Genomic DNA, 288,358 nt, shown 5'->3' on the forward strand with positions numbered 1-288,358 from the left:
TATTGTGACACAAGTGCAGGTTTTTACTTCCCCCCCCACTTGTCCTGCAGATCACTGATGCCAGGGCTGTCTTGCACACACACACACCATATTTAAGATCTACCCACAGACTGTCAGTGATGTTTGTGTCAAGGGACCGCTGTGGCCAGACCAAAAGCTTCGGCTTGCTGCTTCCTGAAGTGGTTCATAGTGGAGTTTATTTTATTTAAGGCCTGATTTGGATCCTCTTTTCACCATCAGGTTCTCAATAGACTGAACTTAAATGACTTTGCAGATATGTAGTGGAATCCATCCTTTTGGTGCCATTGGCTGCCACACAACCAAAAGTGCATGTCACAGTTTCCGATGCATTGAAATTAGAAGAATATTTTTAATGCATGTTTGCTGCAGGGGTCATATGAACTTATTTCCACTTAAAAAAAACAAATTAACATGTGAGTCACTTGCACCAGTGCATGTTTGGTGTTTAAAATCCCCTTGGACGAGGCATACAACTACAAATTGGACCTTGCAGAATAATTCCCCCTGGGCACTGGACTCTGGTCGATAGCAGAGGTTTGGTACAGAATAAATAAAATCACGTGCTCTACTAAAAGGCCATCATGGACTCTCAGAATCACGCAGTTTGGCAGATAAACGCAACAACAACACACACAAAAACACACGCGGGGATTTGTCGCCATCAAGCGGCAGAAGAGGCAAAGTGCAGCTACGCGTCTACGTCAATAAGCACGCACGACGTCGTGACGCGCACAGTCCGACGTATTCTGAATTTGCGCGGGGTTCAGTGTTGCTATGGTCGTGTGTCCGGAAATCATCGATAAAAGGTAAATAAAGAAATTATTCTTATACATTTTAATCCAGTTATGATCTTGAGACACAAAATGGCTGCTAACCTTCACTAGTAACACTTTAAACTCCGCGGCTGCCACGTTTGTTTTGGTCCGTTGAAGTCACTTGACAGTTGTTTTAAAAGTTAACGAGACTTTTGTTTCTCTCCGTCGCAGATTCTCTGGAAAGCTTCACCTCGGGAACTGGAATCATGTCCAAGAGAGACGCGTTTCTAGAGGCTGCGCGTGAGGAGAGCGTGGAGCGGTTCCTTCAGTTCATCCAGTTACACGTGAGTACGTTTGTATAAAGTGAGTTTAACACACGAAGAAAGGTCCTGAAGCAGCTCAGGGAGGTGAGAAGATGGGGAGTAGATGTGTTCATGTGATACTACTCACAGCTGTAGGTCCTGGATGATGCAGTTTCACTTAAAAGCAGGTTTAATATATAACTTCACTGATGGAAACTGGCTTGTTAGAGCAGCAGGTATCAGAGACATGAGATTATAGATCACAAGTAAGAAATCAAATGAAAACAATGTGTACATGATGATATACGCCTCTCACTATTTGTCTAGTTTTGTTAGTATAGAAATGTAGGTACAGGATGAGTGTACATTTAGTAGAAGTATTTATGTATACGTATTTCTTCACAATCTGCCTTTTCCTCTCGAGCAGCACATACTGTACCTGCAACACTGAACCCATGGAATTAGGGAACATCACAACTTTCAACTCATTTTTCCACTTCTGTAAAACAATATTTACTGAATACTCAAATATGTCATCATCTGAAATTGTCTTGTTATTGTTAATCGTATTCCCTTCTCTGTCTCCGGTTAATTGTCTAAATTTAAAAAATGTTTTGCCTGGAACTGCAGATGAAAATTATATATATACATATATTTGTAAATAGGGTTAGTTAATGTAATGAATATATAATGATAATACAAATGTTTTTGCCCTCCTCCTGTCTGTGTCGTTGAGCAGAAGGACAAAGCGGAGCCCTTCGATGTGGAGGAGGTGGTGCAGGAGATGTCCAGGGACCAGAGGGAGGCTCTGTGGGGAAGACTGGATTCGCTCCTTCAACGCTTCCTGCAGGAGTTACCTCCCGAGCGCTGGGAGGAGGGCAGGGAGGAGGGTGGAGGAGAAGTGGAGTCAGCCGTAGACCCTGTGAGTTCACCAGTTAGATTATAATCAGTTGTAGAACAAGCTTTACCATCTTATCTCTTCGGTTTCTTTTGTTGCCATATTTATTTTTGTCATATATATATAGAGCAGGACTGTGCAAAGAACCATTGATTTTAGATTTCTTTGTGAATTTTAAGCCATGGGATTTGGCGTGTACGAACATGTTGCTCCCACCAGTTGCACAGTATTGTTTGCATATGAAATCTACTGAACATCTCTCTGTTTTCTCTTCCTTCAGAAACACGTCATGGCTGTTGTGGATGGCGTCGCTCTGGTGGCTTCAGCTTCTCTAAAGGTTTTACAAGACGGTGACACCTACCGGGCCCTTCTGAAAGTGGCTCACAAACTTCACAGTGGGTGTTTTTGCCAATTTTCACTCCCGCTGCTCTTCATTTCAAAACAACAGCTATTTTCTGTTTCTGATCTCTCTCTGTGTCCCCCCCCCCAGCTGTTCTGGCATCCCTGCCCATCTCCGAGGCTCCTTTGCAGCTCCATATCCACACCTTTTGCGAGGCTTGGTGGAAGAAGGGGCTGAAAAAGAGAGAACAGTTTGGCCGCACCGCTTTTCTCATCTCTCTGCAGAAAAGTTTCATTTTGAAGAAACCGGTCAGTGTGTGACTTTTCATCTTTATGCTCTGTTTTCTGATCGAGCAATATGGCCTCACCATCCTGCCACAAGCATCTGTTCAGCACTAAAAGCACTTTAGTTCGATTTTGGGCCTGACATCCTTCTCGTATAACACTTTCCCATCTTGCATCTGTTGTCAGGTCATTGAGATCCAAAGACTCTGGAGTCTCCACGATGTGCTTCTGAGTCTGGACTACACATCAGAAGACAACAAGCAAATCGTTGACTTGTTGCTTCAGTGCTTTCACCGTCCTATTTACATGAGAAATGACGACGTGAGTAGAGCGAAATTTAGCCATCGTGTGTGTGTTTGTGTGACTCGTTTTGTTTTCCTTCTTATTGTTGGAGGTTTTTCTATGAGCTGTCAACCTGATGATGTGTATGTTGTCACAGGGGAAGCGGTTCCTGGTGTTTCTTTTCAGCTGGAACATCAACTTCATCTGGGTTATTCATGGCACCATCAAAAACCAGCTGGAGTTTTATAACAAGTAAGAAGCCGACTTAACTCCGCTTGACAGACGCTAATTTTCCCTTCATCTCACTCGACCATTAACTTGTTTTGTTCAGAACCGTAACGACTCACATCACGGAGATCTACTTCAGAGCATGGAAGAAGGCTAGTGGCGACTTCTTGGAGCAGATTGAGATCTTGTGCATTCAGGATTTCATGCAGTGTGCCATCCTCCTGCACAGAGCCTCTCCTGTCCATGGCAAAGTCCGACAGGTACATTTGTCTCCCAGCTGTATTATTTTTCTGGTGTTGCCATGATGTGCACCGTCTAATCTCTGCTCTCCCTGCTCTTGTTTGCAGATTGTGAGCTATTTCCACACAAGGAAAGGCTGCAACAAAGTGGACGTAATGCTCCATAATCTCTACAAGCCTATTCTCTGGAAAGCTTTAAATGTACGCACGCAGACTTTCAAATGCATTTGTGCCATTTATTTTATTCCCGTCTAACATGTTTCTGTTTCATTTGTTCAGGCTCCGAACTTTGAGGTACGTGCAAATGCCACCTTGCTTTTCACTGAGGCCTTCCCAGTGCACAACCCCGATCGGACCCATGAGCATATAGATGACACCATTCAAAGGCAGCTGGACACAATAATGGTGAGAACTATTTTCACAATTTTACAATTTTTTGTCATGATGTGGAGAAAATAAAACCTCCAGCTGCTGTCAATCGTCCTCAGGCCCTCCTCGAAGACCCTCACCCCGCCGTGCGCTCAAATGCCACCCTGGGAGTCTGTAAGATCCTGGCTAAGTGCTGGGAGGTTCTCCCTCCCACGATTATCACAGACTTCCTAAAGAAGCTGGTGAACGAGATGTCAGCTGACGCCAGTTCCCCCGATGTCCGTTGTTCAGTCTTCAAGGTAGGAATTACAGTATTTATGGGAAAATTAAGTCACATGTTCTCCTCAAGTTAACTGTGACGATGAAATCCTATCCAAGATCTAAGATGAGGACATTTTTAACCAACTAACTGTTCTTGTCCAAATGTTTTCTGAGGCCAAATTAAAAGAGATTATTGTTTTTGATTTGTTATTGCACGGCTGGTGTTATTGGCAGTAAACTGGATATTGAATTGCTTGTGGTTTGTGCGATGCTTCCCCAAGTGTCTCACCATCGTCCTGGACAACGGTCTCAGCCATCCACTGCTGGAAAAACTCCTGCCCACTCTCAAGTACAGCCTTCACGACAGCTCGGAGAAAGTCCGCACCGCTTTCCTTGACATGCTGCTCAAGGTCAAGGCAGTACGAGCGGCCAAGGTACGGCATGTGTTGGGTTTGTTTTTGCTTAATGGAGGAAGCCACTATTGTTCTTTCACTGTGAAATGAAACCTGCATTTCTGTTCTTTTCTGCTCATAACGCTCATAAGCTGTTTGTCTCTCACTCTCCAGTTCTGGGACGTGAGCAACATGGACCACCTGCTGGCCCGTCTGGCCATCGATTCTCAGTCGGTCTCCAAGCGTATCGTCGATCTGCTCTTTAAGTCCTTCTTCCCCGTCAACGAGACGGAGAGGGAGTGGTGCTGTCGGTGCGTCACCCTCATCCAGATGAACCCCATGGCTGCCAGGAGGTTCTACCAGCACGCTTACAGACACACTGCCCCAACTAACATAAGTAAGTGCTGTGTGTAGGTCAATGAGATACAGATTTTATTTTGCACATACAGAATACAGTTTTTTCCAATGTGATTTCTAGCCCTCGTCTATAATTTAAACACCTTTGCTCTTCTTCTTCTCCAGTCAAGATGATGTTGGCCATTCGCCGTGTGCTGAACAGCTGTATCCAGTCTGACTTTGACATGACTGAGATTGACGACAGTATCAAGGAGAACAGCGCAGTAAGAGAAGCTGATTGTAACAGAGAAAAAAAGAAATGACTTCAGCCCCACAAACTAAACTTGGTGTTTAGAGCAGTTGTGTAGTTTTACTGTAGTTTCATGTAGGGATTCAACTAACAATTTTAACAGGTCATTAATTTGCACATTATTTTCTCAGTCAATCCTCAAATTAGTTTTATTTAATCCACCCAACACGCCAAGACCCAAATATGTCCAATTAACACTTGTATCAAAAAGAGAACATCCTCACATTTGAGGAGTTTAGTCCTGCAAATGTCAGTTTTTTTTTTATTTGATAAATAATGCAAAAGAAATTGATAGTTGTTAGTCTCTAATCCTTAATGACTTAGTATGTGAAAGCAAACTGAGTGTATACTTTGAGATCATGGAGATCAAGTCTAGATTTTGATCCCAGGAGGCTGCACCTGTAGTGTTGGGGAAGGACATGGCTGTTGTGTCGGGTCTGCTGGAGGTCGTGGTCATCCTGTGGAGAAGTGTCGAGAAGGCCCTGAAACTAAACAAAGAGGCCCAGAAGTACACGTTTGCCAAGTTTGGAAATGTCATGTCCAAATATTTCCAGACCTTTGAGGTACAATCGGCTGTAGAGTTTGTATCATTCACATTTTCCTACCAGATAAGAATAAGTATGAGAGTGAGACTTTATTTTTCTTTCTCAGGATGAGCGTTGCACCGTTCCTCTCGTACAACTGGCCTCGTTTATGCCCCCAGCTGCAGTTCCAACATTCAGGTGAGCAGTAAAACACTTTTATGTCTCATTTTACACTTTATGTGACGTTTAAAACCCATTTTACTTTTTTATTTTACTGACTAACCTGTCGCCCTCACTTTGCATTGTCCCTCCCAGCTGTAGCGTTTTGTCCAGGCTGAAGAGGTTGGAACCAGGAGCTGTGCCAGCACAGTACAGCCAGCTGTTAGACTGCATGTGCAGCTGGGGTCAGACCGCTGACATCCTCGAGCTCGTCACTGAATGGCTCACTGAAGCTCTGCCCAAGCAAAGGGTAAGTAAGCACAACATGTAAAAGAGCTGGAAACAGACAAGAAGGGCAAAATATGTGTTATATGCTCAATATGTTTTTTTTAGCTCAGATTTGAATGAAAAGAGGTTTGACAGTTATATTCCTATCACCTTCAGGAAAAAGCTAACGCCAGTCGAAAGGTGCGTATCCAGGAGACGGTGGAGGCCAAACCCGACCTGGCCCTGGTTTACCTGGAGTACCTGTTCAGCCACACCTCCACGCGACAGGAAGTCATGAGGCTGGGTCAGAAACCACTGAATCAGCTCCTCACAGTTCTGGGTAACTGGAAGGTATGTTGGATATCATTCACTATTATTAAATCTGACCAGAACTGAAACAGTTACCTTTTTAGTCCATATAATCCTGCAATAGTAACATCCATCCACCCATGCTGTTGTATGAAGTGTTTCCTCAGATATATGATTCAGTGTTGTTCTCCACAGTCGGTGCTGCACACTCACCTCAGCTCCACTGCAGACGATCAACCAAAGCCCAGTTTGGAGACTGCACTGAAAGCCTTCCTGCTCCAAGGCCGCCTCGGTGCACATCTGCAACATGATGTGAGCGTTTTAATTAACATACATTATGTTTTACCCTCATTGCACTTTTTAGTTTATATACCAGGTGCAGGTCCAGTGGAAAAACTGAACTTTTCTTTCCTGGATGATTCAAGTTTTTGAGGTAGTTTCCCTTTGGGATGTTTTGAGCTGTTGATTCAGGTTCTCAGTGCTAGTCCATGGCCTTATGTTACTTTAATAAAAATGAGTTGCATGGTATATGGGTTTTACATTTATGAATAAGAGATACTTGTTATTCCACTGGTAATGGCAGATACCCTGAACTGAGTTGCTGAAATCAGTATAGAAAATGTTGGATTCCTGTCTTGATTTTATAAAAGGAAGTTAAAGAAAAAAGAGAATTGAACCGTTGCTTCTTCTTTAGGCCTCGAAGGGTCGTGACTACCTGCTCTCCCTGCAGCACACGGCAGCTTGGGTTGCAGAAAGGGTGTTACCCTTCCTCGCTAACAGTACCAACAATGACGAGGAGGATTCAGAGAAGTCGCAGCCGCTCGCCGCACAGATAACTGAGGTGAGCTACTGTGACTCTTTTGAACACGAAGCTTTGAAAAGCCAAACTTACATACTCACGTCCTCAATACTCAGCAACTTGATGATTGTATGTCTTTCACTACGCGATCAGACCTTTCTGCATCAGATGTTTTTGAATCTTTCTGGTGCCTGTTGATACTAAAACACGATACTGATACTTCCTGAATTATTTCTGCAGTAAGATCATCTATTCACATCTTAAAATCAATCAGCAAAAATCCTTTCTGTGCGGACAAATCCAGGCTTGAAATTAAATTAAATCACATCTCCTTATTCATGGGTTGTTAGTTTCTATATTTGTTTTATCCCTTTACTGCCTGATTCTCAGCCCGTGCTGATGCTATAGAGGAAGAGTCGTCGTTATCCAGAACATTAAACCTTCTACTCCCAGGACTTTCAGTTCTGCTCGGTAAAATTCAGGGCTGCTCGTAGATTGTTCTGCTCCAGTCCACACACACACTGCACTGTACAAATCTCCTGCTCATACTGCCATAGTGGAAATGTGTGTATTTCCTTATTTGTGCCATTATTCTCAGCCTGTCACTAAAGGCTGCAGCAATCAGATATTGAAACTCACCCTGTGAATGTGGTTTTCAGTGTCATTTATATTCATTTAGTGTTTGGGAAACGTTGGAAGCTTCTTCAGGCCACCAGTTTCTGAAATGTTCCTCTTATACTCTGTGTCGTCCCTTTTTCGAGTGTGAAACGTTTTTCTTCATCATGATGCTGATGTGTTTTTCCAGAGCTTCCTGACAGTGTGCCGAGATGTTTTGCTTGTGGGTTTGGGCGACGAAGAGTTCAAGGGTCAAATCCTCCACCTCTGCTCGCTCGTCCTTGTCTCAGGTGAGTGTTTCAAAATATCTGAAGTGATGAACAAAGCAAGAGGTTCTGTGAGCTGCATTTTATAGAAAACAGTTGTAGGTTAGGGGGCAAAAGATCTGGATTCTGACATATTTTCATGTTTCTTAACCTGAATAATCATCTGTGTTTTCCTTTGTGTTTTCAGAGGCCGGATTCCTCTGTATTCCTGCTGTGTTGCCAATTTTGAAGGAGGTGGCAGCCAGTTATGTGCCTGACGACAACAAACAGGATCAGGAAAACCAGGAGGATCCAACCACTGTCATTCTGGGTGTGGTGGCCAACATCTTCCAGAAGGTCATAGAGCTCTTAGCTCGCCGACTGAGGAAGGAACCGGAAGAGGGGAAACAGGTACCCTGATTTTTCCATTTTTGTATTTATCTGGTGTACTTTATATTTACATAAACATGGCTTATTTCTTACCTAATCACTTGCTGTTTTCATAGCAGTTGAAAATACAACAGGAACATTTGGTTTGTTTAAAGTACATCTGCCGTCGCTGTGAAAATGGCTCTTGATTACTGAGCGTCAGTCTTTGCAGGAGGTTAATTCTGTTGAGCTCTGTATCCGAGTGATTAAGTGGTTTTCATGTCGAGAAAAAACTAAGTCTGTCAATGTGTTGACTGCGAAGTCCCTCTCACTGAACACAGCTGAACGGTGGATATTACCCATGATCCCCGGCTTCCTGAGCTGCTGCTGTAACAAATCCACCAAACTCTGTTTAGAATTCTTCATATTTTAAAACTTTCTTGGCTGAATATTGGAGATAAACGCTGGTTTGAAATGACGTCTAAGTCTTTTTAACTGGTCTACAGTTCAGCGTTTCTATTTAACTGGACCCGATTCTGACAATTCATGTGCTTCCCTGTGTCTCTCTGTCCTGTCTGTAGCTGTGTCAGTCAGCTGTCCCTGGTCTGACAGATTTCCTCCAGGTGGCTCAGACCTGGGACACAGCTCCTCTCAGCGGGGTCTTTTCTACGGTGTTTGCTGTCATCATTGTGGAGATGAGACATTTGATCCAGAAGGTATGAGCTGGCACGGCAATGAATCAACGCTGTTGCTTGTACCAACATCTCACTGAAAAGGGTTGAACTCTCTGTGTGTATTCCATAGCAGTTTAAATAAGGGAATGATTTGAGCGGACTGAAATATTTAGTGTGTGTTGTCAGCTGCTGTGCTCGTATGTTTTGAAGATCACACATCCTGAAGAGGTGATCACCCCAGAGTCAGTGGAGGACATGCCTCCTCTGTCCAGCATCTTGCTGTCTGTCATCCTCAAGTCGTCGCCTGTTAGCAGGTAAACATCCTCAGCCCCTTTTCTCTAACACGGACAGAAAACCTAACGCACCCGAGGGCACGTAACCTCATCTTGTCTGATCTTTTCGACAGTTTAACCTTATTCTTCTGTTTAACACATCCACTGTTGCTCTCAAGCATTATTTCTTGATGTGGGCTTGTTTCAGGGTGTTTTTGACGGAGGTCAGCTCATCTCTGGAGTCTGAGGCCATCAGTAATTTGTATGAACTGGCTGCCGTCCTGCACGTCTTGTCCGTCATCAAACACAGTGAGTATTCACCATGAGAGGGTGAAGTCTTTATTATTTATGACGTGTTATCAAGTGTTCTTCTCTCTGCTCTTAAAGATGAATACAGTGTGTGAGCCTTTTTTTTGTTCTGCAGCGGGACAGAGTAAAGCGGGCCTGAAGAGCGCAGCCACATCTGTCCAGCAGCAGCTTCACAAACACGCAGTCACATCTTCAGACAGCGAAGACATCCAGAGGTGAGTGGAGGGACATCATCATGTTCTCTTTACATAAGATGTTGGTAAACTGTTCATTATCTTTTCTTTGTTTGAGCTGTAATAACCAACTGAACTTTCTATATTTTTCCCCAACAGGATTATTTTTGAATCTTCTGTGAAGACCCTAAATGAAATTCTCGATTTATAAGTCCCCTCATTAAACAAAGGTCCTATTTTGTATATGATACACTTGTATTTTATCAAGCAGAGGAGGGAAGTATAACACCTGCTTTTCTATTAGCATAACGGACTTATTGTTGCTGACAGACTAAAATCACACGAAGCACAATTTCAAATTCACTGACCTGGATTTTATGAAAATATGGAGTAGATTGAAATCTAAATCCTGAGGAAAAAATGCAGGTCTGTCGCCGTATTTGTCCACAGCTCCGTGTTTATTTATTTCCCGATACACACATCACTGAAATCTCAAAGCTCCAAACCACAAACTTAGGTTTATTGAGAGGTATTCTCTTTTACAGTGTTCCCTCTGCACCGCTCTGTGCTCCACTTACATTTTTTAAACAAAATTTCATATGAAATACATATATATTTTGCATGCATCTGTATCTGTGTGTGTATATAAATGTATGTGTGTTGGTCTGTTTGCGTCGTAGGCTGTAGTGTGTTTTCAGAATAAAGCCGACTGTATCAATCCACACAGACCTGATGTGTATTTGTTTCTCAGATGTTCTTCTTGCCTGTTCTGCACTTTGCAAAGTAATAATAACCCAGAACAAACGAGCTATAAATCACCCCCTCACGTCTCTGCACTGTTAAAGGGCAATGACGCCATTTCACAAATCCACATGCTTTTACTCTTCATCTGTGAAAAGATATTAAAAAAGATATTTTAGTGCTGCTGTAAATGTATTTAGTTACTTCCTATCTCTGTGTATCAATGTGTTTTCTCCTTCAGTTTTCATGTTGATTTTCCAGCTTTGCAGCCCTTTGTGTTTTTATTATCAGTGTATGCTGTGGTTATTTGTGTCACAGCATAACATTACATGATAGGGATATTACAGTGAGTGGAAGGGGGTGAAAAGCAAAAACTAATCTTTACCTTTACCCTCAAATTCGGCCTGTATCGTTTATTACACTTGATGATGCTAAGGTGCACAACTGAGGTTATGTCCCATCATCTACTGTTAGCTGATAACTTAAATGTGCAGAAGACCTTCAAACATACAAGGGACATTCACCATCTTGTCCTATATTCAAAAGAAATACCAGTATGATTTTCATGTAGATATTTCCAGGACTTGCTTCTTACAATATCTATTATAATAAGATTTTGCAATTATAATAAAATCTGTGGTGGATTTTATTTTTCTATAGCTTTCCAGTAATGTTGTGTCGTGTCGTCATAAATCTAAATCTGGAGCAGCACATTTATTCCTCCAGTCAAGTTAATAAGATGAATCAATCATCAACTTCCTCTTATTTATTTATTTATATTTCCTCTCGGTTTCTTCATGTGTTGCCTCGCATGGCTTCCGGGCTGTAATCATTCAGCACTCCTGTCTCATCTTTCTCCTTCTCCTCATCCCTCCCTCCCTCCCTCTTCCATCCATCCCTCCATCCATCCATCCATCCATCCGTGCGTCCGCGCGCGCATCCTCCCTCCTCACCATGCGTGTTTGACGTCAGACACTTAGGAGGGGCTCCTCCGTGGAGCTGCTTTCTGTTTGTGGTGCTGAACCAACGCCTGTGTTGTGTTACCACTGAGCGACTCTCCATCCTCCGGCTTCCTCTTCCTCTTCCTCCTCCTCCTCCTCCTCGATCATGCCGCTTTGAGATCCTGTTTCCCCCGCCAGCAGCCAGCAGCTCGCACCCGGGTCGGCGGTCAGAAACATGTCGCTGTAGCGGAGGTGTGCGATGGATGAGTAGTGTTTGTATTTGCAGGAGCAGTATGGAGTCGCTGCGCTGTCCCGTCCTCATCGCCGCGTTGGCCGTCATCCTGTGCTCCTCACCTGCCCTCGGGGACAGGAAATTTGGTGAGAATCTGTCCACTTCCTTTCTTTATATATTCTAAGTGTTTCACCCCTTTTGTGCCGATTGTCCACCGGGCGCAGTTCACCTGCACGTCTCTGGGGGTCGAACTCTCTTTGCTTATAAGTTCAGAAAATGTCCCCAATTTTACGCATCACCTTCGATTTGCATTCGGTAAAAAAACAACAACTTGTATTTCCGCTGCGATCCAACAGGAAAAGTTACATAATGTGTGAGGGCCCCGGTGCACAACGTGCTTCCTGAGACGTTTCACCTGGATCGTGACCATCGTCCTTTAAGCTCGGCTGCTTGTTGTTGGTTCAAGGTTTGATTCCCTGACGCAAACCTGCCCGAGCCACGCCCACCCTTCCTGACACTTTACCAGTGTCAATCAAAACAAACACACATCTATACATCACACATGTACAAGCTCCAAATGCTGCATCCAATGATGACTCTTGCTGCTATAATAATGCATTTAATTTCACATCACTTAAGTGGGTTTCACATAGAATGCCTCCTCACTTACCTTAAGGAGCTTTGCAATTTTTAAATCCACTTAAATATTTAATACCATCCTTGGCCTCCTTTTGGAAAAAAGGGCATCTTTCACTCGGCCCTGATTCATTCTCAGACTTGGCCCCGGCTTGTATTTTCATTACCCTTCATTTGTTCTTCCAGCTCCTGCCTCAGACACTACACTGTTATTTGAAGGGGGCGGGGGAGAAACAGAAAAGTATGGCACATGTCCAAACCATGACATCCTCGAGCAGCCATCGAGATAATTGTGTCTGTTTGTTATCCAACACATCGAGTTTAAAGGAAATCCTGAATCTCTCCACTTAGCGTCTCCAATTTGCACTTCTTATCACACTCACTGATCCCTGATCAGCAGTCAGAACACATGACGGTAGAAACTTTATATTGAGCGACTGGCGGATATGGGTCCCAGGCTGGCACTCCAGCTCTGTGGTGATTCACACAGGCGCCGAGCTGCATCATAATCTTTATATTTAGAACAAGAGGGTGGCCGTCCTCTTTTTGCATCACACGTAATACACACACACACACACACACACTCACACACGTATACGCCATCCAGCCCAGAATTCCTTATTTTATCATATTCTCAGATCTGTTTTCACCGCAGACACAAATTGTGTTAACGACGGCTGCGTTTCCATCAAATTCTCCCAGCGAGGAACGACAGTGAGTCTGCGTACACAACACACCAAGACCCTGAAACTAGATCACCCAGCCGTCATGTTTAATGTAGTTCTCTTGTGCTTTTTCCTGCTGTAACAAGTTAAAATGTCGGCTGTGAAAAACGTCTATAAATACAATCTTTGCCCCCAGTGCACTGTTGGGTTGGAAACATATGATTATTAAACCCAGAAGCTGTCGTATTCTTCACGGGGAGTTTTTTTTTCTCCCTGCAAGTTTTTCAAATCTATGTTCAAATACTTGTGAATGAGGCAGTGCTTATTCCCCAAGTGCATGTTTTTCCCATTGAATTCTCAGTATGTTTCTCTCTGTGTGTGGAGGAGGTCTCCATTGTCAGAGTGGGGCTGCGAGTTAGAGATGATGATTGTTTTTAATGAGTCCCACTGCGGATTACGCTGTGTCACTGGGAAGCTTTGGATCAAGGTGGGCTGCAGGAGCGATGCAGTTCTGCACATATATGTATGCATATATTATATATGTGCGTGAGAGAGAGTATAAATACTACATGTGTGTATCTGTTTGTTATATTTGTGTGTGTATGTAATTGTATGAATGTATAAATGTGTATTTCTTTCTATGTACATGTATACAGATGTATTTGTAGGAGTTTATTAGAAATAAACATACGTATACACACACACATGTATACAATATGTGTGTATGTACTTACGTGTATATCATATAAATATACATTCACATTTGATATTTCTCTTGGACAAGAAAGGTGAAAGAACACGTTGGTGTTTCCCTTTGGTCCAAAGTCAGAGTTTATCACCTTGAACAGACGTAAAATGAAGGAATTACAAGTCTCTACGTTCTGTTTCACATTCAGTCGCCAGCCTTAAAAATTTAAAACCATTTTGTCTCAGTTTCACTCCTGTACTCTGTGTAGAGCTGTATCGTATAGGTCCCATCTGCCTCACATCATTTACACGGGGACATAAACAGCAGTAAAACACTGAGACATGCTGCGTGGTCACCTTGATCCTGTCATGACGTCTGTGCAGCCTCTGAGAGAGAGAGAGAGAGAGAGAGAGAGAGAGAGAGAGAGAGAGAGAGAGAGAGAGAGAGAGATCTGGTCTTTCAAAGAACAGGACGGGGCCACGGACGGGTTAATGTACTTTTCCTGTGTTCCTGACTCACTAACCTGCAGCCCCGAGTCCAGTACCTTCAAACGAGGCATAATTCAGAGGCCTGCTCCAGAATTGGCCAAAGGGTGGTGGCGCTGCTACCAGTCACATGTTGTGTACATCATGGAGTAAATCCTGGAGGACTGGACAGTGTTTCTTGGCTTAGAAATGAGAAAGAAATATGTCATTAAATTAATGATCGGTGTCTTATTCTCTAAATGAAATGCAGCAATCATAGATGAGCTTTAGTGTGTAGATTAGGAACAGTATAATTCTTTAGTTATACTATAATAATACCAATCTTTATTTACACAGCACTTAAAGCAGTTAAAAGCAGTTAACAGACAATAGTTATAAAAGGGAAAAAAAGACAGTTTTAAGAAAACCAAGAATAAAAAGAGACTCAGATAAACGTAGGTCTTTAAATCTCGGTAATGGAAAATCTTGAGAAATGTGTCTTGCACATTAACACCAGCACTTTGCCATCAGCCGTGATGTTAAAATTCAGTTCAGCGTCTCTGTTCTGTTTGCAGAGGTTCGGTTGTGTCCTGAATCCCAATAACAGCCGCTGAAAATACCAAAGTCTGGGAACTAGACTGGCAGCTATTTGCAATATACGTGTACATTTGCAAGCGTTTTAAACAGACACTGGGACGACTATAGAATAGGAAATAAGAGAAATATCAATTTAATCAAACATAAGGTATGAAAAGCTGTTAGCATTTGATGAAAGAACATATATCAGCTTTCACAAATCCAGCAGGAACCTTGAGATCAGACTGAGCTCAGAGTTCCTAACGTTCCTCAAATGTGACTGAATGGAAATGAAAATAAAATAACTCAGCAAAGCCCTTCTATGGACGGACTTTGGAAATGAGAAGGTGCTAGTGATGCTTTGCTTTGGATTCACCGACTCTACAGAAACGTTTTTTTATGCTCAGATTAATGAGCGTTACAGTGTGAAGTGATGGATTGAACTCTGTGACAGGTCGGCGTATTATCTTCCATCCGTCCATGTAGACGTTTGTCCTCTCAGGCTGAGTCTTTTCATTACAGCTGGCTATCGGCAGCCATCGCCTAATACACCCAGACAAGTTGTGTTTGATTCATGGACTGCTGAGCTCTATCTATTTTGCCTCTGTCACGCCATAGATATCAGGACTGAGTGGTGATATCAAACATCTCACAGTGGCCATAAATCACCAGGGAGGATTGAAACGTGTGCGGCCGTATTTTACAACAGAGCGGATGACGAGTTTGGTTTATGGCCAGGTGAAAATAGACATGTGGCCCTGGAGGGGGGTTCGTTTTCATCATGTGTGTTGTGAGGTTTGTTCGTCATCCTCCAACGTTCTGGTCTTCCTTTTGCGTCACCAGCTTCTGCCGCCGTTACAGCCGTCGCCTAGCAACAAAGCTGATGACGAAAACGTTGTTCGGTTCATTCCAAATCTTGAAAACATGTTATTTTTAGCACGTGTAGCGTTAGCTGTTTGTTTGAGTCCTTACATTTAAAAATATATTCTCCTGACGTTTTTTCACCTCACTTTACCTCTTTGAAAAACAGCTAGTCACTGAGGCCCAATGAATCATGGGATATGTTGGGCTGGGAAGGATCCACCCGGTGGAGCCTCCGTTGCTCGGGGGTGGAAGGTCACATCTGTGTCGGTCGCATTCGGAGGAGCCTTCGGATCGGGGCGGTCTAGTTCGGATATTTCTCAGATGGTTTTCTGACATTTTAGGAAGTTCTTATCTAATGTTTGTTCAAGTCAAGTGTTCATGTTTCTGATGAAGTTTGGTCTTAATTAGATACTTGTTGCTATAAAATGGATTTAAACTTCCTGACTGACAGTTGAAACCGACTCATGATTGGTTGAGTGTGTGTGTGTGTGATCACTTCTGAACTTCTGGTTATTTTAGCTTAATTTCTGTACAACTGTAGGAAGTGGAGACGCTCGGTCCATCTTTAGAGGCTGTCTATAAAGATGTTATACACATAATAGGACCATTCAGACACCTCGTCAATATAATTAAATTCAAAGGCAAGTTAGAATTCCTCCTGTTATAGAAGCAGGATGATTTTGAATGATTAAAAACTTCATTTCTGAATCCTCCTCTAAAGCCAAAGCAAGTTTATTTAAATATCACATTGCATCATGACAGGCATCATGACGTATTGCACAAGCAACATAAGGGAACACAACAAAAAAAAAGCATTTAGAAAGAAAGTTAAATAAAGAATGAAATAAAAGAAATATCAGTAAAATAAAAAAAGTAACAGTGCAGTGTACAAACTATCAGGACTGCCAAAACTAATAGAACCCTGCTATGACATCCCACGGCCTCAATAAAGGTCGCAGTGTGTTCTTCTCTCTCAGGACGTCTGACTCATCTGGACAGAACCGGTAACGGGTCAGTCTGAAGGCCGCTTGCATCAGCGCCCGGCTCCGACTTAATTGACACTTTGGACGTGAAGTCTTTTCTGGAATCCACTGAAGGGTTTGACTCCAGTGAGATGCTGAAGAATTGATTGGATGATATTTTTTATCGTGCAGCACCCCCCCACCACCCACCCACCCACCTCTCCGCGCACGGTGGCTAAATGAGCATTTGGTGCGTTATTTGCAAAGCCTGTTTAATAATCTCAGCAGCTGCAGCATTCGGTACGAGCGTAATTGATCTAACATTATCGTCTGTTACTGAGTGTGCTGTATGCCCACTGAGTCTCTCTCTAGCAAACAGTGTAGGGTTGGTACTGCCTTGTTTCTTAGGGGCTCGGTTCCACATGAATCTTCTAGTTTTCAAGTGTTGCTGTTTTAGTATTGCTTGAGGCAGGGGGGGGGGGGAACTGGATTTCGGAGTTTTGGGTTCATTTCAAAGTTGCAGCCTGCAAAAGTGTATAAGCTCAGTTTGTTCAGGGAACACGGCACAAAGCAAGCAGCCTGTGTGTTCCCGGCTCGGGAGGCTGCCACTGCTAACAGACAGAGTGCGACGTTTCTTTGTGACTCGACAGATGCTCGGAGGAGTGTGTTGGCTTCGAGTGGTTGTTGAGACGAGGGAGTGGGAGCAAAGAGGCCGGCTGCGCGGCTGCTGCGTCTTTACCCCGACAAATGTCAGCGGCTCGTGAGCGGGAGGAAGTCAGAATTGTGGGTTTCAAGGTGGAACCCGGAAGATGCTCGGGGTCAAGGAGGAAGCAGGGGAGGTTACGTCACATTTTTCCCGAGGAGCACCGCTCTTCTTTGACACTCTCGAAGTAGAATTAAATTACATTTCAACTGGATTTCTTTTTACTCCTCGGGGACTAGTCAAGTGTGAGAATATGGTGCATTAACCCCCCCCCGCTCCATGTACTTTCTCACCTCCTCATATACCTGAGCCTCACGCCCCTGAGACAGTGTGTGAAAACATCCTCTGGTAGTAAAAGGAGCAGTGAAAGGTTCAGTTGTGACTTTTCACAACTGTTTTCCTTTGGCCCAGATGAAACAGTGTTGGTAAAGGGATCAGTCACGGGGTCACCTCCGTGTTGTCGAGGCAGGATTTAATATAATGAGGACAATAAGGCCGTGATGAGGATTGTGAAGGCTGCGAGTTCAGCACCAGGAATTAATCTCTACCACCTCAGCTGTGATTAAAGCAGTAATGCGTCGGCTCCGTGGTCGGATGACGCTGATTAAGGCTCCGCACCGTTTTCTCAGTGCAACAGGAAAACAAGATGCACGGCAGAGGAGAGACACTGAATCCTATTTCTTGTAACTAAGTGGAATGACTGCTGTCATCTGTTAAGTGTATTTGGTTTGCAGCAGTGCACACGGAGCTCTAATGAAACAGGGAGTTTGCAGCATCATTCCAAAGCTACTTGTTTGATTTGGTGGTAAAGAGGATGCACCCTGCCCCACCCCCCTTTATTTGATTATGCTGTTGTATCATGACTTTGGGAGACAGCTCACAATGGCCTCGTGTTCCAATCATTATTTTGAAATGAACAATGGGTCAAATTAAACCCGACCGATTCTGATGCTTCTGAAAGTGGCCAAAAAGTTCAAAAGGGAAAATTTCAAACATCAGGCACTGTAACCAGGAGCGTTTCAAGGGACTTCTGGGGCCCCGGGCAAAAGGGACCTGTGGAACCCTTCATCTAATCAACCCGCCCCACCCCCAAAAAACACAAGATTGCAAACCGCATAATTTGAATCTCTAAACATTTCTTTTAGTATTGGAATCACAGACAAGTTGCATACTGTGCATACAAAAAAAAAATAGTAACATTATTGCAGTGTCCTGTGCACAGTGGAACATAGAATTTAAGTGGGTGGTTCTTAGTAAAGTAATCAGCTGTTATTAGGGGGCCCCTCTCAGCTTAGTGCCCCAGGCATGGCCCAGTTTCCCTATCTTAGAGCAAAGCCCCTGTGTGTGACTACTGCTAATACTTCGAATATCAAATGAAGAATTATAATCGTCCTACCACTGGGCTCATATCATACTGGTGAATTGTTGCATGTAGAATAGGAATAAGCAGGGATGATTAGGATTGAAATGGTGCAAGTTAGTGTTTGAATCGAGATGTTTTCAGCTGAAGGGAAGATTTTCCCTCTGGATCAAGTTATTGGTAAGACTCAACTATGATTCTCATCCAGAACAGACTCAGTCACTTGAAAAACATACACTCATATGTGTGTTATGGAAAGATTTGTAGATTTATCCTCAAGCTACATAAATATTATTTCTCATCAGCAATACCGAGTTGTCTGAGCAGGTGAACATGTGGATACAGTCTCATGGACCTTTTATCTGCATTAACACAACCTAGAAGGTGCTCCGATCTGCAGGTGTCGCAAAAATGACATCAAGAATGTTATTCCGCCTGCATTTGCCTGCTGGCTTCGCGTCTGCAGGAAAGTAGAGCCCAAACCCTGCAGTGCTGCGATAACCTGCACTTTAAATGAGGTTCAAATGACTCATAAGAGTTCAAGCTCCTACTTCATCTGGAGGACTGGAGGTGTCCCTCGGGCGCCGGGCTGTGTTGGTGCACTCGGAGCTCCACGGCACGTTGGAAAGAGGAAGCTTAGCTGTTTGACTCGCTCTGGTTCTGCACTTCAACAGCCAATAACACCTCAGAAGAGGGGAGAAAATCAAACGTCTGAATCATTCAGCGCGGGTCAGTGAAAAGGTCAAGCTGGCCTATTTCTGGGTCCTCTGTTGCCACAGTGACGCTGCCATCTTTAATTCATGGCCGTTGTCTGGGCCGTCGCCTGCGGCTGGCAGCTGAGTGACTGAGAGTGACCTGCCTGCCCAGGAATTCTCTGGAAAGTCGGTTAAAAAATGTTTTTTGTCACACTCCTCTGGGTGTCAGGTGGTTTCACGTCAGGTCCCCTCTTCAATCACAGTGACCTCAAGGCCCCCTCACGTCCTGCTTCGAGCTCCGGCTAATTATTCACCCAGTTGTTAAGTGACTTCAGACTAATTCTCTGATGAATTACTTTTGCCTCAAAGGAAAGGTTTAGCATTTTAGCAGCTACAGAAATTGGATTTAGATACGATATGATTATATAATAGCACAGTGTCCTATTGGGTAATCTGATGAGCTGCCATTTTATCTTGTGGGTTGTGTTTTTCTTTTGTTTGTTTCCATCTGTTTTGCCCCATTTCCCATCTTGACGTTCAGATGAATTAAGCTTAAGAAAATCAGCTGCTGACCATATATCTTCATATTTATAAGACAAATATGAACCTGGTTATCAATCGTTCCATCTCTTGGAAAGAAAGAGAATATGTGTATTACCCCAAATGACAAAAAGCCACAAAATTGAAATTTTTCTGAAAATAATGATAAAAAAGAAGCCTCAACAGTAATGTAGAGAAAATGAATCATTCCCCACATGAATTATCCCAGGAAAAAAAAAAGGTCTCCTCGTGAAACATAAGTGCCACAGTCTTATTCAAACATCTGTTGTAACAGCTTCCTGTCATGTTCAGATGAAAAGTGCGTGGGGGGGGCGAACGTATGAGAAATATTTGAGGCTAATGATAAAGCAGCCGCCGCCGAGTCGCTGACATGTGACATGCAGCGTCTGACAACAACAGACCTTCTGGAGCAGAGAAGAGCTCGGAGCCATGTTTAATTTTAGCAGGAGCGCGCCTTAATGACACAAGCTGTTTGGATCTGCGGACACGGTGTCAGGCCGATGCTGATTTGCTTGCAGGTGATGTTCCTCTCTGCTGTCCCTGCTCCGGCCGCGCTCTCTTTTTCAATTCACTTTTACTGCAGCTGCACTGTTCAAAAATGGCTCTTTTTTGGCTCACAGGTGTGTATGTGTGTGTGTGTGAGAGTGAGAAATGATTCAGGTGTCCTTGGTCGCAGCTAATAATTATAATAAAAGACACGTTGGTGGCCGCAGAGAGTGAATGAAATATGTCCTAAACTGCAGCACGCTCGGGGAGTGGCCGTCCTCGCTGCCAGCCTCCCAGCGTCCTCCTTGGCCCCTCAGACATCGCAGATGGTATCCCGGCGCTGGCCAACCACCTGCGAGGGAAAGCCAACCATCAAGTCTCTGACTACATGTTCAGCCTTGGGTTCTGCCTCATCAGGACATATTTAATGTTGCAAGCAAGGTCAGCCAATCACGGGCCGAGTGTCTGATACGGTCTCGGTCAGTTCCTCCGGACCCGGTTCTGCTCTCAGTTGTGTGATAAACGGCCTGATAATGTCCAGGCGGAGATTAGCTGAGATTAACAAGGTTATATTATTTTCTAATGAGAAACTCCAGTCGTGTTTTATGTGATTGCTTTTCTCAAAATGACCTTAAATGAGCATTTCCCTTCAAAAACACCCCCCCTCTCTTATTTCACGCCCGGAGAGGAGGCAGCCGTGCTGTTATGTGACGTGCTGCAGAGCTGAGACTGTAGCTGAAGGTGAATTGTGTGTGTGTGTGTGTCTATGTGTGTGCGGGTCCCTGCTTACTTATACAGTGGGTGCACTTGCTGCCCTCAATAGCAGTTAGTTGTAATAGGGCGCGCGGGGGGGCACCATGGGAAAGTGCCTCTCTGCTGCAGGGCTGTGGATCGGGGCCTCTGAGAGGTTTAGGTCACAGGTAATTGAACCAGGTTCATTCTTCTGCATGCTAACATTAGCATCTGGAGGAATCGTTATGCAAAACCCTGCACAGTGCACTGCATATATTTAGCAGAGACACACTAATGAGACTGGATTCTCTTAAGATCTGTGGAGCCGTGTTATTGCTGTTGCTCGGTCTCCTGAGAGTATACAGCCTCTAACTAACTATCATTATATCAAGATAAAAAACTGTGAACTCACCCACTGCTTTCATTGACCCTCTGGATTCTCCCCTGCAAACTCTTTTTGTAAATTAGGTCTCATGCTGCCTATTTTTGGGAGGAAAACTACTGCACCTGTAGTCAGCTCACAGCTATAGTGCCTCTGCTAACTATTATTTACACTATTGAATAATCTGAAACTTTTTATTTTATGACAATCGCAATTACTGACAGCCCAGTGTGACATTTACTCTGCATAAATGTGTCAATTATCAATTCATCCATTGATAGAAAATGAATTTGCTGCCATTCAGAGGTGATTTGATCAGATTTCAGTCATTTGAATCAAAATCAAATGACAATAGTTGCTGATATTTTGTCTTCTATGATTGCACAGTGAAAACAACGTCACCAACATGACATCACCATGGGCTCTGGGAATTATGAGAAAATGAATGCTAGATTAATGAATGATGAAATTGATCATGCATTACAGAATTAGTTTGATTAATCAGCTTGTTTATAATAAAGCTGCATCACGACCCATTTGTGCACAAAGCAGAAATGTAAAGCTCGAATGAAACAGTCCGAGGTCTGAGTGCGATGATAATAAAACACTGGAAAATCAAACGCCGCTCCTCGGAGACGAGACGAACTAAGAAGCAGACTCGCATCGTGTCTGTTGATCCTCCACAGCACATCCCACTGAGACTGTACTCAGCTTGACTATCAGCCTGTTTCCCATTGAAGAGCTGCTGCCATTGATCCGCGGTGAGGTTGACATGGTAACGGAGCATCATCACTCAATAGCGAGTGCGGCCCTTCTTTTTTTTTTGCGAAGTTCATTTTGTTTGTGGAATTATCTCGTACGCCGAGAATCACAAGAGACAATGTGCCTGTTCTTTGTCAGGGCGCTTCATTAAGATATAGCCTGGACACTTTTTCCCCCCCATCAGCTTTCTTCCTCCGTCACGACGGCATCTTTTTTTATTTTATTCGCCTGAGGTTATCAGTAGCATCCACTGTGATTGCATTTTAATTAAAAGGCGCCATTTTAATCATCTGTGGCGTGATGTCGGAGAAAAGGGGATGTGGCGTTATCAATCCTATGTCCCTGCCTATCACACACTTGCACGTGCATGCTGTCACACGCGCACAAACCATGTCTGACTTACCACGGTTGGCTGGATGCTTCATTAAATGGAAGGTTGTAATTAATATTGAGAGCTGACAAGGCCTCCCGGAGAACTCAATGATTTAAGCAGGGAAGTGATGAAGAGGTGAAGTTGAATGGATTGACACTAATTGCAGCGTGATGAGATGCATGGTCAAGAGGGAGCGTGCGGCTCCTCCAACTTCTAAACACGACTCCAGAGGAGTTTGTTTCTCTAAATGAGAATGGATTCGTGGAAAAAGAATTAATGGTTCTGATTGATGAGTCAAAAAGGGTCATTCTAAGTATCTACCAATGACGGGTCCTTCTTTATTTCTTATTTTGTCCTATAACCCAGATGCCTAGACCACTGCATATCGACACTAAGCCTCCATTTAACTTGTCTTCATTTTTATCTGGCTACAAGGAGGCTGCACAAATAGTGTTAAAGCAAAACTGACACATGTGCCAAATGCGTTGGCTACAACTTTCACACATTCAGCACAGACATGGAGCAGCATTAGCACTCATTTGCAACTGTGTTTGTGTCCAGCTGATACATGTCCAATATTATTTCCAATATGAGTCCAATATTCTCTCTCTGTTTTGAGGGAGATATGATAATAATGATAATCATAATTATTATTATTATATTAATAAACTCTATGTATATATCACTTTAAACACACAACAAAACACAAATACTGCAATTAAACATTTAAAAACACAAGACGATGGTAAAAACATTTAATTTAAAGCCATTTAAGAAAATGCCTTCTCACTGAGGCAGTCTTCTCTTTTAAGATTCTTTCTTTTCTTATTTAACGAAAGAAGGTTTCCCAAACAGTGAAAGCCGTGTATCACCGGCCGACTCAAGTCTTGCCGTGGGTACAGAGACTAAAAGTTGTTAAAGAGGTCGAAGTGTATATGAGCAGGGCTATAGGGGGGGTCTGCTACTGTCTCTTTAGCTGATAAATGCCCCATTATGTTCACTATCTTGTTGCTTGTTGCTCTGTCTGACTGTCGTTTGGTGCTAAGTTGGCAGTGTCCAGTTTGTTCATCACACTTTCTCCATTGAAAACAACAATTTTTGCACTGATGAGAATAGTGAGAGTTCCAGGCTGTTAAACCAAACCTGAGCTGAAGGGATAATTCTCTCTGGGTTTGCCTCCCTGAATGACCCATGTTATCTTATAAGTATGTACGGTTTCCTATAGAGTGTCCTCTGATATCTTTACAGAGGCGTTTCAGAGTTATAGTGGTCGGTTGGAGGTAGAAAGTCTTTTACTCCATAATCCGTCCATTAAAATGAGAGATGAATGAACATTGTGTTTTTGAGAAAATCCATTTGCGGTCTTGCCTTTGCAGCAGCGAGTTGTTGCAGTTCAGCTCAGGACATCATGCCATTAAGTTTTGTTCCAGAGAGCTGAGTGACCTTCCAGCTCTGTGATGGCTGAGCCCCCCCCCCCCCTACATCATTGCATAGCCATTCTGCTGACATATGGAAGTCATTACCTCTAAAAGGTGCAATTTCCCTGAAATGTGTCCTCCGCTCCGTGACAAAAAAAGTCTGCATAGTGTCCCCATGTAATGAAGATGCAACGCGGGTTAACCTTTAATAATTGCAGCGGAATAAAGATGCGAATGTCCAACTTGAAAAGAGGAAACGTGAGGAAATGTCGGAGCGAGCGACGCCCGAGAAGCCTCCTGATTATCTGTCCTGTGTCAATTGATTAACAGACCTCTCCACCTGTCCCTCCTCATTATTAAAGCAGTCTGACGGAGGCATCTCCTCCTACTCAGCCTGTTCTTCATTCACGGTCGCGAGCGGCTCGTTGACGTCCGTCGAGGCCGCGGGGGGGCCAAGAGGGTGCGTCCAATCCCGTCGCTCCTTCTTGATGACCGGAGGGAGAGAGAGAGAACAAAGATAAAAGAGGTGGAGAAGGAGCGGGGCTGTTTACGCATTTTCTCTGCAAGCGCCTCTACTCTCTCATATTAAACTGTCAGGAGCTTACTGAACAAACACAAATGCAATGTTCTAAGTGGCTCATTTCATGGCTGAAGCTCTGTGTTATTGTGTGGGCCTGGTTTGACCCTGGATGTGTCATTACAGTCAGCCAACAAGACAAGAGGAGTTTTTTTACCCTGCAGACTTTTTTCCCGTCTTTTCCTGGAAAAACGTGTAAATGCGGAGGATCACCTGCACAGATCGGCGAGCAGAACAATCAGTCCTCGACTCCCCGCAACTCCCACGTGTGAAATATGAACACAGGGAACAGGCTACCCATAATGCTCCTGCCATCTGTTCATTTATTAGTCTGGAACACCCAGCCCTGGTCCAAGCGTTAAAGTTCATTAATATTCATACAACATTCATTTATGGAAACGTTGCCCATGGAGTTGGGCTATTAGTGTCAGAGACAGGATAGGAGAAGTCACACTAATTGATGATTGATGCCTCTGCCATTAGCAGCGAGGCCCACAGCCAAAGTTAATGCAGTACTAAGCTGCACTTTCATAGAGCGGTGACATATTTAGAAATTGCGACACCGAGCTAATTTTGTTCTGCAGTTTAGTACATTGTCTGTACCTTCAGTCATTAATGCTTACGGCCTCAATTTATATTCAATAATTTGCTGTGCTTTGTTTACCGCCTGTGTTTGAGGTGTAACTGCTGCACAGTTAAGTTTCCTTCTTCTCCAAACTTATCTGGATTCATGTGATTAGTGTGAGGCCGCATGCAGCTAATTTTCCATCATCGATTTAAAGAGTAGTTTAATATTTTGGGAAATATCCTCATTTGTTTTCTTGCCAAGAGTTTGATAAGAGAATCAATGCCACTCTCTTGACTGTCCGCTGATAACGAAGCTGCAGCCAGTTGCCTTATAGATTAGTGAGCAGCTCGTCTGGTTCTGACTGAGAGAAACAAAACCACAACTTGTCAATTTTATACTTTTTACAGGTTGTTTCTGTGGATAAAACAAACACCTTATAAGAGCTGGAGACTTGGATGTTACCTTCAGGCAGAGTCTGAGTTATTAAAGCTTCAGTGTGTACGATTTGGGTGAAAGGGATTAAATATAAAATAATCCTAGTGATGTTTTCACTAGTGTGTTTCATCCAAATTGTACGAATTGTTGTTTTCTTTACCCTAGAATGGGCCCTTTATATTTATATACCTTATATCTACATTTTACAGTGGCCCAGACTGGACAAACTTAACACCTTTTGAGTTTGTATGGCAACTGAAGGCTGCCACAGGTTCTCTTTCATGTTTGGAAGGGGAGGGTGAGGTGAGGGGTATGCAGCTGCAACATGCAACTTCACCACTAGATGTCACTAAATTCTACACACTGAACCTTTAAAGGAGACGTATTATGCACATATTTGGGTTATTACGTGAAAAGGTTTACATTCTCTAATGTTTAGAAAACACATGACTTTTCTTGCACTGTCCATTGCTGCAGCTCCTCTTTTCAGCCTCTGGGTTTTAGTACCTGTCTCTTTAAGCCCCCCCCGATTGGCCAGGTGTCCCACTCTTGTGTTTGGTCAACTGCTTCCAGTCTGTGTAGGAAATGTCGGCCTTTACGTTTCAGAGAATCTCAGTTTTGAGACTTCTCCATTCAATCTGAGTGTGTTGTTTCTCCAGACCACAGTGATGCTACTCTGTGAGGAGCCGTTAACTTATTTATATCTCCTATTTCAGGTTGCCTGTTTGAAGACGAGCTGTGTGCACCGTACGAGTTCTGCGTCAATGGTAAGTCAGACTCACAGGGTCGTGCTCGCCCACCACACCTCATTATATAGCACATCATCTCCGTGCTATCAGCCAACGCAGCTCTAAAGCCGTCCTGGCTATCATTCAGGTATTTATAGCTGGATGGTGACTGGAGAGCTTGTTGGGAGTCGGGCTGCAGCAGCACAGTATAAACTCACAATAGTTGTCTCTTTTTATTCCTCCGACAGACATCCAGGCTCTTTGATCAATACGAAGAGGATGTTTTCCCTTTATACACCCAAACCGCGAATGGTCATGACCTAATCATAAAAAACCATCTTGTCACGGACGACGGATGTGTCTGTGTTAGTGGTTGCCATGACGACACATCATCCGATGAATGAAGGGAAAGCGTCCGGGCTCTTCACATCGTGGCATTCAGCCGAATCTCACAGAGGGCTTTGATTTTGAACGGGACTGATAGCATGTCGATATTCAGGATCATCCTCACGACAGAGCCGCCGTCGAAAGGTTAATGTATTCTCCCATAGAGAAGGGGGTTCATACAGTATTGTTGTTACAGGTGTACAGGGGATCTACATCCATACAGCGCACGTGTGTCCTTGTCCTCGGAGGGATGGTGATTAAATGCTCACGCTTTAGTGGTTGTGGGTTGTTTTTGTTCATCTTAAAATCAATTTCCCAAACAAGATGAATCAAACAAAGGGAGCGCTCGCTCACTGACATGATATCAACGCAAAACATGATGTGACCTATATGAAAGAGCAGAGACTAACACACAGGTGCCACGATGAATATTAACTTAAAGGAGGAGAGTGACCTTAGGTAACAGCTTTTCTGTCTGTCGCCTATAGTCCCTTGTTTTGTGGATGATAAAAAAATATATATTTGTCTCCAATGTTGATCGATTTATTCTTAAATTCCTGTTTTGTTATGTTTTGTTTGGGTTAGTCAAATCCTCACGACTGCAACTAATGATTATTTTCATTACAGATTTTTTTTTTCCTCAAGCTTTAGGTGATGTCAACTTGTTCAACCACCCACGCAACATAGTTATTGACAGAACATTGCCGCTCAATAAAAAAAATAAAGTACTAGGGGACAGATTTTGTTGCCTTTGGATAGAGTCACTGCTTCCCCCTTAAAAAAAAGCTTTTTTATGTTTTTATATTTTAGCAACAGACACAAGAGTGCTATCAGTTTTCTCATCTTCGCACAAAAGCAATCAAAGATTATTTCCCAAAACGTCAAACTATTGCTTTGAGATGTGTTTTTTTTACATGGGGGTCTAATAATGAGGGGTAGTCTGTAGTTTTAAGATTTGCATGTTCAAATTTAGCTATCTCCACCCTTTCACTATAACCCAATTTTGCAGAAAACAGGGAAGGAAAATGCGGCACGGAAGATAAATATATTAAAAAATAAAAACTGACTTTAATTACACAGACTGCCTCAGTACAGAGGGGAGCCGTGCGTAGCCTAATAGAAAGCAAGTGCTGACAGCTCCACAGAAAAATACCCGCAGGCAGAAAGGAGGGTTGTGGCTGAGGGTTTGTATTATGTTTCATTATGAAGCTATTGTGCGGGGATGTGATGTGATGTGAATGGTCACTTATTTTGACATTTGACTTCAATTCTCCTAAGTCTTTTTTATTGTAGCTTTCATTTCTTACTACCGGCGAAAGAAAAACACCCATATTATCCCTCTTAAAATGTAATTACAGACAATCTTGCTCACTGGAGGCAAATATTTATATATAGAGGCCGTAATGTTGTACCTAATATGCAAATAATTCAAAGTCTATACTCAATCTCCGGGCTGTCACTCTGCGTCGGACTCCTGCAGCAGCAGCCGCCACACAGGGGATGAGTGGGAATAACTAGGTCTGCCACTTCAACTCTTCCCACGGTCCCTGAAGGTGTAACCTGGTTTATTCTGGGCTGGGCCAACCGGGCTCTTCTTCACCCGCTCTGTTGCCATGCAAAGTGGCTGAGGGGGGAAGGAAAGGGGGCTTGTGTGAAGGAGCCGCTCTCTGCGTGCTGTACTAACCCCCCCCCCCTGGCTTTAATGTCAAAATGAAAGCAGATATCTCTATATATAAAGTCATCTAAATCAATTCCAGATGTATAATTTGCACCTAATAATCATTGCTGCTGCATCCCATTCACTTTCAGCCTCTCCCGCTGTGCAGGACACAATTTCACCAAATTCTAAATGACCCTTTTGATGCTTTTAAAACAAAAACACAAAAAAGTCTCGAGCTGCATGTTGAAAATCCCTCCAGCTAATGATGCAGCTACAGCAGACAGGGGAATAAAGAGCAGTGTTGGCAGTGTAGCAGTAAAGTACAATTAACAGAATGTAGGTTAAATATGAATATTCATTGTAGCATAATGCTCATGTGGCTTTGATGCTGTGGAAACACATACATGCACTCAGACAAGCAACACAATGAAGATATCTAAACGCTCTCGGTTTTGTATTTTCAACAACAATGCTTCACTTCTACGGGGGAAAAAAGGGTCGTCCAGAGACCTGTGGTGACTCCGAGAGCTACAAGCTGAGAGTGGAGCCACGGCAGCCAACTCTGACTCAGTGCGAGACAATAAAAAAGTAAAAGGATCCGAGGGGATAAAAACTTTTTACAGGGCAAAAAGCCGCAGCTGATCCGAGTCTATTTCAGGAAAGCGCTCCTCCAGTATGTTGTGCTTTAACTCTAGATGTCATTGTGTCATTGATTAAATAGGTCAATTACCGTCCTCCATATATCATTTGATCCTCTGCTGTCATAGCTCATTTTGGAACCGACCTCTTCAAATCTGTATTCCCATCTTCAGGGGAATACTCCTCCCTATCCTCTGAAAGGATACGTATTTGATTAACCTGGGACTGGAAAATGCATTTTAATTTGATGCAACTCTCCAGAGTCTGTGGCGTCCTGGTACGACGGTGCTGCGCCAAAGTACAGCAGATAAGTGCGACATGTTTCCCCCGAGGGCACCGGTTGGCTCCTATTAAACACTTAACCAGTGGTGTTTTATCGACCAGTGGTTATCTCGCCTCCACTTGAGCCAATAGCGCCTGAATCGTCCGCACTGTATTTTAGATTTAAATGGTTCGGGCGACGCTTCTATTGATCCCGGCTCACAATAAGTGCAACTGCAGCACTCCAAGTAGCCACTGTAAAATCTATAATGCTAAACATTTTGCGTGGGGAGAGCACAGAGGCTGTTGGTGCAACATTCAATTTGAAGTCAGGGCCGATGCTGTGCATCTGGGGCCCCAAGCAGGATAAGTTTGCAGTGAATAGTTAGTTTAAAGATTTGTCTTAATCATTATTATAAATCATACATGAGATCAGTTTTAATCAATGTTCATTTTCAAGCCTTGTTGTTGCAACAAGGATTACGTTAAATTCTCCTCTACTTTTTAAAAGGGCCTTATCTATAGATATTTTGTCACTAGGCGTTCTTCATCTGTATAAATTAACATCATTAGTTTCACTTCTTAAATCAAAAAACAAAAATTGATCATCTTCGCTTGTGACCCGGTCACATAAGACTGTAGCAAGCGTGACATTAGCAACTCTACGATGTTTGAGTTTGGGAGCCCCCTGGTGGCTGTAGGGGCCCTAAGCAGCTGCTTATTAGGTTCATAGGAAGGGCCGTCCCTGTATGTAGTCCTGAGAAACATTTAAGTATTAAGGATAAACTCAAGGTTTAACAACAGGTATAAGCTCTTTAGAGGCAAATATGTAAATATAATGGGAGACGCAAACAGATTTGTTCATAAAAATAAAAATCAACAGACTGTGTCTTTGCTAAAGCTCTGAGAGTCTGGTTTATCTTTATTAATTTCTGTATTTACATGTAGATTACAGTGCATCCAGGAATGTAATTATCATTTCAGAGCAGAGATTGTCAGAAACTCCCCCCAAAAAAACCAGCCCTGAATAATTGGTAAACACTTCATTAAACACATCCTGATCAATTTGGTTTGTGTTATTGCTCCTTTCTTTATTAGCAGACTACATCTGGCCGGTCTCGCTGCACTGATTTGGGCCGATTCATTTTCGGGGATTGAGTCGCGCGGCTATTACACCTGTTCCAATACGTCTTAATTTGCCTCCGGGGTCCGTTCTCCTCTCCTCTCCTCTCCTGACGTACAGTCTTTTTTAGAGACGCCTTCCAGACTGTCAGCTTTTAGTGTTTGCTCCTGTTATCCGACAGCATTAGCTTTCACAGTTTAAACAGCTTTAGTGGCTGCCGGGTGTCGCCCTGTCTGTCACAGCAGGAGAGGAGACGCCGTCTGGGTTTTTAGAGCTCTTTCTTTTTTGGGGGGCTGACAATCTTCTTTATTTCTGTCAACATGCTTCTTATCCAGGCGTAGCTGCTCTTCAGAGAGAATGCCACTGATTTGAGGGGTTTTAATAATCGACTGAGGGTTTCTGTGGCCTTTTTTTTTTGTGCCTCATGGATTATATTGATCGAGGGTTCATTTGTATTGCAGTCGCCTTTTGTTCGGCACAGTGACAACGTCAGTCTTGTCGAGCGCGACCGGATCTACTGTCAGTCAGCGTAATATTTCCTTAAACCCGCCGCTCGGCTCCATTTGCCTCCTTCTCAAACAGCCTCGAGGTGCCAGACGTCGTCCTCTTCAACCCAGTCTCATCAGAAAACGTACACCACCACGTTGGTCCACTTGGAAAACGTAGTATTTCACAATTTGGCCTCTCAATTGTGAGATACCTACGTTTTTGTCTGCCCATTGTTTTGCATTGGCCTGTGCCCACGTCACGTGACTCTCAAGATCCCGTCGGAAAACGAAAACATGGCGGACATTCCTTGTATTTTCAGATAAAAATGTCATTTTATAATATAGTTTGGGCATTAAAATACATTCTGACACCATTTCTAGCAGAAATATGCTCTTTGCTTCCACAATCTTCAGCCAGTTCATGCTTACGATCTATATTTTATTAGTTATCACGAATATTTTTCAGATCTCGCCAGAAAATCGTAGTAATGTCACGTTTTATCGTTGCTTGGTGGTTGCTGTGAACGCTGCCACGTAAACCACGTCGTAGCGTGCTGTTTGAATCATCGTCCGCGTTGCGTCGTTCAGTGAGCGAACGTTATTCACGTTATTTGATATTAATATTTGATGATAGATTACACTCTAATTCGAAGGATCTAAGCAACTACATTCATACCGAGGCCGAGTGCGCATGCGTGAGCGGACCCGTCATCTTGGACGGCTTAGTATAGCGAGTGCACATTTTTACAGTATATATGCCTATTGTGTATTTGATAAATTTGATATGGACTGATGATGAACATTAAGATTATTTTTCGTATATCATTAATACATTTTTATCTTTACTTTTTCTTATAACTTTGTATTTGTATTTTGCTATGTAAAGAGTTGTTTGTACATACTGTTAATCTTCATGTGATCTGTAATAGCGATGAATAATAACAAATCTGCTGTCTACTTGAATTTTAATTTTTTATTTTGTATTACTGTATAGAGATGATAGACATACTGTATAAGGCAATATATCAATTATATAATTTATATATAAAATTCAGCAAACAATTCCAGCAGCAAATGGTTTTAGCAGTTCACACAAGGCGTTGGTTTGGGGTTTTAATGTACCATACATACAAAACAAATTTGACAACATTCCTAAAATATAAATTAACAGTAAGCTAAAGAAACAGCAAGATAGTCTTTCAATTAAACAAATACAAATAATAGTAATATTACATTATTAATATATACTGTATATACAGTATATATTGTATATACAGTATATATACTGTATATATATTGACATGCTCTGTTGTAATACATCTATATATCTATCTATATATGTGTATATATATATATACATATATATACATAGATATATATATATATATATGTGTATATATATATATATATATATATATAAGTAATATTAACAAAAACTTTGAAAAATAAACAAAATAAACAAAATAAACATTGAACCTTTTATGTCACATTTGTGTGTGTGTATGTTTGTGTATATTCATGTTGTGTGTATGTATGTCAACTCCTGTTCTCCTTTGGCACACACTGCAAGCGCACGTCTTCCCACTGTAATTAACCAAGAATTTTTGACATTAGCATTGAATGGAATTCAAAACTTGACAAGGAAGAAGGGCAACGACACAGCGAGCTATAAATGCCATATGCATTTAACATGCACACAGTAAGCTGATTAGTGTAAATGACCTGATTATTGTAAGAGTCAATTGTCAAGACAATAGTTTATACTTGTCTTTTTAAAATATTTTTCAAATAAATAAATAGCACCACATTAGCAGCAACAATTTACATAAAAGTAAAGAAATGCATAATGTTATATAAGAAAACTAACGATATATAATACTAATTTCTTAATTGTAATATTGCAGTAAACATTAAGTAATTTTAGGGACAATCAAATCCAATTAAGAGACATTGTACATACCACATGGAACAGGGCTCCCGCTCCACCAGTTCCATTACGTCCCTGAAACACATTAAAACATGTTTACCATTAAAAGCAAACCTATGGTCAGATGACTTTACAGTTTGAAGTTGTGGTGATTGTAAATCCAGTTAGTATCTCTGTAGTACAACATTTTTGTATATTACAACTACATTTTTGACCTCAAATTACAACAAATAAAACCTTCAACCTTTGCTTTTCAGTACCTTCTTCACCGGGTAATACTTCTCTCCTCCAGTGATTGAATGGTTGCTTCTGAAAGAGCAAAACAAGAGTACACTTACTCAATCTGACCTCATATATTTTAATATTAGCATTGTTGCACAATTTGATAATCAATTGTCAGTGAACATCCTAATACTCCTACCAGAGCTATGCATTTAGCACATGCATCATGGAGATCATGGGAACCTACTGGAAATGCTAAAAACTGGGTGTGTCAATCTAGGGCTGCAACAACTAATCGATTAACAGTCGACTTCCACTCCAACAAAAACAATAGTGTTTGGGGTTCCACAGGGTTCCTTCCTGCACTTTTAACTGACATGATTCCCTTTTTATCATCAGCAAAATAACATGATTACGTTGACCAGCAACATTTCATCTCATTATCCGCTGATGACTTCAAACCCATTAACTATTCAGCTGGTTGGAAAGAAATAACCACTAGATGGCAGCAAACCTTATTTGGCTTTAGAACAGGGAAAAAACAGATCATGCTTATGGGTTTTAAATCATAGACACTAGGGCTGTACAAGATATCTAAAAATTACGGTCATCGCAATATCAACATGGGCGATGTACATATCAAAAAGACTGCTTGGACTGCGATAAATGGTGTTCAATGTGCCATGTATTCACGCTCTGCATGTCAATATATTTGGCCAATTAGATGGAGCCCGCTGCCCTAGATAATAAATTAAAGATATTCAGTTCATTGTCGCCGGCTCTGTCAAATTTCGTACTGCCTCCTTAAAAATTGTTAGTAATCACGCTTGTCCTGGCCAAATTGATGTCTATAAATGGATGATTATATAAAGAATTGCACAGCTTCTTTAATATAGTCCCAGAATCTGAGGGAAAGGTAACGCGACAAACACAGACTCCTACTTTTCTCACTTTAGTCGCCTCACATATGTTTGTGAGTCCAAACCACTAAAATATGTGAAAAGATAAAAATCTAAAGAGTAAACATGAATGATGAGCTCAGTTTTAGGATCATATCCATTCACACACTCAGATATATATATATATGAATATAATACTCCAATGTATTACCACAATATCACAACTCTAGCAAAACAAAACAAATTTCCATTTACATAATGTAGTGTCATGACAATTGTAGAAACAAAGTTCACAAACATCAGTCATCTTTAGGAAGATTTCAAAGGTTAGTTACTCTGACCTACATGTGTGTATTATTTACTTGTGTAACACCTTAGTAAAAATACGTTATTGTGTTCGTTTTCTAAAAATGTCACCACAACATACCCTGATTCAACATGGCACTGGGAGGCTGCATGGCAGGACTGGTGGAGGTTGTTTGAGAGGACAAGCGCCAGTTGGCTGATGGGTGGCTGGTTGGCAGGGATGATGGAGGGTTGGTGAGTGGAGGGATGCTGGTTACCCAACCTCAATGGAACAAAAACACATTAATATCAGAGTAATGTTTTGTGGTGCATACTAGCATATTCATTATTTTCAATACATATAAATAAAATACATCCATACAACTTAATTTGATCTATGCTTTAAATGTGGTGTTTATGACTTTGCAGTAGACTGAGCTATATGTTGAGATTTCACATTCAAGTTAGTATACACACACACTACACTATACTATACATTCCTAGCATTTCACACCAAACTGAAACGTTAGGAACCAATATAAACTCTGCTCCATGGTAATTATTAACAAATGCCTAATACTTTTCAATACTGAAATATTAAAATTCATAATTGCTCGTCCCATACCTGTCAGGAGCATCAGCTGTTGTGGAGCGAGGATTCCCGCGATGATGACAATGCCCGCCCCTACTCTGGTTCTGATTGGCTAACCCTGACCCTAACTCTGACGGTCCTCATTCCTAAACACCAATACATAGCTCTGGCGCCAATCAGGATTACTAGCCAATCAGAGGGAGAGTAGGGCGGGTGATGACTCTGTCATCCCACAGGCCCCCCACCACCACCATCCTAACTTGCAGCCACCCTCCCACACACACTGTGTACATACTCTCTGGACTACTTATGTATTCTCTCACAACAATATTTATACTTGTGTCCATATATTATGTCCATATACTTACACCAATACTCTTCTGCATGATATATTTTGAATACTTCTGAACATTTTTATGTGTTCATACTGTATGTATCTTAGTGTATTCATTTTCTACTTTCACTACCAATGACATTGACTCTGTATAAATCTATGGTATCCATCTGACTTGATACATATATCTGCATTCAATTTGGGCAAGTGTAGACCTAATTTTCTTGTGAAACACTTTTCATATCACAGTCTTCCCTTTGATTTTTAACATTGCTACTCCCTTCCCTAGACCCCAATGCAGCATGGTCCCTGGTTTTCAGGATTACAGTATAGAGTACCTAGTGGGTGCATGTTTTAAGAGGACCCAAATATGAACTACTAAGACGTCACATTGTTTCTCTTGAGCTCATGGAAATGACCTTCACCTTCCACCTACTGTCACCTGAACCATACCGTACTGGGTGTGATTTGAGGTTTTGACTGTTCATACCTGACTATATCTTCACCCAAGTGGTGGACAGCCTCACACTTGGATGTAAACCAATTTTAGAACATATTTGCTTATACTGGAGATCTTTAAAGTAATGTCCCAGAAATGATTTCTGATAGAAACCCTGCCTCATTACCGCTTACCAGCTACTGATTGAAGTGAAACATCTATTGCTGTACTGCTGTGTTCATTTCTTTGATGTTAAGAATGTTTCTCATATGACCTTATCAGATTGCATTGTGAAACATCTGGGTCACCTAATTTTAGTGTAAACAAGAGGTGGACTCTGACTTATGACTGGATGTATTTAGCACTGATACACAAGCTTGATGTTACACATCTTAAACAATATGATATGGGCGCCACTTAGACAACCAGACCTGTGTGCTTTGCTGTGACTATAAATGACTGAAACCTCAGATAAAGAAAGTAATTTTCTGACTTCAGTAGCTGAGGTACTTCACAGAATGTAATGTGCCCATTCTACTTCAAATCCATTTGATCCTTTTGTGTTTATTTTGCTTAAAGCAGAGCATTCACTGCTTTAACTCAATCAGCATCTTATCTGCCAATAACATGGTGTAGAAGTGCAAGGAAATCCCAATATGTTATGATCAATGTCATTTATTATGCACAGAAATTACATTAAGGCAGTTGCTGGAAATGATATGATCAACAATTCTCATGCAAAAATACAAAAATAGTGTTTGGGAGAGGGGTTTCAGAGGAGGGGCAGCTATGGAGAAGGTTCTGCTCCAGGTTTGCTGCTTGGGTGATGGAGACAGGAGGTTAGCATCAGGAGCGGAGGCTGCAGGAGGGAGTGTGGAGCTGGAGCACAGTGGTACAGCTTCACTTGAGAAGAACTGAAGGACACAAACAAACCATAGTGTTAAATTCTGAAGATGGTTCCTCTGATGATTGCTATGCTAAAGCTAACAGCTACCCAACACAAAGCTAAGGCCTTCCTAAGGCTGCCAGGAGTAGCAACAGTAGCAGTGCAGCAACAGAGTTATCACACATTTACCTAATCACAGCACTCGCAGTTCTTGAGCAGCGAAGAAGTAACTCTCCATGTTTTCCTCTTCAGAGGAGGAGTCATCCAAAGACATTGTTGCCGTCCAGAATATGTCGGACCCACTGCAGCCTGCTGAGCTTGAACTTTGTGCAATCTTCTCTTGAGCACGCAGAGTAACCCTCATGTCCCGTCTCCGTAAATGCCTCAGTACTGCCTGAGAATATATGATAAAAAACAAAACGTTTTAATAGTCGTTTGTGTGTATGTATATATACACACATACAAGGCTTTCTTTTCTACAGAAATCTTTTCCTGAGTTGATGTCTCTGCTTATTGCCATCTAGAATGTGAAACCAAACACTAACATTTTAATGCCTCTGCAATAGCCAGTTGCCGGAGGCATAACTGTATGTTTCTGGTTGTCCATCTGACTATTTGCCTTAAAGTCAAAGTCAAGGCCACAATGACCTCATCTTACGGTTTCAGTTGTCGAGGTTACAGTGACATTTATATGAGAAAAAGTATGTAGAGATATGTACACAGAAACTGCACTGGTTAGGGAATACAACCGCAGTGGGGTAATTCTAGTTTTGTTTTTATAAATGGGTTAGCTATTTTTACAATCTACAAATAGTAATCAATACATTTTGTCACAGTATGTTACACAAAGAAATTGGCATTAAAGTTGGCATCTTGTTGTCTCACCAGCCTGACGATACAGCTGAAATATTTGCTGCTTAATGCTCAAATAGAGTCCTCAATGGCGTTCTGCAAGTCATTTTGATTGGTTGGTCCTGTGAAGAGGAGAATAAAATGAATTAGTGCCAATATCAGTTTACAATCAAACCTTTTTGTGTAGACCTTGTGTAAACAGAGTCAAAGGACATTGTGCAACAATGACATACATTTTTTCCACAGTACCTGTCGTCCACTGCTGAACATCTGACACCCATTACTGGACTGTGTCTTCCTGTAGAGTGGTGATGTTCTCAAGGTCCTTTGCACAGTCTGTCAAAACAAAATCAGAGTTACAAAATGTTAATGCTGCACAACCCTTTGCAGATACGGCTAGTATTTGCACACCACATCGAGCAAAACAAAACTGCAGTCTGTGAAGCAAGCAGTTTTTGTAGATATAAGGGAAGTGCAAATATTTCTGCACGGAACATATTCAGTCCCTTAAGCAAAAACAATGGCCGACAGCAACCTCAACGCCTTCGTCTACTTACAGACTAGTGAGTCTCGTGTTGCTGCCCACTGACCGATACAACATCGCTCTTTTCTAAAACTAATGAAGGCAAATTCACACATGTAGACAGAAATAAACAGTATAAATTAAAAAGGTGTAAATATTGCTAACATGATGTTTGATGGGGTCATCATTATACATAACAGAGGAAATCTTTGCACATCTATTTCGTGAGACAGGCGAGAGAGAAGGATAAATTCAGAAGGTGGTGGGTTTTTGTTTTCTACTTTCCAAACATCATTATTCATAAATAAAATTGGTAGGGTACAAGAAAACTTTGCGTCGTAAAATAAGGGACAATGTAATATAACTACGTGTTTTGTCGTCTCATGGATGTAGTCAACCAAGGAAGACACCTCAGAATCCTTGGCCAGAACAACAAAAATCAATCAAGTCTCAAACATATAAAAATATATACATATTTACAAATGTACTGTTTATGGCACTCTAAATTTTACCCTGGTTGGCTCTAAAGCCGTATAGTTTACGGATCCCATCCACTGCAAAAGCCAACATGGAGGGTGTGCACGCAGGGCACTGAATGCTGCACCTGAGACAGCCTCTCAACTTCAAATTTGGCATAGGTCTATTCCAGTAATGCATTCTGCATGGTATCCCCACATATCTTAATCTGCTAGAAAAAGACAAAATCCAACACTATATTATAGTAAATATATGGAAACATATTGCAAGCAGTCGGTAATTAGTTCCATTTTATACTAACCACCTAAGACTTTGTGCGATGTTCAGGCATGCAACAAAAGCTTGCCGTGACATTCCCAGAGCCGCAATCTTGAGATCCTCATATTTAGTGAACCAATCCACTGCATACAAGGTTTTAAAATTGACTGTTGCTGGCCAGTACCCACTTTCAACTAGATCAGCAATGTCCACTGAAAAAGTCTTTGAGTGTATCGCCTGAAATTCAAAGACAAAAAGCAATTATTTCAATGCACAAGCAATCTTAAATGACATTACTGCATACATTTTTTTCCCCAAAACATTTAGATTCCTTCCATCAAATTTACTTGCCTTCCTGTGGAAAAGTTGTTTCCCAGTTGAACAATCACAGCAGGAAGCATGCTTGGTCAAAATCAACCATTCTAGGAAGCAAGGAAAATAATTTGATGTACTAAATTCCAGTAACATCAACGTTAGTCAGCGGAGAGGTATTCTTTCAGTGTGATATTAACTTATATTTCACCCAGCGTACTTTGGGGATTTAATAAAAAATTATATTTAGTATATTATATAAAATGGTGTTTGTGGTATGTAACTTAAAAGTACCTCTTTAATGGTAGGAGAATTTCTCTCCCTCATCTTCCTCGATGTATGTGGATGGTGGCAGTGGCTTAAACCGGCTTCTGTTTCTCTCCAGGTCTCCTTCTCTTTGGGAGAGGCTGCCCTTCCTGTTCCTCCTCAAGCCAAACAAACTGTTCGGTCCCAGTTTTTGACGTTGCTGAAACTCCTGTAGCTTCACTTGGATCCTCCTTGATTAAAAAACAGAACATACCAATTGTTACTTAAAATGTATCGCAACGCCTAACATCTTGTTTTGAAAACATTATTGTCATATTGCATACTATAAATTAAACCAAATTGATCTGATATTGTGGAGTAATGGTAGACAAATACATCCCTTGTTAATCTAAAGCATTCATAAATCAAAGTTCAAATCATAAACCACCCTTAATTTGAAAGACGAAATCAAACTATCACACTCCAAAAATAGGAAGCTCTCAAAACTTAGAATGACTGTATAGTGAAGGCCCCACAATGGGCCTTTCACCCTGCACCCTACACTGTATCATGAGAACTATTTTATGGGCTGATTCGTGGTTTCTGTTAGTTTCCTTATACCATTACATTATCTGTTTATGTTTATATTTATATTGTAGCGTCCTCAATGATGAGCTAAGCGTCTGGAACTGGTCTCACCAACCATGTATTCACATCCCAGGTAACACAGGCTACAATGGGCCGTAGCCTGAGTACAAACAATAGAATATTAGCAAATGAATAGCATCCATTGTCTGTATCGACAGACTCCACATTCGCTGTGTCAGCACTCGGACTGTAAACCCAGATCGTTACAATATTTAAAAACAAAACAAAATAAACTACTTACCTGACAGAAGGATTATAACATCGTCGTCTTCCAAGCGCTCCATGTTTATGACGTAGCTTGTGTTAAATGGACCGGAAAGTTAAAAAACTTTATTTACGACAGTCACACGACAGGTCCGCTCACGCATGCGCACTCGGGCCCGCCTCGGTATGAATGTAGTTGGGGACTTCTTAGATCCTTCGAATTAGAGGTGTAATCTATCATCAAATATTAATATCAAATAACGTGAATAACGTTCACGCTCACTGAACGACGCAACGCACGGACGATGATTCAAACAGCACGCTACGACGTGGTTTACGGCATGGCAGCGTTCACAGCAACCACCATAGCAACGATAAAAACGTGACATTACATTTTTCTGGCGAGATCTGAAAAATATTCGTGATAACTAATAAAATATAGATCGTAAGCATGAACTGGCTGAAGATTGTGGAAGCAAAGAGCATATTTCTGCTAGAAATGGTGTCAGAATGTATTTTAATGCCCAAACTATATTATAAAATGACATTTTATCTGAAAATACAAGGAATGTCCGCCATGTTTTCGTTTTCGCAGAGGGATCTTGAGAGTCACGTGACGTGGGCACAGGCCAATGCAAAACAATGGGCAGAAAAAACGTAGGTATCTCCAATCTGAGAGGCCAAATTGTGAGAATACTACGTTTTTCCAAGTGGACCAACGTAGGTGGTGTACGTTTTCTGATGAGACGGTTGTCCTCTTGCACTCATGCTGACTCTCAGATATTTGATTGCACTTCATTTCTGCTATTTCAGATTTTGGACAGCCCTCCACTCACCCGACGCACATGCTGCGCTCGTCCAAGCCTGAAATTAAAATGTTGTTTTCACCCGTCATAAGTAGAGTTTCATGCAAACTGTCACCTACAATGAAGCATTACGGCTCGTTTTTTATAATCTCAGTATTGTAAAAAAAACGCTATAAATCGACAGAACAGTGGTTTGTGACTCATGATTCAAGTGACTCTGAACGGTTCAGTGGCACATTGATGAATCCATCTTCTGTTTCTCTGTTTTGAAATACCTCGGATTTCTATTTTTAAACCCATCAAATCCCTGCGTGTCTGTGCGTCTGGTTGCTATCGGGAATGTCCCTGACGACGGAGAAGGAAGTAACGTGTTTAATGGCGGGGAATTGCCATGGAAACCAATGAGGGATGCAGCCCATCAGACATTTAACGGTTCCCCTCATCTCGTTATGTCACCAGCCTCCGTTTTGTTTTCTTACATAATGAGTGTAAGCGTCTCGCTGGGAAAAAAATAAATGATCGCAGATGTCCTTCTAGAAAATTTCCCCTTATTTTGTCATCGCATTAAACCAAGTCACCTGTTCCGATGCATCGTTAGAAACAGACGAGACAGTTGACGTCTTGTGATTCAGACGCGTGGGTCTGTGGGTGTGAAGGTTTTTCTCTGCGCTGCTTGAGATCTCAAAATAACTCCACAGTGTTGTACTGTGTTGTCTATGCTAATCCGCTGCCTCCCATGGGCTCTCTTCCTGTACAGAGCTGTCATTTAACAGGTCGCAGGCGAGGGGGGGGGGGGAGAGCCAGGAAAACACCCGCTTCTCATTTAGAATCATTGTAATTATCAGTGGCTGAGTTTTACACCCAACATGGCACTGTAATTATATTCGTTTCTTTTTTTTCTTTTTTTTACTTGAAGATGAAAAATGATTCTCAGTGATGTTTAAATAGATGAAATTTAAAAAAAGGGAGTAATTCTCTTTTCAACCTTTTATAGAAAGTTGAATCCTGACATGCTCGTCTCTGTCAAAACGCATTCATGCACTTGTTCACTCACTATTCTTATGTTCCAGGTGTGGAAAAATGTCACTGGAGTAGAAAACTGAAAATTGCCATTTATGTCAGTGTTTGTCTTCCCTGCGTTGTCCGACGTGTCGCCGGGCATCAATCGTACCAGTGACGTCTGCCGTCATTGTCCGACATCTTGGGGCTAATTAATGTGATAGTGTGGTGCATGACAAAGTGTTGATTCACATCATTAGATCCCATGTAAACACTGTGGAGTTCTCACACATACTCTCATACAGTGATATGAAAGACACACTCATACACAAGAATATCCTCTGATCAAATCTGCAAGCCTCATCCCTAGAGGTCATCTCTGTGGGGGGTTTTCATGTTTTACGTTTAGCCAATCAGATGCTTGGATTTCTCTCTCCAGCTGAGAGGAGGTGACGACGCAGGTCATTTATATTCCAGCCATTACATCCACACACTTCTCTCTGACCCCCTGAGCCTCGCCATCCCTCAGAGGTCTAGACCAGCCATTGAATTATGGGGCTGATAGGGACTATGTGGCGTTGGTTGCCTAGCAACCTGCACTGAGTGAGGCGGGAGGCCCGCTGATAGGGAGATTACCAGGGTCCCTGATAAAGTCCTTCCTGTCATAAATGGCTGCTTATCGTGGCGCTGTCGGAGGAAAAATGTCAGCTAGTAGCTCCTCCAAAACAGGAAGTGAGAGGAACACAGACACTGACGGTGCCACACGCAATTACTACGTCTGATCAGGGCAGGTGCATCTCATTTTTAATCACCACAACCACAAGAATGGGCCGGATGTTGAGTTTGGTGTGTCTGACTATGAGTCCCTGGTGAGTGTGTTTTCACCACTCTCCTCTTTTCTCCTCCTGCAGACGGGGTGTTTGGACGGTGCCAGGAGTTGGCCGGTGCTCACCTGTACACGTACGATATTTCTCCCTCTGCTCTGCAGCGCCTCAGGATCCTCCTGCAGAAACTGGCTCACAGAGGTACACGCCGCCTCTTCGCCTGTCTGTCTCTGTCCGTCTCTGTCTCAGTGTCTTTCTTTTCCTCCTCGACAGCTTTTATCAGTCGCTTGCAGGGCTCCTACAGCAAACGCTTGTCAATTGCTATTGTGTGAAGCAAGCCAAATAAGCCAAGCTGTCCCTTTGGCGAGCGTGGCCGCACACCACCACTGAGCGCGAACAGGAATCATATCAGGCCATTGTTTTGCCATCATCGCCTAACTCCACCAGCCAATCTAATTGGCCTGTTTGCTGTTCGGAGATTTAGAGCTAATTTTGTGCATGAGTAACTGTGAGGTGTGTAATCACATGAGCCAGTCTCTCCTCCTCAATCTATGGCAGCAGCTAATGTGCTTGTTATGATGGGTTACACCTTTAGGGAGATACCGCATCTAAAAAAAAAAAAAAACCTATTTACATCAGATGTAACAGTAAAAGTCATTAGGAATGAAAGTTGCAGCAGGAATTTAAGAATTTGTGGTTCTAGTTTCACAACCCGGAGCCTTGTTGAGTTTCCGTTCTGCCAACACAGACTGTAAGAGTCTCATCTCATTGATTACGTCACGGCTGGTTACTGGCTGTGGTGGAACAGAGCCTCCTCGTGCTGGTGGAGCCTCCAGGCAGTCTGCTGGACGGACTCATTTGCTGCTAACCAAATGGCTCTGGCACTTTTAGTAACAGTATCCTCTGCCCATGAACAAACAGAACAGTAAATATAACGTATGACCCGAATGATACCCTTGAATTTTTTTTATTCTCTTTTTATTGCAAATTTTTTATTACAATTACAAATATGTCTCTCATTTTGTCTTCCCTTTTCCTTTCCCCCCTTTTTCTACTTGAACAATACACAAGATAAAGTAAACTATAAGTTAAAAAACATACAAACCAATGCACTATTTAAGGGGACCACAACTTCTTGATGATTTATTGGATGTTTTCTGTGGAGAAATATAGAGTTTTGTATCAATGCAGTGGAATAATACAAATACAGGGTTCAGATTTATGATTAAATAATTTCTAGTGTAACCTAGAAACCATATGCACATAAGAACAGCTGAAAATGCAGACAGTGGATATTTACTTAGGATTAAATCTTCTCTCGAGGGAAAATCCACTCAGTCAACAATGTCTCGTAAACTCTAAATGAATTCGTTGACAAAAGAGAAGTCTATGTTTTTCTTTGTAATTAGCACCAGTTACAGTTTCAGGAATTGTCAGTAAAAAAAATGGTTTTACAAAGCAAATAATTTTTCTCCACATATTCAGCAGCGTGTAACTGCAATCCCGAGCCACCAGGGGGCAGTAGACACCTGCAACTCAGACCGTGACCACAAACATCAGCCCTCCAAACATAATTGGCTTTGCAGGCCACTCTGAGCTTAATATCTTTTAACAGGCGTGAACCAGTGTTGAAAATCATTAAGAGTACGCAGTCGGCCAGAGGAAATCATACCCCAAAAAAAAAGGAAAAAAGAAGTGGGAGGAAAACACTGTGCAGTGATGAATATGAAGCCGGGCGAGACCACACATTCATTCTAATTACTGGAAATAAACAAATGAGAGGCAGCGGGATGAGAAGAGATCCAGTGTGTAATTCTGTTCCCGCTCCGTTTGAAGAGGTGTTAAATCCTTTTAGATGCTTCTCGTCCTCTGACCTTGTGTGTCTCCCCCCCCCCCACCACCACCACCAACCGTTTACAGACGCCGCAGACATGACATCATCACTTTGAATCATTTTCTGTCTCTGTACAATCACATCCACAGACACGAGCATTATCTTCCGGACGGTTCCACAATGCACCGTTAATGCTCGCCGGGCACGTTGTTCTTATCGGCTCGGCAGCTATTGAGGTGTCATTTTTTGAAACGTGGGTGGGGGGGGGCAGACGGGGTTGTCGAGACCATTGTACTGGAGCCTAAATTGAAGATATGAAGGGGAAGGGGATGGGGGGAAATTGGGGGGATGAACATCAATGGGATTGATTTACAATCCTCTTTATCTTGCATCGGAGACGCAGGTAGAAATCACACAATCTCCGCTCACTGCTCAACACCAATGTCATTCAGATCAATAGACATTGACCCCGGTACAAAAGGGCTGCGTCTCCATCGGCAGAGCACATTGTCTTGGTATGACATTTTCACCACAAGGACTTGTCTGAATGCAAGGGACTGTCATCCGGCTGCAGATGACTTTAACATCGCACAGCAACCCAAACCAGTCCTCCCTCTGTGTGCAGCCGTCGTGTCGTCCACTCGGTTCGTAGCCATGCAGGTTGCTGTCATGTTGCGTTGGAGTCATTACGGCTCTGCTAAATATGTGTTGATGCACACAGGAGCTAACTGCGTCCGAATTATTCAACGTACAATATATTCAAAAGATGGAGCATTTAATTGGCCGCGCCGCCCCCCCCTTTAAACCCCTCCTCCGAACGGCGACTGTCCAATCATAGCCTAGCAACTGTAACTAGGCGCATCGACTCTGTCAATCTTTGGATTCTCTGCATGTTTGAGCACCGTACACGGGGCTGAAATGAAAATGAAAGCAATACTCTCTACTGCGTTTCAAGAGTCTGGAGGGTGGTGTGTGTGTTTTTTAGATAAAAACGAGAACACATCTGTAAAACTGTGAAGGAGGAGCTTAACTGTCTCTATCTGCTCTAATGTAAACTGCAAACATTAGCATTCCTGACTATCTCTCTTCCTTTGGAAATAGCTTTATTATCTTTATTATTATTATATTAAGCCAAGGTGCATGTTAATAAATTAGCTAATTAATAAGGAAATTAACCCTGTGGGAATCCAGATGCTACAATATCAAGTAACAAGTGGTTCTTGTCCAGCTCTTCAAGTTTACACTCTGGCAGCCTCACACAGTCTTTTTCTACTGTAAAAGGGAAACTACTTTGTTATTTGTATTATTTCTGAAGTGCTTAAGATCGCATAAAAGAGTAAAACTACAAAGGAGCTGTGCTACACTGGCAAGTCAAGGTCCGATGGGCCTTAATATCCACCATTGTCCACTGGGTTCAGAGGAATCTGTATGATCTCTCACCAGAGTATTTTTAGAGAAAGGAATCATCACCTTAACCATTCTGGTTGTGTAGGAACAGAGGGAAATTACACAAATATTACAAAAACAAAAAAAATCTACACAGTAAGCAAACCATGAAGATGTCAATAACATTGTAGTTACTTTTCTAATTATAATACAGTGCTCAAGTCAGTGTTGCCAGGTTGACCTCCTCTCCTCCAGCTCTTTTGATTGACACTGAGACAACACTCAGTCCAGGAGCCTCAGCTCAACAAACAACAACTTCAAAACCAAATGTATTTTCACTTCATTAAAACTACAGTGACATGACGTATTGCATTATATGTTTTTTGTCATCATCACTCTAAACCAGGTGGTGGGTTTGCTCCCTCAGTCACAGTAAGCGTGTTCCGTGTTAACACAGGGTTTGACAGGTGTAGCAAGAGACAAGAACTGAGGGGTTTTTTTCCCCAAGAAAAACTGCTTCATGTCATATTTACGCTGTCGAGCTCATGAGATCAGAAAGAATCATGTCAAACTGCAACAGTAGCGCTGCCGATCCACCGCGTTAAACTACAGTAACCTGCAGTCCATCGACCCCCTGACCTTGTGCGGAGCTGCAGAGGCTCTCGTAGAACAGACAAGTCAAGTACGATGATGCATCGTGACATTTGCATTAGCTCCATTGACATGAATTGTCAGTCAGGGAGGAGAGTCAGTGACCATAAACTAACACTGTGTCACTCCGGTGCTACTGAAACCACGTTACTCACGGTCGGGTTTCGCTTTCCTGCACAAACTGACTTTCTTTGACAGACAAGCAACACAAACTAATGTTGTTCCTCCTCATACTCTGCTCTGTCGTTCCTTGACAACCTTGCCAGATGGTTCTGAGAGAACAGATACTCTGACTCTCTTCACACGCAGAGTGAAGTTATAAGGAAAAGAAAAGTTATAAGGAAAAGAAGAGAGCTTTCGTTAAATCATTCTCTGTGAGTTCAGATCTGTGAAGAAGGCAGTTCTTTTGAATCCTTGTAGAGGTTCATCAATTGGTTTGCAGTCGTGTCAGACACTGACGGGTTATTGCAGGTCCTTGGAGGACCTTCACCGCACTCAACAAAGAATATAATGACATCCTTTTATACCTCACTGACACGCTGGGTGGGGTCGGGCCATTACAAACTCACACTGTGCAGCCGCACTCTTCTTCAAACCCACATAACTTTATTTGAGCTTAAAGCAGAACTCCAAAAATGCTAAGTATGTTGCAGGTGTAGAGAACAAGGAGTTTTTTGGGGTTTAAATCATCAACTGTTTATAAAGATGGATCCCACTGACCAGAAATGAAGCCAAAACATCCCAGATAGAAACGCTGCCATCTTGCAACAAGGACGTGATTTGGAACCAGACTAGTAGTAGCGAGCCGCGGTGGCGAGATCCTGTAAACACACGCTCGGCCAATTGTGTGTCAGTCTCAGCTGTCAATCATGATGTTCCCCTCGTTTTTTAAAGCATAAAATAACCTTATTAAAACCAAACTTTAAAGCTTTCAAGCTTTAAACGTGAGAATGTGAGAAACCACTTTTGACTTTTCATGTGGTCCATGTCCCAACAGCTAACATGGAGGAGGCAGGGTAAAGTAAAGCAGAATTTGAATTTGCATTTCCTTTTGCTCATATGATTTACCCCAAACTGCTTCCAGAATATGAAATGACATTTAAAAAAAATTTACTCTTTTCGGGGGGGGTGCCACACCATTGCACTTTCGATTTTAATTCATATCTCATATTTGGATTGACACGTTTAATTTTGACTAATTAGGCAGAACTCGCTGCTAAATTATTCACACCCTCTTCCACTAATGCCTTTAAAATGAGTCGGTGGACAGAAGTAAAGGAAAAAGGGGAAAATCTGCATTTCAAAAAAACGCCAGATGAAACAACAAGACGTGTAGACAGGATCTCATCTAATAGGCTCGGAATATTGAGGAGGGCCCTTCTCTCTCTCTCGCTCTGGAACTCGTAAAAACAGACGCGAGGCCAACAGAAATATCTTGCTTGTGTGAAAGCTGTTGCGTTAATGGCGAGGCGTTAATTAACCGAGCCATGTGCCACAGACGGCACGCCATCCTTAACAAGCAGAAACCGGCACTTAGCGATGGAACCTGCTCTTTCTCCGGACCTGCCGATGAATTTGCATGACATCTAGCTCCTCGGTGCCAGGATAATCAGCCGAGGGGTGGATTGAGAGGAATCCAACCGTAAAGGCCCCGAACCACTTCTCCTCCTGACTTTTGCTTTCACAAAACGCCTCATTTTGATTCTGTAATTTGCGCCTCCTTCCCCTCAAGTGAGCCCATCGCAGGCTCTCAAAACATGGTATGTATGGAAATGAGCGCATTCCCCAGGAGACAACCGGGGATAGAGGTGTCACACTCAATGAAGCTGTTGTGGCGCCAATCGCATGTTGACTCTGAACCCGTTTAACCGGCTGCAGTTAAACACAGGTAACATATGGATCCTTCAGGGCCGTGGCCAGATCCTCCTTACCCCATCACGGCTCATGACGGCGTAAATGATCATCAACGCGTTAATATATAGCAAATATAGAGCACATCGGGTAAGCCACGGGTAGTTAACTGTCATTGTTGTACGGATGGATGGCCAAGCTGCGTTCCAGAACACTGACAACATACGCTGCTTTGTGCTCCATTCAGCGCTGCCAAGAATGACTGGAGGCATCTGTAGCTGCTCTGCATTGCTCAGATCCTCATCTGGTGCTTATGAATATCTGTGAGACTACCCGGTGTCTATGGGTGACAAACCAGGCTAATGAAGACATTCTGCCGTGGTGGTGCTCCCATTCTTTCATGTATTCCTACTCAGGCTAGTAGTTTATTGCATTTTAAATATGTCCACATCATTAAGAGCAGCATTGTTTCGAGATGAGTTTGGCTAAAGGTGAGGAATGTGGCAACTCCGAGTCAGAGCCCGCGCCGCAGCATAATTACTTTCATTCTGCTGAACCGCTGAAAAAATGCCTCTGCGGAATGGAAGTGTCATCAGTGAACATCTTGGCTCCTTTAAAAAAAAAAAGTATAATATCTGTGGTATTTCTCTGCTCTTTGCCGGTGGAATGCTGTGCCTCTTGGCTCACTGGGAACGGGGCCATGTTTTGGGTATTTTTTTTTTTTCTTCCTTTGCTTGGGTAGCTCCATCTGGTCCTGGCACCGCCGCGCTTTGCCCCTGCCCAGGAGTTCTGCATCCCAACTATGTGTTGGCAATTAGCAGAGATGTTGGCAAGGCGTCCGGCTGCAGTCTGACATTCTCCCCGGCGTGTTGACTGGATGTGCCGTGTGTGTGTCTTTGTATACATGTGTCCATACATGTGTGCACAAGGAGTCATGGCTTCCCGGTTTGTGGGCTGCAATCGAAGCCTTCCTACTCTACCATTACAATCCATTCTAGCTGATTTGGTTTGTACTGTTCGTTCAACCCATAATGCAACAGTAAAAACAATGATCCGAAAGTTACCTAAAAAGTTTCAACCCCTTCCCCTGATATTTTCAATCTAGAAGATGGGAAACTGTTTATTGTTTCCCGTCTTCATTTTAAATGATATTTTGGAGTAATATCCATTTGTTGACATGGACGACCCAACAGCCGAGCAGGAGCAGGATCTTTCAGAGATATGTGTTTTCATTTTATGGTCAGATATCAACTGTATTGTACTTTCCCTCCAGAATGTTCTATGTCGATATCATAGCTTCAAGTAAAAGTCAATTCATCCTCCTCCGTTTCTATGAGTGATGTGTTCTAATCAATCAAACAGTGAAATAATCATCACGTATGATAAATCAATTGATATGTGTAAGAAAAACATTCTCCGGCTGAAGCTTTATATCTCTGGACGTTGGATATATGAAAACATTCAACTCGGAGCAATCAAGCTCTTCTCCATATATTCCCTTTTGCAATCTCTTTTCCAAAATGAGGAAAAAAATAATGGACAAGTCCAGAAAATGAAGAAAATAAAAAAGGTCAGACATTTTTAACCTCACTGCCTTCAGCAGAAGTCCTTTATATAAATTTAAATTTTAGAGTCAAAAAATATTGTATTATTATTTTCCAGGACCTTCAGCTGGTATTCATATTCTAGTCTTTCTCATATATTATTCAAATGATCCTCACTTATCTTCAGGCTCTGTCTCCTCTGTTTCATGTCTTCATTGAAGTAGTTTCTGATCTGGACCTAGCTAAAAAATATATATATATATATATATATATTTTCTCAAGCTGATTTCGAGTTTCAATGGGACCTCGTTTTTTCTCCCAGGTCTGACATGGCAGGACGACATCACTCAGCAGGTTATCTCCAGAGAGCTCTCCAAGCTGAGGAATGTCCCCCTCCGCCATCAGGCCACGCCTCTGAGCCCCTCCGACCGCCCGAGTGCCTACAGCAGCTCCAGAGACAGAAAACTGAGGCCTGCGCAGGTGGAGCTGAGCAAAAACCTTCATCAGTACCTGACGGGTCTGGGCTTCCTGCCTCAGGCCGAGGTGGACGCACAACGAGAGGGAGCCAGAGTTCAGGTAAGACGCCTCCTCGCTGTAGACTTGTAGCAGTTGCTGACATTTGAGGGGCGCACACTACGATTTTTTATATTAAGTTCAGTTTGCTCTTCTCAGTCTGTGAAAACAGTTGTATAACATCGTCTGCGGCCCTGGTTGATGTTCCCTGTTGATATTGTTAGGGTGAACTTAACTTGGGCCCCAGGCTTTTTAAAATGCAGCCTCTTACAAACTGGGAGTGTAATCGAGCAGGAGCACTTTTAAAATCTATCTTCGACATTTCAAGTTGTTGGAATAGCGTCTAAAGAAACTTGCTTTATTTAAATGTCACAGTCTAACTGCTTGGTTAGAGATATACAGTAGAATTTATGACCAAGGTCAAAGCTATAAATATTGCTCTACACTACATAAGTAAACATAACAATAAAAAAAACACATTTCCTCGGCTACATTATAGACGGGCCTCTTCCCATTCAAGTTTAAAAAGAGTCAGTATCCGTCTTTTCCCGGGGTCGCCCTCTAGTCCCTGCTTTGCTTTTGTTTCCCGCTTTCTGTCTCCCACATCTCCCGCTGAGCAGGGACCCTTTTACACAAAGATCTTCCATCACCTCTTTACATTATTCAGTCCTCATATTTAGGTTGGAGCCCCGGCTTTGTGTGAAATGTGCTCGGCATCCTTCATAGGCGAGCCGCGTCCTGCTGCTGTGTCAGTGCCGCCATAATGCAAAGTTGAAGAGTTCAGGACCTTCCTTATTGATGAGTTGAGGCCCCTTTGTTGTGTAGTGTGATGGAAAAAGGCAAAGATGGTTTGCATGAATGGCGGTGCCCCCCCCCGTCTCGCTGTGCTAATGCCATTATGGCCTCACAGTATGCCGGGCTCGGAGAGACTGACATTTTCTCTGTATACATTTGAAGGACAGAAAATGGCACCAAGGGAGATAGCTAGTATTAGTGCTGCAGCAACATGGATAATAACGCTGCTCAGCGGATCGGATATATATATATATATATATATATAGTATTATCAATTGAAGCGTGGGCCCTTATAATTCAGACAAGAAGATTCCTCTCCCTCACAGAGCAGAAGGGACGACTGCAGTGCCCCGACACATACCTGTGCCCCGGTTCATCGTGTCGTAATACGCCGTCACTTAGAAACTCATATGGCCAACTTTGAAATCAGATGACTCATATATATATTTCTTTGCTTCTCAGATAAGGGATTGCTGCTACTTTTGGTGGATATGCATTTAAAGTTTGTTGTGTGTTGCGGAAATGCATGAAATTACACTTTGAGTGACACTATCTCATCTACGATTTCCATAATGCAATTTCCAAGGGCAGTTGTCTTTGATCTAGAATCCCTATTCATATCCTGTCCTGTCTAGTCGAGCCCAGGTTGCTTCTCCTTTTTATACCAAAGCCTGTCACAACAATGCTGACCCAGTACAACCCGTTTAATGTTCTCATAGGAAGAGAAAGAAAAAAAACTAAAGGTTGAATATTTATCATATGAATTTTGTCACTTCAGTTTTGCAGAAATGAGCGAAATAAGACAAAGACTCCACAGCTACATACTAGATGCTTTGAACTAAATGCTGATGTCAGTGAGCCAACAGGTTAAGTGTAAGATGATGTAATTTAATCATGTTCAACCTTCCAAAATCCCAAATATGTTCATATTGACATCTCATGAGACAAAGTGATGCTACGAATCCTCACAAACGAGAACACGTTGGCATTTTCATTTGAATAATCGACTATAAAACAGTTATTTTTGTTATTGAATAATCAACCAGTCACTGCCGCTGTACGTGGCACCATGATACTGGTTAGTCTCACTAAAATGAGAGTTAGAAAGATTTGGACCTTTTAAATTGATGTTCACAAATAAATTCAAACGGGTTTAATTATATTTAACGATGACGTAAAAAATTTAAGCAGTTCATTTCAGCCTTTAATGTGCTGTGTATATATGCAAACACATCCCAATACGAGCCCACACCATCATCAATCTTTAAAATCTACTTCAACTTTCAGGACCTGTGATGGAGATGAAGGTCACAGAAGCACCTGTCTTCTGATTGGACTCTGCTCTATGATCGGTCTGTCACTGTCCAATCAGATTCAGGTTACAGAGCAAAATTCATTCTCGTAACTTCAGCATCACAGAGCGGGGGGGGGACTTTTAAGGAGTTTTACACACAGTGGCTGTAGAGATGTTAATAAAAGTGCTTCTATTTATATATGTACATATTTTTATGTCTTTGTGTAACAATAAATAGTCTATTTTTTCTACAAATACAAATATGTTCTGCACATGTGCAAACCTGAGTTTCACATTTAGAATTATTTTACAAGCTCAAATCTCTTTTACCCCTAATTTGAGCCGATATCATTCATCTGTAGCATGGCTGTAAATATTGTTTAAACAGTTTCTGATATTTTAATCGTTTTAAATGTGCATGTTTTGTTAAAGAATGAAGACATCAAGTCTGACGGTCATTTGGAGTCCGGCTGGCCCAAACCCCAGCAGGGCTGGAAGGAGACCACTCTCTACAGCCTGCAGAAAGGAGCCGACCGTCCTCCTGTCACCAAAGTCTTCACACAGAGTGGAGAGGGCAGGCACCCCAAGCTCAGTGCAACCCTCTCCAACCAGGACCCAGCAAGGAGCAAGCTGCTCTCCAGCCACCTAGAGCGGCTTCTTGCCGGGGCACCAGTCGCTCAGCAGGGCTCCCCGGGTGCAGAGGCTTCCTGGCCCAAAGGAAAACTCCATTACCTGAGCTACATCCGGCCGGCTCTGAGTGAAAATGCAAAGCTGCAGCCTCAGGAGGCTTTTGGCTCCAAAACCCAGAGGCCTAATCTTGACAGACTGCTGTTCAAGGCCGGTACAAACCGACTGGGTGCCAAAGAACCTCTTAGTGTCATGGATGGTAAGATCAGCCTTTTTTAAAAGCTTCTTATACACTTTGGCTTTTATATCAGCACCAAAAAAGTTTGTCTTTTGATTATGGGAAATAATATTGAAATGCTGTTTTTTTTATTGTGGATGGTCTTTCTTCACTTCTGTCCCCCTCCAGAGCGGTTTATCCAGAATGTGGTGAATCAGCTGGGAAGGCACAGCATCAGCATGGAGGCTTTAATGGGCAAAGACCTGGACCAGCTGGCTGAAGTCATCACAGGAGCTCTGCAGGAGGCGGACAAGCAGCAGCCCGCCGTTGGGGCGCGGCCAGGAGAAGGAGCTGCTGCCTCCAGGGGGGACATGGACGGTAACATGGAGCCGCCGGCAGATATACAACTGAATCAAGACCAGGTCCTGAAATCAGACAAAGGGCAGGATCCAAACCAGAAAGACACACTGGCAACGAAGCAGCAAGGTGGGTGTGTGAAAACCAACAATGAGAGTAGCTATGTTTTTATTCTGTCGCAGATATAAGACGATGCAGCATTGTCATTTATAAATGTCTAAATAGTGCTTTGTTTATATAATCTCCATATAAAAAGCTGCCAAATATATTTCTGAGTCTTTCATTTTGAGTCATAACTGTTTTGTTTTTTTTCTTTGCTAAATACAAAAGAGTGCTTCAGTTTTCACACAATCTGCTCACATTGTGTTTGTTTCCAGGCCAACAAATAGACGGTGCAGACAAAGAGCCCGTTGACAAGGTGAATTTAAAATTACTCTGCTCAACCAACAAATTGGTTTCTAAGGGAGGGAGACACACAAACTTACACTTTATTCACTTTTGAATGCTGCTTCAAAAAAAGGGTGGTTTCAAAGTTGTGCAGACCAGCGTTTGCTTTTCAATTCTTAAAAAAGAGCTTGAAAGAGAAAAACTCACAACTGCTGTATCTTAGAACGTGTCTTGAACTTAAAAACCTGATAACAACATGTGTTTAGCTTTTAGGAAGAAAGCAAAACCTTTAAGAATTTGGAATGTAAAAAGATGTCATTAGACCTTAACACAGCAGACTCAGTCTTAAAAATGTCGGTGAATGCAACACAAATTTTACTCTTTATAATAGAACTCAAGTCGCTATTCAAGTTATTATTCCCCTTTGAATTTTATAGCATCTTTAAAGCAAAGTCTTTGATTTCAAACAGCATGCAGCCTTCTTCTCCAAGCTGCTGGACTACCTCAACCTGGAGAACTTCGGCGATGCTGCGGATGTCAGCGCCGGCCGACCAGCCCCCCTCCAGAAAATGGTTGGACTGGAGAGCGTCCAGAGCCGGACGACCCAGATCCAAGTTCCTGTGCCCCACCGCTGGGAAGAGAAGTCCGTGGTGGCGCCTGCGAAAGATGGCTCCACGCTGCGGCTAACCGGTGGTGCGGAGGGCCCCGTCGCACACGTGGACTCAGAGATCGAGAGGTTGATGCAGGGGATTCAGGCCCCGACGGGGAAGAAGCAACTGGAGCCGCAGAAGAAGGACATGAAAGTCAAAACTCAGCTGGTCCACGTGGGGGTGAAAGAGTTCTCCAGCAGAGGGAAGGACAGACACTTTGGCTACATCATCACCGGAACTGAGTGAGTATGAGTCACACTATTATTATTATTATTATATAAATGAATTTACTACATATTAATGTTACAGTGATTTCATTTTTCATTTCTAATCAATGTTGAAAACTAAGAAATGTCACATATACGAGTTAGTGCTTCATTTCTGTTAACATGATTGCAAACTAGCCTATGAAAAATAACCTTACAAATAATGACTATTATCTTAAAATAAGTATACTACTATATAGCAGTAATACTTATTGTGGCAAAAGACAACTTTTCACCTTCCTAGAAATCTCACAGGTTTGCTAAAGGAAGAGAGTCGTATTAATAAAGAGGAAAGTTTAGTTATTTACTATTCTAGTAGAAGTAATGCCAACTGAATGTTGGTTTGGTCTCGGAGCTCTCTCCACTGTCGGACTGGCCGGTGGGACCGCTGTGACAAATCCGCTGCGTCAGTCGGCTGGTGGACCATAAAATAATCTATAAAGTTTTTACCAGCACCGTCAGTGTCTTTACCGTGTGTGCCTGTCGTTCGGGGGGCTGCTCATGAGAGCGTGCTGCCCGTGTGTGTTCTGAGATTGGTTTCCTTCACACGGCAGAAACAACCCGCAAACCTGGCCGGCCCCAGCGGATAAGTCCTGGGCTGAATTTCTGCCACGATGACTCTCTCCGTTGGAGTGAATGCTCATCTGATGTTCTCTGTTTCTGTCTTCGCCTCCTTTGCCTCTCCAACAATAGGAATCTAAAAGAGTTACTCTGGTTGTTCAACCGTACACCATCTCCACTGTGCTACCTTTAGCTAATGGGGAAAACAAAAGCATAGCCTGACCAATATGGATTTTTATGGCCAATGTCCATACTGATATTAGGGAGTAAAACATTTCCACTACCGATATAATGGCAGATTATATCTATATAAGAAATTTGCACCTCATTAAGGTCAAATAATCAAGAAAGTTTAGTCTAACGGTCGTGAATAGGTGTCATTTATTAGAATTTTTTGAAAAGTTATCTTAATAATGTATATGTTTTGTGTTGTTTGGTCTGTTTCCCTGTTGAGCTGTGCCGTCGTATAGATGCCAGTATAAGGACGTTGCAGACAAGCTTAGGCCATAAATGTAGTTGCTTATGACATTAAACTATGCCGAGTACTTAACTCTATAAAATTTACATAAAGTAAATAAAACTAGAGAAAAAACATCATTGCAGTGGTTTTTTAGATTGTGAAATATAGAGATACGCTGAAGTAGCTGCCCAGGGCAACGTTACACATGAGACCCTGTGAACTGCATTTATGTCAAGTGTGGCTCCGTTTTCCACTGTTGTGAATTTCACTGCATTAGTCTGCAGTATGTCAGCAACCTCTGCTCCCGCCGTCAGTCTACTTGAGAATCTACAGTATATTCAAATAGCATCACCAACAACCTTGTAAAAGCCACTCTCTCATGCTTAAGTGGTTATTATGTGGCTCATAGCTGCTTCGTGTTACGGTTTATTGCTCCGCTCGCCGTTTGCGAGGCGTGCTGTTGGACCTGTTTCATTTGACATCCCTTAATACCAGGCATATGTCCGCTTTGTTCGCTTACTTAAAACTGCCTTTAAGAGACTCAGTTCCTGTCAAAACCACCCACGTATGCACGTCTGAATGGAAAAGGATACAGTGGTTTGAAATCCTTAGTGTGTGCTGCACCTGATTACAATAGCAGGGATGATAAATCCCTGCGTGTGTGGGTATTACTCTGCTGCATTACAGCTTTAATGATAATACTTTGTCAGGAAGGGTAGCCAAGTTCTCTCTCTCTGTCTCCTTCGCGCTCACCTCTCACTCAGCTCGGGCTCAGCAAAGATAAGTTCCTATCGACTGTGTCTTCGCCCCTGGCTCTCTCTCAAATCCCTTTATGGCGTTATCAAGTCCGGTGTCAGTGGGTTGTCCTTCACCTGTGAAAGAGACGCAGGCTCATAAAGCTGCGACGGGCACAGTCTCCGTCACCTTATTGCCACACATATAGGAACTCCGATTAAGACGAAAACACACAATAAAGGCTGGTATGCGCCAGGGGAAAGGAAATAGGTCACCTTCTGAGTGAAACATCTTCACCTCCCTCTCCACGTCTCCTCTCAGCCCACCTAGCGGACGCCTATAGTTGGCCTATAGAGGCGTCAGCTGCAGACCTCATGATTGCACGGTTGTTATCCCCAGCTGCTTCGCACCCTGCAGTGAAGCTGCGCAAACCTGCTTATCTGACAGCTCCTGACATTGTGGTGGTGGTGGAGGTGGTGGTAGTGGCGGGGGGTTTAGGGAATAGGAGTGGGGGAGGCTGTGGCGCGTGTTTGTGTGCGGAGGGCGAAGTCGAAAAGGTATATGGGAGAAGAAGGGAAAGAGACAGGGAGAGAAATCCAAGGGGAAAAGTGCTAGCATCAACAACCAAGTCACTCCCGGAGCTCTCCAGTTGCTAGAATTACCGCAGAGGGATGCAAAACGTGTCTGGAATTGCTTTGGTGAATCTTTAACTTTCAAAAAACCCTCAAAAAGTGGAGGAATGAAAAGAACCACCCACTACCTTTAAAGGTGGAGTGAATCAACCCAGGACACTGTTTTTAGAGGAGAGCGATTTGATCTCAGCTTTGATATTGTAATGAAGATATCTTTTAACTCAAGGATGCTGAGTATCTGGGGAAAAAAATATATAACTGATAACGCAACTGTTATTTTTTTTAAACTGCAATTTCTCTGCAAGAAATCTGAACAATGCCTCATTATGATCCATGCCTTGTTTGGTGCATGTCACCTTGCAGTCACTTGGCAGTCTCGGTGCTTCCAGGTTAAGCTGTCAGCAGTAAAGTAGATTTCTGTGTGTGTTTGTGTGTATGCCCTTCTCGTTTCCTCCATCCAGCCCGTTGGCCCGTAGATTGCCTTTGTTTGGTCTATTTCCTTGGCGATTTACTCTCCGAGTGAGAGAGCAGCCGCGGACTGAGCTGAGATGAGGCATGGCTTTATCAGACCACCATTACACTTTACCTCCATTCCATTTGCACCTTATTATTCTCATCTCACCGTGAGGGCGCGTGCGTGCCGTGGTGTTTGTGTACCCTGTCTCATCATGTTGTACTTTGAGCGTGCGTGCGTGCGTGCGTGTGTGCGTGCGACAGACAGAAAGTGAATGTAGGCGAAGGAGAAGAAAGATGAGAGAGGGAACGGGAGGGAAAGGCGCGTACATATGATACAGCCATTACACCTCATGCAGGTTCCATTTGCACCTTATTGTTTGTCTCATTGCTGGAAAAAAGCAGGTGATTTACCGAGCCTGAAGAAGCAGCTGATCCCTTTTCCCTTGGCACGGCGCTTTGTGTGTTTGTTTGTGATTGTGCGTGTGTGTGCGGGTTGTGTGTGCATGTGTGCAGCACATCCATTCAGACAACCGTAGCTTTTGCTTGTGTGCAATGACCCATTTGTGGGTATGAAATGTGGCACTATTTCCCTAAAAAAAAATAGCATTTTAACGCCTGACTGGCTTTGTGTATCTTGTATGGATATGGATGTCCAAACGTGACACCCAGCTGTCTGTGTGTTTCCCCCCCCAGCTCCCTCACCACTGACCAAGGCTTGGACCTCATGGAGCGGCTGACGAAGGGGCTGAACCTCCAGGCCGCAGACCTCACCCAACTCTCGTACGTACAAACGTCCCGCTCACACCCACACTGTCGCAAATACTGATTCACCTTGCAGCTCGTTAGCCATACATTGCATAAAGGATCATTTGCCAACAGTCGCACAAAACAAAGCAGTTTTGTTTTGTGCATCTGAGCTCAGGGAAACGGAGTGAAGGTTGTTCAGACACAGCGAGGGCTGCTTGTGTGGAAATGCTGCGCCGCACTGCCAGAGACTGTAGGCGTTTGTTGTTTTTCTGACCTTTCGGAGTGTTTGACTTCTTGCAGAGAGAGAAATCAGGCCTAATTACCTCCAGACACATACTGATGTCTCCATTGTATTCAAAACACCGCCTCGCCACTATTGTCACTGTGCGCCTTGTCAAGAAGAGAGCAGTCAAGTCATCAAACGACTCTCGGTTAGAGACAAAGAGAGGAAGAGAGAGCAGGGGAGGCAGCAGCAGATAGAGAGCTGGATACAGAGACACTATTCCAGCAGGAGGCGGTTAATATATTAATGAGCAGGCGAACTGTCCTTGAACCCAGCCTGGTTTGTGCCTGTTCCGTGGTTCTGCTGCACGTTCGGTGTCAGACCATGTAGGAGGCAGAGGAGATGTGTTCTCCGAAGATCTGACAAGTCTTTCAAGATGCTCCTGCAGGAGAAGTGAAGTCTGGGTGGTTCAGAAACACCCGCAGCATGTGTACACCAAAGCCGCTGAACTGCAGTCTGGGACTGCGGCGCGACTGTACATAGACTATTCTGCCGTGTGTAATTGCTACAGAGGGAAAACAATGTCTGACAGTGTTCTCTATCTACTGCTCGACACTGAAAATACGCTCAGTGACCTCAAAAATAAATGCAACCGAGGAGACGCTCTCATCTCCAGGAACATCAGGATTTGTCCTCATGCCGGCACTGATTGAGTAAATGTTGTTGCTGCACCTGTCATTTCATATCACTCACACTCAGCCGATGCACATAATGGTTAATGTGGTTATATGGATGCTGATGAAGAGCCGGCGACATTATTGCGCTGTACCATCATGTGGTTGTAGCATTCAGAGCCTGTACTCAAGTGAAAGTAGTGAAATGTAGTGTAACAATACTTAATTACAAGAACAATTCAGTCTCAGCTGTCAATCAGGACGTTTCACCTTCCACCTCACCTTTCATAGCCTCTAATAATCATCGAAACCAAACTTAAAAAGTAAAAAGTATCACTTGAACATATGTCAATGTGATGAGCACGATACCTAAACTGACAGAAACCATGTTTGAGGATAAAAACGTGTATTTTTAATTTTTTTGTTTGGCCCATGTCACATCCACTAACATGGAGGAGACAGGGTTTGTGGCCTATAACGCAGCGAGCCACCAGGGGGCAATCAAGACCCTTTAGTTTCACTCTTGGGGAGCTGTCATCTTTTCATGCAGGCTACTTCTAGGTGCATGAAGGTCGGAACCCAGAGTTTTGGACTTCGAAAATATTTTAGAAGCAAATGAATCTTGTGTGTAAAATCTGAGTCTACCTGCAATAAAGTTCAAGTAAATGTTGTACCGGTGTGTGTGTGTGTGTGTGCGTGTGTGTGTGTGTACTCGCATTAAAGCATTAAAGCTCTTACGCTAGTTTAAAAGCCACAGACAGATGCAGCAAATAAAGCCTCCACGCTGTATTACACCTCATATTGATAACAGTACTCTGCACAGAAGACAAACACGGAGAACGTCCTCTTTGTCTGGCTTGTTTATCCTCTTTTTTTTTTGGTCTTTTTTTTTTTTCAAAGTAATGAAAGTGCATTCATGTAGAAATAGCCGAGACGAGGACGTGACGCAAGTCCATTGTGACTCTGGCTGTGCGGCCGCAGCAGGTGAGTGTTTAAAAGCCTCTGTCGGAAATATGAGGAGGCTGGAGTATACAGGAGCTGGGTCAGAGCACGGTGCCCTGCTCCGGGGCCCACTCCCTCTCTCTCCCTCTCTCTCTCTCTTACTCACTCGCTCTGATGTGCCCTGATAGGAAGATGAGAGAGGAGATACTGAAATATGACAAGCGGCAGGCAGAGGATTTCACACTTAGAGAAAATGAGAAGAGGAGGCTGAAGGCTTCGATGTTGTTGAGATTTTTCGGATTCTGAAAAACAATTATGTGTGAGCTCGCTGCTACAGTAACCCGCGGAAAATATTCCACCTTTTAGAAGAGATCTGATGTATTTTCTGGATGATGGTGATGGTGATGGGTTGGGAATTATATGAGCCCTTTTCCAGATGACGTAAGTGTTTTACTCGTCAGAAACACTAGGGGGAGTGGGACACACACTCACAAGTCCATCCTAACACACAGTCTGTTCAGGCACACACACACACACACACACAAACACACACACGCCCTCTGCCAATATCCCCTCAACCAGTCTCCACATACACACCAGCAGAGCTAATATGAAGTCCAAGCCTACACATCCGATAACACAGGAGGCAGTGTGACGTCCTCCAGATAACTTATCTGTCGTCTAACTTCATCTTCCAACTGAGGCACTGCTCCCCCCCCCGCCCTTGTATATTTAAATAGCGTGTGTGTGTGGCTCTGAGAAGAAAAAAGAAAAAAATCATGTCAGTTCAATTTGAGATGCATCGAGATCCCTGGCAGAACACCTTCGGCCAGCGAGAATGGAAGCCGGGGTGAAGATTGTGGAAATATTGACATTTACGTGAGCAAACAGAGCCCAGGTGAAGGCATTAGAGGAGGACATGTTTCTCTCAGAGCCACATGTGTGTGTGTGTGTATTTGTGTGTGATCATGTTCAGAAATGCACTGGTGCGTGGTCGGGTTCCGTCCGTCTGGAGGTACTGGCTCATATGTTGCTCCTGGCTGAGAGTCACTGCCTCTGTGTAGCCGACTGACTGATGGTGAGTGCGTCCGGGTTGCAGCATCGTGGCAGTCTGATGAATATCCCCCCCCCCGTGTCACACACTGTGGCAGGAGGTAGACTAACAGTCAATGTACACTTTCCAGGCCGTAACAGTTCAGGCATGAAGCGGGTTGATGATTTAACTGGAGGGAAGATGAAGCAAGTGGACGTCTCAGCTGCACGTCATGTCATTGTTGTACTACATGAAAAAAGATATAGGTTGGTATATACATCCGATATGTTTGTATGAACATTTTATTCAGTTCTATACAACCATCGGTTTCCATTCAAGAAAATCAATTTGCAGATTTTTGAAGTTTTATCCATCACAGCAAACATAGAATTTGCTGTGCAGGGCTAGCAGGGCTCTTTCCAAAGCTGACGACATCTTCCCACTTGCACCTCTAAACCTCACTTATCAACATATAATATCGTATATTATTATATTTAATCTGGACAGAACTGGGAGAAGGTGACGATAGGTCAGACACGCCGAGGCTAGCTGTTTTTATCCTTTCTCTTTGCTAAGCTGAATGTCTTCTAGCACTGTCCTTATATTTAATGTATAAGCAGGAGCGTTGCATTGATCATCATCTAACACTCAAGCAAGCTTTTGACCTGTAAAAATGTCAAACCGTTCCTTTGAAATGAATTTCCATGCAACATTAATGTAACTTGGGTATAAAATAATGTAGGTTTGACGTTAAGTGTGAAGTTAACTCACCGTGTGAGTTCAGCAGATTTCAAGAGTCATAGTTTACTGTGATGTTATATGTTATATATTATATATTATATATTTGCATTATATTCAATTTCTGCCAATAGATGCCTTTCACCTAAATCTCACACACTGAACCTTTAAGTTTCAGTTTTGGCCAAAGCTCTGAAAACAGATGAAAGATACCAGAGATCTTTCATTTCTCTTCAGAATATTAGACATTTGGGACTGAATAATAGATGAAGACTACCTGATAAAATGCTGATTTCATCTCTCAGCTCAGTTCAAACTCTCACCAAATGTTGCCGTGTTTGGATTTCTCTAGAACTTGTGGTTTGCGGTGCATCTCATTCCCGTATTGATCATTTATTCACTCATGCGATGTGTTTCGTCGTCAGTATCAGAGACGTCTCTGATTTCCTTTTAATTTTGACAAAACCTGAGGAAAATTATCTCACTGACGCATTCCAGTGTTCAGAATTACCCTGATTGTCCCATTGGGGAACTACAATTACAGCTCAAAATAAGGTGCCATATTTGTTACTGATTAGCCCAGACGGAGTCTTCATCCTTCATGGGGGATGATGTGCTTATCGTTGTCTTGTTTTACTGTGTTTTGAAAGACGTCCCACAGCAGGACTATGAAGTCACTGTTAGCTGTAAAATGAAATTCTCTCTTTTGAGCTTCTTGTTAAATTTGTTTTCACTTGAGACTTTAAGAGGTTACAGTAGACATGAGTACAATTTTCTGTACACATTGCTTCAGTATACTGTGTTCTCTCTCTGTGAATTTCTGCTGGGAGTTCTTACACAGTCTGCTGGGGTTGTTAGATTTTATTTCATAGCCAACCTCAGACCTTAAACATTTATCCTGCTCCGGGGAGAGACGCCTGCAGCTGACTCCTGACCACACAGCGGAGAATATGGGCTCAGGGAGCACAGGCAGGTTACTGTAGGTGAAAAGAAATTAAGTTGCTCAGCTGATGACAGGACTTTGGTCTTTGGCCAATCTCTGCATTTATAGTACAGTTAACCTTAACTGCACCTTTGAGCAGTTTTTGACATTTTGGGGCGGGTGAGGTGAGGATGGATGAGAGACTCTCACATCTGTCCAGTAAATATAAGGATTCCTCCCATAGTCTGTTACTTTAGCTGAACATTAAAACAGTGAACAGGGCGAAATGGTTAGTCTGTAGCTGACTGTTTTCCATGCATGTTTGCATGTAACTCCGGGGAAGTTATGTCAAAATTTTAATTTACAACCTCATACTCCAACCCTGTCTACTAGAAATTATATACCTCCAATTTGCATCAGCAAATGTGTTTTGAAGGAAACAATCTTTGCACTTTGAATGTTTTCTATTAACATAATGATTTAATGTCATTTGGCAAGTTGAATATATGTTGATAGTTAATCCCACACCATGTAATCATTTTCTACCAAAATCTCTGAGGTCAACACGTACTTGTAGTGACAAAAGTATCGTTAAACCCTTTTTATGGTTATGCTTATAGAGCACTGGTCTGTTTTAATACAGTAAAATGGGATTTCAGACACTCCAACCACCTTTTATTGAATCCACTGCCATTAACATATGTAGAGCTTCATTTATCCAACACACTAACGCTGAAATTGAAGCAGCAAATACGTTGCAACCAAAACTAAAGTGGGATATTGGCACGTAATCTTTAGGAGACAAGGTTTAATGCCTGTGGAAAGTACAACATTTTCTTATTTGTATTTAACATGGTCACCAAAATCTTGCTCCTACTGATGGGATACATAGCAGGACTGCAAAAGGAGATACAAAATGCTCAGAACTAAATCTTTAATTCTTCAATTTCTTTCTCCTCTGCAGCGTCCTGGGACCCGCGATGACTTTCAGAGTCGGAGCCAACTCCAGGAACATCACCACCGCAGATGTGGTTGAAGTTGCCGGTAAGAGCACAGTCTATTTCATTCTATTCTTTCCCTAATCGCACACAATGATCCTGTTGACAACCTTCATCGCCACTCATCTCATTTTTACTGGCCCGACCGCTCCGTCACTGTCTGTGCTCCGGCAAATGAGAACACAGATTACTCCTCTCCAGATACAGTAGATAGGCCGGTGTTCATCTTGTTCAGACAAGCCGCCGTCCCCGAAGAAGATTATCAACATTGTGCAATGACAGACGACCATCAATTACCGAGATGATGAGCCGAGTGTGCACACTTGTCCTGGCCACACACACACACACTCGCATGCGGCACACAGGACAGTTTATTTCGCCTCTATTACGTCCAACAGGCTGACAGATTGAAACAGGTTCGCACCAGCCAAGTGTGTGTGTAGGTAGTGTGTATTCTCCTCATTGTGTGTGTGTGTGTGTGTGGTGCCTGCATGTACCCACTTGTTTGATGTGGACTGATGGAGAGCTGTCACCCACAGAAAGGAAGTTGTCAGTATGCGCTGCCTCCACTCTCTGGTATATTGTCTGCGCCGGTGCCGATGTCTGTTTGGATGTGTGTCGCCGTCCTTGCTTTGGTCGGAAATGACTTTGAGAGGCGCAGCGATGCTCCCGACAGTCAATATCATCCAATATCACCCCACTGGAATCAACATGGCGGTGTCGAGCTATTGGCTGAGATGTGTCATCTTTTTGCCGCCAACTCGTTTCCTATTAGGGTTGTGCTGGAGGATGATGGCTGATGATACAGATTTACCGCAAGACCACGTTGGGCCGGGGGTTGAGCTCCGGTCCGGTGGTTTTGAGAGTGTGTGTGTGTGTGTGTGTGTATTCGTGGGATTACAGTTGGTGTGGGGGTGCTCATCCCCTCACTGTCATCCCACTTTTCCAAAATGACCAGATGAGCAAATATTGCCGGCACGTTACACACGAGGTGTAATTATTGCACTTTGCCGTTGTCTGTTCCCTCTTTCTTCTCCAACCCCGTTTTCGAATGCCTCCTCTTCCTCCCCCTCTCTTGTGTGGCTGACTTTGATGAGGTGGCGTGTGGCGAGAGCTAATGACGGGCGCGAGCAGGGCTGAAATGTCAGACCAAATGTTAAGTCAACATGATCATCGGCTTGACCCGTGTTGATGAATTATGAATTCAGTCCACCTGAATAATGATTTGTGAGAGCAGACAGAAGGAGCTTTCGTGGAACTACAAGGTTTGGCCAACCGGTTTGTTTGTCCCGACTCGGTAGCAAAAGTAAGATGAAAATGTGAAAACGGAGATAGCGGAGTGGCTCAATCCTCTGTCTTTAGAGCTGTGTGTGTGTGCCTCCGTTGACCTTAGATGAAATCCTGCCAGAGCTTTATCCCCCCACTCCTACCTTCTCTTTCCACCACAGTGTGAAGAGAAGAGGATTTCCCCCCTCTCCTCCTGATATTAAAAAAACAATGGGAAGTGAAAGCAGAAACTGTCCTTTTTTTGCAGTTTAAAATCCTTTTATTCCACCTGGAAAAAATATGCACGCGCGGCATTGAATTCAACAGGATATGGCAACGGCGTGGTGATTTTTTTCAAAGTGGTAACCAGGTTGTGGAGCAACAGCGTGGTTTAAGTGGAATCTGAAAAATCAAACTGACACCCACATGCAGGGGCCACCTGGGTAATCCTGGCTGACCTTTGCCTTATGTGTGACTGTGCATAAATGACGTGGCCTCCTAATGAACTCATCAAAACCCCTGCTGCATTCTGGGCTCAACCTGCTGCTGAGAGCCTGCACAGCGTGCTCCATGGCAGTCGTGAGAGGAGACAAGAGTCCAAGAGTGTGGAATGCTGCGGAGCATTCAGCAAACACGTTCTTCGTTATTGCTGCCTGATAAATAATAAAACTGGTAGAATCAGTCGTTTTGTCGAATTCTGCTTCATGCACTTGTGTCTCTCATTCCTGAGCTTAGGGCTGCAGCTAATAAATAATTTCACTATTATGTAAATCATAGAAAATACTGAAAGTGTCAATAAAGGAGCCTAAGATGACTTTTCAAATGGGCTTTTTTCTGTCAAAACCTTGAAATATTCATTTCAAATAAATATAAAACAGATTAAAGGACTAAATCTTAGTTTTTAAGAAGCTGAAAACAACTAATGTTCAGATTTGTTTGGTTTATAAAGTGAATTAAATGATCATCATAATACATTTTTTCACTGACTAAATGACTGTGTACTACCTATATTATATATTTACAGTTAAATGTTGCTCTCAGTTATTTATCAGTCTATAAATTGCAAGTTCTGAGACAGGAAAACATGAAACACAAAATGTTGCTTTTAAATGCCTCCTTTCAGTCAATGGACTATTTGGAATATGGTACATTTACTGTATATTGCTGTGCTATAGTTTTTATATTCCATTACCTCATTTAGATCCAACAATATATGAAGCCTGCTGCTACCTTGACTGTACTCTGCAGCGTCTGAACGAGGGTGATATGGCTCTGCTGCGTTCTGCCGTCCATCTATCTGCCCATCAGTTCTATTTGATGTGCTCAATGCCCCATTGAGGAGAATAGACAAAGGGACTCGGTTGAAAGGCATGGACAGTATAGAGGAGATTTGATAACTCCTTGAAAAGCATCTTTTGGGCAGCAGGTTCTTAGCGGCTGTGTGGTGAAAGGCCTGCTGGGAGGTCTGACTGTATTAGTGGAGGTAGAGGCTCTTGTGTTCTGCTCAACTGGAAAACGGCAGGACAAAGACCCACACTGCCTAATCCCTGCTCTGCGGCAAAACAAAAGGGAAAGCTGCTGCTTTATCAAAACTACAAGGCATTCTGTGTGTCCGTGTTTGTGTGCGCGCATGTTTGTGTGCGTGGGGGTGTTTTTTCTATTTCTTCTTCTTTTCTTTTTTTTTTTGCAGCTGTGGCGTTCATACTGTGCCAAAAATGATTTATTCAATATTTGATGAAGTGGCAGCCAAGCTGTTAAAACCAATGTTGAAATGTGTCGTTTAGGATTCTACTTCTTTTTTTTTTCCGCCTCTATCTCGATGCCATTTCTCGACATGTAAATCACCTTCAGTTGGGAGGAATTGGATCTGCCAGGAATGCTTCTGCTCACTGTGCAGCCACATCTTACAGCTAATGATGGATTTGATCCACCCCCCTGCTCCCACTGACATGTTTGTGCACTTCACAGCGAGGAGGTGGGTTTATGTGTAGGAAGAGTGTTTTTCTATAATTACGTCCTGTCGTTAGATTCTCACTTGATGATATGGATGTGTTTTTGATGGATCATCTTCCAGATTTGCTGCACATTTGTGCTTTTGTGCCTTTTATTATAAATGAAGCATGTTTTTCAGCTCCGTGTCAAACGTAATCCGCTGGTCAGTCGGTTCTGTGATGTCTGGTGACTGGGCCGCTGTCTACCTACTGTGGTCAAGGAAGTCCAGGTCAAGCACCACCAGGGTGTGTGGGTGGATATGTGTGTGTTAGGAGGTGCTGGTAGGTGGTGGGTGGGAGCTGGGCGAGGACAGTCCCATTGTCTCGGCTGTCACGGCTGGGCGACCCAGAGCCCCTCGGAGGCCCCAAAGGCCCCAGAGGCCAGGCCACAGCAATGAGTCAGCGGGCCCCCAGGCCGTGAGAACCCCGGCCCTGGTCAATGAGCGCTGGGAGCCTGGGGACCCTGGGAGCAACTGGCTGGGCCATCTGGAGCAGAGTGCAGAGACCCTGACACACGGCTGTCACCCGAGGGAGACGCGCAGAGACGTGGACCTAGACATTGTCTGGCCCCTGTGTTTCTACCTCTGCGTCCGTCTCTCTGCCTCGCTTTATCTCTCCCTCTCTCTCTCTCTCTCTCTCACACACACAAACACACACGCAGACACGTTCACCAACACATGAGAGATGGAGATCCAGGGAACATAAGGACAAAAAATACTAGTAGGAGTATTTTGGTGTGCATTTCCATCCACCTGTTTTTATGAGCTTTTTCAATCTGTTCTCGAAAACCAGCGTTTTGGGATGAAATTGCAGCGAAACACTGTATTTGTAAAAAAATAAATAAATTGGCCGAGGTGGATAAAGTTGAGGTATTGATAAAACCAGTGGCTGTATCGGCCACTAATCACACGGTTGACAGTTTGATCCCCCCCCCGCTCCTCTTGTCCACATGTTCTTGGTCAAGACCATGAATTCCAAATTACTCATGATGGTCAAGCCTTGCACTGCAGCTCACTGCCACTGGACTGTGAATGAAAGGTTCAGTGTAGCGCGCACATGCAACTTTAACATCCACTGAAGCTTCTGCACCAAAGACGGAAACTGTTACTCTCCTCAAATGAATACATGACAAAAATATATGTGCTTCCTAGTCTTCTGCAATGGTTCAAAGGCGCCAAACTGGGGGGTTAGTGCCAATGCACCTGTTCTAATAGTCACACAGTAGTGGATGCAAACACAGATTAAATCTTAGTTTCTTTTAGAAATGTGAAACTTGTGTCATATTTGAATGGAAACGTGAGAAGTTTGCCTGAAAGCCTAGACGAGAGACTTTGTGGGCAGATGTAAAATGTACTTCACCCACACTGTGTCTACTGTTTTGTAAAAAAAAAAAACATAAAAGAGAGGAGCTTAAACATAACAGGATTTCTTCTCTACTCTCACTCCATTTGTCCGTCTGCCTCATTCTGTCCGTCTTTCTATTCTCTCCTCTGTGGGAAGGCCTGCTACTCTCTCTGATCTGACACACACACACACACACACACACACACACACACACACACACACACACACACACACACACACACACACACACACACACACACACACACACACACACACACACACACACACACACACACACACACACACACACACACACACACACCCTCTTTTCGCACACGCCCTTGCAGACAAACTCTAAAGTGAAAGCACCGTAGCTGTGGCTGCATAATGGGGCTTGCTACCATTTGAGTGGTGAGTGGTAGTCTTTTCCAGCTGAGCAGATTAGCATAGATCTCCCACGCAGACAGAGTTGACCTTCACTCTGGCAAACACTTGTCAAAATGCCAACGATAATTACCTGTTCTCTTTGCAAACAGCACAATGGTTTATCCACCTGCATCTCAGGCGTGGAGGACGAATGTGTAGCGTTACAGCTGCCAGGACATACAGTGTTTGTAAAGGTAATGTAAGAAGTGGGGGGGGGGGTTCTGTATGTGACACGGGTGTGTGTGTGTGTCTGCTTGGTATCGTAATATTCACCATGCGGAAGTTTGCACGCCACCAGACGCTAAAGGAATAAGTGTGAATTACATTTTCTGAGTGTTGCCGCCTCATGTGCACACACACAACGTTCATAAGGGGGAAATTACATTTTACGTTTTCGGCAATAAAGGAATATATCAATAAAAAGAGTTTTTGCACTTGGTCTGTGTTGGATGCCTGATTTGTCTGTGTGTTCATGCCTTAACATCTTGAGCACAGAGGTCAGAAAACAACCCAGTCTCCCCCCACCCTCGCCCCTTCCCATACTCCCACTCCCCCTCTCCATCCTCCCTCACCCCTTCCCTCTTTCCCTGGGCACTCTCCTCTCTCTCCTCCTCATCGCTGACTGCCCTCTCTGGTTGAGTGCTTGAATGTGCTCAGTTCGGTGATCAAAGTCTTCCTCAGTCTCTTCTCCTCCATTGCCCCTGGCTCTGTGTATTTGTATTAGTATGTGAGAACGTGTGTGTGTGTGTGCGTGCGTGCGTGCGTGTGTGTGTGTGTGTGTGTGTGTATGTGTTGGTGTGTGTGTGCATGTGCCATCCAGCTACAAGCTCAGCTCTCAGTCGTGTAAGCCGTCAGTCTCTTCTTACTTTCTCTCAGTATCAGTAGTACCCTGCCGGCTCTTTTGCATCATCTACATCATCCAGAGGGCTTACTCACCCATAGGTTTATATATACATTATATAACTAGAATATAATTACATATGCATTAATGTTAAAGCAGACTTTTTCTGTGTAGCTGGTTGAGGTGAAACTCTTTTGACCAATTTCATATCCAAGCTCAACTGATGATTATTTTCCTAATGGATTCATCTGCCTATTTCGATATTTGTTAATTGTTTCGATTGTTTGGATTCTGCACAATAGTGTGAAACGCTGTGCTCTAAGCCATTATAAACCAAAATAGTTGCCAATTGACTGTTTGTGTGCGACAGTGCAGCCAGACGGATCCTGTCTGTTTCTTTAACTCACACACGGACTTGTGTCAACACCCTGGGAGAGTTTGTGTGTGTGTTTCTTTCCGGGGTCACATCTGGGTCAGTGTGTCTGTTTGTAAGTTGGAGGTAAAGTGTGAAAACGCAGATGTGTGCGATTATTTCTTTCGCAGGTTTTATGATCAATATTTAAAGAATAACACATTTCTTCTTTAGGGATTAAAGATAAACAGGACACAAAGTTTCATCTGCATGGGTAAATGGTGTTGTGTGTGTATGACGCACATTCATTTTTGGGATATCCAAAGTAGATCCAGGTATTTTGGGCATTTATTTCAGTGGCAAATGTTCGTGGTAGTGTAACCATCAGATTTCATAGTGCAATGCTAGTACTGTGTCGACCAGTCACAACCCAACAAGTAGCAGTGTAACTTGTTTAACTACTCTTCTCAGTAGATGGTAACGTCACTGTTTAATGAATCCAAAACGTTTCCAGCAGCAAAGCTCCGTTATTGATTAAGTTACATTTTCCAGAGCATTTTTAGATCTTTTTGCTGCGGCCCCGAAAACAAAACTAAGGGTCGGTACACGATGCCACCACCACACACAGAAATCTGACGTCCTGTACCAGACGATTGGTACGTGACATCAGATGTATGATGGGGACGTCTTGTTCCAATCCTTGGGCTGATGCCTACAATTGAGATAAGGGAAACAGACAAACAAGTTTGAGTTTATTAGATTGAAAAATGGCCGAGGGAACCTGTAACATGCACACACACACACACACACACACACACACACACACACACACACACACACACACACACACACACACACACACACACACACACACACACACACACTATAACACTATAAATACAGTAAACATGTAACAACATAAACACATATTGATGCTTATTGCATACAACACATCTAACTCTTCTAACCAAATGTATTTCTATGTGTGTGTGTGTGTGTTTACTTGCTGCAGGCTGCTATAGAACCAGAGTTGTATGAGTCAGAGTTAACTGAGAGAACTTTCTCCCTCTATGTGTCAGATGTCTGTTTAATTCCAAGGTCACAATGCTTTGTCGTTTTTTTTCTTTTTTTACTTGTTTTGCCTCCAAGATGTGAAAAATATCTTAAATAGTCAAAGACAGCTATTAAAAATGCTCTGCCGGGGCCTTTGGCATCAGGAAATCAGTGTAGAACATCAACGTTTTTATCCTTGTCCCTGGCCTAGAGAGTGAGCTTTCATCAGCCACTTACTCTTTGTGTTCGTCTCACAGGAAGAAAAAAAAAAGGTGTCATGTGGAGACGTTTTCTATTGTGTCGAGGAGCAAGGAATGTTCCAACCGATGAATTGGGTCTGTGTCTTGTGCTCGTCTTTATCCTCTTTATCCTTGTCAGTCGTGCTCTTTCCCCGTTCTTGCTCTTTCTCCGTGCTCTCCTGCTCTTCGTCACTCCTCTTCTCCTCCGCTGTAGTATTATCCCTGCCCCTCGGTGTAGAGTCAGGGCCGCACGGCTCCGGTGAACATATTTACTGTGTCAACATTGCTGTTGCAAAGCAGCTGAAGACAGTAACAGGTGCCTGTCAACAGCCGGCCAGATCTCTAGTGCATTAAAGGATCTTTGCCGTAGACGAGGATTAGTGTCGCCTGGCATTGTTTGTTTGCTAATTCCATCTCCAAGGTATTTGTGGAAAATAGGCATGAATAATTGAAAGCGATTTCTAGTGGACGAAACGAAGCTATCAGCGAATGGAGGGAGATTAATGAGTAGGGGGTGAAACGCAACGCAAATTGGAACAACGGAGCAACCTTCCTACGACACCCAGAGAGACCCCGAGTTTGTAAACAAAAATTGAATATGCATTGTTTCGATGTGCGGGAGAAGAAAAAAAAGAGCATTGAAATGTAAGACATGGATTTAGAAATAAATGCAGTAATATGTTTCAATGTGGATTGTGTCGAAGCATGATGCTGAGGTATTAAGGGTTTTCCTCGATTGTGACTACTTTGAAATTGAATCAACATATCGTCTGTGCTGAAATGTGTTTAGATTAAAGAAGAAATCCAACTTTCTGACAAGGTTATGAATATATTTGCGCTGAAGTCTAAACCCATAAGTAACACTTTGCATCTGTAAGTGTTTGCACTTGTGTTCGAAGGAAAATATCGACGAATACCGATACTAAGGTTAAAACTTTTAAGAAAGTCTGAGACAGTTTCAACAAAATAAAAGATTACATCTGTCGTGGCAGGATCTTTAGAACTATCACATTATAATGTCACAGTTCAGTGAGTCACTGCCTGACAGGCGCTCATCTACCTGCTTTGGTCCAGACTACAATATCTCAACAACTCTCGGATATATCACTCTGAAATTCTGGCCAGACATTCATGGTCCCCAGAGGATGAATCATGTAAGTACTCGCCTGACTTGTCCTCTAGGGAGACCATCAAGTGGACATTTGTGGTTTATCAATGTCCCAGAAACTAGTGGATCTGCTTCAAACTGTGTCACAACAGACATTAGTAGCTGATTATACATTTCATAAACCCTAATGGAGGATTTCATCCATATTTTACATTATTTGGAGTTCTCCACTTTTCTTCTTGATTGTCTTATTCTGAAGTTAATGTTCAACCCAGTAAGATTTGCAGTCACACTGTGTGTTCATGAAAATCGTATGAATATATTATTAGTAATTTTTTTTTTAAGTTCACACATTTCCTGTTTGCAGGGACTCGTCATTACGCGACACCAAATTGTATAATTGCTCTTCCCTGGATTTGTACCAGAGGGTTGCGTCTGCGATCTCAATCTGACCGAGGACTTTGTGCCGTGATCTAATTTCCAGCTGAGCCTCGCAGGACGACGGGTAACAACACATTCTCTCCCACATGGTGGCGAACTTAATAACACGATGGCTCACTAGCTTCACGGTTTATGAACTGACAAAACGGCACATTTCGCCACAGCGTCGTAATGATGATTAGCTGTCTGTGATGAGACAGTCACACATCAGTGTTTTCTCTCCGCATTTAAACAGAATGTGCTCGGGTAAAAATGACAGGATTGTTCATATCCTTACAGTCGCTGTCTTCCGAACAAATGTTGAATTTATTTGCTTTCAAGAACCCCATCAAAGCCCTATATTAGCAGGGCCCCTTGTTTTTTTTTAGGACTTCTATGTTTTGTATTCTGTCGGTTTCATCGCCGCTCGGTAAGCTGCAGGAGCTGAAGGCACAGTCTGGTGAAAACTCGCCGGATGCTGCAGGTTTAAGTACCACGTTGAGCAGAAAATCCCTCACCCTCTTCAATCCCGCCACCACCAGCCCTCCCTCATATGGCTTCATCCTGACCCCTCCACCTCACCTCTACATCCCCCCTTCCCCTTCATCTTCCATCCCCCGCACCCACAGTGAACGCCACTCCAAGTGAGAGAACGCGCGCTGATGGCCCCTCATGTCGCAAACAGCAGGTGCTCGTACATTGTGTTTGTAGCATGTAAACAACTAAATTAGCGTCTTTCCGTCTCCTACAATGAGGCAGAATCCAGTAAAAGAAAAGCATTCGAACTATTTGAAACATTTCCCCCCAAATTATTTAAGGTTTTTCACTTGTAGAGAAGTTTAGTTATAGGTTTTATCTTTGCTTCTCCCGTTTAGTTTTTAGCTCAGTCAAATCAACTGAGCAGATTGATTGTTGATATTGATTTTTCCAAGCATTTTGGTTCATCTACTCGGACCGGAGCCACTGAAAGATTTGTGCAGATGTTTCCTCACATTTGTCTCGGAATGATCAAAGTAGAAGGACGAACATTGATGCTGCAGTGCTGCCGATGCTGTTCACTGCCACGTGTAGTCGTCTTAAGTCAATTTAGTCTCATACTCAGCCTTCAAATCAACATAGTTGTAACGTTTTATTCCTTCTTACCCCAGAAAATATGCAGATTCCTCCAACCAGTGCAGTGTTTCCTCTGAATCTGCAGATTGTTGCCTTGATGAATCATTTAGTCCATAAAAAAGCAAACTCGGTTCTGTGAACACCGCTGCAGTTTACGAAGAGCTGTGCTTTGGGTTTAATGCTTGAACAAAAGACTCAACCAATGAATCGATAATAGCTAACAGATAAATCAACTCGTCCTTTCATCTGCGTTTCACTGCATTTTCTCTCAGATATTTCTGTGTATGCATCGCAACCTTGCTTCTTCTTCTCTGAATCAGGTGTAAAACATTCAAAACTGAATCAGGAAAACTGTCTGTACCGAGGTTAAAACATATACTGAAGAGATATATGTTATATTTCGGTTGGACGAGGTCGTTGATGTGCTAATAGAACTGCACCTGTGTATTAAAGACGCAGCACATGAGAGACACTTAAAAGCCTGGAACAAAACAAACGACCATACATTTCCTTCGCGATGTCGCCTTCGCAGGTGTGTGCATGTGTGTGTTCTTGTTTGTATATCTCTGTCTGAGCTCACGAGCATGTGTTTGCATGCGTGTGTGTGTGTGTGTGTGTGTTTTCTCTTAATGGTACATCTGCACTAAATTGGCCCCCTGAATACAGTCCCGCTCTGCCAGTGGTTTTGTGAGCTACAAGTGTGGAGAAACAAAGAGAGCCAGGGAGCTTCAAAGCGGGCGGGTGACATTTCGGGCTTTCCATCTTCAAAGCTCTATTTGCTTTTGTACTTCCTCTTTGAGTATAATTATATATATATATTTATTTTTTTTACCAGAGGATTACAGCTGTCTGAAAACATAAAACATTTTCGAGAGCCATTTCGTAACATTTTCAATAAAGCAATGCACAATGCGACATCTGTTTTTATGTCATTATTCTAAACATATTTATTCCACCGTTATTTGCTGCTATGCGACACGACTTGTGTAGCGCACTATATGTGATAGTGCTGTACCTTATTGGCAACTATTGGCCGTGGATTGACCGTTGACCCACCAGAGCCCCCCCCCGGTGAGTGTCTCCAGATGGGGGAGACGTGAAATCCACCCTGTCCCCTCATTTTCATTCACCTCTCTTCCTCTCCTTCTCTCTTGCTTCCATCCCCCTCATCCAAGTGCCTGTCTATAATTCATGTCCAGGTGCAGCACCAGCTTTCTTTGGCACTAGGCTTGAAAGATGAAAAAAAGAGACAGATGTTCAATTTTCCCTTTTTGTACATGTCTCTATATTTGCTTGTGTGCTCTCAGACCTCTTTTGCCCCACTTTACCTGTAATGCAGATTTTTTGTTTAATGGCCCCTGTAGTTCAGAATGTGCTGTAATTATGGTTTGTGACTGGACGCAGCGGTTTGCACTTGGTCAGAGTGTTTGTTGTCGTCTCTGAGTTCGTGCGGCAACTTCATATGAAGCAGCACGAATGCAAAAAAAACACGTTTAACCAGAATTTACTGAAAGATTCGTTAATAATGTGCAATTTAGTTTCTTTTTTTCTTTCCTCTTGGCTGTCGAATTTAAAAAGCGGTCATCATCATGAGTGCCAAGATATTCCCACGGCACAGCTGTATTTACTTGCAGCTTCTGTGCATCTTGTCATATAGAAGGCGCGAACACCACACACACACACACACACACACACACACACACACACACTGACTGCAAAGCGGGGGTGAACTCTGCAGGTGGGTATCTATATTGCAAAGTGACATGTACAGTCTAATGCACAGCGGAGGCCTGGAGAGATCCAGCCCTGAACTCGACGTAATGACTTATTCAAGGATAAATGTATTTATTTATGTCCGTGTTTCATTTGCAATCAGAGGAGACATGCTGCACATTTGTATCCTTGTTCCGTTTCATTTCAACCCCCTAGCATTTAACATTCAAAAGCTGCACACTATATATGTAGATGGTTACAACGAAGGACCGAACAATGTGATTGGGGTAAAATATCCAGATCAGCGACTCAAGAATATAGAGATTTATCATTTAGATTGAATGATAATTGTGGCGCCTCTTCTTTCCCAAAGAAACATTCTTTGGCCGAGTGTTAACAGTGCACGAACCCGCCTGCAGAGACTTTATTTAACACTTTCATTTTGCTGTTCGACCAACTCACCCACAAAATGAAGGAGAATTTGCTCCTGCTGAGCAAATATGCAGCCCGTGGTTGTCATATCTGCCAGTTTAACACTCACGGTCACTGAGTAAAATTTTAACTGCACGCACCTTGTTGAGACATTAATTATGTAATTTAAATTATGGCTCTAATGATTTGAAAATTGCACTCAGTCCATCCGCAACTTTCATATGAAAATGATAACTCATCAGCCCTAATTACAGCGACGCTACACTGTGTTATCAAGTGTTTTTATGAAAGGAGAAACTGTCCCAACGATAAAACAAGAAAATCTCTGCGTCTGTTTGTCCTTCAATGTTCTCAACAACCTTCAGACCTCAAACTTGAGGCAGGCGCGTTACCGAGGACCCAGAAAGTGGAGGTCTGTACAAATGAGCGGAAGAAGGTGAAGAGATGAGTGAACATGCCTGAAGGAAAATCCAGGGTGTCATTTAGTCATTAGCAGAGGTTGCCACCTGACAGATCTGTGTTTTCACACCTCTGCAGAAATCTTTTGGAGAAGAAGGAAAGCAATAATACGGCGTAGATACGTTCTGAGACAAATGTAATGACAACTTTCGTACTGGATTCAAGATGTTATGTTATGGTTTTGATCATGTAATTGTGGATAGTAATTTCAAATAGCAAGAAATAGGATTTGTTATGCGCACATTTATGTTCACATGTTCACATATCAGCCTGTGTGTGTGTGTTTGTGCACATATCTCTATATGCGTGTGTGTGTGTGTGTGTTCTGAGTAAAGACCAGTTAATAGGGAAAATGTTGATTTTTCGGTTAGGGCGGGATTGGGAGTAATTTGTGGGTTTGGGTTTGGAAAGAAGCAGCTATGGATAGTGTATAGGCCTGTGTGTGTGTGTGTGTGTGTGTGTGTGTGTGTGTGTGTGTGTGTGTGTGTGTGTGTGTGTGTGTGTGTGTGTGTGTGTGTGTGTGTGTGTGTGTGTGTGTGTGTGTGTGTGTGTGTGTGTGTGTGTGTGTTTGAAACAAATACCAGAGGGATGCATTTCAAAATAGGTCGTCGCTAATCCCCCTTAAAAAATGAACATTCCCCTGCCGTGCACTCATCTGAAAGAGAGAGAAACTACAGAGGGAAGACAGAAAGAAAAGACAATGAATTATGGATAAGTTTTAAGAGGGACATTGCTCCCTTGTCTCCTCACACTTTTTCCCCCAATCTCTCTTTTTCTCTACGTCTTCCGCCTCCTCTTAAATCGATACGGGCTGACTGTCATGGGTCAGTGGCCTGTATGCATCAGGCTGCACTGCTACAGAGGAGCGTCTCCCTGGGCTCTCTGCGGAGGCGATAACTCGTTCCTATCTCAAACCTCTCTTTAAGGGACACCCTCTTTCAATTTAACTCCAATATCCACCTCAGATTGACTTGGGATGACACAAAGGGAAGGAATATATATGTATGATCTCTATTTCTCTGGGAAGAAAGTGGGCACGCCCCAAATACCTGCAGCCATATCCTTGCAAAGACATTGCGGATTATTTTATTTTAATAATAAATATATCTATAAAGTCTGCTGTACAGGAACATATTTTAATTATGCTTTTGCTAAACCCCACTTTTCTTAGTTACTGCCTTGTCTGCTTTTTGTTCTTATAATGAAAGGTAGACAAAGGCCGACTCTTCATTTCTAGCCATTCACAGTTTTTTCTTTTTTCTGACTTTTTAATGTTTCCGGCTCATTCAAGACTAATTTTAAAACAATTATCTTGTAAAAGTATTGGGAAATTGTACTTCATGGCTGCAGTACATTGATTAAAGCTCAAACAGGGAAGCAAATGGTAGCCAGACCTAACATTATTAGTATAAAAGCAAAAACATATAATTATAATTACTCAGACAGACCAGATGTCATGTTCATGCTTTATTGTTCGTATTTCACAACAATATGTTTCACTTTTAGCATTACGAGACAACATTTTGCTAATACAAAGCTATCACAGATGACTGAGGTTTCTTGATGGTGGGATACAGAAACATTACTTCCTCTTTCTCATGTTGCCTCCCAGTTGCTATAGTGGCGATCTATGAAGTGTGGAATACATTCACACATCGGAAAACATCGCAGGGTTGAAAAAGTATGCTCCCACGTATTGTCCATCTCAGCTGATTTACTGCAAACTAACGTGAAGACAAAGTTTACTCGCCGCAGGTTGAAAATTAGCTCGGTCATTTACTTCCGTTTACACTTCTGGCTTTTTAGCATAAGTCGCAACACAATTGCGGAAAAGGGTTAAGTAGGCGGGGCTACATATCGTGAATTACTGCACAAAATGGGGATAGAAATCCTCAGTACTGTGCGATTACTGCTGTAGATAGTGAACTAGTACATTCCTTTCATTTGAGCTTTTTTATTCTTGGTTGTGGATGGAGACAAAACTACAAAAAGAAAGTGGAGATATTCAAAACTTGACAAAAATCTATGTGAAATCAGAATCCACGGTGGCCCATCCTCCTTGAGATTATGAACTTTTCTTATTTCAAGGCCGACCGTTGTCTCTGTGCATCACAGTGGTGTGTGTGTGTGTGTGTGTGTGTGTGTGTGTGTGTGTGTGTGTGTGTGTGTGTGTGTGTGTGTGTGTGTGTGTGTGTGTGTGTGTGTGTGTGTGTGTGTGTCTAGCCACAGGCCTGCTCACACTCCAAGTCCAATTACCTGTGTTAAAGCCACATCTGAGACAGGGGGATTACAGCATATTATTCCAGCACAAACAACAGTCTCTCTGCCCACCACGCTGCGGGCAGCCAGATGCAGGCGGACGAGGAAGGTGTGAGAGGTGTTACATTAGCACCTGGATGTGCGAACAGCAGACTAGTGACCTTTTACCGGCGACTGATACACTACCTGGAAGACTTGTTCGCCTCCTGCCGAATCCTCCTCCGTCCTCAACTCTGTTCGATACCTCGCCGCCCCTGCCTCTCACGTCCTCCCTCTTATTTCTTAGTCTGTCTTTGTCTGATCTTCTGCTTTTCTTTCTTTTTTTTTCTCTCGTAAAGTGCACTTTCATTTCATCCTCTGTGACTATTAAAACGGTCTCCGCAGAGCCGTCGCCTGTCTCCGTTTCTCTCTCTCGTTTTTTTTGACAGTTGATATTTTCACCAGAGGATGTTAGTCAAGATGTCGCCTCTTCCTCTTGACTTGTTGTCACCACTTCAGACTGTCTTTGAAATTAATGTTTGTGATGCAAAGTACGTGATTAAACCTCCTCAAGGCACCTCCCGTTCCCCAGAAAGACCTTGAAGAGTACGTGCCCCGTTTCCAAACACTTTTAATAAGAGTGATCTGACACCATAATTCTCCAGCCATAATTTCATATCCTTCTTTTCTAGTTTTTTTGTTTTTTTTGTTTAACTATTACATTTTTGTCCTCTCTGTCATGTAACAGCACCATGCTTGTACAAATCGCTCTGCCTGAGACACACGACTTCCTTCCAGTCACCTGCCAGGGGCTCTAATTAGACTGATAAGCAGTGCAACTGGAATCAGCTCTTCCTGGTAATCAGCCCCACGGAGCCCAGACAGACGGCTAAATGAGGGGGAGATGAGCCATGCAGCCCAACAGGTGTCCTTAAAAAGACAGGGAGGTGTGAAGCCTTTTGCAGAATCCTCGTTGCTTGTCTCCAGCGACTTGAGAGTTCAGCTAGAGGAGAGTTTTTGGTATAAATGGAGAGATTCTGCAGCTATTTCGAAAATTAATCGTGAAAAAAAACTGTGTGCCGGCGTTTCTGTGGAGTGTAGATTTAATCATCGTGCTGTGAGAGCTGCCGCACTTTTAAAAGGAATTGTTTGAGAGACTCTGCAGTGAGGTGATTGATTCAGAGTGAAGGGGGAACTTAGACAAAAGCAAACACACTAGTCAAACTGTGTACTTTTTGATTTTTTTGATTGTATCCCAACCTGAATACACTTCTTGCTCTTCTCTTTGCAGTCGTAGCTGCTCGGCTTTAGACCTATAATGATGATTATCACATTTTGTCCTGAAGCAAAATAGTAATAAAAAAAAAAAAGCCGGTTGACACATCAAGACAGGCTGAATGCAAAGTGATATCAGAACTAATAAAATCTCTGAAGGGAAATGTCATATTTCTCATTTTGACACCTGCGTGAGACTGTTGTGTTACACTTTCATTTTACACCCACCACTCCCAGCTGTACACAGGAAAGCAACACGCCGAGATTAGCGCCGCGATGCGCGGAGCAGCCAGGCAGATATAGGAAGAAGCTCCGGGTTACTTTATCCACTCTGTGAGGGAAGATGTCCTCCGCACTAACATCTGTAGATGCGGTTGGAGGGATCGACTTAAAGGCCACTGGCAGCAAATGTGTTCACTTTGACATTAACCTCCTGCAGCTGAAAGCATCTTGAATACCTCAGTGGGAAAAAAAAAATAGCCTTGGAAATTTAATCTTGAGGCTCAGACAGTGCATTAGATGGAGCGGGGGAGGCTAAAAGGGACAATGCAGAAGCTTCGCAATCAATGCATCCTTCAAGTGATTTTTATCTATATACATACTCTGTCGGGACCACATTAGCAGCTCAGCATATTGCAGGTCTGATTTAGGATCCATTTTGGATTGTGTTACAAAATGGTTGCATCTCTCTCTCTCTCTCTCTCTCTCTCTCTCTCTCTCTCTCTCTCTCTCTCTCTCTCTGATTTATGCTGTCACATCTATTCATCGAGAGTGCACCCTTTCATCTTGAAATAAAGAAGAAGGAAAGAAATCAAGCATAATCAGTCACAACAGAAAGTAAATCAGAAAGATGCCGAGTGTATCTGTTTGTAATAACAAACCACATTCGTTGGGCTTTGTTATGTGAATTTGTTTTAACTCTCTGACACAAAATGATTAATTGCACATTAATTCATCGTGAAAAGAGTCACTTGCAGTGGTGAAACCGTCATTTCATAAAGAAAAGTGTTTGTGTTGGTTTCAAGGCCAAGACTGACATTTCAAGCAATGCATTGTCAATAATTTTAAGTAGTTATGAATTGTTTTCATATTCATCATAGAGTCTGACAGTCAAGCCTACACAAGTGTATTCTTTTAGTTTGTACAGACTTGTGTTTTTCATAAATCTATGAGTTGATAGCAGTTTTGTTTTTCCAATCATTTTCCTTAAAATGAATTCATACTGCATATAATAGTATATCCCTGGAGTTTGGTTGTGGTTTGGTTATTTGATGCTCTAAACATGGGGGGGGGAGACATCATGATTGACAGCTGAGACTGACTCATGACTGGTCGAGCATGTGTATCGACAGGACCTCGCTAACGTGGCTCCATCCCGTTCGTATGCAGAGTATTTGAGCTTCAGTCATACACTCGAGACGACAAACATACTGTATCTCTACATGTTTATATTGTTCCACGGTGGATCCCGTTTACAGAAGATATCCACTTGATGACTCTCAACCTGACCCCCTTGCTTATTCCCCCCTGTCTCTCACCCTCTCCCTCATACTCCTGACTTGAGTGATGGCGTTTGTGATTCCTAATGACAGTCGGAACAAATCTACGTTAATGAGGTCACATTGAGTTCCTCTTCGTTTCTTTTTTTTTTTTCTCCCTTTCTCTGAAATCACCCTTCACAGTCTCTCGTACAATCAACCGGTTTCAGATACTGGTTTACTGGATCCGAGCTCCAGTAAACCAGCATGCAACGGATCCATTTTTTTCCATCAGGAAATCCTCCCTGCAAAATGGACACCCTGTCCCCCTGTCCATATCTTTTTTTTTTTCGAGTGTACAAGACCTATTATCCTTGAGTCACTGGAGCTCATATCCTGTAATGCCGCTTGATCTGTTTCCAAACTCTACCTCTGCTTTGGCATATTCATCGTTTTATTTAGGTTTTCCAGTGTGTATTTGCAGACGTCTTAGCTGCCTCATCTATGATTACGCATTTATCTATAGCAGAAGAGGTATGTGCGTGCGAATGGGTGAAGCACTCCATCCACGTAATGATGTGTGTTTCTCTTGGCTTGAGCAGGATGTCTGCGCCAACACATCATTGCGATTCATTCCAGTCATTTGCTTGCAGAGAGCGAATTGTGGATGAAAAGCGGCGACGCACATGCAGTCGTGTGTGTTGTGTCCGTGAATATGTACATGTGTGTGCACTTGCGAGGTGTGCAGTGTGCCCTCCTGTGTGTCAGTGTGCGTACTCAGTATGTGTGTGCTCAGTGATGTGGTTAGTACTGTGGAGACCTGCAGGAGACGGTCCGTGGAGAGAGCCTGCAGGATAATTGCTGCCACAGTGACAGGTAGGGCTGCCTCTGTCAGAGTTCCCTCAGTGGGGAGGCAGAGGAAGAGTGTGTCTGTTCGTGTGTGTGTGTGTGTCTGTGTGTTCATGTGTGTGTTCAATTATGTGTGTGTGTGTGTGTGTCAGCTTCACCATCTCTTCCTCCAATGAGCATTTCCCCAGTAGGCTCCCTTCTGACAGTGGCAGACTTCCAGATGTTTTCATCTTGTATTTCGCACAAATATCCAGGGAACCAAATGCAGCATCTTTTACAGAAAGCAACATTTTTTTAATCATTTGGATTCAAATTTAGCCAAGAAAGTACCTCTGAGTAATGTATTTTATCCAGAGTATCACACACTAAGTACATTTCAGTTGCTGAATACGATGAAAGACTCCGGATGTGTTGAGACTCTTCAATTGCTGAAGTTTCCCTGAAGGCTGCAGTAAATGGTTTTTGTGCATGTCTTTCTGACAGCAAGGCTGCCGGCTTGTGTTATTGGAAAAGGTCATCCGGAGAATCAGCAGCATGGCTCCGCAGCCTGCTGGACTTCTGAAGACCATGATTGTTTCAGATGTGCTTTGTTCAACCCATTACTCCCTGTAATCCACAGGCCTATCCTTTCTTTCAGAGCGATTGTCAGATGCAGTTTCAGTCACATATGTCACACATCTGCAGATTGTCATCTCTGAGAGCGAGCGTAAACGATGCCAACGTGTCCCGGTGAGAATGCAGAGTGACATCGGTGGAGTTTCTCCCACATCTGGAGGTGTCTGTTCCCCCCCGATCTCCTGCAGTCCGTGAAGAATTGGTGTCAGCACCTATCAAACGCAAAATGCCTATTCTACACAGAGTGTCAGAGCAGCCACATTCTATTAATCAACCAGTCGGCAAAGAAACAGATATAATGTGTGTGTCTGTGGCTGTGATTGTATGCGTCCGCGTGCACTTTCCCATCTGCACATGTGCAGCAAAGGCAAAGACTCGTCCAGGTATATTATTCAGCCATCTTAGCAAAAGGGCCTCTAATAAGGCTAGGATGCAATTATAAATGTGTCATGTGTGTGTCCTGTTTGAAAGGGGAAGTGGCCCGTAACGTGTTTGATACCAAGCGCCGCGGCAGGGTCTGCGGCGGACACAGGGCGCATGCTGATTGAACCACCGCGGCCATTACAGCAGCTAAAACCCAGGCTTCATCTCCGAATCCCTTTATTCCACAGTGTTGTCTTTTACCATCAGCTCTAATGTGTCAACAAGAAAAGCGAAAACACGGCATGACATCTTAACGTTTTGTGTGTTTTTTTCTAAGCCCTGTGTTGCGGGGGCTGTATTCAGTTAGTGAAGGTTTGTGTTGTGTTGATTTAGGCTGAATAACAGCAGTTGGTTTGTTGGGGAGCACTGTTGGCTTATCCACAGGCAGCGATCGATCAGGGTGAATAAACACCGAGGCAGCCAGGAGCCCCCCCGCTGTGAACAGCATGGTCCGACCATGTGACAGACATGGTGGTGTGTGATTGGCACCGCTGATTGGACATTTGAGTGTTATGCTGTCATGGGTATCGTCTAGTTCGGTTTAGAAGAGAGGAGAAGGAGCCTCGGTTTCTGTTCAGTTGAATTATTTAACCCTAGATGTACTTTTCAAGGAATTAAAGTGAACTAAACTATTATATCTGATCATGTTAGATTTCTACATAAGCATATTTTAATCAGAGTTGACATGATCAGTCAATTGACAGAAAACTAATGAACCTCAATTTTGATAAATGATTCATCTTTTGTAAAGGTCTCTCATCAAGCAAAATGCCAACGTTTAGGAATTTTTGCTGTTTTCCTGTTTGGTAATTGCAAATTTGATAAAGGCTGCAACCAAAAAGTTGTTTTCATCATTGATTAATCTTGCGGTTAGTTTCTTGATTAATAATTTGGTTCAAGGTCTCGTAACATTGTGCTTCGCAAAAATGCAGAGTTGACTTTTTGATTTATTTTGGATTTTTCATGTTTTACTGTCACAGGGAGCAAAAGAGAATGCAAGCATGCTTTTTTCATAACTATAATAATGCAAATAAATAACCTATTATTATATAACCCTAACCCAATATTACAATAGTTGCCAATTGATTAATCGACTGATAGTTTTAGCTTGAAATTGAATAATGTGTGGTGAAGCTGTGAGCTTGGACCTCAGGACATTTTGAAGGCCCATTCATTTGCTGTTTTAACACTGATCAATTAATCAGTCGAATTGAGAAATAGACTAAATTGACTGATAATCCAAAGACCCAATCCCAAAAGGAAACGCTGGCTAGTTGCAGATGTTGATACTTTTATTTTATTCTCCTCCGGTTCTCCTCCACCTTGTCCCCCGGCTTCATTTCTAGGTTCTTCTCAGAGGTTGCGGGTCCTGTGATTTGGTGTGTTGATTTATAGAACTCAAGGAGCGGAATAACAATTGATACGAGCAGAATAACAATTGATACGCATGAACGAGAAGAGACAGAGGAGAGGAGTTTTCCCCCAGAGATTGCCTGGGGGGGGAGTGAGTGAGTGAGTGTGTGTGTGTGTGTGTGTGTGTGTGTGTGTGTGTGTGTGTGTGTGTGTGTGTGTGTGTGTGTATGTGTGTGCATGTGCATGGTCAGGTCAAATATTAAGTTGTTTACAGGATGTTTATCTTTACCATAACAATCGGTGCTCACGTGAAAGTCATTTTTGTAGAATATCTTCAATGATGCATTTCCTACAGAAGCTGCACTGGAGGTACAGGAAGAACAGAAAACTAATCCTTATAGGAGCAGCAGCAGTATCTGTGGACTGATTTACATTTTGATAAGCACCAGTGTGCACAAGTCAGATGTAAAGGGGTCATTTACGTGATGCATACAATGAATATGCTGCTGCTGCTGCTTGGAAGTCAGCGCTGTGGCTCCTCGTACACGACGCAATGAAGGAATATCATTCTTTTTCTTTCCCGCCTTGGATTTTGACTGAAAAGTGCCGGTTGCCATGCATCTTATCCGTCAGAGGAGGAGGGGGGGGGATCAGGTGCATCTCCCTTCTTTCCTTTCCTTTCCTCCCCCTCTCCCTCCCCCCCCTTGCCGCCGTCCCCCCTCCGCTCTGATAGGTTGAGACAGCCATCATATGTGCAGGGGGAAAAGTGATGGGCGGAATGGCAGCTTTAATATCGGAGCGATTGCCAGCTGATAAGGCTAACGGCTGTGGAGAGGCGTGAGCATCAGCCCTCCTCCGCAATAAACACTTTCATTTTGTTTGTTTGGAGTGACGGATGGAGGGATGGAAGTGGTGAATAGACGACTTGAGGAGCCCGGGAAGGGGGGGGGAGATAGATGGAATGGATGTGGATGTTATTCAATATTAACAGATCAATCAGAGGCTGGTGAAATATGTATTTTGTCAACTATAAACCCCCGTTAGGCCAAAGAGGGAACATTACAATCATGTGACGGCGGCGGCTGCTGCTGTGCCGCGTTGAAACACAAAATACTTACAGCCTACAGTGGGTGATTTGTCTCCCGACGCTGAATTTATATTGCTCCTAACAATAACAACCCTGTCTTGTATCAGAAAAAATGAATATATATATTCATGACTTTAAGCTCTGATGACTTTATGATAATCATTTGTGAACTGCTATTAGAATCTATGATGGGGACGCGACGCCATCGCTTCAGTTTTGCAGCATATGGTGGAGAAAAGCAACGTTTTAATCAAATTATATTTTGCCACCTGATAATTTGTGTTCAGCGCATCTGCTGCTGAGCAATTTAAAGGTCACTTGCTTGAATTTTTTTCCCCGTGTTTTCACTCGTTGGCGTCCATGAAAGGGAACAATGTTTAGAGTCGTTCTGTCGGCTGACGATAGAAACGGTGAGTCCTTGGTGATTTTTGAAGCTTCCCTCATTTCGTCCTCTTCACCTTGTTGAATTTTTCCAATGCTAAACAGAAACAAATGGATGGTGTTATAAAATAGACGCACATTTCTTCATGCACATGTAAAGTCTTTAAAATGAAAATGGTCCTTTTGCGATAAATGGTGGTCTCGCTGAAATAATTTAGCCATGGAGGCAGAAATTGCATGTGGCTGTGATAAATGAACTATATATAGAGCTGCGTTGGATGTGAAACAGACCTACTTTAAAATTCTAATTTAAAGTTTTAATCCTTGAGATTTCAGTCCTGGTAGATTTGGAGTTCCTGGTGGTAATATCAAGTTTAATGATACAGCAAAAAACTCAGAGCAGCTACTTTCTCAGAAAAGCAGACGAGCAACTTGCAAGGTAACGATGACCTAATTACCCGAACGGAAATTAATTGGCTGTTGCTATAAAAATGCAAATAGTCTGAATTTTTTTCATTTAATGAGAATCTTACGTGTTATTACTTAAACTGCTTATTTTGAAGATGGTAATGATTTCAGAAATCTGTAAACTTCTCATACAGAATCATTGTGGGTATATAATGATGTTAATATAGTTTTTTATAAAGATGTTTCAGGTTCTAATTGCTGTTATATTGAACATTGGTGATTGGTCCACCAAAAGACATTTCTTCACAAAACACCAGTGATCCACATTCAATACATTTGTACTGAACAGTCCCAGATCATCAGGAAATTCTCTGCAACAAAACTGTTGCACATATATGGAATTTCAATAGAAAGCACATGAACATGAAGCACATTTGAAAACATGAAAGAAGCCTTTTTGCTGTACTGTGTTTTTTTCCCCCCACCTCCTCCTCTTCCCTCTGAACTTCTGATGATTTGGCTCAATGTGACTCGGAAACCACAAAGATCAAATGAGCAGCCGGGATCAGATCTCGATATTAGAGATCAGACCTGGTAGACTCAGACAATGCCTATTAAAATGGCTGGAGGAGCCTCTCTGAAATGAGACCTGACATCTCTTTTCCACAGTCTGTCAGGAGTATTTGGTGGCTAATTTGAGGCTTACAAAAATCTGTGTGCGTGCCAGAAAAAGGGAAAGAGAGTGAGCTCCAGTGGGAGGTTAATATAAGGGGTGACCAAAGAGAGATGCTGCAGGCTGTTATCTGTACAGTCGCTGACAGAACAAGCAATCCATTGGCTGGAGTCTCTCTGCAAAAACTCAGATCCATCCAGTTGCCAGCTAATGAGCTTGGCAAGTACATTGTATTTACATTTAAAGTGGCTGTTGGGGGGCGTCCGTTCCCTCGCGGTGATTGAAGAAGACCTCGGCTTTGATTCACAAGTAAACACTGACCTTCAGGCTACTTTGGTTTCACTTTAAGTCGGTTAATGTCAGCATGTCAGTCAAACCTAGAGCTGCAGCCGCTGTGATGTGTGTGTGTGTGTCGATTCCAGGCTAATCTTTCGTAGCTTGACTCATGATGTGTTGCGACCCCAGAGGGCGCCTCATTAGGACCAAAAACGTTGCGTGACCTTTTAGCAGCTTTGCATCCCCCCCCACCACCTACGCCCTCACCCAGCTGGGCCCAATTACCTCACTCATTACCCCTCCCCTAAATAGCATCAGAACCGAGCAGGTACCGGAGCTATCTATGGAGCCGCCATTCGTCTGCGACTGAATACAGGGGGCCACGATTTCTCTCCTCTCACTAATTACTGTAGATTTTCTTCTTTTTCCCTCCTCCTCCTCTGCCTACTTCTAATTTAAAGACTATGAGTGTATATTTGACCTTTTCCGCTCTCTCGCCACCGCCCTCTTCCTCCGTTTAGCCGCTCTCCATCAGAAACAGCGGGCCGACACCTAAAATATAACACGTCCCCCCTCGCCGCCTTGTTGATGAGATGATGGGATGATCAGCGTTTGCAGGATCTGTAATAACCAGAAAGAGAGCGAAGAGGCGACGGAGGAAGAGCAGGGGAGATGGATGATTATCCTAAAAGTAGCGTGCTTAATTAGATGGAATGCTGCATACATTGTGGACTGAGTGGAATCATTGGGATAGATTAAAATACTAATTAAACAGGCCCTCGCCGAATTTTGGAGTGTGAGGTGGGGTTCAGCTCTTCAGGGTCATTTGCATAGCCTTCATCTGGGGAAATAGGATTTAAAGGACCTGCTCTCTTTCTCTCCTTAACTCTCACTCTTTTTTTTTTTTATCCCTCTTCCCCTTATTACCAATCACATTCACATGCTAACAAACTCAATTAAAATCACGCTCATTTTTTTTAACCCCCTTTCTCTCTATAATTTGGCGTAATCTATTAAGGCCCCCTTTTGATTTTGTTTTTTCAATATAAATGTTTCCATCAAAGTGAGGACGGGGCCGTCGAGGACAGGAGGGGAGAGGAGTCGGCAGAATGTGTGATCTTGAATGATGGATATTTAACATTGCCTCACTTTGGCTCGATTTGCATGAGAATATATTTTGTGAACAAAGCTTGGAAAATAGCATGCCATACTTGATTAGATCAATAGATGTGAGGATCAAACTCGGGTGGTGTATTAATTACTGCGAGAACAAAGGGAGGAGCCGGAGTTATTGTGCGCTGTGCATGTACGAGCACTTCATCTGCTTTCTTGTAATCTTCAATAGCTCCGGCTCGATGTATGTGGGGGATAACAATGCCTTTTTATTGTTATATTTTCAGCCAGAGTAGATGTGTGGCTCTTGAGTGACAACGCCCAACACTTTGGACAACAACTGAACACATTGTTAAATTCTGGGTTTCCAGAGGATGGAGTCTTTTGTGCCACCAACCGTTGGATGGATGAAATTGGAAAGAAACATGTATCCACCTCTCAGGATTAATATTAATACCTTTGGTGATTCCCTGACATCTCATCCTCAGGTCAACATTTCAATTTGTCATATAGCAAATACCAGCAATACGACATTCCCAAGAGAAAATATAAAAAGGGCTTATGAGTAAAATATATCTGTATCTGTAAATAGCACTTTTCTACTCTTGACCACTTGAAGCTCTTCACGGTTCAGTTTTGACTTTCACTCATAAACTGCCAGCGCAGCACGTCAGGGGCGATTTCTGGTTCAGCACCTTGCCCAAGGGCACTTCGGCAGGTGGAATGGATCGAACCGCCGACCTTCTGGTTAGCGGACGACCCACTCTAACTCCTGAGCCACCGCTGCCATTATTTTCCTCAGTAAACATTCCCCTCGCCCGCGACCTCCGTTATACCAGACACATTCCGTATTAAGGGGATAAACAAGTCGCTCCTTCCCGCTGTGGCTTGTGTTGCAAGGTGAATGAAACAATGTGAACAGTCACGGTTTATCCTGAAAGTCTGATACGACCTCATCGTATACAATGCACCTGTCTAATCTGAACACAAACCTCCTGTTAAGCCCTTGTGTCCAAGCATAAATCCAGCATTTGTCATTATAGGCGTGGTACCACACTGAAGTTAGAATTAAAGCCATTCTGTGTTAAAGTAGAGACTCACAGAGCCACTAACATTAAGGCTATAAACTCAGACTGCTGTCAGCTGGTGGACTATACTGTTGATCGTTCTGCTTCTTCTCTTGATGAAGATTTTCTCTCTGTGTGTGTGTGTCTGTGTGTGTGTGTGTCATTGTCTATGACCGGTTTGACATCTGACTCACACTGCGAGATCCATCGCATCATTCTCACTTTCACCGGCCGCTCGTTTCTGCCTCGGGAACTGAAAGAATCTGCTACTTTGTCATCCAGCGCTCATACTCATCCCCTCCTCTGCTTTTGTCTCCCTGTGCAGTCCGACAGAAGCAGCAGCTGGAGAAGGAGACAGGCCTGAAGATAGTGGAGGCTGGAGTTAGTGATGTAAGTTACACTCACTAAAAATATCTGCTATTCACAGTGAGAGTGGGTGTGCTTGTGATTGTGTGCGTCCTGTGTGTTTGAGGCTCTCGGGACAGGAATAACTCGGTGATTTCAACTTGTCCTGGCATCCGTATCGTACCTGCAGCCTCAGTTGTGCAGCCAAACACTAATCTGTGGCAGCAATGAATTCCAAACACGTCCTTTTTTGCGTTTGCTTTGATTAGCGTTCCACCGCATTTGCTTCCGTCAGGTCTTTAAGAGCCTTTGTCTCCATGGCAAATAAAACACAACAAGACAAAAGCCGGGTGCATTTTGTGGAACTTAAAGTAAGTTTTGATCGTCGCAGCGGTGCAACAATCACCGGATTATCTTGAGTGCTGTCACTTTGCGGGGAGCCCTGAGGCTCCTGTGACATATTCATTGGAATAAAATTAAGAGGGGAACATGGAGGACACTCAGGATGATCCAGATGAAAGCAGAGCAAATGTGTATTCATTCAACACTGATAAATATTCATATGTATCAGAGGTGAGGATCTAATCAAGCACCCATTGAGGCGTCATAGCCCTCCATGCTTTCCTAGTAAATGAGTTTCTCTATGGAAATGAGACAGACAGCCTTAGACCCCTCAGCTGCCCTGATCATGATGCATGCTGGGACCTAAATGGATGTGGCCTATGCATTGCAGGACAGTTGCTATTGGCAACAAACGTCACACTCTGCAAAGACAAGATCATTTCCCCGTGTTAGTCCCCTTCTATGCCGTCTCCTTTTTGGTGTCACTGCCTTTCTTCGCCCATCTGCCTCCCACTTATATCTTTTTTAGCACCACATTTTCTCTCATCTTATTCCACACTGTGTCTTTATCATGTTCTCCTCAATTATCTCTGATTCGCGTTTTTTCTTTTTCTTTTCCCTTCACTGTGACTTTTGTCCCGTTCTTTGTCCGTCTCTCCTCGCCTCCTTTTCATTCTTTTTATTCTCACTCAGACTGATTCCTGCGCTTAGCCAGCACTGGTACAGGGCTGTGTTTGTCATATTGGGCCTATTTGTAGATAATTAGCTGCAATAATAGCCTCTCCGCGGGAGCCAGGGTGAGGGAGGGATGGATGGAAAGAGGGAGGGAGGAAAGGAAGAATCTGTCTTCCACCTCATGGGGAGAAAATCTGCGCCAGACTGTGTTTGTAGAAATGCATGTTAAGGAAGCGCGGCATTTACTGCTCTACAAATACAGAGTTGGCAAAGTCAAAACCCTGAAAACTCCCTCAGAGGGTGTTTTATGAGCTGCGGCTCTTATGTGGATGTGTTGATCTCACCCGTTTGTATCCAAGAAGTGGAGAGTTGAGGCTAAGTTGTGGAAAATAGTAGCTTTTGACAGGAGAGGCTGTGGAGTGGGCTCTTCAAATACATTAGTTTAAAAGGTGTTAAACCAAAAGCCTGCTTTTTAGTGGATTTGCAGTAAATTGACCACAGTTATGAGTGAATGCATGTAAGGGGGTTGCAGGATGCTTTAGTCTGCATATTAGAGGCAGAACTAGAAAAATGCTGGGTAAAATTGCTATGTGGATCCATAAGAGGTAGAAGTGAGGAATGAATCAAAACTCTGCTTCCTACCGACAGTGTTCTTTCTCTGAGCTCGTCTAAAACCGTCGTCGTGGTTGGTATCATTAAGTCTTATCACTGATAACTACCCCCCCCCCCTTCCTTTTTATTTAAGAGGTGACAAATGACAAAACAGCTCAGGAAGATGTCCAGATAGAGCGAACGTCAATAGCAGTAGATGCGGACGTGGATAAGCAAATGTCAAAGTGGGGGGAAGGAGACATCAATCAATAGGCCGAGCAATATCTACTCCATTATAGATCGCGGGCGAGTCGGCTTCCTAAAGAGGAGAAAAACAAGAGAAAAATGACTACTTTGTTTTTCTCAGATAATGCATGTTCGTGTGGGGGGGTGATAAGTAATGTCTTCTCTGATTATCATTCTTATTAACAGCTGTTTGCCGAGTGGGGGCTGCGCTGCAAATGGAGGTCCCCCTCACAGCGGCTCGTGACTCCTGCGAATGTGTGAAAAACTGAGAGGAGGAAAAAGAAGTGAAGTGGAGAGAAATTCTCATCTGACACACCTTTTGCAGCTTTAGCGCTAACTGGTTACTCTGATTCACACTGAACTGAAGCCATATATATATATATATATATATTTATATATACATATATTCGTGCTATTATCAGTCACTTAGTACTGTAAGTGTGGGAAAGTAACCCAGGCAAATCCCACCACACATCGGGTCCTCGACTAAAGGCACAAAGCTTTGCAACTGTTCGTCTCTTGCCACAGCTTCACCACCACCACCACCACCACCACCACCACCACCGCCTTTTCTCTCTCATGCAGGAAGGGGTTAGTGAGTCCCCCACCCCACCGCCAAGCTGGAGACATCAACCAGGCACCAGGCAGAAGGGCTGCTTTTGCTGGCAGCCATATACACACAGCATGGCTGGTACCAGTGGGGAGGGCAGAGCAGGAGAAGCAAGGCAATAAAAGGGAGGCTGAGAAAGATGTGCTTTGAAAGGGTCAGATATTTCTTTTGTGAAGCGATTGCCACGGTTAGTCAGTAAAAGACACACAGAGTGTCCTACTGTCCAAATAGGGACTTATAATGAATCGGTAATATCTTTAAATCTTACTTCAAGCCGGTGAGGGGAGGTTTGAGCTCTAAAATAATTTTCTGAGGTGAAACATCCCTGTGCCAATATTTCCCCGATTAAGGTCTTAATGGCCGATGCTTTGTTCTGCCACTAACGTGTCACTTTAGCAGGAACGTGCAGAAGCTTTCTTCTTCAGTGAAAATTTATAAAGTATATAAATCAGTTCTGAGATTAGTTGAAGTGGCAACAATTAAACCCAGACAGAAGCTGAGAAACCATTGCCTCAGGTATCACAGACTCTCTCCAACATACAGGTAACATGCATATCTGTGAAGGGGAAACTTGTATTTTCCCAGTTTTCCCATTTTCTTCAAGCCAATAATTTAGCTGGAAGGATGCAGCTCCGCGTCAGGCCTCTGTGTTCCCTGTGAGACGGTCCCCGTGTGATTAAGTTGGTAGTTAAATCGAGATCCGGTGACATTTTGACAGCAGTCTCATGTTTCGAGATAACTCTGGCAAACTGCTTATGTGAAGAGGCACTCATTAAGCAAAGAATTCCCCGAGCTGCGTGTCAACTGATTATTCAACCACTGCATGTAAGTCATGTATGGCAGGCCGGGAGTCTCTGCACTGTGCATGTGTGAGTTGTTTTTATGGAAATATCTGTGTGGTTGTGCGGTACTATTGGGCTTATGTGTGCGTTTTTCTTTCTTCTTTACTGACTGCTGACGTGAACAGAAATCACTGGTTTTCCATTTGATTTCCTGCTACGTAAAGGAAGCAACAAGTTAAGATCATAATCCAGGCACGGCTCAATCGAGAGGAATTGTGGGAGAATGCCACCGTCATGTGATCATCGAAAGCTTGCATTACATTTCTAATCAAACGACTTGGTGCGGCGGCACAGAGGCAAAACTCATCTCAGAGAAAGGTCAAATGTAATGATGACCTCTCACAGTGGATTTGAAGGCTTTCTTTCCAATATCCTGTTCCATCATTAATGCGAGGGCACATCTATTTCTCTGGAAACATAGTATATCAGGTTTGGAGTATTATTGTGTGAAATAGATTTAAATTCCATTTGCTGCTGGTGGCATGTAGGAAATGTCCAGAATGTGAGTCCAGATCTCAACATTTAACACCCATTTGGCCAAATATGGCGTCTTTAAAGCCTGAGTTTTGTCTCACAAACTGTCTAAAACTCAAATATTTTCATTTTGCAATGATACAAAACAGAGACAACTAGAAAATCTATCATCTGACACAATAAGAATAAAAAATTACTAAAAAAGACTAAGCAATCGGTGCAGCTCGTATTCTCCTTATTCTCATTTCAATGTCAAGCTCAAATGCAAAGGGAACTCGAGCTACAGCTGCACATTATAATATACTCAGTGGGATCCAGTCCTTTCTGGTTCAGTCACTGGGGTGATGGCGGAACTCTTTTTTCACATGAATATTTATTTCCATATTTTTGATATGATACGCGCCGTTACCAGGCAGCATCAGTGCATTTTGCTCTCCTTTAATCAAACAGAGTCTGAAGACTGTCGCACACGCCACATAACAACAAATACCATGTGCAACCATCAGCAAATGCAATTGCTTCCAGCAAATGGAACAAATAATTTCAGAGGGGACTTCAAAGTAAAGCTATACTGACCATTTCCCCGCCAGAGAGCGGAGACACATACTCGAGCTGAAATAAATAAATAACTGTGATAAGAGCTGTACAAATTGATCTTGTACCGGCATGTGTATATGCTTTCCTCGTGTTGGTTCTTTTAAGCTGGGAATCACAAGACGAGGAAAATACATTTTTATGTTAATTTCAGGATCTCTTCTTCTTCTCGCTGTAGCGTCGCTCCTCAGAGGAAACAACGAGGTTGATGTTCAGCCCGGCCCTGTGTTGTGTTGTGTTGTGTTGTGTAGTGTTGTGCAGTGCAGTGCAGTGCGTACATGCCCGCGTGCAGCAGCCAGTCAATTCCACATTGGCCCTCAATTGCCGTCTCCACGTCGACAACATTTCCAATCTGCTTCAGACACTGTAATAAATCCAAACAATAAAAGAATTGCCGCCTATAAAAATTTCACCAGTGCGGAGGAAGGCCGGTCTGGCTGCTTTAAAAGTGGCTAAAATGCCATTACTGTGGCAGATCTGGATGTGAAATGTCATATTGGAGCAGCCCCACTGTGCCTGCAGCCGTGAGTAACACTGCCTCTTTGGAGACTCCAGCTGCCTCCCACAGATGAAAGACCATCCAGCAGCTCCGTTCCTCAGCAACCTTTTACCATCACCTGACCTTTGGACTGCAGAAATGCCTTTGATACCGCGCCATGCAGTTTGGTATTTGCTTCTCTCTCTGTATCGTGACGCGCGCTCTCTCCTGGGTAAGGGTGGACTTGTCTGATTTTAATGAGTGTCAGAATGTAAAGTGTTTACTCTCCTACCTTTCGCTTCTTCATGTTCCCCGCCGCCTTTGTTGAGGAGGAGGTGCGGTTACGGTGCGTAGTTGACACACCGGTATTTTTTACTCAGTTCTTCCACCTTTTGTATGAGGCATTAAACAAGAGATTTTTTCTTCCTCTCATCCTGGAAAACTAAAACCTCAATGCCAAAGTGGCCTTGGAGATGTTATGGAGGTTTACTCCACTTACACAGTTACACAAGTAATCAAAGCATGATATTCTTCTTCTCTTTAGTGGCTTCTCCCATTTCCCCACAATAACTCAAGTAGATTCTTCGTTCCAATCCTGGCTTCCATCTAACCCCAACTCTGGAGGTTTGTCTATAAAATGAAATTAGTAAAGACGATAGTAAAAGATAAGTGCAGCAGGGTGGATTCCACTGTTCTTCACAACGAGAAGGTCCTTGGTTTGAAACTACGTGCCACCCAAGGGTTAGGTGAGTAGGTTGTTTGTCTTTATAAAACTTCACAATAGATTGGCGTGCTGTTCAAAGCGAACCTCCTCCAGTGTCAGCTGACTTCATTCCCACTCTGCAACTTTCAAGGATGTCGAAACTGGAGAAGTTTTGAATTCACTGTCCTCTGCAGCAGATTTATTCCTTTGTGTCTCTTAAACGTCAGTAGAAATTTGTCAGTTCAACTTTGTCTGCATGTGGACCAAAAAAAACCCAGATGTTTACTGTTGATGGTTATATTTTCGAGGAAAAACAGTATTGTTCCTGTTAGCACCGTAGTTTCTGCGTTGCAGTTATCCACAGTGTGAGAAAACAAAGTAGCTCCGGTGACATTGTTGTGGGTGCAGGTCGACCAGCTCGCTGCATTTTAAAAGGAAATAGGAACTGACTGGAAACCCTGCTGCTTCCCCTCCACCTTCACCACAGTAAATTCCCTATAGCGATCAATGAATTCAACTCCCCCCGCTGCCACACAGCTCAGAATTTCTGTGCTACTGTTAAATGCTTTTAGTACTTTGACTGTCACTGGAGCTGTGTATGTACATCCTCAAATGAAGACCACATCTATAAAATAAGGAAAAATGTCAGTCTTTAAAAACAATTTTCAGTATTTTGCCTATTTATCGTATCACAAACTCTGCCTCCATTTCTTACAGTTGTTATATCCATCAAGATTTCTCTCTCGGTGGCTAATTTGCCAAAATTTCTGATCAAAATTATTTCTCAGTCTATCAGCTGTTCTGAGCTAACGTTAGTTGCATGAAAATGTCTCCAGATTTCTTTTAATGTATTCAAGCTGACTTATTTCTAAGAAAGAATAATGTAAAAGGCTCATGAATGCGGTTGACGACTACATCTCAAACTGTCAGGCTGAGCGTAAACTTCAGACGAAGTTACCTCAAGCGAAACCTTTCGTTTCCGATAACTTAACTTCAAGTTTAGTCTCAAAGTCAAAGGGCTGCCCCAAATCCAACAAAGCGGGAAAGAAATGCTAACGTTAGCCTTCGCCATGATATAATCTCAAGGTTCAGCAAATATCAGTTAGTGGCTCATATCAGTATCTCATACCCTATATGTGTTTCTTGGATTTTGACTTGTGTGGAAGTCATATTGTGCAGCTGCCACAGTTGAAAAAGGGTCTGTAATCTTTGCATAACGTAACTCAGATCAACATACATCAACGTACATCGTCCACCATGTGCACATCCGGCGAGTTCATTGCACACGATGCCACACTTGTTTGAACTGCAGCTCTGCCTGTTTGTGATCATTTGTCTGACGGCCGTCTGGCAGCTGCAGGAGCGGGGTTGAGGGCTGGATGCCCGGGGGAGGCCAAGGGTAGGAGGGGGGGGGGACCTGTGGTGTCCACAGCTGGATAGCATGGCAGAGGTTTTAAATGTCAGCGTTGAAGGGGGATGCGGCTGCCATTTGGCCTGACAAGCTGCATGCCAAGAGACTGGCAGCGGGATGCAGGGGCAGCATGCTCCCGGTCTCGGCCTCGGAGCTCTCACCTTCTGCCATTTATCATGCGGCTTCTTGCCTAGCGCATCTGGCACCTTAGCATTAGCTGGAGAAGCTTGTAGCTGCAGGCTAACCAGTGGGTTAGGCCACTTTTATTTGCTTTGACACTTTTAGTTTCGTGTTTCTTATGGTTTCAGAAAAGCAGCCAAAATATGTCAAAGACGTGGAGGAGTTCTTAAAAGTTCCGTTGAGACGAGTGTTGGGCAGATTTTGCTGCTGAGATATAATTTGTATGAATTAAATCTTAAGGTGGTGAAAAATATATGCATTAAACAATTATATGTTTAAGATGTTCAATAAAAGATGCACTTTTCAGGATATAATCAAATGTTCACGTCATAACTGTCTTTTTAACGCCACATTCCTAGTTTGTGGCTGATTGAAGCAGTAGATTAATTATTGCTCAGTGGGCACCGACTACAGAAACCACTTTACTCTCAGTAAATTAGATGTAATCAGCTGCCATATCATCTTTTATTGACTTTAATTGACTGTAATTGTGAATCCTGCTGTAACTGCTAGTTACTTTCTGCATGGCAAGGTCAACTAAATTGCCTGATGAGCTGTTATGGTCTTTTATTCGATGACCTTGACTTGAGAGGGAGCATGAATATCTTCCGCCCGTGGAGATAAAGCGCGGAATGAAACTAGACCATTCTGCTGCAAAGTGGCTTTTTTTATCTGCCGCTTGTGTTCACGGCTTTAAAATGCTTTTCTCTAATGACCTGCCAATATTTACACCTGACATTTAAGTGACAAACATTCTGTATATTATGCCTGTGAAAGCAACATACGACAAGATTTCAGCCCATTGTTCAAAATGGGTGTAGTAGTATTGAAATAGTATCTTTAATACATATAAATATAATATTCATACATAGGTAATAATACATTTATTCATTGTACTACTATGTCAACCATGTGTCTTGAAAATGTAAACTTTTCTTTACTGAAGAAGTTCTGTTAATAAAAAACTTTTAATACCCATGTTTATAGATAAAGCATTTTCTCAGGACGTCCATAACATGAATTTGAATCAAAACTATTGAGGAAACTTGCAGAACTTTTGTCTATGATTTTTCCTCTACTCTGATCTGCACCTGCTTTTTAATTTTGTCTAATAACCTTTACTCTGACAGCATCAATAACTAAAACTAATTAGGCCCTTTAGCCACGAACTGGAGATATTTATTGAATGTGTTTGCTGTAATATAAGTCGTTTTTCAACCTAATATATGATGCAATCATTGCAAACGCAAAATTTTAAAAAGCGGTGGCAAAGATCATTCCCTGAATTTGTGCTGTGAACTGGAGAATTGTCCCATTGTGACGGGGATTTTTCTTTACATATCACAGTCATGTCCGTGTGCACGTGGCTGCCGACGTATTCCCATTGGCAGACATGCTTGTCATGTACAGTGTTTGCAGCGAATGCACGGATGCATCTAATATCCGGCGCGGTGCAGCTGGATACCTGCATTGAAAATAGGATTATCTGCTCATAAACAGGAGCTGCTGCAAGTGCATCAAGCTGGAATCCTACGCACAGACAGACATGAAAAATAGAGCACAATTACATCCATGCAGCTTAGGAGCCTTTTCAATAACAGTGCTGTATATCACCTAGATTTGTCTTCCACAGTTTCGCACCAAACACATTTTTGTATTTTATCCAGAACATGAACGATGTTTATATCAGAGGAGAATAATTCATAAAATGTGCCATTATTCAGTGTCTGATCAACATGGAGCACTAATAGAAGGAATTACACTTCATTATTGGACACAACAAAAGGCAAAAGGATCTTGGCGAGTCAGGTCCATAAACACACGCAATCAGATGTCAGTCACTGTTCATTACATTATTCACTTTGAAGAAGGAGGAAAAGAAAAAGACATCATCACAGCGTCTCAAAGAGCCATACAGTGTAATTATGTTTGTGGGTGAAAATAGGCTAGATTGATTATATGCATTTACAATAATGAGCTGTCAAAGTATTATTACGTTACAGAGCCGTCACAATCTTTGACATAAATCAGAATTAATTCTGCCTTCGGAATTTCTGATCAGCCGTACTTTGTGTTGTTGTCGGGGGGTTGTGGTGTGAAGCGACAGGAGACGTGAGTGGCAAACCGGCAGGCTGATACCCAGCTACAGCTGTGGCGGCCGCTCTCATTAGGGATTCACAGAGGTTTCTTTTGATGAGCGGCGCTGCGTGGTTTGGCTCGGGGGCAGACTACTCTTACAAAACTGCTGGAGCCGGGAGACAGACAGACAGTGAGACATGCATGGCGGCTGTGGCGCTGGGCGGGCAGGAGTGTCAGCTCTGTTCATGCAGAGGATTGTTTTGCAGCGCAAGGCCCCCGACTCTCCCCCGGCTGATTGGTGTGGCTTCATTAGCAGGGGCTGCGGCTCCTCCGATTAGCAGTAATTAAAGAGAGAAATCAGAGCGCTCGCCTCCAGTCCAGACACAGCCAGTGCCTGTCAAGCGAGATCGCCATGGAACAGATCGAGCGTTGTTGGCCTCCTGCCACTCCACAATCCCCTCTGTCCCCACAGTCTGAGTGTGGAGGAGAGGTATGGGGTGTCGGCGTCCGTGCCAAGTTACCCCCCCTCGGTAACCCCCAGGGTTACACAGGCACACACGCCTCTCCCCACGGGCGCACGCTGGACCAGCGTTGTCATGGCGATAGCAGGGGAAAATGTTTAATGAAGACACTGATGAGAATTTATGAGGCAGTGGCTGTGTGCGTTTACAGGGATACGACCCTTAGCCTATCACGCGCTGCCTCCTGTGGTTCTACATCTATATCTTCACTTACACAAGCTGTAGCTGATCATCGGGGCGTATGCTCCGGCAGGCGGCCTCAATATGCCGCGGGTCCACCAGCACCGAGGTACAGTGGGAGACACATGGCGCCGGTTGTCCAATCAAGTGAATCCAAATCGATCAGAAATGTGTATTGTTTTCATTTTGTCTAAACTGGATGAATCAGGCTATAAGTCTTGAGAGTTATTCTAATGGGGGCAATTTAAATCCAAATTGTACTCCTGTGTGATTCAAGTTAAATTGAATTATGTTTTTTCACACGTGTTCTTCATGTTTGTTTCTGGTTTAGTTTTTGTTTCAAGTGCCATTACAACTAGTTGCTGTTCCATTAAACAGACAGGGTTTTCACCAGCAGTATAACAGCCCTTGAGAAGACACCAAATTTGATTCATTTGAAGTTCGCTGCTGACTTTAGTGAGAACACAAGTGGAACGGCCATCATGGGGCGTGAGTATATTTATATGTCAGGATGTAGTCACAGATGAATCTGGGCAGAAACATTATAAAAAGCTGCAGATGTGTATCTTCTCATATTGCATAAGGGACCATGTATTTGAAATGAGTTTCAACCAATGCAGGGATCAATCATAAATCATTGATCTGAATTTACAGGGTCATATTTCTGAAACTCTGGCCACGACTTGGTCCAGAGACATGTCTGACTACACATTGACCCTTATCTATGATCTGCACCACCGGCAAATATGAATCAGAATCAGGAATGTCAACAACCACACATCACAAAGCATCTAATAAATGTTGAAGTAGGCAAGAAAGACGAAAAATCAATTCAGACGTGCTGGTCTTTTCATAAAGGCACGAAGTGTAATGCATACTGAATGTGATTTAGAAATTGCATGTGGTAGTTTTTCCTGTGTTTCTCACTTCAGAAAGGATCATTTTATTTAGGAATCAGCAGCGTGGAAGCACAAGATAAATTGAAATGCTTCTACAAGCCTCCAGACTGAGTCACTTTAAGCACCCTGCTACTTTCAATATACTCTCTATAATAATTGCTAGTTGCAAAATTGGCTAACACAGTAGCTGGTGCAGGAAGAAGCCTCCATCCACCATGTGAAAGACCAGAATTCAGCCCCCTACAGTAAAGATCATTGCCTGATCACTGATTGTAGTCTTCTCATAGCAATGGTTGGTTTGTCTATATTTGATTTATACAAATATATATATATAAATACTTAAATATAGTACTTTAATACAGTTGTCATCTTAGATACATCTTGGCTTGAGAGGATTGTATAAATATTGTCCATCTGTGGTTTATTATCTTATTTATCTGCCCCAAGGGAAACTTAAAGGGATAGTTCACCCAAAAATTAAAATTGTTTGAGTCCAAAATAAACACTTCTGGAGTCTCAGGGGTAAACAGTGTTGCAGCTGAATCCAATACAATTGAAGTTAATGTTGACCACTTCTACTTTACACCACGTTTTTAGCCTAAATGTCGTCTGATATCCTCCTATTGACCTGCATTTGCGCACTTTTGGGTGAACTATCCCTTTAACTGTCCTAAAATTCCATCACTTCTGCCTCATTCTGGGGTTGTGGTGGATTTTTAACTGTCCACATGCAGCGGAGCCACACTGTGGCTGCAGCTGTGGAGGAATACAGTGATTCCGAGGCTTTCAGGTGAGGACCCAGGTGTGGGGAGGACACATCCTATTGAACCCGTGAAGTCACTCTGTGCTCTCCTCTGAACGCCACTCTTTGTTCCTGTACTGTCAGTTCCAGTATCAGACTCTCCCAGCCCACTAACTCTCCTGTGACTGGGGTTTCAATTATGAATGCTACCTTTGACTACCTCTGTTATTCCGCGGCAGCCCACATATCCCTGCCTGCCACCACTCATGTGTGACTTGATGTATTGTCTCACTGTTTTCCCCTCTTTCAAAATTAATTGCAGTTTTATCTCTCCCCAAGATAAAAAGCCTGCTGAGAACATAATAGTCTAAAAGTAGTGTGGATTCTATTCAGACAAAACAATTAAAACCTTGATGTTTTCCTCGCTGTTTTGGGCCAGATTTTTAGTGGCAGCTCTTTTATCTCCGAGCACAATAGACTGAAGTATTACCTTCAATTACCTTTCGTGATTGGCTTGTGTTCGTGACCTCACTCTGGACCCCGGCCATTTTATTCGGCACCTTCTCTCGACTCCTCATCTTTATCACGATATCCCTCATCAAAAAAGTGAAAAGGCTACATCTTGAAAGTTAATTCCTGTCATTTGCGATTTATGTAAATTCGAGTTGATTTTAGTTTAATTTTCAGGCGTGTGAGCAATTTTTATAACTTGGTTAAATTAATTTTGCCTGACATTTTTGCAATCATGAACCTTACCCTTGTCAGACGTATTGTTAATGTCAACACAGCTGCAGGTAGAGAGGATCATTACCGTCATGTCAAACCATTTGGGATTTAAAGGCCTTTACACTCTGGGGGGTTGATGAACAAACAACGTGAAAATGCAAATATTTGAGAATGTTTTGCACATGACGTCGAAAAGTGCAAAGATGGCAGCGCCTGAATCCGGGATGTGTCAAGTGTGGAGGTGCTGTCTCCGAGTGATGCTCAGTGTTTTTTAAGTGTTTGCACAGGTGGTTGTCTGCTCTGCCACATGGTGCAGTCGTTAGCATGAATTAACTCCTCGTCTTTAAAGGTCCAGTGTGTAAGATCTGGGTGATAGGGATCTACTGGCAGAAATTGAGTATGAAATAATATTTGTGATGTTTTTGCTATTGTGTGATCACCTCAATTGTATGAATTGTTGTTTTCTTTACCCTATTTACATCTATTTACTATGGAGGCCGCCATGTGTTTTTTACAGTAGCCCAGACTGGACAAACTAAACACCTTTTGAGTTTTTATGACAACTGAAGGCTGCCACAGGTCCTCCTTCATGCTTTGAAGGTGAGGTGAGCGTTATTCAGCTGCAACATGCAACTTCATGTTACATTAAAACTTAACCAGCACCACCTCTCTTGCTGTAGTTCCCCATTGGAGGAAGGACCTGGATGCTCTCAGAGTTTAGTGAAACATTAACAGCTTTTTATTGAATTTGTCTTCACACTCCAACAGCCACAACCACAACATCACACAAAAGCCTTTTGTCTTGTTATATCTAAAGCTGAAAGTGTCGAAGCTAAACTTCTACAGAGGACTGATTTTTCCTTCTTATTGTGCTCATAAGAACTAGTAAGCTGTACCCTGCAATAAAAGAACAATGCTGTGTATTACTGTATCGTCTACACGGATCATCAGTGGGTGGGAAAACTGTTGAGTTGTCGTCTCAGAAGCCAGACATGAGCAGCTGCTTTTGTCCAACTCTGTCTGATATCAAGGAGCCATTGTTTTAAAAATAATTATATGAAATATTGAAATCGGTGACAGTTTATTATCGGCTTATGTGCTTCTGCAGGCGTTGCCACGGTGAGGGTAGTGCAGTGTAGGGAACAATCGTGCATCCATCCATTATCTATACCACTTATCCTTTAAGGGTCTCGGGGGGGGGGGTAGTTGGAGTCAATCCCAGCTGACATTGGTCTGGAGGTGGGGAACATCCTGGACCAGGTCACAGGGCCAACATAAAGACATAGCAACCATTCACACTCACATTCACACATATGACATCAGTCTCAAATTAAACTAACCCCAGTCTGCTGAAGAAAACCTGGGATTTGAACTGGGAGCATCTTTGTTGTGAGGTGACGGCGCTACCCACTGTACCACCGTGCCATAATTATCATAACGCTAAGTAAAAGCGCAGCACACACTGTACATACAAAGCAGTTTTAAATGAGCACTAAATGTGTGTTACTTTGTTGTCATCCTCACAGATTACAGCACTTTCCATCACTCTGCAGATATGGTGTGATTTCCTACTCCGGGCTATGACGCCACGGCGGTTGCTTCTTTTTGAAGTGCTCATTGTTGTACGCGTGTGTGGGTTTTTCCCTCTCCGCTTTAAATATAGTCGAGATGACAGGCGTAGCATTTACCTTGATGTTTACTGCTTTTGAACTGCCTGGCACGGGCAATGCCTGGGCTGGGATTCACATGCGAGAGGAGGCCTTATTTGAACAAGCGATTCTGCGAGGAAAAAATAACCAGAATGACATGGCTGACACACGCGGGCTTTGAGTGGCTCCTCTCTGAGCGAGCGACGAGCATGAGACAGAGCAATTCAAATGTTTCAAGTCAAACCCAGAAACGGGACCTTTTTTTTTTTGCATCTTTTGAACGTCATCCATCGGGAAACATGGTGTCTCTCCCCCCCCTCACACAATGCATTTAAGACTTTCACCTCCCTGTCAAGTTTCTGCACCTTAAGTGATGTTAAAAAAAAGGGAGTTTAGACAGTGTCACCTTTTATATGTTATCCCAGTTTTGGTGCTATTTTATGACTGGCGGGCTAAATCAAACCGCGACGTACTAACGAACAACGCGACGAAATGACACCATCGCAACTCACACGCCTTCAAACCAAACTTTGCATTCAATCATCACAGCTTTTGGCTGAGAGCTCGGTTTCACTGCAACTGTTAAAAGATGAGAATGGAAATAGAACACTGGAAAAGAAAAGCATTACCCCCCCCCCCCAGATGAGGCTTTTCCTACCACACACATCTTGTAATATCACTGGAGCAATAATAATAACAGCTGGTGGATCTGATTAAAAAAAAAATAGAGAAATAAAAAAATGAACGCCCTAATGTGTTTTGTTTTGCATACATTTCTCCCTGCGTTACAGTTTGAAGCTAATCCTCCAACACCTTCCCCAAGTGGAGCCGCGGCAACAGTCCTCGCTCAGATATTATTATGAATAATTTATCGCACCCCGTTTCAAAGAGCCGAGCAGGAATCCCAACTATTTTTGGGTGTAATGCTGTAAAGCGCGAGCTCAGAACTGCAGGTACATGTTGCAGCTGTTGGTTTTCTTGTAAACGGCATTAGCCTCTCACTGATATCATTATGGTGTGATTGGTATGTGGACCAGTGGCTCAGTGGGCCTCAGATAAGCCTCCCAGTCCTCTCCACGCTGCTTTCCCCCTCTATTTGCTCAAACATATTACACACTCAGGCTTCTATGTGCCCAGGTGAAGGTGTCCAGCTGCAGGTGTAACCCACTCGGATGTGGTGTTGATGTCTATTTTTGCAAGAGCCACCCACTGGCACCTGTGCACGTATATTCAGATTGCACTCGCAGGGACAGACGTGTAAATAAACGTAAAAATTGTGCAGCCCTGCAGGTGCAAGCAAATATCTAATCTCGGTAGCGTCTCTCCATCCCCCTTTTCTCCTCGACTCACATGCACGAGCGTCGCTGGATGTCTTTGCTCTGCCATCTCAGGTGCTGCACTTGATCCTGACATTTGTTTAACATTCCTCATCTCCCCCCCCCTTTCTCCCAGCGACACGGTGAAGTACCGCATACCTCCTTCTCTCGCTGTTTAAACACGCTCGCAGCTTCTCCATCTTTTTTTTTTTTTATTATTAGAAATGTGTCATGGAGGCAAACACCGGAGCAGCACAGGAAAGAGGACAGATAAGCCCTGCAGGACTCACACCGACTGTTCGAACATGTGTTAGCCCGGGGAAGTACTTACTGATAGGAACACGCAGGCGTATGACAGCATCTCTGAAACATCGCCAGTGACCATAAGAGTGACTTCAGTGTGCTCTTGAATTTGACTGCTTGTGTAAGTCTTTTTTTTATTTTTGGGTGAGTGAGAAGGAATCGATGCACGTCAAACCTCCCTGGTGTGATATCCATTAGCACTGGCCTCGCTGGGGGATGTGACACGAGTTGTGAAATCGTACTGTGCCGTGCGTAGTAGTGGCCGGAACGTGTGAAAATGTGTCCATTTACGCAGAGTTCAAGTGCAGGAAAACATCAGATGCCAAAGTCAGACTTTCCTTCAGAGAGCAGGTAGAGATGGTGTCTCGGATGTTTTTTCTTTCACCTTCTTTCCCCCCCCTTTGTTTGGGATGAGGCCTGACAGGTGGTTGACCCACGGATTGTCCTGTAAATGTGGCAACGCAGGGAGAGGAGGAGGAGGAGGAGGAGGAGGAGGAGAGAAACCTACTTTAGGGACTCACTCTGCTTTTGTGTACGAATGAACAGCTCCTCTCTTCCAGTTCATCAGACAACAGGACAGATATGATCCTATATGGTCGATGTAGGGGGCTGATTTTCTGGGGATTAACTTCAGAACCACTCGCAGGCAGTGACGATAAAAAGTCTCCCACCATGCATCACTCCTGCATCCGTCCTGCATTAGTGCGACAACGCTCGCTGCAGCCGCTTCTTTTTTTTTTGTATATTCAAACTGAATCCTGCGAGATAAAAAAAATAAAAATAAAGAATTTGCCTCTCAAACGATGGTTGGCCGGAACGTTTTCCTACCCTCTGGCAGGCGAATCTGGAGTCTGAATAATTCCTGATAAATGAGTGTGCAAGTGTGCAGAAAGCATGACCTGAAAAGTGTCACTCCTCGCGTGGTTAAATGATGAATGAGGAAGGATCAAAGTTTACTGGTCTGTTTTGGAGGAAGTAAAGAATTTAAGACCATAAAAATATCAGAATCCTCTGTGTCCGTTCTGCAGCTGCATTGTGTGTTAGGTGTTGTATTTGAGGGGGCTGGTGTTGATGAGAAAACTGTTGAGTCAGTTTGAGTGTGTGCTGCTTCAGATTGGGTCCCTGCGGGGGCCGCCTGGTTGGCTCTGCTTTTTTCGAGGGTGGGGTGGTGGTGGCGTCCGATGCGGCCACGGACCCAGGCTGGACAGCGAGCTGGTTTTTGTTCTCCCCTTCACATTGCCAACTCCAGCTGTCACACAGAGGGACAATAGAGGAGAGGAGGGGGTGCTCTCTGAATGGGAAAAAATAAACTGGAGAGCCCCCCCCCCACCCCACCTCCCCAGGACTCGTCATCTGCATTTGACAGGACCCCCGTTCTCCTCTCTTCACCGCCCCTTTTCTTTTTCTTTCTCCTTTTCTCACCCTGTGCTCTCCATAATCCCCCTTTCTCTCTCTCTCCCTGCTAACTGCAGCTGTTGCTCTCCATTGGATCTTTTTTCTTCTTCTTCCAGCCTGATTGCTAATTAGGATAACATTTTAGTGAGTTTTATCTTTAAAACTTGTTAAACTTGCAATTTACCCCCTTCTCCTCCTTCTCTTTTCCTTTACTCCTCCTGCACATCGTCGAAAAGGGAACCAGAGAAAAGGCTCGAGCCAATTACACACAATTTACCGAGCATTTTTCTAGACTGCGCCCAATCTCCTGTGCAGCATTCATATACTTTACAACTACTGTACTGTGTGGTAGCCTCTTATTATAGTGCTCACTTCAGCTTTGAATGCAGGAGCCTACTTTGAAGAATAGACCGGCCCATCTCCCTTATTCTGCTCACATAGCTGAATCCCTGGGAGAGGGAGCGGAGGAAAAGGAGAGCCTGAGAAAACAGCAATTCACACACCCCAACACAGAGACCCCTAGTAGCTCAACAAATGAGTGACTAGCCCTGTGCCCATTCATATCGCCCCTCAGCCCGCAAGCCTATTAGCCAGGCATCGCTCCTTGAACATTCACTGTCGACAACATGTGGAGGCATCGCTATAGCAACCAGTGGATATGACATGTGCAATGGACGGGGACTCCTGAGCTGCTGAATATAAGGAGGGGCTCAGCCTTAACTAAACGATCTGCAAAAAAAAAAGCCCCAGCCCCGCCACCTCCCCATCTCTTTTCATTGGCACAGAGGCGCTGAAAGGACTCACTAGTGGGGCTTCTGCACATTCTTCCGAAGCTCGGAGAATCAGGCGGGCATATCCCACATTCTTCTCCCCTTTTTTCTTATTCTCTCAGACTCTCTCGCTCCCTTTTTTTTTTGCTGCCTTCTTCATCTTGGTGTTGAAGCCGCGCTCTTTTGTTGGCGCGCCGGGGACGCACAGGAGCCGCACATACATGCAGGGGAAGTTTTTTTATCTGTGTGCCTGCGTGTGTGTGTGTGTGGAGGAGCGGACTGAGTGGGCGGCCGGGGGACGCACAGACGCTTCTTGGAGCTGCATGCGTCCGGGTGGTTCGTCAGTGGTTAACCATGCTCTCTGGAATACAAGAGGCAGCAGCAGCAGCAGCAGCAGCAGCAGCAGCTTCATCCCACGTTTACGCACCGTGCGCTCTGCCCCGCGACATGGATTTGGGTAATTATCTCCATTGGCTCCCGAGCGCGTCCTGTTTCTATGCAAGTTTTGTTTCTGTGCAAGTTTTTTAAAATCCGGCAAATATGAGTGAGAGGGATCCTCCTAGAAAACTCGAGATTGTAGCGTCACGTTGAAAAGCTCCGAAAACGTTTTGCAGAAAAATGTCGGAAGCTGTGGTTTTCATTTTTGTTGCCAGTTTGGATCTCCACGAGTTTATGGGATGAAATATGATTTATCATTTGGGAGAAATACGCAAGCAAACATTTAGTTAATCTAAATATGTTAGATAGTGTAACCCTTTTTAGTCCTGGATGTTGAGGCCAGTGGTTTTCTGTGCGCACATCTGGCTGCAGGGGACAAAGTTTGAGTGCAGGTTCATTCATGGTGGGGACCGGCAGCAGCTTCAGCTCATAAATCCTGAGAAGTGAGGGCTCGTAAATCCGCTCGTAATTTACACTATTTTAATCCTGCATTTAGTAGGAAAACACACCTTAATCTCTCATTTTAAATATTTTATGCATCTTACTTCTATTCGGCTCTACCCATTTATTCCCTAAGATCTTGACTGTAATGGAAACGAACATTTTTATGCTGTAGTTTTTATAGTTTTAATTTAAATGTTTTATTCCCTCCTTTTCTTGAATTAATATTACATTTCAAGCATTTTTTTTAGAGCTTGGAAATCTGGTCTAAATTATGAAGTTTAATAATTTCTACCTTTTATTGTGGTTTTTTATTTCAACAATTTTATCAAGCACACAATGAAACCAGGATTTTTTCCTGTTTATAAGATACAAAATTATGCTTTTGAAATCTTGCACCAGGGGCAAAATGAAATAAATAGAAATGCATGGAGGCAGATTTAAGTGTGGCTCAGTTTCTACTTCTCAGATCAGCAGTTGTAGCTGGGACCTTTTTCTTTAAACCTTTGGTTGGTGGAGGTTTGGCAGTTGTGTGTTTAGGAGGATTTTCCTCTTGTATTTTATTTAACATAAAGGTATTGTGATGTGATTGAATGGATGAACAGCCGCCCCAACGACACCTCTCCGCCTGACCTTTCCTCTTCATCATTTAAATAATCCAGAGCAGCCGAAATCCATCTGCCCCTTGTCTCCCCCTCAGATTGGCTAATTCACCACACAGGGCCAAAATGAATAGACGAGAGAAGGAGGAGAAGGGGAAAGTGTGTTCGAGGCTGAGATTAATAACTTCAATGAGTCCTGCACACATTGAAAAACACAAATTTGTGTAACGTGACATTGTGCATTTACTGGAGTTCAAAGAGTGATTTGATCAAAGGGGAGAAAATCTGATTCTCAAATCTGATTCTCAAATTGTACAAAAAAATTCTCCCATATTTCTTCATCAGATGGAAAATCACATTCAAGTAGAAATATTTGCCTAAACCCTATTTTGATTATTACTTTTTTTTCAACATCCATTAATTCAAAAACTGTTTTCAGTCTAAAATTGTTTAATTCAAACTCAAAGTGTTTTTGAATGAAACATTCAGTTTTTTTTTTTAAAGACAAACTCCAATTATAGTTAAATGTTATTATTACAAAAAAGACTAAATGAATAGACAGAAGCGAGCAGGGCCATGAATGTGTTTCTCAGCCTCTCATCTCCTCCCTTTTTCTCCTTCACTCTGTTTTTCCTCTGCTTCCTATCCAACACGATTACGGCCTTCAAACCCTCCTTTATGCTCACAGTGCGTTTGAAGTCTGTTTGCTCCCTCGGTGGAAACGTTCTTATTAATTTCAAGGTGATTAGCTGAATATTTTTTAGGAGATCGTAGTAGTAGGCCATGTCTTTGAGTTTGACTATCAAGATGGCTTTTTTTTTCTGAATAAAGAGAAGATTGTACGAACAGGGAGTAGCTTCAGTTTGTCAGTGCTGGAAATAGGTTAGAGCAGGTTTGAACCAATAGGTCTATAGGGGGCACTTTGCTTTCAGTCTTGAGCCACGACACCGATGTGACATACTGTGTCTGCAGGGCTGAAGTGTTTTCAGGCTCTATATTTTTAGTTTTTTCGTCCGAGAAGCTGAGAGAGAAGATCTACATCCTCAACAAGTATTCTCGGAAATGAAACTCGTGTTGATTTATCGATATGTTCAATTAAAAATGTCCTTTCTGGTGATGTTCATTTGATCCCTGAACAGCACAGATTAAAATCACTGGATCGAGGCCATCTCTCCCCTCCGTGCTCGTGTACGAGCCTCTTCAAAACCTCTCAGTTGTTGTCTAACCTCTTAATGCCTGATTGAAACCGCATCCTCGAGCCTCGGCAATTGCAATCAACAGCAACCGTCATCAGGCCCAACGCGGTAATCGAAAAGACCTGGGCACCCCGCACCACCACTAAAACATTGGCAATTACCAACCGCAAGGTCAAACCGCGTCGTTACTGGTCTGAGGTGAAGTGTCTTGTTTTTGAAAGCGCTATAACAAGATGTAGGCATCCTTTCAGCTCTGCCCATTAAACACCTCAGGCTAAATGTCAGGGCGCCACCATTTTTATTTCTTTATTTCTTTTTTCGAGTCGTAGATTTGATTCACTTCAACCATCAACCTTTCGATATTGCGAGCAGACAATTAGGAGCCTGCTGATGTATTTGCACACTGTTATTGATATTGCCCTTTTTGTAAATGAGCTGTTGGACCTGATGGAATTAGATCAAAACCTGCAAAGAATTGGCTTTTACACAAAATCTGTTTTGTGTGTGAATTATAAGGAGTATAAAGTATTATTTATTTCAAGTAAAATGTGTTGGAACAATAGTATATACGTGTTTTTAAGAGTTAAAGACAAACCTAACATGGCAGGATCACTATGTCTTATCCAAGCAGTTAGCAGCAGATACATTTTAGGTGTCATTAATTTCCCCCTCCCAATTATTGCTCTTAATTATTGCTTTCAAAATGTTCTCTGGGGGTCCTGAGGGAATTTGTCATTACAGTAAATGTCCATAAGTGGACCAGTTACCAACAGCAATTCTTTAACCTGATGCACTGATAAAAAATCTCTCAGATGATATAACAGCACATTAAAAACAGCCCTGCACCTCCCCGTCCAAATTAACATGCAGCGTGGGTGTGAATATTTGAAAAGGCTTTTTTTTTTATTCAACCGGTGGGTGATGCACGAAGGTCCAGTCCAGGGCCACTTGTGTCTCTGAAGTCCTGGTGGCCATTAGCCGTGCGACTTGGGCCGGGGCCTAATCCGGCCTCAACTCTGGACCAGAGGAGCTCATTAAGCCCAAGCTTTTAGTATCCCAACCTCCTGTAGCTGCACAGTGCCAGCTCGCCCCATGCCAGCACTAAATGGGGTTGTAAATATCTATAGTGGGGAGCAGCGTGGCGACAGCACTGGACAAGGGCTGGTAACAGGGGTTGACTGAGTCTGAATGCACATTATAAGGCCAGTGTCAGAGCTGGCTAATGAGTGGGGCCGGTCAGACAGTGGTGGTGGTGGTGGGTTTGGGGGAAAGCAGCTTTCATTTCTTTCTCACTGCAAAGTCAAGACAAGCCTTCAGGTGAAAACTGATGCACTGCAGACCTGATACTGCGGCCGCTGTAAATCAAAAATGACTCCATCCATCAGGAAAGAGACAGAGGAGCATCTCTCACTGCCCTGACAGCGTGTTCTCTCTCTCTCTCCCTGTTTGTGTGTGTGTGTGTCCTCCAGAGGGGCAGCCTGACCCAGATCCCCATGGTGAAGGAGACCAGGGTGGAGTCGGGCCAGTTCCTGCTGCTCTCCGTCCTCTGCATGCTCTTCATCCTGGTGGCGCTGGCCGTGTCCGCCACCTTCTTCTGCGTGCGCCAGCGCTCACACCTCCACATGAAGGAGAAGCTGGCCAGCCTGGGGACTGACACCAGCACTGATGCCACCGCAACCTATCAGGTGAGTCCAGCCCTCTTTGCTATGAGCCAATCAGAGGCCAAGACACTTAGCCAGCTCTCTGCTATTGGCAGCGCTGACAGTGTGTTCGGATCTCATTGGTTTTTGAGAGTACTTTTGTTAATTTGCACATGTTTGAGTGATTCTTCTATCTGCACTTGTGATGGTTTTAAGCTGTTGTCATGATAGTGATGTACTTTTTTAAAATGTTCAATATTTTAAATCAGAAATCACTTTTTGTGTTTATTTAAAACATTTATTTCTTCTTTACTTCTTTATATCTTGGATTTTTGACTTATTGCTTCATGAGATATTCACTGCATCCAATTATTCATTGCTCACCCGTGCCTGTGAAGAGAGCTTGTGTGTGTGTGTGTGTGTGTGTGTGTGTGTGTGTGTGTGTGTGTGTGTGTGTGTGTGTGTGTGTGTCTGTCTGTCTGTCTGTCTGTCTGTCTGTCTGCTTCTGTCTGTCTGTCTGTCTGTCTGAGAAAGAGAATGAGAGAGAGAGGGGGAGAGGGGGGGAGAGGGGGGGAACAGGACGCCGCTGTGACCTATTCCCACTCTTCCTCCAGGGCCACGGGCAGCCTGGGCTGTATTGATTTTCAGCGTTGGGGCTCAGCTGTGCCCAGCGTGGCACATTTATCTGCATGTCGCGTTAACATTTTCAATATTTAATCAGGTTTTCACAGCGCTGCTCCCCCATCAAAAGCTGGGGTAACAGTCTCATAACAGTGGCCATAAATAGAGAAGCAAAAATAAGCAAAAAGAAATGCTTTTTTCATCACTAGAAAAATAACCTGAGCATTTTGATTGCTTATATTGTTAAAAATGTGTCTTCTTGTTGTGCTATGGTGCATTTTTAGCTTCTGTGTGGCACCTGTTCTTTCTCTTGAGGGAAGGAACAACTGCTCTGTCAGACGCTCATGTGGGTGTGTTCTCTGACGGATACAGTTGTTTTAGGAGCTGTTGGCAGTGGGATTTTGTTAGAAAGCAGACACAGTTTCCTCTTGGCCTGTTTTCCTTCCTATTAGGGGTCTGGAAAGAGGTGGGGGGGGGGAGACAGGAGAAACTGTAACCCCATGACCTCTGCTCCTGTCTGGGCTCCGTGTGTCTCTTCCTCTGGTGCTAACCGCATCTCCTGCCTCGCTTCTGGGACCGTTTCTCGGCTCCAGTCCAGCACGGCGCTTCGCAGAGATGTCGAGAAGTGGGATGAATTATGAGGTGGACCAGGATATTGCCCCGAGGCCAAGGCCCAGGGCGCCACTTCATGGCTCTAATCATTAAAGTCCATCGGCGGTAAAGCTGAACCAAGACCAGGGCTTAGAGAGGCCTGTGCTCCGGAGGGAAATATCACTGTGATAGATCATGAGATAGTGTCGGCTTTCACAGGGCGTTTTCTCTGGCCTGCTCTGCCCTCGCTGTTATTAATTGAGTATGGAGATGAATTTGGTGGAGATGAGTGGCTTTGCCTCCCAAATCCAAACACGGTGGGGTAACACAGATTGTGAATTTAATGTAAAAAATACATAGAGCGACCACACCCTATGGAGGGGATGAGGTAAAGTGTAAAAAATGGCTTCTTCTTTGCTTAGATTTTTTTTACTCTTTCTTTCATTGTGTATAGTGTAGAGTAGATAATGCCTCGTCCTCATATTTGTGATGCCTTCCCTCTGCACTGAGACGTGGTGGGAGAAAAGCTGAGTCATTGGGAAAAGTGTAATCTTCACAGCAGTGGCTCTTTTAGCATATATCAGACACCTGGATATATCAATCAAAGTGCAAATGATACTTTACAATTGTGCCAGTGCATTTTTTTTATCTCCTTTGCTTCTGCATGGTTATCAACATTCATATTTGAAATCCTATTTGATTGATGGATGGATTCTCCTGTTGTGCTCATATCTTTGGTCCAAATGCATCCAAGTTATTTCCCCTCAAGTTTGAGTGGGTAGCGATTTCATACTAAAAGATCCATTCTCAAACACTGAGGACAGTCGCTGTGCAGCAGCAGCCAGGTGGGACTCACTGAATTTATTCTATGAATCGTGCAGGGCTCCTCATCCATGTATTTTTTGACATAATTAGTATAAGCTCCATAATCCACAAGGATAAGCCATTAATCTACAGACAAGTGAGGAAAGATCAAGTCCGCCTAGATACAGGATTTTAGAGGGTGCATTTACAGAACTCAGCCCCTAAGAGCAGGGATAAGCACGTAACGTACATAACACTATTGTTAGGCGCATAAAAAGAGGATAAATACACGAAACCTGCAAGGAAAAGGAATCAACTGATGATCCAGTGCTTCACCATCTTCTCCTCTAATCCGTGCAGGAGCTGTGTCGCCAGCGAATGGCGATCCGGACGTCAGAGCGCGTGGAGCGGCCGGAGACCCTGCGCCACTCGCGGCTCAACAGCGTGTCATCCCAGTTCAGCGACGGCCCCGCGGCTAGCCCGTCGACCCGCAGCAGCACCTCCTCCTGGTGCGAAGAGCCGGTGCCATCCAACATGGACATCTCCACTGGTCACATGATACTGGTAAGGAGCTGGTTTTGACTCGAGAAACAACGTCAGCAATGATCCATGTTGAATAAAAAGCAGCAGGAAGTTGGTCCAGGGGCAGTTTGTTTATAGACCCTCTCTGTGGTTCTTAGCATCTGATTGGTTGTAATGAAGCAACCACAGCATCTAATCGTGGTGCGTTCAGTGTAGTTTGGGATTTTTCTAAGACTGACACTAGATCTGGCTTGTGTATAAAGTCATTGAACCATAGCAACTTCCCAACCAGGTTTACTTCTACCCCAAGAGGTTCTTCTGCACTTCTGGGCTATGTGGACTAAAGAGTTGCTAAATTAATTTGTAAAAAATAGATTAGGTTTTAGATTTTAAAGTATATAGTCAGCTTCACTGTCCTTAAATCACATGTTTCAGTTGAGTTATGTTAAAAAGAAATGATAAAAGGTCTACATAGTTTGCTGAAATAGACAAACAGTGGAGATAGATAACTGAAAGCAGTTGAAACACAATAGGAATGTATCAATGGTTGATGTATGTGCTTTTCCAAGTGTTTTTTTAATATAATTATCTTTTTTAAGCAACATCCAGTCTAAAATTAATTCAAATTACCACATTTAGGTGGTATGTGATCTACCGAATCCGATTTTTCAGCTCACATTAAAGTGTACTCTTTAAAAAACCCTTTTTGAATATGCTCGACTCCATGCAGAAAACCAACAGCTTGATTTCTCTCTGTTTATCTGTTTGGATGTGTCTCTTTCTCATCCCTCTCTCACCTCATTCCCTTCAGAACCCTGTTATCTTTGTGGGGGTTTTTTTTCCCATCACTCTTCCTGTGGTTTTTCTCCCTCTTGCTTTATCTTGGCTCTGTTGTCTTCATTTTTTTCTTCCTCCCAACTTTTTCCTCCCTCTACTGTGTCATTGTCTCTCTTTATCATTCCGTCCTGCCTCCCCCCCTCTCTGTCATTTTCATCCGTTACCCCCCTCCGTCTCTCTCATACTGCTGCAGCAAAAGAAATAAGGCAGACATTGTTTTTTGCCTGATGAGAGCTGCTCAAAAGTGAAATGTCATTACCCATCTGATTGTCATTTGGATGTTTTAGAAATTTCTCGAGGTGTTTTTTTTTTCTTTTTTTTTTTCGAGTGGGGGGGTGTTTTGGTTGCCAACACGTCTGCACACCCACAATGGATTGTTTTAATTTTGCACAACTTTGCAGCTTCATTCATTCGAGACAAGCTTGATAAAAGAGATGGATAGATGCCTCGCAGTGTTTCCATTAATGGAGAGAGCATTCATCACACTGCAAGTCTAGCTTTTATATTGGGAGGCTGTAATGAATGAGGGTGAATCTGAGTAATGCCTTGTATTGGTGGTAATAGATGGGTTTTGTTGCACTCGTCAAGGCTTGTTTGTGAAGACCCTTTTGAAAACATCGACAATAGAAGAGCATTTAGCCTTGCAATAACAAAAGAGCCACTGTGAATCATTTCTAGGGGCTGTTATTATTAGCCCCAATTTCTTCACAGCAGCAGCGGTGCAGGCATTATAATGTAGAAAGGTAAAACACACAGGGACCTCTGCTCCTCTTTCATGCTGTGATTGACACGCCGAGGTCCTATAGGGGGTTCTTCCTTAAAATTCCACCGACATCTCCCATGAAACCATGTGTGAGATTGCCTTGTTATCACTGATCTCAGACCTATACTTTCCCATCTCTGCTCTGCTCTGCTCTCATCTCCCCTCTTGCACTTTGGAGCACACACCGTGTGGAGAGGGATGATGAATACCCGGCTTTCCAAAGCACACACACTGTGGGTCCTTTTTTTTCGGGGGCCTGATCACACCCCACACACAAACACACAAACACGCACGTACAACCACGATGCTACTGCGAGTGTGTGGTGCCGTGAGGGTAAATGAGCCAGGATGTTGCGCCCCACTGTGCAGCCCAACTTAAGACTTAAAAACTCTTGCGTAATGACTTGCAACTCCAGAAGTGAAATGCGATGCCTCTGTCTGCTGAGTCATCTGCTGAGTTTTTCACAGTTTTAACACACCTCTGCTGTTTTGCATTATCTGTCCTCTTCGATTTTAGCCTTTATCAGCAGCAGTGTGATACTGAAACCAGGCAAACGTTTCCCACTAAATGATTTCAAACGTTTACCACATGTAACATGGAAGCATGTGTTTCCACGTGGGTGTATTTAAGTGTGTGCTGCTGCAGCACTGGGTCCTTTCAGCACCATGGACAGCACTTCACAGTAACCACACTTTTCCTCACAAACCCGACGAGACGTTTTCTGTGCGTGTTCCCCTGCTGTGCAGAAACAGGGTCAAACTGCTGATTCCATCACTGCTCTGCTCGTGTTTCCTTGCTTTAATCACCTTTTCCTCTTAAAAAGAAAAAGAGAAATCAATAATTATTTAGCTCCAGGCTCTTTTTCATTAAGTTGAGTAGTTATTGGTCTTGTTCTTTTTGAAATGATGAATTATTTGCTCAAAAAGAAAATAGACTCAGGCGAAGGAAAATAGCCACTGACTCATGCAATATGTTCTGCCCTCAGTGACTGTTACTGGCAATTTTAAGTTCAGTTGAGCAAGTAAACCCAATTTACTGTTCCATTTAATACAAAACAATGTGTGCTTTTCATTTAGCTATTATTAGTCAAACAAAAACATGCATATTAATAGTTTTTTTTTTTCAACTCTCACGGCTGTTTATCAAATCATAAAGCTCCCTGTACAAACTGTTAGCACTATTGTTCATTTTAATTTGACAGCGGAGCCTGACGGTAATAAGTTACCTGTTGTGTCTGGCTCCCCTGGTTCTCCCTTCCTCCTGATTTCACCCATCACCCTCTGCAGCCGAGGAGACTGCTTAGGAAGGATTAGACATTGTTTCCCTGACACCCAGGCCTCCCATCCCAACCCTCTGATTGGCAGACATAATCCCCCCATTCACTAAACCTTCGTTACCCTGTCTCTGGAATACGCCATGGTCCGCTGCCTCCCCCTAGAATCGGGAGGGCTTGATAAGGGCCTGCTGGCTGCATCGCATTAAGCTGCAAAAGAAAAAAAAGAATCTGGAATGCGATCGATTGAGAGCGTTGTTTGAATTGGACGGGATGCAATTCAGAGTGGATGTATCAAGCACATGGAGATGCAATATTGGTCGGGGAGGTGGAATGCTGTCAGGCTGCCGAGCAGAGAGCACTTGTACAGGGTGACAAGATCATAGCGGTGACAGGCTCTGTCAAGTGGCCATAATGGCGTGCTGTCATTTCCCTGGGACGACAGCACTGTGCATTTGCGTAGTCGCCTGCCATTAGAATTGACATTAACTAGATTTCTTTTCATAATTGTGTTCTTTTTTTTTTTTGCATGCCTCAAATAAAAGTACAAAGCTGCTGTGGTTCAAAGTGTAACAGCGGAAATCTTCAGTCGTATTTAAGAAACACTCCTTCGTGTCATTAATGGGTTGAGATGGAACACCTCATGCTGTTATTATGCAGCCGCATTAATCACTGGAGTTGTTTTTTTTCTGAGCTCTGTGAGGCTTTTAAAACCTGAGTGGCACCTTTGGTACCACATCCAACAATAAACTTTGATTTCCATTGTCTGCAGGATTTGTAATGTTCTTATAAAGCCACCTAATATCCTCTGCATGCATTGAGGAGACGAATTCATGAATTCATGAGCCATCAAAGGGTAATTGCCTATTATATGTCGGACAGGCTTATTTGTGATTGTCATCTCGGTGGTAATTGTATACATTCTGCGAGGACTTGGATTTCCGTTTTTGACAGACAGGAGTGAGTATGTCAGATGTAACAATGGAGCGTCACCTCTGCTCAGTCTGCGCACACCGCCTTTAATATGGAATAAAAACGCTGCACATCTGGGTATCGCTTTCATTGTATTAGCCAGCTGATCCCTGACATCAGTTTATGAGTCTGTAATCTTCTGCCTCACACAATAGCGGACTAAACCATTTAACCCTGTCGGGAGGGGGAGCCATGATACAGGAGAGAAAGCGAAACGTGGCGCAACACACACAAAAAAAAAGAATCCTCTTGCCAGATATACAGCCTCTAAGCTCCATAAGACTTGCCCTGGTTTGAGAGAATACACACACACACTCTCACACACACACACATACACACCAGGCCACTACCCCTCCCCCCTTCTCTTTTTCCATCTTTGTCTCTCTAGCGAATTCAATTTTGTCTTCTCCAAGCGAGGGCTTAAATGCAGACAATCTTATCAGTGGCTGTGCAAGCAGTGAGGGACGTGATTGAAACACCCCTGAAGTATTTCCAATGCAGACAAACCTTTCAGGAGTCTTAATTGTGCGTGATTTTTTTTTTTCTTTCTCTCCCGCCCCCCCTCGGTCAAACACATGTGCACAAGCACACAAAGACGCAAACATCAGCGCACCTTCCTCACCTCGAGCTCCAGCAGCCTCCTCCTCCTCCTCCTCCTCCAGCCGGGTGTTATGCTGTACAGCCGCCTAAGACAATAACGCACCATGACACCTGATCGCAGCTCTAAAGGACGGGTGCTGTTGTCAGGGATTTAGTGGTTCGCTCCAGTTTATTTATTGGTTGGCTCATATTGAGAAAACACAATGACAAAGAAATAACCTACTTGCAGCCAGCTCTGATAAAGTACGAGTGAATTATTTCAGGTTTTCTCGTTCCATTAATCAAAAGTTTCTACAAATGCGGCCGTAGTTTGACACAAATTGAGTTTTCCCTTCAATTGCTTTTGGCTTGTCCTTTGAAATGGCGGCTAAGTTGCTCCCTGTCGTCCTCTAGTCATACATGGAGGACCACTTGAAGAACAAGAACCGTCTGGAGCGCGAGTGGGAGGCCCTGTGCTCCTACCAGGCGGAGCCCAGCGCCTGCAGCGTGGGACAGGGGGAGCAGAACTCCAAGAGGAACCGCTCAGACGCCGTGGTCGTATGTGAGTGCACACATCCACACATCAGTCCAGTTTTTTGTTTTCATTTGCAAGGCTAGAGCGATGCGGCGCAGCTCATTCTGCACCATCACTGCTGCTGATATGTTTCTGAACAGATGCTTCAAAGAGCTACACAAAACCAGTGTGTAAACAAGCCTGAACGCTCATGTTTCCATAATGAGATAATGAATTGGGAAGTAGAACAAGTTGTAACTTCCTGAGAACCAGTAGAGATTCTTGTCATTGTGATGAGAACTTGTTTCCCCAATGCAAATCAACTTGTTTTGAGACTTGAAATGAAATTGCTGACAGATGGCGAGTTGCTCACTTACCGTCAGTCAAACCTGATCAAACCACGCCCATAGCTTATTATTCTTTATCTCTCATATGATATCAAAAATGAAATGGCACTCAGTAGAGAGCGCACCCCCGCCAAGGCTCAACAGTCCACTCAAATTCATTCAAGCTGCACCAAATTGAACACACTTACAGATATCAGCTCTCAAAATAGGCCTGAATTGTTCCCTGGGAAATTTGCGTAAATATGATATTTGCAGTGTTAAATAAAGAGAAATATTAAATTCCTAGATTTGCCCCACTGATCCAGATCTGCATTAAAATAGGGTTAATTTTTGTTTAAATCTGTTCAATAGTAATAGTAATATAAATACCTACCTTTATTAAAAACTTAGATTGCTGATTATCTAGGGAAATACTTGAGATTTAAAGGTTTCATTTGCTTTAACTTGGGACCAAAGAGACAAGAAATCGATTCCATGAAGCTTGCAAATGTTTCACTTCGAGAAAAAAGAGGCTGATTTGATTCTCCCAACTTTCAAGATGAAATATTTATCATTATTTCACATTCCTTATTGAAGGTGAAGCGATTTCGGGACTTCAGAGCAGTGAGTGTGTATGATGAAAGTCCGGTGAAATTGCCGTCCCTGCAGCCAGCTACCGTTTCATATTCTGATGCTGCTCAAAATTCTGTTGTTGTTGTGCAGGGAGGGGGAAACAGAAACAGTGGAAATGTGTGTGGATGAATTATGCATCTCCATTACAGATGATCATTCCAGGATCACCTTGAAAGCGGAGAACAACCACGGCAACTCAGATTACATCAATGCCAGTCCAATTGTGAGTATTGTTTATTCATTACAGCGCTACGTCGTGGCTAATGTCTGTTGTCCCTGAAGCCTTTTTTGTACCAGGAACACCTGTTGTGGTTGGATCTCACTTTGAGATAAAAGACGTTTCAGAGGATTTGACATCAATCCGACAGCGTTTATCTCAACTTTGTTCTCATAACTCTGTGGATTCACTTCGCCTCATTGAGTCACGCTGCTACTTTCACTGCTTTCAAAATGGCTGCTCCCCGAGAGCCCTTTTAATCTGCACTGAAAAAGAATTAAACATTATTTTTGACTAAACAAATCCTGAACAAACCCAGAAAGACCTCGGTGTAGGAGAGGGCTACACTTTTTTGGGGTTTTTTTTAGCATTTCCTCCCCCCAAAAAATATTGCCAGTCATGATTTCCCTGCGGCTGCTGAAAGGGGATTCTATCAAAGGGGGAACAGGAAACTATGCATTTCAAATACAGTGCCAAAAATTTCCAAGAAGATAGATGGTAACACACACAGCTGCACTAAAAGCCTATTACTCTTCAGAGGCAAACAATGGCGACTCGTAGATGCTCAATTTATTCCTCCATCTCCTCTAATGGCATATTCATAGAGGTTTTTTAGCTTTTTTTAAACAGTGCTGTGGCGACATTTGGCATCTTATAGAATAATATGATAATGAAGCTAATCAATCAGGGGAAGAAGTGAGGGGGAAAGAATCAGATAAGTGCGTTAGAAAACTGGTACAAAGTAAAGTTATCCGAGACAGTTTGGTGCAGTTTAAAAGAAAAGGGGAAGGTGAAGTGATGGCGGATGCAGTGGTGTGCGGATGAAAGGGCAGTAATTACACCACAAAAGGGACCCCTGGGTGAGCCCAGCAAAACTGTGATAATTATGTCTGTCAATGCGGCTTCTTCTTCCTCATTAGTTCCAGGGGCAGTGGGCTACGAGTAAATAATCTGTCGCCTCTTGCCGGGGATCCAGGGTCAGAGAGGCAAAGGGACGGGGGTGATCTGATCTCAGGGTGACACACACACACACACACACACACACACACACACGGAAAGGCCTCGGAGAATGGTTACTGCTTGACCACAAATGATGCAAGCGCTCCCACATGTACGGTGTCATTAGCGTGAGGGCGCTCACACAAAATGTGGTCAAAGCCTGGTTTTCTCTTTGCCTTTTCTGCCCCCTTCTCTTTTTCTTTTACAAATTCAAACACCGGGTGCTTTTTTTTCCCTTCTCCCACCTGTTCTCCGTGCTTTTGTTTCCAAACTATCTGGGATGAGCTGAAGCCGGCGTTTAGCTCCCGAGCTCTCTCTCTCCCTCTATCTTATATAAACACAGGATCAAGGCGCTACAGCTTGTTCAAAGCCGCGACGCTTCTGCAGGAACAGATATTTCGCGGGAGCTATTTTAGTACAAGCTATTTTACCTCAAACCAAAGAGCACTTCTTTGTCTTTCTTGTTGCACTCTCCCTTCTTCCCGCAGTGGCGAGGGGAGGACGGCAGGAACGCAGGACTACTCTTTCATGCTTGCGCTTTAGTATTCATACAGGGATGTCAGCGCACAGCTACAGTATGTCTGTGTCCTTGAGATTGGCAAAAAACGGAGTGGCGGCGCTAGCATTCGGCACCACCCTTTCATTTCAGTTTTTTTTCTTAAAACTCACATGAGGAATTTCTGCCCCGGAAAGATGAAGAAAGCATTGAACAACACGGTGAAGGCTAATTGAAGTCCAACACTGGGTAATGAACGGTGTTTCGTGCATTTATGTGTCTTTTGTGAGGCGTTTTCAACAGAGTAGGCAGTCAGACTTTCACTGTTCAGCCAGCTTTTGTGTAGGTGTATTGAAAGAGCATTTACCCCCCCCCCCCACCTTCTAATAATCATTAAGTTAGACCTGCAAACACTCTGTCTTACATCTAGACGCCTAATTCAAGTCATATTTATAAAGAAGCATGAAAAACAAGTTCATAAAGAAAAGAAAAGCCGTTAATTATCAGCCTGTGATTTCTTGAGATCTCTCCTTCGCTAAATGACTCAGTGTTGGAGTCATTAAACGAGGGGGAGATCTTTTGAGCACATCATCAACAATTAGAGGTCGTGACACTCAACGGCAGGTAAACATGCAAAGAAAGGAATCGTTTGCACTTGAATTTTGCCTTTTTCCTCGTATAAGATATTTTATAGGTCTACCATAAATAGTAGTAAATGAAATCCTCCACCAACACAGACACATGAGTTTTTGTGTGTATCGGGTTTCATAGCAAATATACCTCTACAATGCTTTGTTCACACACACACACACACACACACACACACACACACACAATTACTCAATTTCTTTCAACATCTTTCCACCGATGCCTCTCGCACTCGAGGGTGTGCATAAAAATTCACTCAATAAAACGTCATCATTGATTTTGGAGGGGGAAGGGGGCGACCTCAGCCAACACCTACTCAATCAAGTCTCAATCACATCCCTCAAATCAAAGTCCCCCCCCCCCGGTCCCGTGTCATTATGTCCCACCTCAACGTGCAGCTCCCTCATGTCAACCGCCTCCAGGCTTTCAGGTCCCACCACAATATCATGTTTCTTGCAGGGACACGTCAATGCCTAAGAAAAATTGAGATCTGGAAGCCATTTCTTGAGGTCTATATTTGTCTGGAGACGTGGCAGAGAAGTCGGTGCACAAACAGCTGAACAAATGATGAGATAAAGCATCGGAAAGTAGAGTCATAAAGTCATAGAGTGCTTATTTTGAAAATTCACAGGGTCGGACGCTGGATGTGTCACTGCTGCTTTTACCAGAGTCCAAGGTCCTTTTTTCTTTGCCTTTTTTTTATGCAAAACATAACGTTTAAAGAGACAAGTCTTTAACATTTTACTACAAAAACAAGGTATAAAACCTTGTCCTTCAACTGTGTGTTCAGCATCGAATGTTTGCTCAGCGTGACATTCACAGCGGCCGTAGTTTGCAGTTTATTGCATTTTTTTTAAAAGCTGCATCTTGAGGACAGAAGGGAAACAAGAGGAAAGTTGGAAAGAGAGGCTGAATCAATCAAAGAAGGGATGATGGAGAATAAGATGCAGCGGAAAGGAAAGAAGGAGGAAATGTTTCCCTTTAAAAGATGCTGATGTTCTGTTTGTTCCTCCGTCCATATGGAGGCTTTGATGCAAGTCTTTTACCCAGACAGTGTGTTTTCATCAGCCAGTCTCCGCCCGAACGCCGTCTCACACTCTGTTCCCTCTCTCCCAGATGGACCATGACCCTCGCAACCCTACTTACATCTCCTCGCAGGGCCCACTTCCTTCCACCGTGGCAGACTTCTGGCAGGTAAAACTCATCTCCACTCACTCTCCGTCTTTCTTATTTTCTTTTTACCGTTTTATTCCTGCAGCGGCGAGTGTCGGAAAGAACCTCGACAGAGCAGCTAGGTTTTGTGGATGTTTTTTTTTATGTCTTCTTCTTGGCCCAAGATTGTCTAGATTTCTGTTTCTTCAGTGTTTTAGCGCTGGTGGGATCAGTCACGCAGATCAGCATGTGATTTTGACTGTAAACTTGAACGCTTAAAGCCTGATTGCTGCAGTTTGCATCACACACTACTTCTCAGAGTTATAACAGAGTCAGATCTAAACTCACAGGACAGGATGCACATTTTTTATTCCATCGTGATTTACGGGAAATCCTTGTATCTGATGTCTGTTTGTAACGTTGATCAAATCACCGAGAATAAAGACAGAATTATCACATTTTCACAACATTATACTTCCTCTTTACGTCCCTCAAAGTGCTACAGGAAGTGTGGTTCCAAAACTTAAAGCATGACAATCCTTTCAAATAGATTATTATTATTTTAGAAAAACTGGATCTTAAGAAAACAGCGCTGTGACAAAAGTAATGGTGATAAATGAGACGCTTGAAATAACCGTGCTGCCATTACATCTGTCATTTAAACAGTGACACCAGCAGAATACATGAAACCAACCTGCAGCCTCTAGTGTTATACAAAAGTCTCGCTACACACACATCTACAGGAAGTCTAATATCATTTATCATATTCCTGATGTTTGCTTAGATTAGCCTTTTTCCTCTTGTCCCGAAATGTCAGAGGAACTCGCCATCAATCACCGGCTGTTGTAAAACATGTTGACTTGTGCGGAGGTATTTTCTTAAATGACGCATGGTCGCCAAATGGCGTTCTTATAGGTTAATAGGAAGGCACTGCAGTCATCAGAGGGCCCATCACCTCCATATGGGGAAGTCTTGCTCGTCGTGACCAGGATGTAGAAGCGTGACGCATAAATCCTGGTCGAGCAGCTGGCCGTGCACTCTGCACTCTGCACACTTTGTGTTGGCACAGACGCCAGAGCCGGTTCTGTTTGGTTCTGCACATTAAAAATCCATAAACTGTCATGTAAATGGCTTTTTTAACTTAAAAAACCAATCCTGCTTACAAGCTCTGTCCTCACGTGGTGCACGTGTTAATGAAATAGAGAAAAACTCGGCACATTATGTGAAAATGTACATTAATTGACCACATCAGCTAAAATAGGAATGAAAGCTGCCCTGCTCTCTGTTCAATTTGTGCCTTAATTGAAACAGTTGATAATTGTCTCTCAGTCATTTTGCTTATTTGTTTGTTTTTCTGCCAAATTCTTTGTGCGCCAGGTGAATTAATGCACATCCATTAGCTTATGTGCTGTTTAACCGTGAACTCAACTCTTCCCAATTAAGCAGAAAATAATGGAAAATTAGCCACAGATCGTCCGCTGCACTGAACATCAGCTCCGTCTCTGGGAAATACGTAGGAACCGTTCATTATTCAACGTGGTTAACCTTGGACTGTGGCACACTCTCTCCTTCCATTAAAAGTAAACAAACAAGGGGAAACACCGACACTCTCATGCAAATGGACTGTGCAGTAGGCAAATCTTTTCTTTTTTTTTTGCTCTGTCCTCTCTAATCCATACTGGCCCCAGGCAGCGCTGTGAAAGGCGGCTCGGCTCTTAATCCTCCACTCCTCATTCCTCCATCCGTTCATCCTTCACTCCTCGATCCGTCTCCCCCCCCACTCACCCTTCCACCCTTCCTCCCTTCCTCCATCTCTTTGCTATTACCTCAGTTCGGCTGGGCCTCGCTCCCCTGCTCTCCTCAGAATTCAATGCAAAAGGAAAAACAATCAGCATAAGTTCACACAGCGGCTTGTTTTCAGAACGTTGCAAAAAAAAACTAAAAAAGAAACACAGATGATGGGTTCTGGCTGAAAATGGAAAACAGGAATGCACCTTTTTCCTCACAACGCCTGCAAATATTAGCCATACTTTACAAGACTAAATGCATAACATTACCTCCCATTATCACCTAACCTAATCTCATCACATCCTGGCACAGTTGGCGTGTAATGTGTCCACTGGGCCGGATCACAGAAGCTCGTGGTTAGTGTATAGTCAGGGCCATTGTGTTTTTATAGCAATCATAAAACCTGTGTTTCCTCCTCATTTTCCTAATGGCTGCCGTGGGCCTGTATTTTTTCCCAAGGACACATTAGATTGTGATAAGATGAAATGGGGGCGGTGGTGCAGTCGATGTTGTGATCTCGCTCACATGACTGAGAGGGGGCGACACATGACGCGCCCTCCCGCTGCTCGACCCAACATTTATCATTTGTCACACGCGGAGAGGTGACATTTATTCATACTTCCTGCGCCGAGATTAAGAAATCAATTTCACCCTGATACCCGGCTGCCATGTAATGCTAATTTGCAATATGCCGCTCCGAGTGGCACAGGTCTGCCACACGTTAGTGCCATTGTGACTCCAGATGCTTATGAAAGGGCTGTCGTCTCAGAAAGTGCGTCTGTGACGGGCGTCTGACATCTCTCCTCTGATGTGTAGATGGTGTGGGAGAGCGGCTGTGTCGTCATCGTCATGCTGACGCCACTGTCGGAAAATGGAGTGAAGCAGTGTCACCACTACTGGCCTGACGAGGGATCTGATGTCTACCACGTATACGAGGTACGTGAGTGAGAGGTTTCACAGCTTGCCAGTATATAGACATGTTGAGGAAATGCATCTCTTTCCTCAAAATGTCCATTGCTGCAGCTCCTCTTTTCAGAATCTGTCTGAAACGGTTGTTTTTTTAGCTCCTGTCTCTTTAAGACCCCCCCTGCTACGATTGGTTACCTGTCTTCGTTTGTCAGAACCAGCTGCACGGCGTGAGATCAGCTCCCTCCACCGCAGACTTTGCTCTTTTTAACTCCACAGAACTTTGACATTCACTAAAAAAAAAACAATAACACACTCCAGGAAAGAAACACTGAAAAAGCACAATATGTGTCCTTTAAAGAAATCCGTCTTCCTCCTGTCATTCTGAACAAAAAGGCAAAAAGGCATGTGCATGGAAACAGAGTGGAACCAAGATATATGGTTATTTAGGGAGTAAACAGCAGGTAACAGCTGGGTGCATGCAACCAAAACTATCTGCACGACTGGAAACCACTCAGGGTTTCATCAGAAATGAGGTTGTTTGTGTATTTTGTATGAACTACCTCTTTAAATCAAAATGTATCTTCAGGTCAACTTGGTGTCCGAGCACATCTGGTGTGAGGACTTCCTGGTGCGGAGCTTCTACCTTAAGAATCTGCAGACCAACGAGACTCGCACCGTCACCCAGTTCCACTTCCTGTCCTGGATGGACCGCGGGATCCCCGCCTCGGCCAGGACGCTGCTGGACTTCCGCAGGTAGAGTGGAGATCCTGCTCCGAGATTTCAACACTTCTGCAACTGAGCTTTGTTCTTAATCACCTTCCCTTATATTCTGTATTCTGTCAGTGCCTCTTCTGGTCCGTTCTCCCTTTTGCCCCTTTGCCTTCTGGTGTCCTAGAGAATGGTTCTAATAAGGCCTGTGTTTCTGTACTATCCCTTTCATCCTGGGCCTATTTCCCCTCACCTCCCTCCAGCACATGTGATGCAGCAAATTAACAGCCCCTGCACTTGCCTGGCTTGGCTTGGGAAGAGAAGGAAAAAAATCACCTAATTCAAACACCCAATTAAATCAGAGCTGTCTCGCTAAAACATGGGAGAGGGGGAAAGATAGTGACTGAATAACCTCACTCTGTTCTCCATATAATGTGTTCTGGCAGAAGAGAAGCAATCGCTCCTCTGGGAGAACCCAGGAGGGAGAGGAAAAGACCTCCAAATGAGAATAGATGCATCTGATTTGTGGATGGAAGTCTATCCCTGCGTTTGTAATGCAGATGAGAGGGGGGGGATGGAGGATGTGCAGTGTTATCATGTCGTCCTTCCCTGACAGAGTTGGTGCTGTTTTAGTTTTTTTTATTTCAAATTAAACTGGGTGAAGCTTGCAGGCAGTTCTATTTATGTATGTTATTGGTGTGTAGGTTTGAGCTGTGATGTGATTACATACGTACATTTTTGGTTTTTTTTGCTGTTGAGATCCCTCCCCCCCCCCCTCATTAATGCTGCTGCAGGTTATTGGGAATCTAAACCGTCTGGCACGGTTTTCACGGTTTTGGCCATCTCTGTATATTGCGGTTGCCAGTGTCATTTTTGTGATGTTGCAGCTAGTAATATGAGCCCAGTTGCATAGTCACAAAAGTGATCATTGGAAACTGTGTCTCCTCAGCCAGGCCCGTGCACAAACTGTCTTTCTCTCACTCGCTGTCTCCTCCTCCTCCTCCTCCTCCTCCTCCTCCTCCTCCTCTCACTGCTCCTTCCTCTGGCTTGCATGGGAACTCCAACCATCTCTGTGTGCTCTTTAACCAAGGACGTATTCAGATTTTACCAACATATTTGCAATAAAAAAAAACATTCAATATAATACAATGAATTCAAAAACATTACTACTGCAATAGGAATCGTTTAATTGCATTTTGATATTCAGCAGTTTCCAATACGTGTATTTGAATGATAAAGCCAGGGATTTTTTTCAAGATCAAGATCAAGCTCACAAGGACATCAAACGGAGATCACCTGCGCTTTGAAATGCAAGTTCAGTTCTCAGCTGAAGCTCTGAAGGAACGAATGTGTAGGAAACTTCACAAAAACAACATATTCAGGAGGAAAATTACGAATCAATCGGTACAGGAAGCTTGAAATATATATAAGAAGTGATAAATGAGTAATGCATGATATCAAATATGTATGTAGATATAATATCCTTCGGTATTTTTTAGTAAAATGAAAAATAATTGCAAGCTGCAGCACATTATTATCGCTATGGGTGGTAGCATTGATATTATAGTGGTAGTAATAAGTGACAAAAACAACTGACAAATGCAGTATGATTTATGTTGCATTTATTTAATTATTCACATACTACTAATAATAAATCAGATGCATGATTAATTTATAGTCTGGATGAACTACAGACGCTATACGATGAGCTCATTGTTCACGCTGTGGATGAGATGTGAAACAACGAGGGAAGCGGAAGCTCTCGGTGTAGTCAGTTTCCATGGCAACGGCCGGTTGTGTGAAAAGGCTTGTTGGCCTTCGCCGTGCCTGTGGTGTACAACATTCGTAACTGGCCGGGGTTAATGCGTCGGCGGTCGGCAATCACAGCATCGCACCGCCGCATCCATCACCCACACGTCGCCGTGACGCCGTCTGAAGTGATGCTCAACTTATTTTACGTGGATGTCTCTCTTTCATTCTCCCTCTCTCTCTCCTGCCCTCAAATTAAAGTCATTGATCGACAGGAGGGGGAGGGGGAGGTGGAGGGGGGGCATCTCTCTGGATTCTCTTGGTTCTGTCCGTTGATTATCGCTTCCTCCCCCCACCCCATGAGTCACATTTAACCACCTTTAACTGTTGCTGTTATTACTCAGCGGAAAGAATCGATCCTGCATCCAGTGTATGTTTTAACACTGAGACGGCCTGACGTCAAACTAACTGTAATTTCTCTCTTTTCTCTCTTATTCCAGAAAGGTTAACAAGTGCTACCGGGGTCGATCTTGCCCAATAATTGTTCACTGCAGGCAAGTATGACTGTTTGATCGCTGTGACAGTGGCTGTGCGGCTGAACTGGGATACAGAGTGTTTGCCTGTGTGTTGGAGGGGAGGAGGGGTGGGGGGGGTTGTTTATTTAAACCCGCTCAGTCCATTTACTCTACACGGGTCCGCTGTTTATTCCACTGCCTGCGTGTGTCTGTATGGAAATACTGTGGCACGACGACACGCAGCCAAACACTCTTCCATTTCCCGTTTGGTCGAGTTAGTTAACCGACCTTGATTGGTTTGTGTTAAACACCAGGTATCTGTCTTCACCACTTTTAATAGTCACATCCTGTTAAGTCATGCGTGGGGCCAGGCAGCCCGCTCTCCCACTGAGGGAGCTGTGCAGAATGAGTGTCTAGCACTGGATTAATGAAGCACTGGTGCTCAGGCCACTCTCCTGTTTTATTGGCCTTGCCTTTATTAGAGAGATGTGCACGCCTTGTTTGCAATTAACATGCAGAGCCGTTGAATGGCCGGCGGGCACAAAGGGAGGCTTTTCATAAGACTATCTCTGGAGTAATGGAAAAGCAAGGCTCTCCAAAAGCTGTTCTCGAACCGCCCCTGGCCTCTCAACCTCTCCTCTGCTCCTGAGGTGCATGCATTTAAAAGCCTTTGTCCCCAGTGTGCCTCAGAAACCATTCCCCCTCTCCCCAATAGCCCGGGCAAGTCTCAAGACCACACATGCTCTCGTGTGCAAAGGCTTAACATAATCACATTTATTGGAACATCAAATATTCACATCTCTTCAGGTACTTTCAAAAGAATATCAGGGATTATTATTGATTACTGCTACTTAAGTATTTCATTTTATCTGCGCCATCAGGTTTTAAGCAGCATGCAGAGTTTAACGGGTGTTTAAATATACTCCACAGCCTCTCAGCAGATGCGGATGTAAATTAGCAATTTGTTTCCTTATGAGAAAAACACTGTGAGATTAAAGCGTCCGCAGGTTCACTCTGCAACCTTAATCATCTCCCTCCCTCTCTCCCTCTCTCTCTCCCTCTCTGCAGTGATGGAGCTGGCAGGAGTGGGACTTACATTCTGATTGACATGGTCCTCAATAGGATGGCGAAAGGTAACGATCAATGGCTTCCCTTTCACTCTCTCTGCTTGCGTTGAAGTGTTGCCCTGGCAACGCTAAAGCCTCTCATTTTCCTCAGTGGGTCTGGGGATGCATTAGAGGCTGACTCTTCTGAGGCCCGGAGAGGCGGCGGCTGGAGACCGGGGGCAGGAAATGGGAGAGAGAGGGAGGAACAAACAGAAAACAGAGAAATAGGAAATGACAAAGAAACCTATGACCACATTAGTAATTATCTGTTGGAGTCACCGTCACGCCATATTGACCTGCATCATGATTGCTACGTGAATTTAGATGGCACATGCATGGAAATGACATTTTTAAAGAGAAGATGCATCCCAATGGTTTTTTTTATCAATATTTAATATTTAATGTTAACAATGCATTTATTTTATTTCATTATTGATTTATTCGGAACAATCAGTATAGTTTGCAGCCTATAGTCACTCGGAAGATCGTCTCCATTTTATCGACATCACCAGGATGGGAGAAAAAAGTGGAGCTCAAGGTGCTTTCATGTTTGATTTGAGTTGGTCCCTCCCAAATGCTTTATGATCAAAAAAGTCTAAGAAGACAATAAGCACTTCACAGTAACATGCAAATTATTATCTGCAAAGCTAAATAGAAAATAACTGGGCAGGAAAAGACCTGAAAGGGATCTCTATCAATACATCTTAACATATCAAAGAAAAAATGGTTTTAAGGAAGATTTGATTTAAAATTTTAGCTTCGAGAAGAAAAACTAGTGTTTATAGTAGAATCCACACGTCAACAAATCAGGACTTGTAGCTTTAGAGGAGTAAGCACAGTTTGCCGAGGTCCAACAATCCCTTTAAATTACAGCCACTCACAGATATCAGTCCCCTGAATGTGCCTGATTCTTTAGATAAAGATCCATGAATCGTTCCCCGGGAAATAGGTGAATCAGTCAAAACACGCCCTGTCTCCCAATGTTAGAGAAAGTGATAATAAATGGTTTTCCTCCCCTATTCTTTGAGATATCCAAGTTATCCATGGCTGCAATTGCACAGGAGTCCCATATTACACTTTAAAACCATCCATAGCCTAGCCCTGCCCCCCCCCGCCCTTTGCCCTTTGGCCTCTGCGCTTAACCCCCTCTGCCTGCGATCTGACCCTGTCAGAGCAGGTTGGGAGGACACAGCCGCCTGTGATGCAGCCCTTCCCTTCGCTGACTGTACAACAGTAATAAGACTGACCCCCGCTGATGGAGGTTCGTGTAGTTCAGTGACGAATGCGTCGTTGTCCCCGACGATGAAAGACACCACCCAGCCTCTTTTTAACCTTTTGTTTCCCGGCCGCAGAAGCGAAAAATGTATAAAATGAACATAATCTCACTCTCAAAAGCTTTTTTCTTTGGTCGAGGAGCCTCTCTTCAGCTTAACTTTGGAATCCAGCCCTTCTGAGACATGAAAGTCTTGAGCTCTGGAGTAGTTTGAGTACCGAGTCCAGCTGCATTAAATCCCCCTTCTTCTCTCTCTCACCCACACACACACTCACTCACACACACACACACACACACACACACACATCTCTGCTCTTGCTCCATCTCTTTTGCTTCCTTTCTCTGCTTCAGTTTCAAAAGCATCTTGAGAGTTCAGGGTCTCGCTCTCTCCCTCTCTCTCCTTCTCTTTCCATTTTATTCTCTTTCCTTTTGTTGATTTTTTTCAGTTCAGCTCTCGTGTTCGTCTCAGAATCCATAAATCTGAAAGTAGGATAAGATTTCCAGATTCACATGAGCCAAAGCTGACTTAACCCAACAGCAGCTGATCACTGCTGAGAGCGAGCAACTGTTGCACGGGTTAATCATCAGTGTGGCTGCTGCGAGGGCTCTAAATCATTTTAATTAGGGTTTGTTGATCCTCAGACACACTCAGATATTTATGTATCAAAAAGCTCTTAGCAGACTTTACAGTTGCACACAATCTGAACCGATTCTTCAACGAGATTCTCACAGAGAACGCGGCGCTCCACGTTTTTTTTTTCAAATGCATTATTGCACATTTCCCAGAACCCCCCAAAAATATCCTCTTGCATATTTTATCGAGAAACAGTCCGTGGCTCTCGTCCAAGTCTTTCGAGGGATGAATGTAATAATTTTCAATCGCTGCACTGTTCCAAAGGGAGCCCGGCATAAAGAGAGATTGACAGATGTGAGCTGGATTACTCCGCTGCTTTGAACTCAGTCCAATTTTCGGTCTGTTGCAGGTGCTAAAGAGATTGATATTGCCGCTACCCTGGAGCACTTGAGAGACCAGAGAGCTGGCATGGTCCAGACAAAGGTAAGGTCCCCGGCTTTGAGTTGGAGAGGTGGGGGGGAGCATGGAAGGAAAGGAGGGAGGGAGGGGAGGGAGGGAGGAGGGAGGGAGGGGAGGGAGGAGGGGCTGCAGTCATTCAAACAGACGATTGTGTACTTCATGTGCCCGGGATCAGGGGAAATGATGTGGTAATGGATAACTGCTTCAGGATTAGAACAACATCGTCCACATTTAATTGCAGAGACTTTAAAACTGATAGAGATCTTCTGTTGGAGAAATACATGCATTTGAAGATTTTCCTTATTTCTGTCACATAAACAAATAAGATAAACATAAAAGGAAAGATAATTGAATCAAGGACATGATGCTCAAACCACCACGTTAGGCTTTTTTTTTTGCTCTTTTTAAATCTCCTTTTCTTTATCTTTTATTTCCTTTTAATCCTGATAAATGTTACCTGTGTTTCACACTCCTGTAAAACCCACGCTGCTACTTGAACGCTTTAGTCTCAACAGCTTATATCACAGGGAGCCCTCCACCTCACACCATTTTGGAAAACAGCTTCACGTGTGTTCTCTCACCCACTCATGCAAATAACAGGTGGGAAGTCTAAGTTTTCCTCCTCTCTTGTTATTGGAGGGAACAATTATAATAGTAATAGTAATAATAATAAAGGCACACCTCATGCAGCGGTGGGTGATAATATTTACGGAGGCTGCTTGCTAACAGACGCCAGCGTTTCCTAGATGGCTCATTAAAGCTGCGTTTACATCTGCGCCCTCTGTTCGACGCAGGAAGGCTTATAAGCTGCTCTCCCTCCCTCTTTTTCTTTTCTGACATTATGTCAAAGTGAAATTATATTGGAATATTGTTGATTCCACTCTGTGGCTTCGTGCTGCGTCTACACTGAAATGAGACTGTAATGAGGTATGAAATGTTAGAATTAGGGTTTTAAGGATTGGACATCCAGTCATTTGCCACTTTATTTTTGGAGCTTGCAAAAAAACAAAAAAACAAGAGAAGGTTTCTTTCCCTTCTTTTTCTGCTTTTGACATAAACATGCAGTGATTAAAGCAGGTCCGACCAGTTTTCTTCTTCCTCAGTCATCCTCCTTCTCTGATCAGTCAAGCAGAGATTGATCTCCCCCCAGTGGCGTGAATATGAACAGCAAGACATGCACCAAACTTCACTTAAAATGTTTACTCTTTACTCTTTAATACACAGAACTTTAAACCCAACTTGGGATTAGATATATAACTGCATTGTGGGTATAGATGGATGCACTTGTTTTTCTGGCCGCATCGCAACATCAGAACACACATATAAAAATAGAAAAACACTTCACTGCATAGAGAAAGCCACCAGTGACTCCTCCGTATTGATTTAGCTTCTCCTCAGGCCAGACTATGGCAGCCTGTGTGTTGACACATCTAAAGACTGTTCCCTCCAAACTCCTACGTACCATTTCTGTGTGCGAGGACCCCTTGGCCCGCAGCCTGGGGAGAGGAGAGGGATATAAAAACACCAGGTCCATGGGGCGAACATCAATCAGCCCCTTTTTGCTCTCCGCAGGGAAAACTATGAGTCGGATTGGCAAATACATGCACACACACATACACACACACACACACTGAGCTGAGAGACAGCTTGACTCAAAAGCTCCATTTTAAGACACACCTGGCTGGATCAATGGCAGCGCAGGGTACGCGTGCACAGCGAGATGAAAGCTCAGAGAGTGCTTCACCTTCACCTCCAGTCTGTGGTCGCACACATCCCAGGCAGGGTCAGGAGAGATGATGGAGGAGGAGGAGGAGGCGGCAGCTGCCAATCATTCTGCGGTGGTCGTTCCTGAGCCATTACACACACTAAAACTTTCTCCTTCCCTCCCTTCTTTCTTTCTCTCCCTGCATCTTCTTCTCCTCGTCCTCCTCCTCAGGAGCAGTTTGAGTTTGCGCTGACAGCCGTGGCAGAGGAGGTGAATGCCATCCTGAAGGCGCTTCCTCAGTGAAGGCATCGTCGCCCCCGCACACACACACACTCACCTTCTTCTCGCTCGCTGAGCACCGGTTTCCTCTGCCCACTCAAGACTGACATCTCTCCCTGCCCTTCCTTCTCCTCCTCGCTCTGTTTCTCTCTTCTCTGTCGCTGCCTCCTCTTCACCTCTATATATACTGTATACCTATGAATGTTGTGCCAGATATTGCACCTGGATCCGTATTTGCTAATTCCGCCTCAGAGTACGGCTGTCGATCTGAGATCTGTGTCGTTTGAGTGATCCGGGGGGGGGCGGCGAGGTCTGATCTGTTTTGATGGAGGAACTTAGATCAGCACTCGTACTGTGAGACCTTCCCCCGGTCCTCTATAACTGTGATGTTGTTCCTGAACAGTGCCACTGACGAGATGTTTACGTGATGTCAAATGATTTTCTTTTTTTTGATTCTGATGCAGAGAAAAAGACATTTAAAAACTGTACTCTTTGAAATGTTTAAAAAAGTGTATATTCCGTGTCCCTGAGGCCACGTGAATGTCTTCATTTCACCTCAATCTGTCTAGTATTTCAAAATATGTGACGAAGAAAAAACGCAAAATTGTCATATTTGAGAGCCTGGTAAAGAAATAATAAACCAACTCATCTTTGCAGCTCTCGAGTGAAGAAGTTTTAGAATAATAAAGCAAATTAAGTTATCGCCTGTAAAAAAAATCATGTAACTGTACAGAATGTTTCCCCCTTAATGAATTGGTGGCGTTTCTTTGGAAATAAACTCCTCACGTTTCCTCCTCCTCTGTGATCTGAATCAACGACTGTATACTCAGCATCACACGTATAGATGTTAAAGTGTATGTGTATTGTTGTGTTTTGGGTGCAGACATCTCCGTCTCGCATTGAACCACAGACTCTCTGACTCGTAGAAAAGCCTCACGGATCACGACCATCGCAACATATCAGCTGTTTTTATTTGTTTTTCTCGTTGATTTTACATTTTTGCATCATGAATTGTTCGTCACATCCTCATGTTAATAGTAAATGTGAAATTTAGATAACTGAGATAGTTATCGCTTCTATTTAGAAATGTTGTCATCCTATATTGATAAAAAAAGAATATGATATTTAAGCAGAACTTATATTGGAGTGAATTTGTTTGTCCCCTCCATCACTGGTATATTGTGATATTTTGTGCAACAGGACAGATTATTCCCTCAATGTATAGATGACGAATGACTCAATGAATCCCTATATAGTGCTATCTGAAATAGATATATATATATATATATATATATACTGAGCCTCAATGAGAACTATATATTTTGTGTGAAAAGTATCATTCAGATTGATAATAAATCCAAACAGATTATACCGCTGTGCTGTCTGGTGTTGAATGTTATTTGTGACGCGCTCGCTCACACACAAACAGGGCGGGGGGGGCGGCTGCTCCTCACAATGAAAGGCGTGTGATTGAGCGGGAGCCTTAGTCAAGTCACAAAGAAAAGCAGTATCATGCTCCCTGAGGGTTTCTATCTGGGAGAGACTCGCAGGTTTGTGCAGATGAAATGTTTGGTTCAGCGGCTCCGTCGGTGGAGAGAGTGGCTGGGATTCGAAATGAAATCAGTCATGTATTTCAGCCACTGAGGTCCTCTCGCAATATCACAGAGAGAGAGAGAGGAGAGGAGGAGGCTCCAGAGGATGCACAGTCCAATTTGATCAGTGCTTGCTGAAGGATGTGATGGGCAGCTTACTTGTTTGCAATGACTCCTCAGAAAATGTGTGTTTTCATTTATTTTTTAATGCATTTGTCTGGTTTCAGGACGATCAAAGGTTCATTCTCACTTGAAGTAATGTCAGCTTCTTGAAGTTAAGCTTTTTTGGATATTTAAAATATTCATACCCAAGTATTTGAATATCACCTGGAATTTAACATTGGATATCGATAATGCTTCCCAGGAAATCATTGGTATACGTCATGGAGCTAATTTATTTCATGGTCATGTGAAAGTCATGTGATAAAAAATATGTTACGTGACAAAACTACCTTAAACTGCTGTTTATCTCCCTCAAGCCTGATGCCTTCTTTTAGAAACCTGAAGAAGTCATTAATAAATGGTTCTAACAATAATCAGTAACACTTTGCTTTAATTTACCCTTTTTATCTTTAATAAGCCTCATACATAAATTGTATATATGATTTACAACACACTCTAATGTAGTTGTATGCAGATAAAAGGACATTTCCAAGTCATTTGTCATATTTTAAATTATTACAACTGTTCAACTTCCTTTTCCTTTATTATCTATTTATGCATCAGCCTCTATTTATGACATATGACTTATAGTTGTTGATAAATAATAATTTATTGAAAGACGTAGTTATTAATAAATGCTGAAGTGTATAATTGCACATTATTATTCAGCAGGTGAGAAGAATGATTAAAAGGTTTTTCACCACCTGGACGCCCAAGGTTTTTTCCTATTAATAAAAAAAAAGTGCTATTAATGGCTGATCTATAATAGATAAATGAATTATTTATTAATCATTAATAATCTTAACTATGGACATGACCATATTAGAAAATGGGACCAAAATGAATATTGTAATTAAACTGAAAACATCCGTATGGCAGCCTACGGTGTATTTGCTTCAACCAGAGATATTTTTGGTTATCAGTAAAAAATGTAAGATGCTGTAACAGAAGAAGAAATAAACATTTGATGGATTTGAGAGAAAGTATAAAAATGATTCTACTACCAGAGAACAGAGAGGTGCAAACACATGAATACACATGGTATGTATAGAGAATATATTATTTCCTAACATTTTTTTGTGAATGCTTAGTCGTGTGTGTGTGTGTGTGTGTGTGTGTGTGTGTGTGTGTGTGTGTGTGTGTGTGTGTGTGTGTGCGCGCGCGCCCCATTGACATGCCCCTCCCTCCCCTGACAGTTCTAATAGCCGGGAATGAGGCTTCATGCACTTCCTGAGTTCTCATTTGCATATGATTCACTGATGAGCTGCCACCACTAACCAGCAACACCAAACCAAAGCCCTATTAATATTCCCCCATTCAGGTTGTAAAGCACACAAACCTAATCAGCTTAGAAATGACTGTATGGAAACTATAATTACGCATGTTTAATTGCTTATCATCTGATGGGTACAAGTTTATTAGAAAATGTATTCATGGTAATTGCTTCCTGAGGTATCTGGTGCGCTACAATACCACGTGATATCCTGTCAGCTCCCATTTGGGAGGATTAATGCATTCTGAGAAAGTCACAAAATTAGATACTGTGTATTGCCTCCTTTTGGATGCTTGGTTTAACTCAAAGTGATTTTTAATTTAGGGATTTCTAAATTACTGCTTAAGCTCAGATAAGTCTCTCGAGCGAGATCCGTCAAAATCAGCATATCTCAGTGTTGCTAACGAGCGCAGGCGTATCACAGGGATATAAATGACTGCAAAAGGAGCCAAATGCCACGTTGTAATCATGATGCCACCAGAAAACACGACAAACAAAACCCCCGCCTGGCGTCGCCGAGACCAAATCTCTACGACCAAATTGGGAAAAATCAGGGGGAAAAGTGGGAGCGACACAAAAGTTAAAAGTCACAAGCGTGAAATGAAAAACACCTGATGAGAGAGAGAGTTGTGATGTGAAAGCCGTCTCAAAGCCGATGAATCATGAAACAAGCAGATTAAAGCGAACACAGTGCAGGTCCCTCACAGGGGCCCTTCGTGCCGCCAAGAACGTTGAGTGGGCCTTTTCAGCCCCAGACCTCAGTGAGTCTTACAGCTCCTGCCCACTCTCTGATGATCTCCCTGTGGTTCATTGTAATCACTGTTGGCTCGCGGTCCTTCCGACGCACTCGTACATTCATGCAAGTCTTGTAAAGGAGATGCTTCTTAAGTCAAGCCAGTAGCTCGTCTGCGGAGATCTCGTAGCCCAGGCTGCAGCTACCAGGGGGATGTGGATTAATAAAGATCTGTTGTGTTTAGTAAACAGAGATTATATTTAATACCTTATACCTTGCATGTGAATGTCCAATATGAAGCTGGAGCCAGCAGCTAGTTAGCTTAGCATTAACCTATTGCCATAGCGGAGAAGTCTAAACACAAACAGATATCTAAAAGTGAGGCTAGTGGTAAAAGTACAAAGGCAAACTTTCCATCTATCTAAGAGGTAGAACAAAGAAGTTGTTGAACTCCTCTCTTCAAACTTCAGTGGATTCAGTTTGGACTTGAGCTGATATACATTTTTCCTCTAATAGCCTCATGGGTGAAATATCCCTTTCATATATTGTGGATAACTCAACAAGTATAATTAATGTTCATTATAAAATCATGTCATGCTGGATTGTGTGAGTGCACTTGACTGTAGCTTTAATCAGATCTACTTGTTTGCTTCAAAGAATAATTGGCGAGTCCATTAAAACAAAATAAAGTAGCTGCTTAACCGTTCTCCTCACGTCCAGTTTTTGGATCCAGGTTCGAGAGGTGCTTTAGTGCTTTGGCACTCGAAGAGAAACCAAGAAAGGCACCTGCTGATCGTTGAACTTTTCAATGCTAACGCACAACATGCTGACAAACATGTCATTTCCCCGTGGAGAGGGCTGGGAGATCCCAGAGTGTTTGCTTGTTGGAAAAACTGCCTGGGACGGTTTCCAGGATTTCCCAAAGAGAAAAGCCTTGTTTTTCTTTGCTGGTGTTGTTGGGAGTGAATGGAGAGCAGATTGCAGAGGCTGTGTCTCTCATGTCTGTCCAAGGCCTCCGTACCTTTGATCTCCTCAAGAAACAAACAGGCTTTTTAACTTGGCACTCGCGGGCTAGTGTCTCTTTTCCTCTTCTTCTGTCTGTGTTCATCAAAATGCTGATCCTGAGAAAATTGATCTCGCCTGAATAGTTTCCTCGTCCTCGTGCCTCTGCTGTGGTTTGAGGTTTGAAACGCGGGCTCCCACCATGTTGTCACAAAAACTTAGCTTGATGCACGTTTTATTAAATCTGAACATGGAAGTCAGATCCAACGTGATGTGTGACTACACACAACACACAAGATAAAAAACTGATGTGATTTTACAGCGTCTTAACACAGCACAACATCAGAGCTCCCATTGGAATAAATAACAACAAGAGCTTGTTTCTTCTTGTTTTTCCACAAACTGCTGAGCCCAGAGCCCAAAACTGTTTAATCAGTTTCTTCACATTTTCATATCTGACTGTAGCAAAGTAACATAAGCATTTACAAAAGATCGTCAGTTTAATATATAATAAATGTAATATGTAATATGAGTGATTTCTCATTTGATCCATTGCTCTTTTTGCACATTGCTCCAGATCTTTCCAGCAACAAAAGTTTTACTGGCTGAGAACTTTCTTAAATTGCAACTGTACAATCCATGGACTGTAAATACAGATGGACGACATGACGGCTCCCAAAAGTGAAGCCAAATCATCTTGATCGCCCTCTGGTGGCTGGCTGCAGTATAGGTCGTCAGCCTCCTCCGTGTTAGTCAATAAGACATGGACGTCAAATAAATGTTTTCTGTCATTTTAGTCCGTTTTTATCACACTGGTGTCAGTTTATTTTTAGTGGGGAGAAAACATCATGATTGACAGCTGAGACAGTGATTGGTCGAATGCTTGTATGTCTTTGGTGCAACCTAATAAGTAGATCAGGTTGACTGAAAGTGGTTTCTAAGAATTGAGCCGTATGTTATTAAGAACTCACAAAGTTAGAGAAGGATGTGTGGAGCTTTTCGGCTCACATGTAAAGTCAGCTGTCGTATTTCCGGTCCAGTTGCTAGTTGAAGAGGTTCTGGGATGCGAACAGCAGAAGGTGTAAAGTCGCAGCGAGGGCCGACATCTGGCTGAGCAGAAAAAGGAAAAGCCTTCAATCAAGGAGCAAATCTCCTCTCATTACCCCCTCGCTTCCTTCTCTCTGGTTATTAATGGGCGCGCAGCAGCCGCGGTGACATTTTACACCGTTTCATCCCTGTCCCATCATGCTTCTGGGGATACCCTGGCATTTGGACGGCAGTGTTTTCATCATTGTCTGCGGGCCGTGCTGACCAGCGCGACTTCAATCCTGCTCACTGTCACTCATCATAAGTGAGTTTATCAACACGCATCTAATCGCCACACTCCGCCGGGACCTCAGCCATTTGCATACCAAGATTGCTTTCTTTTGCTCGGCTGAGAACGCGCCTCTTTTGCATAATTATTAATGATAAAGAGTCGGTGAACAAATGTGTCAGGAGGTATTAGCATCACGTATACAACTAGATTCTAAAGGATCTGTTTAGTGACGCGCCGAGAGGAAAGGCGAGGGCAGAGGGGAGGAGGAGAGAGTCTGGAGAGCACGACTGTCAAGGGATGCACTTTAGCATGAAGGGAAGGGGTTAATTAAAGGGCCGAGGATGGAAATACAGAGGAGTGTGATATTGTTTTTGTATGTATAAGTCATTGTTTAACCAGGATGCCCCGTCGAGATTAGGAGTGTCTGTCTGAACCAAACGCTGCTGACGAAAAATGTGAAATAATAAAAACACAAATCACAAAAAGCACTCAAATGATTTTAGCTTGGATGTATAACAACGTTAAAGAAGGTCTGGCCCCAGTGGGGAGGAAAACCCACAGAGATGTTTCCACACAGCAGAGTCACCGCTGCTGCTCGGTTCCGTCGCCATTAAAGCAGCGCGCCCATATTGTCTGTCACCCGCTGTAATTACCACTTTTTACACTGTCTCACCCTCTGTGGCTAATGTTCAGCGTCCATACGAGAAGTGATTCGTATGAGTAGTTTAACTGTTTGCCACTTTATACGAGGCAGCTGCAGTCTTTTTTTACAGGACGGGGATAAATAAGTCACGCACACTATGGTTCAACTGGGGGTTGAGATGCCCTCCCAGTGTTCTCCGCTAAACACCGGCCCGCGTACCCCCTCTGCACGGTATAATAGCGGGATATTAAAATTGCCCACAGCGATTGTTAAGTCACAGTGGCGCATTTTCACCAGGATGGATGACCTTTTGTGAATCCTAATGAGGCTTCTTTCATTGCTTTCAAAAGCAAAACATACTGTAGCATGTGTGATAATGGCCGTTGCGTGAAGAGTCTCCTCAGTTAAACGCTTTCAAGTGCAGCAGAAAATAAAATCACACTTTTCTATATCGGTGGGTAGTCGCCCCGGAAGCCTGTTAACTTCTTATTTCTCATTTTCTGAGTGCAAGTAGAATTGTCAAGTTTATCTCAAGTGTTCTGAAGTTGTGTTTTGTGAACTCTGGTTTGAATTGTGGATCTGATGGTGGATTACTGCTTCGATATATATTATAAATACCTCTTTACAAATGTCCTCTTCATCTCTGTCAGACTTTTTCTTTTGTAAAAATACTCAAAACATTGATACATTTATCCACATATTCGGAAATGTATCAATTTACACTGTCTTCTCTCATGAATGTAAACATAGTTATTTGTTGATGTGTTTATCTACTGCACTTCTGTCCCTCACTTGAAGCTCTCTCTGAGGTTTCTACATTTTTTTCAAATTGTATTGTGTTAATATCGTCTGTACAAATAAAATCTGACTGATTTGATGGATTGATTAATTATCGTCCAGCTGCTTTCAGGAGGTGGGAGCCTGTCCGACATTCAGAAGTCACACCATTAAGAATAGTCTCGGGGGGTCAGGAGGGGTCGTCCACACTCTCCCTTCTGCTGCTCCTTCAACAAATAACAGATAATGACCTTTGACCTCCCTGTTTTTGCATGAGAATTGACATCAGTATCCCCCCCCCGCCCCTCAGGACCATTTGAAATACCAGCCTCCCCAATTCCAAACTTCTTTTTTTTTTAATGAACCATCCAGAGGTGGTGGTGGTGGTGGTGGTGGGGGGTAATGCATTTGGGAGGAGGAGGGTGGGGACGGGGGTGGGCGCGCTCCGGGCTCATCTGCATCCCAGATTAGGGTGCTTAGAGAAAAATCAACCATCCATGATTCATTACATGTTTCCTGCTGAGCCTCCGAGATGGCAACCGTCCTAGCAACAGGATCCTAGCAACAGCAACAACTCTCCGCCGCCACGGCAGCCAATCGGAAACTTTGAAGCCTGATGAAAATTTAGCCAATAAACAGGGAGGACGGGCGCAGAGCGTGATGATGTGTTTCCTCGTGCTTCTGGTCAGACTGGGGCTCTGAACTCTGGTGATTAACGAGTCTTTATCCCTTCTCATGTGTGTAGTGTGTAAATATTCATATTCATCTCTGTCCTTTTTTTATGAATGGGAGGATTTTCTGATGGAAGAGGTTCATCTTTTTCTATTTCCTACTAGTATATCATATTATTTTTGGTCATTTTTAAAATATTTAAATCTACATAAAGGCAAAACTTTCATCATATCCCGGTTATAAAAGGCAGTAAATGTGTGTAAATAAAATTTTAAAAAGTAAAATACTGTCTGTTTTTATACATATATGTTTCAGTTATTATAGTATTGTATTTTATATTATGCATATTTGCTTTTTCGAATTAGTAGTAGGCCTATAAAACAAAATCTCTGGACCCATGTATACAAATCTGACAATAAAACCTATGGCATATACTGTGAACACACACTCACACACACACACACACACACACACACACACACACACACACACACACACACACACACACACACACACACACACAATTGTATTGATTCATAATTCATGTAGAAATAACACAACCTCACTCCCTGATATAAACCAAAGTGGCAAATAATGGGATAAAGTGGACAAATATTGATATTGATTAGTCCACAGTCTGTATATGGGTTAATTTTTCTCTGTGCTTGTTGTGAGCTGCATGGTTATTATTAACATATCACTGACATAACACAGGCACAACAGACACACTTACAGAGGATACACTTACACTCAAAGAAATATTGATTTGTTTCCACGTGAAGATCTGAGCTGACTGTTCCTCTTATTTTGACCAGATCTTGAGCACTTTTATAATATAGTGGGGAATATGAGCATAAACTTAATACTTAAAACTTATTCAGACTGATAGATGAATCCATTTCTTCGCTTTGAAAACGTGTGGGTCAGACACTGTAGCTCATTTACTCTTAACCGACGATAATAAATTCACGATTAGCGTCTACATTTCTCACTTTTTCTCAACTCAAGACATTTCTTGGTTGTAGACGTCTTGGCAGCCGCAGCCTACGTACGACATAATGATGACAGCGTTGATTTACAGCGTCCTCCTCTCACATGTAACTGACGCAGGAGTGTGGGACGTTTGTTCACCTGCTTCGTTCTGTCATCATTCATCATTAGTCTCAGGGCGCTTCGACCGTCATCTGATGTCAGATAGGCCTGATCTTCTCTTCAAAGGGATATTTCTCAGTGCTGGTCTGATTCTATTCACTGTGATAATACTGCACGCTCGTTGTGTTTTCACCACTTTGGAGTGATGCTCGCTCTTTGTGCTGTGGAGTTTACTGAGCGGGTCTCATCTCCGCAGCACAAACCAGAAAGAGAGGAACTCTACACACAGAGAGTGACGGCATCTGTACAGTTGTTGCTCAAAATATACAAACGCACTTGAAACACTTTTTATTTTCCTCTTGACTTAAAAAAAATTAAAGCCGCCTTAGTGCATTTTGCCAAATAGCCGTACGATCTAGACACCAACCACTTAACCCAGAATCACTGAAGACTTCTCTTATGAACTTTTGCCGCCACAATCTGCCTGAACAGGAAACTGCTTTAATCTTTAAAGGACTTTAAAGTTACTCCACTGGTTTGCTTCATTAGGATAAACTGCAGATACTTGGGATCAATACCATATTCACCTTTCTCAGATTCTCACTAGATCAACAACTGAGTAATAATCTGATTTTTCAAGAAATTACTTATTTGCCTATTTTTCATTTCCGTGGGAATGCGTGCGTCTGCGTCTGAGCACCAAGGATATGTAACTCAGGAAACACTAAAATAAATCCACATATTGTCGGTTTCGGTCTCTTCCGTACCTCCTCGGCTGTTTGATTTCATCTGAAGCTGCTGCACTGTGCTTGCTGAGAGTCCTGAGTGAGATATTTCTGGAAATCCATCAAACAGGAGCTGTAAGACGCGGAGCTGAAGAAGGAGAAGAGGAGGTAGAGACGACTCGGAGGGGTCACACATGAGGAGAAGACCGAACAATGTCATCACCACACAGATGCTATCGCGGAGCCTCTGGGGAAACAGGAGGGGAGAAACATCCAAGATGGACTGGAGGAGATTTGCAGAAAATAAGAAAGAAGAAAATAAGAAAGCTGATAGAGATCAGGTGCCGGACTATATATCTCAACTACTGGATGGAGTGCCATTAAAATGTTCATATAGACATTCATGATCCGCAGAGGATGAATCCTGATTATTTTTTAAAGATTGACTGATTTGAAGTCCATCACTGTAGACAAATAAAACCCAAATACCCTGAATACCAATGAACAGCAGCCAGAGTCTGCACAGTAGTGATTGTGTGTTGAGGGCCGACTGATAAACACACCCGACCAATCACAGTGAGTCAGTCGGAGCTGTCGTTCCTGACAAATTACTAAAAACCAAACCTATTCATTGATCTCGAGGAGCCTGATCTGAGGAGTATATTTGGCCATATGATCCTGAGGTGTGACGGGTTTACAGACATCATTTTAATGGAGCCTCCCAAATATCAATTCGAAAATATCAAACATGTTTGATGTTTTTTATCCGAAACTTAAAAATTGAAATTCCTCTTGGGTGCAGCGAGCATAACATGGAGGAGGCCGGGTTTATGACCTGTACTACAGCCAGCCACCAGGGGGTGATCAAGATGATGTCGTCCATCATTAAATCCAGTTGTTTGGCCGCCCTCACACGTAGCTTAACTCATCGGCTGCAGACAATTAAAGGGTAGATGATGATGTTTTCCTTCAGAAATTAGACCTGTAAAAGCACTGGTCTATTTTCCCCCCAGTGATCATGTGGTCACTGCGTTAGAGCCCCAGTCACGGCCGCTCTTAGTCCAGTTTCAAAACAGATATCATGTTTCTGAATTGCTTTTTGAGAGTATGCTTGTACGAGTTCATCCAAACTTCTCCTCTGTGTCTCCTCGGGGCTTTTCACCCGTTTAGAGTTCACACTACACATGCTGCTCCAGCACTGAGCTCCTCTATCCCAGGATTACGTGACACTCAGACGGCCCAGACAGCTTCACATCGCCGTCACAGAACTGCCACCTGAGTCAGACACGAACTTCACTCGCTGTAGTTTCGCTGTAACGCTTCCCACTGGCTGTTTGGCACGCTGCACTTCTCCAAACTGTCCTTTTTCCAACCAAACTGGATTTGTAGTTATTGTGCTCGTGATCCAACTCGTACTCAATCACAAAACTTCAGGCTTTTGTTTAGACTCGTAAATCCTTCCTCTATTCCCAAGACAAAGCAGCATTAGAGCCTCTAATGCAATAATAAGCAGCGCAGGCAGACACACAAACGAGGCACGAAGAATCAATCACGGCAGAATTTGGAGATTTATTATGTTTCACTTGGACGAGAGTCAAAGAAAGAAGAAGAAACCGCCCACGTGTCTCCACCATTATGTTAAACATTGTTTCACCTTTTTGAGGAAGCATCCTGTTGTAGTTCTGTGTGGATGATTGTTGTGTAGGCAGAGGTGTGGATCTCTGCTCTCCTTAAAGGACACTTGCCACAAGGCTTCCTCCTCCCTAATTGTCTGAGAAAAAACTAATCTCACTCCAATTTAGCTCCACCTCAATCCCTGTCTGACAGCTGTTCCAAAATAAAGCTCGCCCAGGTGGCTTTTTATTTCCACGTCCTGTCTCCAGCTCCTTTCAGGGCCGTCCGGTCACCAAACCATTCTGCAAAACTGTTTTTTTTTTTTTTAAATCTTCTTGCGTGGAGCTCCTTTGACCCCGGCCCTGTTTTAAAGTCCTTGAGCACAACAAAAGCCCTCTGATGAGCGGATGAGGAACAAATTGCCTCGGCGGTGACGACTGTTCAAAGCTTGTTTGACATACGAGGGATTTATGAGCAATTTCTGCAACAAACCAATTAGCTGCTGCTGCTGCTGCTTCTGGTATAGAGGGGGGGGGGGAAAGCATCTGTGTTTCAGGTCTTGTTCTGTTTCATGTTGATTTAATCCAATCAGGGTTTGCTATGAACGCAATTACGTTTATTAATTTCAACAGCACTATACATTCGACGCGGTCGTGACCTCCTGTACGAGCGGCTGCTGTAGTTTTTTTGTTATAGCAACAATAAAAAGGCGTCTGTGCTGATTCAGCTGAACAACACACACTTATATGCTTTTTGCAGGATATTATCAAAAGAGTGATGATGCAACTTGTGACACGGCAGATTACAACGTTTCATGTAACATAACATGCAGTGATAATTCATAACAATATTAGTACAACACATGTTTTAAACAATAAACAAGACGAAAAGCATTTATAAATGTATGAATCTATCTATCTATCTATCCATCCATCATTCCTTCCATCTTTCAATTTTTCCATCCATCTATTTATTTTACCATCAAACTTCCTTCCTTTCACATGTTTTAAACAATAAACAAGACGAAAAGCATTTATAAATGTATGAATCTATCTATCTCTCTCTCTATCTCTCTCTCTATCTCTCTATCTATCTCTCTATCTCTCTATCTCTCTATCTATCTCTATCTATCTATCTATCTCTATCTCTCTATCTATCTCTCTATCTCTCTATCTATCTCTCTATCTCTCTATCTCTTATCTATCTATCTGTCTATCTATCTCTCTATCTATCTATCTATCTCTCTATCTCTCTATCTCTCTATCTATCTATCTATCTATCTATCTATCTATCTATCTATCTATCTATCTATCTATCTATCTATCTGTCTATCTAACCTGTCACACACTGTGTGTTTCTCTCCTCTCACTTGTAGATAATTACTCTGAACATCATCGATACACTTCAGGAGGAGGTGGTTGTTTCTTCTTTTAAAGGTGACAGATGGTGGCTGACGTCTGTCGCTCTGCACTCGGCTCCTCGGGAGGCAGACGTCCTCAGAGTGGAAGTCAATCGCAGGATTTCGCCATTTTCCTTTTTTTAAACCCAGTGAGAAACTGTTGTGTAATGACTTTGGAAGGAGGAGGCATTAAAAAAAAAGGAAGGCAACGGAGGGAGATGGGCCACTGCCTTGACACTGTTTAATTAAACCCTTGGAGACTACCGGCTGCATGGGAACAAGGGCCAAATGAGCTGCTGGGTCATGTGCACGCGTTCTGCCACATGAATAATACAAAACACTGCAGGCTGATTCAGAATAATCTAAGAATACTGCTCCTTCCAGAGCTCGGCCCTTGTGACGGGAAAATCCAGGGTATTTTGTTGCTGCCTCTGTTCAATTACCGCGGCTGCAGGAGAGCAGCTGGTGAGAGACACATACAGTGGGAGGGAGGCGCTGCAGCTCAGGTGACTTGGCAACGTCACAAAGAAGAAATTCTGTTGATTAAGACTTGGCGGTGACGCTCGGGTGTTTGTGCATTTGTTCAAAGGCCTCGCTTGTGTTTAAATGATGTCAAATATGCTGTTGATGCTGAGGTTAGGAAGCAGTTTGATAAAAAAGCTGCTCTAATCAACATTTCTACATTCAAGGAGACTTGCGATGCTTTTTTCCGTTTCTCTTTTTTGTGGATGTAAAAGGTCCCGACACAATGAGACACTCGGAACCACACGTTTTTCTTTACGCATTTATTTGTAAGAGTCCATAAAAAAATGAACATTTCTTTGACATTTCCACATTTCCACTCGCTAATCATGAGAACAAACTGTCAAGGACAAGTCAGACGAGGGAAACTGTCGTGTTTGTCTCTTTTGTGAAACACTTGAATCCAGGAAATCATGTTTTTTCAGAGGAGTTAGAAGCAGTTTCTCGTCCTGTGGGAGTCGTGGTATATTGTGGATAATATTACTGCCAGAGTGTTGATGATCAGTTTTCATATATGACGCAGGAGAGTGCAGAATATGTTCATCTCTTTCTGTAAAAAAAACGTTGACTCTTAAGTGCTTTCATTGTGTTCTCTCCCCTCTCTATTCTCTCTATTGGAGAAAGGATTCACTGAGCAGCCTGACCTTCATTTACTCTCACTTGCTTTACAGTATTAGTGCAGTGATTCTCACGCTTATCACAAACAAGGCCGCTACTGTAATTCTCCTTCCACCGGAACCCGTTCAAATGCAAACACGCGCTCTGACAAAAAACACGCTGCCAAAAACGTGGAGCAGTCCAAACGTAGGAGATTAATTAGGGTTCTGAACGCTCACTGTACATCCACAGCCCCCAACAATAAATACAGCAAAATGCAAAAGCTTAACTACAAAAAAAAAAAGCACCTTGGACAAAACAAAACATGGACGTGAGGTCTCTGCAGGCTGGCGCTCAGCTGATGAACGTGTACAGTGGTTATAATCTGCACTGCAGCTGATGGACAAGAGAAGATACGGCACAGTGGGGATGTTGGGCCTCTGATACGTAGCACAGATGAAATAATGCCACGTGTGATTGATGGCGCTTCTGCCAACAACTATGTAGGTGTGTGTGTGCGTGTGTGTGCGTGTGTGTGCGTGTGTGTGTGTGTGCGTTTAAAAAAAGGAGCCGAGTCCACCGAATCGTGGGAAGAGTCGAGGAGCTCTTTTCTTTTTGGACTCCTCCTTTAGCCACAGTTTCTTCCTCTTGGAGTCCGTGTGTCCTACAAAATAAAAAAGAGTTATCATTAAACATTTCAATCGTTTATTACCACTTTATAACAAGTCACAATTTGTTAGGGGTTTATAAACTCTAACTAATGATTTATCTGCGTATATGAGTATCACTTAATCACTATTAATCTCTTAAAAATAGTATAGATATAGTTGTCTCTATATATATTACCTAGCCTAAATCTTGAACGCAGTCATTCACATGAAACATTTTGTTAATTCATTAAAACCCTGTGATGTGAGTGCAGCCAGAGGGTCAGAGGTTCAGCGGTTCACTGGAGAATTCAACAGATAAACACAGATATCTGTAAAGCATCAGTAAATCATTCATTAACTATTAATACATGTATGAGTCACAGCTTGTGAGAACAGTCGCAGGAGGAACTCGTTCTACTTCTTCTCACATTTAAAAGGCTTCTAGCTGTAGTTAAGAAACTCTCTCTCTCTCTCTCTCTCTCTCTCTCTGGAGACACATATCTGAGCAGTTTGTGTCATTATCTCAGAAACCGAGTTAGGGCCTTTGTTTGCGTCGCAGCAGGAGCCGAGCGCGGCGAAGTTAAAGGTTCCCTCCTTAACGAATGAAGCTGCTGTTATGAAACATTCAGGGGCATGTAATGGCTCGGCTTTTGTGCGTGACTTCCTGACCCCGTGAGGGGAAAACAGAGGGCGACCTTTGACCCCCGGTCGTTACGAGGATGTAGAACAGAGGCGCCTAATGAACACCTCTGTCCTCCATGTTTACACCTGCCAGTCAAGCACGCCGCTCGTCCTCGCCGTGCTTTGTGTGGCCGTCAGACACAAAAGCAGACAATTAGCTGTGCTTATTAAGACTCCGGTCTTTAAAGGGGAGCTCAGTGTGCCGGTGATTAATCAGCCTGGCACGGTGGGACGGTGGGCGGACCTCTCGTTAGGCACTGCAGGCCGTGGTCCTCCTCTTCCTCTGCGGGGGTTTGGGTGGAGTTCCTCAGGTAGCGTGGGTGCAAGCTGAGGCCAGGAAGTGCGTTCTGTCTGCGGCGACGGCCCTCTTCCTCCGAGGGGTCTTCGGCTGCGATGTCTGTGGGTGTGAGCACAGCAGAGCAGAGCGGGAATGAATCACTACTAAACCCTGTTTTCTTGCTGTCTGGATGCGTCGCCTGAGGTGTTCAAACCAACATTAAATCTTTATTTGTATTTTTTTTTTCCTCCCCCATGCAGCTCCTATGAATTCCAGCCTTCTGACGTGAGATGTGCGGCGCAGGAAAAAAGCTGAAAGGAAAACATATTACCTTGCGGTGCCCTTGGCAGTGTGAATACAATCAGACATGAGGGAAAAAAGCAGAAACACACATCTGGTGCATCAAGTTGAGCACAAGTGTAAAAAGGTATATTGATGTAACCAACAGGAAACAACAAAGATGATATAAAAGCAAGAAGTTCAAAGAGTCCCCGAGGCGCCGCAGCAGAACCTTCCCTTCCTTCCTAAAGCCAAACATATATTTCATTCATATTTCATCTGCCTGACTTTATTGTGATTAGTCATGTAAATAAAATGAGATTTGGTTATTCTTTTCTCTGGGTAATTTACATTTATATTGAATTAGTGGCAGGCAGGGGCGTAGAGGATGGGGGTGGTGGGGGGGGGGCTTATTATGCTGCGAGATTACAGGCAGATCTCATGGCCATTGTGTTGTGTAATTAAGGCAGAGAGGAGGAGAAGAAAAGAGGCCAGATGCTCACTGTGCCGAACCTGGTCCCATTTAGAGGAGAGTCTGCAGCAGCGTTTTTTCAAAATCCCCGGGAACGGAGCGTAATGGCCTCAGACGCACCGGGGGTCATTAGAGACACGGCAGCTTTGTTTGACGTGTACCTGTGGCAGCGTGTTGCCATCGAAACATAAACACACAGTCGCTTTAATGGTAAACTGAAACTCCATCCGCGGTATATTTTCTTTACTTCACGTGACATAGCTCACTCTCCTCTTTCGATTCCGTCAGGAAGAGCTCAGGGGGTTTCGAGGAAAGACAAAGACGTCCCTGGATTCCAATCCTCTTTGAACGGGCATCTTATTACTGTAGGTCGTCCATTTTGACCTGAGTCCAATTTCTTTGTCTCTAGAGTCTCTTAAGGTCAAAATTGTCCCGAGTACTTTTTTTGCGGCGTGTTTTCTCGCTGAAAACACTCAATTTAAATGTGATTTGTGTGTATTTTAGGCCCAGACTTGGATTTCTTACATTTCAAATTACCTTTTTAAATCGAACGCTGCTTTAAAAACACAGAGGTGACCCTGCAGAGAGAGAGAGAGCGAGAGAGGGAGGCGGACTCCCAGTGGATCAGCAGAAACAGGACAATTGGTGGTTTTACTCTCGTGGCTGCAGCTGCTCGTGCATGTGTCTGGTGATCTCAGGTGAAGTCAGACGGCTGGAATAAGCCAAAAGGCGACTTCAAGGTTGCACACTTTGTTTCTTTTACTCCAAAGGACCAATCATTTGCGTCTATTACGGGCCCCGGTTACCTGGGCGATAAGAATCCCATCAAGTCGCAATAATCCATCATCAGTTAATTAATTCCAACAAAAACAATATCAAAGAGCAGCGATGATAATGAGATCTTCTAATGCTCATAACGGAGGCCTTTTATTTTCTGGATCAAGGACTTAATTTGAAAAGCAGAGTGAACACTGTCGAGCTCCTGGACGCTTTCATTTGCAGCTATTGTCTCGAGAGTGCCTGTCATTTGTCTCCGGGCTAAACAATGCTGCGTGCGTCTGTGCAGGCTGTTTGCTCCCCACTGTCTAGACTGCAACACAAGAGCGTGTGCACAGGCACAAACACACGGGTTGACACTGTAAACACACACAGGCAGAACACGTGTGACGGACAGATTCGGCCTTGGCAGGACAGGCTTTCAGTGGACGTTTCAAATTAATCAGTGTTCAGGACGAGGCTTCATGAGAACTATCGATCAGATTACTTTCTGCAGTCAACCTCAAGTCGCCTGTTGTCGTGCTGATGTGACTTTAAAGCCGAGCACAGAGAGATACACTCTCAGCCGAGGAGAAACCGGCAGCTTATCTCTGCCATCGTTCATAAAGTGAGAGGCCTGCGGCTCGAGGGCCGAGCTGAGGCTTCGCGACGAGGTGGAGGAGGGATGGAACAGTGGATGAGACCGGATGTCGCTCCCTGCAGACAGGAAGTCATTTTTCACAACGTGGGGGGGGGGCTCTAGGACAGGAAATCACAGTATTATGTGTCATGTTGGAGTTGATGGATGCTGTTTTTGTTGCGAGGAAACTCCTCCGTGGAAACACGGAGCCGGTCTTATCAAATTGTAAATAACAAAAAGTGTGCTGACATATAAACATTGATTAAATTCTCACATGTTGCTTCATTTAGTCTTCAGCTGCTGATTTTGTGATTCCTGGGGAACAAGGTCTTTTGTATACGAACAGTGTCATCTAGTGGCCAAACGAGGGTACAACATCAAATCAAAATATCTGATAATAAAGAAAAACAGATCTGAGAATGAATTGAGATCTGATGGTTTTACTTTTCTTCAACTTCTTATTTTACTTTATTTCTTAAGCTTTGTGTGTTTTTTTGAAGAAAATCCAACATGGATTAATAAAAATCTCAATTATGACACGTTTTTTGGATTTTCCTGGATTTCTGCTTCTCTTTAACAAAATGCTAATTCTAACTTTCTTAAAATAAAAGCTATAATTTGAATGAACCTTTATTTCTGATGTCAATCACGGATAAACAGCGAAATACCGATTATAAATTAGAGGAAAAAAGACGCCCCTGAACTCACCTGAGATTTCTCTGGTTCTTACGTTTTCCTCAGTATCAAAGTGATGCAGTGATATTAATCTGCATATCTATGGACACATTATAAAGACAAACTGCAAATAGATAAATCCGCGATTCCATTTTGTTAAAATATAAAAGTCACAAAGCCAGAAACGGTTATGACACAAAGTGTATAAATTCATTCACAAGTATGTTGATTATTTGCACTATCTGCTTCAAGTATTTGTAACTTCAAATGATCAAGCTTGTTCAAATAAAAAGTTTGAACATGAGTGAATCCGAAAGGAAATTTTTACTGAATATACAGATTATAGATCAGAGGAAAAAAGACGCTCCAGAACTCGCCTGATATTCTTCACGTTTTAGCGTTTTCTTCAGTATCAAAGTGATTCAGTGACATTAGTCTGTACATATATTGACACATTGCAATAAGGAACCGCAAATATATAATTCGGCAAACGTTTAGTTCCAGTTTGCTAAATATGAAGTCACAGATCCAGAAACCCTGTTCTGGCACAGATTAATATATATTGGTCCTGCAGAGGGCTCTATTGCACCATAAATATAACCCCTACCTCTCATTCAGCTGCTTGTTTTCCGTCATTGTCTTATGTTGAAGATTGACTCGTGATTTTTACAACTACCAGGAAGTTAAATATAAATAAACACATGGACATTTTGTAGATTTTATCACTATTTAAATGTGCTTACTGTTCTCTGTAATAACCCATATCTACATCTATCCCTAATCCGCTGTGCGCTTCTTCCGCACGAACACGGAGAGCTGAGCGCGCACAGGATGCGTAAGTCTAAATAGTGCCTGGCGCAAGGCTGCGTTGTTGCCTAGCAACAGGACTGCGCAGGCGTAACCACCGCTTAAACCAGAGCTGGTGAAAGGAAATTGAAAGGACGAAACAAACACATAAAACATGGCATCCACTACTAACTTAGCCAATCAACATGTTCATATTTTTGGTATTTTACGCAGATATCACATGCTGAGACTTCACACTTCAGTCCACTGAGGGCTTCAGGCTGCTCTTCCTCCCCAGTTTCTCTCTCCTGTCTCACAAAAGATATGCACTGGGTCTTGTGTAAATAAACCAGCCCCGAGCACATTCCTCCACAAAGACACACACACACACTCTTCTTCTGTCAGTGCACAGTGACCTCTGAGCCAACTGCAATTATTCGCACTACAACAGTTGAGCTTTGAGTCAGAGCCGATTGTCTTCTGTTCGAGGGAGTGCTGACAAACCCACTTTTAGTCATTTAAAGCCCCAAGCGAGACATGTTTTTTACGTAATTTTCGATTTTTGCAGCTAATATGAAAGATCATTTAGAGTCACCGGTTTGCCTCGGCGTCTCTGCAGAGCTCAGGTTCTGTTCAGCACATGTAAGAGTTGCAGTATCGGCATTTATAAAAGCCCATGAAAATGTCCCGATGGGAGGGGCAGAGATAAAATGAAGAAAGAGGAAGAGTGGATGAATCCTGGAGGAGGGGGTTGTTCCACCCTCACCTGGTCTGTAAAGGTAAAGCATACCTACCACACAGGAGAAAAAACACACCTCAGGGTTTGAATAGAGAAACGTAACGTTGCTGTGGAAAAAAGATTTCTTCATATTATCTTTCCCGTCATTTTTTTTTTTTAGCACTTTACCACTGTGCTGTGTTATCAGTGACATTAGTAGGTTAAAAATGATGCACACAGTGAGTTGTATGATGGGTGAGTGTACACAACAAGCAGCCACTGTGGTTTCCTTTATTGTGTGAAGCAGATTGAAAATGTGATCAGGCACATGTGCACACACAAACTTCATATTTCCAGTTAGAGTGAGACGATGCAAAGTCACTCAGGCTGAAGGAAAACACCACACAGACACCAGGTGACTGCAGAAGCATTTTCACAACATCAAACTCAACTTTATTGACCAAAATCTGAATAAATCTTTATTTATTTTTTCTCTTTTCTTTCAACAAAGGGCAAAAAGTTGTTCCCTGTGTCTCCGGTTGACAGTATTAAAGTGAAAGTGCACGTTCCGCTGACAAAGTTACAGTGAAACTACGAAGCAGCCTCCTGGAATCAGCAATCATGCAAAAAAAAAACATCTCTCAAATATGCAAACAGATGTAAAAGTAAGGAAAATGCACATTAGAATTAATTTATTAATAATATGTGTCATTCATGTTACACACGCATGGTCATGGTAAAAAGTTAACAGGTTAGCAAGGTGAGGTTCAAGTTAAAGAAATTCGGGCCGAGTGGTAAAGCTTTTATCGTTCACTTGTGAAACTGGTCAAGTGAGAAGAGCAGAAATGATGTGGAAGTCCATGTGTACGGCGTGTCCTGCTACGAAGAAAGACAATATCCACCTCAAAAGGAAAAAAAAAAGATTATATCTATATCGAGCACATACTCAGCTTTGTGCATGTGGCAGAAGTAAAAGTACAATTCAATTATTGTAAGGAAACAAAAAACACAAATCGCAGCAAAGATGGTCCCCCCCGTGATGATGGAATAAATACAAATATACAAACACTGAAGATCTCTCGTGCCTCCGCCTGCAGCTAAAGCCAGAATGAGAAAACTGTTCTTGCAGGAATGAGACGCAGGAAGACAGAGAGAGGAGAGACCGACCCATCGGTAGCAAACATCGTCACTCGGCCAGTTTTGTTTTTTTCCCAGGTGTGAAAACGGAGTGTTGATCAAATCTCGTGGCGTGATATTTAATTGTTATCCAGTCTTAGGAGCTGCTCCTTACCATTAACTGTAAGAGATTTTAACTGACCATCTTCCTCCACCTCCACTCGCTCTTGGCCGTTCTCCACAATCCTGTACCAAAAACATTAAAAAAAACATTTAGAGAGCAAAGATTCAGGCTGATACAGATGCTACCGAGTTAGAAATGTACGTTACCGTTTTGTTGTAATTCTTCTGCCGTTGATGAACTTTGTGGAGGTCGACACTGATTTGAAATTACCCATCCCTCCTCCTCCTCCGCCGCCGCCGCCACCAAAAGATGAAGAAGAGAAAGAGGTGATGCCTCCTCCACCCATTTCTCCAAACGAGGTAAAACCTGTATAAGAGCAAAGAAAACAGTATTAAAATATGAAAGCATCGTAAATTCTCAATGACACAGGCATCTACTAAAGGTCAAAGATATTTGTCGGGATGGACTCACCTGAATCAAACCCTGAGAAGCCATGCCCGAAAGCTGGGAAGCCCCCAAAACCAAAGATCGGGCCGCCCATCCTGTTCCGACTTGCGCCTCTCTGGCGACCGCAATTGCCTCCGTAGAAATCAAAAGGGTCTTCGGCTGTAAAAAACAATCGTAGATTATGAGTTGGTGATTTGTGCATGAGAAACATTTTTAAACCTCGAACACAGCACTGATGTATTATCACTTTGAAGTTGTAAAGTATGATGAACTTAATAGCTCTGTGTGTAAATTGTGTATTAACACACAGAGCAGAGGCAGAGCAACATATTCCATGTTCTTCATTTGGACTCATGTTTCTGACGACCTGATGAATTTAAGTCCAATATTCTCTCTCTGTAGCTTCTATTTGTCTATTTTTAGTCTCCACCAGCTCCTCGGGGAAACATCGGTCTCTTTTAGCTGCTGAATGTTCCTCTCTGTTTACCAGCAAGTCGCTAAGTCCATCCGTCTGCTGTGGGGTGCTGAGCAGGCAGTGGACCATGTGTAGGTTTTAAAGCTTTTTTTCTGAAAATAGCTGCTGCGACCAAAGCAAGGCTTGTGAGAGTGAACAGATGTAGTGAAGAGGCAGCACAGGAAACCTAAACAATGAGCTGACAGACACTTAATCACTCAACACTTCAAGACCTGAGAAGAGTTGGGGGGATGACTCACTCTCAACATATGACCACTTTCTCATTTAACAGTATTTTAATCCACTGTTGAAATAATATTGATTATAGCAGCTTTAAGGCTGATTCTAGTTTCCAAAAGATTTAAAGCAACACCGTGTATCTTTTACTGAGCAACAGCGCCCCCTGCAGACACACGTGGTGATTGATTCTGTTGGGCTCCATGTCCAAACGATTAAGGGGTTTTCATGTAGAGAAAAAACAAAGCCCATCAATGTGAAGACTGTGTGGACCCACTCACTGAACTGAAACACAACTAAAGGGTGGATATTACCCATAATTCCTGGCTTTTTTTAACCAGAAGACCTGTTGTAACAAGTTTCCTCACTGAATATTGGAGATAAACGCTGTTTTTTAATGAATTCTAAGTGTTTTTAAATGATCTACAGCAAGAACAGGCGTTCAAAGCTGATACTTTAAGGTAAAAGACATTGCATCGAGTTACAGTACCTGATACAAAACCCAAAAAATGGACATCAGGGCACCGGTTTGTAATTTCTTGAACAATCTTAACCTTAAACTGTCTAAGTGCCCGTCACTAATTCTTCTCCTAAAGCCCTGTGGACATGCTACTAATTGCGTGCTGCCAATCTGGGTCAGCCCAGCAGGCTACGACTGGATCACTGGCACCGTTCGCTGAAAGAAGACTCTCCCCTCAACCTTGAAGGTACAGAGCTTTCTCAGACAGAAAGCTTAAAATAAAAGTATCCCCTGACCACTGCTGTAACTGCATTACTGTCCATTTACCTAGAAGACGTTAGACAAGCCAGCGGAGCCTTTAGGAAGCTGCCTGTAAGACGGCAGACAACAGAGTAAGAAATAGGAATGAAAGCACTGAAAACATCTAAATTCTGCTTCCATTCCATGACTGTACAGTAAGAGGTGGCTTAGAAGAAGAGCTGAGGCGTTCTCAGAGGGAGAGCACAGCCCTCTATTGCCTGTGTACTCTGACATAACTTTTAAGACCTGTCAAGCACAAAGACTGAGATTAATTCAGAGAAGAATGTGCCACGCCTGCACAGCACCGCAGAGGGTGTATCAGCTCAGGGCAAATTAAAATGACAGTGGGTTTTCAGGATGTACATATTCGAAAGCTGAGGGAAAACATTAATGACTTCGTAACTACAACAAAATTGAATGGGTTCTTTCTCGCCTCGTGTCCCATCGTTCTGACAAGTTTAGTTGAAATTAGTTCAGTAGTTTTTGTGTCATCCTGTTGACAAACAAACCAAACAATAGGTTATTATAGAAGCTGCCCAGGGAGACATTGTGGAAATATTTTGGCAATTTCCACAGTATGTGTGCGACCCGATAGCTGAATGGTCTGGGCGTTTACCAAATGGGTATTCATGCCCCAAGCAATAGGACTCCCAGCTGGTCGGATCCCCCCCCCGCCCCCTACATTTCCCGTCTCTCTCCTTCTTTCACTATCTTGTGAAAAGGCACAAAGGCTAAAAAAATATACCTTCAAATGTATAAAAGTTGATCTGCTGATATCTACTTCTTCAAATGTTCATTTTAGATAAAGTGTGTGGGCTGTACTTGGCAGACGACTGGGTGCTCCTCATCGTGTGAATCTGTATTTGTCTCAACCCCCCCCCCCCACCCCACCCCCCCCCCCAGTCTGCTGGATGCGCTCGGTGGCTGAGTGACAGATCCACAAGACCAGCTGCTGCTCGCTGTGACGAGCTGCAGGACACTCGGGACTGGAGACTGGACAGAACTGAATCCTGCCATTTCAACGAACATCCCAAAAAAAACAAAGCGTTTCTTTAAGGGAAAAAAAATACTTAAACATACACTTGAGATAAACTCGGTGAAGATGGATGTTCTGCCAGAGTCATAACTGAACATAATGAAGGTTTTCACTCAGTCAAAATAGATCTTGAACTTTACTCTCCTGTGCGACAGCGCAGACAGCTTTATGGTTTGGCTTTTTTTAAACAGTCTCTGTTTACCGAGATGAGTAAACAGCAACAGCTGCCACTTTCACTTTATCTTATCCATGGAAATAAGAACAGTAGTGCATGTCATTGTCTACACTTGATAAAAACATATAACGGCTGTGATGATGATGACGACTGCGTTCTTTACAAGTTCTTATTTGTAAGCAGCTCCAATAACTCATAATATTTGTTTTTCAGGATTTGTGTTGCACGGATATTGTTTGGGAGCTAAAATCATATCATGTTTTATGCACACAGAGCACACAGCACACACACACTTGGCATTATTACATCTGCTTTTGTTTTAATACGGAAGCTATTTTTGAAAGCATTCCAGTTGAGTGATGTAGACGTTCATATCCATCCACTGGCTGTGTCTGAGCTCCATATTTAGAGCTACGCGGGGTGAAATACACATGCCTTCCAATCAGCCCTCTGTTGAACCCAGACAACCAACGGCAGGCGCTAAAACTCCTGTTACTCTCGAATCCTTAATTCAACGATCCACATTTCTGACACAATCAGCTGTTGCATGACAAGACGATGACATTACAACTAATGAGACGCCGCTGGTCAACAGCAGAACAAACATTTTCTCTTTTACGATTTTGCCCCTGTGCATTTGTTTGTTTGATTTTTCACAAGATTACACAAAATCTAGAGAACATTGTTAAACGAAACTTGGACCAGGATAGAACCCAATAAATTTTGGCTCTCATCCAAACAAAGTTGCAGATGCAGGACTTTTTCTTTATCACTTTCTTTAACAGTGTGAGGTTTTTAGGACACTTTGGATGATTTCGCAGGGACAATTCATGGATTTCGGTGAAGAAAATCAGGGATGTTAAGGGGCTGAAATCTATGCATGTGTGTAATTTGGTGCAGCTTGACTGAATTTACAGGACCTGTTGTCCTCTACTGAGTGTCAGTCTAGACATGTATTTAATCTTCGTCTTGTTATTTATCTATTGTAACCAGATGGCACCTTTCAACGACTGAAAAAACATTCTGTATTCATGCTGCTGCTTTTGAACTGATTGTAAGGGTGATGTAAAATAAGAGCCTTTTTAAAAAGCGGGAGTAAATTAAGAGTTTAAATCCTGGTAATGAGATGATGATACATAATGAAGTTGACATTAGTTGACATCCAGCAGAGATACTCCAGCGTGTGACATTTAATGGAAGATAACCCCCTGCGGGGAGCAGTACTTAGTGTATTGGATTTGGACATGCACTTTGCAGCACTGTGAGAGATTAGCACCAGGATTTACAGAAGGTTTTCTAGGTGCCGAGGCTCCATCTTTCAAATTTCCACAGAGCAGGAGCTGCTAGCTTCGTGTTAGAAGGCAAAATAACTATACCAGAGTATATACATACATAAAACTGAGGCGAACACGATGAACTACTCTCTGTCTCTCTTGAGCCTTCCCAGGCCATCCATGTATATCTTTGACCAGATAAAATTATCAAGTTAATAATAGCCATTGCATACTCCACACTCTTAGGACACTATTCAGTCCCTCGCTCCTCCTGCTCTGTGAAAAACAAGAAATCTCACCAGTGCCTCAGCAGAAATGAAACGGACTTACCAAACAAATCTGCAAATGGATCTCTGCCACCAAAGAATTCCCTGAAAACATCCTCAGGATTACGGAATGTGAAGCTGCCACCGCCATAGTGATTGTAATGGCCTCCTGGAAAACATAAAACAACAACAGAGCTCATGAACTAGGGATTAAAGGCAGGATTACACACACTGCTATCATTACAGGTTATAAAAAAATCAATACAAAACCAGGCTGTGCCACAGATGAATGAATAAATGATCATATGTTGCCATGTCCTTATTAGAATTACCAACTGAAATCAAACATCTGCCACCAACATAAATATTTATCATTTACTTTAAAAGTCATCTCCTTACCTCCTCCGCCTCCTCCGCCTCCTCCTGCTGAAAGGCCTTCTTTGCCGTATCTGTCATAAATATTCCTCTTACTTTCTGTGGAGGGAAGAGAAGGACGGATGAGATTGAAAGACACACAAAAAAATTCCTCTTCTGTTGTCTTATCTACCTTATTTATTTGTCTTCACCCAACAAATAAAATGTTGACGTCAAAATAAAAGCCCCACGCAACATTTCAATTTGCCTCAGACTTATTTCAGCACATCAGAAATAGTTCAGCATTTCTACATTACACTCAAAAAATGCATAATAATATAGTTTATTTAATTTACCAGCTCAGCTCTGTGCCGTGACCATTTCAAATTGGGCAAAGCTGCTGTTGAGCAGTAAACTATCAGCAGCAACTAAAGACACATTTACACACTAAACTGATAATCGTCTCAGGCATCAGGTGACAAACAGAGGGTGACATTGAGTAGTTTAAAAGCTGAAACTGCCTGCATCTTGTGACTGAGTGTGTGGTGCTTAACGACGACAGACAAAATGTGACAAGCTTCTGTTCTCAAACATTTACGACTATATTTACACTGTTATTATCACCCACTCAAGATACAAATATTTGTTTTACTAGTTTTCAACTTTTACAAGATCGTTTTAGTACCAACATAAATGTGTCTTTTTCCACTGAATACCGAAACCTGGCACGCTCTGGTAAATGGCTTTAGATGCCTGGGGGATGAGTCCTGAAGGTGACTCAGTAAAAGAGTGTTGCTAACCCGGCTGTAACCTAAAACCCATAGCTTAACAATTGGACGAAGACCAGTTTGTTCCATGAAGTCTAGTCTAGTGGTTCATTTAATGAGTTTTAAAAAAGGAACCGAGACATCGTGGACCGATCACGTTTTCAGAAGACAGGTACAAACACAAATACAATGTTTGGATCGGTTTACAAAATTGCAGTGAAAAACAACCCCAGCTCAAATTGGAGAGTTAATGTTAACTTCAGGCCCAGACTTAATTTGCCAAGTCAAAAACTGTGTTAACATTTTCCACATTACATCCATCAAATACATCTTCTTTCTTATTCAGCAGCTTGAATTTATTCTGTGAGCTTTTCAAACTACACAATGCTGCTGTTCAGCCAAAAAGGGACGTAACCATCAGCACCTGAACACACTCAGACTGAACTTAGAATTGTTTAAAGCACAACAATATGACAAACAGAAAGTAAAACTAAAGCCACAACACCAGATGTTTAAAATGAAGTAGACGTTCACATTCCAGCATAGACATTCCTGACACTGAGCAGTCTAAATACATACAATACCTGCCGTTTGTGACAGGGTGTGTGGTACTTAACAGAGACTAGTAAAATGTTAAATGCTTATTTTTCTGCTTTCAGACCTACATTTAAATACTAGAGCTTATGCTCATCCCCTCCAGATACAGAAATGTACCTGTTGGTTTATAAATCCAATTCAAGATAAATATTCATTTTATCAGCAGGACTGAGTTACTAAACCTCAAATATTGTTTTGTTACCAATCAAAAAATGTCCTTTATATAGAATACTAGTGCTGGGCAATAAATGAAAACAATAATAATAGCAATAAAAAGCTTTATGCTAAAAGAAGGGCTTACTACGAACAGTCTGTCTTGAACGAGTTTAACAAACTGTTTCAGGATCAACTTCCATATCTGAGGTGTCAAACACAATATGTGTCTTTTTGAAAAAGATTATTTCAAATAGAGCTCGAACTGTCACATCAGTACAAGCAGTAAAAATAAAAGATCTTACCATCTGAGAGCACTTCATACGCCTCTGACAGCTCTTTGAATTTTCTCTCTGCTTCCTCCTTGTTGTCTGGGTTCTTGTCTGGATGCCACTTCAATGCCAATTTTCTGTAACTGGAGCAGAAATACAGTACTGCATAAATACAAGCAGATATAAAACACAGAGCCAAATTAATTTTGTTTCCTATATAGATACACCAATGACAAACAAGTCTTAGCTCAAATGATAGATAGATGCAAAGTGTAGGGATGTCAGAAATTCATATCCACATGCAAGAAGTTTATTAAAGTGGTTAACATGACTACACAGACACACACAGTGTTCTTTCTTCCCACCCAAGCTGAAATAACAAAGACAGTCTGAACTCTATTGACGTACAATGTGGGCCCTGCTCAGCAGCTTACGCTGCATCAGCTGTTTCTGAGCCCAGCAGCAGCCCCAGCAGCGGAAACACAGATGCTGTGGACGAGACTCACGACTGAAAGTCAAAGAAAGGCTTCACAATCCAGAGATTGACGGTTATGGATCTACGATGAATAGTCTTTGTAGTCCATGTCATGGTTGTAATCTGTGACTGTATCTAAAGCCTGGTCACTGGTCAACCGGACAGACTGAGCTGAACAATGCTGCATGGTTGAAAATAGTGTAACATATCAGTTTCTGTGGTCTTTATAGTCCGAAGCCTGTATTCACAAGTAAGAGCAACAGCACCCTCTATGTTTGCCTGTAATCTGAATAATCATCGCTGATCTCAGTATTGACGCTTGCTCACCCGACTGTAACCTACAACCTATAGCATTTAATCAATAAACAAAACTAAGAGTTTACAGCCATGCTAGCAGCACTGTGAGCCTGTATTTAGGAACAGTGGTGCTTAGAGCTAAGTGCTAACGTCGGGATGTGAATAGGGCCATAAATGATACAAGATTATTGAGGCAAATATCGATAATGATATTTGAGAGTTGAAAATAAAAATATTGCCTAAATATTTACATTTAAATAGACACCTTAATTTATTTGTCAAAGCAAAAGGTGTCAGTGGGAAACCTGTGAGGAAATGGAATTAACTGGAACTGGCCTGTTTCGTGGTTTGACTGTGAGTGGCGGGTGAGCGTAGAGGGAAGGTATTTGACAGCAGCAAGGTTACAGGAACAAGAGTGGAAACTTTCTTCATTGCACTCTCTCCGCTCTCGCTCTCTCTGCTCTCGCTCGCTCTCTCTCGCTCTCTCTTGCTCTCTCTTGCTCTCTCTCGCTCTCTCTTGCTCTCTCTTGCTCTCTCTCGCTCTCCCCCCGTGTGTCAGTTTATACAGCCGGAGGTGGTTATAATTAACCTATTACACCACTCTGGGTGGGCATGTTCAACAACACCGGGGGGAAAAATTGGGGCAGAAAAACACTCAGGGGCACTTACGCTTTTTTGATGTCCTCTTGCGTTGCATTTCTCTGGACTCCTAACATCTGGTAGTATTCCACCATGGCTCTGTCTGTGTGTTTGTGGGTGCTGTCTCCTGTGAAGATTCACAAAGTCGCCTCTGTGGAGAGAAAGTTGAGTTCTGTTAAGACATGTTAGCCTGAGGAGATAAAGCCTAACGAACTTCAACTGAGCGTAGCCATGTGTGACGCGCACGATATCTTCCCTCCACAGCAGAGGGCTAAATTTGTTAAGGGGAGGGAGGGGGCCGTGGCATTAAACAGGGTGGCAATACCCAACAATGTAATCAACTGCACTGAAATAGAGATAGATGCAGGGGGGAGGACAGCTAAGCTAATACAAGCCCAGTAAAATTACATAATAAGTAGGTGATCATCCCTTAGCCTAAGGCTGAAAGAGAGAAAATGTGAATCCTGTTTCTCTTTTCCATTTCAGATATCACTATAAAAGATCACGAAGTATTTTTTTTTATGATGTAATGCTCAAGTTATGAAGCCCAGACTCTTGAAAACAAGACAGAACAAGTCTAATGAAAAGGAAATCTCAGAAGTTATCCAAGTTGTCGTGCTTTCGAACCAGTTAAAGTTAATATCTCCTGAACACTGCTCTTAGCCGACTTGATTTATAGTAAAAACAGCTGCCAACATATTGAATCTAAATGTAGTGGCAGGTACAAATAAACATCAAACAAATAAAAGCGTATTTGGATTTGGACGAGTTTTAAACCCCAAAATATCTTCTTTGTAGCCACCGTGTCTTTCTCTAAAACCTAATCAAACCTGATCAACTCTGCCAGAAACAGATTCCATTTTTCAGACAACTATTTCTACGTTTTTTGTTTATCTGTTTGATAAATTACAAAAGACTTTTATAACTAAATCTGCCTGTGTTTTAATTGTAAATACCATTTTGAGGTGTGTGAGAAAGGAAAACTTAAGGCATAACAACGGTAACTGAGGAGGTTTGGGGCTTAGAGAACAATCAACAGAAACCATTAATCGAACCTACTTTAACGTTAAAATAAATTTAACCCGTTTGACGTTAATACCTCAACTTACACTTATACATCTGTGGCAGATCATGGTCAATAAGAAGCTAAAGTGGAACTTCTTTATAAAAAAATAAAAGCCAATAATATACAAGAATACATAATCGATCTCAGCTTTGATTTAGCTGATCTTACAGATTAACTAAGTGTGTTTTAACTTCTTTCACCATGTCCTGTCAGTTTGTTTTCACAACTCAACACATATTTTTCTGTCGTCGACAGGCAAAATAATACATAAGAATGACGAAAATGCCAAGCAAACCTAGAGGCGAGGGTTAAGAGGGAGCTGAGCAATTACACAAAATTGATAAACAAACCAGTGAGGACTACTTACACTGGGAGTCCACTGTGTCCTGTTTGTTTGCTATTTTTAACCTGTGGCCTTTGCAGTTAGATTGTGTTTGTGTGTTGTGAGCATGTGGGGGGCTGGGGGTGTTGCAAGGGACTCCTGGTTGGGACAAGGCAGTGAACTCGTGACAGTCTTCCCTTCGACACTTCATTATCCACGCCCTCATTTTGTGTTCAATTTCGCTGATTCTAAAAACTATTACAGAGTCTCTCTCTCTCTCTCTATATATGTGCAGTACTTCCTCTTATAAACCACAACCTAAATATAGAGAGATGTTACCCACAAAGTTCTCATTGTCCTCTGGGACTTTCTGAAAACCAAGTCCAATATCTTGACTCATCATATTAAACAACCTTTTATCCCCCTCATATCAGCCTTCATTAACCGCAGCAGTCGGGATTAGATGGACACTAGAGCCTGCTGGAGATGTGGTTCCTCCTGGTTGTGTGCAGTGTGTGTATATGTATCCATGCATGTACTGTACGTGCAGATGTTTGCCTTGTGGCAGCGTTACACAGCTAACCCCCGATCTGATGCATTTCTGCTCTGCTCGGCGTGAACCAGGCCACAGAGTGAGAAGCAGATGTGGGTCAGTCAATCCCATGATGTCTCACTGAACCAGAGGTGACGGCTATACTTGTTGTCAGCTCACAAAACTAAGCAATTGTGATAGTTTCCATTTCCCTAAAATTAGCACTGTTAGAAGTCAATTGAAAGACAAAGCTAATTAGAGCACAGCCAGAGAGGAACGGTTTTTATCATTATTGTGATCAATGGATTTGTGCTGTGCAGCAATCCCTGACCAGTCTTTAGCTAAATGACTTCATAAATTTTTTAAGCAAATTGACAGTGGGAACATCTGTTCCCACAAGCTTCAGTACATTTAGTGGTTTTCCCAGATCTATTTTTAAGAGTAAGTTACAGTAATTACTCATCTTTTACTGTCATGGTTTGTTGTGATTAATGAGCTACCTGGTTAGAATCTTCTGGGGGTTTGTCAATATGATAGAAATCGAAGTTGTTGGACAAAGTTATTTCACTGTTTCACCTTCATTGACTGTACAAGATGGATGACATGACAGCTCCTCAAAAGTGAAGCCAAATCATCTTGATCGGCCCCTGGTGGCTGGCTGTAGGATAGGTAATTAACTCCATCTCCTCCATGTTGGATGGGACAGTGATCAAACTAAAAAGTAAAAGTACCTGTCAAATAACTTTTTTCACTAAGATGGTTTCTGTCATTTTAAGTAGTTCATATCACACTGATACAGCAGCTCTACACTACTATCTCTACTGCGCAGACTCTGGCTCCAAATGATGACAGAAGTGTAAGATGGCGGCACTTGTATCTGGGATATTTTAGTATTATTTTTCTACAACTGGAAGAAATTAACATATCATCCATCTATTTCTTTACCACCAATTAAGTCAACTTATAGGTCACCTTGGTTCAGCATTTATTCACTGCAATCTAAAATTTTCTGGATAAAAAAATGTATTGATTAATTGAGAAATAAGCAGATACTTTTAAATCATCAGGTGCAGAAGTAGAAAGTTTTTTTTAATGTCTTGAAACTGAGCCCCAGTGAGGAGCAGTATGTGAGCAGTGTGTCGAGCTGTGGTGTTGAAGCAACAGCTGATTCACAGAGCAATTCTCTGAATGTACTAGTCGACCTTTAATCTGACCCTGACGTATGACACAAGCTCCCAACTAATGAATCTCGACCGCGTGTATAAGCAGCCAAGATGAAACCTCTCCTCAGGTCAGATGGTTTTATTCTCCGGTCAGTGATGAGGTGAAGACCTCACTGATGAGCTACTGCTCCAGTGTTTCACAGGAGTCAGCTGAGGGGCCATGGACTTTAAGTAAAGGATCTCACCCCAGCACCTCACCCTCTGACAGGTGGACTGAGAATGAATGTCTGTGTGGATACCTCAGGCCTGATTTTTTTGGAGAGGCAACATCTTCCAGCTGGCTTTGAAACAAAGGATTCCCAGGAGCCCGATATGACTCAAAAAAAATCAATGGATAGATAAAGGAGGGATTACTCAAAGAGTTCAAAAGGACTTTGCCAAGGGGAAAGATTATGAGTGATTGGAAAGATAGTGAGTTCAGGGGTCTACACATGGCTTGTAAACAGAAGTCAACAAACAGCAAAGGTAATCCCGCAGCTCAGGATTTTTTTCAAGAGTTAAATCTACACAGGATTTTAGAGAAAAAACTTCCAGACAAGTCGAGCAGTGGGAGACTACAACAACATCTGTTCTTTTGCTGTGCTGTACTGATGTGGCAAATGAGATTTCCCTTGAAGGTGTAATATTGTGTAACAGTGGATACAAGAGACAAAAAGTGAAAGATGTTAAGTTATTTTATGTAGTAACTATTGTATTTAGATGGACTAAAATTTAAAAGGTTTTTGGTGCAACGGTTATTAATTTGTTAAATTTTTTGTCATAATTTATGAAATAATTGATAATAATTCAGTTGAATTCCATTGCAATGCATCAGTAGAGTCAAGGCGTGAAGAACAGGTTAGAACACGTTTTGAAAACACATTAGACAAAAGGATTTATCATAAAATGAAAAGTACTAAAGAAAAATAAGGTCAGAAAATAAATATATATACACACACATATACACATAGTGATATATTTATGAAAAGTCGATATTGGCTAAACAACATCAGCCTGTTGAATTATCGGCCTGTAGTTGAAGTTGAGTATTTAGTTTACACTCAAGAAAAAAAAGGTCTATACTGACACCACAGATTTTACACACAACACTACAGGCCACTATATAAATTATAATAATTAGTATTATCTCATTAAAGAAAATATTTGATCATAATGCAGATGTATTTTAAAGCTATGAGATATTCAAAGAGCTAATTTTGATGCAGGGCTAATGTAGGTTAAATGTGAGTATATTATTCAAGAAAAAAGGCGTCACGCGGCGCTGGACCACACCCACTTATCACGCATTACAGTCGTAGTGTAGATTTCATCAAGTGTAGACCACACGGTGAAAATTGTGTGTAAATTGAATTAAAGTTGTAAAACAAGGCTTACCTCCTTTTGGCAGTAGTTGGTGCTATCACTATCTCTACACACAGACTAATGTGATTAGACTTCAGTATTTCTCTTTTTGACAGCAAAGCGCTCCAGCAAAAACAAATGTGCAACTGTCCAAGATTACAAATTAGCTTTGTTTTAGACCCAATTTTCCCCTACAGATTTAATTGTGTGTAAATGCAGTCTCGCCTGATTACGAACTGAACACTGAGTGCACAGTTGTGTGTCAGTGTCAAAGGACATGCAAACACCACCACAATTCTGACATTAACAAGACAAGAGCACCGGGCTAAACAGCTAGAGCAGCAAGAAACCAACAGCTAACACAAATCACAGCTGACAGAGCAGAGACGCAGATGACAGCTAAATGCAACACAATAATGAGCCAGCACCTTAAGTCAAAGGATTCATAGCAACAAGTGTGTGTGTTCTTTAAACACAGCAGAGTGTGAACATGAGAGGCAGCTCATCCTCTTTCTACTAAAGAAGATCCCATTTACTGTAAACAGAAGTAAGCTTTTTCTACTTGGACAAGGAAACCATTCACAAATAAAAGTGTGTGAGATATAATCCAGGAAGAATAACATGTTTAAACTATAACATTGGTATTGTACATGAAAATGAACTCTTTCAGAAGTCTGCACAAGATCAGGCTATATTAAAGAGATGCGATGACTTACAGGAACAGAATATATAGAGCAGATTATAGCAAAGAAACAATCACGTATATAATGACTGCATACAGTAGTTTAAAAAGCACAGAATTCATCAGAAATAAATTCTATAAAGTCTATATGCGAGTGTTTTTTAGTAGCCCAATCTCAATAATAAAACACGAAGCCAAAGTAGATTCTGTCATTGCTCAGATAAGATAAAATAGGAAGCTTTTACTTTCCTTATTACAAAGGCTATCAAGCTGTAAAGCTCCAGTTTAGAATGTGGAATCTCCAAAAGTTTTTCAACAAACTACTACCTTGGAAAATTAGCTAACACTTCCAATACCAATATAAATGCTTGTCTTATTACACTCATCTTATTAGCCTGCCGAGTTACCACAAGCCAAGTCAGAATAACTTTGCAAAAGTTGCCAAACTAGTTACTTGCAAAAGTCAAGAGACAAAATGAATGTGTGTTTGTACTTTCTTATGGTACACAACACAGGTTGGACAGGAAATACAGACCCGTTGGTATTTCCTGCAGTAAATACTAGTAAAAACATTTTAGATAAATTACTTGAATTAAGAGAAGAATGATCAGCTGTTAAAATGATCGACTATGGCCTCACATGAGGGAGCAACATTTGCTTGTCTGTATCCATATTGCACATCATAACCATAGACTGTATATAAAGATGGACGACATGACAGCTCCCCAAAAGTAAAGCCAAAGCATCTCCATCGCTCCCTGGTGGGTCACAAACCCTGCATCCTCCATGTTAGCGGATGGGACATGAACCAAACTAAAAAGTCGAATAAAGTTTGCCCAAAGATGGTTTCTGTCATTTAAGGTAGCTCCTATCACACGGACGTATGTCCATGTGTTCATGTTATATTGGAAAAGTTAAATCGCGATAATTTATTATCTATTCTCGTCTATCGTTTTGTTGCCCAGCCCTAGCTGAGACAGACTCGTGATTGGTCGAGCTCAAACATCACTGGGACCTTCAACATTATGACTCCATCCCAAAATTGCAACTCAGAAACTAGCTCCAGCGGCACAAGATGGCAGCATTCATACCCGGGATATTTTGGCTTCATTTCTGTACAACAGGAAGCGGAGGCACGCGTCCACCTTTATATACAACCTATGATCATAACGTTAAAATGTCGCTGCTATTTGTTGCTACTCTGCTGGCAGTATAGCATGACACCGGTAAATATTGTATTTCGTGTGCTGAACTTCCTGACATCTGTATCCAATGGCAACGGAGTGAGGAGGCGTTGTCTTCCTCTTTAACAACAGCACAATCAGCGTTAACTTGGGGAAACACAGCAAGACCGGCAGAAACTTCCAGAAACATTTATGAGATTCACATTACAACAACACATTACGAGGATTTTAATAAAACAGAACTACTACATCTATTCCCGCTATTAATTTCAGAAACCAGAGGCTTGGTTAATATTCCTCTTCTCTCCTTGGAGTATTTTAAGCTAGCACGGATGCTAGCTGTAGCTGCTGGAGCCACAACGAAAAGCTCCGCTCGCGGTTTATAGCGTTTTTAAGCTAGCTTAACGCTCCCGGCTAATTCACGCTAACTCAACTGAAACGTGCGTCACTGGTGAAACAGTAACAACGATGATTTTTTTTGTATTTCCATTTATGACCCGGTGGCGAGCTGAGGAGAGACAGCGGCACCACAGCATCCACACATGTGCGGGAGGTTAGCGATGCGACGGAGGAAGCGAGCCGAGCTAAATGGATACAAGCGGTTAGATTAAGAGCAGCTTCAGACGGTGGCTCGGCTCGGCTCACCTGTGTGGGGGAGTGTCCGCTCCGGGCGTCTGTCCTCTGGCTCCTGTCTGTACTGTCCCTCCTGTCTGTCCTGTCCCTCCTGTCTCCTGGGTCCTCCGGTCTCTGTCCTCTGGTCTCAGTGCGGAAACTGAGCGTGAACTGCGGGTACTGCTGCTGCTGCCGCTGCTGCCTTCAGGGACTGTAGGACGCCGGAGAACTGCCACATCAGCTGGGGACCCCCCATATGCACGCGTGCTTGGTTTGGACAAAACGGATGTTAAACGTTAGTTTGTTCCAGACCTGGTGGAAGATGGAAGGGCCATAAAAAGACCAAAGCACACTTTATACATCTGATCCTCGTGACCTGCTGCCTGTGTGAGTTACTGCCCACAGACTGTGTGAAGATGGACGACACGTCTCCGCCTCCTCTCACTGTTTAGAAATGAAGCCACCACATGTTGGGAGATGATAAAAAGGGATTCAACAAGGGGGGGAAGTTTTATAACTTAAACTTTTTAGTTTGCTCCCATTCATCTAATATTCTTACCAAATTGTATACTGTTGTGAATGTACACCAATATATATATACTTACTTCTGTATACAATTTAAAACATATAATATATGTATGTATATCATATCAAATTGTAAACTATTGTCAATTTATACCTATTTGTATTTATACATATATTTGCATGTATACGACTGTGAATTCATTTATACACATTTATATATTTTAGACTCATTCGTTTTGTACATACCTGCCTATATATTTATAATAGTCTAATATGTGTTTTATGTTTAGTTCAACATCTCCTTATACAAATACACAAGTAGAGTATTTAGAGTACTTGTGTCAGTATCCTCGTGCAATCATCCCGCACAAAACTCAAGTATATTTTCTCTACAAACAGACAGGAAGCAGCGCGTGAGGCTGGGCAAGCTTGTCTCTGAGCCCCGGACCATCAGCACTGGAGCCCCACAAGGTTGTGTGCTCTCCCCTCTACTCTTCTCCCTCTACACCAACAACTGCACCTCCAGCCACCCCTCTGTCAAACTCCTGAAGTTTGCAGACGACACAACCCTAATTGGATTAATCTCCAATGGGGACGAGGCCGCCTACAGAGAGGAAGTTGACAGCCTGGCTTCCTGGTGCAGCCAGAACTTCCTGGAGCTGAACGCTTCAAAAACTGTAGAGATGATAGCAGACTTCAGGAGGAGCCCAGCCCAAACCGCCCCCCTCACCATGTGCGACTCCCCAGTTAAAACAGTGGAGTCTTTCAGATTCCTGGGGACCATAATTGCACAGGACCTGAGGTGGGCTGAGAACATCACCACCATCACCAAGAAGGCCCAGCAGAGGATGTTCTTCCTGCGGCAACTGAAGAAATTCAACATGCCGCAGAAAGTGATGGTCGAGTTCTACACGGCCATCATTGAGTCCATCCTCACTGCATCAATCACCGTCTGGTTCGCTGCCTCCACTGCCAAGGACAAGGGCAGACTGCAGCGGATCATTCGGTCAGCTGAGAAGGTCATCGGCTGTGACCTGCCGGCTCTCCTACACCTGTTCCACTCCAGGACCAGGAAGAGAGCAGGCAAGATCATTGCTGATCCTTCCCATCCCGGCCACCACCTATTCCAGAGACTCCCATCTGGAAAAAGGTTCCGGGCCATCAAGACCAAAACCTCGCGCCACCTGAACAGTTTTTTCCCCATGGCAGTGGGGCTCACAAACAAGCCCCTTCATCACACTGACTCTTCCCCCCGCACATAACTTATAACTTATATATTGTTGGCACTATCCGGAACCAATCACTGCACCTTAGCACCGCACGTGCCTATTGTTTTTTCTGTATATATTGTTGTTTTATGTCCGATTTGTTGTTATGTCCAAAGGCACCAACCACACCAAGGCAATTTCCTGTATATGTAAATATACTTGGCAATAAAAAGAATTCTGATTCTGATTCTGATTCTGATATATACCCAGTGAAAGGTGTATATTTTGTAAATATTCAGTATTTTTATTAAATAATTTTATTCTCTTGTCTCCCTCATTCAGCCGCTGTAACAAGTCAATTTCCCTGATGTGGGATCAATAAAGTTTTATCTTATCTTATCCACTAACATGGAGTGGGCGGGGTTTATGACCTATAACCATCAGGGGGCGATCCAGACACTTTGGCTTCATTTTTGAGGAGCGGTCGTGACGTCCATCTTTATTTACAGTCTGTTCAACTGTTTCAAAAGGTGCTATATAAATACAATTATTAACTTCTAATCAATATGCTAATTGTTATGCACCAATCAATACACCAAAGCGAATTCCTTGTAAAACCCTTCTTGGCATTAAACCTGCCTGTGATCCAGAGTCTGGGTTTTATTTTTTACAAGAGGTCCTTGAAGGCCCCGTGTCTCTGAGTGTGGACAGCAGACCTGTTGACACATCATGGAGATACAGAGAGAAAGACTGAGAGAGACACTGAGAGAAACTGAGAGACACTGAGAGACACATAGAGAACTGAGAGAGACTGAGAGACACAGAGAGAAACAGAGAGACACTGAGAGACACATAGAGAACTGAGGGACACAGAGAGACACAGAAACTGAAAAGACACTGAGAGAAACTAAGAGACAGAGAGAGACTCAGAGAGAAACTGAGAGACACTGAGAGACACTGAGAGACACATAGAGAACTGAGAGAGACTGAGAGACACAGAGAGAAACAGAGAGACACTGAGAGACACATAGAGAACTGAGGGACACAGAGAGACACAGAAACTGAAAAGACACTGAGAGAAACTAAGAGACAGAGAGAGACTCAGAGAGAAACTGAGAGACACTGAGAGACACAGAGAGAAACTGAGAGACAGAGAGAGACTCAGATAGACACTGAGAGACACAGGGGACACAGAGAGAAACTGAGAGACAGAGAGAGACTCAGAGAGAAACTGAAAGAAACTGAAAGACAGAGAGAGACTCAGATAGACACTGAGAGACACAGGGGACGCATGTCTGTCTCTGCTGTGGATATATAAACTGAACACACACACTGAATCTTTCCTGCAACGTTTTACGACAGCCGTGCTGCGTTCAGGTGCCAGGGACCAGACTGAAGGCCTGCTGCGCCACCTGTCGTGCAGTGTGGGAACAGGCGCCCTACGAGCATGGAAAACCAGGAAAAAGAGGAATTACATGAATAAAAGTAAAAGTGTTTTTATTACCATGAAATACAGGCTTATTATAAAAGATGAGGTCTATGGATGAGTTTAAACTCTAATGAACTGTGAATGGGTCGGAAAGGTGTACATGGAAATGATTAAATGTAATTCAGCAGTTTGAGCTTTAGAGTTGTTGGTTCCCTGTCACACTCATGCTTTGCTGAAACACCTCAAAGGAACAGAGGCATTGTCATAATATGTATTTAACTGCATCGTGTATTATTCTATCATGTTCCAACATCACACTGGTGCTCTTCCCACTGTTGTTATCCATCCATCATCTATATTGGGCTGGAGACAATCCCGGCTGAAGTTGGGGTACAACCTGGACAGGTCATCAGCCTTTAATTTCTAATCTCCAATTAACCTAATCCCAGTCTGCATATGTTTGGACTGTGGGAGGAAGCAGGAGAACCAAGGGAAAACCCACGTAGACACGGACAGAAACATACAAACTCCTGGGATTCAAACAAAGAGCCTTCTTGCTGTGAGGCGACAATGCAAACCACCAAATTTCTAAATGACTGCGGTGAGAAAGGCCTTTTTCATGAGGTCACCCATATTTATTACAAATGGGGAAAGTATATGCAAGTATCACTTTTTATGTGTTGTGGACTTGTCTAACTTGAATTAGACTAATTCAGGAGTAAAATGAAGTCAGGTCCAGTCTAATGTATATTTGTGAAATACATTTGTGGAACTGGTCCCAGTACAAATAAGTGAACACACTCTGGGCATGTCTTGGTGTGTGACCCTCTCACCTTCTGGAAATGGCATGAGGCAAATTAACTTATGTTCTTGAAAGTTTCTATATAAAAGTCAAAATCTCTCTCTAAGTGAGTCAGTATTCTTAGTTCAGACTACATTTTAATTAGTGGGTCTAAAATAAAGCCAAACTGGTCAAACAATTAACAAACAACACATTTGAACTTTTTATGTTTTTCCACTTTTCACTGGAAAAACAAACGAATGGTGTGAACTCATCATAACCCGAAGCAGGGGAACGAAACAGATCAGGTTATTGGAGTTTTTGAACTGAATTGATCCTGAAATGACAGACTCGCATTGATTTGAGATGGAACATGAAGGACGTTCTCGCAGTTAAAACCGGCTGCAGCTCTTGCCAGCGAGGGAGCGACCCAATGAAAATGACAGATCGCTATTAATTATAATGAACATTATGAGCGGTCAGTATCTAATTAAACTCGTCGGGCGGGAGGAATCGCAGCAATTGATACCGCGCACAGGTCATTATATATATTACACTGTCTCTAAACGCATTCACATAGACTTTCCTGCATTTCATTGATCCTTCAGCTGCAGAGTAGAAGCGATTCATAGAGGAGACCGAAATAACTCTTGGCAGTTGAGGCCAAACACTGTGAACTGCTCACATGGATGATTTTTTAAATCCCAGCAATAAGGTCGGCCGATCCCTGTTCGTGTTGAGACAGGCAGGAAGTAGCAGCACCCACACACATAAATCTGCGTTGTTTGCAGATGCATATTCATTGAGCTCATGCAGTCACACTCCAGTCTCTTATTCCCTGCTGCAGCCAAAGTGACACTTGTAATGTGTATCCTTATGCATCCTTGAAATGTGTCCGGGGGGGGGTCACAAACAAGATGAGCCGCAGTCCATTGAGTTGCCGGAAGATGAAGGTGCTTGATTTTACATGAATTGTTCAGCAGTTCTAACAAGATCATGCCTTTAACTGTTCCTCATGCAGTATTGATAGGCAACCACTAGGTGGCAACCAGCAACAATAAATAGGAGAAGTGAGAGGGGAAGTTTTGAAGGAAGAACCTGCAGGTATGTGAGCTGCGGTTGTGTCTCAGTATTTGTTGTTCAGGTATGATTAACGTCTCAGATAAACCTCCCACTCATCATGCGTTAATGCACCGTTTCCTTGTTGACAGCACTCCTGGAGCAATATTGTGCAAAGTAGGCTCCGATCCACAATCACCCTGGAGTGATTTTTGATGTTTCCTCGCTCTGCAGCAAGATAAACAAGGCTAAAAGCTTCAATTAGCCCCTAAAAGGCCTGCGAGGAAGCTAAAGTATATTGCGCAGCGAGGATGATTCATAACAACCTGCATTAACTTTGTCAGTTATAATCCATCACGAGGTAATAGTCTTAAATAAATCTCATAGTAATTGAGATGAATCCCTCATTTCAATGACAAGTCTGGTTTTTAAGACCCAATTACCACTCGGAGCTCCCCGGCCCGGCGGCTGCTCCGGGTTCGGGCTCTGAGTGGAGGAGAGGGGGCAGCAGCAGCGAGGACGGGGGACAGGGAGATGGACTCCATCCAAGGAGCGATGGATACCGAGCTGCATCAGAGGGCAGGTAGATTTATGACAAACGCACACAATCTTAATTTGTGCTCAGCCCGATAATGCAAGGCCAGAATACTTCTGCTCGGTGTTTCTTAACTGGATGTTTCTTTAATTATATGTCAGAGGCCATAAAACTCAGGAGATTTTCCCCACAAAGCACTGTTTTATGTCTCGCTCATTACTGTAAATTACAAGCAACAGGGAGAGAGACTTGTGGGAAGAAACTGCAAAAAAGAAAAAAGTGGGTTTATTCATTTCCATACACTCTTGTTTTTGTTTTTCTTCACCCGGTTAGTACACTGATCAGTTGTGAGTCTTATCGACGTGACGCTGCAGGTTTGCTCCCTAAGAGCAAACTCTCAGGCACCGACCAGGGAGGAGATTGTTCACCTTTAGCGAGCATGTGTGAAAACACGAAGCCTCCATTCACACACAAAAGGAAAAGAAAAACCAACCTGTACAAATACTGAATAAATGAATAATACAAGAGTCGTTGTAAACATGTACATATTCACAAATCCGTCATCATATAACACTCCCCCCCCTCCCCTCCCCCCCAGTTAGTCCAGCAGTACGAGTTATTTCCACTGATGGCGTGTGCATGGTTATCGGACACGATAGTTACTACTGGTCATAATAATCATATGAGAAATCACAGAAACTGACGCTTTGATGACCTCTATGTGAAAATAAATGATGGCTGTACACAAAAGCTCCTCCGCAGCCCTTGGCTCATCACAAGGTGGCTTCAGCGTCCTCCAGTCTGCCCTTCTGTTCTTATATTGCCTTTTTATTTTATTTTATTTAATATGATGCCACTTAATCTTTGGTGAAAAATAACTGTCCGTTCATGTTAGATTACACAAGAGAGCAGCTGCTACCGTTGGTTTCTTGATTTTATTTCGGCGCATTATATTTCCTGCAAAACTCGACCGTATCACTGAAGTGTTCTGACGAGCGATTAAACATTTAAATTTCTTAAAAGCAACGAGGATTTAAAAAAAAAAAAAAAAGGCTTCCTACCGCGCTTCATCCCTTTCCTTTCAGTCTGTGGGTGATCATCCCCCCCACCCTTTCACTTGGCACACACACACACACACACACACAAACACACAGTAAATCAGGCAGGTCAGTGCATCATTTTCTTTCCCTGTTCTCGCTTCTTTCTCTCCGTCCCAAGCCTTTTTCTTCCCATTACTACGACACAGAGTCCATGGATGCAGGGTCGGAGAAGCCGCCGCCCCCCCTCAGCTCAGCTCGAACCCGGCAGACGACTCGATGGCGTACAGCAGCTTGTTCTTCATCAGGTGCTCGTCGCAGAACTCCGGCAGCTTGAGCAGGTTCATGCAGGTGCTGGCCGTGGGCAGGCGCTCCAGGTCTGTGCCGCCGTGGTGGATGCAGAAGGCCGGGTAGAGCTCCTGTGTGCGTACATACTTTGTTAGCACATGACAAATTGGCAGCGGTTGCAGATTAAAACTCAAGAGACTTTGCTCATCATGAGGTGTTTAAAGACAGAGGGGAAATCGAGGCAGCGCTGATCACCATGTCCAAAGCAATCCCAATTAAGCAATAAATGTCAAATTCCACAAGGGGATAAATGTTAAAAGAGAGACATTAAGCGCTAAGCTAATACAGAGAAAGGATAAATTTGGGAAATCAGATTAGTGCTTGAAAGGCACCGAGCGGGAACCCGGCCCACGGCTTGACCCTTGGATGAGACGCTGGAGGAATGGTCATTTCATGTTGTCTATCTGGCATTTTTTAAATCAAGCCTCCGTATGATGAGGCCACCTCATCTGCAGACTGTGACACTGAGCGTTTCCATCACAAGCCGGGCCGCAGAATTAGCCTCCACCCTGATTTCATCCCGCTATTTAAAGTTAGCGAATACGGCTCAGCGGCCATACTCGCCCGATTAAATGGCTCTTTGGGGGCTTAGCCGTAATGACCCCATTTTTCTGACAATTACCGTATTAAACTATCGTTGCTTATTGAGAAAGTGTCATTACCGCGGCTATCATTCTGGAAAAAAAAGAGAGTTTCAATCATCTTTTTTAAATGGCTTCTCCTGACAGAGCTATTTCTCCTATAATGAATCCTGGGCCGTTTCACGACAGCTAATTAAGGCTTAGCTGGCTCAGGCTGAGGGCCGGGTCAGGGGCCGCTCCCCCTACGAATTACTGCCCCTTTCCGGCCCTGGAGAAGAGATGGGTGGGAGGAGGAAGCATCCACACGCCGGCCAAAGTCAAATTGATTAAATGTGGAGGGAAGGCAACTATTAAACCCTCAAGAGGAGGGACTGCGAAGGGATTTGAGGAAGAGTTTTGTTCCCTCGCTCTGCTGTCGCACGCATTTAGATTTTCTTAACTAATGACAGTCATAAAACCAATCATATGATAATTACAGCTTCTGGTTAAGATGAAGTAAGACGCATAAAAACACTTTAATGGTCCCGAGCAACACTTTCTGCTTTTTTCTCCCCCTATCTCAAACTACTTAAGTGTCCCACAAATCAAGTCAGTAAGAAAGTCAAATGGTTTCCAATAAGCGAGGAAATCATTTCAGAAAGAGGAGGGAAGCAGTAAAGGCTGAAACAATGTTTAGAAGCATTACATGTTTTCATTTAGCAGGGAATCGCTGCTGTGTCACACAGAGGGCAAAAGTTCAAAGGTTCAACCTGCTACCGAGTTCTGAATGGTAATATTTGTCTAGTCAAGATCTCTGACCAAGCCCACACCCACACCCACACACACACACACACACACACACACACACAGGAAGGTCATGAACTATAAAACAACAGTGGACGTGGAGATAAGGCTTCACCGCACTGGCTCGCTCTTATCGCCGCCTAATTGGAAAATGATCATTTTGAGGGCTGTTATCAGACGAGGTATTTTCATTACAAGCCCATTAAGAGGGAACACTCCCTTCTGTAGGGCTTGGTATACTTGGCGATAATACAGGGAGTACACAGTCTGCAGATTTGAGTAAGATGGAGTGGAAGTTCGAGTCTGGTAAAGCCTCACCTTGAAGCCCAGCAGAGGAGGTCTGGAGCAGCTGGTGACAAACCTGAGCAGCTTGCGCTTTTCGTCGTCTGTGAAGCCGTCGACCACCTCCCAGAAGATCGTGATGACAGGGTGAGTGGGCGAGTACCCGCCTGAAGGAGATGATGATCGACACAATTATATTGTATAACCCACATTCATAAGTATTGTATCTTGAAAGCACCTCACACAAGCGGAGCGTAAAAAATGTAATTCGCTCGTACCTGAGTAGTTTGTGAACTTTTTCAGGTCATCTAGACAAATTGGCACGTGAGCCCCAGATACCAGCACCTGTTAAAAAGCATGAGTACATACATACGTTTTTGTGACCCATGATTGTGCTCTGTGTTAATCAGCAGTTTTATTTGTTCATGTGCGGATTACCTGGATCTCCTGCTGGTCAAACATACGCAGCCACTCCAGGTTGACCACATTGGCCAGGCCCTGTCTGAAGGCGAGGCAGTGAGGCCGGATCTGCTTGTTCAGTCTGTAGTCAGCGACCAAATGGATGTAAGCGATCCGGTTGGCTGTGGTCACAGGAATGTCTTTGCCTCCCAGCTTCAGTTCAACCACCTGGATCCAAAACAGATTTAGTTTTAGTTAAAAATATTTCATGTTTATAGGAGATGTATCATTCCTTCTGTTTCTGAGTAATATTACTGTCAGGCAGCCATATGCATATTTCATTATGCAGATCACTGAGCCTGCCTCTCCTGCCAGATGACCAACAAACAATGTAAGTGCTTTAATTGTGCCAGGTGGATTTAATTCAATCACAGAAAGGTAATTAAATATTTTCCAACAGCACTCTGATTAAAGGTGAGACTCAGTGTGTGTGTGTGTGTGTGTGTGTGTGTGTGTGTGTGTGTGTGTGTGTGTGTGTGTGTGCACGTGTGAGTTTAAGTGCATGGCAGTGGTTCTAAATATAGCACGTCCAATGAACATCTGGTCCAATACAATTTGGCCCCAGGTTCTCTTTTCATTAGCTTTAGAGCAGTTAGCACTTGATAGGATGTGCTTATCTCTCTTCATAAAGCCGAGTGTGTGATGACATCATAACAGCCACGGTGGGACAAAATTTAATGTTCATCTTTTTCCGCCGCAGTTCCGTTTGGTGAATGTGATCTTGTGTCGTAAATATTTAACGACTTCATTTTAAAAACAGGGATTCAGTGACTTTAGGTACCATCTTCACTACACTGTTTTTTAAACATTTTGACCACCACTGATAAACCCAACGACAAAAAGTGTAAATCTGTGGGCATCCCATGCGAGTCCTCTGCAGTGGGTGCAGGTTTGGTTCCAACCTGGCCCTTTGCTGCATGTCTTTCCCTCTCACTCTCCCCTTTCCTCCATCAAATAAAAAAAAAGGTTCAATGCGGAAAAATATAAATATAATAGAGTAAATCTAACATGATTTTTCATTAGGATTTAAAAGCATCAATAAGCAGCATACAGAGGCTAAACATAGCATCATTATGTAATGTGACATGGCGAAAAGCCCTGGGAGATATCTCAACTGGAGGTAGACTCCAGGGGCATCAGCTGCACTATGAGGGGGGGGCGCTGAGTTTATCCCATGTAGATTTCAATATTCTGCCCCTAGTTGCTTGTTATTGTATTAATAAACTGATTAATAAAATAAACAAGCCTATTTTGTTCCCTAGTTAAGAGAAGAACATCCAATTCATCCAGGCACCGCATAAGATATATGATGACTCCACTTCGGCAGGCTGGACAGTTTACACTACACAATGAATCACATATTGTAAATCTAAAATATTTATTTGTAAGTACTTCTACTTTATGTTACTTCATACTTCCACTTTGATACATTTCAGAGAGAATTATTGTATTTATACTCCATTACATTTATTTGACAGCTTTAGTTCCTTTCAAAAAAGATTTTAAACAACAGATAATTTAACTTAAATTACTTGGGGCTAAAGAAAAAACTCAAGCCAGGCACACAAACAAGGTGAGATTCCCAAGTTTTCCCTGAATTCATCCTAACACACACCAAACATGAACAACAGTAGTCACACGCCGAAAAAAACTGACTGACACTCAACAGGATGTTTGTTTAACAACAACACAAACTAGTCAAAAAAGATAATAGACATGAATCAGAAGCTCTCTGACGCAGTCTCAACAAAAACTGATTGATAAGTAAACAAAGGCGTTCAATTGCAACCAGATTGTATTATAATCCACAGTATCCGCTTTTATTTTGTCCATCCCCTAATCGCTGCGTAACCGCGTGAGGCTGCACTGACGAGTGATCATTTTCTGCTTTTTTTTCTCCCCCACGGTGGATTCTGATTATGTGCTAATGTAAGAGAATTACTGTCGTTATCTTGCTTACTTTGGCTATCTCACGAGGGCAAATGCAGGGCAGACTGCTCCCGGGTGTGTGCCTAATCTTTCACAAATTGTTTTCCCTATCGTGTTTGTGATGCCCTATTTGCGACCAGGAAGGCTACATTGTGACTCTGCCATTTCAGGTGTTGTTTGAGAAGAGCTAATAAGACGCGTTAAGGCCCTGAGCAAACAGGGGGTCTGGGCAGAGTGCAGGTCTGGGCCCAGGTGATTCAGTGTGATGACGGCCGCTCGTATCCGCAGCCTTGAGCATTGGAGGGGACGTGCTTAAGAGCATCTAGTTGCTTCTGTCAGGCGTGTTCTGAGATAATTTCTGGGGGAAAGGCAGGTGGAATGGTCAACAGAGCCGCTGTGTTCCCTGCACTGCAGCGGAGCTTAGGGCAACAGTGGCAACGTGCTTTATCTCTTCCAGAGCTGAAAAGTGGTACATCATGGAGGAAATGAATTATTAACGCCACACGAGAGGAATCAAACATGAGGAAGGAAAGATGGCTGAATGAGACTTACTGACCAGGATAGAGAGATGGAAAAAAAATAAACATGTGGATGAATGAACATACTCCATCCCACCCTGAGCCCATCCCTGTTCACCTGAGCCTCTCCCAGATCATTGTTGACCACGGTGAAGTTGAGGCCCAGCTCCTCCACGTCACCCTCGTAGCTCTTGAGGAAGAGAAGGTTGCGGTACATCTCTGGGTCCAGCGAGGCCAGGTGGTGGATGTCCACATCTGCACTGGTTCCCAGAAGTTTGGAAAGGAAGAAACTGGCAAAGGGCAACTCCACCAGCATGTTCTCGTACAGCGCCTGTGGGTGAGAAATGGATGTCAATGGGAGGACAACAGCAAGAAAAGGGACATCCTGACAAATTCACCTACAGACATCAGTCAGCTGGTATAAATGAGGAAATGCTCTGAACAGGAACTGTTTATTACTTGGGTGTCACTGAATAAAACATGATGATTAGATAAGATTACCCACTGGACCTGCATTAAGTAGTAGGTACATATACAACAAAATCTGATTACAACGGACATTACGCAACATTAGATTGGCCTTCTGCTCTTATATCAAAGAAAGTGATCAAGATATCAAGTGATAAGACAGTAAATCTGGTCACATCACGGTGACATAGAGCAAAACACGGAACACAATCTATCTCAAGCACACAGGCTTCTGTTTCACCCACCTCAAACTTTATAAATGCCAATTCTCACCTTGACCTAAAGTGCCATTAAGAACCACAGCCGGGCAGGTGACTCATAAAACCCAAAGCTAATGTACTGGAATAGTCCGAAAAAGAGCCTGTAGGAGGCATTAAAATATACAGGTCTTTATAAATGATCGCACTAAAAACCCTGACCGCATCAGCTAAATGGATTATAAATCTAGGGGATTTCCATAATGCATGCATCTTAAACACACACACACACATAAATCACGGCTATTTTCTAAACACAGGTTAATTGCACAACTTCAAACATTGTCTATTTTTTATGCAAAATAATCCACTTAGTATTTCTCTCGTGGCCGGAGCTCGTTTCAGACCATATGGGCTGCGTGGCCCCTTGAAACCTATCAATAACACTTGTGCCGGGAAGAGGCAGCAATAAGTATATGGAAAAACCTGTAGCCTTATTTTTTCAATGCCACTTACTTTATTTATGAGTGTTTATTGCCAGAAATTGTGCCAAAATGACTTGGGCTGGAAAGAATTAATTATTATGGCCCAGGCCTTTTAATATAAGTGAGTGCAGTGGCAACGCAATTAATACAGATCGCGGCGCCATCAGGTGGAATAAATGCCAGCAACATTGCAGGTGCATTCTGTTAGCTGCCAAATAAATTCCTTAATTTACAGCATTAAGAATCAATAAAATTATAATGCCTTTCAAACACATCTCTATCAATCAGAGGGGCCAACCTCACACACCTCTAAACCGTCAGTTGCTGAAGATTAGTGAGGAGAGACTGTGTAGGAGTGTGGTGTTGAAGAAGGGAGGAGGATGAAACTTTCTTCACCCCTGATAGTTTACAGAGTGGTAAGGCCACTGCTGATGAGGTTGGAGGTTTTGCTCCAATGAGAGATGAATGAAGCACAACAGGGACCTCCCATGGGTCATATTACATAATGAGAAATGGGAATTTGACAAATTGACATCAGTAAACACTCCCATCGCAATTAAATTAACTTTTTTGATCTCTAGGCTGAAAGGTTTGAGGCCCAAAAGCAAAAGGAACCTGTTTTCATGTTTCCCCATTTGTGGCTTAAATCTTTCAGCTTGCCAGCGGGGTGGACAAGTGAGGAAGAAGGATGATGACTGGCCTCTATTCTGATGTTCAATCCCATTTCAGTGAGTACCCTAGACAAGCCACTCCTGCCTGTAATACATCACCTCCACAACAATGGCACGCCTTGGACATTAATTAACAGTATTAATCTCCTGTGTCCTTTGAGCCGCAACGTGCACTGTGCACATTGCGGCAGCAGTGATGCAATCCCAATCTATATAAACGAGTGCCTTTTACCCAGGCAGTAACGGCACTAAACAAATATCAATACGCCCCTCAAATGGCCACTCAAACGTCCATTTTTATGGAGAAAGAGGAACTTAAGATAGGGTTAATTGAAAGTCAAATTCAAATTAATTTCCCCCCACCTAATTGCCTGAACCATTAGCTATGGAGAGCACAATATTGAGGGGGTGGGGGGGCGGAGCGCTGGGAGCTGCTGATTGATCATTTCTCACTTGCATAGAGCACAGAGAAGAAGTGGACTGAACCATCTCGGGCTCAGCAAGAGAGAAGAGACCTGGATGTTCTGGACTGTAAAACAGATCAAAATGCTATTACCACATGCTTTGAACGCTTATTTATGTCCTGTCTGTGTGGGCCTACTGATTTAGTGCCGGCCAAATGCAATCACTACACAAACAAGAGGTAGGAATCATCGGCTAATGGAAGCCCTAATTGAGAGGCGACCGCTTGTCATGAGGTAATTCTTCTCCAGGTTGAGATGATAGCCCCCCCCCCACCCCTACGAGGAAGGCATCTTGATAAACAATCACTACCACATGCATTAAGGATGATTTAGAAACATTAGGCTCTAATAAATAGTGCCATCGGAAGAAGGACGGGACAGGGAAAACAACGCTGTCAACAGATTACGCATAAAACCAATTAAGAAAACTACGGCTTGCAGGAGTGCGAGGATCAAGTTGTCACCCCAACCCTAAAATCTTTTTATGAAACAAATGACGGCAATTTCTCTTAAACGCTGTCAGTTTCCAGAGCAAACACAGAAACAACCTCTGAATTTACATCAACAGCGAGGGAAGCTTTGACACCGACTATGACTGTTATTAATTGACGTATTGGTCATTAACTTAAGGCCATCTGTGATTTCATATTACAATTCTCTTTATGTGAAGAGCTTTATTATCTTCCATTATCCCTCCTTGTTTTAAGGGCCATGTTATGTTACTTTGCATTTTATGTGAGGGCATGGAAATATCTCACATCACTATTATTTTTACTAGATTTTACTTAAATATCTCACCTTTCCGAGAATCCTGCCCAAGAAGTAGTAGTGTCGCGTGAAGGAGACTCCCGTCAGCATCTCAGCGGTGGGGCTGGGATACAGCAGGCTGTCGTTGGTCGTCTTGAAGAAACCTTGGTTTGGATTGAAGCCCGACTTGAGGAGTTCGTTGAGGAACTCCCGGAAGATGCCGCCACCGTCGATGCCCGCCTCATCCAGACCGTGAGCATTCAGGAGATGGACTCTGACCCTTTTCTTCAGGTCCGGTTCTAACAGACCAGAGGAGGTTTAAAGAAAAAGGATTTACAATAATATTCATGGTTACAGTAAATTTTGGCCATATTTTCAGTTAATAAATGTAACCAATTGACACCACAAGAGGATTTTTATGTTATGAATAATTTCTGCGAACAATCACACAATGAAGTCTCAGCATTTCTCAGATGTGAAAATTACTGATGATTAGTTATTATATAAAACGACAAAGATTAATTAATATCCGTAATCACAATTTACTGCTCACTATAGAGTAAAGCTGTTGAGTGTATAGTGGAATGAGTGAGCGAACAAGGGAGGGATTTTAGACACCGGCCGATGTTTTGGGGCTTTTTCTTTCTGCTACACGTACAAAGCGCTAGAGATTTGGACGCCATACAATGACTTCAAACTTTCATCTTTCAATTTTCAAAGCAGTAATTGTTAAAGCAGCAGACGAATACTGAAGAAAAACCAGACGAATGCAAAAACAAGTATGCGCTCCATTAGCTTTGAAATTATAGATTATCAAGATTACCAATAAGTAAACTTGTCAAGAATGACCTTATTTGTCCTGTAAACAAAGACAAAGCTTAAAAATGCTCCTTAAATCTACCGTAGCGCATTGTTGTCTGCCCTTACAAACATATTTAGCAAGAAAGCAATTTTTTGACCTTAGAATATTCAAATCAAATTCTATAAGAGGTCATCTTTCAGAATAATTAATGTACAGTGATAAATCAAGGTGGCTATAACTTATAGACACATAAATGATATAGATCATGTCTTCAGCCCAGGTCTCATACTACTCTTTTTAATCAGAGTGGCCCCACTGAAGTGCCCTTTCAAATTCAAACACAAAAGAGGTGACTTAAAATAATTGATTCTGCTTTTTATGTGATCCATTATAATAATCAGAACCACAATTACGCTTTACCGAAATTCAGCACAAGGAGAGAGCGAACCTTCATCTTTAATGCAAACTGGACCCTCGATCCTCAATATTAAGCTTTTATAGACCATAACAAGAGTTTCAGTGACAGCGTCAAACATTTACAGCACCGCACTTCCTCTCCTCTTGTACTTGTCACATTGAAAATGAATGAGGGACCTAATACAACAACTACGGCACATTTTCCAGACAATGCGATGATTAAGTACATAGGCCTCATGCGTTAAACACAACATAATAATGCAGGCGTAAAATAGTGCTTTTATTCAAACCGCAGCGATGCCAGCCCTACCGTTTTCTGGAGAGAGTTTATCGTAGGCGTCTTCATAGATGTAGTTGCGTCTGATGGTGACATTGATACCATCAGGGAATGGCCCGTCACCCTGAACGTCCCGTTTGTCGGCATAGATTAACCTCTGGAAGATCTAAAAAGACGTAAACCCGGCGGCAGGGTCAGTGAAAAGGTTTAAATGTTCAACAATAGGTTTTAACTGCATTCTATCACTTAATCTTTATCACCCTATATTTAAATTTTTTCAGGGTGAAAAGTCACAGAAAGGAGGAAGGAAATTATATTAAATGCCAAAAAAAAGCAGATTGTTTATTCCTGTGAGAATTGATCCTATTACACTGACACAGCCGTGTGTAGTTTCAACTCAACATACAAAATGTATTAACATGAACTTGGCTTTGGATGGAAAAAATGTACCACATCACTAAACTCGAATTTTTCCCTTCAAAAACATGATGTTAAATATAATAGAATATAATTTAACAATATAATAATAAACATCAGCGTATAATTTACAGCAACATTATACACAAAGCAAAAGCACAGTTCTGTTCTAATATTGCACACAAAATGTTTATTTTTTGTGTCGGGACAATGGTGCAGCACCTTGACTCGCTCCTCGAAGGGAACCACGAACGGGAGCTCCGTGAGGATGGCCAGGTGTCTCTCTTCGGACACAGACAGCTGCGCGGGCTCCAAGCCGACTGCAGAAAGACAGATAAACACACAATACAAGGACGGGTGAGAAATTAAAGTCCCCAGCAATGGGTGACAAGATGTCACTGAGTGGTTTGATGAGTAAGAAAATGAACATGTTAACTTTTCTGGTTTCTGGACAATCAGTCATTCTCTGCTGATATTTTCAACCTGAAACTGTAATTTAAATCCAAAATGTAAATTCTGGCTAGTTTTACTATAAACTGCATTTTGCTGGATCTATCAATTAATAACTCCCGTCTCTGATCTTTTTTACTTACACCTCTTTGGGAATGATCCCACAAATCCTGATGGCAGTTGAGTTTATATGAGATTTTTGAAAACATGTTTTAAGTATTTGTTCTCAACCCTTTTATCCAGAACTGAGAGATCCAATCAAAGTGTCTTTTTATAGCTGGCATCCAAACCCTTGTAGCTACTCCAATTCCACTGCACTATAACTTTGTACTTAGAACATTTTTAAAAGACTATCCATGCATTTAGGTCGATGATATTTCCAAGTCAATCTTCAGTTCCCGTCACTGTCCTCTATCAATGCTGAATTGCAGATCATCTTTTTTTTGCAATTGTCAGCTTGAATTAGATGATTGTTAAACTTTCTGCACAAACTGTGAAAATAAAGGTTACATGCTTCTCAAATATATCAAAGTTAATCATTAAATAACTGGACGATAAACTAATGATAAAAAGGAGAACAATTATTTTGTCTTCTACAGGACTGAATCTGTTCAATTCACAGTCTTGATTAGTTTTAAGTTTAGCTTGTAATTCCCAACATCCAGCGCTCCTCTGTGTATAACACTCATCTGACAGTATCATTACCATTCACGGTGCTTAGTTGAGTAGTTAAGACCTAGTGCACAGCTTACAGCACTGCCATTAAAGACATTTGCTATCCTTCACCCTTTTAATTAACCCAACTGTGAGCTGCACGTCCACATGTTGGGCTCAATCCATTAAGCTGATGTTTGTTTTGTATTAAACTCGGGGTTTAGGTCGTTTAGCCCACGAAGAAAATGCCACAATAGCTAAACTGCTCTTCACCCTCCTCACTTTGCGTCCACCGCAGCTCAATTATTCTGCTCAATTAGTCAATCTGATCTGCATTTTGCCATCAGGTTTCCATCTTTGAGGAGAAATATGGCCGCGGAGTGGTCAATATGTTGCTCGTTCATCAGCCTCGGGCCTGTCCATTTAAGGAAATGAGAAAAGGCCAGACAAACACATGGACCAGATGTGGCTGAGTTCATCAGGTACTTTCACACTAATTGAATTTATCCCATGCAGCCTCTGAGTGGCATTAGGTAGATCATACACACATTGTTATCAGCTTGTTTTCACACCATACTTCACAGAAACCCGGGTGAGCCAGATGAAGCCCTGTCTGCATCACTGTGCTTTCCTCTGAGTGCCTAATTGAGTGAATTAAGAGAAAATGTGGCGATATATCTTTGTTGAAAACAGAGAAGGTTAATGACTTTTTCCGAGGTTTTACTCTGTCCCTGTGAAATGAAAGAAGACTTTACACTAAGAAGCATTTGTTCCAAGCTAAAAAAAAGGTAAACTATCACTTGTAAGGGGGGGGAATCTATTATATATTTCCTAGTCCTGCACCTTCATCCCCCCCCAGTATATAGAGAAACTAGTGAGATGATTCCTTGTTTTTCTTCATGCATTTCAATGCACAGCTCTATAGAATAAGAGCAGCAAACAGAGAAGGTGACTTTGGACAGCAATTAGGATGATTTTCTGGGCAATGTGTCAAGCTGACACAAGCATTATACAACTCTAAATTTCCACCCATTGCCAGTGGAGCCGCTCAGTGCTGTGCATTAAGTACAGCAAAGTGAATAACAAGCTGAGAGTCTAGTTGTTCGGGCTGAGGAGAAATAACATTAACAGGCTATTCAAAGACAACTACAGGGCAGGATCACTGTAAGGGTTAATGTTTTCATGGCATAAGGAGACACACTAACATGTACCGCTCTTAATGTTTCGTGACAAATAAAAACATTAACACAGATGACAGTACCATCGAGTGTTGACTGGAGTGGCCCGATGCGACCCATCCGTCTCGTTCTCCACACGTGTCTTGCAGAGGGGACGTACAGCTGTGTGACCTGGAGGTGCAAAAGACCGGTCAGTTCAACTTGTCAAACCAACCTGGGAATATAGGTAGGGGCCTCAGTTTACATATCATGAACATACTCACACAGGAACTTCAATGAGCAATTAGATTTCTTTCAAATAACTATTGCAATCACACTTTTATAAGCTTAAGTTTCTCAGTCAGCAGGGGCTTCACAGTTGTAATTTGTATTGGTTTTGCATGTTAACGTTGTTTGGCACCATTCTGATACCATCATGATTTTATTAGTTCGGTTTCTCTATGAAATATGTTTGATATTCAGTGCCAATTATTATTATTACTTTAACAAAACTGAGAGCTAATAATTACACACATGTGAGCATCGCTGCTGTTCACGGCCACATGCAACAATGATCTGCCTGGTTAAATCCAAACAGGTGTGACGACAGCAAAGTACCTTATCAGCACGGATGTTGACCTCCGACGAAAGCCAATGACCTGCGGGACAGAAAGGTCGTCTAATGTCGCGAGCTTTCACCATCTTCACCAAGTTAGTGATGACCTGTGTAGTAGATCAAACACACAGCACAGCCATACACACATTAGCACCTCGAACTCCGTCAATTGTTGCTGCGCTAAATCAAACTCGTTGTTGGACAACAAACCGTATGATTCAAGTACATTTCAGAGGAGAGAACACAAGATTGACAAACAGGTGCCTTGTCTTAGAGAAAAAAAAGCAATTTGAGACTTCAGCCATTAGTGCGCCATTTATGGGGAGTATAAAAGAAAAACGACCTGCTCCGTCCCTCAATGTCCAGCCCTGTTAATTACTAGCGAGGTCTGCTGACATCAGCCACTGGACAGAGAATTCAAAAGACACAGCAGCCGCAGCAGCGGTTCACAGTGCTGCATGTAGAAGCGTGGCTCTCGCCTCGCCTGCAGAAGGTTCATGGTTACAACAATATTTCACCCCGATGTCACTTTGTAACGTTCACAGAGCAATTTCAGGCGACTGCCAACAGAATCTGTTTTATTCATAAGCCCTGTCTGCTGGGTACAGTTGATGATAAATATAAATTTTTCAGAATTAGGATTTCAGTCAGAAGTCCAGGATTGAGACCGAAGATTTTATAGTAATACATTTACTTTGCAAATGTAAAGATTTCAGTCTTATTTGGACTGAACGGGTCTACTGTTGCTGTGACACCCACCATATAACCTCATGAGTGCCAATGCACGACAATTCATTACGTCTGCTCTGCCATAACAGTTACAGCCACTCAATTTCCATATAATCCCCCAGCTAGATTATTTCAATCGAAGTTTTCTTTTCCAAAGCACGCCATTTTCATAGAGTGACAATCAATCTCGGCCAATCACTGGGAGGCAACTGGAGTCCGCAATAATGGCAAGTGCAAAATGCTGTAAAAGACGCGTGGCGATGGGTTTGGAGGAGGCCTACCCCCTGACTCTGGGAATGAATAAGCATTCCTTAATTAGCCCATCGGGTTAAGTGCAAGCCTTAATGGGCCTTTCCCAAACTCCGGCGTGACATCGTTCTCCAAACATGGCCAAGAAGAAAGTTCCATTAGCAATATTAATACAAGCTTAGTTGATCATTTTCATTCAATTAACTTCTTTCAATTAAATAGATAGCTCGACAATGGAGGTGATAAAAGATGGGGAGGGACGGCTGATGACACGAACCAAACATTAGTGTGTTAGGGGTCAGCAGCGTTAAACGGACTGTAAATCCCACCGTTCAATTTGGAAAATGCATTTCCCCTGCTTCTCACTTCTTTAATGGGTCGTTTTAGCTGACAAGAGGCCTTTGAGCAGATCTTTTATGAAAAATACTGACATGCTCTTTGCGTATTAGCCACCTTTTCACACAAACACCAGTGTTCACTTTTAAATCCTTCTGTCAAAGACTAACAGCCAAGAACAGAGTCGCTTAATTACCGTTTCCTTGACAGAGAATGGAGGAGAGGAGAGGAGAAAGGAGAAATGAAACGCGGGATGTGGAATGAGAAAAAGAGCCGAGGAGAATGAAGTTAATGCTGTCTTCTGCCTCATTTCCTCTGGGTAAATAACCAATGGATGACCTCCATGGCAGCGCTCCACCTTGTCTTTGCCTGCTCATGCACACATGCTCGATTTCCATCCAACACAGGGAAGCATTAGGCCACTCTGCTTGACCGCACAGACAGGCTACACAACTATTAAGCCTCATGTTAATGTGCCGCAGATCACGGTTTACGCTCCGAGCAAAGAGGAGTTTGATTTAAAATTCTCCTCCACGATGAAATCCATTCAGAGGTGACACCATCACTGACAGACAAGATGAATGAGCTGCCAATAGCAATGATAACACATGAGCAATGGTCTATGCTACAGGTGTAATAGATTTACAACAGTCCAATTCTAAAGCCACCATTTGTTTCTTGACACAGTTCTGGAATAATTTTTCACTATGTCGTTTTATTAAGAAAAATACAATTTAATGTCAGTACTGCTTAGTGTCTGAAATTGACATAAATTAACAACACACTGGTTAGCTGGTTAGTTACTTTGAGGTGATTTTTTCAAGATGCTTCGCATGTTTGTTGTGTGACAGAGTCTGTGTGTACAACATGTGAGAGAGTGTAAACACGGACGTACACAGAGTGGCAGAGCAGTTTCTCGACACCCTTCACTTTATCTCCTGCGCTCTATTTAAAGTCAACAGTGAGAGTGAGAGACACAACAAAGAGAGCAAGAGGACGATAGGCGAAGAGTTCGAGCAACATATTTACGATTTCTGCATTCACATCAGGATTTGAGTGAAGAAAATAAATGTAGTTAAATGCCAGATGTGATATCATTTGACATATATGAATAAAACACATTAAGCTGTAACATGTGAGTAATTTTATATACCCTACCTTGAAGAGCTGCACCCAGCGTTTCTGTTCGGCCAGGATACGCTGCTGAACCTCAGAGTTGGTCTTGACGCCCACGCTGCGGAAGGCCACCATGTACTCCTCTCTGTGCTCCGTTTTGGTCTCAGGGTAGGCCAGCTTGATGATTCCCAGACATGCATCTCTCAGACAGCGAGACAAAGTGACCAGCTCCGTCAGTGTGAAGGGCATCATGGAGGACTGCGTCTGAACTGTTGAGAAGGAGAATGTTTTCACTGTCTTTTACAGATATTGATTTTCACATTCCCATGGCGGCAAGACAAAATTCAACCGATGAAAGCAACGGTCAATAATGAGACATTATATTGCAAAGAAAAGCAAACGTGTCCAAACAATAAACAGGTCCAGGATGAGGTGTTTCCTGAATAGAGTTTGTTTATCACTCATTATTGTCCATTGTGAAGACATTGCAAATGATTTCAGGGTAAATTTGGCTCAAAGTCATTATTAAATATATATAATTTTGATGACATTGAAGAGTCTGCCATTATCTCCTTCTGGGGGTAGAAACAAGATGCAAGAGAAAGGTTGACTGGGAAAATACTTGTCTGCAGCGTATTTTTATGAGTAATAAATACTGCTAAATACTACTAATTATTTTTTAGAATTCTAATTACAAATTACTTATGCATTGCTTTGGCCTTTCAGTCTTTTAAGAGTCTGTAATTAGTGGACCACCCTAGTCGACATCGGACATATAAGATCACAGAAACCACAGACAATTAGTCCAAGAAAGCTTTGAAAGTACATATAACATATGGCACTTATAAGAGACATGAGGCCATTTTTGTGTTTATTACCTTCCAATTCATGCCCGAAAAACTCGCTATCATGCACAGAGATAAGCGAGTGGCTGAAGAGGGAGCTGAAGAGATAGAAGAGGGGAATGATGCGGTTCGAGTCCTCGAATGACATGGGAGAACCTCGTGAGATCAGCTGTAGCAGTGGCACCGTGGAGCTGAGGGGAAACACAGAGAGGACGGGACTAAGTACCAGGCACAAAGTATAGATGCAAGCATAAATATGCTGCATTCATAAGTATCTTCTTTTTTTTTCCAATAATCAAAACAGCATTAGCTCACCCAGTGATCATTTTATTTGTCATGGAGGTGATCAGGTACCAGAGATGCCTCAGGAAACGTGCGTTGAAAGCTAAACTGTACAGAAGTCTGCAGAGAACAAACAGGGAGATGAGACACATTAGAGAGATGAAAGCAGAATGTGTTAAAGAACTATTTCAATCAGATGACACAATCAGTGTGAAGAACAGTAAAATGACTTTCCGCCAATATGTCTGCTATGCTCTGATTGTTAACTTTGCCCCGTTAACCAGAGGACACAAGTTAAAGGAGGGGAAAAAAATAAATGACACCGTTATCCAACATTTTCCTCATAGAATTTTCTTGGCCTTTCTCTCCCCTTTTATACCTTGTGAGGGCCGAAAAGAGATTAAATGAGCCATTAAGCTTTATTTAGGCGAGGCACCTTCCATTAGTAAACTAGTTGCTGGCGAGGGTGCCCAGCTCGGGTCATAAACAGCCCTCTGGCTTCCTGCTGGAGGCCCATTTAACTTAATGGCCAGGGGAGCAAGACAATGGAGGACGGAGGAGGAGGGGAAGCCTGCTCCTCGCTGTGACCCCGCAGCGCCAGCATGCTTCCACACTCACAGTGAATTACATGATAACACTGAGGAGGCCCCACATACCTCGCTATAGTCGCGTTGCACTCAACGGGCTGTGGCACCAAGGTGCGAAGATGCTCTTTGTTCAAGTGTGTGTGTGTTTGTGTATACTCCTAAATTGCATGGCTTTTCACACAGAGGGTAAGTACAGGTGACAATAATGTGGTAAGTAAGCTAAAAGGCAAAATAAAGTAGCCCCTGCATATAATAGGCCCTTGTCTGAAGGGTGACAGTACTGACACCTATAAGGATGCTTGCCTTTAATAGGGCAGTGTCATGTATTCATAGTGGAGGAGAGGAGTAGAGGTCAACAGAGGAAAAGTAGGAAAGAGCAGGGAAAAGGGAATTCTGCATTTCCTGAACTTTCTCATCTCAATGTCAACGCTCAAATTCCCATCCCAGCATTCAATCTACAAAAACCCATTCAAAAAATTCCAAAATGGAAATGAGGAGCAGAGTGTCACACGGCCCTCGGTGCGGCTTGAAAAATGGTTTGAGCCGAGCGCACGCCATCTGTCAGTGCAACAAGGCTCAGGAGAGAAGCAGGGAGTAGTGCAGTGGGCTCATAACAAGTGATGCGGGTGTTTGATTGAAATGGGAAACAAAGCACTAAATGCCAGCTGACATGCTGATTTACGGCCTGAGAGAACCCAAACCCCCATTTCAATCATGGAATGAACCACTAATAAACAAAGTCAAGACATCAAAAGGGGTGGCGCGTGTGTGTGCGTGTGCTTGTGTGTGTGTGTGTGTGAAAAGCAGCTAGATGAATCATGCCTGGATCATTTCATTTCGCAGTAATGAAAGAATCTCTGTTCAGCAGAAAAAACAGGCGTGCTCGGGTCAGATTTGATACCATGATGACTGAACTGATTTTCTGCCTGAATAAAAACGTGTTTTTCTTGTATAAACAACATCAACATCATTATCTCATGGCCAACACACACGGAAAAATCACAGCAAGTCTTCAAAAGTAAATGAAGGACCAAAGCTCATCTGTGCTCACTTTTATCACAGCGAGCTCCGTTAGCGACAGGGTGCTACACCGGGTGAAACCAAACCATCAAAGTGAAATTACACCAAATATCCAAGTCTAAACAATTAAAGTCAAATTACCACACGGCCACTAGAACAAACCTGGGCTGAGAACAATTTGTAAAAACAATTAACACTAAATTTTTGCCCCAAATTATTTTACAGCTTTTTCGATGTCCTCTGAAAAAAAAGGCAGAGAGCAGTTATATGAGAGATTTTACATATTTATTAAAAAAGACAGCTTGCCGGGCCGACTGGACAACTGGCCAGCCCCACTTTTTTTTTTTTTTTGCTGTAAGTGCAGTAAATCAAGGCCGGGATGCAATTTGCTCCCCTTAGCCTCTTGTAAAGCTATCCCGTCCACTTTTGCAGTGATTAATCTTTCTCAGTGAGCTAATTATTTTGTACAGATATCCAATAATGATGGAAGACGAAGGGCAGGATTTATGGTAAAAGCGAAAGGAAGGAGGAAGCCGTAAAAAATTAAAGGAAACGATGGGGCGGGGGGGTACGCGGGGATAAACTGAAGTTCGTCTAAATTCTCAAGTCTACGGCACAAAATTACTCGCTGACCATCAGACTCCAGCTCTGTGTGTGTGTCCTGTTTTATCACTTGTCCCTATATGCATGTATTCATGTTGAGGTAAGCTGAACAGATATGTAGTAAAACACAGTTGCTAACATGGTATGAATCTTTATACATACACATCCCCGCCCACACATACAAATCAACTGGCAGCAACGGGCTCCACTAATAATTAACTAGAGCAGGTTGACCATGCATGAAGCTCAGTCTGGATCACCTCCCGTCAGTCAATGCACCATCCGCCCCACCGCCCCACGCCACCTCTGACATCCTGGCCCTAATGTAATCAACCTGAGAAGGGGTAATTGCCCCCATCCAAGAGTGACAGCTTCCCTGACATCCCTGCTTCCTCTGCCGGTTGTAAATGCCAGTGGGTGCGGACCACAGATAACTGCCTGCCGCATTTCACCGTTATTTACATTACTGCTTACAGCGCAGAAACACATAAAGACACAGTTTTCCACTCAATCAGGTAGGTGTGTAAACAAGCCCGCTGAAAGCAAAGCTGATCTCAACAAGATGTATAAAATGTTATGATATCAAATAAAAAAGAAAAAGGCTTTAAATTTACTTTCACATCAGGTTTTTTTCACTGCCTGGTTCACCTTTGTTATGATCTGATGAATATACATTGTTGTATGCATGAAAAAGCAAAGTGTGTCTGAGCTGTTTTAAAAATAATCAACAGGATTTTTGTATTCTTACCTGACTTTTGGCACCATGAGGCGATGCTGCACCATTAGTGTGTGACAGATGGACGCCATCATTGTGAAAACCTCCTCGCTGGCCGAATCCCTCCACACCAGGTTCAGCAGAGCGTTGGTCTGATGCTTGGTGTCCAGCTTGTGGACGCACTCTTCAGTGATCAACTGCACAGATATCCGACTGTCATCCTGAAAGAGAAGGAAACAGGTGTAAGTAGAAAGACTGGAATGATGACAGGAATTAGCCAAGTTTAAAGAGTCGAGTCAAAGCATGTTTAATTTTATCATATGGTTAATCAATTCTTATTCCATATTTGTGAAAATACGAAAGCATAACTTCTTTAAAGACCATCATTCTTTTTAGGCCTGTGCACATTCTAGTTGATATCCAATAAGAAAATGCATCATACCTGCATTGATGATGAATGGATGCCAGCGTTATCCTCGTCCTCCGAGTCGCTGCTCACCTCAGGCCTGGTGCTGCCCTCCGACACAGGCAGCAGCGGCAGCAGCGTCTGCAGGGCCCGGAGGTACAGGTGGAGACCCTCCTCTGATAGAGAAGCTGCCAACACACACCCATCTTTATTACTGTACATAATAATCCTATCTTTACCTCTATAAATCAGTCTCACACTGAGTTTATGCCTTAAATGAGTCATATTTATTTCATATGAACACACTGCAATACTGTATATAATATATATAATGATACAAGGAGTGTACAGTACCAACAGTGGAGTGTGTGTGCACCTACCTAAGCAGTTCTCCCCTGCAGAGAGGACAAAGTAAAATATCCACGGTGCCTGGCTCTGTCTTGCTGAGGAGGAGGCGATGGTGGCCTGGAGGGAGCTCAGGAAGGCCTCGAACGGGAATGAGAGACGGAGATCCGATAGCGCCGGGATAAAGAAGTGAAAGATCTGCTCGGTAAACGGTGCCGAGATGAACTCCTTAGTAAAGGCTGAAAATACAAACTGCCTACAAGGCCACAGAGAAGCGAAAAAAATTAGACAGGCGGGCATTGGACCAGTTAACACATTAGATGAATACTGATATGAACAAAATGCAGTATGTTCAAGGAGAAACTAGCGAGCAGGAGGGGGGGTGTTCTAACATCACCCTGCTCTTTCTGCTTGGTGAGTACTTCGGTGTTGTCTCGCCAAACAGAGCGGCTTTGTGTGGCTCAGTCACACACATCTGGTGAGTCAAGTCAGATAATTAGCTGTTGGAGTCGGTGTGTACACAAGTTTCTCTCACTCCCGCCTTGCTTTTCTTCAAAGAAGAAAAGGAGTCCTCTTGTTGTGTGTTATTAAGAATGTCTCAAACGGAGGGCAAACAACCTGATATTATGCACTCTGGCGAGCGAGCAAGTCTGGGGGTATTTTATGGCTTGTTGTAAATTGGTCTCTGAAGCAATTACTGCTTCACCACTGACTGGAGGGGACAAAAAACTGCTGTGGTTTGTCCGATCAGTTTAATGGATGATTCCAAAAGAATTCACTAGGGGCAAACACTTTTCCTTCCTGCAAACATTAGGTTATATTTCTCTTCGCCTAAAAAGCAGCTACTTGGGTGGTCTGCAGAAAGCACTAACTTTATAAGTGTCTCAACAGATGAACATACAGGGTGAAGACTTATTTGTGATAATTTAATTTGTTGTTAATATGGGAGACTCACCTTCTCCAAAAAAGTCATGCTACAAAGTAAGGATGTAAGAAACTCCAACAAAACGGTCATCATCTATCACAGTTGTTGTTTGTTAGTCCAAGAATCATGCTGAGTAATTTTACCATCAGACAAAAGTCACCACGAGCGGTTTACGTTATCAATCTTTTTACATTTGGGCAATAACCAATAACTTTGTGGACCCACTCCAAGAAGAATTTACAAAATTATTTTTAGAATTCACTGAGTCCTTTTTCTGACCATATAATGTCATGCTTTCTCTGAAGCCACTGCTCTTCATGGTCCTGTCTTGCCACTCTGAGTTAAATTTCACTCATATCCAAGCACCAAACTCCATCCACTACTTGTTGTAACAGCCCAGATTTCACACTGATACCGTACCTTGCGCCTATTGTGCAGGAGGAGTAGGTAAAGTGCAGGGGTTTGAGGATGTGCTCCAACAATGTGCTTGCGAGAGGGATAGAGGGAGAGTCGCTGTACTCCAGACTGGAAGGGAGCCTGTGATTCACAAGAATGTACAGCGACCGGTAGTATCCTAAACAAAAGACACAAACGGGTATAAGATTCAAAAAGAAGGGTTAGGCATCCAGATGACTTCAATAAACATCTACCACGTACACACTACAGCATATTTTACTTCAATATAAAAAGTAGTAAATGTTTGTGTTTGCAGTAATCAGTCCAGAATTGAAGGAAGATTATTAAGTCAATTGTCTGAACTTTTCTCAGTGTAATTCAACTTTAAAAATAGAGGCAGCTGAAGTATTAAATACACAGAGTGGGAAAAGGAGAAACGCGCATCGACAAAAAAAGACTACTCTCCTAACTTTCGTAGTTTTAGCTGTAAAAGAGCAGCTAGCTAGTTTTCCTGTCTAATTAGGCTCTAGGACGGGCTCTCTCTGCAGCCGACATAGTGCCAACAATCAAACAAAATGTATTATGTTGACAAGTGTGAATAATCTTGAACAGTACTGTTGAAAATGAGTCATACTTCTGGGAAATTGTAAATACAATGAGATGTACTTGACCAGGCGCCAGTTAGAGCGGGAACTGCCCACGTACAGATTAAGTGTTTAAACACTTCAGATCAAATGATACCACCACAAATTTAACATCGCCATACACCCGCCCGTGTTTGACAGGTACAGTAGGCTTTAAAGTGTTTGTTTATTTCTGTCTGTGTGGTAGCAAACAGTGGAATAAGATAAGTGTCTGCAATAGTGACATTTTGCATCCTCCCAAAAAATTGACAACAAACTTAAGTATTAAATATACACCTGTAATATCAAGGCATCTAAATACACTCATTTAATACTAAGCCAGTGAATTCCTCTGTTAACTTACCTTTCTGTACCATATAGTGCAAAATCTGCTCGAGTAATGAAGCTACATAGTTAGGATCTGGAATAGCAGGAAGATAGGTTCTCTCTGAAGAAAATATTTCTAGCATCCGCATGGGAACCGCCACATTTAAACTGTCGTCCTTGCAGTTCTGCAGGAGTCTGGGAGACGAAAAGAGGCATGAGTAACACAGTGAGGATTACTAATAAGTTCCAAACAGCTTGCTGTGTCTTTATGCAGCTTAAAATATAAATTCATAATGAGTTTTTAAGGACATTACCTGCAGCAGAAGCCTAAGATCGTCTTGATCTGAAACGTACATGTCTGCTTCTGTGGCCCCGCCAACAGCTTCACAAACTGACTGTTGTGTTTCACCAGATTCTGGCATAACCATATCTTTAGAAACAGACAAACGGAGACAAATTTGTATGGTATGCATGTTGGCCTCTAGCTACAGTATAAATGCATCCGTGCAACAATCACTTAAGAATTAAACACATTTTGCATCCTCACCAATCGATGTGCATCCACCCTCTGTCTGTAAAAAAATATGAGTTGTCTTGATAGGAGGCAAAGACCAGGACCGTCCAAGACATGCTGAACACCACCTGCATGCGTCTTACTGACACACTCATCAAACCTGGCCCTCTGGATGGCATACTGGCAGAAAAAGAACACCGGTGAAATATTGCAACAACTCTGTTTAAGCAGACTTGTTATGAAAAGTATACATGTGCAGTGAAATCAAAACATGGAGACCATTAACTTTATTAACACATAAACAGACACTTGTTATGTCTGCAAAACCATCACACAGTTAGCTCCATTCATAAGCCACCTGCATGTTATAGGGTTTTACTGACGCACCTTTATCAATCACAGTCATATAGTCAATAAAGAAACCACACCGTAATAAACCTTAACATATTACAACAATGAATTCCTCAGTGAATATATTCATGGCTCCTACACCTACTTTTACTCAATTTGAAAACGTGGTTTTTGACTCAAGAAAAACAGGAAAGTGATATGAAAACTTAAAAGGGCGTCTTGCAGACTTACCTGGCGTTTCAAGTCCTGGTATCCACGTATGTAGGACTGAATGATGATAGCATTCTTCAGACGTCTTCTTTCATCCTAACAGATTAAAGAACAGAACTTAGACCTGATGAAATTACCAGACTCTTTCACTCTTATGGGTTATATGCATTTTCTCTTGCAAAGTAGTGCAACATAATTGTGGTAATTCTTCCCCAGACACACAATGGATCTTTCAATGAGCGCACAAACAAACCCATACAGTGACAAAGAGACTTAACCCGACCAGGGTTGTGATCAGATCGAACTTCTCTGCTCTATATCCCAAAAAAATCACGTACGACATTTGTGTTTACAAAGACAAAATGATGTTGTGTTTACCCAGTCTGAGTTTACAGATGTGTGTGACAATGTTTGAGTGTGTGTTGGCGCGAACGAGCATTAGAGAAAGAGAACGGCGAGAAAAGTCATGAGGGACTGAATGAATCAATGAAGCTGCGTGAAGATCTACTATGAAGAAAGATTTTAAGAAACAAATTTAAGTAGTGTCAATCGATTGCCACAAACAAAGTCAGCTGAGTAGGCGGTCTGTTAATTGAGGCCCGGGGCAGGTTTGCCTTCACACAGCCTAAATAATGTGGCCATATACATCTCAGACCACCTCCAGATGGGGTCGGAGCGATCTGATGTCAGGACTTATTTGGGTGCGTGAACTGGGTGTTAGATTACCTCTCTTTTTCTTCTTTCCTCTTGGGTGCGGTGAAGCAGAGATGCTTTCTCCTCCTGGAAAAAACAAAACAAAGAGACCTTATCAGTAACATTATAAACAGACTTTATCATCAATGCTTTATCATCAACGTGAGGAACTGGGATGGAGCGGACACCTTCCCCTCCATCTCCTCCCTGACAGGTCAAACGACACCTACCTTTTTACTGGCTCCTCCGAGTGACACATTGGGTCTTGTCTTGAAATCTCCCTCAAAGCTGAACATTGTTAGATTCTTCCCATGGACTGACCCAGAGGTCGCAGCTTATTCCTGGAGAGAGAAAGAGAAAGTACGAGATGAACTCGGTGGCGGAGCGAACACACTCCGAACACCAGTGACAACAATGTCCTGACGACTCGTGACTTAGCTTTAACTTAGGGGCTAACGTGTTCTCCAACTGTTACAGCACGTTGCTACGTTTCCGTTGGTGACTCGTGTAGGGAAATATACAACACGTCACCTCGATGGGTGTTTATGGAGAAGACGGAAAGGTCGACGTGAGCTACTCCAACGGCTAACAGCTTCTGTTTGGACACAACAATAGTTAGCTAGCCGGTCAACTTAGCTAGCTAATGACTCAGCAGCTGTCAGGTAATAAACTTCGCCGTTTACGCCGCTGGATTCCGGACAACACCGGAAACACCGCATCACACGTTTATTCGTGACAACGTCGCAGCGTCGGCTCACACATGTGTACGTAGCATGATTTTTGTTGACGTTAGCACTCGCAGCTAGCTAGCACAGCAGCGAAGCACTCACACAGGCTGACTTTACGAGAGGGGGTCCTTCTTTCTCTTCCTACTCCGCTCTTATTACAGGAAACTCATCTGAGAGCCGTGAACCAACAACCTGCGAATCGTTTACCTGAGGCAGGTCAATTAGGACAGACACACAACAACTCTGAGGAGCAGCTCAGGTGTTAATCCACTCGTCTTCTTCTTCTCCTCCTCCTCTACAGACATCAACACACAACCGGGAAGAGCCGGAGTCACTGCATCCGCTTCCGGCACACTGATGGCCCGGCCGCTGATTGGACAGGAGTCACGTCAATAATAACGGAATTAAACCCGCCTCTCAACTAGATCCATTGAGAAGCTTCTGTGTGTGTGTGTGCGTGTGCGTGTGTGTGTGACACAAGATATATGAAATATATTATTATTATTAGTAGTAGTAATAGTAGTAGTAGTATAGTACATTTAAAGGTTAGATATATTCTCTACATCCCTTTTGTCATTTGCTTGTTTCTGTATTTATTCATTTGCACTTAGCACATAATCCCACACACACACTACATCAGTGGTGGACAACTTGGTCCACCACTTGGTCCCTTGACAAAAGATGAATATATGAATCTGTAAATATATTAATATAAAAACAGCACATAGCTCCATTCTAATAAATGTGACCTTGTAACGTTCTGTTTACAGATGAACTATTATATGTTTTGTCCTCTTTTCAACATAAACCACATATATTCACATTTATGGGTTCATATATGACTGATGAATGTTAACATACTGTAAACTGCTCACTAATAGATTATGGATTATGTAAATAGAGTATTTTATCATGAACTTAAAGATGCTTTCAAAAAGAGCCATGAAAAGTCACCTTTTGACTTTGAAACGGCACCAGATCTCCTCAACACACTTGTTTTTTTGGCATTAGCATCTTGGACAACTTGCAACAGTCCCTCTCTGGATTAAGGATCTTTGAGTCTTTTTTGTCTTTATGTGATTTCCAGACCAACTTGATGATGTGAAGCAGCAGGGCTCCGTGCAGACCACACCATCTGCTACAGGACTCCTGTTGTGAAGCGTTCAAATGTACAGTATCTCTGAGTTTCACAGGATTTATGGCATCGCCCACGTTGTCATTGAACTGTAGTTGTTCGTATCATTACACTTCAAGGGTTTTTCGCCCACGTCGGCTCAGAGGCAGAGACTGAGACTTCATGGTTGACCTTGTAAACAGCCACACAGAAAACTCTCATCATGTTCCCTTGACATCTGGAGAATATTGATTCTGGACTTCTTGAAGAAAAATAACTTTTTATCTGAAAAAACGAAATACAATTACAATTGGCTATAGGGACTATAGGTATTTATCCCAATGAGGTAATCACAGGTCAATCAGCAAAAATCACCTGTCCCTGTTGGCCCAAGGCTGAAACCATGAAATCCTCTCCGCACTATCTCTTGCAAGATAATCCACAATTGTGTTTTTACTGATATAATATTGCTGTATATATATTACTGTTCCTCATAACAGACTATAAATGCATAATTACTTAAGATTAGTTGTGGTATTGTGTTGAGGCTGGTATTTGTCATACTGGTGTGATACTATTCTGCATTTTTTACAGACTTTTGCCTTTGCCCTTATGTTATTTCATTTTAATCTGTCTTTATTTTGAAGCATGTAGATTTTATCAGAAAAGTAGGCCTATGATGTTAATATTTTATTTATAAAGATAATAAATGATGAATAACCTGTGTGACCTCATGCAATAAACCAATATTCAAAGATCTTCTTCCAGCTGCAAGACAATGCTTCATTATCTGTCAGTTTTTATCTACAAGCAATTTCACATGTCTAATAAAATTGAATCCAATACAATAGCGATAATAGTTTCTAGAGGAAATGTTTACATGTCCAATATAAACCTACCACAAAGATGCAATGACTCTCTGACAGTCAGCCAGAAATGAAAATGAAAAGCTTCTCCTCACGACCCTCCATCTTTCCAAGACTAGCACCTGACACAGCATCAGAGGTGAAATGATGCTTGTTGTAATGAGCAAAGAGCAAAAACCTCCCTCATCCGATCACTTTAATAAGCTGCAGCCGATAAAATGTGAACATGATGGAAGTCAACAATGAGGCTTCCACTCCCAATAGAATAGTGTTCATGTTGCATATAAAATATGTAAACCTGGAGACAAGTTTTTAGGATTTTCCTGCCTCTATTTTTTTTTGCTTTTTATAACATTTTCTTATAATATAGTAAAGCTATTTTCTCCAGAGCAGGTGAATTTAAGCTGCAATAATATTATCACTGTTTTAAATTCATAATTTGTAGCATGCATGTTTTATATTGGATGCAATTTCACTCTTATCAATATTATTGTTGCTATCATCATTGTTATTGCAGCCTTTATTTCGTCAACAAACTGATGACATATTTCGTCGGGCTTTTTTATTGGCTGAACGAATAAAGGCTTTAAAAGCACGAGCACCAGGCCCGTGCAGGCAAATGGCTTCATCGATAACATGTGATTGGGCCTCTATATAAAACAGTGAGCATGTTTCCTCTCCATATTCACAATGTACTGTCTGAGACAAATTAACCATGATATTGGATTCCACGAAGAGTTTGATGTCACTTTCAGTCTTTATTGTAGCTGTGGATAAATGGTGATTGTCTCATATTGACATTGACATTAAGGGGTTTTCATCTGACAGTAATGAGGCAGACAAATCAGACCACGAGCCATAAGCAGCTTCACACATTTCATGGAATTCGACCACTTGTGCCACTTTCACCTAAAGGTATTTGTTGCATTAAAAAGAGACAGTGCAGGTCCCTCGGAATTGCCTTTTCATAATGAACACGTTTGCCGAACGTAATTAATATATAAGCTTTCCCGATTTGTCACTGTGATTTGTATTTTAGTTAATTGTGAAAGTAATTACGGAGCAAATTAACAGCTTTCAGGAGAGACCGGGGTTTTAGGGTCCGGTTCCATCTTGGGCGCCTTATTAATTTTCTCTCCCCTAGATGTGATGAAAAGAGGCGATAAATCTGCTGATCGGTGAAGGCCAATACTAAATGGCTCCATATTTCACCGCTGCTTTAATAGAAATATTCATGCGAGGCCCCTTAATGAAATTAAACCCGAGGTGGGGACAGGGCGCGCAGCTCGGGCGCACGGCGACCAAGAGTCCGACTGTTATAATAATTATTATTATTATGATGCAAGATGGCTGATAAAATGCATTTAATCAATGAGAAAACTACAAAATAAGACTCCCTCGGTTCTGCTGCGTGTCCAGGGGTGAGGGTGGTTATTTAGCCCTTCGCAATATCATAATAACTCTCTCAGCTTTTCTCTAATGTGGATGCATTTTATTTTTCCCAATGATTTAAACCAAAATGATCAAAAATAAATTTGCTTAAAAGAAAGTGGCACATGGGGACAAAGTGCCAAAATGATTTGAGACCCCTCGTCGTGCGTCATTGTGCCAGTTCCCCTCACAAACAGATTTGGATGGTTGGTGTCTGTAGGTCTCCCTCTCTTTTTCTATTTTCTACACGTTTCCATCAATCTCCATGTTATCATTCTGAAATTGGCTATGATCAATAACCCTCTCCAGTGGTTGCATTTCAGTTATCCTTGTGATTAAAAGCTGAATAATCTGATTTAAATTTGCGTAAAAGAAAGTGGCACAACACTGGAGACCCCTCAGTCTCACATCATGCGTCATTGTGCCATTTCCCCTCAAAAAACAGGTTTGGGTGTTTGGTGTCCACATCAGTGAATTGTCTCCCTCTCTCTCTACCCATTTTGTCCCCGTTTCCATGCGCGCCCACATCCCGCACCCACATCAATCTCCCCGTTATCATCCTGTAATTGGTCATGATCATCAAGGGCCACAATTAAATGGCGATCCTTTACTTGAAAACTACCCGGTGACTTGTTGATTTCCCCCGAGCAAATAAACGTCCCGCGGCGCGCGGCTGGCTGATGAATTGACAAAAACTAATCAGCTTTATTGGTAGACAGGTTAAGGGCAACGGGGTGTCAATAATTCTCATTTTGACCTCCTCTTCCATTAACTTTAAGTGGCTTATTAGACCCAAGTCACCAGGAGCCACGGGCCTATTACGTCCCTCGCCTCATCACACTTGAAGGGTTTCAATTACAAAAATTTGGGTGGTAGATTGTTCCAAAATTTGACTTATTTTGACTGCTAACCACGGCTTTTTATCTAGGATAAAAAATGTTGTATTCTTCTTTATTCAATATGAAAAACACCAACAATATTTCATTATTACAGGGACAAAACAATTCTAGGATTTTAGAGATTTTTTTCTGCATCATCCACAAGTCTGTTTTGCTGATAGCATCATATTAGAAGCACACGGGTGTAAGTTGATTGATTTGGTTGTACGGCTCCATTAGAACCAGTCAGTGAGCGTCTGTCACCTCCAGGTTTGGGGAGCGACAGACGGAGGCTTTTACTTAAATTTCCCAGTTGGCCTCTCAGGGTGCCCCGGCTCAAGATGTTCGGTTTTTTACGCATTGGTCTTTCAATTGCAGCAGCTTGTATATTAATTTAATTTGCTATCAAAATATTTTGCACATTAGTAACAAATACCAGTGGTGTCGTTTAATATTTGTCATCATGTTTTCTCTGTTTTATGATTTCAAATTTGAGAAAACGTTTTCTGAACCATCTTCTATCCTGAGATGAACCATGAAGCAGAGACAAGACATGTGTCAGCAAGAAAAGGTCATTTAAATAATCGGGAATAAAATAATTGTATGATTATAAAAATGATTAGAATTTCTTTGGATGTAAAGAAAATGAAAGATTAAAAAAATGAATACATTGACTGTTATATTATGTTTTATGTTATTTGGTATGTTTGTGTGAATAAAAAATATGATGCTACTATACCTTCTCCTGACCTTGGTTAAATTGGTGACGTATTTATTTTTGTATATAAATGCATAGTGTCAATCAATCCCCAGAAATGTGCAGCACGTGTATTCCTATGAAAACTAATTAATTCCTCCCCCATGATTAGGATATTAACTTTGGAAACTTTGACCCTCTGATGAAATGCCTATTGTTGTCTATAATAAAAAAATAACATGTAGTTATATGAAATCTTTCTGATGTTTGATGTTTTCCTATAACAGTAATATTGTATGAAAGCAGCCAGGCATGCAGCACGGTGCTTTACAGTGATTACAGCAGAGTGGCGGTGTTGGGTCCCACACGCAGCTTGGACCAGCCCCCTGCAGACGGCTGCACCAATCGCCTCCTTCTGACGGGGATTAAGTGTGACACGGAGCTGCTCCCTCACACTCCGGACCACATCATAACTTTTGAGAGGTGGGAAAGCGGCTCTGACTCCTCCGTCGTTCACCAGCAGCTCAGGCGACACGGACGCGCACCGAAGGGGCCCAAATGGAGAAGTCCAAAAACTTTCGCATCGACGCGCTTTTAGCAGTCGATACACCCAAGGTGCAGACCTCCCCGCTGGCGCTGGTCACTTCCCTGTCCTCCTCCTCCATCCTGTCGTCCGGGAGCGTGGCGGCCCAGGAGCTCACCACCAGCATCGAGTCTTTGCGCGCCGAGACGCCGTCCCCGCCGAGGATGTCCTCCTGCGGGCTGATCCCCAAACCGGGCTTCCTCAACAGCCCGCACAGCATGCTTGGATTACACCCGCAGAGCACCGCAGGCATCCCCGCACAGGCTCTCTACGGCCATCCCATGTACACCTACTCCGCTGCTGCGCTCACGGGCCAACACCCTGCCCTGTCCTACTCCTATCCACACGGCTCCCTTCACCACCACGCCAGTGATCCCATCAAAATGACAGCCAGCACCTTCCAGCTGGACCACTGGCTCCGGGTCTCCACAGCCGGGATGATGCTGCCCAAAATGTCTGACTTCAATGGTGAGTAGCTGTTTCTCTACAGAGTGTTATGACAATTTACCTGCAGCTAGAAACAGACCCAGGATTATCAAAAGCAAAAAAAGATGGTCCATGTGGCAATTTATCTGATAACTATGAATGAGAAGTAACCCTAAAATAACTCAGGCCGTGGTGATGCTGCTCAAACATAGCGTGTGAGACCTGAGCTAATACAGATTGTCATGCATTCTCCTTATATTTCGATATAAAAGTCGTTTTTGGTGCACTCTCTCCCTCAGATGTGAAGATGTCTGAATGAACAGGCTGTCACAGTGTGATGGGTTTTCAGAGAGGAACTAAAATTGTCAGATAATGGACAGTGGGAAAGTGGCGGAGGGGTGTGAAACCCACAGTCCACATGCTGTTTGCTCACCAGATACTGCCTTTTTGTTTCCGCTCGTTTTAACAGATTTGGTCAAAACGCGATGGCAAATAGTTTCTCTATGGACATATTCACAAGTGGACGACCTTGTTGCCTAAACAGGGGGGTTAGGGATGTGGGAAATTACAACATAACAAAGAGCTGGCAATTATGTCATGATTTTAGTATAATATTCTTGTTATAAACGTTATTAGACCCAGATTACTGCGGAAAAACTGAATGAAAATATGACATTGATGTTGTTTTCTTCCTGCAGCTCAGGCGCAGTCCAACTTGCTCGGAAAGTGCAGAAGACCCAGAACTGCCTTCACAAGTCAGCAGCTGCTGGAGCTGGAGCATCAGTTCAAACTGAACAAGTATCTGTCCAGACCGAAGCGTTTTGAGGTGGCCACGTCCCTCATGCTGACAGAAACACAGGTAAACCACGTCTGCGCACATAGCGTTTATATTAAGATGAATTTGGTTGTATTAATACATTTTCCATGGCCTCAAAAACATGGGCAGCAAGTTTTTTTATGGGTTTTAATATTAAAACAATACCTGAAACATAAATTTATCTAAAATATAATTGAGAAATGAAAGGGAAATGTCTATTTAGTGTCTTGTTTCTGAAAAATCCCAGTCCCATCTCTCCACTTGTATCTAAATTGCAATGGGAAATGTCAGTTCAGCCATTGCATCTATTTCATATTTTACGTGATACAAATTATTTGTAAAAAAAAATGATTTCAAGATGAAATAACCTTTAAGTCCTGTTTTCGATGCAAGATAATTGTAACACCCTAGAGGTCAATGTCAGGTGGAATGGTGACCTTTACGCAAACTTTACGCATAATTACGCACAGATATATTTTCTTCTTTTTGTGTTATTTCCTAAGTATTTTAAGGACATATTTACGTCTTGATCTGGAAGGGCACATTAGAGAGGTAACGGTTATAGAAATGAGACAGGGGGATAAAATAATGTGCAATAAAGTTGCGGGGAAGCTTCTGTCGCAGTGGCCACCAACCGGCCTCTCTTCTTCTACTGTGCGTATATGTCTAAATCAAATAAACTCACATAGTTTCTCCTCATACTTCAGGTCAAAATCTGGTTCCAGAACAGACGAATGAAATGGAAAAGAAGCAAGAAGGCCAAAGAGCAGGCCGCCCAGGAGGCCGAGAAGCAAAAGGGCAGCAAGAGCGGCCAGGAGAAATCTGACGGACTCGAAAAGTCGGATTATCGCAGCAAGACAGACTCAAAAAACGGCAGAATAAAAGACTTCCGGGACAGTGACGACGACGAGGGCGAGAGTTTCATGTACAACTCGTCCGACTGCTCATCGGACGACGAGAGGAATCGCGCCAGTGACATAAGTCCACAGCCCTGAAGCTGGAGAAAAAAGAAGAAGGGATGAAGATCTCCATTTATAAAGACTGTGGGGGATTCTCGCTATAAAGTGCAGTTGCATGTTATCCAATCTCTAATCACCTACATGGAAGAAATGAGCATTTTGTCATAAAAAAAAGAAAAGAAAAGAATAGAAATTAGGTCAAAAATAAATGCCCATAATGTCATAATAAACAAGCAATAACAAGTGGATATTTAGATTTTATAACGCACACACATCACTCAGCATATAGATAAACTGTGACATATACAAAACGCTGTAAACTGGATCGGGACTTCGCGACCTGTACTTGTTGTGATTAGTTCAATAAGCCACACAGCCCATAGTCTGCTGCCATTCCTCTTATTTTGGCCTTATTTTGTTCTTTGTGGTGTTATACCTCCGAGTAGTGTGTCGTGTCACGCTAAAAAAAAGTGTTATGTTTATTTTTCTATACTGTATTTATAAAATGGTCATACCAGTGCATGCTAAATTATTTTTTAGTTTAGCGTCTCTCTCGGTGGAAACTGTGAAATAAAAATGCTTTTATATAAAACTCACGCAGTTGGTATTTTGACGCAAGTCTTTTTTTCTTCCTTTTGATTTATGACGCACACTTTGCAGAGTTTCGGGCCCTGGTGCGCACAGAGACTTGTGCTTTTCTCCTTGCTCTGACAGGTGGGGTCATGGGAATTACTGCTAATAGCGCTGTCGGATCCGTGCAAACGTGCAGTGAGAGCAAACAGCGAGCAGCCCGGCAGACGGAGGAAACATTTCACACCACACTAGCAATGGGGCTCGTATTATTAAAGCCTTTTAAACGGCGTGTTAAGCGACGACCTGGCTTCTCAGGCACTATTTTCAGGAGTGAAATCATCTGGAAATGATTCACAACTCCAGAAATATATTAAATGTTAACATCTACTTATCAAGAGTGATTCAAATGTCACTATACAATTACATTCTGGTATTCTCTTATTTCATTTACTTATTATTCATTCATTTTGAAGGGTCTTTATTGGAAAATATAGGTAGGATTGGATTCAAGATGACCTGCGATGACCTCCCTTTAATTATAACCTAAAAGTTAAATTATGACATATTGCATAAACATTTAGAAATTGGCCATTGAAAAAAAAAAACAAGAAAATAAATATGTATTTCTGCAAATGCATGGTTAGCATCACTTCCATTCTACACAAACATGTATATATTTAAGGTGCGTTATCACCTGCTATATTTAATATTTAAATATTCTTTACTTATGACATTTAGTAATTTTCCCACTGTGACTGAGCTATTTGGACAATTTGACACCTCAACTCGTTGTGTGCTTACTATGCAACAGATATTTTCTAGAAAGCTAGTTTCTCTGTGCACAAAATGGTCTCGCTTGTTATCTTTGTTCCCGCTGTCATCAGTGTGAAACTATAGCAGAGGTTGACTGATTATGTGCCATTTGTAACAGGATTACTGTGGGATCTGCTGGTTATCTTCAGCTGTTTGCTTTAGCTTCGGCAGACTAAATCTAAGTTCAGCCGAGGGTCAAGCCAAAACCAAGAGTTCACCAGGTAAAGTTGGTGACAGCTCTCGGGCTCACGGCTGCAGACAATGGCCAGTGTATGGAGGGCACAGTGAGACCATTGATCCCACTATCTCCACGTTTTAACTGGGGAGTTTTCCTCACAAGTACCTTCCATTTCTCACCGAAAACACCCCCAGTCCACATGTGCCTTTTTGTGGATGGAGGGATGCTCTATCCGTCGTCAAAAAACTGGGTCATACACGTGTATAAAACCCCTTTTTACTTCCTATGACATGAGCTTACCAGAGGACATTTCCTCTGGTTGACCTTGGTGGCCCATTCCTGACCTCAGACCGCGCTCTGATGCAGGCCGCACCAATGGAGCTAATTAATAGGAGCAAGTATCAAATGTAACAGAGCGACTCTGCTATGCTAACCACGCGGGCAGATACTGGTGTCAGCGAGCAAACAGAAAAGGCTAGACTCAAGGCCCGGGGTCATTTCATCAGGGCGTGAAAACACTGAATGAACAACGCCGCCGTCCCTCTGTTCTGACGGCTCTTGTTTATGTCGCACTCGCAGAGGCCAAGTAGAAATATCAACATAAATTGATAAAAAGATAGAAATGTTCACTAATCAGTTGTGTTCAAGGCTGGAAAAGACTATTATAATGCATTTTATTTTGTGTAAGAGTGTAAATAGACCCAGTGAAGCTCAGTAGGATGACTCCAGGTGTCTGAACCTTGTGATATTAACTCTTGCTGTACACTGCCTCCATGAGGACAGAATCAGAAAAGAACATTAAAGAAAAACAGAGGAAATGAAAGCAGTTTTTAAAAAAAAATCTTTCTCTCAACAATATATCAAAGCTTTTGGCTTTTGATTAATGTTTAATTAATTATATAAATATTTTCCAGTGCCAAGATTTCAAATGAATTTGTTAAGATATAATACCATGTGATATTTCACCCATGTAGAAGCAACAACATGAACGATGTATCTGGGAGATGAAATATCCAAAATATCCAATGCAATGCTATTAGATAATTGAACATATGCTAAATCTGTCATATCTAATCCACAAAATCAAAGATGAACTCGTTTATGCTAAAAAAGCATATTTGTGATCAACCATACTTAAAACCTTCATGGAAAATAACGTCAAGAACGTTGATTTAATATCAAAATCATATTTTTTTCTTGTTTAAAATAAAGCGTAGGATTCTGTTCTCTGAATTAAGATGCATTTCACTCCAACAAGCCGTCTTGTGATGCACAGTTCTGGTTTAAAGTAAGTCTGTTGTGGTTTTACAGTTTGAGCTTGGCCTCTTTAGCCTCCATGGCCTTGGTGGCGACCTGAGCGCGCTCCGACAGCATCGCTGCTTGCTCAGCTGGTTCCTGTGACTGGGCATTCTTCAGCAAGAAGTGGCTGATGAAAAGCTTCAAGCCCTCCCGCAGCATTCCGAGCTTGGGAATTCCTGAGATCCTGGCAGATGGAAAACAATGAGGGACATTGATTTTCAGACGTTCACATAGTCCCAAGCAGCAAAGAGGAGACGTTTTACAAGATGTGGGTTAATAGAGGTTAACATTGCTCAAAAGTTTAAATGGACTTTTTAGCCATGTTAGGACAGTGGCTCTGTGGATGGCAGTTTTGGCTCTACCTCCAACAAGGAGTGCTTGTCAGCAGGATTACTAAAAAAGTACTGAACTGATTTCCATGAAACTTGGTGGAAGAATGGGACATGAGTAAAGAAAGAACCCATAACATTTTGGGCAGGATTTGGAGTAAAGGGTGGATGCAGGAAATTATTTTTCACTTTCTTTAACATTGCGAGATAAGGGATGTTTCCCAAAATTCCCAGGGAATAATTCATGGTTGTTGACCGTTCTATCTATTGGTCTTATTTTGTATTATTTTACAGGTTTTAAATTCTAAGAGGTAACTGAAAGCAAAATGAATCTCACCTTCCAAATATGATGGCTAGATCCTCCGGCTCACTTTCTTTTAGTAGTTTGGTCAGAACCTGACGCAAGAAGCGCACCGTGGGCTTGTCCAGCTCCCCAAACTCGATTACCTACACAGAAAACCACAGCGGTGACTGTAATAAATATGATTAACTTCACTTTACATCATCAAATATATCAAAGTAATAAAGCTCCAGGCTGGACGTCTCTTACTTTAAGTATGGAGAGCGAGAGGCACTTTCTCTGGAGAAAGAGGAAGACCAGCTGGACCAGATTGTTTAAGGTTTTGGAGGGAAGGTTGGACATCTCCCTGAACTTGTCCCATAGGCTGAACTGGAAAGTCATCTAGAAGAATACAGGACATCAATCTGAGGGATAGTATGACAGCATTGAAGGACACCCAGCACAGAGATAATTCTATTCTAACTATCAAGGTAAGGAGCACAGGTAATCATCTCCTCCCCATCCAGTTTACATGAGAAAAGCAAACATTCCCAGCAGCCCGGGCACGAGCTCTTTGATGAGGACAATGGTCATCAGTTTCTGATGCAGACACCGGGGGACGACATGGCAGCAAAGTAGGAAGTGTGGTCTGCCCCCCATTGTTTGTCGTCACAGTTTGGGTCAAATAATGTAAGAGGTGAGAGAGGTGTGAAACTCCCACACTGCAGAGGTGAACTGCAGGCCACAGGCAGGTCACACACAGATTGAGATACTGGGTGGTCACACACACACAGACACACACAGACTGGGTGATTCAACCTTTTCACAGTTTCTCATAATAAAATCTACATTAACTTATCTAACATTAAAACACAAAGTCACAACTTGTGTACAGTGAAGTTGCCACCTAACCCCTTCATGTTCTGCATTCAAATACAGATTATACATTCACAGAGTGCATTATTTAATATAAAGTTATTTTTATCATTTCTTACATACATGTAAATGATAATTCTGAGAATTACAGAAAAAACACAGAACCTTTCATTCAATTTAAAGACTGAATAAACAACATTTATAGGTGAAACTTTCATAATAAGTATCTTTAATATAACTGATTGAAATGTTTTTTAAATAATTAAAATGTAACATATTTAATATTATGCATATATCTTAATCTTAACAATTCAATGTCTAATTAATAAAACTGTCTTGGGAAGTTGTTTATTCCATTTCCCAATCTGTTTGTTTTGGAAGTTCATTAAGCTTTTGTGGAACTGAGGGACAAGTTTATTTAATAAAGTTAAGTGCAGGAGAATTGCATTAGGTTCTGTTTAGTTAAGCTTGCATGTGAATGAAGTGCGGATTCTTTCATGTTGAGATTTAGCTGGGGTACCTGGAAGCGGCGATCGTGGGTACAGAATTTCTCTCCCAGTACAGCGTAGAAGGCGTTGAAGGTTTTCTCCTGCAGACAGCAGTCCATCAGAACATGAACAATCTCTCTCTCCTGCTTGTCCTTCAGTCCCATCCTTCACACACAACAGAGAAAAGACACTGAAACACACATCTTCTAGCTGGGCCACGTAGAAATAAAAAAACAACTGTGACAAACCTGAGCAATTTCTCGAATGCATCCAGGTAATCTTCGCTGGTCATGAGAACACAAAAGATGTTTCTTCTGACTTCAGTGTTCATCCGCTGTTTCCGGGCCAGTTCTAAGACTTTGGCACTAAACTGAGACAAATAAAATAGAGACAACAGTTAAGTGACAGATGTTGCTGAGGCCAAACACACATTTCCTTAATGTGTGCGTTTTTTTTTGCGTTTTTTGAAAATGTTACATCTCTACCTGTCCTTCAGCAGTACTCTGTTTGGTGCTTGTGTTGCCTGGGTCGCTGATCATGGGCGCTCCGCTCCACGAGGAGCCGACGATCCACCAGCGGCCGACCTTCTCTGCGGCCAGGAGGTTGTCCAGAGAGACCCTCAGCTTCATGTCACTGCCTGCTGCACTGCGTTGGATCTGAGTTACACACGTGCACAAATAAATCAGTCACACGTGCACACAGGAGGTAAAAACACCGGTTCTATAATAGAAACACCTGCAATCCTGATATTAAGGCAGCCAGGCTAAAGGTATTAGCAACACTCTGGAATCTATATAGGTGGTACTCTGGTGCCATCTGGTGGTAAGGCTGGAAGCTGCTGTATAACTATCAGTCCACATATAAAATTGAATATTTCCACTAATGTAGGGAAATAAGATTATTTTAAACCAAATATGGTCATGTTGTAGAAAATCACCCACCAGAGTCCTCTGCAACTTCCTCAGCTTCTCCAAAAGCTCAGGATCGTAGCCCGGGATCTTCCGCATATCGTTGTTCTTCAAAGCCAGCATGGTCTCCAACATGAAGCGCACCTGAGGACAAGTATAAAACATAATTTAATCCAAGATAAGCTTCCAAAACAGTCACATAGCTGAGAAATCAATACACAATAATGTCGTGAAGGATAGATTTTACTTATTTAAGAATATCTGCTTCATGGCAGATGAAGTAAAAGGAATTCCCTACCCTGGTTTGATCCTGAAACTTCGACCCCAAATCGCTGGCCTTGCGTTGGGCATCAGTGATGAGCTCCTTCAAAGCCAGGGCGTCGTCCTTCCTCAGGGCAAAGCCGACGTTTCTCAGCACGAACAGAACTAGTTCAATGTCTTTCTCTGTAAACGCTCCCACTAGAAGTTTGAGGATGTCGAAGATGAGGACAGAATGCACCACCTGGAAGTTGTAGAGGTGAGCAATGATTGCCACCAGGTTGTCACACTCTTTGCCTTCACTGGGGTTCTTGTACATCTCGTCGAACTTCCGCACAACTGTCTCGAGAAATTGGGCCCCCACCTGGAAAATGATGAAATGCGAACAATTCAGATTCATATGCAGCGAGAGGTGAATATTAGTTTAATATGAGACAGTGAAATGAAAGTCTACTAAAGGGGAAATCTCTCCAGAAACTCAGAATGTGTATAAACCCTGAATTAAGGGATATCTTTACCTCTATACCGACGGCGTTATGGAGGACGCTGACCAGCATGACGTGCTCCATCAGCAGCCTGTCGGGCATCAGGGCCGGTGTGACGCAGGCTGCTAGTAGCACCTCAGTCAGGGTGTCATTCATGTCCTTCCTGCTGCTGTTCATGTATATCTCCTCTAGCTGACCACAGATAGATGCCATGTTGGCCTCACTCAGCCTGAAAGAGTCAGTGAATTATGGGTGAATCACTACTTTTAAGTTAACATCACCGCTAATACATACAGAAACAAAGCACAAAATATTTGGTATACGACACATCACAGGGATAAAATGGATCATATTTTACAGGATGTAATCTTTAGATATGTCAAAAATGTCTGTATTTGGAAGAGTCGAGGATGAGGATCTTTATTTTATTTGGCATCTAATAGAGGATTTAATATGTGTGGGAAATGGTTTAAATGTAGTTCTGTGTTGAGACGTACCTGTTGAGCAGACCTTTCACATTCCTCTTTAGCTTTACGAGCTCAGCTTTGCGTTTGTCATCTCCAATGTTGCGTAAGTGAGGCGGCACGTACTTTCCAGTTGTAGAGGAAGTCTGGACAACAGAGGATGTAAAAAATATGATCAGATCTGTTATATAGTATTTAAAATATCAGTAGGTACGAAACATATATTCAAGGTTTGTGGACTCACATTTTCTGGGACGGACTCTGATGTCTCAGTGTCAGGAGCTACCGCTTCTTCCTCTGTGTCTCCTTCATTTTCATCACTCTCATCCATCTCTTCTTCGTCCTCCTCCATTTCTTCTTCTTCTTCTTCTTCTTCTTCCTCCTCCTCCTCCTCCGCTTCCTCCTCCACCTCATCCTCAATATCCTCCTCCTTCTCATCATCTAAGGAAGACATGTCTTCATCGCTGCCTTCACTTGCCATCGCATCTCCAGGTTCCTCGTCCTCATCCGACGAAGCAGAGTCACTCTCTCCCAGCTTTTCAAATTTCGCTTTGGCCATGTCCACGTCCTCGTCGTCATCGTACACCCCCACAGCCGAAGAGCTGGAGTCAAGCACACCGAGGATGTAATCAAGTCCATCGGCGACAAAGGACTGAGGGAGAGTTTTTTTGTTCTTCCTCTTGTTCAATCCCAGTTGTCGCTCCAGCTTCTTTATCTCTCTGTCCTCTTGCTCATTTGCTTCCATGAGCGCCATCTTTCTCGATTCTTGGAGCTTATTCACTTTCTTGCCTGTCTTGGAAGACGCTGGCGTGTCAGACTTCCCTGATTTCCCCTTTTCAGCTCCAGCAGGTCGACTTGCTTTTGTTTTTGACACCTCTTTACTCGCTTTCTTTGTTTTCTTCTCCTTCTCCTGCAAAGGTGGCTGTTTCTCACCCGAGATGTCACCATCACCATCGTCTGCGGGCAAACTGAGCGCCTTGTTCCCCTCGTAGTAACTTTTCATTTTGGCCTTTTTCATCTTTCTCTTCTCCTTGCGCAGCTCCTTCCTGCTCTTCCTCTTCACGCCTCTCAACTCGGGCTCGGGCTCAGGCTCAGGCTCGGTTTCCTCCGTGCCACTCTTGCTCTGAACAAACTCATCCACCGCCACCATGTATCTGTGCAACACTATATTCCCCTTCTTCTTCTTCGTCGTCGTCGTCGTCGTCGTCTGGTTGCTCTTGCTTCTCGGCTTCCATTTCCCCTTCATCTCTGCAAGCCAACCTGGAGACACTGGCTATCTAAGTAACCTCAACCGGGCTACCTGCGTTTAAAAACACACGGCTAAGCTAACTTTAGCGTCTGAGGCAACAAAAACAAGCGCCGGGTGGAAGCAGGAGACATTCAAATACCTGCACATGTGTCTCCATGAGGACAATGTTGTTGGTTTACTTCCGGGTCACGTTGCCGCGCTGACGCCGGATAATGACGTTTTTTATTTTGGGGCGTCTTTTTCCTTTTTTTTTCTCGTCAGGACGAAGCGGCGTTAGCTCTCGCATGTAAACTGCCTCGGGCTGAGATGTCCAGAGGAGGAGACACCGGAGTTGTCGCCGGTGCCGCAGGTGCCAGTTAGCACGTAGCGAGTCTGTAGCCGCCTTTTCGCATTTGCAATATGAAGAATGGAAGAAGACGATGTTTCTATCAGAGAGCAGAATTTCCACAGCCAAGTTCGAGAGTACATCGTAAGTAGCGCACGGAGCGGCTAGTCGCGGCTAGCAGCAGGCTAACGACCTCCTCCTCCTCCTCCTGTCGCCGCCGCCGCACGCTGACGGGCAGCTAGCGTTAGCATCGCTCGGTAGTTCTGACCCTGGGCTGAAAACACGTCGGTGGTTTTTAACGTAGGCTGCGAATTTACCTGCGACACACTTCTTGTTTCAGGTGGAAAGCGACGAGCGAGCGTGCTAATTAAAAGTGAGCGGACGTCAACGTTAGCCACCACGAACCAGTTGATTACAGGGGTTTAACTTGGCTAATGTTTTGTTTCGGGACGTTTAGAAATACACAAGGCAGATATTTGACAGGGGCGGAGATAACATGGCGTAGTGTACTAGAGAGGAGACCTTTATATATTCAGTGTAGTAGAGAGAGTACCTTTTATTTAGTATGTGTATATAGTATTATAACATCATGCATAGATAACATGTCCCAATCATCAGTAATACAATTGTACTAAACCATGGATACCTTTATTTTGTATGTGTATAAAGTATTATAACATCATGCATAGATAACATGTCGTCGTTTTCAGTAATGCAAGTGTACTACACCAAGGATACCTTTATATATTCAGTGTACTAGAGAGATTACCTTTATTTTGTATGTCCCAATCATCAGTAATACAGGTATACTAGAGAGGAGGCCTTGGTTTTGTATGTATATATTTTATTATAAGATCATACATTGACATTTTCTCTTCAAGCCTGGTTAAGACCTAATGTAAGAACACATTAACTGGTGAAGTGTAACCTAACATTAAGTCTTATGTGAAGCAGAATTTATATTTTGAAGTCAAAGGTTTGTTTGTGCACGTTTCTACCACTCACATGAAAACCTGAAGAGGTTTGTTTGCAATGGGAGTTTGAAGTCAAGGTTTTCATAGTTTTTATTAGATTTAATGGTTCGAGTCTTTGGAATAATATTGATAATATCAGGATACAAATCGGTCTTTGTTGTTTAATACTAAAAATATAACAAGTTGTGTTCTTGTCAGACAGGTTGTTATCCATTGCAGCTATACTTCAGGTGTCAGACACAGCAGGTCCTTGTTTGCTGCCCACTTGAAAAACCGTGATAAAGTAAACAACTTAACAATCTCTAACCAACTAAAGCCCTGAACATTGCCACTGATCTCCCTTTGCTGCAAACCATAATATTGTTAGCGTCTTGGTGTGTATTTCTGATTTCAGAAATAAATCAACTAGAAAGAGGGGGGGCGTTTTGTCTGGAGTAGGTCTTGTTGATTATTCCCGGCAGACACTTTTGAAATACAGAAACTATCAAATGTCTCACAAGTAGGCAAGTTCAACAGCTCAGCTTCAGCTTGCACATCTTGTCCTCAGCGTCTCTCTTCATCGGCCTCCCAGTATCCCATATCAGCATGCTTCAGCCTTACATAATGTTCTGATGTCTCTGTGTCATTTAAACGTAATGTGTATGAGTCGGCTTATGGATTGATTTCCACTGGCACTGGCGGATTCATGTTTGTTGTTGTGTTTACTTTTTGCAGTCAATGCTATTCTGGGTTAAGTTTTTAAAGTGAGTAAACATGACTCAGTGGGAAGACGGTACACTTTTAACAGACCTTTTAAATGTGGGAAAGTGTGTCTTCCATTAAAGAATGCCATGCCTGCGATTACACAGAACACAGAAAATCGTGTTATGTGAGTAACCAGGTTAATACCGCGTAAAAACATGTGATACTTTCAGTAATAACATTGGCCAATGCCATCTCCAAAAAGCCTCTAATACACTTATCAGCCTTTCACATGTTGTGCTGGATAAATTGTAAAGTGTTATGTTGCAGCCTGAGCAGCCACCCTGTGCTGTTGAAATGATTATAATTTAGAGGCAGTGCAATGGTTTTCTAAACTAAAATACAAACTTTCCAAACATTAATTTACTTGTTCTATCCGTCTTTTCCATGCACATCATAACACTTAAATCGAGATACATTTGCATGATCAAGCATTCAGGTTTCTTTAAAGTTCAATTACTGCTGAAAGCGACTTGTCGGGGAAACACACTGGTCAGTACATGCTTGAAGAAATATTCAAGTCATTAGTGCTGACTGGACCTCACTTAGAAGAAAGTGTTATTATCTGTCCTCACCTCCAGTTTGAGTTCATATGTCACAAAGGTGTGAATTGCTAAGTTGGTTGAAGCTGCTTACAAGAAGCATTTACTGGTGTGCTTGAAACTTGCTGTTATCTTCCGTCAGACTGTTGCATCTATGTGTCTGTGCCAGTTTATCAGCTCTGTGCACCTGACATGCGTGTTATTCTGGGTTTGTCCCCTTGTGGACACACGTGTTTTGCTTGAGCCAATGTCAAAACAGAGTTTGTACCTTGGAAATTAATCTTTTTCACTTGGAATGGAACTGCAAGTGATAGGGAGCACTGTTTTTGTTTTTGAATTTTTTCAATAATATTGTGTCTCTGTCTGCAACGTGCACAGGCTGTCTGGTGTCTGGCTGAGTCATTTTCATGATCCGACCTTGGCCATGATGAGCTTTGCGGTGTTGACAGGGTGTAAAGTGCTGAAGTGCGAGGTTCTATCATTAGTTACATCCAAGTCACCGTCATAGTAGAAGCAGAGAATGTGGAACGGTATTCTTTCTGTAAGACCATCCAGCTTGTTTGGAGCCAGGTGTTACTTAATAAACTCTCTGCATCAGTGATATCGGTACCACTTTGCTTGTGGCTTTGGTTTAATCAATCATTGAATGTTAGAAAAACAATGACACATTGCAATGTTTTGCTCTTAATAGTTAACTGTATTGTTGATTAGATTAGTGCTACAGCGAGAGGAAATGTTTATTTTGGTTGTTATAACAAATCTATGCTCTCATATGGTTATTTATACAAATACCAAGAGACAACATTTTCTATACCATCACAGTAGTGCATGGAGGAAATGGTCTTCTTTCCCAAGCTGTCTATGCTGTAGTAAATGCATTATAGACACTACTTTTACACTCGAGTGCCATTGAATCTACCTGCTCACTGTAAGTCATGGGAAAATACTGAGGCATCAATGTTCTCACATGATGCAGAACGTAGATTTTAGTTCTCATTAGTATAAATTGGTAACCGATTGTGGGCTAAACCAAATTCTTTCAGATAGCTATATTAAACAATGGCACACAACAGAACACAAACATAAATTTGAAAAATACTGTTGGTATCTGCTTGCTGATTTATGATTTATCATCAGTCATAATAAACCCCGTACTAAAATTCTTATTATGTTGTCGTTTCAGATTTGTTTCCTCCTGTTTGCAGTCCTTTACATCGTGTCCTACTGCATCATAACCAGATACAAGAGGAAGACTGGTAAGTGCTCTTGCAGAATACGATCTCCCGCTCTGTGGGAACAGGTATTTTCCAAGTGTCTGGGTCGTGAGACGGTCACACGTCTTAAAGCATCGGTTTAATGCAACGTGTCTGTGGTGGAACTATTTTCACAGCTAACATTGTAGAAGTCTGGTTATCTGTGTTACTGCTTGTTTGTGCACAGACAGAGCCCTTCATTGTACGTGGACTGAAAGAAAGTCAATACCAAGAATGCATTAGCTGTTTGTAGGAGAGACCTCACCCACAAGTCACCTCTGTAAAAGTGTAAACTGTAAACGCCCAAAATTGCTTTTAGGGCTGTGGCCACATGGACACAATGGGCTACATTCTGACAGTGAGGCTTAATAGTGATATAACCTGTCCTGTGTATTGAAAATCACTAATGCAAGACTCAAGGGAAGCGAGTCACTGGGTGAGATCTTATTTTCTATTCTTCTGGAATGTCTTTCACGCAGGTTTTGATCTTTTGAACCAAGATATGGAGCCGGCTTTATGAACTGTATCCTATTTCCTCAGGACAAATATAGTATGTGGAGGTCACCTGTTCTTCCCTTGTCTCATTTTGAAAGTAGACCACTTTGTACCACAAATTCCTTCTGGAGTTTTGTACAGCAGGAATCTAGGCTGCTCTTGTTTTTACACCTACTGGTTGGTTCTAGGTTTTGTTTTTTTAATGAAAGGGTCAATATAACTGTCGAATTAGCAATAGATTGTTTTCAAAACAATTATAGATGCCTTGATCATTCTTTCAATAATTATATATAGTATGGGTGGGAAAATATCAGATACTTGTATTGTGCAGACACATCAGTATGTCCCTATTAATAATAATAATAAAAAAACTCAAATGTTGTTCTTCTAATTTCGATCTTAAATATGATGCAATGTATAAAAAACGTACACAGCTTCTCAGCCTCGTTAGTGTCCTACTATGAGACTAAAGCTGTTTGGTTTCCTTCACAGATGACCACGAGGATGAAGATGCTGTGGTCAACAGAATCTCGTGAGTTAACTTTCTTTTTCATGTGATTTTTAAAATTTGATAACTTTACAGATGAACTAGCAGATTTTTGTTCTATGTAGAGACAAGTAAATTAAGTTTGTTTAATTAAAGTGAACTTATGCAAAAAAATATAAGCCAGGAAAGTTAGTTAGCTGCTTGAAGAAGGAAAATTGAAAAGAATGAAAGTATACATTACTGTATAGTAATTATAATAGAGTAATCATTGAAGTCATGTTTGACAAATGATTGACAAATATTGTTTGGTTCCAGTTTATCAATTGTGATGATTGGTTGGACTTACATTCTACTACACTCACTAACTACACTCACAATCCACTGTCTAACCCACTAATTCCCTCACTGTGTTACTGACACCAGACCAGTGGTGGCAAGTATCAGCGATCTCGGTGTAGAATTACAAATCACTCTCACTGATGCTTGTTGTAGCCACATGCATCCTGCAGAGGAAATTGAAACTCTAGGTGCATCAAAATAATGGAAAGCATTTCAGAAAACTTAGTTCCTTTGGTGAAATGGTGACTTTGTGCCGTCCCACTGAGCAGATGGTCACTCCCCTGGGCCCAATCTAGAAACCTAGAGCCTACGAATCACCAAGCTGCAGAACCAATCCATGTCCTTTGTTTCAGGAGCAGAGCAGGGGTGTGTAAAGTGAAGAGCAGAAGGATGATTGAAAGAACAGATTGACAATGAGCCTGCTGGCTGTTAAATCCAGTGCAATTAGAGTGGTCAACAAATAAGTGAAATCTGCACTTTTCTTCTGCTTATTAATTCCTATCACACTGTAAATCAAGTGACTCTTGTTTAATATAACACATAATCCAAAAGTAATCCCTCAGTAACCAAGTAACCAAGCTTGTAACATATAATCGGATTTTAACAAGAAAAAAAACCTTATTACCTTGTTGTTATTCTGCATGTGTTCGTTTTTAACCCGACTGGCCCTAATACTGTGTTTGTTTGTGTGTTTTTGTCTGTTTATGTGTGTGTTTGATTCTATTTGCAGATTGTACTTGTGCACCTTCACCCTGGCAGTGTCGGGTGGTGCCGTCTTCCTCCTGCCTTTCTCAATCATTAGTAGTGAGATCCTCCTCTCCTTCCCCAAAAACTATTACATTGAGTGGCTCAATGGCTCCCTCATCCATGGTCAGTGGATCACACGGTTCACGTGTCTTTTCGGTTTCATTAACTCATTTTCTCTCTCACTTTACTGTCACGCATGATGTATTTGTTTGCAAATAAAGCAAATATCTTGTCACGTAGTTGCATTAACATTCATTGGAATCATAATTAACTTTATACACTTTTATCAAATTCAGTACATGTTGTGATTAACATGTCCAAATTGTTTTAAATTAAATGTTACGTGTAAATGCCAATCCTAACCCCAATGTCTGTTTTGCTGTTGTATGTAAACATATACTAATTACATTATAACTGATAATAATATATAAATGTATGATAATAATTAAGCTTACAATGGATAAGTGCATTGTTGCAGTTTAAAGCTTGAGGGGTTCTTAGTATATGTAATATTACTGATTAATAATAATACATTAAAGTATTTTGGGAAATCAACTTGAAACACTGTTTAAGGATAAAATAACCAGATGGAAATGTCTGTCTGTGTAACCCATCGAATTTTATACTTAACAGGGTTCATGATTTCAAAAATTTGTAGAAAAGATATAGAATCTTGTAGAATGAATGTTAGTTGTGATTAAGGTAAATGAAGCATACAACAAATTTGACTTAATCTTTAATATGCGCTGGTAGACGGACATAGCCAGTAAATTAGTATCCCAATTTATCAGATCACGTTTTGTCTTTAGTGTCACAATCACCAATGCAGATTGACAGCATCACCACCGGTGTAATTTAGGCTGTTGGATGTTCCAATTGCCACCAGAGGGCAACAGAGACTCATACATTGACAAAGAGACACTTGCCAGACTCACTTCACAACCACTGTATAATAATATTCAAAGGAACACACTCATGTCACATTAAAAATAAAACTTAATATAGATTTTTGATGTATGATTTATGACTGTATGCATACACACTTTGGTTTATGCAGGGCTGTGGAATCTGGTGTCACTGTTCTCCAACCTCTGCCTCTTCGTCCTGATGCCATTCGCTTATTTCTTCCTGGAATCTGAGGGATTTGCGGGATCGAAAAAGGTAAATTGCCTTATTTGTTATATTTATATCTATCTAATTAGATCTGTTTATTTCCTTGTATGTGATGCACGGCTACCAACTACCAGAAATTGTGAGAGACTGCAAAATGTAAGAAAATGTAAGGTCAGAAAAATTTGTATTAGTTTTTCTCCTTCTGTATTCGAATGCTTTTCTATTCAAGCAAACGTTTCCCTGTCAGCAGCCAAAGCAGCAGCAGCAGCAGCAGCAGGTGCCTAGTCCTTGCCCTCTGCCTGACTCATGCCACTGACCGTAACTGCCACCGCAGAAACCTCATTAACCATGAAAGTCTGAATCTGGTCTTCGCCCAGCGCCACATCCTGACAAACCCTTCCAATAAGGCCATAGACTGCAAACGCTTCAACACTGCTGCATCGGCCCCACTGATTTAAAGCCTGATTCCTTGTCACCCCCTCCCCAGCCCCCTAAAATAAAACTTCAAAAGGACAGGCTAATAATCGAGTTGTAAGGCTCAGCGAACTTCCTCGTTTAATTGATTACCCCCAAAAAAAGAGGCTGGGGGCTCGTGTTCCAAAAGTCCATAAAGTCGCAGCAACATGACAGCACAATAGAGCCTCGCAAAATGGAGGGGGAAAGATTTACTTTTAATACACCTCTATCCTGTGTCACAGTTTGAAACCTCTCTGGTTTATGTCCCTCCTGGCAAAAGCACATAAAAATTAGTCTGTACTGTAGTGTATAGGCAGTTCTTTTCTTCCCCAGCTCCACTAATTTGTTTCGGTTGGATTTCTTCAGCAGAGGGCCGGCCCTGATGTGTAGGCACCAAGACGAGGGCCTCTTTCACGTGTCTCGTTTTTTTGTTCTTTTTATTTTTTATTTTAGCGAGACTGTTTCTTGCTTCTGCTCGTCCATAAATTTGCTCAGAGGAATCGCTGTTCAATGTTGAGCTGCACGTCCAGGTATATATTGCGTGTGTGCAGAGGAAGGGGTGGAGGTGACACCCGTGTTGCGCCCCAAAAAAGCCTGAGCCGCCTGCAGAGTCAATGATGCGGCCAGCTGCTAGGAGAATGTAAAACACAGATTCTAGTTTTTATAATGTGATATTATCCCTTTCCCCAATAACAACAGCATTAGACCACAATGTCATAAGTTTTAATGTGGTATTTTAACCTCCTGGGCTAATGTTATGGCACTACGAGGTCTTTTTGACTGCGGAAATGAAGTGAATGATGAATTTCACTACTAACGTTGTAAGTCAGGCTTTTTCATGTGGCTGTGTTTATGTTTGACGATGTACTAAAAGACGCCACCAGAATAAAGATGGAAATGTGGATGTTTTTTTTTTTTTTGAATGTTAACTGTTCAGCTCTTTAGAGGCTCTGTCACCTGAATGATTAATAGTTTGCCAAATTGTCCAAATTGTGGATGAATCGGAGTGACTTAGGGCTTTGATGTCAGATGTTATGATCTCGCTTTATTTGTTGCTGTAAAATGTCTCCCACTTTACGGCTGGGTTCTGAAATCTTTGCAGAAGAGCTGCATCACTGAGGCCACTAAAGGTCCTCGTGTAGTTCAGGGTTTGAGGTTCTGATCAGGTTTAACACTCCTCTCTGCTGGGGAGTATTTCTGCCTTTTAAATCGTGCACATTAGCAGCAATGTACATGCAGTACCTCTTGTTGTTGTTGGGGTGTTTTGACTACATAGGGACAGAATAAAAATGTGTCCAATTGTGAGGCTTTTTATGTCCCACTATAGCATTTCTGTCACTTATCTGTTCTGGTGTCTCCAGACCACCAGTAGATGGCATTATATTGATGAGAGCCATCTGTGTTATTGAGAAGATCAGCGTGTTCTGATCATGTTAATAACACATCTCTTTACAAAGACTATAACATCGCTGAAAATGTAAAGCAAGCCACTTAAATGATCATCATAATTATACACGACATGTTTCATATTTTGAAGCTATAATTTATTATTATTATTAACAGTGAGATCATAGTGAAAAAAAAGTTCTTCATTTATTTCCAATCTTCCTAGCACACACACACCATATAACCTATTGTAAAGTTAGCCTGATCATGTTTTAATGTCCTTTTAGTTTTACCCCAGACGTAGATCTTTGCGTGAAGAAATGTGTGAATTACGTAAAGTATGCGTTGCACTGAATAGTCTCTTGGTCTTACCCACAGTATTGAAATGTGTTTGATCCTGAAACGAGTTGGAACGAGTCTGACCCCCTGACTGACCCAGCGAAGGGCCAACAGGTTTCATCTGGTAGTTAAAGAAACTCCTCATCAATCTCATCCTAAGCCCTAACCCGCCGATGATGAGAAGTGTGTTTATTGTGGAGGGAGAGGAGGGGGGAGGAGAGGGGAGAGAGAGAGGGAGAGAAAACGTCTCGCCAAGCAAACCCGCGTGGTGTTACTAAGATACTCGTCTTTGTTGGAGCTCCACAATGGGGCCTGGATATTTATTTCAAATCTCCTGCACATGCAGACATTTTTCCCAGGCCTTCTTTCGGGCAGGGCCAGCCGGAGAATATAAAGTGGTGTTTACATACCTTCCTTTAAGGTCACAATGTCTCCCTAAAGCTGCCTGTTACAATGTTCGTTTCCATGGCAACATATTAGTTCGAGCTGGGAATTTAAAAAAGAACAAGCGAGTTGCTCAGGATTTCTCCCCTCCTCTCGTGACTCAGTTTTTCTAAACTAAGGAATGAGTTCTGAAGCTGGACTGATTCTGCACCAGGTTCTTAGTCGTCTTTGCTGATTTTTATGAACCCCCCCCCCGTTCTCTCTGCTTGTCTTCTATCATACATGTGAAAAAAACTCAAACGCTTTAAGAAGGGTAGAGGATTATGTAGATGGCCGCTAACTTTTCTGTAGTCGGAACATTTCGTCGTCATTGTAGGATGGCAAATAAAACTTAACTGAAAATACAGAGCGGCCTTTTCAAAGTTTCCCTTCATATCACAATATTACTGAAAGTCCCCCCCTCCCCACACCCCGAGGGTTTGAACAATACGACGTGATGCCGATCATTTTCCATGCTCTCGTGCCATTGGTGCTTATTAAGTCTTATTAAGAGTCTTTAGAAGTTCATTCTGCAGCTTTACAGGGGAGTGTCCCTCTCCTCTGCTTTCTGTCTTTGACACGGTCACTGCGCTGCTGCAGCCGACCGGTTGAAGGATACACTAATAAGGTCCTGGGCATCTGGCATGTCTTTAGCAAAGAAGGCAGTCTTTTTTCTGCTGGGGAGCAAAAAAAAAAAGGACCCTGCCCCCCTCCCTCGCTTATTAGATCCTCTGCCCTTGTTCCACACGTCCATGACGGTGAGCAGAAGGATGGGCCGCGGGATGATCTCTGCCACCGCCTGCTGACCTGCTAAGGATTGATGGCAGCAACAAGGAAGCTCCTGCACCACCTAACTCTTCCTTTGTCAGTTTTTGTTCTATTAGTCCCCCTTCATCCAGCACAGCCTTGCACCAAGTATCACCCCTGACTCTGTATCACAGATTGTACTTTTGTTTTTCTGCAGCACAGGACAGGCACAAAGCTTGTGAACTGTTTCCAAGCCCTCTGTGGCTTTGTGTAATCGGGTGGATTTGCAGGTTGATGTATTTGGCCGCTTGTGTGTCTAGCTTTCGATCTACGTGTGTGTGTGTCAGAGCAGTGGGAATTCATGCATGCATGTTTGTTTGCTTGTGCATATGAAGCGGTTACTTTCCTCTCTGGCCACCACATGCATTTCTTGGAAGTCTCTCCAGTCTTGTACAACATAGCTGCAGTTAACCAGGCCCTCACTCGATGTCAGTGTGAGGATCGGGGGATGCTGAATATTTCAGAGCTGCTATATTTAGAGGTAGTTACACATTTAGAATGGCAAGAATAGAAACTTTCAGCAGGCGCTCTCAATGCCAAAGCACAGGTCGTTTTTCTTTTTTCTTTTTTTTTCTCCCCTCTCGTTCTTCATCAGTCGGCAGTTTTATCTTTGATCAATGGTGATGGCTTACTTGGATTTTTTTATTTTTAAACCATCATTTTTTTTTCAAAGCTTTGTGATGAGGAACAAATGATGCAAGAATAGATGAGGATAGACAGGAATTTCAATGTGCAGTGTCATGCATGTGGATGGATCAACCAATCAGGCCTCTCGGTGCAGTGTCCTCTTTCTCTCATACAGTCGAATCACGTCTGACACTGTGGATTGTTCCTCCAGCAAGGCAGGAACCAGGGATGATAGTAAGGGAGGTGACAAGCATTGCCTTTGCCCTAAATGATCTGAATGGGTAATGATTTGAGTCTTATAAATGATTGAGAGACCTATCTAAAGGGAATACACCTTCAGCATGGCATGGGCAGCCTGTTAAGGTGGACCGGTGCACATGAGCAGAGGCACGTCCTGCCTGTGACTTCTGCTCATCCCGATGCATCCTTAAGAGAGCGCGTGTGGGACGTGGCTGAAGTCCCTGAAAGCATTCCTCTCTCACCTCTCTTACCTCAGGGGAATGGGATGCGCTCAGCCGTTGACTCCTCTCCTCCATCAGTCTCTCTCTGTTGTTCTCTCCTCCTTTATTTCTCTATTGCTCTCCATCCCTCTTTTCTAATCCAGGGGTGTTGAGTGTTTTCCCCACTGCCCAGTTGAGTCGGGATGGAAGATGGTTGATTGCTGCATCCATCTGAAGAATGTGAGCGAAAAAAAAGAGCATGAGGCAGAGAGAAAAATTCCTTCCCACGTCTGATTTGAGGGTTTATTTTTAGCATATTGATCCTCATTATTAATGGAATATTGGCACTTACACCTACATGGTTCCCTTAAGATATGTCATCACTGTAATATATATATAATTTTAAAGATGAATATTTGATGAAAGGTTCCATAGGCCTCATTTACCTGCTCTAACGTTACCTGTCGAGTGGCTGCAGTGTCCACATTGGCCACACTGGGGCACTCCAGACCCTGCCCACTTCTGTGTTGTGCTAGAAAATTCTACCCTCACTCACTGAGGCTTTTCCAGAACATCACCAAGAGGGATGTACATGACGAATGATCGCTGACAGCGAAATGATGCTAAGGGGGATTTTCAACGCCCGTCTATAAATGTCTGAAGTACGGAGTGATTGGGACGGAGATATCGTGTAGACATTAAATTTATCAAACATGTCTTTTACCCATGAATTTGTCGGCGAGGTGTTTGAAAGCCGCCCAACCGTGACCAAAATTGTAATACAAACAATGTGCATTTAATCTGCAGGATTAAACTCATTTCCATTCTGTTAAGTGGCGTCGTGATTAACAGGGGCAACTTTCAAACAGACCCCCCTTCATGTACCTGTTGGCAAATACTGAACAGCAACCGCAAAGACATTATGTTAGCTGGTAACAAATTGCTCACATGTACCTAATTTAAACCGCACTCCAAAAGCAGTGCGCCCTTGTTAGCTGTGCCTGGTTGCCAACCTGACGTGTATGAGAACACCTATCTATCTTACTGAGCTAGACAGCTCGGCTCTCCAGCAGGGCGGGAAATGGAAACTGTGTGAACAGGTAGAGGACGGACTTTATTAACCACTCAGCAGTTTGTGACCCGGAAAACCCAAATTACCCCAAAACCCTCTTGTCTGCCCGGCCTGGGACGCGACCGTGGTGCTAAAGGAGCTCCTAATCAGCTCCAGATGGGAGGCCTGCTCTTGATCGCAGACAGTAGCTGACCCAGCCAGGCTTTATGCTCCTTATAGCACCCCCTCCTCTTTTTTTAATTTCACCTCTGCGACCACAGGCCCTATTAGACCCACTTTATAGACCTCAATATGTGTGTATTAAAGAGCTGTTTTACAGAGAAATCCATGGGAGCGTTTATGTCATGTTTGTGTGCCGTGAATGGAAATGATGTGGTTTAGTATGAGCGAGGAGCGATGGAGTGAGGAGGGAGATGTCTTGTAAAATGTTTGGTGTTTATAAATTGGATATCAAACCATATAAAACCACCTTCCAGCTCAGAGCAATGAAAATGTGTGTGATTAATGTGTTTTGTTTTCAATGAAACTCTGTGTGTCTGTTGTGATACTGATTTCAACTGTACCATCCATATCTAAATATAGTTTTTTTTTTTTATTGTCAGGGAATCAGGGGACGTATTCTTGAGACCTTTGTGATGCTCTTCCTGCTGGCTCTACTCATCCTGGGTATAGTGTGGGTGGCATCCGCACTCATTGACAATGATGCAGCCAGTATGGAGTCACTCTATGGTATGTTTTTAATGGTCTCTCATTCATGTGTGCCTCTCAATGTCTTTGTTGTATTTTTTTAAGGGATTGTTCTACAATTTGGATTATTTGATTAGATGAGAAGATGTATGTCCCTCTCATGACTGCCTGAAGAATGGATTGAGCCAAGCTTTCTTCACAAACATGCCCACCTCTAGCAAATTTACTAATAATATCTTGCTTGTTAAATCCATTAGAAAAATCTAACTAGAATATCACTCAGTGCTCAGAGTGAATACCACCTCCAAGGCCTAATAGTCCCCTTAAATCAATAAAAATCAAGGTCTCTGCATTATTCCTAGAGAAATAAACAAAAATGTCAAACAAAGCCCTATCTTGTAATGTTGAAGAAAGTGAAAAATAATTCCCCATAACCAAATCTGCTCCAAAAGTTAATGGCCCATAACCCACCCCTCCACCAGGTTTCAATAAAATTGGTTCAGTAGTTTTTGCATTATCCTGCTAATAGAAAAACAGACAAATAGAAATGAAAACATAACCCCCTTGGCAGGGGTGAGAAACAAGGTAAATAATGTTTTTTACTTGGAGTTGCATGCTGGAACAATTTCTAACATAGTTATCAAAATGTTGACCTGTCCTTTTCATCGTGTATATTTTACTTAATCAATGTATTTTTTTTTCCTTCAGATCTTTGGGAATTCTACCTTCCATACCTCTACTCCTGCATATCTCTAATGGGAGGATTGCTTTTACTCAGTAAGTCATTTAACTTAATCACGAACACACTGAAGCAAAGAGACTATCAGAGCTGTTCTGGTGTTTAACTGTGAGTTCAGTTTATTGTGAATAAACACACAGTTTTCTGCCTGTGTCTAGTGTGCACTCCAGTGGGATTGTCCAGGATGTTCACAGTCATGGGCCAGTTACTAGTAAAGCCAACAGTAAGTAATCATTCTGATGAAATATTTAAATATACAGTGTAAATGGTTTGCTCAACAGAAAAAAAGTTCAATGAATAGCTTTACATTTTTTAAAGAAGAGACTATAAAAGACCAGTTGAACTTGAACACATCGACTCCGACTTGAACCTCCTTTGCTCCTCCTGACGGTCATTTACACCCGCGACAGAGGACTACAAATACATCACCAACTCATCCTCTCATCTGCCATCTCTCCAGTCCCACTTTGGGCCTAATTATTACCTCTCTTCCTCCTCTGCTCCCTCCCCTTCAGATCCTGGAGGACCTGGATGAGCAGATTTACTGCATCCATTTGCAGGAGGAAGCCCTTCAGAGGAGATTAAACGGTATGTCTGTGGGAGACGTGTTGGCACATTATAGGGGAAGGGGTGGGGGGGGGTTTGACTGTCCTATTGGGTGTGATGGAGCATGCCACACTGGAATCAATTAGCATTGAAAATTCAGCCAGGCATGCACACACACACACACACACAAAATGACATTCACAAAGACCCCCACACACACACACACTTGACACCAGCCTTTGTCTACCACTGTTTTACTCTCATAACTTTCTGATTAAGGGCAAAGCAGCCATCATGACAGGGACCATATTTTATGTGAAGGAAGTTTTTAAGCATCCATTTAAGACATTACCGTGCTACTGTCACTGTCGGGGAAATGATTGCCTCATTTAATGTCAGGCCCAGAATGGTAGCCTGGGTAATAGGATGGAAATGAAATCTTTTACAAGAAGTTTTGGCTCAGTCCTGTGGACATTAAAGAGCAGCAACTTTTTTTTTTTTGTGACTTTTTGAAAAGAAACCAGGAGCCTTGTGCTGTTTGTTCTCTGGACCGGGAACAAAGGGAATGTTTAAAGAGTTTAAGGATGGTGACGATTTTATTTTCTCAGCCTGCATTTCCTCTTCATGCACGCCCCTCCGCGTTCCCAGATGCCTTGTTTGACGTTGAATTACTGAAAAAGCAGGAAGTATTTGGGCCACGTTCCAAAACTTACTTTAATATTAACTCAAGCACGCAACCAAGTGTACAGATGCGAGTAAATGAAGAGGATGAGCGTCCTTTCAAACCAGGGAGGTAAGGGAGATCCCTCGCTGATAACGCTTGTTTTCAAATGCTACGCCGGCCACCGCTATAGACTGCCACCTAAGCGTATGGTTCCTTAGGGCTCATTCCACACTGCAATGCTTTGAACTAAATGATAGAATAATTGTAATCTGTTCCTTATCATCCCCAAGTCTGTTTGATCTTTACAAGTCACTGTGAGGCAGCAAAAAAAGAGAAAGAAAAGTGGTCAACATGTCCATGTGTGCACCGAGGCCAAGCTGCAATTCATTTTTGTCCCGTTTAAAGAGGTGGGAATTAAAGGCAAAGGAGGATGTCGACATGAATGTTTTTATGCGCACACTGTATGCACACACACACACACACACACACTCAACGTCCATGCTCACACATAGGTGAAACTGAAGGCTAGAGTGGTGTTCCTTTTGATCTGCCGAGAACACTGACTAGGAGGCAGTTCAGGGACAGTTCACAGGACACACTCCAGAGGTGAGCAATGGCGTCTTCTTGCTTCACCTGTGTTCTCTCTCTGCATCCAGCCCCCCGAACAGATTATCCTCTCACACAGTTTGTGTTTGTAGATGCGGACGGTTGGGCCACATCAGTTGATGCAGTTGTTTATTTACACGTCTGAGCCTTTGTTGTACGCCCTCTACGTGCAGTTGCCCATTTGTAATGACACAGTTTTAAATTGTGTTGATCAGAAGCTTGTGGTTTTAACTGGTTGACTGGACCTGTGTCTGTTTTCTTTGTGCAGAGCACAAGAAAACAGTGAAATGTTCAGAAATGTTCAGAAACATGCTCCTCGAACATCTAGATAAGCTGCTTTTTTTTTTACATTTTGCTTACAAACTAGTTTTTTTTACATTGCCACTGATTTCCCTAGGGAATAATTCATGGATCTGGATGAATACAATCTATTATATTTAACTGATATCTATAAGTGGGTGCAATTTGGTGCAGATTGATTGGATTTAAGGGGACTGTTGGGCCTTGGCAGAGGTATGCGCTCCACTGAGTGCCATTGAATCGGTAATGATTGACATAAAATGAGCTGGCGACAGTTTCGATAACTCAATCATTTATTAAAAAAATTAAATAGCTTTAGTTAGTTCTCATTAGACTTAAGGGCACTAGTTTCTAATCTGATGCATTTATTTATGACCTCACTGTTGCTTTGTCTTTACTCAATTCTTAAAGAAGATTAATAATAATACACAAAGCCTCTTCTAAAGATGGTAAAAGGGACTTGATCTTAACGTAGTAAAGCATCTTTGAGATGAGTTATCCCGACTGAAAGAACTTTGCTATGTACGTGTTTCAAATAATTCAGGCTGTGGGGATAAAAGGGGCTCATACCTAATTCCTGCAAGCTGTACCTAGTTAAATAACTGTAGGTATGATTTCAACAGGCACTCTGGCTTAGAATGTGTTCTGAAAGTACAATCTAATAACTCAAGTCGACAAATACACTGCAGCACGGGCAGTGTGGCACACATTCCTGTCCACGCTGCCCTTTCAAGACCCTGATCTGCTGATATCAGAGCAACAGAGCGCCTGTCCAGATGCTATGCGGCACAATGACCTTGCCGGTGCCTCTGTTGTCTCAGCATGGTGTTTAGCATATTTGTAGGTGACGTAATTTTTCGGCTGTGGTGAAGGTTGGAGAGGATACGTTGAATTACTCCAGGCCTTCCTGGCTGCCAGAAGCCTCACTCAGCATCTCTGCCTCGCTGTAATTCAGTCTTTTACTCAATGCTGCCAGCTGAGGGAGAAGAATTTATTTAACTTCAGGTTGCAATGATGTCATGGAAGATACTGCAGTTAAATCTCTCACCATTTTACCCTTCTGCTTGGAACAAGTAATGATATTGTTCTTTGTCTTAAGTTAGATCTACTACTTTTAATCTTTGTTAAGGATCTAGATTTCATTTGATCAATGATTTATCTGTGCTGGGTGACGAGTAAGGCCGTGTTTGGATATGTTATGCACATAGGTGATAGATTAGTTCGCTTGCGGCTGAGCAGATTTGGCTTCCCCGAGGCTGAGTGTTCAGTTCGTCTCTATAGAAAAAGAGCTGTTGAACTGTCCGTGACATTTCCTGTTGTGTTGTGACTGCATTTGCTCGGAGGGTTCAAACTTTCCCCTGCTTAGATCCCAGGACAGGTATCAGCGAGGGCACAGACAAGACTGTTAACTCTCTCTCCCCGTCTATCTTACCTCTTTTGCCTACTTCAACCCATCCAGACAGGGCGTGTTGTAATGACAGAGGGAAGAAAAAGGTTTGATCAAAGTGATTGGTCCTTCACTCTTGTAACAAAGATGAAAGATGGTATTTATATTGCACGCTAGTAACAGTGTAACACTGAACTAATTGGTCTTGATCTGCCAGTCACCCCAGGGGATGCAAATGGATACTCTTCCACTTTGGCTATGAGGGGCCTCTGCGCTAGTGCGTCAAGCTGGAAGGAAAACAGAGTAAAATAGATAAATTAGCCTTAAATGAGCCGGCCTTGTGGTTTTCCTGGAGAATCCCTTGCTGTCTTCTCTAGCCCACTCGACCAGTTGTGGCATGTGCTAGACAGCTCCTGACACAAGAGATTATTTTTACTTGTTGGAGATCACATTGTTGTGTTCTGAGCAGGATTACTTGTTTTGATGGGATTGCTTAATAAAGATAAGTCAAATACCAAATGCTGAGGTAAGTTGAGCACAGTGAGAAGTTAATTAGTCATCTTCTGTTTTTTTCTGATTTAATGTATGAGAAATGTGTGGAAATACTGTATTTAAACCTGAATTGAATGAAATAATGAAGAAAAAACTCAAGGCATCATCTGATTATGCAACAAATGTAATTAATTGAAATATTTCTGTCTCTGCAGGATCGTCCTCGCACACTTACACGTACACCAGAGGAAGCATTACTCACCAGCTCAACAAAGAATTGGACAACGTCAGAAATCAAAGGAATAAATTGGGTAAGTATTTGTGTTATGTGATACGGCTGATTATATTTTTTGTCTTTAAATCTTGAATTGTCATGGGAATACGGAGGGGTCCAAGTCTCAGAGTTTTTCGCCCCTCTTTAGAGGTTAGCTTTTTACTTATTGCTGACAGGCGGCCGCTTTCTCTCCATCTGCCTTAATTTCTTAATTTGGACTTGGACCAGAACTGCCTGATAATTTTCCATCCATTTTAGGATATTATAAATGAGGCTTGAGCCTTTTGGGGAGAAGGGTGGTGGGGAGCACAAAGGCACTTAGGATATTGGACAAGATGCAAACTTTATATTGTAGCAAGCCTTTTAGTGTTGTCATTAATTTAGAAGGATGGTGCATATAAAGTGCACTTGGCAAACTTCTCGGGCAGGCAGGGTGGGTGCACTTTGAGAATAAGGAGGACTAACAAGGTTGGAAATAGAGAAAGAAAGTCAATATGGTAAGAACTAGAGGGCAGTCAGATGTAAGATGCATATTGTAAGTGGACTGTGGAAGTCCATAACAGAAGACACAGTGCATGTGGTGTACAGACTGTCATCTGTTTCTACACACATGACTGATGAGCTGTGGAAATAAGAGGAAGATGGAAGATATAAACCTTGAAATGTTTCATCTGTCTTGGAGGAATGAGACACATTAGTGGCTCACACACACACACACACACTCTGACCAAAATATAAATCAAAAAATTAATTTTGCTGCATTTCTTTTTATCCAGGATTTATTATTGTTTCCACTAATTAAGGCAATGATGATTGTGGCTAATTAAAGAGGAAGAGCATCTTTTTTGAAGGTTATGAAATGTATATATTACCTGGAGGGGGAAAGGGGGTTTCGATGAGAGTTGAGATTAGGGTTGATATGCACACACACGATATGTTTTACCAAACCAAGCTGTACAAACCCTGTAAACAAAGCCGGAGGGGTTTGAGGTTTCAGTCGTCATCTTTGATGAGCATATTAATTAACCAGTGGTGGAAAGTGGTTTGTAATGGAGGATTCTAGCTCATCACGGTATCTCGCTATCAAAGAATTGGTTCTACGTATATTACTGAAGAGAAACAACCTTGCACTTGGTCTCACTCTCATTTCTTTTCAGAGAGAAGAAAGAAAGCATCAGGTTGGGAGAAGAACTTGTTGTATCCCATAGTGATGCTGATCCTGCTCGCAGGAACGGTGAGTGCTGAGACTGACCTATCATTAAGCCTGAACTGTTTACTCATGGCGTATACAGCCTGGCTGGTGGCCATTGGTTATAACACTGCACCTCAAACTCCGTCCTCTGACAGTTTTCCCACAGTGTCTGGGTGGGGGAACCACTTTTGTTTAATAGCTGTTTAAGACAATGCTGAATAGCCACCTGCAACAACTGTGATTTTCAATAGATTATAGTGTGGGAATACTGTTTACGCCGTCTGATATTGTTAGATAAGTTAGAAAGGCCATGTGAGACGCATGGCACGTGCATCACACAACCCCCACATTGTTCAAGTTTTGAGAAGCTTAATGTTGGAATGGTTAAAAATCACAAGACGGTTATTATGCATGGCCATACTTAAGGATCAGCAAGGCCCTGCAATTCAATTATGTCATGATGCTGGATACTTTTAGGATTTGATCAATCTTTTTTATAATTATACCATGTGTAAACAAATCTTTATCTTCCTCTCTGTCTGCAGACAATCTCAGTTATTATGGTGGCGCTGAACATCCTCTACCTTCTAGTGGATGAGACTGCCATGCCCAAGGGATCCACAGTAAGCCCGCTGTCTAAATGAACTTTATTTTTATCACCACACACACACACGCACACGCTCCTATCAGCAGGCCATGTTCCTGGTGGAGACATAAGTCAAATTCCGGATATGCTCAGGTGCACGCTGGAAGAAAAGGGCCGACCAGATGTTAATCAGGCCTCAACCTTGTGTCTCTGGTTTTGTTTTGGAAGCTCATTGAAAGTCATTTCACAGCAGCGTGCAGATTCAGTGAGCTAGCGACGTGTCTCAAGTCCACAGTGGGTGAACAAGCTGCTTTTCCTCCGCTCTGCAAAGGCAGACAGGGGCAGGTGAAGGGCTCTCACTGTGAGGCACACTAACTGAGTGTGCACCGACTCCCAGAGATTCACATCTCTGCCTAACATGCAATGTGTTTTAAGCTTTCCCTATCTCTTCTCATCTGCAGTGACAGAGGTGCATGTGCGTGTGCTTGCATGCGTGTGTGTGCGTTTGTGGTTGCATTCTTGTCTGAGAGGGGGCAACATAATGTATCCTATTTCTCCCTCATTTCATTTCACGTCTTGCGGGCAACTGACAGAGCTGCCCTCAACATTCCAATTATTTTATTGAGCAGAGATGTTTTCTTTGGCATGACGCGTCGCAGAAAATCCCCCAAATTACACTTGTCATGCAGCTTGAAGCTGTCCTCCCTGACAGTGTGGCCCCACTAAATGGTTTATGCGTTTGTTAAGCCGAATGGAAGCCACACCTCTGATCTTACAGCACTACAGGGAGAAGGGAGGGAGGAGTAAGGGGGACTCGTCTTCCATAACAATCGATACTGATATGGTATCCATCTATCCACCTGTTAACCCTGCCTTCCAGCTGTCAAAGTCCATCCCTCTAGCTCCGAAATGCCCTTTAAGTTCCCTGCACGCTGTCTGGAAGGAGATAAGCACAGGCGAGGGAAATATAAAGAAGTAGAGAGAGCGGCTGGTTTGAGGTCTGGATGAGACTCAGACTGTGGGAAAGTCAAATGAGGCCCTGATGTGCTGATTGTTGTGGGGGGGGGCAGCACAATGGAAGTGCCCTGTCAATGTTTGTCTTCCTCTCCAAATACGCATCCCTCTGTAGTTCTTAGCATACTGAGCAGTGCCCCGCTCAGCTTTACAGAGCAGAGGATGGAGGAGGATGATGAGGGGCAATGAGAGATGAAGAGTAGGGAGAAGAAGCAGGTGGATGTAGAGGAGGAGAATGCCAAGATGCTGTAGGAACAAGGTGGAGGAGGAGGTGTAGGGAAACTGAAGCTGCCTCTGTCAAAGGACACGGCGTTTTACAGCTTGATGAACAAGCACTAAGAGGAACCAATAAAATAGTAACTGCAGGCCCTCGTCTTTGGCAGCCACCACACTTGACACTTTATTTTGTAAAATGGACAATTAGCTGCAACTGGACGGTAATTTTCCCCTCACTGAAGATGCCCTTCTCTCCACACACTCAAATGCACATAAAAATACCTCCACATAAGCACCTTAACTACGACTTCTCAACTCGTGTCTGATGACTTTTTGTTCTCACTCACTGATAATGTCTCTAATTATGGGAAACTGTAAAATCAAAGAACAATTAGACGAGATGGTCTGACAGTGAGAGTGAATGTACCAGTGGGACGGCCAATAAATGTCTGTAGCTTTACAGCTAGAAATTAGAAAAAAAGGACACTGACATTTTTATAAGATAAAGTAGAATTAAATATATAAAGTATATTTATCACAGTGTTTAGCCGCTATATGATGAGTCTTGTGGGTTTTGTGAGGAAGTCCCGTAGGATTCTCTCCCGTGAGTGAAGTAAGAAATAGAGCAACACATTCCTAAAAGAATATTATTATATATATCTTTAAATTACATCCCTATTGATAAGGTTAAGACTATCTGGGTTTCTTTTTGGACAAATAATCAATAATTTTACATTTAAGGGGATGTAGGATGTCTGTTATTGATTTTTAACAAAACTTTGTATGTTAATATCTCTTGGTGAGGGCTATAGCCCAGTTGAAAGTACGCATTACAAGAGTAAATCACCTTGGAGAATATCACAGCAAGATTTCAGTTTGGAACCGATGCAATTTCTGTAAATTGGCTGGATTCATACAAGCACATCCAGAAGGAGGAACCTGAAGTTAAAAGCATCTCCTATATATTATATTTATTGTGTCTTTATGATGCTATTCTGCTTATTATATATGTGAGAGCTAGGATATCTCTTAGAGAAAAATATATATGTTGTATGTTAAAATAAAGCAAGTTAAAAGGTAGCATTACTTACAAGACACACCTGAGGTCAAATGTTCACAACCTAAGACATAGTTCTGTGTGTGAGAGCGAGCGAGGTGCTGACAACCTTGCAGATGTGCAGGTATTGCACAGTGTTAATCTTACAAGAAACAAATGCAGTGCGTCTGCTGACTGAGCCGTGGCAGGCAGCACAGACGAATACCCCCCCCTCCCTCGTCTCTTTTTGACAAACACACACTCCATCACCCTTCCTGCTACTGGAATGAAAAGAAGCAAAGAGTTGAAAGGAGGCGTACTGTGAAAGCTCGCTGTCCTGAGTGCGCACATACATGCATACATGCTCGCCCGCCCTCCATTAATAAATGACATCAGATGCTGTCTGCTAATTCCCTGTGTAAGAGAGAAAGAGCACTGCGCCATGGCTCTGCAGTAAGCTCCCAGGGATGACAGTTGCATAAAAAGGCATGAAACAACCTGCCAGGCTTTCCTTTTTTCTTCAGGCTCTTTTACAAAACAAATCAAGACGAGGAAACTAAAGGTGTAGGAAGAAATCAAATGTAATCCAGTATAATAATAAACTAAAACTACGGACCATACGACAGTATCTGAATGTACACCGTGTAGTTATATATTTGTATTTCAAGAACAGTAAACATATGTCAACCTGACAGTTATATGCTGTATTTTAAACAGCAGTATTCTAGGCTATATAATGTTATTGTCGACTATAGCGATTGGACAATTACCGTACAGTTGTTTGCAAAATAATTGAACGTGATCAGCATGAAACCCTGAGCTGTAAATAAGTGCAAGCAGACAGTAAACAGTGTGGTCACTTCTCATTTGTGGACATGATTTACAGTATTGTAGGTGCCCCATACAACACTGATCCTTTAGAGGACCAACAAAAGCGAATACTTAATTGACAACACAGATGCTTGGTATGTGTTCTCTTGCTCCACTTTTAAAAAGGGGTTTAGGGGTTGTGTGTGTGTGTGCGTTAGTGCGTGAGTGGCAGCGGCAGGTGGGAGGTGTGGGGGCGGCCCAGTATGTTTGCTGAAGTATTTGTTTTGTTGTTTTTATGTTTTTGGCGCGCTTTCAGCCTGTACACTCTTCTTACCGTAAGCAATGTGCCGTTTTTGTTTGAACACCTGTTCACATATTGTATGATCGACAGTGATTTGAAAAGAGCCTCTTTCATCTTGTTCCATTCATTACTTTGCCAATTTGATTCTGTCTTTCTCAAGTGGGGAAATTCTTCATGCACATTGCAGGATTTCTATAATTGCGTGTGTGTGTGTGTGCGCGTGTGTGTGCGCGCGCTGTGCCTGCAGTGCTGTCGTTTTACGTGTTCCTCTTTTTTGTATTTGGGATGTGTTGATATGAGATTGGTGTGTGATGACACTGAGTAACCCAGTTTTTTGTCTGCATCTCCGTCTTCCAGGACCGAGGCATCGCGAACACCTCTCTATCCACGTTCGGTGTGGCTCAGGCGGTGCTGGAAATCCTCCTCATCTTGTATCCTTTTAGTGACCCCCTCCACCCTTCTCTTTGTCCGTGGCCGAAGTAGCATGCTCCATGGCCAAGAGCAACATTGTCCAGCCAGCTTTGTTTATCCAGGACATACTTCAGCCAGACACCTTCCGGAAGACATGTTGGGCTTTTTCATCACCTTTTATCACAGGTGAAAAGGTGCAGACTTGGGATACTTGAAAAAAAAACAACAACAACTCAATGAAGCTGCTTTGCTCCCAGCAGAAAAGTGTTTCTGGTCCTTGATTGATTTGCTGAACAGCTACTTGATGGTGTCGTCTGTGGTTGGATTCTATAGCCTGCGGGTCTTTGAGGGACTCACTCCCAGGAAGGATGACACAACCATGACAACGGTAAGGATGGGATGGAGGGAAAGGGGGTGGGGTAGAGGAAGGGAAAGGGGTGCTGAGATGGCTCCTGAGCTGCTGATGTGTTTGGGACCCCCCTGTGTTTCATCTCTCCCGCCTTCCTCTCCACTCCGGACTCCTACTGTTCACTAATGTTTTCTTCAGGGCCCCTCAATGGCTTTAGTTGATCTGTCCAATATTTGTTTGTGGGTTGCGCAAACACTGGCAAAGTGCAAGCTCCTTTCTTGTACATCAGAGGGAGAGTGGAGTTTTGGTGTGTATGGGATTGGGGTGGGTGGTGGGGTGGGTGTTCTGTTAGGCCCACAGTGGCAACTATTCACTTGGTAATGAGTTTGGGAGTGGTGAGGCTTGTTAACTAGCCATGACGCTCCAGTGAAAGGACTTGAGAGGACAATGGAGAGAACCTGGTAATGAGCAACTTCAGAGGTAATTGTACAATATGTGGAACTAATTTAACATCAAGTGGTGTGTGTGTGCATGTGTGGGCATTTCACGGCTGAGACTGTCGGTGCAATTGGTGCTTTTTCCTCCCAATTCTCACAGTTTTCCTTCCTTTAGAGAAACTGTAGGTTAAGTTCTGAAGTCCGATTATATGCTCTGATTTTTGTAGATCATTGGTTGCTGTGTGTCAATCTTGGTCCTGAGCTCAGCCCTGCCAGTGATGTCCAGGACTCTAGGTGAGTGTGTTTGTCTGCCTGTATGTCGAGAGTGCGAGCAAGCTAATAGAGATTAACTGGCAATAGATCGATATTTTAAGAAATATGGATTTTCACTTCCTTGCAGAGATTATAGAGAAGATTGATAACGTTAGCATCTGTCCACTAAATATCAATCTACAGTCAGCATGATTAGCTTAGCATAAACAACAGCCAGCCTAACCCCCGACACTGCTTTTTCACCAAGATATTTGTTTTCTTAAATTTTTATTTTATTATTTTTGTATTTTTGCATCTGTCGCATGTTAGAAATGTCATTCTCCTGGATTTCTGCTGACTTTATACCAGGGTGTCGGGCGGATAAATCCTGTAGAAACTGCAGATCCTCTCACCCGGACATTTGCGTCCACACATGCACATCCGGAGAAAATACAGAGTAATGAAAAAACATGTCTGAAAGCAGCTTAAATGACCTCGCCACAAACAGCCAGAGAGTAAATGCTCCTCCCCCACACCGGCGTATTCAGCACCACCGCCATCACCAGACCATTGAGGTTAGCAAGTTGAATTCTCCTATAGTTTCCCATAGTGACGTTAGAAACAAGCGCAGGGAGAAGGGGTAAAAATGACAGGAATAGTGCCGTCACAATGGCACTAATAAACATGCAGAGTGCAGAGCACAGCTGTTCAAATAGCACTACTCCGTGTGTGTGAGACCAACAGAGAGGGAGAATGGGACGGAGCGAGCATACAGTGACTCATTGGAAGCTTTACAAAATATCAACAGGTTCTGCTTTGTGACACTGAATAGATGAAAAGGAATAAATGCATGAGACAGAGTTGAAGAAAAAAAAGGCCTCACAGTGGAAAAAACAGAAGACACGGAGAGCTGAGTGTGACGAAGTGAGATGTTAAGAGACATGAAAAGGTTTTGTGTTGATGTGAGGTGGTTTTTGTGTGCGTCAGTGTGGGAAATGTACAGGAGAAGGATGAACTGTACACCACAACACAACAGTCAGCTGAATTTTGTGTGTTTTAACAATGTAGTGACAACGTTGTTTCATGTTGTGCAGTCGCTGAACTTCATAACTTCTGGAACAAACTAATGATGTTAAAAATAGAGTCCGACCGATGTGGTTTTTTTTGGGTCTTAAAAAATATAATTCTGATGCCGATAAATCATCGATATGTATATGTAAAAACTGGCAATGATTCTTAAGATGTAATTTTTAAACCCTTATGACAGAGAAATGCAATCAAGGCATGATCATTTTCTTCTGTCGTGAAAACAATATTAATCTTGATTCACTTACAGGAACAAAACAAAAGAATCTCTCTGTGCCATATAATCCTGATTAATTAGACATGTGCATGTTGGATGCATTTGCCGGCTGCATGCTAATGTCTCAATCTCTGCCACTGTGTCCCTGACATTTCAAATGCCAAGAATGTTTTTATCCCCAATTAGATCAGATCAAAACCTTTTGGCATTAGAAATTAATTTATCTGGACCGCGGTGGCCAGCTGTATTGACTGGGGTCTCCATCATCTCGCTGGCCGCCTCTTCGCAGGCAATTCTGTTAAAGGTCCTTGATGCTTGCAAACTGCTTACTGGGGCTGTAAATACATCGCTCAAGACACGGAATCGATTGCCCAATCTAATTGACGACGGAGGTTGTGAAGATGTAACAGTCGAAGAAGAATGTCCACAGACGAGGGCTTCTTCAGTCGGACACGCCCAAATATCATTTTCACATTTAGATGACTGACTAGAAAATCTTTGCTGGGTTTAACATGTTGATGCATTGATGAGGTCGGTCAGTGTTGGATGCGCAATTAACATCTCAAAAAGACGTAAATAGAGTCTGACTGATATGGATTTTTGGAGACAAGATATCATTACTGATACTAGAGAGTAAAACATTTTTCACACAGGAAACCAATATGGCGCTGCTGGTTTTCCAGGCATCGTGTGATCAGCCTGGACTGATGCTCTGAAATTGTTGTATCGGTTTGGAGCTAAGAGGAGGCTGCCGGAGAAAGTGCTACTTCATCTCTGTCCCACTGTCCTGGCAGAGAGAGATGAAGTCCACCTGCAGCTCATACCCACTTTGCTGCTATACTTAGTCACCCATTCTTTCACCGTCCACCGGGAGCAGACCTTACAACACAGTAGCTCCTAATAAGACGTAGTCAAGTGATGAAGAGGAGCATTTCCCTTTCGTCTTCAGCTTGTTTATATATTGAGGCAAAAAAATTATATATGCACATTAAATATTCTGTCAATATCAGGGAACATTTGCTTTTAAGAGACATGTTTTTATTCCCTGGGTGAAAATCTGCAAGATATTGTGCAACACTCACTTCACAGAAACTTGCGAGATGGTATGTGTTCATTGTTTGAATGTGATGTGTCATTGGCTCAGTTGCTGACTCAGGTGCATGTGTGCACAGGTGACTTTGACTCTAAAAGAATCAAAGTCCACTCAGGAGTGGCTTTCTTTTTTTAGACATGAAGCACATAGGGCTGGTCTTTGACAATCATAAAGAATAATGGCATAATAAATTACTTTTATCCTCTTTCACATAGAAATTAAATATGTTAATGCACCACAAAAATTTGGATTTAACTTCTGACTTGTTGATAGTTGGACCATGTCTTTTCTAACCCAAATATTTTTTGGATCTCTCTCTTTGTAGGTATCACCAGGTTTGACCTCTTGGGAGACTTTGGGAGATTTAACTGGCTGGGAAACTTTTACATCGTCGTTTCTTACAACCTGTTGTTTGCAGTCGTGACAACACTTTGTCTGGTGAGGAAATTCACCTCAGCAGTACGGGAAGAGCTTCTGAAGGCTTTAGGTAAATTGATCTGTTTCATCATTTTATATTCATGTATATCCAGAGGGTTTTAATATACTAAAATGCACTGTTTCCAGTGAACCACGTTTGTATACATCCACTAAGGCCCTAAGAAATTGGTGGAAATGTAAAAACTGGCCTATCTCACAAAGTTAAAGAAATTGTATGTCAGAATTCGTGCTTCTGTCTTGTCCAATTTCACATTCTTCCACCACGTTTCGTGGAAATCCGTTGAGCAGTTTTTGCAAAATTCCTCTGACAAACACACCAATGGAAAGGGTTGAAAACATAAACTCTGATGTATTAAGATTTGACTACTCAATTTCCTCCTAATTTTAAATTCACATATCTTCAGTCTCAACTGACAGTACAAACCTACACTGTGGCTCTGGACGGAGATACGTGTGTATTTCTCTCAGACATCACGACCTGCAGTGACAAAATGGAGGAATTTGCAGCGAGAGCCACTGAGCTGCTGGACTGATGTGTGACAGACGATGGGGCTAGTCTCAAAGGCTTGTGGTGACAGGCCCTGGGTTTTTGATACACGGGGTGGAATAGGGTTAGAAAATGTCAGCCAGAAGGACCGAGGGGGAGAAAAAAGCACATCAATACCTCTGTCTAAGTGAAAGTCTGAGGCTTTTTAATGAGATTTCTCTCCCTTATCTCCTCCTGCCCAGGTTTGGATAAATTGCAACTGTCAAACAGCCCCACGGACCCTGAATCTGGGAAGCTCTCGGCCAACGGGCATCAGAAAACTCTGTGAAAGGGACGACAGATCAACACGCACACACACACACACAAATATATATATATAGACACACACACACACACACACCTTAGCATAGCCAAAGGGAGATTTCAACAGTACTGCCTGACTGCTGAAAGGTGAGAGGGATTGGAGGGAACTTAATAAACCCCGGCAGTGTCTGACGGATGCTGCAAATGGAGGCTGAGAGCAATTTAGCTTCGTGACATTCCATCCTCTGCGTCTCGGATGGAAGCTGGGACAGAGCCAGGGATGCGACTGAGGAGCGACACAGACTGGCATCACTGCAGTGACCTTGATGTTGACCTCAACTGCGACTGTGACTTTAAACCACCCCTCTCTTTGCTTCAGGAGGCTCCCCCCCCCACCCCACCCCATCATTGCTACTTGGTATTCTTCTACAACCTCCTCAAGCTGCACTAGACAAAAGCAAGAGGCTACAGCAGGTGAAACAAGGCACCTTCTGTCTTTTTTAAAAATTTTTTTTTTCAAGTCTTACATCTCACTTCTTTTACCTTCACCCTGCTCCTGCTCTGTATTCAGCGTATTAAAATGGACCCCCACAATGTTCTAATGTCAGTACGTCCCTGGTTGCACTTGCAGTTTCTGGTCTCTAATCGTTGGTCTCTCGTTGCTATGTGGACTGATACAGGCGTGATTACGGTGTCAATTTGTCATTTTTGATTTAAACTCAAAATGTGAAAAATAACAAAATGTGTTGAAGCATGAGAAGAAGTGATTTATTCCCACTCACCACAGCCGGGGGGGAACCTTGCACAGCATCGATACAGTTCACGGGATATGCATCAGCGCTGTCGTTACTGATAGGCCTTAGATTTTAGCACTCGTGCTTTCGTTGATCTTTTTTTAAAATTTGGCTTTACTCAAGTGCGCTTTAACTTTATCGATGATGTCATTATAGTTTGTATGGAGTAGGGTAAGGACTTTTTTACTTGCTCTAGATTTGACTTGAGCTACTCCACAAATGGCAAACTACATTATAGAGTTTAATCCACGTCAGTTCCAGTGAGAATGATTGAGGCTGTTGGTTGTATTTCCTCAAATATATGCACATGATAAGAATATGTCACATTTTGCTCATCCCAAAAAAGAACAGAAGAAAGGATCAGATTTGTCCTTTGGTTAAATGTTGTAATATTGTGTTTCAAACCTCTTCCACGTTATTTGGATGTAATTGCCGGACTCTCTGTGAGTCCGTTGAGGGTAGGACTCGCTAAGCAATCTGTATTTTTTCAGACATTTTATTTGTTTATAAAAAAAACACCTAAATCTAATGCAAACCTGTAACAGTCTTCACATACAAAGTGCACGAGTTTGCAGGTGGTAGAAAGACTTGGTGACTCAGGCCCCATCTACATGTTGTCGTATTGCTGCATAATCTTCTGAACTGTGATGTTCTCTGTCTCCAGAACCACCTTAAATGCCTTAGACGACGAGCATCTCACAGGCTTAATGTTAAGGTTGTTTTCCTGTTCTGTGTAGTCTGTTTGTGTACATGTACGTGTGTGTACATTTACATGTTGTCTCTAGACAGTTCCACTGTGATCCGCTGTACACAACCGAGTTTCTAGTCCAAAGCAGCCGTTGAAATGTACGATTTGTTTTTGTTTTGTTTTTGCCATGAATGTTGTGAGAAGCTCTCGTCTCGTGAGAGGCTCGGTTTCGTTCCCTGAACAACACGAGCACTTGCTTGAAAAGGGTTGAGCGATCAAATGGTGTCGTTTTCGTGGTGTCATAGATGTCATGTGTTTTCACGTTGACTAATATGACATGATGATGATGACACGAGATAAGGAAGCAAAAAAAAATGTAATTCACATATGCATTTAAAACTTGGGTTTCTCAGGACAGGAAATGTTTTACATCAAAGCTGTCGATGGTTGTTGCTACATTACAAAGATACATTTTCAACACTGAAGCCAGCTTCCCAAATTAGTAAATCGGACGGGAGAATGTTTTGGAAAGTGGGATTTAAAGATATAACAGCGTTTACCATCCAAGAGTCCAGGTTCCACAAAGTCTTTCCTGGCAGAAACATTCAGTAGATTTTGTAGTAGGTTGTAGTTTGTCTCATGCATACAGTCGAGTGTTGGGCTCACTTAAGGGGTGAAAAAAATCTCTTACAAAACTTATGTCTTAACTTTAGGCTAAGTTATTTCACAGGTAATTTATCACTCTTCTATCAACTATCCACCTTTTTGCACATCGGCAACATGTCATTGTAAGTTTGTTCAATAAACTGAGTATTATGAAGAAAGAACCACATGGACTTGGAAGAAATTTGCTTTTATAGAAGAGGAGATGACCGACTGGAAGGATATCATCGGGTACATCTGCATGATATTCATAAAATCTAATTGTTTTGGATCCATAAGGAGTTGAAACATGGATTCTCATTAAATTAGGACTTCATTCTTGTAAAATTACAACCTTATTCTCTTTTCTTTTCTTCATTATGGCCCTAATACTCCATGAAACATGCTCATATTGTGTTGTCAGCTTTTCATTTTAGGACAACACTGATCATTGGGGGGGGAAGTAAGATGGCACAAAATGATATGGTAAAGCAAAAATAATGATACTATAAATTGGTAAAATAATTTAAATTAGCACAAAAGGTTTTTCTGACTTGAGCCGGATGAATTATAATCACTAAAATTGCTCTATGGGGATTTTTTTTTTTACATTTCCACAATTGCTTTGATCCCATCTATTCAGGAGAGTGTGGTAACGTTGGACTCTGGCAGGGAAGCATCACAATCACACTCCTCGCAGTCGCTTCTGACCCGAGAGCCGACAGGTCTGTTTTCGATTACAGCGTTTCTGGTTGGCCTCACCGTCAATCTGTGTTTTCTGTGGGGGTTTGTAAAGTCGAGAGTTTGTGTGTACTGTAAGTGACGCAGCTTTTATTTCTGTCTCTATGTCCGTCAGTCTCTGCATGTAAGTTTTTGGTACATGTCTTGTGAATGTATTTTTTTACAAATTTCTCAGTTTGCTAAATTTATGTTTTGTTATTTTTGATGTTTATGTGTTTGAAAATAAAAGTAGAAAATGCTTCAGTATCTGTTCTTTTCTCATTGTAGCATCCAGGACAATAATGGTGCTTGACAAATTACTATAAATTCATATTTTAGATTTTTACACCTTATTTACCACTTCATTGCAGAGAGTTTGGAAAGAACAACAAAACATCTCGTGTTTTTGTGCAGGAGCCAAGACCTGATAAGCTTAGATTAGCTTAGCATAAAGACGAGAAGCTCTGACCAAAGGTTACATAAATCAGCAGCCCTTTAACCCACTAACAAATTAAATCTCACTTCTTTAATCCAAACACAAACAGTGCAAAAATGACAGCTTGTGTTTTTATAGGTGCGTGCAGTAGGTTTTGGCAAACAACGCCTGGGCGGAATGAACTCCACGACTTTCTGCTGGATGCTGGTTTCTCTCACTGTGATAAGATGATTACAGGAAGTCACTGCACCAAACAATTCAATCGAAGTACAACTGCCTCCCAGCTCCAGCTGCGTTTAACATAAGCTGAGTTCAGGCATGCAAAGAAGTCAGGACATTCTCCTGATATTTTCCAGAGGGGCTGAATGTAGCAACAAAAAAATGTCTGAGTCAGTTGCTCCAGAGACATTTTCTGGAACTTTTCCTGCCAGCCCCCTAATAAAATGTCAACAGGAAATTCACAGTGATGGAGCAGGCACGTTAACGACGTAACAGACCCAATACAAACTTCTCAGGGGCAATGCTCCACCCCGACACCTTTTTTTTTTAATACATATTACTTTACCCAACAAATATTACAGGACAGGACAATCTAAAATGCCACCTTGCATAAACGTGTACCTGCTTTAGATGAGTCTTTTGTGGTAGACAGATCTGCACAGGGGACATGAAGGTCTGCTGTTGGCTGTAAACGACTCGAAGGCCTCTAAACAAAGCTGGTGGAAGATGTGGGAACAGGACAGGAGCACGGTTCGTCGGGGTTGTTGATGGTTGGAAGTAGCAGCTTGTGTTGGGAGGTTCAGGCTGCACAGTGCAGTCAGGCAGATGGGACAGTCCCACACATCCCTCTGGATAACCTGTAAGAACAAACAATACAAGTTAATTCACCTGTAAGTCATGCTATGAATAAAGGAAAATGCAGAATATCTAGCAGGTAAGAACTGTCTGTTCCTCCCATGGACTGACTACAAAAATATACATAGACTCCACGTCCGTAAAGTGCCTGAAACCTGTATTCTCTCCAATTACCAGCAGGGGACTACTCCACTGGTTTTAAAAGAGGTCCGATTCTATTGAGAATATGACTATTTCTCAGTCGTCAGTAAACATTTGCGTAAGGTATTTAAAATCTCAATCACTAGTTTCAAGTCTTCTTCAATACAGCATGATGTTCATGTTGTAAATGATGGTCTCAATTAGAGTTACATAGACGATAAAGCAGGTGGCAGGTGAAGGTGGGCGTGCAATGTCCTCGAGCTCCCAGTCAGGCTCCGCCCCCGCTCCTCCAAATATGGTTAATTCTGGTTTCAAACAACCAAGATGGCGCTGGACAAAATGCCAAACTACAGGCTTCAAAACAAAAGACCAATGGGTGGATATCCACCTGGACCAAATCTGTTGGCATCTACTTATAACATGTTTACCAGTGATCCTGATAAAAACTAAGCAAAACACACTCAGCTCCGCCAATGATAAACAGAACACAGCTACCTGGATTTAAAATGTCTCGCTGTGAAATGTTTCATATCAAGCTCTTGCACCTGTGGAAAAGATGCAGGGTTTGTGTTCACTGTTTGATGCCCGATGTCAAGGCTGAGCACTCGTGCATTGTGCTGAACCTTCTCACACACCTCTCCCTCTCAATGGAAAATGCTACTGGCTGCTATGAAAGCCAACAATGGAGCCTTGTGGAAAAGCAAATCTTAACGTCCTTTCAGTTCCTCCGCAGCCGTCCAGGCGATGAAAAGCATGTCGTGCATTATCAGACCAGCTCGTGGTTTTTGTAAACACAGAGGATTATTAGCCCGCTACCATTCATTTGCTAAATTGAATGATAACCTCAGGAGAGAGGAGTACTTTATCTATAGCAGCTGTGATGCTGCGGTCCCCATGCAAGTGTTAACATGTCGAGGAAACACAAGGCTGAAGAAGAATCAGACTAGGATTATTTTTTATTACAAGGCCACGTTCAAAGACACGAATGGCTCCTGGTCGTTCCGCAGAGTGTGTCTGACCTGGCTCTGTATTCGGTCCCAGTCGTTGTCCTGTGGTTCGGAGACACTCTTTCTCTCCAACTGCTGGAACACTCGTCTGCTTGATGACAGGGAGCGGTCGATATCACTCAGAAAAGCCTCCGTGTCGGTGTGACAGTATCGGACAAAGCTGTCATTCAACTCCTGCAACTAATTAGAAAAACCATTTTATTGGCACAAAGGAGGCATGTTTCATTCAGGGACACAATAGAGTCGTGTTTTCGGCAAAGGCTAATTGTGTGTGTGTGTGTGTGTGTGTATTGTAATGGCTGAGGCACGCTGACAGGGTGCAGTTGTTAAACAGCCAGATCAATACAGTCACGTCTCCCACTAACATGGAGAATTAATGGAAACCAGTGAAAAAATGGAAGGCTGTGCTGGGAAACATGCAAACACACACATCTGTGACAGTTTTCCTGTTTCATACATGGTCACATTAGCATGCTCTCTCGTCTGCCGTGCACACAGTGTTTGGAAGGAAAAACTAATGGATTACTAATCAATAGAGAGTTATTGAGTTTCTCTCCTGTGAAATAATGTGTGGAATTGATGGATCTTGATCTCTGTCTCTCTACAGTCCATCTGATAAAACCAGTCAAGTCTTCCATTCTCAATGGACCATTTAAAGACCCCTATTCTGTGTCTGTGTTCCCATAACTCATCTGTCTTCTCCCATTTACAACAGCTGTTGCTAGGCAACAATTAATGCCTTAATATGCATATTACTGTTTAATATCAAACTCAATTTCAATAGTCAGTGAAGGGGCTATTTATATACTTCAACTTTCAAATGTACTGTGCAGCAGACCCATAAAAATACATTTCTGCATGTAACACAAGTGACAATAACAGGGGGGCTCGGAGAACAAGGCTAATGTCCCATATCGCCATGTTAAAGAAGGTAAAAAAGGTCCTGGACCATCTTGTTTATTCAGATCTGCTCCAAAATCCAATGGGTTCTACCTTGAGTCTTTACTCTTCAACAAATTTTTCACGGAAATCGGTTCAGTAATTTTTGAGTGATGATGCTGACGGACAGCGATGAAAACATGACCTGCCTGGTGGAGATAATTACATCACCTGAACCATCTCCATGACAACTGAACAAACTAGACTGAGATGAACCGACCAAGTGGGCCATGTGATAAGACCGTGTTTGTTCAAGCTTTTCATTCGTTCAATAACTGCATGAGATTACAGAAAAAATATGCATTGTTGAAGCGTTTCAACAGATTTATAATTTTCTGGATTAATCAATTGATCTATAATGTGTCAATATTGTAAACAAAAAACATCAGAGTTCCCTTAAGCCCCAGTTATCTTCAGATTTCTGTTTTGTGTGATCTACACTAAGATATTCAGCCTACTATCACTTTAACAACTGTATCACTATCAGCAAAATCATTTAGAGGCTGGCATTAAGTTCAATGTTGATTAAAACAGTTGCCGATAATTTTCTGTCTATCAACTATTTACTGGCACACACACACACACACGCGCACACGCACACACATGCGCACACACACGCGCACACACACACGCACACACGCACACACACACATCCCCTAGCCTGCCACAGTGACATGAGAATTGCTTTACAGCTCGGCTTTTATCACTAATTAAACAACTGTTAACTATTCGGATGGAGGGTTTTATGAGCCTGGCTGACTTTTCGACAGTCCGGGCAAACAGTACAGCCTCTGGTGAACTTTGCATTGCTCCACAGTAGATGGGGACAGGGGAGGACACAGAAGGGGAAGAGGAGGTGGAGCGCAGAGGCGTTATCTCACGGTAATCCATCTCGATGTCGGTAGTGTCCCCCTTAATGTGTTGACTCAGGGTCGGACCTCCGAAGTGAGTAAAAATTGAAAGCTGGGCATCGGGATCAGCTGATAACATTTCTGAAACTGGAGTTTTTCTTTTTTCCCCCCCTCAGGCAACACCTGGTACAAAGATGCTTTATGGCCTCCTGCTATCATGAGGAAACCTGAAAGAAAAGGTTCCTCTGTCTCACACAGGTTCCAGCCCAGCGCTAACACGCCTGTTTGCATTACAGTCAGCTAAGCAAATAAGTCTTCCCCTTGAAAATCAAGTCAATCAGACCTGTCAGCGCCGTGTTGCACAGCTCGCAGCTCTTGAAGATCATCCTCGGTGTGACAAAAGATATGAGACAATCTCATGACCACCCACGACCAGCGAAACATACTCTGAATGTAAAGTGTCTGACAGCGGCGGTGACTCCGTCCTGGGCATGTGAACCCGGACATGGCCTAATGCGTCAGAACAGAGTTAATTGGTTCAGTAAATGCTGTGTCTTTGTTTACGTGACATGTTGGGGCAGAGTTTATAGGCGAGATGATGGAGAGTGACGGGGGGGATGCGTAGGACACTCTGACCCTTGCAACACATTATAAGTGTGGTCCTCATACATATGTCAGTTTGGTTTAATCAACTTCTTTGAGGCACAGGAGCACTCTACGTGATTACAACACTCCACACAGAAATATAAATATACCTGTTTCTTTAAGACACACTGGACATACAGAGCACGCAAGTATTTCAGATTAGGGCCAATGAATGAATTTGTATGAGAAACAACTCTGCGTCCTGGTGTGAGAAATGATCCGCGACATCTTTGGTCATCTCAGGCCTCAGCTGGAGGAGGTTCACTAGGTGGCAATGTTCCCTTTTCCTGGGAGCCGGCGTAAAGGCAACACGAGCCTCACAGTCAAATGACCCCATCCGCCGGCTGCTCTCGAGACCATCGGTCAGCCGCTCTGAAATATTCCCTCCATCGTGTCCAGTGGTTCTATGATTCATGGCTTTGAAATGGGACAAGAGAACAAAGCCTGAAGCCAGAAACTGCGTCAGGTATCCAAGCACCCCGGCCGATTTCTCGTCTTCACCCTTTCCTGTCCAGCCAAGTCATACACACGCTACACACACACACACGCTGATCGATGACGGAATACCAGACCCAAACATGCCCCGGGAGACATTGTGCTTTTGTGTTGACCGTGGAATGTCCAGACTGTTTGACGAACACACAAAACTCTCTTCACATTAGTGGACAAACAGTGTATGATTCACAAAGCATCAAAGAGGCTCGAGAGGGTGACAGCAGGTGAACGTGTGTGTGTTAGCGGTGGGGTCAGCGAGTCCCTGAGACCCATTTCTCAACCCTGAAGATGTGATGTTCGTCAATACCTTTATTCGACTGACTACACGGCCAAAGAATGTCAGAAAGAACGTTGAAAATGAGACTTGAGGTGGCAGATACTAGGTAATGTGACCTCATGTATGTCCAGTGTGGCCAAGGAAGCGTGATAATCTACAACGTCCTGATGTGATCACTTCAGTGTTACAGTCCACACTCACCTTCGCCTCAAAGAATTTGCGTCGCAGCCGTCTGTCTTTTGGGCAGATTGTTTTCCTCATATGCTTGTACCACTTTCGAGCGACGTAGCCTCGCCAGCATGCTTGAATTCTGCACACGCACAAAATACAGTCACAAAAGAAGAAACAATAGAACATAGTTTTGTATCAGAGGAGGACTTCAACCTAATTCAACTAGAGTTATGTAGAAATTACTTCTGAGATAGTGTGATGTACAATTCTTAGTTTTTGTTTCTTTATGGAGACACATTAAAACCAATAACCCTACATTTTGTATTTGGTTCCGTGCATTCACCTGGTAGCACTCTGGTGTCTGAAGAGCTGAGCTGCATCGTGTATCACGCGTGTTTCATACTGCCTCCTCCTGCACATAGGGCAGCGCTTCATCCCAGAAAACCTCTCAAAGGCCTGTAGACATGCTCTGTGGAAAACATGAGAGCAAGACAGCAGCACCTGCAAAGGGACAGTTCTCCAAATGAATCGGTTTATGTGAATACACAAAATAATATCACACATGGTGTAAATCAAGAAGCAGCATCTAAATTGATCCTATGAGTTAAGATTTCATGGGTTGACTGACTATATAGGTTACCATGTCTCCCGAGGATGTGTATTGGTTATTGTATACGGCCTATGTGTATGTGAGCTCTAAGCCACTTTAAATCAGTGTGTATTCATGCCAATATGTGAATGTGTGTATTTGATGTTAAGTGTTATTTGTCTAGGGGATAGAGGGAGTCAGCATGACCCCCAGTGGGGCGATTGGGACCTGGACTAAACTCTCCTTCTACCTGCGAGAGGGGCTCTTTTATCGTCTGAAAGGAGACCGCCACGGCTGTGGGGCTTTGCACACAAACCAGTTTACTCAGATCTCTTGAGGGCAGAGGGGAGGCATATTGATTTCCTATTGTTTTTTGGCCTGACCAACACACTCCATCACTGGTGAAAGGGCCCCCTGCAGTGTACAATTTCCAAGAGCTCCACAAGCCATTAGTCCAGAGAGAAATTTCACTTCTCACAACATTCTAATGGTACGAGCTACAGCCTAAGGTCCACAAAGAAATAGAATAGAAATGTAATAGAAAGCAGTGTTTACATCTTGATTTATTACAGAGAATATTAGGTTGATATTGAAATAACAAGAGCTTGACAGTCACAACGATTCCAGTCCACACAAACTGGTTCAGAGCAACTGCTGTTGTAAGCATTTTTCAATCCCTTTAACAGTTGAAAGACTGTGGCACGGCGGCATTGTCACAATATGAAGGCTTCCATGAAAATGCCAAATCAACAAAGATTCCCTCTTGTCACTTTCCCTTGTTAGCAGCCTCTAATTAACTTTTTTTTCTCCCCCTGAGTCAAACTAATATTTACACACGCATCTATGGCAACTGTGCTTTGTGAGGCCGCCTATTCTAGTCCCGCATTCTTGAGGAGATTGGCATCTTAAAAGGGGATCGGAAAGGTGTAAAAGACTGAAAGACCCTCACAGTTACACACTGATTGCTACATCATCACGTCACACTTGAGTTCCAGGGCAGTATGGGTAAATTTGTACAGTTGTCTACACAGATTAGAACATACAGGAACTGCAGGTGGAAGGGGGGGGGCTTGTGTGTGTATTTGTGTGCTTATGTGGAAACACAGGGTTTCCCTCGAGAACAGACACAGAACATTGAAAACAACCTTAAAAATATATATATATAGAGGTCTCTCACAGAGTATTAAAAGTAGGAACTGTGTTGGATGAATACCTGAGGCTGCAGGCGGAACTCCTCCCTGCATATCGCACAGGGCTGAGCGGATTCCCCCTGGTGAACGGACCTCGCCTTGACCTGCATCCATTCGTCCTCCATCAGCCTCTCTGCTGGGGAAGCCACCAAACCCATCTTCTGAGCTAAAACACATACATATACGCTGTTTGTATGAGACTTTCTGACATTAAAAACATTCCAAAGCCTGGATGTTATTTGTTGTCTACCTAATGATAAAGCAGGAGGAGCCGGATCCAGAACATATTCTCTCTCGTCTCGCCAGTCACCCGGCCTCTGCAAACCTTCCACGTTTCCTCTTGCATGTGGGTTTGTGGCCGGTTTTCTTCTGCATCTCAGCAAAGGGTCAGAAAGTGAGAAGTCTGACTGTAGCAGGCTCCGCGTGATGTGGTCTTGAAAGGCAACGGAGGTGATCACCAGCTTGTTGCTTGCTTTAGACTTCAAGCCCTGTAAAGACGTTACATATAAAATGATGCGTGAGGCTTTGCTAAGTTTATAACCTGGGCAAAGCAGCAAATGTTTATCATGAAACATGCTGTCTGGATCAGAGGTTTTCAAAGTGTGAGGTGGGGGGGGGTTCAGTTTCAGGAGAGGCTCAGTGAATGGAAGTGAAAACAATTATTATAATAGCCTGAATTTGTATGAGTTGGTTACAGAGATAGTTTAGAGATGCCGTTGTTTGGAGGAATTCTTTCCCATTTCTCCTGAGTCAGAATCTGATCAATTCTTCATTCACCTTAACTGTACATAATTTATGTCTGCATTACTTACTGATCACTTTAATCATCCTGTATTTATCTACGTTTTCACAGCCGTTATCCTGTTCACCGTCCTTTTTCAGTCATACACACTACTCTTACTTCATAATTATACTTATTAATTATTATTATTATCATTAATTAATCATAGTATACTGCATTGATTTGCACCGATGTCATGGTTGTTTTCTTTCTTGTTTTTACCTGTTGTCTTGACATGCTCTATGTGCCTTAGAATTAAATAAAGTTGTTTTGAAGAAATGCCTCATAGGACAGACTTTTTTTTTAATGTATTTGGAGAAGTTATGTCAAAAAGCGATATTAGGTTATCTTGGCTTAGTTGTTGGGATCAAACAGCAGGATCATGATGAAAACTAACCAAGTGAACTAAGATAGATGAAGTCTTTGAATGGTACCATTACATGATCCACTAATGAAGTACTACGCTTGTTAAATACTTTTTAAAACCCTCATAGCTGCTCCTGATATATCTTTTAATAACAGGAAAAGTGTATCCTGGATATTTAGGTTGTTTTCACCGTGAACTAAACACGCAGGAGTTTAACTATCTCATTAAGCTACTAGCTCATTATGCTACTAGCTCATTAAGCTACTAGCTCATTATGCTACTAGCTCATTAAGCTACTAGCTCATTATGCTACTAGCTCATTAAGCTAGCAGGTGCAGAACAACACCACGGAGCATTTTAACGTCATTTCTGCGCCACAACGCGGACCCAGTCTAAACCCTGAGGTCCAGACCGGAAGAGACGCAGGTGGTGTCTCTGCCTCAGTCTCTCACTCGAGCGCGTTTTCATTGAAGAGTAAATGAGCGAAGAGAAGTGAGAAAGAAGCTAAAGTCCAAACCTTCCGCATCGCCATCCTATCAACGGACTGTTTGACCGGTTACCTGGCAACGATGTCCACGCCCCCTCGCCCCGCGGTGCCTCATCTCTGCCTCTGATTGGCTGAGCGGACACCTCTGTGTTAGCTGATTGGTTATTGTTTCCAAATTAATCAGACCGTGCGTTGAGTTTGATTTCTTCACGTGATATTTAAATAAATCAAACATATTTTTCAGTTAATCTAATTCAATCCAATTCAAATAACTGTATCAATTAAGAATCATGTTGAAGCTTAAAAGTTATTTAATATTATTAATCTTATTTACAGGATTTTAAATGGTTGAATGTAAATACATAGTCCTACTTTTATTTTAATTTAATTTCGAGATTTATTGAGCTGGAATTTCAACTTTATGATTAAAAAACTAACTCACAAATACATAAACCAAAATATAATCTTTACTAACATTACAATATTTTTAAAAATCAGAAATGCTCTATTTTAAAGTATTAACTTGAGAAATTCCATGTTATACTTGAGTATCATTTCAGAGAGAAATCTTGGACTTTTTACATCTCTTAAATTCTTGGTTACTTTGTAGATTAATAGATTTGATTATGTATAAATCCATTAATATAATATGATGCATGTAAACTACCAGCATTTGCTGTTGAAAGTAAAAAGCTCCAACATTTCTTTAATATAATTGATTATCAAATAATGTTACCCATAATAATATAGGATTGATTTTGATTCAGTACAAGTCAATCATTGTATATACATTTTCTTGATTATAGTCCTGTACTTGTACAAACTGTATATTCTATCTACTCCATTGTATGTATAACACCACTGCATTTACAAAGTTTTCTATTTCTCTTCTATCGCCATGCACAGGTACATTTGCCCTTTGAAAACTATGTGTGATGTCTCAATCTTACTAATGATTATTTTATTGTCAGGGGGATGTCAGTGAAGAGTTGGAACCTGACCAAAGGAGGTTAGTCTGTGTGTCTCTGTGACTCATCGAGCTGTCGTCAGAGTAGCACTGAACAAAGCTAAGCTGCTCATACCTGTGCTGTGAGCTAAGGGATCCCTCACAGGTCACCCTTACATGGAAAAACCATACACACAAACACGCGCAGTCCAAACCGTCTCTCTTTTTGTGAGCGCGATGAAAAGTTTGCTTTATTTCTCGCACACGGCGCGGGGGTGTGCGACTTTTAAAATGCTTTGCAGTCTTGATTGACTTTGATGTGTTCACTCAGAATCAGTGAAAACAGATGGCCGAAGAGAGGGCTAACGGTGAGGCCTGTCAATCCAGGGAGTCCTCTAAGAAAACAAAGTGAAGACCTGGCTATGGGAGAGGAGGAAACCCCTGAGCTTCTCAAGAGGCTGCTGCATTCTTGAGATTAGAGCAAGAAAAACGCAGACCACTGCTGTTAATGCCCCAGACAAAGGCGTGGAACAATTTATTAGTTAAGAATTCGAGCTCAGAGCTCAATCAAAGGCCTGTCGTCCACAATGCCAGACTTGGGGCTTTGGTTTGTTGTTTTAAGTAAATAATCATGCTTAAAAGATATGGCAAAGATGGGGCTCAAGTCCCCCATAAAGCCTGCATTCTTCCAACTGTCATCAGAATGGATTCCAGTGTGCGCTTTTATTTTCAACAGGGACACTGTTTGTCTTTTTCTTTATGAATACCATTTTAAAGAGCTTTTTATTTAACTTTCTTCCCCCTGGACCTCTTTACCTGATCTGTGGTATTTCTGAAAAGACAACTCACCTTGACGTGCAAAGAGATGATGACTTAAATGAAAGGTGCAAAAAAGAAAAAAATGTGCAGAGGAACTGCTTCTTAAATAAAACTCAAGCGTTCTTCTGTACTCATGCATAACCTGCAACGCCTCAACCTACAGATAGTATCATGCAAAACAAACGTGACACTAATCAATACTTGTGTAAATAAAGCATCTAGAAGTGAGTAAATGCACAACACTTTCACGAGACTGAGTCAGTTCATATTCTTAATGCAGGTCTTTGTCCCTACATCATACCCTGTGATGTATATTGCTTTGTTGTCAAATGAGTAATTGCCGTGAGATATAGATGAGAGAGGGCAGACCATAATGGTTAATTAACAATTATGTCAGCCAGCAAGATGACCAGGAGACCAATCACTTTGATAGGAGACAGTGGAGGGGGACAGAAATCAAATTATTTTATGACTTGACCCATAATGCTTCCCTAACATGACTCTAATCACTCTGTGGTGGACAGGAGTCCCCTATGGCTATTGGGAGTGAACCAGTGGGGAGTGGAGGACAGCGGGTCTTTACTATTTGCTGTTATCTCCTGCGTCATTGCTGAGTAAGTAAGCTATAAAAGAACCCAGCCATCATTACAGCCGTGTGGTTGCTCTGCAGAGAGATGGAGCTCCTAATGATTAGACATGTCCTTTGTAAATGAAATACAGATCACCCCAGGCTTTTGGTTTTACTTCATTTACTAAGTGCTACATTACCTCATACTTTGGACCTAACAATGGATTTCCTATAAATCTCCGGGTATTTGAAATGATGAAGGGGCTCACATATCACGAAATGTGCCAGCGCTTATTAGCACTTGAGAAGTTATTGATCGAGAATTTTGATTAATGTCCACTGGGGGCTACGGTGGCATTCACAGACCTGTGGAGGCCCCAGTGTGCGACTGGCTGGGAGTTCTCCCTCTCAATTACCTCCAGTTTGTGCTGACTGCCAGCCTGAGCGCTGGCAAGATGACAGCCACTGCAGCGTTGGTCCCATCGCCAGGAGTAAAACAAAGTCATCCTGTATTTGCCGGCACATGCATAGGTCAGCACCAACGTGGAGGAAAACTGTTCGATTATTAGCGATTAACAACAATAATGTTGTCTGTTTGACCATAAAAAAGTTGTTTAGTTTTCAAAACAATGCATCCACGATTTAAGAGGGTAGATAAAAGTAAGATTCCCATTTCTACTGGTTTTGATGGCTAGAAAGAAACAGTCACTGTCAAATTTTATCTGTTTTACTTAGCTAACTAATAAAGCTAACATTAGCTGAATGAGTTGGCAGAAAACATGTCTGCGGTTGACTTTTGATTATAATATATTCAGCTGGCTCATTTTTAAATTATATCATACAAAATGATGCTAAAACTAAACATTAAAAGGAAAAGTGTCAATCAATTTGATGACTCAAATAAAACGCAGCCTACTGAAATTAAGAAACAGCACTGGTCTTGTATTACAGCGGTGCACAAGCTAATGAAAAATATGTCGCAGAAAAATTGGATTTCAAACTCATGTTTCATTCTAACATAAACCTGTTTGGCTCTTAGCTTAAACGCAGTTTGGCCACAGATCTGGAGCGTAAACTGCTAATGTCAGTCCGACCTCGGATCGAGTAGCGTGCAGTGAGAAAGTAATACACTGTGGCTTCCTGTTGTTAATAGTGCATGATGAAACGACACTAAATGTAATTAACAAAAGATAAACTCCCTCGCTTTGGAAGTAATGCTTGATCATGCTAAAGTTTGGGGTTATTGGGACACAAAGAATAGATCCCGAGACGAATAGATCCCGAGACTAATGAGAGGGGTCTCCATCACTCAGTCAATAAAAAAAAATATTTTTTTGATGGCATACAGAACAACCTGTGATAAGCGTCCACACCGAGCCATGGCTGTATACCAAGGGATCACAGGCAAAAAAGATTGAGGGTGACAACAATGATTCACAGAATACGAGACTTTCAGTTTGGGCTCCCGCGATGATCTCAGTGTAATGCCACTGCGGCAGGAACCAATAATTTCTGGCATGGTTGTGCAGCCATCTTTCTCTTTAATGGACAATAATTGTGCAGAATCCGTCTCTATAGCTAGAAATAGAAAAACATAATGGCCATAAATTGTTCCCTGTGAGGCCATGAGCACCGAGAATCTTGGCGCCCCCCCGCTACCTTTCAACCTCACATGTTGACTCCATGCTGATTATATACAATACATATCCACTAGACTCAAATCATAGCTTTTCAGTACACAATGCAGCCAATTGACCTTTGTAGGTGCAGTGATGTAATTTCCACATCCGTTATTCCTCAAATAGGTAAAAACGTTTTTTATTATATTTCTAAAATCAACACATTCAGAAGTATAGTCCTTAGACTTGAAATACAGAGCAGTGTTTGACAGACATACTCCATCAACCTCCTCAAAGATGAGCTACTGTAAACGCAATTAACTTATTTAATTTTTTTAAAGGGGGCACCTGAATTAAATAAGCAGAGCTGCCGGATATTTCCTTCCAAACTGTGCCATAAATCAGCCGCAGCAGCTTTTTCATCTGATTGAACGAGTGCACAGCCTGAAGTTTGCCTCTGCTGTGGGGAATGTGTTTGTGGTGAGTCTCATAAATGCCAAGTTCTTTGGGCAATAAGAATAAATATCACAACCACTCTCTAGAATTACCACATAATTGGGGACTTTCCGCGTCTGCACAGGACCCCGCTGTCTCCTCCTCCTCCTCCTACCTTACATATAGTATAACAGATGAGTCCATATTAAGGTGATGAGGGGGAAGCAACGGTGGGAAGAGCCATATTTAGCATGTCAACGCACACAATTTAAGACTGTAATAGAAAAAAGAAAAACAAGCAAACATCTTTAAAGGGACCATGTTGTTTGTATTTACTTTTTTATTTTTTAGGAACATTATGCTGCAGGATCATAATAAAGGGTGTGTCCCAATCTATATGCTAATTCTACAGTAAGTGGAATCTGCATATGTTGTGCGTTCACACTTCATGAGTGTGTAATCAGCTGAAACTATGAGAATTGTTTTGAATGAGTCTTTATATCTACATCTGGATCAGGTCCTCTTCCACAGATTCGCTGCACTACCATGCTTATACATTTCTGCGAAAGGACAAACCATCCACTAAGAGGGCCTATCATGTTTTAACATCACCTTAAGGCCCCCGTAGATTATTCTCTACCTTGAGAAGGGTGAGTTGATGTGAGGGGAATTGAATAACAGTCGACACATTTCCACTTTCTCCCATCATCCAGAAATCAAGCCAGAATTTTCTAGATATGAACGCTACGCAATCGTGAGTTGGTCTCAACTGTCAATCATGACGCTTCACCTTGTTTTATAGCATCAAACTTTCAGCATTAATCCTTATATAGCTCTCTTCTTTCCATTGGCTAACGATTGTATAATGTGGCCAAATGTATGATAGAAAAAAACATATGCTATTATACCATACGCCACCATCAACCTCATTCAGTAATAAACTGTCTAACATTTTCTCCAGTAGGACAACCCCAAAACGATCTGACGGTCAAAAACCAAGCCAATCACTAAAAAGAAAAAACATCACGTCTCTGCCGTGTACATGACGCATGTTCCACCACCATTCAGAGGGCAAGTCATTCACCATCACTGGTGTACTTCAAAGCGCGCTGAGATTCTGCCAAACAAGCGCAGTCCCTGGGTTTCTTGTTGTAATTTTAGTGTGTGATGAAAGATGCAGCAGCAACACTTATTTACATGTTACTCAATGTGCCAAGGGTGCAGCCGCAGATGTTTTTGTTTCCACTATCTGTCCCATTCCCCCCCGATCATCTGATGAATGTTTGCTTATGACTCTCGGCTTTAATGGCACAGAGTCTGAAAAAACAATATACTAATAACACAAACCTCCGTAGCTAAAACAACCAACCGTCTACTCACTTGTTATCAAGATTTCCTTCCAGTAATGAGAAGCAAACAGGACACTTAAGAGTAAATGTGAGGTTTTTTCCTGTGGTACAGAATGAATTTGTAATTTGTAAACTTGAAGTTGATGTGATGTTTTATTGTTAAAACCACTTAATTGCATTTCCCATGGTGCATTCTGCAGAGCACAGGAAGACTTAAAGCGATAGTATGCAAACTGGTGGAGGATGGGAAAGGATAAGGAGCATTTATAGACAAGGAAAAAAAATTCAAAATCTTTGTAATATATGTAGAAGGTGTGGTAGATAATGTGTATTTAAATCAAGTTCTAAGCCAAATTCAAGTTTTCTCTAACTGACAGAGTTATTGCACATGAACGTGATTTATGTCAGAGAAATGCCGCCTCTAATTGACGTCAGCTCCTCCGGGCGGGACCGATTCTGGATATCTCCCCTGACCCGTGCCCGTCATGTTAAGTGCAATGCCAGGTAACATTTCTGCATGAGTTGCATCGATTCACTCACATTTGAGGGGACACAACCGGGGGGATCCGCGAGGAGAAGTGACAGACTGCTGGCTGTTTGCCTGCTCGGGCGTTGCTGCCAAAGCAAACAGGTGAACTTCCCATCTTTTCACACCTCTGCCTGCTCCTGACAGAGAATCAAATGGAACAGAATCAAGCAGAAGCTCATCAGTCAGTGCGGACGAGAGCTTGGCCTACTTACAGGTAGCCAAGGTTTTCATTGCTTGTATTGCCTTATCAAAATACACATTTGATTTTTCTTGGATTATTACGTAAAATTGTTTGCTAGTTTCTTTCTCTCAAGTCAAATCTTGCAGTTTCGCTCGTTGGGATATGAAGGATAAGTTCTGCCTTGTTTACATTCCTACATGATGTCCCACTCGACTTTTTCATTTGACACCACAAATCAGTTTTAGGAGAGATGAAGTGGGAAGGCGCTCGTGAAATTCAAACATCTCTCTGATGTATTTTCCAAATCGCTTGACCTTTCGATAGGGCCAACAGCACTGCGTCAGTCCTGACGTGACGGCTCCGTGTTTATTTTTGCCCCAACATTTGTCACATACTTGTGCTGAAAAACAGGCCGACACAGCTGCCTGCTGGGAAACCAAGATGTCATACAAGCAGCCCAATACCTGGCCATCACAAACTGACAACCTTTGAACTGTCACTCCTCCTGAGCGGCTGAGGCTAAACAAGACGTGTCAGGCTGAACGAGCTGACATGTGAGCAGACATTTCAGGTCATGCAACATGGGAACCACAGACAAATTCTTCAGTAAGAAGCTCTCGGACCAAACAGAGATTTACACACACTCACCTACTGTACATGCACACACACACACACACACACACACACACACACACTCAGTGTACACTCACACTTTACCCACGCAGCAGTGACTTCAAAAGGAACAAGGAGATAAAACAAAATGAATTGCAGACACATCAAGCCTCCCATGCCCTTTAAAGCTTAATTATACCTGTTGGGGTGATGAGAGACACATCACAGAACCTAGTGATTAATAAACAAACGGTGCATCCCATAAAGCGTCTGACAAGTCCCTGCTCATCGCCCCTCACACTCACAGTCTGTGCTCCGGTGGAGTGCACATATCAAAGTGTATCAAACAGGAATGAAGTTAGTCCAACCCTGGCCACGGCTTAGCCCCCCATCTGCCCCGTCCTCGTCTCCGAGCCGTCTCTTTCCTCCACCTGTCCATCTGAGGGCTGATGAGAGCATCACGCAGACACGTGCTTCAGAGCGCCAGTCTCGGCCTGAGCTTTCATCTTTCGCTGCCAGGCCCAGATCACTCGACTGGAGCTTTGTACCCGCCGACGAGGTAAGTGTTGCGTTCGCCGGCGTTTTGTAAACAGACACACCTTTTGTGAAAGATGATGTGCATGAGATGAAGTTACTAACTACTGGAGCTGTGCGGCTGCCGCTGAAGGAAGGGGCTGACCCCAGGCTGAGGGCATATTGGATTGCCCCGTCTTGAAGGGGGTACGTGTGGAGTGAGTTCCAGCGAGCGCGGTGAGCACTCACAAGAGGTCGTCAAACTTCAGGTGGAGCCAACGATAAGAAGCAAAGGGGATAGAATTATGGTGCGAGGTTGATATTTTACAACAAACATCAAGTCACATCGCAATGAGTTTATATGCAAAACTCAGCATTTGGATATTTCATTCAAACCTTTAAATCAAAACCACATCACTGGGTTTTTCAGCACAAATTTGATCCGAAGGTAAATTGCTTTGTGCAGAATGATAAATGTGAACTCCACACTGATATTAAAGATTAGTTCGCTGAACACAGACCCAGCGAGGCCATTAGACCTTTGTTGTTCCGGTCAGTCTCTCTCTCCAGTCGCTGTTGTGCTGCCGGCGTTCTGCTTCTTGCTTTAAGCTGCTTTGGCCAAACAAATGTGATTTAGCCTAATCATTTCACTCAAACAAGTTGGTATTGTTATGGGTGTTTTTCCACTAGGCGGTTTGCATAATTAGCATTAAAACCCTGCTGATGTATGCCAACCTGAACTGAACCCGCTCAGAAATTCAATCACCTTTATGCTCAAGTCACAAAAACACTGACATGACTAATATGAACCCATCAATATCTTAAATCATTTCTTTTGATCAACATATGAAAGTTGTCACTCGTAGCAGAGAACCCACGGAAAAGGATCACACATCTCTATGAAGCATTTTTGCATCTTTGAAGGTCGTTGTTTTGGTTTTATGGGCCGGCAACTTTCCTGTTTTGGTTGAGTCTCGTCACTGTCATCGCGGTGTCTTACCCGGCAGTGTATGTTACCTGCTCAGCACCAAGGAGCAGAGGAAGCATAGACTGTATATGGAGATGGAGGAATCCAGTACTGATCGAGGATGTGGAGCCGCAGTATTAAGAACCTGCCGATACACACGCTCAACCAATAATGAGTCAGGCTCAGTTGTCAATCATGAAGTTTCTCCCATAGCATCAAACTTTTGAGTATGTTCCCTCTTACTAACAAAGTTTGTTGTTTTAATAGCCTCAAATAATAATATCTTATACCCAAACATGAGCAATTGAACAAACTTTACCTAAAATGATATAAAACAGCTTTGAGAACATTTTATTTCACGCCTTCGTTGACTTTGTGTTTTTTTATTTTGTCCGGTGTCCCATCAACTAACACGGAGGAGGTGAGGTTCATGACCTACACTGCAGCCAGCCACCAGGAGGTGATCGAGGCACTTAAATAGAAAGTTAATAAATAAAATACACACAAAAACACGAAATTAAGTAAAAATGCATTATTGAAATAAACTCTGAAATCCCTGTATAAAGTTATTTTAACATGCTTTAGCCGAGTAGGTGTCACTTCGCAGCTACTGTCATAACTAGTGGTTATTAGGAGTCTCTGTGTTGTACTGCAGAGGACTGGTGATAGACTTGGCCCAAATGAAAGGGGCTGACAGAGACACTAGAAGTGCGGTACAGTATAAATGATCATGCCTTACCATTGATTTAACTAATGATGAGTGCTCCGAGTGCAACAATAGTAATTTTGTCATAAAGCTGTCAGCAGTTAATCAATCTGTTAAGGGTTTTCCTCCTTCAATGTAAGATTTATTAAATGTTCGTGCAGGCCTGTCCAGACATGTTCGAGTCTGTCGACACAAGGCTAAAGTCTAAATGTTTCAGAACTCTAATGTTCCTATTTATCACGATCTCCATTATCATTTCATATTACCCACTAACTGAATGGCATAACATTAAGGTGGCATAATTATGCTTCTTTTTTTTTCTACAGGAAACCTAATGACAAGACAATTTATGTTCTCACCCCTGTGTGATAATTTTTTTTTTTTAATATTTTGTCTGAGCTCCTCAGGCTGTGTCTTGTGTAGCCAAGACTTGCACGGTAGATGCCTCAAGGACTTGCGAGGCCTGCTGGTACATCTGCCAACAATAGGAATTTCCCCAGTTTACACGTCTCGAACACAAACTGAGGTTATCTCTGAAGATTCAGCCTCATTGTTTCCTCTTTGGAAGGTTTCACGCCGCTGAAGCGTTTGACTGATGTTACTTCAGAATCTATTTGCTAAGACGACTTAATCTTCCGTGATTAATGTAATGAGCATTGCTCACAGGGCTGTTCCATCAAACTAAATATACACTGTGTATTGTACGGAGGTGTGGCTCATGTACGCCTCAATTTAAAAATAACTGAATGAGAAAAAAGAAATGCATTCTGTAAAAATGTAATGTTTTGTTTGACAGGAGCAATATATTTTACTACAGGTTTATAGCCTTGTCTGTCAGCTGTTTAAAAACAACATCGGTAGCAAATCTCCAGATGACACCCTACAATCACGCACCAATAAAAAAAGACAGTTTATATTTCCAACTTCAAAGGAATTGGTACATTTTGGGAAATATGCGTATATGTGTCTTCTGGCGTAGAGTTAGATGAGAAGTTTGATTGTACAGTGAATATGAAGCAGCACAGGCCAGTTAGCAGGATTTAGCATAAAGACAGGAAACTATATGAAGACTTTACATCTTGTTTGTTTATCTGTACAAAAAATCAAAGTACAGTGTGTTGGTTGGTGGGGACGAGGCAAACCGCTGCAGTCACTGACTGTGTCCCAATTCAAAGACTCCTTCATACACGGCAAACAATGCGTCCTTCCAATCTCGAGCGACAAAGGATCCAACAGGTTGGTCCTTCTCCAGCCAATCTATCTCAGGATTCATTGTGCTAGCTCAAGCTAGCTATGTGGGCCACAAATGGGGGACCAGATTGTCACATTTCAGTTCGGCCCTTTGTGGTCGACTTGGCCTGCGAAGCGAATGCCTTGGTTAGGTAAGTAGGCCGAGCCCTCTGAACCCTCTTAACTGTACATCTTATGGATAACAAAGCAATGTTAAGAGCAAGTGATACACAAATATAAGAAATCCTCAGTAGACCAGTCTCATTTCGGGTTCAGCCTTCATGGTCAAAGTTCTCCAAAAGATGCAGAACACAGCTTTTATGCTAGAATAAGCAAAATAGAATGAGTTTAATTTTGAATTTACTAATTATGACAGCGATGCCCAGATAGAAATGATTTCCTGTGTATCCTTGTACTCAAGGATAGACTGTCACCAAAATGTCAATATTTGTCCCATTTTTTATGTAACATGATACACAATAAAGAATTCTACATTTAATTTCTCATTATTGTAAATCTTCATCTAGACCCTGATCCGACACATTCATCATCCAAACCTCTTGTTGCATGAGGTGCACGAAGCAAAATCCCACCGAAAAGTAGATTTGAATTTTAACTAATATTTATAATGATGTATGAAATTATTGTTTTTGCTGTCAGCTCTTGCTCCCGGTGCTCTCACTCTGCCCCTTTGAAGTAAAATATTAAAGTGTTGTTTAATGTGGTCATGGGCTGTTCATATATCGCCTTCCGACTGTAGTCAGCTCTTCTTAAATACATAGCCAGGGCTGTAATTTTTTACAAGTTAAGGCAAAATGCGCTCTAAATACAGTATCATAGTTTCAAATGGCTGGGGTAACCATCTCATTTCGTATACATCACCATTTGATATTACGGTCCGCCGTGCTTTCTCTCATCGAGTGGCACGGTGTTATTAAAAACTTATAATCATAGATTTTGTGAATGAAACGACTCTACTGTGGAGTCAAAATGGCAGGTATGAAGTACGTGAGACCCCGGCAAGCCCCCGGGTGTTCAAGGTGGATTTTAAAAGCATGAACTCTTTGCCTCCTGAGTTTGAAACATGATCTGTGATATGAAGAAAAACAGAAACGCGCTGATAAACAAAGTGATGTGAAGCTAATGGGAAGACGTTGCCCTCTAATTGCACCGTCCACGTTTTATATTTCGCAGTGCTAATTTCATTTTGATGGTGATATTTGTAATTACATTTTTGGAAGCAGCACATAGAAAAAGTACAGACACACACACACACACACCCTCTTTCCTGGCATTTACTGAGTTGTTTAATCTTTCTGTTTCTATAGATAATTGTGTCAGGCCTGTTTCTTAGTGTGATCTATAAATACACCTGTTTTGACATGATTTAGCTAAAAATAACCTTTACAGGAAACAAACTCAAGGCGTTCATGCATTTCTTGCCTTCAGCTGCTAAAGGAAATATCTCGAAAACCTGCAGCATCAAAGAAATCTGTGAAGTAAAGGCCCTCTTGAGCCGAAGCCTTTTTGTCTGCAGGTCTCCTCGGACGAGCAGATGATGAATAGGAGGGGGGAACGCTGCCGGTAGCCGGGGCGCAGACCACCACAAGCTCCCCTCTGTGTCTCCTCCACCACTATGAAGCACGGTGGTGTTATGAGAACAGGATAGCTCTTGAGACGCTCGCCTTTCACTCCCGAGATGGTGCGTAAACAGAGCAGGGGCCGACAGATGGGCCTCAGCAAACTGGTCCCGTTGACCTCTCAACCCCACTGTCCAGCACTCCCCTCTTCTCTATAAGCAAATGCAGCGGAATTCCAAGGAGATTATCATCCTTTATGTCCCTCGGTTCGCTGCCCACCGCGAGCGGAGGATATACAGAATACGCCAGGAAATGCAGCTCACGTTCCCAGGGACCCTTTGCACGAACACCGTGTTCTTCCGATGTACTCGGTTGTGTAAAAGCTACAAACATAAACAGAACGTTACGTAATCTAAAACACAGCTAAATGCCTCCGGTATGAGGTTAATCTGGAAATGTACATTTAGAGTTTTGCTGCCCTGTGTGTCCCAAACAGACGCTGTGACTTCACCTGTTTTCCATCACCGCCGCACAGCTCAGCTCAGTTTTGACGCACCGCTACTGTTTACTCGTGCACATCACATGTACAGAGAGAGCGGTTAATGAGAGAGTCGTCTGTCTGAGCGAGGGATTTGAACTTGTACGGTGAGACAGAAGAAAAGAAGAGACTAGCAATTTGGAAAATTATCACCTGAGATTGCCTGAGGCTACACTTTTGTATATTCGTGTTCTTATTTTCAACCGATTTCCTGGTATAAGCAGGTCCTGCCGGAGGTTTCACTCATTTGGTTTCCACTCTGATGAGGCAGATTCATTCATGATTTCCTGTGTAATCATCATTTGGCCTCATTGACACACTCTCTCTATTTCAGTTATCATTCCAATGGTATAATTGAGCATTTGTTATGGTCCCGAATAAGAAAATTCTTCATGTTACTGTTGTTTTTATATTATTACATTATTAATACTATATTTATATTGTTTTTCCTCAATAACTGGAAATTGGAAATCATATTTAGTTGTTTTATGCTAAGAAACCCCGTCCCAACAGTATATCGCAATTTTCTGCAGGGATCTTAGGGTTAAACTTCAAGACTCTAGTTAATATAGATATATATCCCATAACTCTCCGTAAAGGTGTTTTCTTCTAACAGTTAAACATGAAGAAATCTGTTCAATGTTATCCTGGTTTCTAGGAGACAACTTGAATCATCCTGGACGATGGCAACACATCACAAACTGTTCCCACTTCCTCGGACAATGCATCTGACACTCGACTTCCACCCAAACATGAAATTAAACTGCCACGTGCATGTTTTTTGTACAGAAATTAAAAGTCAGACCTCTGGAAAAAAACATGAACCCTGCTTCCGACACAACAACTTGGCATCATCTGGATATGACTCACTCGTGCGGAGGCTTTGGTAAATTCTCTTTTTTTAAAGGTGCGTCTGTTGCTCTAACTTCTCTCCGTGTGTCGGTGTTGTGAAGTAAACATCTGAGCAGCGCAGTCTCGACCGCTGCTGATCCGTGCATGAGGCATTTTTTGCATTCCTTGTTGCATCTTAATCTGCTTTGCATTTTTTTTTTCATAGAACCAAAGGGGAAACAATTCAGCATAAGCTGGTCAGGTCAGCATTGTGGTTTGTTTTCCGTGCCAACAGCAAGGATTTAAACTGCCGTGAGAAATCACCAATTGATCCAGTTGCACTTCACACTAAAAAACTGTGTGTTTGAAACGAGAGAAACGAAGAAACTTGACAGACTTTTGTTGAGCGAGAGACAGAACCGACGTACAGATGTGACAACTGTGAGCTCCCTGAAGTTTACTTTCCCAACGTTACGTCCGAGGATTACTTGCAGTGCTCATACTCGTCCCTCGGTATCAATATTTCTCATTCGTCCCCTCGGGGGGAGCATTCAATCACATAGTTTTGAAGGGAAGCACACTTACGTCTATAACAATGCTGATTAACAGAACATTTCCCTTTTGTGGACGACCACAAAGAGCGACTCTTAGCGTCTCTGTGGCTGAGTCACCACACAGTTTGGGCCCCATTCATGTTTTTCCCATGTTGCAATTTACTCACTGAATTAGGCTCGGACCAAAAAAAAGTGTTTCAGTCCCAATTATCATCTGGCAAGGAGGAGAGGCGGCCCGACAGGGGTGGGGGTGAGATACTTAAGCCTTTTCACTGGTGCTGCCTTGTTTCCCCTGTTCCTCTCCTTGAGAGAGTAATGTGTTTCCTCACACAAAAGGAGGATCTTCAGAGATATGCCAAGAGTCTGGAGAGTGTGTTTGCTGGACCTGTGAAGAGACCTCTTTAGGAGGCTTTGGGGACAATGGGGCATGGGCACCGGCCGTGGTTTACTTTGTCCATTCTAAGCATTTCACACGCACCCAGGGCAACAGCCGGTCTGAGCAAAGGCACAACATTAGTCTGAGTTATTGAAAAGGCCTTTTTCATCTTTGTCACCCAATCAGTGCAATGATCGCTCTGAGGGAGTTATGTTTGCCCAACATTTTTTTTAAATTTTATTTCCTGAGCCTCTCCACATTCTTCACCTACAAACTGTTTTTGGGCTTTTTTCTTCACTCGTTTTAAAAGTGAAAATCGTATTTTTGTGTTTTTCATTGATTATATTGATGTTGCTCATCAGTTTAGCAGAATGGGATCGGAATGTGCTGCTAAAACTGCTACCTGTCAAAGATGTGTGTTTATTTCACTCAAACCAAGTTACAGAAATGTTCAGCACATTAAAAAAACAGATGCATGAGATAATCCTGCAACAGCGTTTAAAAATATATATTGGATATGGTGTTGGTATACATACACACCACATTCTTCATAATGATGGCATCAATGTGACTGTGGCTATTAAAGAAAATTACATTTCATTGTTATTAATGTACATGGATAACAGATTAGTATATCTAACCAAACCTAATTATCAGGCATTATATTATCTGCCATCTATTATTTGTTATATTTTGCATCTTAATTAAAATATCTGAAGCTCTATAGCAATTATCAACTTAATGATATTGTGTAATTTGAATAGAAAATCTGGATCATTTATTCTGAAATGGAGAAATACATGATGAAGATTCCCAGTTTGAATGAACTACAGCAGAACTGGAGAAGACACCCACTACATCTTCATTAGAGCTGAAGTTTCTCATCTCTCCTGCGTCTCCAGCCTCAGCCGGCTTCATTTGCTCCGTCACATTGTTCTTATCTCAATGGCCGTGGCTGTCGTTGCTATAGCGATGTGCGGATCTGACAAGGGCCCAGGTTATTCCTCATTTAAGTAAATGCTACGTGTTAAAGAGTCTCTGCAGCGTTTTTTACATGACAGACGCAGACAGGAAGCAGGATATCAGTGTGTGCGTGTGTAGGAATGACTAAATTTAGGGTTTAGTGTAAATCTCACAGGTCATAGTAAACAAAACAATCCAGGTTTGAATTTGTAAAACATATAATCATGTGTTTTCGTATAATTCGTAATGTGGTTTTCATATCATCAGAAATCCTATACTTTGGATTGCTGCAGTATTTTGGGTCACGAGGACGTTATCAGTAGTAGTTAAGTCGATTCTTTTCTTTTGTGCTTCTTGCTAAAACAGTTTAAAACACTTTATGGTTATTTTTTTACAATGTTCCCAGGTACTACAGTATTCACCTCTGCCCCTTGAAAGTCAGCACGTACACGACGACATCAACACACCTGCCTGTGCATCAATCACTCGGAACAACCCATAAATACTCTGCTATGAACACAGACCTGATAACGGTGGCCGGCGGAGCTCTTAAGAAAGCAAACCACAGACTGCGTGCAGCATTTTCAACTAATGTTGTGTTAAATATTAATCTCACACACTTTGAGAGCAGCATTCCTGCGAGATCACAGTTGAGGCAACTTGTGGAATGCAACGCTTAAGCCCTGAAACTGTACTTCCTGGCTGTGAACAGAGGCATGCTGGGAAGGCCGACAGACACCTCTTACCCTCCGTCTCTCAACAGGTGTCTCTCCCTCCCTGATCCCTAAATTGCTGCTCCTCTGCGAGACGACCACGAGGGACGGGTTTGACAAATATCGCTGTGAGATGCTGTGTTCTCTCTTTGATTCGAGTCAACAAAAACAGTGCCACAGCTTGCTCTGACGTTTGGACTTTGGCGTCCGAAGACCAGTGAGGTCATGAGGTGAAGTTGTGACCGTACCCAAACAGAAACTAGGCTAACCGATCACATGGTACATATCTTGAGCAAGTATTTGCAGTCAGATCTGTGGTAGTCCTTGTGAAATATCTTGATATAAGCCCCACTTGCCAGACCACATAATTAGCTTTTGACCTACATTTCCTTCCCCCCCCAAGCTTTTTTGTGCATGAGACACAGGTCAATTTCTCTGGGATTGAGACTCAACACGTCGAGGAAATCTTCATTTATTTGTTTTATTTAACTGAAATGAAAGAAGACATTAAGAAATGTCTCATCGTGTTTACCAAACAGAGAATTAATCTTCTTTTCAAGTGTAACAGCTGTTTATGGCGGCTGAGTTGCGAGGGTGTTTGAACATGACTCACTCTCATTGTAAATACAAAAAAAGAAAAAACACATCCTGAGACTGAACATGCTTTAATAATGTGCTGGTGTGGGTGGACAGGCCGATGAAGGGTGTTCCACTGTGTGTAGATAGGCTTTTAATGAAGAGTCTGTAAAATACATATACATATACATACATGAAATGAAAGTGTAACATCACATCACAACTTAAAATAATAAACATAACATAACATAACATGACACAGAAGCAAAAGGTGACATGTGATAGTGTGACATGATCTAACATAACAATACAATAGGTTGTAATAAGTAATATAAGTCCTATAACGTGGGATATCATATTCCATAAAACAAGGTAATGTGACACATTCCCCTAAGACGACGTCTGACGTGACATCCAGTGACAGGACGTCCCACAGTGTGACATACTGCGCTATCACTTCTATGACATGACAGAGTGGGACATAATTCAATGTGACACGTTACTGTCGTCTGACATGACACTGATGATGTGATATATCTGATGTAATATTCCACAGCATATTGATACAACACTCCATGACATGACTTAATGTGACATAGCATGACATGACACAACATGCTACAACATGGGCTCACAGTGCCGTGACTCAGCCGTCCCTTCAAACGTGTCCCCGAGAAGCAAAGGCTCCAACAGGTGGATCTTTCTCGGGCCAACCTTTCCCAGGATTCAATGCAGTTTTGGTGACAAACTGAATTTCCTAAGACATAACGGCGGCGGCAAGTGACGAGGTGTCTGATGAAGTATCATGCTTCATCTCGACTTTACAGCTAAAGGTGCACATGTTTAGAAACCAAGGGGCAATAAAACATTCACGTTGTGTCCAGCTGCAGCTCTGTAGCTAGGCAACAGCGGAGAGGGCGGGGCAAGCCCTTTATTATATCTCATGATATAATGTGATATAAGAGTTCTAAATATGACACATCATTCCATAGCCTGTCAGAATGTGACACTTCATAACTTGACATTTGATGGTCGGACTTAATGTGACATAACATTCAATTACCTGACATAATGTGCACTAATATAACATGAAGCTCCATGACTCACTTAAATAACATATTTTAAAGTATTACCTGTGATCCCACACCACTACAAAGAGCCACTGGGAGAAGTGAAGAGGAAATGAAGACGTGGTTATTTGCATTTCCATGATGACACTCGACATATTCAACGTGACACATCCTACTTGTTGTGCGCGGTTAATGCAATAATCTTTTTATGCGGGCGAACGCTGATTCTGTGTGTAATCCCAGTCAAACTTCTCGCGGTGAAAGAGGATGCAGGCCTTACAGCAGATTAATGCCATGACGATGTGTTCCGCTGCTGATGAGAGCGGGCTAAGCAGCTCCTTTATGGACGGAGGAAAAATGTCGGGGTTCCCTGCGCGGAGGGAACGGGGGGCCACGGGGTGATATGTGTCGCAGAATTCATACTGTTCTTAATGTTCTCACCATAGAGAATAAAGGATTTGGTGGAGAGAGAAGAAGAAAAAAAAAGAAAAGACAAAGTAATTCAGGCGTCTTTTGTATAAAAATCCTCCCAAGAGCTACTCAGCCCATGATTTCATTATCAGTGCGACTTACACTAATCCTCTCAGAGTGGAGTTGGCCCTTGTTGGATGTCTATACTTGGGTATCAAAAAACTCTGGGTATCAATGGGTGAGAGGGTTGGGAATATGCCTTAAGTTTACTTGTGCGCGCGTGTGTGTGTGTGTGTGTGAGACTGTGTAATTGTGCATGTTTGCAAACAACAGTGTGAGAGTGTGTGTGTGTGTGTGTGTGTTAGGATGCGTGCGTGCATGTGGGGGAATGCTGGATGTTTGAGATCATCCCCAGACGCTCAAGACTGTTTTGATTTCCCACTTCATGGTGAACGTGAGAGTAATCCCCTCAGGATTCCCCCTCTCGAGGTCTTTAGCTGCCATAAGCCACCATTCAACAGGCAAAACCCAACATGGGCTCAATGCAGCCTGCTGGTATTACTGGATGATTGGGGAGGGGAGAAGGCTTAATCTGCCCTGGTGGCTAACCTGTCACTGAAAGGAAACCTGCAGGGAAGCCGGCCATGAGACCGCTGGCCCGACAAAGTATATTGTTCATCCTCCGGCTACATTGAAGGAAACCTGGGAAGGATTTGTTAACTGAGGACTGAATGATAAATTACTCAATTTGTTCTTTTTTTTTTTTTTTTTTAATCAATCACGTTTTTAAGCTTTTTCTTATTAAAGCGTATCACTGAAGAAATGTAACAGCGTGGTGGCAGCCATGTTGTTGCGCAACTGAATAATCAACCCTTACATAAATATATGCTGTAATAAACTTATTCTATATTATTGTTGTCTGTGTTTTACTATATTATCATTCCAGCCTCCAATTTAATCTGGAACGTTGAGTTATAAAACATTAAATTGGGTGTTTCTGTTTTTCATTTCACAGAGATGCATGTTTTAATTATAGTGAAGCGACCACACAGGTGTCACATGATGGTTTCTCTCTCTCATTATTTAAATTTCCTTTTCCTTTTTCATATTAAGCCATGAGTTAAGCCTTTATCTAACTATGACAAATTTATTTAAGCTGCTTAAACTAAATCATAAAATTTAACCCTAATTTAAAAAATAAACTAATAATAATAATAATTTAGATAAGGAAACTCCCACAGTTAAATAACAATTGGTGGATATGGATTTGTGCCACAGGTAAAAGAAGCACACACACAGTTTTGATACAAAAGGATTTAAGTAAAATAACATTCTGCTCTTTATTACTTCGGTACAAATATCATCCTGATTAGGATCAAGTGGACGTCCATCATTTCTGTCTAAACAGCTAATCTTTAAATTCAGGAGTCGGTGATGCAACAAGCGGCAAAATTTAAAACAAATGTGTCACGGTGAAAATATTTTTTGCAGTTTTATCTGGCGTTGCATTTTGATGCGTTCGCCAAAAGATTCTCCTGCCATTCAAGCAAATCCAGGTGATACACTAACTCCCTTTTAAGTGCTTGATCTGAAAGCAAGTATTGTTAGGGAGTAATAACATGGATGTGGGATGGATAACACTGACAAGGAATTAGGTGGCCTGAATGCGATGCAGTAGCGCGCCCTCCTTCCCGGCCTTAAAGATTCATGTCACATTGCACATATTGGTGGATTACTGGCTAGTTTAAAGAGCTTAAGTTGAGTTCCTCTGGTGTGCGATCAAGTCTGAGCAGCGTGCCTCATAATGCACTGCCGAGAAGAAAAGGCCCTGTCACACCGGCTCGCCTCCTGTCTTGCTCTCAAGGTCTCTCGTCATTTGACTGTCTGAATGGCTTTGTGTGACAGCCGTAACTACGCCGCGCTGATTGCAGCCGGGGCCGCACGGCGTTTCCATGGAAATGGCACTCAGGTTGCTTCTTTTGTGCTTCGCTCCGTGGCAACCTATAGCAGTCGTACCTGAACGGGACGTATGCATCCATAGCTGTGGCTTTAATGTGCAGTCAGAGCAGGGAAATAGTGAATGCGGCACAAAATTATTCATATGTAACCAGTGTGGCAATATCAAGGGTCAGTTTACCAGAATTTGAAATATATATATTTTCTCATAGCACCATCAGTTTACCTGTTAGTCTGAATAATATGTCTCAGCAGTTTTCATAGTAGTTTCTTTTCAAAAATGTATTTGACTCGTTCTAATCCATCGAATCAACCTGTTGTCTCCCTCCTTCGACATGTTACCCACAAACTAAAAAAATATAACCCTCACCCCTTCCACTGGCTGTGATGTTATGAATCAAAATGTTATTATTCCCATAAATACATCATCTAGTAGCTGTACAGACCGGCTGGTATCTGAAACCTCCGGCCTCAAGAAGACCCTTAAAGTTGGTATAATAAATGTTGATATAATATTGATTAGATTCTTCAGCACAGTCTGGATGTGACTGATTTAAGTGAAACATGGCTACAACCACATGTTTTCTTACCATCAAAACAGTGGTGATCTATAGACCCTGTCGCCCATGTTCCCGTTATAATCAGAGGAATTTGGAGTATTGATCCCAGACCTTGTTCAGTCTGATGAGATTCTAATGACAAGACCTCTGATCCTCTAGAGCCTCATTGATACTTTCACTTTCACCCGTGCTTGAACCTATTCATTGCAGAGGTAACACGCTTGACCTGATTCTACCCTGCGGGACAGCGGCCTCAGATCTGACCCGATCACATCCGTTGTGTCAGATCTCAACCTTCTCCAACTTGGTGGTGATGTATTTACCATCGAGACATATCGCTCCATCCACTTCCCCCTGCTCTCGGTGATTACCAGAGTTCCCCCTGTTGAAAACTGAACCAGTGACTTAAACAAAACTTTTGTCTCCTTGATGTAGTTGCACCAAAACTAGACTGAGCGCAAGTGGCAAGAATCTAAACTGGAAGTCTTCTGCCTCCACTGGTGTGAGTATGTATATGCACCATTCTATTCGCTTCTTAAGCAGCATATTTCTCCTATTAAATCAAAAACAATATAGGGAACCAGTTTAGAACCAGTTTAGATCCCGTTTAGCATTTTGCTGAATGGTTTTTAACACATTTTGAAAGTATGTCTGTGGAATCATTGACTAAGTCATGACTAAGTTGTCAAAGGTGAAGTTTGCTAAGGGCGTTGTCACATCCACCTTGTTTGGTCTGGACCTTTCAAAACAAAATAAAGTCCAACCAGAAGAGGTGTTGTCAGTCTGGATCAAACTGGACCATGATTCACTTTGTTTGCAGTGTAAATACACTTCTTTGAACAGTTCCGACTTCTGTACTTATTGCAGGAAGTTGAGATAACATTAATCAACAGAAGAAGAAAAAGTAACGTAAGCGACTCGCAGGAATAATCCCTGTCTTTGCTTCTAATGATGTTTGAATCATTCAGGGACTTTTAAAGATTAAAAGAGTTTTTAAATTAGATCTCATGTGATGCTACAGAGGAAAATGATCAGATATCAGCTCTCACACAACATTTCTCAGGATGTAACTCATTTGCATTCCAGACTGTGTGAATCTTTACTTCGCGTCGGAGGAGTGCGTCACCAGGACGGTCACCGCAGAACTCCACATGTCATCATCGGGCTCTTTAGAAGTCATCACCGGCGACGCTTCGCATAATCTGGAGCTGGCGATGCTCTGTTTGAAGTTGTCTGTGGGAGAGACGAGGCTGAGGGACAATTATCTTGTACGTCCTCAAGAGGTCTGGCATTGTGGAGGAAAAGGCTGAGTAAAAGAGATCAGAGAAGGAGGGCACACACAGAAGTACATCTAAGGGCCTCGTAGATCCCAGGTATTACCAACTGTCTGAATTAACAGGATACACATACTTCACTTAACAGTCAACATGTCATGTCTTAACAGCGTTTGGCTTCACCCATGAGCCAAAATTCTTACATGAAGCCCCGTGAGCCCCTTGCTGTTTCGCAAGCTTAGATGAGGTCTTAAGCCTCAACAGAAGATGAATGCCGAGTGCTAAATTAATTTGAGGCATTTTCTTTTGTGCGCTGACAAAAGCGACCGGGTTGGTGCTGGTTTCCATAGCTGATGACAGATCATCGGGCTGCAGTGTTTGCCCAGGTGTCAGGCCTCCCGCTGCAGACAGCAGAGGGTTTGTCCAGGTCTCCGAACTTCACATTGCTGAAGCTTTCTGTGCCTTAATTGTACAGATTGCTTCATTCAATATCGCCCATGAAAGAGCCTCTAAAAAATAATCGTGACAAAGTGTGGAAACGTTGGAACATGCCCTGTTTTCAAGAGGTTTCAGGCTGCACGGGAGTAGGAAGAGACTCTTTCAAAACACTTTTGAATGTGGTGCGATCTTAAGAAAAACTTCCGACCTTTAAACGCTCACAAACACGTCTATAATCTCCAGGTTTGTCTTTTCAGCGCTCTACTTACACTCTTTCCAAACAACCTTCATCAAGACTGCATTATAATTCCCCCTGCATTGTTTACAGCTGCAATAAGGTCTTTTAATTGCTCGGTAGTGTGTAAAAAGTCACGCCCCGGGGTGTTTGGCAGATCATCGCGGTGTTTGGTGTGGTCAGGAATTTCTGGATGTATAAATATACAAGTATCTAAGTATATGGTTTGATCTGTGTGTCATTGAAGTTCGCAGTGTTTGTTTAAGGTTAAGCTTTTGGAGGCCAGTCCAACAGTTCGTATCCCATCACTCAGGAAGCTTGTTATGTCTGCATTTGGAGGCCTGGGCGGAGTGATCGCAGCACAGCTGGCAGGTACAATGCGTCTGGATCTATAAATTTCCTTTGGCTGCCGTGCATGACATCCCTCACCTTTGCCCAACCCCTCTGATGCAGAGCTGCTGCAGCTAACAAACCCAACAAGATGCTTTCTCGTCTCAGGAGAAACGCTGCTGCTAATCTGCCGCTTGTCGTGATTCAGATGCTAATATATATACGCCGCGGATGTTGAACAGCATTTATAACCGGGCCGCTGCAGAGGATGACTGATCATTGACAGGCTTTGAAAGCACAATGTGCTTTCTTGTAGTAAAATCACAGGTGCTCTAAATCACTCCCTGCGCCTGGTTTTGAGGGAGTGTCATTTCTCCCACAGTCGGTTTCTCCTATGATGTGTTCAAGCCTTTTGAAAAACACTCACCCCGGACCCGATCATGTGCTCACACGCCGCTGCTGCAAGTTTATATTTGTCCCTCTTTTCACTTTTAAGAGTTGATATAAGAGGAGAGGGAAAAAAACAGCAGAATTTCATGACAATCTTGAAAAAGAGCACGAGTTTCTCTACATTGCTACGGCTTACCGGACAAAAGAGTGAGGGGATTCGTTTTTCCACGGGGTGAGCGGCGAAGAATTAGAAGCCTCTGCCACTTAATTTGGCGGCAGAGACTTACCCTGCGAAGTTTTGTTTTTCTAAGCCTCCAACATAACAGAGTGTGCCTTGCCGTCAGCACCTTAAGCAAGTAAAAGCGCTTCCTTTATGAACTAAACCCGCCAGATATTTGCTTTGCGAAGCCCAGCGAGAAGAAAAGAGGAGGGCTCGCAGTGAATAACTTTTTTAAAACACTGTGTACGACACGAAAAAAAAAAGGCGGCAGGAGACATGAAAGAGCAGGAGAAATGAATTGAATGTTGTTTTTTTTCCCCAACTCTATGAAAAAGAGGGCGATGGGATCTGAAGGCTTCTTTTCCAAAAGCTTTAGCCAGGTGATTCATCACAGCGCTCTGTCAAAAGAGCTTTCCACAACATGAGGCGAACAATGACACTGTGATTGCAAGGACAGGAGAGCTCGTGATTGAAAGATATCAGCCATAGGTTCAGCTTCCCAGAGAGAGAGAGGAGGCCGACTGCAAGACGGAAAGGGGGAGATGAAGGAGGTGAAGGTGGGGGGACAACTCGGTGATGGAAATCAAAAATCTTAACCCTTCGACATGGGTGTCAAGAGAGCTTTTTGGCGGTGGTCTGCGTAACGAGAGCTTCCAGATATGAATTAACCAAAACAATTTAACAGCTGCTTAAGCGCGAACAGAGGAGCTGCCAGGCAGATTGATTGGAGATGCAGCGGGAGAGAGCGGCTCTCAGATCGGGTTCTGCCGCCGGGTGACGGCGAGTCCTCAGCTGTGGAGCGATGCTGAACAGATCGTGGACGTCTGCCAGATCTTAAGATCACACACACTCAGCCCAGCGAGAATCAGTGGAGACGCACGACACTGGGCTTGTTGTCGTGAGTCACACACCACTGGATACATGATGTTTTGTTCTGTTTGGCAGATGCACGCAGTTTGACACACGAAACAAATATTAATAATGAATAAAAGTGGGTAAATATTGACTCATCGTCATCTGCCCCATAACATGGCCCAACATGGCCTTTATAACCCTACTCTGGGTTTATGTCTATTTGTAAATGCTGCAATAAACATTTTACTGGTCCAGGTGAAGCTGTTTGAAATGATCTTATATCCGGCTGCAGTTTGAGTTATAATAACACATCATATGTTTAATACGTAAAATCATAAACTGTTCGTGAATGTCCGATGCAGGAGAGTGGAAGTTGACCTATTAAGTAACAGAAGAGGGAGTACTCAAGTACAAGGAGCATGCTTACATATAATACTTGGATAAATATACTTAGTTACTCTGCACCACTAGATATGGATGAGTTTGACCAGTAGAGCTGGAATTGAAGCAATAGTGATGATAAAAGTGAAAGAAATATATAATTGGAAGTGTCTAATTATATATTTATCATCATTTCTCTTGTTAATTGAAATTGTATCAACACATTGTTTTATAATGTTAGTTAATGTCAATGTTTCAATCTCAACGACCTAATAAAGACAAAAAGATGATGAGAGCAGCTCAGTTTCTCAGACTGTGGCCCTCTGAGCTCCGTCTCACGTCACATCTCTTCCCCCTGAGTGCGTCTCCACCTGTTCCCGCCTCGTGATAAAAGAGTAATCACCTTAGATACTATTTACACTTGGGGCCGAGGACTACCATTACCCCTCCATCAATATCAGCATTTAAAGTGCATAAATCTGTGAGGCAGACCTCCAGCCTGTAATTTTCGTAGTCCCTAATTCACGGTGAGAAGAAATAATATTACAGGGTGTTCAGCTAAATAGCGATGACGCTCACACGTAATTGTGAGAGGCATCAAGAACTCTCACTGGTTGCAAAAGCCGCAATGCATTCACGCCTATGTTATATGAGGACACGCGTGCATCGTAACAATGAAATACCTCCGGGTGGGTCAGAACAGACAGGTCTCCCCCCCCCCCCACCCTGCAGATCTACACCGTGACCACTTCATTAGGAACGTCTTCCTGCGCACACACACAGCCTGATCCTGCAGACAGTGAGTCAGCAGTTCGCTTCTGTTGCACTAAATCTGAGAGAATTGGCAAAACGTGTGATTTAGGCAACTTTGGACATGATATGCTGCTGATGGCAGCTGCAACCGACATGTGATCCAGAATCAGGAGCTTCACGTCTGCCAATAGAAACTGAGAGCGTAGTTGAAACTCGACGCACGAGATCAACACAATATTTTTATCACCATCTTGAAGGTCTTATAAATCCTTTACATCTTATTGGTCCGTCCGTATTAACATCTGCCAACTTTCACAACATCCGCTCAAATCTTTCATTAGCACGACAGTTTAGTTTTTTTCTTGCAGTCTGTAGAGAAGGAGCGGTGGATGGTGAAAAGACTTCGACAAAGACAAATGCGTATCTCCTCGTCTTTCTGGCATCCGACGGACAGATTGTGTCGTACACGTCTGCAACACACCGGGATGCAAATGTAAAACGTTGCAGGCTCTGACAAATCTCACAGGAATGTCTCACCGACCTTAAATCCTCATGTGCTCATTAGCAACATCTCAGATTACGCGGTATTCACCTGATTCAATACATCTTTGATTTATGTCGTCCTATTGTGTTTCAGCGGTAACAGGCGGCTGAGTGGGGAGGAAGCGACTTGGCCGAGGCTGCGGGACCTGAGGCGACTTGAACCGGGCGAGGAAACGCCGTCTGCTGACTCACTGATGTGATTCATGTTATTGTTTTTTCATTTACAGACGCTGCTGATATGTTATTGGTTCATTCCTCAAGTGTAGATGAAGATGAGATCTATTTTAATGACCAGCGTTTACCTCTGATGTAGATATGGTCCAGTTGGATTTGTTTTTACAATGTAAACGTATGGGGATTTGATCATAGACTGTATAAAGATGGACGACATGGCCGCTCCCAAAAGTGAAGCCAAACTATTTGAGATCGCCCCTGGTGCCTTGCTGCAGTACACGCTGTGAATCCCCCCCTCCTCCATGTTGGCAGATGGGACGTGGACCAAATTTTTAAATCCACATGTCAAACAACATGATTGACAGCTGAGACTGACTCACTATTGCTCGGGCGCATGTATGGGCGGGGCCTCGATAGTGTGGCTCCACACTACTTTTCACAATTGCTACGACTCTGGCTCCAACTTGTGGAGTGGAAACAGTTCGTTCATATTTATATACAATCTATGGTTTTGATTAAATAATATATAACTTAGTCACTTAAACCTTTAATTTAATTTCAATACTGTTATAATAAATCCTAACATAACAGCTTACTGTGTCTTTTAGAACTAATTTGAAATAAGTCTGCACAACAGGCGACAGAAAAGACTCCTATGCAGATATATTTTGGATGCAGGCAATTATTACGATTAAAAAAATTAAGAATATAATGGTATTGATTTCAATCCCATCTCTTTGGGAGCCTGTTCTAAATCTTAATGATTCCCAAACACTGAGGTTCGTCATCAGATACGGGTCAAAAGCAATTTCTTGGAAGTTATAGAGTGTAATTGTACTTTGGCAGCAGGCTCGTTAGCAGCGAGCGGTAAATATTTGCTGTCCGGGGACGGCTGTATCTGGAAATTCATCCTTATCACTTGTGTAACTAAACTACATATGGCCTGGCGTTTCCTCCCTCAGCTGCGGACCAGGAGAGATAAGCACGGAGGAAACAAAGGCCGAGATAAGAATATGACAGCAGACGTTAGAAACAAAGCTGTTTTGCAGTGAGTCAACTTAGTTAAGATTGTATTGACTGTTGTTACAGATACGATATTTACTGTACAGCTGTGAAATCCTATTCAGGCCGAACAAGCAATGTGAGAAACCTTACCCTCCCGTTATTGATCCTGTTCTGTTTGTTGTCAGCTTTTTATAATTAAAGACTTGAAGATACCGAATCCAGTTATAAAAACACTTTGACATTTGAGCCCTGACGGTGTTTTAAATGATTTTTTCACACGTCACCAGAAGCATTTATCTCTGTCAGAGTCTCGCATTCAACATGTGAGAACAGGTCAAGAACATTTGATACGTTTAAGCGCATAATGAGAATAAAGGTTGATACTTTTCCTCAGACCCGAGTGAAAACAATCGTCCAACTACAACATCTCTCTCCACCATATTCAGTGATTCTTCCAAAGCATAACATTAATTATTGAGATGTGTTTTAGAGGAACTAATGGCACTCTTTTCCCCAGACAGATGTCGATATGGAGGATCGAGAAAATAGATGTTGCACTATAAAACTGTCAAACAACTCTTCAGGGGATATAATTGCTTCTTCCTGCGCCCTGGTCTTGTCAGTCCCACCCTGAGCGTAGACACATTGAAAGCTTCCTCATTTCCCCCAAAATCCACCAACTCACCAAACTCCTCCAGACTCTCCTGAGATACTCGTTTTCCCCCCACAGCGTAACGCGGGACTGAAAAGCATCTGCGAAATGATAAAAAGGCACCGACGTTGCCAAATTAGCACCACATTCAAAAGTTCTGAAAGGCTGCTGAATGTCAACAATGCCGGCTGAGCAGCGAAAGCTTAATTATCCCAAATGTGAGCGTGGGTGTGTGTGTGTGTGTGTGTGTGTGTGTGTCTGTGTGTGTGTGTGTGCTCTCTACCCAGGTTTAGTGGCGATGATGTAATATCATATATCCGTATTTGTCTCTGGGTGAGCATTACATCATTACCTCTGGCTGCCAGCGAGGCAGAGATGCTGAAGCAGTGGAGGCTGCAGCAGAAGCGGTTCAGTCTGCAGCTTACACAGCAACACTGAGCTTCCAGTTTCCACACGATACTGAGCTGCAGCAGCAGATACGGATGTGATGTCGCTCAGATAAATGTTATAATTTAAATGAGATGTGACGCATTTTTTGTTTTTTCTTTTCCTGAAGGGCGTAAGTAAAAGCTTTGCAAAGTTAAAAGGAGGTTTAAGGCTCCTCTCTTTTGTACCGGTATCAGCAGCCGGGCCGATACGACACGGGAATCATTACATCACGATGCCCCACATTTGCATAACGTACATCTAGCGTCTAGTCTGGCACGCCCCCTAACGAGGTCAGGTAAGAGCGGAGGCCAACGTGCTGTAAGTGGT

General features: G+C 42.6%; 8 protein-coding genes and 1 long non-coding RNA gene across 14 annotated transcripts; 4 read left to right on the top strand and 5 right to left on the bottom strand.

Moving 5' to 3' along the window:
• The first annotated feature begins 763 nt into the window (after positions 1-763).
• ncapg2 (non-SMC condensin II complex, subunit G2) lies at positions 764-10,454 on the top strand. The gene is made up of 27 exons (XM_035143239.2): positions 764-827; positions 1,008-1,120; positions 1,818-2,000; positions 2,257-2,371; positions 2,467-2,624; positions 2,787-2,921; positions 3,040-3,134; positions 3,214-3,370; positions 3,458-3,550; positions 3,629-3,754; positions 3,838-4,017; positions 4,261-4,413; positions 4,546-4,768; positions 4,894-4,991; positions 5,407-5,580; positions 5,669-5,739; positions 5,857-6,010; positions 6,145-6,318; positions 6,472-6,588; positions 6,971-7,117; positions 7,881-7,980; positions 8,144-8,346; positions 8,886-9,020; positions 9,189-9,292; positions 9,459-9,559; positions 9,675-9,774; positions 9,892-10,454. Exons 2-27 carry the CDS (start codon positions 1,043-1,045, stop codon positions 9,941-9,943), a joined length of 3,426 nt encoding a protein of 1,141 aa, XP_034999130.2. The 5' UTR covers positions 764-827; positions 1,008-1,042; the 3' UTR covers positions 9,944-10,454.
• A 953-nt stretch (positions 10,455-11,407) lies between these two features.
• Positions 11,408-136,835, top strand: ptprn2 (protein tyrosine phosphatase receptor type N2). Its single transcript, XM_035142956.2, has 22 exons — positions 11,408-11,792; positions 26,270-26,320; positions 42,660-42,773; positions 50,161-50,414; positions 52,873-53,326; positions 53,474-53,770; positions 54,019-54,059; positions 54,499-54,920; positions 58,482-58,568; positions 64,032-64,111; positions 90,384-90,448; positions 112,276-112,491; positions 114,823-115,026; positions 119,824-119,971; positions 121,032-121,105; positions 124,359-124,436; positions 126,999-127,118; positions 127,678-127,844; positions 130,049-130,102; positions 131,132-131,196; positions 133,426-133,499; positions 135,412-136,835. Exons 1-22 carry the CDS (start codon positions 11,678-11,680, stop codon positions 135,481-135,483), a joined length of 3,252 nt encoding a protein of 1,083 aa, XP_034998847.1. The 5' UTR covers positions 11,408-11,677; the 3' UTR covers positions 135,484-136,835.
• LOC118098802 lies at positions 37,214-38,323 on the bottom strand. Its single transcript, XR_007032254.1, has 4 exons — positions 38,311-38,323; positions 38,167-38,217; positions 37,525-37,611; positions 37,214-37,397 (listed from the first exon to the last, which is right to left on the bottom strand). It is a non-coding gene; the product is annotated as an uncharacterized LOC118098802 (long non-coding RNA).
• Positions 136,836-149,227: 12,392 nt separating the features above from the next.
• Positions 149,228-172,322, bottom strand: dnajb6b (DnaJ heat shock protein family (Hsp40) member B6b). 5 transcript variants are annotated; one of them, XM_035141972.2, is made up of 10 exons: positions 171,953-172,322; positions 164,988-165,108; positions 163,580-163,689; positions 161,803-161,877; positions 161,468-161,572; positions 157,226-157,360; positions 156,961-157,120; positions 156,806-156,876; positions 151,156-151,308; positions 149,228-150,244 (listed from the first exon to the last, which is right to left on the bottom strand). In XM_035141972.2, exons 2-10 carry the CDS (start codon positions 165,050-165,052, stop codon positions 150,138-150,140), a joined length of 981 nt encoding a protein of 326 aa, XP_034997863.1. In that variant the 5' UTR covers positions 165,053-165,108; positions 171,953-172,322; the 3' UTR covers positions 149,228-150,137. The 5 variants fall into 5 exon arrangements, with proteins under 5 accessions (XP_034997863.1, XP_034997865.1, XP_034997866.1 ...); XM_035141974.2 differs by lacking the exon at positions 171,953-172,322 and adding an exon at positions 166,391-166,501; XM_035141975.2 differs by lacking the exon at positions 171,953-172,322 and having other exon boundaries at positions 156,833-156,876; positions 164,988-165,250.
• A 5,397-nt stretch (positions 172,323-177,719) lies between these two features.
• ube3c (ubiquitin protein ligase E3C) lies at positions 177,720-203,571 on the bottom strand. The gene is made up of 24 exons (XM_035142491.2): positions 203,423-203,571; positions 202,718-202,828; positions 202,521-202,574; positions 201,816-201,890; positions 201,267-201,413; positions 201,034-201,149; positions 200,757-200,914; positions 199,794-199,947; positions 198,484-198,704; positions 198,140-198,291; positions 197,731-197,918; positions 194,806-194,892; positions 194,524-194,681; positions 193,688-193,914; positions 191,218-191,322; positions 190,704-190,791; positions 188,561-188,658; positions 187,955-188,087; positions 186,477-186,724; positions 183,512-183,724; positions 180,926-181,114; positions 180,766-180,832; positions 180,524-180,654; positions 177,720-178,912 (listed from the first exon to the last, which is right to left on the bottom strand). The coding sequence occupies exons 2-24, from the start codon at positions 202,781-202,783 to the stop codon at positions 178,742-178,744; spliced, it is 3,246 nt and encodes a 1,081-aa protein (XP_034998382.1). The 5' UTR covers positions 202,784-202,828; positions 203,423-203,571; the 3' UTR covers positions 177,720-178,741.
• Positions 203,572-208,725: 5,154 nt separating this feature from the next.
• Positions 208,726-211,163, top strand: mnx1 (motor neuron and pancreas homeobox 1). Its single transcript, XM_035141938.2, has 3 exons — positions 208,726-209,252; positions 209,909-210,069; positions 210,735-211,163. Exons 1-3 carry the CDS (start codon positions 208,760-208,762, stop codon positions 211,020-211,022), a joined length of 942 nt encoding a protein of 313 aa, XP_034997829.1. The 5' UTR covers positions 208,726-208,759; the 3' UTR covers positions 211,023-211,163.
• Positions 211,164-213,207: 2,044 nt separating this feature from the next.
• On the bottom strand, positions 213,208-219,211 carry nom1 (nucleolar protein with MIF4G domain 1). The gene is made up of 11 exons (XM_035141931.2): positions 218,182-219,211; positions 217,971-218,083; positions 217,507-217,702; positions 217,029-217,352; positions 216,764-216,874; positions 216,308-216,478; positions 216,071-216,192; positions 215,855-215,987; positions 214,729-214,860; positions 214,516-214,625; positions 213,208-214,033 (listed from the first exon to the last, which is right to left on the bottom strand). Exons 1-11 carry the CDS (start codon positions 219,181-219,183, stop codon positions 213,856-213,858), a joined length of 2,592 nt encoding a protein of 863 aa, XP_034997822.2. The 5' UTR covers positions 219,184-219,211; the 3' UTR covers positions 213,208-213,855.
• A 305-nt stretch (positions 219,212-219,516) lies between these two features.
• Positions 219,517-250,786, top strand: lmbr1 (limb development membrane protein 1). Of its 2 annotated transcripts, XM_035141933.2 has the most exons (17): positions 219,517-219,655; positions 222,952-223,024; positions 224,009-224,048; positions 225,073-225,212; positions 226,147-226,250; positions 232,355-232,481; positions 233,148-233,216; positions 233,337-233,401; positions 233,694-233,766; positions 237,389-237,484; positions 238,605-238,681; positions 239,185-239,262; positions 242,960-243,033; positions 243,311-243,401; positions 244,027-244,093; positions 246,773-246,934; positions 247,615-250,786. In XM_035141933.2, the coding sequence occupies exons 1-17, from the start codon at positions 219,593-219,595 to the stop codon at positions 247,698-247,700; spliced, it is 1,485 nt and encodes a 494-aa protein (XP_034997824.1). In that variant the 5' UTR covers positions 219,517-219,592; the 3' UTR covers positions 247,701-250,786. The 2 variants fall into 2 exon arrangements, with proteins under 2 accessions (XP_034997824.1, XP_034997825.1); XM_035141934.2 differs by lacking the exon at positions 225,073-225,212 and having other exon boundaries at positions 219,638-219,655.
• rnf32 (ring finger protein 32) lies at positions 249,535-259,808 on the bottom strand. The gene is made up of 7 exons (XM_035141935.2): positions 259,781-259,808; positions 258,366-258,603; positions 258,139-258,281; positions 256,680-256,837; positions 256,367-256,475; positions 252,971-253,138; positions 249,535-251,812 (listed from the first exon to the last, which is right to left on the bottom strand). Exons 1-7 carry the CDS (start codon positions 259,793-259,795, stop codon positions 251,582-251,584), a joined length of 1,062 nt encoding a protein of 353 aa, XP_034997826.2. The 5' UTR covers positions 259,796-259,808; the 3' UTR covers positions 249,535-251,581.
• Positions 259,809-288,358: the final 28,550 nt, after the last annotated feature.

This window comes from Hippoglossus stenolepis, chromosome 19 (genome assembly GCF_022539355.2).
Source record: "Hippoglossus stenolepis isolate QCI-W04-F060 chromosome 19, HSTE1.2, whole genome shotgun sequence".
NCBI lineage: Eukaryota > Metazoa > Chordata > Actinopteri > Pleuronectiformes > Pleuronectidae > Hippoglossus > Hippoglossus stenolepis.

Excerpts from the sequence above, each read along its gene's own strand:
- ptprn2 (XM_035142956.2), top strand. The coding sequence starts at position 11,678 with ATGAGTAGTGTTTGTATTTGCAGGAGCAGTATGGAGTCGCTGCGCTGT. Across the intron at positions 11,793-26,269 it reads CCTCGGGGACAGGAAATTTG|GTTGCCTGTTTGAAGACGAG; the intron begins GTGAGAATCTGT and ends CTCCTATTTCAG. Across the intron at positions 127,845-130,048 it reads ACGCTGCTGGACTTCCGCAG|AAAGGTTAACAAGTGCTACC; the intron begins GTAGAGTGGAGA and ends CTCTTATTCCAG.
- nom1 (XM_035141931.2), bottom strand. The coding sequence starts at position 219,183 with ATGAAGGGGAAATGGAAGCCGAGAAGCAAGAGCAACCAGACGACGACG. Across the intron at positions 217,703-217,970 it reads GTGAAAGGTCTGCTCAACAG|GCTGAGTGAGGCCAACATGG; the intron begins GTACGTCTCAAC and ends TGACTCTTTCAG. Across the intron at positions 216,875-217,028 it reads AGTTTCAGGATCAAACCAGG|GTGCGCTTCATGTTGGAGAC; the intron begins GTAGGGAATTCC and ends ACTTGTCCTCAG.
- ube3c (XM_035142491.2), bottom strand. The coding sequence starts at position 202,783 with ATGTTCAGCTTTGAGGGAGATTTCAAGACAAGACCCAATGTGTCACTC. Across the intron at positions 197,919-198,139 it reads TCCATTCATCATCAATGCAG|GATGACAGTCGGATATCTGT; the intron begins GTATGATGCATT and ends CTTCTCTTTCAG. Across the intron at positions 193,915-194,523 it reads TTTCGGGCATGAATTGGAAG|TTCAGACGCAGTCCTCCATG; the intron begins GTAATAAACACA and ends CCTTCTCAACAG.
- mnx1 (XM_035141938.2), top strand. The coding sequence starts at position 208,760 with ATGGAGAAGTCCAAAAACTTTCGCATCGACGCGCTTTTAGCAGTCGAT. Across the intron at positions 209,253-209,908 it reads CAAAATGTCTGACTTCAATG|CTCAGGCGCAGTCCAACTTG; the intron begins GTGAGTAGCTGT and ends TTCTTCCTGCAG. Across the intron at positions 210,070-210,734 it reads TCATGCTGACAGAAACACAG|GTCAAAATCTGGTTCCAGAA; the intron begins GTAAACCACGTC and ends CTCATACTTCAG.
- ncapg2 (XM_035143239.2), top strand. The coding sequence starts at position 1,043 with ATGTCCAAGAGAGACGCGTTTCTAGAGGCTGCGCGTGAGGAGAGCGTG. Across the intron at positions 2,001-2,256 it reads TGGAGTCAGCCGTAGACCCT|AAACACGTCATGGCTGTTGT; the intron begins GTGAGTTCACCA and ends CTCTTCCTTCAG. Across the intron at positions 4,018-4,260 it reads TCCGTTGTTCAGTCTTCAAG|TGTCTCACCATCGTCCTGGA; the intron begins GTAGGAATTACA and ends TGCTTCCCCAAG.
- lmbr1 (XM_035141933.2), top strand. The coding sequence starts at position 219,593 with ATGGAAGAAGACGATGTTTCTATCAGAGAGCAGAATTTCCACAGCCAA. Across the intron at positions 223,025-224,008 it reads CAGATACAAGAGGAAGACTG|ATGACCACGAGGATGAAGAT; the intron begins GTAAGTGCTCTT and ends TTTCCTTCACAG. Across the intron at positions 225,213-226,146 it reads CAATGGCTCCCTCATCCATG|GGCTGTGGAATCTGGTGTCA; the intron begins GTCAGTGGATCA and ends TGGTTTATGCAG.
- dnajb6b (XM_035141972.2), bottom strand. The coding sequence starts at position 165,052 with ATGGTGGAATACTACCAGATGTTAGGAGTCCAGAGAAATGCAACGCAA. Across the intron at positions 163,690-164,987 it reads CAAGAGGACATCAAAAAAGC|TTACAGAAAATTGGCATTGA; the intron begins GTAAGTGCCCCT and ends TTTCTGCTCCAG. Across the intron at positions 157,361-161,467 it reads TCCATTTGCAGATTTGTTTG|CCGAAGACCCTTTTGATTTC; the intron begins GTAAGTCCGTTT and ends TGTTTTTTACAG.
- rnf32 (XM_035141935.2), bottom strand. Across the intron at positions 256,838-258,138 it reads AGTTCCGCCTGCAGCCTCAG|GTGCTGCTGTCTTGCTCTCA; the intron begins GTATTCATCCAA and ends GTCCCTTTGCAG. Across the intron at positions 251,813-252,970 it reads GGGACCGAATACAGAGCCAG|GTTATCCAGAGGGATGTGTG; the intron begins GTCAGACACACT and ends TTGTTCTTACAG.